This window comes from Malus domestica, chromosome 08 (assembly GCF_042453785.1).
Source record: "Malus domestica chromosome 08, GDT2T_hap1".
Classification (NCBI taxonomy): Eukaryota; Viridiplantae; Streptophyta; class Magnoliopsida; order Rosales; family Rosaceae; genus Malus; species Malus domestica.
This window is the reverse complement of record NC_091668.1, coordinates 27,554,748-27,836,611: the sequence shown is the minus strand read 5'-3', so window position 1 is coordinate 27,836,611 and position 281,864 is coordinate 27,554,748. Positions and strand designations below refer to the sequence as shown.

General features: G+C 37.0%; 27 protein-coding genes, 4 long non-coding RNA genes, 1 other non-coding gene and 2 pseudogenes across 47 annotated transcripts in view; 17 read left to right on the top strand and 17 right to left on the bottom strand.

Annotated features, from left to right (window-relative positions):
• LOC103441814 (uncharacterized) overlaps positions 1-1,093 on the bottom strand; it is a 2,674-nt gene extending 1,581 nt beyond the window's left edge. Inside the window, exons 1-2 of the mRNA XM_070826417.1 lie at positions 1,060-1,093; positions 680-898 (exon numbers count right to left, since the gene is read on the bottom strand). Coding sequence (XP_070682518.1) covers positions 680-898; positions 1,060-1,093 — 253 coding nt within the window. The remainder of the gene's footprint in view (positions 1-679; positions 899-1,059) is intronic.
• A 1,885-nt stretch (positions 1,094-2,978) lies between these two features.
• On the top strand, positions 2,979-6,450 carry LOC103441815 (uncharacterized). Its single transcript, XM_008380525.4, has 5 exons — positions 2,979-3,255; positions 4,904-5,103; positions 5,682-5,783; positions 5,969-6,020; positions 6,119-6,450. Exons 1-5 carry the CDS (start codon positions 3,165-3,167, stop codon positions 6,229-6,231), a joined length of 558 nt encoding a protein of 185 aa, XP_008378747.1. The 5' UTR covers positions 2,979-3,164; the 3' UTR covers positions 6,232-6,450.
• A 1,525-nt stretch (positions 6,451-7,975) lies between these two features.
• LOC103421346 (receptor protein-tyrosine kinase CEPR2) lies at positions 7,976-13,310 on the top strand. Of its 3 annotated transcripts, XM_008359370.4 has the most exons (4): positions 8,008-8,402; positions 8,522-8,609; positions 9,674-12,375; positions 12,688-13,310. In XM_008359370.4, the coding sequence occupies exons 3-4, from the start codon at positions 9,816-9,818 to the stop codon at positions 13,098-13,100; spliced, it is 2,973 nt and encodes a 990-aa protein (XP_008357592.3). In that variant the 5' UTR covers positions 8,008-8,402; positions 8,522-8,609; positions 9,674-9,815; the 3' UTR covers positions 13,101-13,310. The 3 variants fall into 3 exon arrangements, with proteins under 3 accessions (XP_070682134.1, XP_070682133.1, XP_008357592.3); XM_070826033.1 differs by having other exon boundaries at positions 7,976-8,609; XM_070826032.1 differs by having other exon boundaries at positions 7,999-9,411; positions 9,572-12,375.
• Positions 13,311-14,423: 1,113 nt separating this feature from the next.
• LOC103411003 (serine/threonine-protein kinase-like protein CCR4) lies at positions 14,424-17,162 on the top strand. The gene has a single exon (XM_070826031.1). It carries the CDS (start codon positions 14,720-14,722, stop codon positions 17,054-17,056), a length of 2,337 nt encoding a protein of 778 aa, XP_070682132.1. The 5' UTR covers positions 14,424-14,719; the 3' UTR covers positions 17,057-17,162.
• A 13,755-nt stretch (positions 17,163-30,917) lies between these two features.
• LOC103441811 (uncharacterized) lies at positions 30,918-38,189 on the top strand. Its single transcript, XM_008380521.4, has 10 exons — positions 30,918-31,265; positions 31,352-31,497; positions 32,424-32,568; positions 32,653-32,780; positions 34,063-34,134; positions 34,463-34,589; positions 34,679-34,794; positions 35,942-35,983; positions 36,904-37,116; positions 37,885-38,189. Exons 1-10 carry the CDS (start codon positions 31,139-31,141, stop codon positions 37,951-37,953), a joined length of 1,185 nt encoding a protein of 394 aa, XP_008378743.3. The 5' UTR covers positions 30,918-31,138; the 3' UTR covers positions 37,954-38,189.
• A 394-nt stretch (positions 38,190-38,583) lies between these two features.
• LOC103441853 (probable alkaline/neutral invertase D) lies at positions 38,584-43,844 on the bottom strand. Of its 2 annotated transcripts, none has more exons than XM_008380563.4 (5): positions 43,379-43,844; positions 42,298-42,743; positions 41,481-41,912; positions 40,093-40,651; positions 38,584-39,227 (listed from the first exon to the last, which is right to left on the bottom strand). In XM_008380563.4, the coding sequence occupies exons 2-5, from the start codon at positions 42,679-42,681 to the stop codon at positions 38,932-38,934; spliced, it is 1,671 nt and encodes a 556-aa protein (XP_008378785.3). In that variant the 5' UTR covers positions 42,682-42,743; positions 43,379-43,844; the 3' UTR covers positions 38,584-38,931. The 2 variants fall into 2 exon arrangements, with proteins under 2 accessions (XP_008378785.3, XP_070682131.1); XM_070826030.1 differs by having other exon boundaries at positions 42,298-42,834; positions 43,379-43,588.
• Positions 43,845-44,348: 504 nt separating this feature from the next.
• Positions 44,349-67,215, top strand: LOC139198150 (pentatricopeptide repeat-containing protein At1g71490-like; annotated as a pseudogene).
• Positions 59,203-59,309, top strand: LOC114826691 (small nucleolar RNA R71). The gene has a single exon (XR_003775748.1). It is a non-coding gene; the product is annotated as a small nucleolar RNA R71 (small nucleolar RNA).
• A 4,166-nt stretch (positions 67,216-71,381) lies between the features above and the next one.
• LOC103441809 (uncharacterized) lies at positions 71,382-75,045 on the top strand. The gene is made up of 3 exons (XR_530302.3): positions 71,382-71,611; positions 73,400-73,585; positions 74,704-75,045. It is a non-coding gene; the product is annotated as an uncharacterized lncRNA (long non-coding RNA).
• A 2,058-nt stretch (positions 75,046-77,103) lies between these two features.
• Positions 77,104-80,987, top strand: LOC103441810 (vacuolar protein sorting-associated protein 60.1-like). 2 transcript variants are annotated; one of them, XM_029107300.2, is made up of 8 exons: positions 77,104-77,346; positions 77,438-77,579; positions 78,005-78,156; positions 78,964-79,057; positions 79,764-79,835; positions 79,930-80,041; positions 80,283-80,443; positions 80,733-80,987. In XM_029107300.2, exons 2-8 carry the CDS (start codon positions 77,511-77,513, stop codon positions 80,784-80,786), a joined length of 714 nt encoding a protein of 237 aa, XP_028963133.2. In that variant the 5' UTR covers positions 77,104-77,346; positions 77,438-77,510; the 3' UTR covers positions 80,787-80,987. The 2 variants fall into 2 exon arrangements, with proteins under 2 accessions (XP_028963133.2, XP_008378742.3); XM_008380520.4 differs by having other exon boundaries at positions 77,161-77,361.
• A 14,922-nt stretch (positions 80,988-95,909) lies between these two features.
• LOC103441808 (putative methylesterase 14, chloroplastic) lies at positions 95,910-100,309 on the top strand. The gene is made up of 5 exons (XM_008380517.4): positions 95,910-96,470; positions 97,570-97,809; positions 97,893-98,036; positions 98,712-98,846; positions 99,569-100,309. The coding sequence occupies exons 1-5, from the start codon at positions 96,225-96,227 to the stop codon at positions 99,839-99,841; spliced, it is 1,038 nt and encodes a 345-aa protein (XP_008378739.1). The 5' UTR covers positions 95,910-96,224; the 3' UTR covers positions 99,842-100,309.
• Positions 100,310-101,315: 1,006 nt separating this feature from the next.
• LOC139198149 (regulator of nonsense transcripts UPF3-like) lies at positions 101,316-102,884 on the bottom strand. The gene is made up of 6 exons (XM_070826416.1): positions 102,851-102,884; positions 102,605-102,690; positions 101,995-102,478; positions 101,704-101,802; positions 101,451-101,569; positions 101,316-101,354 (listed from the first exon to the last, which is right to left on the bottom strand). Exons 1-6 carry the CDS (start codon positions 102,882-102,884, stop codon positions 101,316-101,318), a joined length of 861 nt encoding a protein of 286 aa, XP_070682517.1.
• On the bottom strand, positions 102,323-106,760 carry LOC103441807 (regulator of nonsense transcripts UPF3). Of its 2 annotated transcripts, none has more exons than XM_008380516.4 (9): positions 106,509-106,760; positions 105,407-105,513; positions 105,043-105,138; positions 104,862-104,960; positions 104,605-104,684; positions 104,236-104,313; positions 103,777-103,900; positions 102,605-102,690; positions 102,323-102,478 (listed from the first exon to the last, which is right to left on the bottom strand). In XM_008380516.4, exons 1-7 carry the CDS (start codon positions 106,646-106,648, stop codon positions 103,820-103,822), a joined length of 681 nt encoding a protein of 226 aa, XP_008378738.3. In that variant the 5' UTR covers positions 106,649-106,760; the 3' UTR covers positions 102,323-102,478; positions 102,605-102,690; positions 103,777-103,819. The 2 variants fall into 2 exon arrangements, with proteins under 2 accessions (XP_008378738.3, XP_008378737.3); XM_008380515.4 differs by having other exon boundaries at positions 104,236-104,334; positions 106,509-106,752.
• Positions 106,761-107,392: 632 nt separating this feature from the next.
• Positions 107,393-116,233, bottom strand: LOC103441806 (agamous-like MADS-box protein AGL11). Of its 2 annotated transcripts, none has more exons than XM_070825874.1 (9): positions 116,101-116,233; positions 114,283-114,514; positions 109,955-110,039; positions 109,106-109,167; positions 108,771-108,870; positions 108,551-108,592; positions 108,422-108,463; positions 107,763-107,920; positions 107,393-107,640 (listed from the first exon to the last, which is right to left on the bottom strand). In XM_070825874.1, exons 2-9 carry the CDS (start codon positions 114,462-114,464, stop codon positions 107,637-107,639), a joined length of 675 nt encoding a protein of 224 aa, XP_070681975.1. In that variant the 5' UTR covers positions 114,465-114,514; positions 116,101-116,233; the 3' UTR covers positions 107,393-107,636. The 2 variants fall into 2 exon arrangements, with proteins under 2 accessions (XP_070681975.1, NP_001280931.1); NM_001294002.1 differs by having other exon boundaries at positions 107,421-107,640; positions 116,070-116,145.
• A 17,595-nt stretch (positions 116,234-133,828) lies between these two features.
• Positions 133,829-136,367, bottom strand: LOC103410983 (uncharacterized). Of its 3 annotated transcripts, none has more exons than XR_011583348.1 (5): positions 136,233-136,367; positions 136,063-136,146; positions 135,244-135,292; positions 134,298-134,482; positions 133,829-134,222 (listed from the first exon to the last, which is right to left on the bottom strand). It is a non-coding gene; the product is annotated as an uncharacterized lncRNA (long non-coding RNA). The 3 variants fall into 3 exon arrangements; XR_011583347.1 differs by having other exon boundaries at positions 136,229-136,366; XR_011583346.1 differs by lacking the exons at positions 133,829-134,222; positions 136,233-136,367 and having other exon boundaries at positions 134,274-134,482; positions 136,063-136,205.
• A 169-nt stretch (positions 136,368-136,536) lies between these two features.
• On the bottom strand, positions 136,537-138,713 carry LOC114819139 (putative pentatricopeptide repeat-containing protein At1g02420). Its single transcript, XM_029107299.2, has one exon. The coding sequence runs from the start codon at positions 138,431-138,433 to the stop codon at positions 136,919-136,921; it is 1,515 nt and encodes a 504-aa protein (XP_028963132.2). The 5' UTR covers positions 138,434-138,713; the 3' UTR covers positions 136,537-136,918.
• Positions 138,714-149,773: 11,060 nt separating this feature from the next.
• On the top strand, positions 149,774-151,881 carry LOC103428910 (12-oxophytodienoate reductase 2-like). Its single transcript, XM_070826028.1, has 5 exons — positions 149,774-149,957; positions 150,394-150,534; positions 150,645-150,775; positions 150,864-151,040; positions 151,195-151,881. Exons 1-5 carry the CDS (start codon positions 149,881-149,883, stop codon positions 151,785-151,787), a joined length of 1,119 nt encoding a protein of 372 aa, XP_070682129.1. The 5' UTR covers positions 149,774-149,880; the 3' UTR covers positions 151,788-151,881.
• Positions 151,882-157,084: 5,203 nt separating this feature from the next.
• On the bottom strand, positions 157,085-158,503 carry LOC139197939 (protein ANTAGONIST OF LIKE HETEROCHROMATIN PROTEIN 1-like). Its single transcript, XM_070826027.1, has 3 exons — positions 157,992-158,503; positions 157,672-157,897; positions 157,085-157,576 (listed from the first exon to the last, which is right to left on the bottom strand). The coding sequence occupies exons 1-3, from the start codon at positions 158,277-158,279 to the stop codon at positions 157,119-157,121; spliced, it is 972 nt and encodes a 323-aa protein (XP_070682128.1). The 5' UTR covers positions 158,280-158,503; the 3' UTR covers positions 157,085-157,118.
• On the bottom strand, positions 158,497-161,738 carry LOC139197940 (uncharacterized). Its single transcript, XR_011583345.1, has 3 exons — positions 161,551-161,738; positions 161,293-161,404; positions 158,497-158,635 (listed from the first exon to the last, which is right to left on the bottom strand). It is a non-coding gene; the product is annotated as an uncharacterized lncRNA (long non-coding RNA).
• A 2,651-nt stretch (positions 161,739-164,389) lies between these two features.
• LOC103410982 (agamous-like MADS-box protein AGL12) lies at positions 164,390-173,361 on the top strand. 2 transcript variants are annotated; one of them, XM_008349627.4, is made up of 7 exons: positions 164,390-164,745; positions 164,952-165,039; positions 169,649-169,710; positions 170,430-170,529; positions 170,627-170,668; positions 171,769-171,810; positions 173,058-173,361. In XM_008349627.4, exons 1-7 carry the CDS (start codon positions 164,564-164,566, stop codon positions 173,148-173,150), a joined length of 609 nt encoding a protein of 202 aa, XP_008347849.3. In that variant the 5' UTR covers positions 164,390-164,563; the 3' UTR covers positions 173,151-173,361. The 2 variants fall into 2 exon arrangements, with proteins under 2 accessions (XP_008347849.3, XP_008347850.3); XM_008349628.4 differs by having other exon boundaries at positions 170,605-170,668.
• On the bottom strand, positions 168,181-168,756 carry LOC103410981 (uncharacterized). Its single transcript, XR_525467.4, has 3 exons — positions 168,593-168,756; positions 168,417-168,472; positions 168,181-168,318 (listed from the first exon to the last, which is right to left on the bottom strand). It is a non-coding gene; the product is annotated as an uncharacterized lncRNA (long non-coding RNA).
• Positions 173,362-174,009: 648 nt separating the features above from the next.
• Positions 174,010-183,366, top strand: LOC103441800 (suppressor of mec-8 and unc-52 protein homolog 1-like). Its single transcript, XM_029107298.2, has 17 exons — positions 174,010-174,060; positions 174,237-174,285; positions 174,683-174,893; positions 176,164-176,316; positions 176,715-176,763; positions 177,308-177,391; positions 178,141-178,244; positions 178,542-178,628; positions 178,717-178,770; positions 179,257-179,352; positions 180,421-180,548; positions 180,915-181,041; positions 181,134-181,193; positions 181,329-181,436; positions 181,627-181,727; positions 182,055-182,106; positions 183,025-183,366. The coding sequence occupies exons 2-17, from the start codon at positions 174,257-174,259 to the stop codon at positions 183,121-183,123; spliced, it is 1,542 nt and encodes a 513-aa protein (XP_028963131.1). The 5' UTR covers positions 174,010-174,060; positions 174,237-174,256; the 3' UTR covers positions 183,124-183,366.
• A 2,658-nt stretch (positions 183,367-186,024) lies between these two features.
• LOC103441849 (GDSL esterase/lipase At1g71691-like) lies at positions 186,025-188,255 on the top strand (annotated as a pseudogene).
• Positions 188,256-188,709: 454 nt separating this feature from the next.
• Positions 188,710-190,935, bottom strand: LOC103441801 (GDSL esterase/lipase At1g33811). Its single transcript, XM_008380501.4, has 5 exons — positions 190,620-190,935; positions 190,379-190,503; positions 190,007-190,255; positions 189,514-189,772; positions 188,710-189,195 (listed from the first exon to the last, which is right to left on the bottom strand). Exons 1-5 carry the CDS (start codon positions 190,891-190,893, stop codon positions 188,969-188,971), a joined length of 1,134 nt encoding a protein of 377 aa, XP_008378723.3. The 5' UTR covers positions 190,894-190,935; the 3' UTR covers positions 188,710-188,968.
• Positions 190,936-192,168: 1,233 nt separating this feature from the next.
• LOC103441802 (uncharacterized) lies at positions 192,169-194,877 on the bottom strand. The gene is made up of 3 exons (XM_008380502.4): positions 194,443-194,877; positions 192,821-192,935; positions 192,169-192,397 (listed from the first exon to the last, which is right to left on the bottom strand). Exons 1-3 carry the CDS (start codon positions 194,668-194,670, stop codon positions 192,324-192,326), a joined length of 417 nt encoding a protein of 138 aa, XP_008378724.1. The 5' UTR covers positions 194,671-194,877; the 3' UTR covers positions 192,169-192,323.
• Positions 194,878-196,906: 2,029 nt separating this feature from the next.
• Positions 196,907-201,663, top strand: LOC103441804 (pentatricopeptide repeat-containing protein At4g28010-like). Of its 3 annotated transcripts, none has more exons than XM_008380505.4 (3): positions 196,907-199,308; positions 199,694-199,753; positions 201,069-201,663. In XM_008380505.4, exon 1 carries the CDS (start codon positions 197,084-197,086, stop codon positions 199,283-199,285), a length of 2,202 nt encoding a protein of 733 aa, XP_008378727.3. In that variant the 5' UTR covers positions 196,907-197,083; the 3' UTR covers positions 199,286-199,308; positions 199,694-199,753; positions 201,069-201,663. The 3 variants fall into 3 exon arrangements, with proteins under 3 accessions (XP_008378727.3, XP_008378729.3, XP_028963130.2); XM_008380507.4 differs by having other exon boundaries at positions 196,921-199,308; positions 199,694-199,757; XM_029107297.2 differs by lacking the exon at positions 201,069-201,663 and adding an exon at positions 200,904-201,011 and having other exon boundaries at positions 196,921-199,308.
• Positions 201,664-201,981: 318 nt separating this feature from the next.
• LOC103441803 (glucuronoxylan 4-O-methyltransferase 3) lies at positions 201,982-203,490 on the bottom strand. Its single transcript, XM_008380504.4, has one exon. It carries the CDS (start codon positions 203,305-203,307, stop codon positions 202,423-202,425), a length of 885 nt encoding a protein of 294 aa, XP_008378726.3. The 5' UTR covers positions 203,308-203,490; the 3' UTR covers positions 201,982-202,422.
• Positions 203,491-205,530: 2,040 nt separating this feature from the next.
• Positions 205,531-215,870, top strand: LOC103412901 (uncharacterized). The gene is made up of 9 exons (XM_070826026.1): positions 205,531-205,701; positions 205,806-205,881; positions 208,854-209,624; positions 209,712-209,843; positions 211,527-212,821; positions 212,920-213,112; positions 214,651-214,887; positions 214,999-215,099; positions 215,815-215,870. The coding sequence occupies exons 3-6, from the start codon at positions 208,854-208,856 to the stop codon at positions 212,936-212,938; spliced, it is 2,217 nt and encodes a 738-aa protein (XP_070682127.1). The 5' UTR covers positions 205,531-205,701; positions 205,806-205,881; the 3' UTR covers positions 212,939-213,112; positions 214,651-214,887; positions 214,999-215,099; positions 215,815-215,870.
• A 6,191-nt stretch (positions 215,871-222,061) lies between these two features.
• LOC139197938 (uncharacterized) lies at positions 222,062-226,275 on the bottom strand. Its single transcript, XM_070826025.1, has 3 exons — positions 226,192-226,275; positions 223,592-226,057; positions 222,062-223,278 (listed from the first exon to the last, which is right to left on the bottom strand). Exons 2-3 carry the CDS (start codon positions 224,682-224,684, stop codon positions 222,215-222,217), a joined length of 2,157 nt encoding a protein of 718 aa, XP_070682126.1. The 5' UTR covers positions 224,685-226,057; positions 226,192-226,275; the 3' UTR covers positions 222,062-222,214.
• Positions 226,276-229,105: 2,830 nt separating this feature from the next.
• On the bottom strand, positions 229,106-235,659 carry LOC103421361 (nuclear pore complex protein NUP96). Its single transcript, XM_029107296.2, has 6 exons — positions 235,351-235,659; positions 232,421-235,009; positions 230,888-231,011; positions 230,446-230,594; positions 229,717-229,814; positions 229,106-229,556 (listed from the first exon to the last, which is right to left on the bottom strand). Exons 2-6 carry the CDS (start codon positions 234,947-234,949, stop codon positions 229,361-229,363), a joined length of 3,096 nt encoding a protein of 1,031 aa, XP_028963129.2. The 5' UTR covers positions 234,950-235,009; positions 235,351-235,659; the 3' UTR covers positions 229,106-229,360.
• Positions 235,660-239,536: 3,877 nt separating this feature from the next.
• On the top strand, positions 239,537-245,658 carry LOC103441846 (putative methyltransferase At1g22800, mitochondrial). Of its 3 annotated transcripts, none has more exons than XM_008380558.4 (11): positions 239,537-239,873; positions 240,061-240,141; positions 240,708-240,786; positions 241,381-241,522; positions 241,617-241,686; positions 242,517-242,581; positions 242,680-242,758; positions 242,917-243,004; positions 243,859-243,923; positions 244,033-244,122; positions 245,352-245,658. In XM_008380558.4, the coding sequence occupies exons 1-11, from the start codon at positions 239,715-239,717 to the stop codon at positions 245,463-245,465; spliced, it is 1,032 nt and encodes a 343-aa protein (XP_008378780.3). In that variant the 5' UTR covers positions 239,537-239,714; the 3' UTR covers positions 245,466-245,658. The 3 variants fall into 3 exon arrangements, 1 of the variants encoding a protein (XP_008378780.3); XR_003775650.2 differs by having other exon boundaries at positions 239,582-239,873; positions 242,917-243,047; XR_011583344.1 differs by having other exon boundaries at positions 239,583-239,873; positions 244,006-244,122.
• A 1,671-nt stretch (positions 245,659-247,329) lies between these two features.
• LOC103421362 (lysine histidine transporter-like 5) lies at positions 247,330-250,905 on the bottom strand. The gene is made up of 9 exons (XM_029106471.2): positions 250,836-250,905; positions 250,672-250,713; positions 249,787-249,977; positions 249,152-249,535; positions 248,622-249,021; positions 248,392-248,497; positions 248,139-248,230; positions 247,949-248,017; positions 247,330-247,801 (listed from the first exon to the last, which is right to left on the bottom strand). The coding sequence occupies exons 1-9, from the start codon at positions 250,869-250,871 to the stop codon at positions 247,703-247,705; spliced, it is 1,419 nt and encodes a 472-aa protein (XP_028962304.2). The 5' UTR covers positions 250,872-250,905; the 3' UTR covers positions 247,330-247,702.
• A 19,227-nt stretch (positions 250,906-270,132) lies between these two features.
• Positions 270,133-274,499, top strand: LOC103441843 (uncharacterized). The gene is made up of 3 exons (XM_029107293.2): positions 270,133-270,610; positions 272,593-272,738; positions 273,595-274,499. Exons 1-3 carry the CDS (start codon positions 270,349-270,351, stop codon positions 274,270-274,272), a joined length of 1,086 nt encoding a protein of 361 aa, XP_028963126.2. The 5' UTR covers positions 270,133-270,348; the 3' UTR covers positions 274,273-274,499.
• Positions 274,500-274,604: 105 nt separating this feature from the next.
• Positions 274,605-280,527, bottom strand: LOC103441797 (probable serine/threonine-protein kinase At1g09600). Of its 3 annotated transcripts, none has more exons than XM_070826024.1 (8): positions 279,116-280,527; positions 278,276-278,560; positions 277,676-277,993; positions 277,184-277,411; positions 276,941-277,038; positions 276,409-276,508; positions 276,031-276,315; positions 274,605-275,225 (listed from the first exon to the last, which is right to left on the bottom strand). In XM_070826024.1, the coding sequence occupies exons 1-8, from the start codon at positions 279,158-279,160 to the stop codon at positions 275,097-275,099; spliced, it is 1,488 nt and encodes a 495-aa protein (XP_070682125.1). In that variant the 5' UTR covers positions 279,161-280,527; the 3' UTR covers positions 274,605-275,096. The 3 variants fall into 3 exon arrangements, with proteins under 3 accessions (XP_070682125.1, XP_008378719.3, XP_008378720.3); XM_008380497.4 differs by having other exon boundaries at positions 276,031-276,318; positions 279,073-280,524; XM_008380498.4 differs by having other exon boundaries at positions 279,073-280,524.
• Positions 280,528-281,864: the final 1,337 nt, after the last annotated feature.

Here is a 281,864-nt window from a genome sequence, read left to right as displayed (position 1 = left end):
GCTTGTTCCTCATATTTTCATTATGTTCCAATCATTCATAATATATATATATATCATTCTATTTTGTAGTTTATGATGAAATTATATATATTTTAAGTATAAACAAATAATTATTTACACGAAATATAATGGATTTACTTAAATCCGGCTAGTCCGCCTAGGCGCCCGCCTAGCCACCTAGGCGCTAGATCTCAACCCTTCATCTGATTAGCACCTAACGTCTTTTAGAACCTTACTTAAAACTTAAGGGCTCATTTGGAAGTATTATAGGATAAATATTTTTATGAAAAATGATTTTGGGTTACAAAAACACTTGAAATGCTTTATAGATGAAGCACATAACTGCGCTTCTAGCATAAATCACTTTAAGTGATTTTCTAAGATTCACTTTATTTTTATTTAATTATTTTAAAATCATTTCCAAATGAGTCCTAAATTGCACTAAAAAACTCTAACCGTGAGCTACTTAAATACCACTAAAACACTCTCCAAATGCACTAAACTTTTGGAATTAAACCTTGAAAGGTGTCTTCAAAAGTATAGCAACTAGTAATTTTCGAAGTCCTCCCATCTAATTTTTATGATAGCATTCCAAACTAATTCAAAGTACCTCCATCTTCATCTAATTAGAAGAAGAAACAAGTGTAAAGTAAAAGTAGGAAAGAAAATAAGAACGTACTGAGGAGGAGGAGGAGGAGGAGGAGGAGAAGGCAGCGGCGCGCAGAGGAGAAGCAGAAAATGTTGAGAGGAAATCGAATCGATGATTTAGGCTGCTGCTTCTTGTTTTTGTTTTGCTTCTGAGAAACATTGAAGCCGCCGACGACGGCTGTGGCGTTGGCAGCCTCCCACTTCCAGTTGAGTATAACAGCCAATTCATATCTTTCATCTTTCTTCCTTCCTCAACACTTCCAGTTGTTGTTTGGCTCCACGACACTTCTTCCTCTTGTGTTTGATCTTTGTTTCTTCAAACCAACGTACGCCGCAAAATTAATTTCCCTGCTTCTAGTGGGGGACCTACCTTAAGCTGTTAGGTAGGATTTCATACTCCGGCCCTTCGACCACTTACTAATGGAGGCAGATTGTCTCCCTCCATTTCATTCTCTCTTATTTGTGTGGTCACGATTGAATCACGTCAACATTTTATAAGTTGTAACATTGATATTAACGTGACTTAACTGTGACCGCACAAAATAAGAGAGGATGGAAGGACACCCGGATGGCAGACAATCTGCCTCCCTTATTAATAAGTAGTAACATTGATATTGTCGAGATTTTGGGTCATCAACAAATCATTTCAAAAGGCATTTCAGCCACGGTTATCCGTCCCTTTTAAGGATCGGGAAGACTTATGGAAGCATTTCAGCCTTCCTTTGGGTATAAGTCTGATTTCCACACCAACAACGAGTTTCGAACCCGATACCTCAAATTTTTAAATTGAAGGAAGCCTCGCAATCCGCAGTTTATCACTGGACCACCAGCTCGTGGTTAATATAAGTTATATTTGATTTTGTCAAATTTCTTTGCTTTACATGAGACCACCATATAATGGGGAGTAATATTAGATAGACTAAATTTGCAAACTAAATGATGTGTCACCAATAAAAAATAAACATGTTAATCAACATTTAAGTAATAATCCAATCATCAACTTTTATGTCATTTAATTTATAAAATTTTGTTTACACATTTAATCTTCCTATCATTACTTGTAATGGGTTATACGTGAAACTAATTCCATATTGGTCATTTAAGCACGGAAGCAAAACAAGGAAGTAAACTAGTAATTACGGAAAGACAACTTCAAGACTCAATTTGTTTTACTCAAACAAATCACTAAATGGTCTCCAAATCGAATAGATTTTTCAAGAGATGATTTTTAGATTAGTATTAAATGGATGAACCATTCTGATTGTGATATTTTTTATAATAAAATAATGTCACATCATCATTTAAAAATGAATGACTCATTACGTATAAAGAGCCAAACAATCTCATTTATTTTGGACAAATTATACAAATGAATTAAGACTAGTTAATAGGAAATCAAAGTGCTGGAAACGAAACAACTTGAAACGAACTACAGCAGAAAAATAAGAACGACTTAGGTTGAACTAAAACCTAAGGAAAAAAATGCTTGAATAACGATGGTATAAAATGATGTGTTTGGATATCTGCGTGAGTCCAAACACCATTTTATACACTCTTTAGCGGCTCCAATTTGGAATGATCTTCAATCACCTTGATTTAAGGCTCGTCTAGGAAATCTTCAATCCCCAGTTGGTTTAACAGATTATACACACCATAAGTAGCTAGTAACAATATTCCAATTAAATTTTGCAAAAACTTAGATCAAGTTGAAGATTTGGGCCATCTCCGCTCAACAAATTTGGGTTTAGGGATTAGCAGGCCGAGTAAGGCTCAAAGAGGATTCCGCGTGTGGGATCAGTTCAGAAGGGTTGATAAAGCAAGATCTAGGAAGATCTTCAAAAGATAATGTTTACTATAATCATAGCCCCATGCATAGGTCATGATCACTTGTGCTGTTAAGGGTCGTTCTTAAATGGTGCTCCTCATTATATCTCTCGTTATCAGTCGTTGTTGACTAAATAAATAGATAATATAGGGTGTCAACCAACCGCTTAAAGAGCGTCATGCATGCCTTAATAAATCATCCTCAAGCTCATGTTAGACTATGTAAAGTCACGTTCATTTTCATGATAAGACAATTGTTCCTTAGCCAAAAAAACTCATAGTTTGTGATTCATTTCCTACGTTTAAATCTAACTTAAACATAAGAAAGTCTTTAACATACACCACATTAGTATGGCAAAGTCTCACTTGTTTTTTTTTTTTTAATAATTATATAGATTTTTAAAATAATTTTACGCTCGTGTGAAGTTCGTTCACCTCATTTCGAAATATTCTCTGATTCCGAAAATTTCAAATATAAAAAATGTTCACTGTAAAACTTTTGATCCGATTAAAAAATCAGAAAACCTTATTTCCGAACCAATCCGTGTGTAATAATGTGACGATTACAGTTACTCCGGGTCCTGGGTAGCGACACGTGGCGATCCATTTGTGTGGCACGTCATGGTTAAGGGGGTTTCAGAATTTCTTCCAAGGAATGAAGTAACGGCGGGGTAAGCGAAGGGGAGATCGGAATGGACGGCCCTCCAGGCGGCGATCTGTGTTCGGTGTGCCATGGCAACTTCGACACTCCTTGTCAGGCCAATTGCTCTCACTGGTTTTGCGGTACCTTTCTTCCTCCCTCTCTCTCGTTCTTATTTCTTCGCTTACACAATTGCATTTCGGTCGGTCAACCAATTTTGGTATTGGTTTGGTGCAATCGATAGAACCCTAAACCCAATTTGTCTTCAATTTCTCCATTCAAACTGTTTGTGTTTGTGATTTGTCTCAAGCATGCCTTTGTTCGTGTTTTGATACGATTGATTGATGGTGTGTTGAAAGACTTGATTGATTACTCAGAAGATTTTAGTAGCGGCGGGCTTTCGATGTCATTTGCTCTTTAGAGCGAAGGGACTTGTAATCCAAATCCAAACTGGGTGTTTATTTCGAGCAATCTATGACGTTTTCGCTGAAACAAGTCTTTAGCTTAGCTATGCTAACGTAAAAGTTTGGTGAAAACAAAGAAGAGGGCCGAAGATGGAGTTCTTCGAGAAACCGCAGTAGACATTCGATAATAGTCATTTTCATTTGATACCGTTAGTCTCTTGTTCTTATTGATATGTAGACAAGTCAAGACAGAATGTCATTGTCTACATGTAATTGTACTCTGCAGAGTTCTGTGATAGGAAGAACACGTTTGTGGAGGTTTCCAAGACTTGCATCATAAAAATGTGGCAAAGGAAATAAAAAATCCCGGCGCCACTGCCAGTGTCCGTTTCATTCCAAGTAGAATGGACTTGATATTCTTGATTAGGGCAATTCCGAGTCTAGTTATAAATCCGCGGGTACCCATAGTGCCTATTATCTATAATCTGATATAGCCAGTTTTTCCAAGCGCAATTCCAGGTCTGGTTATAAATCGTGGATGCCCATGGTGCCTATGTATATTTATATATATAAATTATCATGTTTTGAACTTGATGATACAGTGCCTTAACTCATTCATGCATTCATATAGAGGTCTAATGCTGTTTTGAGCTGGGTCGAGTTATAGAACATCACCCGCGCTGAGGATTTAACCTTATGTTTGGATGAGAGACATTCAAAGTGTCAAGGGAATTTAGACTCAATTGTTAAAATGCATCACAAGAACGCTATCAATGAACTACTCAAGCACTTTAAAGCTACTACTAAAACACCTGCAAATGACACCTTTCAAGGAGTAATTTGAAAGTTCTCTCAAGTGTACTTTCAAATGTATTGCATCTAGTGATTTTCAAGTCCCTCTATGTAATTTTTGTAGCGCATTCTGAACGAAAATTACATGGAACTTAAAAATTCCCTCTTCCATGCACACCGTAAGGATTTTTTTTGTTTGACAAGTTTACTGCTTCTATTGTACGTAAAAGTGATCTCTGCTTGGAATTGTTTTGTTTGAATAGATTATACAGACTATGGATACACAAAGTGGTTACAAAGTCCCCAACATGCTTACTTGAGAATATTTTTCCATACTTTTTGTACGACTGTTGTTATATTACCTAAACTGAATGGGTGTGATGTTCTATTTAGTATACACTGCATACTGTGTAAGATAACGGATCAAGTGTAACATTGTGAGTGTATAATAGACTTAGCAGGACTCTTACTATATACGAACATGCAAGTATCAGATTCCATTACATGTAATCTACAAGGCTTGAACTCCAAATTGAGTAGTCATTAAAAAAAAAAAGTAATAGCTAATAATGCATCGTTGGCTCCCTTTCTTCAGGAAATTGTATTATGCTTGTTTGGGATCATGGATCAACAGTTCGCCCTTGTAAATGCCCGCTATGCCGTCGTCCCATCACTTTGTTGGTTCCAAGTAGGGCTTCTTCAAGGCAGCTTGATAGGCCAGAGGTTGCGGAGATTTTAGGCAAGATAGAAAGGTACAATCGTGTTTTTGGAGGTCATTCCAGAAGTCTTATTCAGGTAAATGAATCTGTGTATCCATCAAATAACCTTGTGGGGCCTGGTCCATATTTTATATCAATAATCTGAACAGTCTATTTTTGAGTTCTTCATTCAAAGGTCATCTTCCCAAAATATGAGACAAATCCGACCGTTTAGCCATCTAATTCGAGTCAAGAAAATAGACAAACATGGTACATCCAGAAAACACGAAAGTGACGAACCTTCCACTTAGTAGTCAAACAGTTTCGGATTTCAGTGATATTTTGTTAGGATGATCTTTGAGGGAAGACTGAAAATTTAGACAGTTGAATTATTGAAATACAATGAGTAGTGAGAGCTACATGCACGCACACACACGCACACCCACACCCCCCCCCCCCCCAACACACACCCACCCACACACTCACACACGCACCAGCGCATGCACAGATATGTTTTTTGTTGAAAAATATTTGCAGTTTCTGTACTTAACTGCATGAAAAGAATACATAGTTGATTGAGAATATTAGATTGTTATGTCCTGCATTTCTAATATTAGATCTTTATGTCCTGCATTTCTAATCTGTTTCTATAAATTTCAATAATCTTGTCAACAGAGAGGGCAGGACCTTCCTTTTCTCCTGCGGAGGCTGCTGCGAGAACTAATTAATCCTGATAGATCTCTTCCCCTTGTTATAAGGGCTCGTGTCTGGATTTCAGTTAAGTAATTGACACAAGTATGCTATCACTTCTCGTATATTTTGCTTTCTCATGCAGCTGTTAATGCAGTTTGTATGGTTGGAAATAACATTCTGCGAGAACTTATCTCATCTTTAATCTGAAGGATATTGTATACTGTATGTTCGTTAAGAAGTTCTGACCTTTTTGGAAATTTTGTATACAGATGATAATGGGTGCTGCGTACCTATTCAGCCCTTTTGACTTCATCCCGGAAGGTGCTTTTTATGCTTTCAAGCTGGTTGAATTTTCTTGTGGAGTTGTTCTAGTAAGTGGCACTATTAATACGTAATCTTTGTTTTGAGTGTTCTTGTAGCAATATTTGGTATAGCTGGTCTCCTGGACGATTTCTTCATAGTGCTCATCGTCTTCTTCCACGTTGCTGCCATTTATCGGTCTGTACTCTATCGCCGCCATGGAGGTTCCTGAACTGTGCCGCCATGGAAATTTTTAATCACACGGAAAAAACTGGGACGGAGCTGGATTTTACTTTTTGTTATTTGGGGTCGAAAACCTCATTGAAATATAGGATTGTACAAGGGAGCCACCTATATATTTCAGTGTAGTTTCAGTTGTATTTTTTAACTATTTCATGCCGAATTACTGTGATTTACACATGAAATCAGAACACGTACCTACTGATGTCTATAGCATATGCTCCCAAGTGGTTCACCGAGGGTCGAATACAAATCGAGATCCTCTGCGCATCTCCAAGTCTGGAGCTAGCTAGCCCAGAGATCTGTACCATTCAAAGTAAGGGAGATTTAAACCCTTGGTTTGCATGAGGTGGGTCAGTTGGATGGGCTACTCGAGGGTTGTAGAATTCAAAATGAATGGTTTCGATTTTTAGGTCCGCCGAATTCAGACATAGAGATCCAAAGCGGGTCTCTTGAATATTTTGACGTTCACATGCTTTTTAGGGAATGTAGGGTCTAGGGTTTAGGGTAAGCATAACTCGCTGTATTCCAACTGGAAATTACTGTGACAATGACATTGCTTTATAGGTATAACTATTTGATCACATTACCTGATATGCCGACACGTTAAGACGAGTAATGATTCTACATTGGACACATACGTTAAGACGAGTAATGATTTTACGTTTGACGCACAAAACTGCAAAGTGGTTTTTTAATAAATGATGAAAAATTGTTGAGTTCTTGCATAACGATATATTAGTTTAAATTCCATCGGTAATTAATTTAACAAAAAAACAAAAAAAGGCATAAAACTGATACACCGACGCATGAACGGGTAGAGATGCTCGTATGACAAGTCCTTATAAATGATTATCTCGCTGGACCATGTCGAACCAAGTAAGAATGTCGCATCTAAATTCCAAATTTGTGTCGGCACTCGCTTGTTCGAATTAAATTCAAATCTTATGTGGGTTGAATTTCAATTACTAAGCATATCTCATTTCCGTATAATAATCACCAAGTCACACTTTTATATATAATTAAGGACTCCTTTAGTAATTAATCGTTTTTAATTTACATTTTTGTACTTGAGATATATGGGAAATATATTTTAGAAAGTGGAGATGAAGAAATGCTCATAGAATTGGTGTACAAAAAAATAAAAAGTAAAAGTAAAACCAAATTATCTATTTTGTAGGACCAACTCTACATCGAAGTTCAACAATCACAATCGTCTATTTTGAAAGTCTCAATTCATAGATATCTTTGCAAAAATTCAATTCAATTTGAAACTATTTTTCTATTTAATTATCACAATGAAATTTCATTGTTTCTTATAGAACAAAGTATTCGTCAATTTATTTGAACTCAATTAGATATCTCAAATATTTCTAATTTGACTAATATTTTGCAAGAACAATCTAAGAGGTGCAACTTGAAAAATAGACGATTCAGATTGTTGAAGTTCAATATGGTGTGGGCCTCACAACTTCTCACTTTGGTCGTTGAAATTAAAATCGATAGAAATGGTCATCATACATCGTGTGATCAATTTTTGTCAAGTGCTGTTTGTGTTTAATTTTAAATAAAAATATTTAAAATAATTTTTTATCGCAAAATATACGATAAATGGACACGATTCATGAATCTCTGTGATCCTCGCAAAGATGATCCGGCAAACATCCGGATTCCAATCATATCATGTAACAATAATTACTTTTTCGTGGTTTTGGAGGCCCTAGTTTCCAAATGTTGTTCATAAAGCATTTTTGTCTCTGCTCTCTCCATTATGGCCTCCCTCCCTCGCACCAGTCACGTAGATACACTATTACTCATCTCTCTATCTCTCTCTCTCTCTCTCTCTCTCTCGTCCTTGCTTATCTCTTCTGCCTTCTCCACCTTCCGCTGTCTGTGTCGCTTGTTTTTCTCGTTTTTATGTGCTTAATTTCCTGAGTTTTACAAATACATACACACACACATAAAATTATTTAGTGCCTAGGTTGATGAAGGATTACTGAGTGGTGAGTGGTGAACTTAGCAAGCAAGAAACATGTGGGTAGTAAGGAAGGGAGTGTCAGATATCATCTCTCCAGTCTCCATCCATATCCATGGACCATCACCATATGCATGCACAACACCTGTTCATATATCCCATCACCCAAATAAACAAACAAACACAAAGTAAAGTTGTATCATAGCATGCTCCTTCTGTTTGCCTTCTCTTCTGTATAATTTATTCCCCAAATTAATCCAGTTTGTTTGATACAATTCCCACCTGTTGTTAACTGGTCCTTCATCAGATGTGATGAGGCATTGGCTGCCGACACTTGATGCTACTTCCTCCGCCACATGATCTAGCACTCACTTGGATCTGATCGTCATCATCAGGTACTCTAATCTAATCGTCTCTTACCTCTCTCTAGGTTAACTCTAAATATTTTTTGCGATTCTGTTGGATTAATTCTTTCTTCATTTTTGTAGTTTCTCAATTTATGAATGCCTTCTGCTTGATTAATATTACTAGATAAGCTAAAAACTACTTTTTTATTATTCAAAAAACAAAACAAAATTAATCCAAAGCCTAAATAATTTATTTTTATACTGGCAAGAAAATTTAGGAAATCCAAAATTAAGCTATTTTTCTGGCTCAAAACATCAAGTTTTTTTAACTTAATAACTTTAATTAATTAGTTGCTACTTGCAAAATATAACAGTATTGCTTTCTTTTAGTTTTAATAAATTAGTTAAGTCCTAAGTAAGTAATTCGATGAAATTAAAGCATTGGTTCTTGAATTTTGGCGCAATTGGAGCTTAGTTTCTAAACTAAAGATCAGTGAGTATTGATCTCGGTCTTGTCACAATGTGAAACAGTAACTCTTTTGTGTTATACAGTAAGAACATTCATCCAAAATAAATGGTTTAAAGAGGCAAATAAGGGGCGGAAATTCTAATGGAATTATCCAAAACGACCATTGCTCCGCTGTGTGACAAATGCATAGACAAATCTCAGGGACTCAAGTGAGGAGTTATGTTAATCTCAGGTTTATATTTTTGGTTAAAAAGTCTTGTTATTAGTAAGTGTTACACTTACCATCTATTTACCGTCATTTGTATCATCTCTCTAATAAGTGTAAGTTCGTCAAAACATGTAGGTTTCATTTCTATTAAAGATAAAGAGTTGGTACAAATGGTGATATAAATAAGGGAACTTTAACGAAAAACACCCGGTACTGTTCACTTTAACGAAAAACCACATTTTTACACTAAAAAGTCAATCATGGTACTATTCACTTTACCCTTTATTTTGTCCTTATCATTAAAACTCAAAGTTTTCAAGCCCTTTTCATTAGTTTTCCTTATAAATAAATGGTAAATATAGCGTTTTTGTTAATATTATAAATTAAAAGAACAATGCAGTCAGGGACAATGACCTGTGGGCTTTTTCTGCACAGCTGTATCCTTACGCTTCTTCCGAACTGGTTCAAGTTCAAAGAATGGCATCGGCATGGGGTAGCGGTGGTGGTCGCCAAATTTAAAGCTCCGTCGTCTCTAATTGACCATTCTACCCCTACTACAACCTATTACTACATTCCAATGGCATTGTACTTGCTGCTGCCGACTGTGTTCCTCCTCTGTTTGCTTTTCCCGCCATGCATGCCTCTAACGGTCGGAACTGAAACGGAAGCTGAAGCCCTCCTTGAGTTGAAGAGGCAGCTCAAAGACCCCCTGAATGTTCTCGATTCCTGGAAAGAGACCGCAGATCGGTCGCCCTGCAACTTCTTCGGAGTCGCCTGCGATCGGATTAGCGGGAAAGTAATTGGAGTTGCTCTTGATAACAAGTCCCTCTCGGGTGAGATTTCGCCCGCCATTGGTGTTCTTGACAGTCTCGCCACACTTTCGCTGCCTTGCAACAACATTACAGGAAAGCTTCCTGCCCAAGTCACTCGTTGTGCCAATCTCAAAACTTTAAATCTCACCGGCAACAAAATGGTGGGAGCAATCCCGGATCTTTCTGCCCTCGGAAAATTGGAGATTCTTGATCTTTCTACAAACTCCTTCTCCGCGGCATTCCCATCATGGGTGGGGAATCTGACTGCGTTGAATTCCCTCGGGCTCGGGGAAAATGAATTTGATGAAGGTGAAATCCCTGAGGGGCTTGGAAACTTGACCAACTTGACTTGGCTCCATCTGGGGAATTCCCAGTTCAGAGGAGAGATTCCGGAATCTGTTTACAAAATGAAGGCACTGGAGACGTTGGATATGTCGAAGAACAAGCTCTCTGGGAAGCTCACCAACTCGATTTCCCAGCTGCAAAAACTCAATAAGATTGAGCTTTTTCAAAACAATTTGACTGGGGAAATCCCACCAGGGCTCGCTAATCTCACCCTCCTAAGGGAATTTGATTTCTCATCAAACAAGTTTTATGGGAAGTTGCCTTCCGAGATGGGAAATCTCAAGAACTTGGTGGTTTTTCAGTTATTCAGGAACAATTTCTCCGGGGAATTCCCTGCTGGGTTCGGCGATATGAAACACCTTGTTGCAATCTCAATTTATGAAAACAGATTTTCCGGGGAGTTTCCAACCAATTTTGGCAGATTCTCACCTTTGGAAAGCATTGACATATCCGAGAATCAGTTTTCAGGTGGTTTCCCAAGGTTTCTTTGTGAAAAGGGCAGGTTACAATTCTTGCTTGCTTTGGGCAACAATTTTTCTGGGGAGCTGCCAGACTCTTACGTTCGATGTAAATCTCTAGAGAGGCTGAGAGTCAATCAGAACCGTTTGTCTGGGAAGATTCCAGCTGAGTTTTGGTCACTTCCCTACGCAACAATGATTGATTTCAGTGATAACGACTTCAGCGGAGAGATCTCCCCCAGCATTGGGTTTTCTACCAGCTTGAATCAGTTGAAATTGGAGAACAATGGTTTCTCTGGTTATCTTCCACAACTTGGGAGCCTATCAGACTTGGAGAGGCTCTCTCTGAGTGGTAATAAATTTTCCGGTGAAATACCTTCCGAAATTGGTGCTCTAAAGCAGCTGTCATCTTTGCATCTTGAACACAATTCTCTGACAGGATCGGTACCATCAGAATTGGGATACTGTGTTAAGTTGGTGGACGTGAATCTTGCTTCGAATTCTTTAACTGGTAATATCCCACGCACGTTATCACTAATAAGCTCTTTGAACTCTCTAAATCTCTCGCAAAATAGCCTCACGGGTTTGATTCCTGAAACTTTGGTGAAACTGAAGCTAAGTTCTATAGATTTGTCGGGGAATCAGTTATCCGGAAGAGTACCATCTGATCTTCTGACCATTGGAGGAGACAAAGCCTTTGATGGAAACAAGGGACTCTGCATTGATCAATATTCCAGAACACGTACAAATTCTGGGATGAACATGTGTACTGAAAAGCCGAATAAAAAAAAGGTGCTTGAAAATAAACTGGTTTTGTTCTCGATTATAGCATTGGCGTTGGTTGCTGTTTTTGCTGGATTACTGCTGGTTAGTCATAAGAACTTCAAGCTTGGGGAGGCAGTTGACAGAGAAAATAATTTGGAAGCAGGGAAGGAGAAAGATCTGAAATGGAAACTTGCGTCTTTCCACCAGTTGGAAATAGATGCAGATGATATATGCGATTTGAAAGAAGAAAATTTGATTGGAAGTGGCAGTACAGGGAAAGTTTACCGCATAGATTTGAAGAAAGGTCGTGGCACGGTAGCTGTCAAACAACTCTGGAAAGGAGATGGCATGAAGCTTTTGACTGCAGAGATGGACATTTTGGGGAAGATCAGGCATAGAAATATACTGAAGCTATACGCTTGTTCAGCGAATGGCGGATCTAGTGTTCTCGTGTTTGAGTACATGGCAAATGGTAATTTATTTCAAGCGCTTCACAGGGATATTAAAAGCGGGGAGCCCGAATTGGATTGGTGCCAGAGGTATACGATTGCTTTGGGAGCAGCTAGGGGCATTGCTTATCTGCATCATGATTGTTCACCAGCTATAATTCATAGAGATATTAAATCCACCAACATTCTGCTCGACGACGACTATGAGGCAAAAGTTGCTGATTTCGGAGTTGCAAAGATTGCAGAAAGCTCTCAGAAGGGTTGTGATTACAGCTCCCTCGCTGGCACACATGGCTATATTGCTCCTGGTGAGTTTCAAATCTACGAAACCACATACATTTATCCTTCCATTGTTATGATATATAATTATACTTCTTATCTTAAAGAATGTATCGGAAACTTGTTAGTCATTTCACATATGTTAGCGTTGGTTTCTTGCTTCAACTATGCGTTAAGCAATTGCTCGGTGACAACTTCTACAACTCTAGAATTTTGATCTGCTCACCAGATTTGATGCTGCTTTAATTTATATTTTTTTTGCCGGTTTAATTCACTTGGGATTGTATCCAAAATCTTCACAACCTGCATGTGCTCAAACTTTTTGAACTAATTTCCTGCAGAGCTGGCTTATACTGCTAAAGTGAACGAAAAGTGCGATGTGTATAGTTTCGGTGTGGTGCTGCTCGAGCTAGTAACTGGCAGGAGACCAGTTGAAGAGGATTACGGTGAAGGAAAGGATATTGTTTACTGGGTTTCAACGCATCTGAGTGACCGTGAAGCGGTTGTTAAGATTCTAGATGATAAAGTGGCACATGAATGTGTCGAGGACGACATGATCAAGGTCTTGAAGGTTGCTGTTCTCTGCACTACCAAGCTACCGTCCTTGCGCCCGACAATGCGGGATGTTATAAAGATGCTTACGGCTGCTGATCCTTGCACTTTCAGGTCCGGAAACAACACCTGTAACGACGAAAACGTCAAGGATTTCTCACCCAGTACTGATGAATTGTCTCTTTTAGCAGTAGCTAGCTAATTGCAAGGTTCAAAAGGTAGATACATAGTGTTAATTTCTTCGTTTTATAATGCTTGTCATGTAAGTAGAGAATTTAAAATCATATATATGCTTAGTAAATGTACCGTTATGTTTACGGGTAATGCTAATGAGATCAATTTTGTAAACTAAATTTTGTAAATCATTTGACGTGGTTGTTGATGATTGAATTATTACTTAAGTGTTGATTAACGTGTTTATTTCTTATTTGGTAACACATTATATAATTTACAAATTTGGTTTAAAAGTTGGTCTATCTAGCATTAGTGCCCTAAGTTTAATAGTGTTCTGCCTTGCATCACCAAAGATGATGGTGGTGGTGGTGTGTGTGTCGTCTTACCTTGTTGTTCAATAAAAAAAAGTTGAGATTTCAACATGAAATTAACTCGTAATATGGGGAGTAATTTGGTTTCATATAAGAACATGCAAGGTTCTTTATTCTTGGATGTAAGATTCATACTCTCAACACGTGGAACACCTATCAAACCTTAAACGTGAAACACGTGTGACTATTAAGCTTCACAAGTAGACAGGTTTGCTCATGTGTGATGCCCAACGCTCACACGTGGTCCACGTCACATAATTTGTGTTATCCACGTGTAAGATCTAAAAATTTGTTACACGTGAGTGTGTTTGTTAAGAGTATGATTCCTACATTGGAAGAAGAAGGACCTAAAAACATCTCCAATAGACTTTTCAAATTTGATTATTTTATTGTTCTTTATTCATCATTATATTCATAAACTTTTGTCTTCTCCCTAGTCGCTGTGTAACACAATATTTGATTTTGTAAGAATCAAAAACTTAGGCTGAAGAGTGAGAAAGAGGTCTGTAAATTTGTAGAGAGAGAATAAGCTACTAAGTTTGACATTTACCTTCGAAGAGATTGCTGGAGCTTGATTTGTTGACGTGATTTTACATATTTAGTTGAAAAACAAAATTATAGAGTTTGTTCGGATGTGATTATCTAGAAATACATTAATATATTTATATCAAAGTAGAAAAAATAAATTGATTGCAAACTCTTTACTTATGAGATTCAAATCTAGAACCAATAACTTATAAACGTAAAAATTTCTCTCAACTGTAGTACTAAACGGCTCTCATATTTTATTACTTTCTTATTTGTAAATAAGATTAAGTTTTGACACTTAGTCGTCCTACCATTCTTAGCAGGATTAAAAGTCTTTCCTGCTTCTTCTACTAGCTCAGATTAAGTCCGCTTTCCTATTTTGAACAAGCTTAGCAAGCAAGACTATCCTTTGTTGAGTTAGACGTAATCGAGTATCTCAGTCACACGCTCGAAGAGATTTTTCAGTGTGATGGAAACACGATCTGGTTTTTCCATCGCTCCCACTCTGGTCTCTCTCACTAGAATTAGTCTTTGGTCCTCAAAAACTCCCTCTCTCAAAACCGTGTGATGATTCTGGTCTTGGTCTTCTCACCCCTACTCGTCCACCTTCTACACGTTTAAACTGAAGTTGACACCACAAAATTAACCAATCCCATGTCTTTAATTCTCCTTCTGCTCCTTCCTCTCCAATGAAATTTTCTGCATCCGCCCCCCAATTATTTGACTATCAAATATCTCTCTGCCGACTATGGCGGCTGCTTCTTATTCTTTAATCCTTCCCCTCATCACCTTCTCCTTGCTTACTTTCCTTCCTCACTCACTCTCCTCATCCACTGTGTCGATTTCCGAATCTTCTAATCAGACATTAATCTGTGCACTCATACATCCCCAAAACCAGAAATCCTTTCTCAATTGTACTGGTTTTAAGTTTCCTACAACTGCAAGTGGAAGCAATGGGGGCGGCGGCGGCGTTCAAATTCCTCTCGACAAGAATGCTTCTTCTTCCTTCACTGCTCTAGTTGCCGGAGATGGCTTCTTATGCGCCTTGAGGCCCCCACCATCTTCTTCCTCCTCCAATACTAATTCTACTTTGAGTTGCTGGAGGTTCTCTGCTAATGGCACGCACTTGTCCCACAAGCGCATCTACCGCGGTCCACCTTTCACGCAACTTGTTGCCGGAAATTCTCACGTTTGCGGACTTATTCAGAATGGGACGACTAGTACTAGTAGTCGCCTCCAATGTTGGCAATGGCATTGGTTTCGCAATAGCACGATCAGTAGACACGAGTACGGATTTTCAAGCATTGCGGTGGGAGAGAAATTTGTATGCGGGGTATCACAAATCGGAAAGGTTACTTGCTTAGGAAGCAATTATATAGTGGTTGGGAAGGAGCCTAGAGCTAGTGGCAAGAATGTTTACAAAGCAGTGAGTGCTGGTTTCGGTCATGCGTGTGCTATCTCATCGGTCGATAACAGTTTGGATTGCTGGGGAGAAATGAAGGGTGAGAAACCTCAAGGGAGATTCACATCTCTGGCCTTGGGAGAAAACCGCAGTTGCGCTCTCCGGCCTAATGGAACAGTTGTTTGTTGGGGGGAAAATAATTTCAGCTTGCCTGAGACTCTGAAAGGTACTTACTTCACCGCAATTGAAGCAAAACGCAGCGTCTTCTGCGGAGTTTCATCATCCAACTTTTCCTTGTATTGTTGGGGCAACCCAATTTTCGATGTCTCAAACAATTTCATGGTATTCGGACGTGATGTGAAGCCGGGTCCATGTACAGGTGAATGTCTATCATGCAGCAATCCGTTGCCAGTGCCCGTGCCCTTGCCATCGCTGCCACCAGAATCAGGAAGCAGTAAGTGGAGCAAAAAAATGATTGCTTTTCTTGTAGTGGGTTGTGTTGGGTTCTTAGCTTTGGTGGTGTCGGTATGTTTCTTTGACTTCAAGTATTGCAAAACTAGAGTTGGAGGATCCCGTGTTCATGACTCAGGCCCCTTGGATGAGCAGCCCCAGTTACAGGCCGAGCAAGGCGCAGCAGCAACGGCAGGGCCACCGGTATTAGAGAAGCGGCTAAGCCATTTGGTGAGCATGGGCGCCAATGGGGCTTCCTTGGAGGAATTTCCACTGCAACTACTACTCGAAGCCACCTCCAATTTCTCTGAAGAACACAAAATCGGAACAGGCAGCTACGGCTCTGTCTACTACGCCACATTAGATGACGGTCGCCAAGTAGCCATCAAGCGTGCTGAGACGTCAGTCTCTTCATCACACGTTGGTAGCTGCACAAAGCGCCAGCAAGACCAGGACAATGCTTTTGTAAACGAGCTTGAGTCCCTTTCACGTCTCAACCACAAGAACTTGGTTCGATTACTTGGATTCTTCGAAGACGCAAAAGAGCGAATACTCGTGTATGAATACATGAACAATGGCTCCCTCCATGACCATCTCCACAAGCTCCCACATTCGACCTTGCTCTCATGGGCCAAGCGCATCAAAGTGGCTCTTGACGCAGCCCGAGGGATCGAGTACCTGCACGAGTACGCAGTCCCGCCAATCATACACCGCGACATCAAGTCATCCAACATACTACTGGATGACACATTGCTGGTCAAGGTATCCGATTTCGGCCTATCTTTAATGCGGCCGGAGGATGAAGAGTCGCACCTTTCGCTTGGTGCAGCTGGCACATTTGGGTACATCGACCCAGAGTACTACAGGCTTCAACACCTAACGACCAAGAGCGACGTCTATAGCTTCGGAGTGGTGTTGCTTGAATTGTTATCCGGTTACAACGCAATACACAGAAATGAGAACGGGATGCCAAGAAACATTGTCGATTTTGCCGTGCCGTACATTGTGAGCGACAAGATACACCGGATTTTGGATCCAAGAATTGCAGCTCCAACGCCGTTTGAAATAGAGGCAGTGGCATATGTTGGCTACTTGGCAGCGGACTGTGTAAGTTTACAAGGTTGTGACAGGCCATCCATGACTTACATTGTAAGTATCCTGGAAACAGCGTCGGCTTATTTTTTGGAAAACCCTTCTTGCTCTCCTTCCAGTTCCACGACTGAATCTACGTGACGATGTAATGGTGCGACGGCATCATCAATTGTTGTTGACCAAAAATCATTCATTTTCTTTTCCTTTTTCCAAATTTTATGCATATATTGGACTTTTATTTCCTTAATTTTTTGGCATTTGCTGGTTTAGCTTTGAATGTTATTTTTTTCTTCAAGAACAGAGTCAAATTGGAGGAAAAGTATACAAATACAACGTCTGCAGCTAATATATCTAGTATAAATTGATAAGAAATACCTAATAAATTAAGACTGAAAAGGAAGAAAAAGTATAATAAATACCTAACATAATGCTCACAAAAACAAATAGCGTGATGCTATCTACAAACCCATTTTTACCTCTCACACCCTTCTTGGCAATCGGATCAAATGAATTGAATCTACGTGACGATGTAATGGTGCGACGGCATCGTCAATTGTTGTTGACCAAAAACCATTCATTTTTCCAAATTTTATGCATATATTGGACTTTTTTGTTTCCTTAATTTTTTGGCATTTGCTGGTTTAGCTTTGAATGTTATTTTTTTCTTCAAGAACAGAGTCAAATTGGAGGAAAAGTATACAAATACAACGTCTGCAGCTAATATATCTAGTATAAATTGATAAGAAATACCTAATAAATTAAGACTGAAAAGGAAGAAAAAGTATAATAAATACCTAACATAATGCTCACAAAAACAAATAGCGTGATGCTATCTACAAACCCATTTTTACCTCTCACACCCTTCTTGGCAATCGGATCAAATGAATTGAAGAATATCAAAAGATAGAAATTAACAAGGAATGTGTGGAAAATGAAAACGCGTATGTGGAAGACAAAAACGGGTGTGTGGATAACACCACCCAAACCAACAAAGCTATCAATCTCTTCAATCTTCATTACTTGAACAAAACAAAACCCTAAACCCTTCTTATCTTCGTATCTTTGAGTGATGCAACTAGGTTGTACAGAAGATATGTTTAATTAACGTGTACCAGAAGAAAAATGTGGTTGCAGATGGCCTTGCTAATTGGAGCTATAATTCGGATCTTGGGTATCAAGCGACCGTTGTATAGAAAAAACAAAGAACAATATTTCTCCATATTGCTCCAATTTTGATTCACAATATCCTTAAAAATAACTGTGGTCCAACAGATAATGAGTGTAATTTACTTATTTTCCTTTTTTTTGGGCTGACCTTTCCACAGGGCATGTAGAAGTTGTGTTTTCCTTCGCGGGAGATTGCAAGCATATCCCAACAACCAAATTGTGCACAAATTACTGACTTGGAACTAAACTTGTAAGGATAGAAGCACTACACCTTCTATGCTGCCAGAGATTCCCAAGTCGCCTTTCTTTTCTCAACAAGTCTCGTCAGCGCACTGTCGATTTCGGCAAACACATCCTCCTTGGTAACACTTCCATTAATCTGAAGCAAACAGAAGTACGCTCCAAGTTATATAACACAGTGAATGTCGATAATCCACAATCAAATTAATACAGTATTTTCATCATACATTATGCAATCTCGTCCAACGGTTGCCAGCAGAAGTTAAAATATAAAAGGCAAATTACACCAATAGCACCTGGATTTTAGGTCTTGTTACAGTTTTCCACCCGGAAAAAGAAAATTGAGTCACCCAACTCAGTTTAAATTTTATTGCAATGGGCAACCCACAACTAACTTTATTCTTCTTGTCTTCCAAAAAGTTGCATGTACTTCGCACATAACCCTTTCAACAGTGTTTGTACCAACGTATCAGAACTGAAAATACCCTTAAAAAAAGGCTGACCTGCGAATCATGCGCAACTTTTTGGAGGAAAAAATAGGAGGGAGGAGCACAGTGCAGCAAAATTCTAATTGAGGGGGCAAAACTCACTCAACTCTTTTCCAAGTGGAAAACCAAAACAACAGCTATAGTTCAGATTATATAAATACACACATTAGACAGGGAAGGGGAGAGAGGGAGGGAGGGAGGGAGGGAGGGAGGGAGGGGGAAGAGAGAGAGAGAGAGAGAGAGAGAGAGAGAGAGAGAGAGAGAGAGAGATTATATACATGCCTTAGTTGTTATGTCTTCATACAATGAAAGTACCGCCTCCACATTCTGATGATGAGTGTTTAATAGCAATTTTACCTTGTTGAAGTAAGATTATATAAATACAAACATTAGACAGGGAAGGGGAGAGAGGGAGAGAGGGAGGGAGGGAGGGAGGGAGGGAGGGAGGGAGGGGGAAGAGAGAGAGAGAGAGAGAGAGAGAGAGAGAGAGAGAGAGAGAGAGATTATATACATGCCTTAGTTGTTATGTCTTCATACAATGAAAGTACCGCCTCCACATTCTGATGATGAGTGTTTAATCGCAATTTCACCTTGTTGAAGTAAGATTATATAAATACACACATTAGACAGGGAAGGGGAGAGAGAGAGAGAGAGAGAGAGAGAGAGAGAGATTATATACTTGCCTTAGTTGTTATGCCTTCATACAATGAAAGTACCGCCTCCACATTCTGATGATGAGTGTTTAATCGCAATTTCACCTTGTTGAAGTAAAATAAAAAAATAAATTTAGTCGCTAAGAGGCAATACTTGATTAGAAGCCTACATAGACTGTCAGAAAATTAAGAATAACTATTGAACAAGAGAAAAATGATAATCGATCACCTCGAAGTCAAAGTATTCTGAGTTGGAAGAATGATTTAAAATGTACCTTTTCTTCTGTATCGTCAAAACATTGGGTGAGCCTTGACGCTATCTCTTGGGTCTCTGGGGGAGAATACTTCAAATGGTATATCTTTCCAGTAATTGGATCTAACCTTCTTCCAACAACTCTCTCAACAAGAATATCTTCTGGGACCTGCAATGATTGTCATGGCTTATGAACTTACAAAAAATAAAATAAAAGAACTAAAATATGTAACAATGCTTCTTCAAGATAATATCCTATATATGTGCAATGTTCCTGAACAATAATGAAACAAACACCAACAGCAGCAATTACTTTTATAAGAACGAAAAGATCCGGCTTAAAGCCTAATTCCTTAAGAGCAATTGCTTGCGATGAGCTCCTAGGGTACTGTTTGGACCCGATTTTACATCATCGGCCCAAGTAATCAAGGCCGTTGAGTAAACATAGCTCCTGACTGTTGGATCAAGAAATAAAGGTCATTATTAAAAGATAATGATTTTTAAAGTTATGATTTTTATCATAATTATCTTTTAATAATGATTTATTATGAGATATATATCTTGAAGTATGACAGCACAACAGGCGTGTGAATATGTGGATAGGATTGGATTTAATTGACAGCCATCAAGATGCATGCATGGATGAGTTTAAATTATAGGAAACCTAGGTAGACTAGGGTGCTTTTTACTTGGTGATGGATGTGGCAGACTTGCCGTGGGAATGACTAATATATATATATATATATATATATTTAATTGGTTGCCGTACATTTTGGCAGTCTGCATGCCATGGGAAAGGTGCAATATATATATATATATTTAATTGGTGGTTGTTTAGGTGAAGGTTATCCAAGTCACGTCAGGAATTTGGAATAGGACTCTACTCGAGAGTCAGGCCGTGCCAAGCAAGTACATCAGCCTATAAATACAGAGGCAGTGCATCATTTAGGAGCCCCCTGCAAATCAATACAAAATTGCCCTGCGCAAGTTCTCACAACTTGTGATTTTTCTTTTTCTTTTTCGCTGACACATCTTCCGTTGGCATCAACAGCACTGTGGAAGCAACCGGTGATATCTTAAGTCAGCATAGATAGCTCTGTCACCGTAGAATCAGTCGGTCTCGCAGTATCTTCCGTTGGCATCAACAGCACTGCGGCGAGAACGATTGATTACCTATCCAAGTCTCGGTCGAGAAGGATTTCTGAATCCTTATTGGTCGAGGTCATCTCATCAGCCTTCTCGGCGAAGTGAGGTGTTACAAGTTATTACATTCGGCACGTTGAAAGCCGAATTTGATATTGAACTTCGTAAAAATAGTAGCCTTGTCTTCAGGTTCGAGAGCCCAAGAGGCCGATACGTGTTCCTTCCTCGGCCGCAATCGTAAGACGCAGAAGTCAGCCGCGCACCCAACGCAACATCAAAAAATTTACTCCTCGGCCGAGCTCGGCCGACGAGTTGGCACGCCCCGCAATCATCGAATGACGTAGTTAACTTATAGATTACTCGGCCTGCGCGCCACGTAGGCTTTGTAGTTTCTAGGGTCAACATGTACCCATCCAAAAGCCAACCTTTTTCTTGAGAATCTGGCTGCAATAGGCGGTCTTTCACCATCTACAGGATTAAAACCAAGAAATCATCACTAGCATGACGATATGTCAACACAAATAATTATATTTTCCCTACCATGACAACTATTTCATCTGGAACCAATTTTCCTTGTTCCATGTACTCCCTTGCACACCTTCCATTTTCACTCCCAGATGCAATTTCCGCTCCAAGTAAATCTCCAGCAGCGACATGCACTAAACCATACTGCAGATAGGAGGATGACTCGATTCAATCTGCTTTTCGTCATGAGAAAATCATGACATAAAGTGGTAAGTAGTAACATAAGTAAACAATGGCATAAATTCATTAAGATTTGAAAACTTCTCCGGACTCAAATTTTAGCGTCACAAAGGTACACACATTACACATACAATCATCCAAAATCAATCAATTGCTTTATGTGCATATCTATTATATCTTAGGCAAACAAAAACCCATGCTATCTATTAACAAAGAGAAAGAAAAGAATAGCTTGTGAAAACTGGAGAAAGAAAGAAGCTACAGAGAATGATGAACTCTTCAATATATGTTTTGGAAGATGAAAAGATCCACCCAAATGCCTTACACATTTCGTTTATGTAGAGAAAACTTACCATTACAAAAGTACAATACTACCCTTCTTATATTCTTTTATCTTTCTAACAACCCAATCCTACTTAACAACCTTACAACTGTCTAACCAACTATTTCAACTGTATAACCAACTAACCAACTACTATGGTTATTACTCCCCCCTCAAACTAAGCATGGAGCAACCGAGCTTAGTTTGCTGAACAATCGGTGACAATCCCAAACCAAGAAACCGGCAATGCTTCAAGAAAACAGGACTATGTAAGCCCTTGGTGAATACATCAGCAACCTGATCATCTGTTGGAATGTAATGAACACTGATGTCACCTTTTTGGACCTTTTCTCTAACAAAATGGTAATCTGTATCAAGGTGTTTTATTTTAGAATGAAACACCGGATTAGAACTTAAGGCAAGGGCTGACAGATTATCACAGTGAAGAGCAGGAGGATGAGGAAGAAACTGATGAATATCTTTGAACACAGATCGAATCCATGACACATCAGCTGCACAGTGTGCCAAAGCTTTGTACTCAGCTTCAGTAGAACTGCGGGATATTGTAGATTGCTTCTTGGATTGCCATGAAACAGGATTAGAGCCAATATAGACCACAAACCCGGAAAGTGATCGTCGAGTAGTAATGTCTGCAGCCCAATCAGAGTCTGAATAGGCATTGATGTGGAAATTGTCACTTTTAGTATAGCATAAACCATAGCTGATGGTTCCCTGAATATAACGGAGGATTCTTTTGACCAGATGAAAATGGGCATCAGTTGGTGCTGTCATAAATTGACACACCATATTCACTGAATAAGCAAGATCAGGCCTTGTGAAAGTCAAATACTGAAGGGCACCAACAATACTTCGATATTGACTTGGATCAGATAACAATGTACCTTCACCAGCAAGAATCTGTGTGTGTGGCTTGAAAGGAGTAGATGTGGGCTTACAAGAGTCCATGCTTGCCTTTTTCAACAAATCTGTGGCATACTTGGATTGGTTAATAAACAGAGACCCATCATCATTATAATGAATATGCAAACCCAAGAAATAGCTTAAACGCCCCATATCTTTAAGATCAAACACTGCTGCCAAGTTGTTGATTATGCCTTGTACCTTTATGGAATTGGAACCAGTAAGGATGATATCATCCACATACAACAGCAACAAAATAATATCTTCATTATCAGTCTTGACAAATAGACTTGAATCAGAAAGAGAAGGTGTAAACCCAAGGGCTGGAAGATAGCTTGTAAACTTAGAATTCCAAGCCCTAGGAGCCTGTTTTAAACCATAGAGAGATTTCACTAATTTGCAAACATGAGTTGGATGTTCCTGATCAACAAAACCTTGGGGTTGCTGCATATAAACCTCTTCTTCTAATTCACCATGTAAAAAAGCATTTTTGACGTCCAATTGGCGCAAAGACCAACCAAACTGAGCAGCAAGTGCAAGTATAATCCTGATTGTAGTATGTCTAACAACAGGACTAAAAGTTTCAGAGTAGTCAAGACCATGTTCTTGTGTAAAGCCCTGGGCAACCAATCGGGCTTTGAATCTGGAAATAGACCCATCGGGATTCTTCTTGATCTTATAAACCCACTTACTACCAAATATCATTCGATGTGATGGAGGTGGAACTAAAATCCAAGTTCCCTGAGCTTTGAGAGCATCAAATTCCTCCTGCATAGCAATCTGCCATTCTTTCTTACTGGCAGCACCTTTGAAAGTTTTTGGTTCTTCATGATCGGAGACATGAGCCAGAAATGAGAAACCAGCATGACATGGATGTAAACATTGATTATCAGAACTACCATCCAGTAGTTGTAAGGAAGATAACTCAGGTAGGAAGGCTAGATAGTTAGAATAACTTTGTCTTGTGATTGCACCTGTTTGTAACCGAGTCTGCATCCCATGAGAACGTATCGGAACATTATCTGATGCACTAGATGAAGAGGAAGCATCAAAAGGTAGAACTACCTGTAACTGAGCAGGATCAATGACAGGAAGCAAGGGAAGTGTAACAGTGTGAGAGGAAAGAGTAAAGCCTGGTGTTAATGGTGATTCAATTGCCTGAGAATCCGAGACAACTGCAGTATCATTGTGGGAGATAGATGGAGACTGATGTCGATTTACATTTACCTCAGCTGAACTAGAATCTTGTGCAAGCACCTGAGACTCATGCATTGGACTATTGATATGCTCTCGGTGATATAAAGGAACTGGTATAATCACTGGTGTACATCTCTGTGATTCATGACTTTGTACCCCACCTGACTGAACTGCCTTAGGTAATCTCCCAGGAAAACATGATTCATCAAACACAACATGTCGAGATATAATACACTTCCGAGTTTGCATATTAAAACAGATAACTCCTTTATACCCCATAGAATAGCCCAAAAATATACACATAGCAGATCTGGCTTGCAATTTATTTGCTGCATATGGTCTTAACCAAGGAAACACAGCTGATCCGAAAATCTTGAGTGAGTATACATCAGGGATTTTCCTATATAGCAGTTGATAAGGCGAGGACAAAGAAAGAATCTTACATGGCATTCTGTTAATCAAGAAGACAGAGTGTGCACATGCAAAATACCAAAACTCAGAAGTTAAAATAGCAGCATTGAGAAGTGTGATTGCAGTTTCAACTATATGGCGATGTTTCCTTTCTGCCACTCCATTCTGTTGTGGAGTGTATGGACAAGAAATGAATGAACTTATACCCTTGCTAGCTAGAAAATAAGTAAAAGCTTTACTAACATACTCTCCTCCACCATCTGTTTGCAAACCTTTTATGTGCACCCCAAACTGAGTAAGGACAAAATTATAAAATCTCACAAAGATTTGAAATACATCTGATTTATTACTCATCGGAAAAATCCACACATATCTGGTATATTCATCAATTAGAGTTACATAGTACCTATAACCTTCTAAGGACTTCACAGGAGAAGGACCCCAAACATCCGAGTGGATTTTTTCAAATGGAGAAGTACAAGCAACTGATCTAATTGGAAATGGAGTTCTAGACATTTTCCCCTGAATACAAGACACACAAACACTAGACTTACTATCTTTATCAGCCACAATATTCGACTTTTGTAACATACAATTCATGATTTCAGGAGTAGGATGCCCTAATCTCTGATGCCATGTATCACATTTGATAGCTTTACCCACATAAGCAACTGGACTACTTGTAATCGACTGTACTCCTTTCTGCCTTTGCACAACCGGAATCTGGAACAATTCTTCAGGCTTACTCTTTCCTTGATACACTATTTCCCTTGTCTTCTTGTTCTGCACAAAGAATTCAGATTCATCACATATAAACCAGCTCTTATTGTCAGCACAGAGTTGTTTCACAGATAAAAGACTTCGTGCAATATGTGGAACATGTAACACTTTGTTGAGAATAAGAGAGTGATTGTCAGTTGTAAAGTAGTTGACCCAATATTTTGGATTGATAGATCAGTACCATTACCAATGGTGATTTTGTCAGAACCCTCAAAAGGTGTGACATGATTCAAGGAATTAACATCAGCTGTCATATGATGAGATGCACCAGAATCAACAATCCAGGCATCTTGAGGAACAAATGGTGTGGTTTGTTGAGCCTGCATTGCAGACAATGATGAGGGTGGAAGCTGCCCTTGATATGAATAATTGCTTCGTTGATAACAATCAAGTGCTGAATGTCCTCTCTTGCCACATATTTGGCATTCAACAACATAGTTTGAAGTAGAAGCATTGATGTTCCTCTGATAACAATTGGCTGCAGTATGTCCCCTTTTGTTACAAATTTGACATTCTATCACAGCATTTGTCCTTGTAGAAGTACTCCCAGACCAAGAATTATTACCATTTGGCCGTGAGTTGCTGGAACCATATCCTCGTCCCCTGAAAGTGTTATTATTCCTGTAATTATTGCCTCTGTATTGACCCCCATGTGATCCTCGAGGCCCAAATTGAGCTCCCACATTAAGCTGTGCAGCATGAGTATTTGGATCACTAGGATGACCAATAAAACCATATCCATACGACTCACCAGGATACATAAGAGATTGTGATGGTGGAAGATATCCTGCTGGATACTGTGAAGGAACAGGATAAACAGGATATTGAAATGGTGGCAAAGGCAAAGACTGATGTACTGCAGTTTGGGGACCCTGAGAAGTAGAACCATATGGCACCGCAGTAATTGTTCCCGCAGTACTGGCAGGAATGTGATTATGAGCCTGAGAATTGGAAGATGAAGCGGAACTTGAACCAGTGCTTAAACTCGAACCTTGAACATATAACGCAGACAAATTCTGAGACAAAGTATTAATCTCTCCTTCAATCTCCCTTTCTGCCCCCAATAGTTGTGCTCGAAATTATTTTAAGGAAATAGATGACTCTCTGGCCAAAATGACTGTACGAATAGTCCCATATTCCTTTGGCAACCCAGCAAGCCCAGCAATTATGACATCATTGTCAGATACAGATTCACCTGCAGCAGTGAGTTGATCCCTAATACCTTTCAACTTCAAGAGATACTTATCAATTGTATCAGACCCTTTTTGAATGGTATGTAACTCAGTTTTGAGATGGTTGACCCGAGACTTAGAAACAGATGCATATCTATCAACCAAATTGACCCACGCCTCATGAGCAGTCCTACACCCAAGAACATACTCCATCGCATCATCAGTTAAAGTGGCAAGAAGTAAACTAAGCAACGCCATATCTGTAGACTCCCAATCCATAAACGCCTCAGTAATCTCCTTTGTAACCCCAGCTTCTGGATTAACCACATACTTTGATGGACACACAGTTGTGCCATCGAAATGACCAAACAATTTATACCCCCTCAAAACAGACTGAAATTGAAATGCCCATTTGGCAAAATTATCATCTCTTAGTTTGATAGTAAGCATACCCAGAATTCCATCGACTTTAAAAGTTGGACTACCCATGATTATCTTCAAGCAATAACAACGAATTACCAATTGAGATTATGCACAGAGACTGACACTCTGAGAAGAAAGACTAACACTTTCTTGAACACACAACTTCTTGACTTAGAAGGAATGACACCTTCTTGAACGCATGAAAGAATGACACTTCCAACAAAACTTCTTGACTTAGAAGGAATGACACCTTCTTGAACGCATGAAAGAATGACACTTCCAGCAAAAACAATGCTTTCTAATTATCGCAGCAAATCAACATATACAAATCAACAAAAGAACCCAACTCTATCAAATCAGTACTCTGCTTAAACTGAAGAAGCTAAAAAATCAGAAACCACCTGAGCCGGAATCGAACAGAAAACCAATCTTGCTCCAATCGCACACCAATGAAGCAACGAACAGCCACCAAACCGAACCCCCAATGAAGCAACGAACAGCAGCGGAGCACACCAGGATCACAATCAGTGACTAACGCACACCGGCGATGATACCATATTAACAAAGAGAAAGAAAAGAATAGCTTGTGAAAACTGGAGAAAGAAAGAAGCTACAGAGAATGATGAACTCTTCAATATATGTTTTGGAAGATGAAAAGATCCACCCAAATGCCTTACACATTTCGTTTATGTAGAGAAAACTTACCATTACAAAAGTACAATACTACCCTTCTTATATTCTTTTATCTTTCTAACAACCCAATCCTACTTAACAACCTTACAACTGTCTAACCAACTATTTCAACTGTATAACCGACTAACCAACTACTATGGTTATTACTATCATTACTCTTAGCGGCTCCGCCTTGCCACACCCTACAACCTATTAAACAATAATAATAAAAAAAAACAAATGAAACAAGAAATTGTGGTAGAAGGGTAAATGAGTACCAGGAAATTGGGAACTCTGCTGGAACCAAAGGGAACTACGGTTTGCGGGCGAGAGGGGGAGAAGGTCGAAGCGAAAGAATATTGGGAGGATCAAAGGAGCTTGAAAGGCTTGGACTTTGAATTGGAAGACAAAGAAAGATGTGCACAGGAGGGTTGAGGAGGAGCTTTGTTAGGCTGTGCTATGGCGGATGCCATTGCTTGGTGGACTACACTTACATTGCAAGCCATTCTCTCTCTTTCTCTCTCTCTCTGCGGATGGACTTCACTAGGGGTAAGTTCGGTTCCAATTGGTTCGATTTATTGCTGAAATCGAAAACCAAACTGAAATTACTGTTCAGTTTGGTTTGGTTCAGTGCCCTTCGGTTTTTTGTTCAGTTCTGGTTCGGTTGGGCTCAGTTCATTTTTTTTTACCTGAATTTAAAAAAAATTATATACTAAAACAATCCAAGAGAATATTGTAGCACTTTGAAATAGCTGTTGAATCAAACACCAAACACTAAAACAGTCCAAGAGAATATTGTAGCACTTTGAAACAGTTGTTGAATCAAACACCAAACATTAAAACGCATACGTTTGATTCATAAATTGCTGTGTATAGGTATGTTAAAACAAAAATTTGTAGCGTTTCCGTATACATTTAGCTGAAGAATTGGTACTAAAAACTGCCAAACGATACTTACTTTACAAAATTATAATCAATCAAACAAAAAGTAACAGCAAAACAGACTACTGCAGAAGAGACACAATTGAAGCATCAAGAAAATCGACAATGGAACAAAGAGGATTCAAACGAATAAAATATCAGATATGTGCATTGATGAGGACACAATTAGTAGAAAAAACTATGTCTAATAACAAAATGGAATATCTGCTATTGATTCAGTCATGCAAAACAAAGGAAACCCAGATCATAAAACTGCAGTTTTGTGTAATCCAACAACGAACCAGAACCGCCCAGAAATCAGATATCACATTCCAAGGCAGCTGAATCGTGAGCTCAAAAGTAGAAAATAAACAGAGCCCAGAAACGTTGGCATGCATTACATTCCTAAACTTCAATGCACACTCTGGCTTCCCACCCTTCCAATACCCACCATGCATTACATTCCAAGAAACCATATTTCTCTCAGGCATTTCATCAAACAACCTACATGCAACCTTCAAATCACCAAATCCAGATATTTATGTACAATCATCTAAACCTACAACTCAAGTCAGAAATATGAAATTACATAAGTTTATGTAAAATCATCCAAAGCTCCCATCTTTTCTATTAACTGAACTGAACGTTTAAAACCCTAAAAAATTAGGAATTATGTGAAATCAGAAATTGGGCATTAATTAAAATCCTAAAACCCATCAACGTTGATTCCTAAACATCAGAACCATGGTTGCATCATCGCTCACTTTGCCTCTCATTTTCCTCTCCATTTACAATCTCAACCTCTCTCACTAGAACTCTATTATTCTTCTTCTACTCCCTATCCGCCCTCCACCTCCTTCAAATCCAGCTTCTGCAGCTCATCAGGTTCTCCATTCCCCTCCTCCACCTTCTCTTTCAAATCCGTTTACAGTGGCTAAAATGTAGCACCCCTTATTTTTTTTCCCACGACAGCAGCCCCAATTATAGTATGAGAAACAGAACAAGCATCAGAACCATGGTAGATATATCCTCAAATCTGCGGAGGAAGGACAAAAAGAAGTGAAAGAAAAAGTGGAGAAGAATTCATGGTAGCAGGACTGTTCATCTTCTTTGCTCATGAAAAGAAATCTTAGGGGTTGGATTGTTGATGACATTTTGTATTTATACTTCTCACCTTCGAATCCATCAAAACCCTTCGTTTACAAAAATCTTAACAAATCTTTGGCATTCCCGCTACACCTAGATTTGTATGATTTTTTTTTAAAATTTTAATTGACTACTCATGAATTTGAATGTATTATTCAAATTCCCTCAAATCCTAATTTGATTAAATCATGATTTTCAAATCTTTTAAAACCCTCTTTCAAACTCCATCACTAAACTCTTATTTTAAAGTCTATTAAAATCCTATCATATCCTAATTTGACTACACCCCTAGTAAAGTCATCTTCAACTGGGCGGCCAAAAGGTAGTTCTTTTTTATACAAAACTAGTCTCCAATGAAGAGTTGGGTCATAAAAATGTGAGACTTAGCTGGCCAAAATATAGCCAAATAGCAAGAGGACTGGCCAAACATAGCTAGCCAGCCAACCCTGAAAGTTGAGCCCAGCTGTGCTGCTAGTTGACATCATGTAATATTTTTTTTTCTAAGACGAAATTTTAAAAAAAAAATTCTAATTTTTTTTCTATAAATATATGAGTCATTTCTACATCATTTCTTACATTCCCTTCATCCTTTCATACTATTTTAACTCATTTTAATGTCACATGAAACTTAAAAAACATTTAGCGATGAATCATTCTCAAAATATATTAGGAAACTTTATTTTAAAAATGTAGTTTAATTCAACTAACTAATAAAATTAAAGAATAAACTTAAAATAATAAATTATTAAGGAGACAATAACCCCTTAGTTGAAAATTGTATATAAATATAATCTGATACTTTTTGTTAAAAAATAATTTCTTTCAGAACTATATTCTGAACCAGAATTAAAAATAACTCATTTAATTAAATATGAACTAACTTTTCCCGACGAATCAAGCTGGACGAGGTGGGTCCGAGGATACTCACGGGGGTGAGTGTGTGAGTTAGTCGGCGCCGGCGGTATCAGAAGGGGAACTCAAAACGCTTTTGCCCTCTTTAACCTTGGGGTGTGCTATCCACATACCATATTTTACTTCTCACACAACTTGATAATTTATATTCATTGATCTTCTTCAATTCATCCGATTCGACGTCCGAAAATTAAAAAAATGTGTGAAAAATAAAATGAAATGTGTGGATATCACACTCCTTAACCTTTTGTCACGTGCAAAAGGACTGAATGACCCTGACAACAAATTCATATACCTTTTCCCCGGAATTGGATCCCCTCCTGAGCAATTAGTGGGGATCCTTATGACCCAATAACATGAACGGTTGAATTTTGATCCAACGAGTACAAATAAAGAATTCCTTTAAAGTTATAATAATTGTAACCCTTGATTAAAATCCAACTGTCCATATTAATGTAACCCTTGGATTAAAATCCAACTGTCCATGTTAATGGGGTCATGAGCATCTCCACCGTTTGCTCAGGAGGGGATCAAATTCCCCTTTTCCCCTCCTCCGTCGTCAGTCCGTCAGTCCACATCATCGAGTGGGTGGGCGTGGGGAGTGACAGAGTCAGTAGCTCTCTCCTCTCGGCCACGTCACGTCTCGTCCCGTCCCGTCTCGTTCGGGGCTTGAATTTCAATCTCAATTGGAATATAAATGGGATGGTCGAGATTGAGACTGTTCGCGAAGGCCATTTGTGATTCCGCTCGTCATCGTCATCCTCATCCTCATCCTCATCGCCATCACAGGATTCTACATCCAACTCACGCTCACACCCTCAGCGGTAAGTTCTGAACATTTTACTTTTTTTACTTTCTTTCTTTCAACCCCGAATTTCATTGCTTCGTCCAACTGGGGTTGCGGTAGCAGAGATGCATAGCTTGTCGAAAATGGAAGAAGAAAATGGCGAGGTGAAGAACAAGGAGAAAATTACCCGTCTTCTTTTCTGCGGATCACATTTTCCTGCTGCTGAAACTTACACAAGGGAATATTTGAAAGACTACCCCTTTATCCAGGTCATTTTCCTCCTGCATTTTATCGTCCGCTCCCCCCTCCGTCGATCGATTTTATATATCTGACAGTGGCTGGCTCGTCGTTTCTGTTGCTCATCTTGTATTATACTGTAACTTTAGTCAATGTCGTATATTAATCTCGTCGGATTTGAAGAAGCAGTCCCTTGTTAAGAAAGAATCATCACAATGTTTTATACCGGCGAAACCTGATTTGTGATTTTGTGATTTTGTTGATTTTGTTGATCGGTTAGGTTCGATTCAGTGTGTCATGGTGGATGTAGCCAAAGAAGTATATATCTTGCTGTTTTTGTGTTCTTGTTTTCTATGTGAATTGTGTTGTTTGTGCTCTGAATTATTTTTGAGTTATGAACTGTTTGACTGTCAATTGTCAGAGCTATGAATACCAGGCTTACATAAAAGGAATGTAACAACTTGATCATGTGTGCATTTTAAATTAATAGGGAGTTTTAACGAAACACTCCCGGTACTGTTCACTTTTAACAAAAAACCACATTTATACCTTTCCCTAGTACTATTCACTATACATTTAAAAAGGACTTTTCATGAAAAGGGAAGTTTTTTTGGACTTTTCGTTAATTTTCCTAAATTACTAGTACGTCTATCTATAATCATGCCAGTCCCCAAAATTACGTCTAAAATGTTAATATATGCTTGAGTAAACTTCTGTACGTATATAATATAAATATTATAGATAGATGTAAAGTTTTTCTCAAGCAAATTGTAACTTATAATCTATCTATGTATCCATATAACAATCTCCCGTGTTTATTCTGCATCTATGTATCCATCTATCAATCTCTTGTGATTATTCTGCATATGTTCCACTATCTATCTTAGGGCTCCTTCCTGTGTATGTTCCATCATCGATTTCCAGTGCTCCTTCAGTATTTCAATTTTCACTATTGTAGGTAGATGATGTTCCCCATAAAGATGTGCCTGGTGTTATCCAGAATTACAGTATGTGTATCGTGAAGATGATGAAGTTAGATTCAGATATTCTCTCCCGTGCAGAAAAGATGAAGCTTGTACTGCAGTATGGTGTCGGCCTGGAAGGTCATTTTCATGTGGTTCAAATTGTTATAAAAAGAGCGTTTGTCTTAGGTGTCCATATTTACAATTTAAATTTATTTTCTTTAGGCGTTGACATTGATTCTGCAACTAAGTCTGGAATCAAAGTTGCTAGGATTCCGAGCCATGTAACTGGAAATGCAGCCTCATGTGCCGAAATGGCCATTTATCTGATGTTGGGCCTCCTACGAAAGCAAGTAAGTTAGGCTTAAACTTATTTTTAATAAACTTTTTTATTACCCTTATGATATTTCAAAAAAAAATTTCTAGGAATCATAGTGTTGATTCTGTTGAATGCTTTTGTCGTGTCATATCCTTTCAATTTGATCATCCAAGGGGCCTCACTAATTTTTTTCCTTCAAATTTGGTCATCGCTTTTTTTTTTACAAATTTGTGAAATTCTGTGTTTGCATTCATCTCGTAGGGAGGGTTTAAATAGTTGCAAGAGTTGCCAAGCGGTAGCTAAACTTGAGGAATTTACATAAAGGAAGTAATCCTACAGCTAGCAATACAAAGAATGTAGACATAATTGACTATGAATTGATGATACAATTAACCCACCAGTACTAAACATCAAAGTACAGTCCAAAACTATTAACTACGCATGAGAAAATTTAAGAGAGTGCCGCCTTCCTATATGCATGCACATCCTGAAATTCCAATGATATTGATACCTACAATGATATCCCAAATCTAACTGTGTACCCCATAATCCCTCCAATCCACCCCCTAAAGATCGGCCAAAACCATCTTTTTTCTTTCCCTCCACTCCACATTAGCTAGACAATAGCCATCGCACAGCAAGTCCACATTATTTTGACCTTTTTCTTCTCCACAAGAAAATTTATTTAAAATAAATGAAGCTTTGTTAGGAAAATGGTTTTTGAGATTAACCTTGGAGCACAATTCTTTCCAGTTTGAGAGTATGTTTTCAGTGCAATATAATCAGTAGAATTCTTGGATTTCTTAGAAAGGTTCGTTTTATTATCCTTTGAAATATTGCCCTGTTTCTTGTTATTATTCTCATTTATCTATCTTTGAAAGGATGTTTGGTATGGTGATCAGTCCTTCTAATAATAAAGCAGTTGTGTTGTCTTGCTTCCTTTGGTTCTTCTCGGACTATTTCTTGAAAATTAACATTTTGGATGGATTTAAATATATAAATAATTTTTGTGAAATTCATCTTTGCACACTATCTTTTGGCATCTTCATGTCATGAAATCTATTATGTTGAGACGGAATTTTATGAAATATTCTCTTCTGTTCACATTCATCTTGATTGGTAATTTGGATGCTAGTCATGTATATATTGCAATATTTCTGGCTTTTCTTGCAATTTATTTCTTATTTTATTTAATAAACATTTATTGTTCCATACCAAAAGTATACTTAGTGGCTCTCTTGAATTTAGTTTTTTTATTCTATTTTATTTTATATTCTTGTCTGCTCATTTTATCTGTAATTTTTCTACCATTGTAGAATGAGATGCAAATTTCTATTAAGCTGGGGAAGGTTGGGGATCCAGTTGGTGAAACACTACTTGGAAAAACAGTGAATCTCTCTCTCTCTCTCTCTCTCTCTCTCTCTTTCTCTCTCTCTCTCTCTCTCTCTCTCTCTCTCTCTCTCTCTTCTGTGTTCTTTTTTTGTTCTTATAGCGGTTTTCAGATAGAAACTTTCTAGAATGCAGATTGCAGTTCTCGTGTTTTTCTTTTTTACTCTTATTATTATTCTTATGAGTATGCTCTTCTGCTAGAAAGTTTCGACACTTTACAGATTGAGAAGATCTGGAGGTTATGTTTAGCGCTTTGCAACTTGAAGTGTTGATTTACTCATGTTCAACTCAGTTTTTAAACTTGGGTTTCTTTGCTAACGCATGCAGGTTTTCATTTTAGGATATGGGAACATTGGAATTGAATTGGCAAAGCGCTTGAGACCGTTTGGTGTGAAAATTATTGCCTCCAAACGGAGTTGGGCCACACAGTCACAAGATTCTTGCCAATCAAATGGTATGTGAGGAGGCATAAGCTAGAACACTGAATTGTGATACTGAAGCATACAGCCATATAAATCACGGTTATATGTTCTAAATTTTCAGTTCAAAATTGTTCCACTGAGAATTTGGTTGATGAGAAGTGTGTCCATGAAGATATCCACAAGTTTGCAAGTATTGCAGACATCGTTGTTTGCTGCGTGCATTTAAACAGTGAAACAGTAAGATCATTGGTCATTTTTATACCATGTTTTCTGCAGTGGATGATGATTGTTCCTGTTGCACTTGCACCTTCTCAAGCACTGTGTCAACATGTCCAAATAAGTTTTTCATTACGTTCACTTGAGATCCAAATTGTGATCATTTGATATGGGGCAAAGACTGCTCTGGTACAAATTTATGTGGTTGCGGGAGAGATTGTGAAGGAAGAGACAGAATAGTAACCAAAAGGAAAAGACAAGATGCTGATAAGAGCACAGAAAAAATTATAGTACAAAGGTTGAGAAGTGAAGATAGAGAAAAAAGAGAGACAGTGGAGGGTTAACTCAGTTCTTTATTGTCAAATTAATATGCTTAAGTCCCCAGAGTAGATGAATAACCTGTAAACTCTAACAAAAAAAGCCCAATTTATATGCCCAAACAGAACTTTTCTTCTTGCATGTGTCAAAGATTATCTCATTGCTGAATGTTGACCTCATGTTACAATAAAGTATGAGCATTTGCAAGCTTGCAGCTTCAACCAATACCCCTTCTATTTTAGAAGAAGCGTATGCAAAGACTGTTAATTTCAGTTGCATTTAACTTGATTAAGAATGAAATAATTAGTACTTGAGAAAGGTTCGATGATAGGATCATTAAATGCCTGACCCAGATGGGATCATAAATGGTTTGATGTCTTCCTTGGTCATTTTTCCTTTCCACAAAACGGTTCCTCATCGTGGTCCATTCATAAGTTTCCAGTTAAATTTTTTTTAATGTCATCGGTTTCTCCCACTTGTTTTGTCTCTCTCTAAACCTCGTTTTTCATTTTTTTTCCATACTCTTCCTCAATCTCTGTTCTCTCTTATTTTTTCTATTCTCCATCTGTTGCATCTTCTGTTTTGTATTCTCTCGCTCAGATGTTGGTGATGTTATATGCAATCTGTGTCTGCTGCTTGTTAATTATGCCCTTAAACATAACCTCTATACTTTTTTCCTTTTCCTATTATAATTTTTAGTTATGTATATAGCAAGAGTTTGTCAAATTAGATTTCCAAAATCGAATTGCATTCTATGTGAGATGGAAGTCAATATGAATTCAATTCCACTGCAGAAGATTCAGTGATGCTCAGTTGTCTGACTCCTACTTTTGCATACTTTGTGTTTCAGGTTGGCATTGTAAACAAGTCGTTCATATCTTCGATGAGAAAGGTTTGGTTTCAATCCAGTGTAGTTTGTTTGATAATCGTACTTCGTTTGCAATGACAGAATCATATTAGCAAATATATGATGTGTGAGTTTGTAAACACGAGCTTACAACCATAGATGTGTGTAATATATAGATCCCTTCTTTATGTCATAGGAGGCCTCCCACTGAACCTAAAGTACAAGTTTTTATCTGCAACCCTATGCACGAACAAGAGTCTAAAGAAATGAGGGATTAAAACTCTTAAATAATCAGGTTTCTGTTCAATTCAGAGCTTATAGAAATTTTTGGTAGAATTTCCAGCAGCCTTTGGTGCGATTATCCCAAATCTAAATGGCTTAAGCTCTTGCGAATGGTGGTTAAACCAACAAACTTATTGATTGTATCAGAGTAGGAGATTGAGTTCGGGTCCCTGCAACTGGAATATTTAAGCATAAGTTGAACTTCGTATATTAGGCTTTAGACTTTAGCGGTACAAATAGAATATGAAAGCGTAACGTCAAAAGGGTCTAGTTGGAACCTCCTAAGATAAGTTGAATTTGACATGTTGGACTGTAAAGGCAAACCAACAACCTTTATCATTTCATCAGAGCAGTCAAAACATCCACATTTTAAAGTCAGTTCTCCACGTGCGCTCAATATTATTACCCATTATAATTTATGTTTGGCTTATTCAGCCTTACATAAGGGAATGTGTTGAGAATATTAAATTCAAAATATTGTTCAAATGGAAGGACTGGCTTCACCCTTGCTCTTGAGTTCTTGAACATCTCATTAGTTGAGCTTTGAAGGCAGCTCCTTTTAAGCATTAGGTGTTTGGGGTTTGAGAGAAATTGGAAGACCTTTGTTGGGAGGGACAGTTTCGGTCTTAATTTCCTGTTATCGATTCTTGCTGTTGACCCTCATGTTTCTTTTTTCATTCTAGGGTGCCCTTCTGGTAAATATTGCCCGAGGGGGTCTCCTGGACTATGAAGCTGTTTCGTATAGCCTAGAGTCTGGCCACTTAGGTGGTTTAGGGATTGATGTTGCTTGGACGGAGCCATTTGATCCTGACGATCCAATTTTGAAGTTCAACAATGTTATCATCACACCTCATGTGGCAGGAGTTACAGAGTATTCTTACAGATCCATGGCCAAGGTGAGCAACCATTGACAAAACAGAATCAGCTCGCTCATTTTTAGTTACACTACACTACTGTATGTCCAACAGCGCCATCATCTAGTGATCAACTTGTCTGAATCAACTATACTAGGCTACACCTTGCTATCAATACCTCCGGTGTCACATATGTCAATACCTCTGTTAGATGAGACAAGACGTGTATATAGGGATTGGTGATGGATATACACATCTTCTCTTTGATTATTTGGCTACTATTTTTGGTGTGGTCTTCATGCACAACCAAGTGACAGGATAATTCTTTTCCTCTACTGTCATTTGGGCTCGTTTGGTACGCATGATTGGATTGGAATGGAGAACACTCGAATTTCAAGGTATACTGAAGGTGGAAGTGAATGGTTTTTCATTTGGAGGGGATTAGAAGTGGATTAGCTATGAAGTAAAATCATCCCATCTAATCCTACCATTCTAAGGAGCATTGGAATGGATAAGTTTTCTTCATAAGTACTCCATCTTCTATCCTCGAAGCGGTCATGATTTTATCATTTCTTCTGTCAACATACCTTTAATTTAGTAGGTTATCCATTCCAATCCAATCAGGTGCACCAAATGAGCCCGTTGTGTCTTGGTCGATGCTTCTTAGGTTATAGTATGATCAGGATCTTTGTGAGCTTAGTTTGCAACCGTCGAAGATTATAGCTTCCTTTGAATCCAATGCTTATGATACGTATGTTGTCTCATCGGAGCCTGACTACATTTTGTGGTGTGGTGGCTCAACAAATGCAGGTAGTTGGCGATGTCGCCATTCAACTTCATGAAGGGAAGCCTTTGACAGGAATTGAGTTTGTCAACTGAATCAGTCTAGTGAATATGGTTGATATTTTATTGCCAAGCTTTTGATTTGGACATCCATTTAAGGAGCGATTTTTGAGTGCCCGGAGCTGCCCTACACCACGTGTTATTGTACCGTTAGAGGGAGAATAAATTGGAGGGAATTTGTCCCTTAAAATGATCGCTTATCGATTTTCTACGTTCGTAGTTTACTTGATATTTTCCGTAAGTTATTAAAATACATTTCATTTTTTTTTTCATTAATCGTTTAGGACTAACTCCTCACCGTGGAGTGAAATTGTATCGTATGTTAGTTAGAGAGGTTGGGGGACTACTACAATCTATAGATTCCCCATCTATATTTTCTTCCACCTTCCTCCCCTTCCTTCTATACTCCATGGATGTCGTTGCCCTTCATCTCTTCCCTTGTCAGTCTGCATTCTCTGTTGTCACCACAGCCGCTACTACCACCATCACCCACCATCATCACCGTCATTGCCGGGACCAATACTAGCACAGCTCCTAACTATTTTCTACCATTTATATATTAATGACTTCACACATTAAATTCCGTATTTAAATTTGATTTTTCTTTTAGATTAGCCAAACAAGAAAATTCGTAAATTTTAAGAATTAAAAATTTTGTCAAATCAATTTCCATCCAATTTGGAGTGTTCCTTAATAATCTAATATCCGCATCCAAATACAGTAATAGTATTGAAATCGTCCATGATATTATATTCAATACAATCCGAACAGCTCTCTTGAGCTTATTAATTTTTTTAGGAGCCATTGCAGAGTTCCATCGAATTTTAAACATAAAAGGCCAAATGTTCAAATTTATTTGAAAACAATAAGCAGTCTCAGCACAGCAGATACAAGGGCTTTCTACAAAGACAAACTCCCGAAAGAATTGTGCAGTATCTCTCACCTTTTGGTTATCCTCTTTTATCTTTTTTCCTGCCATTTTGTTTAGCTAGTTTTTTTTTTTTTTTGGGCTCCTCAGCAAGTCCAAGACGACGATCTCTTAATAACGGGCTTCATTTGCTTGTCCTCTTCGAGCGAAATCATCCCCAAGTGTGACGGATCCTCTAGCAACATCTTTGCAACCAGATATCCTGCTATCGACCATGTCTGGTACTTCCTTGCTTGTTTACCAATATATCTTCCGAGTTTCCCGTCATAATATTCTGGCCAAGCATCTTTTAGCAGACGACTCTCAGCAAGCTCAATTGCCCGTCTTGCGATTTGTGGTCTTCCCGTTTTAATGCACGCAGCAGTTAGCATCCATAGAAGCACTGCACACATGAGAGCGGAAACAAATCCAACAAAGAAACAAAGAGAGGTTGAGAAACATCGTACACAATTGTTTGGTGTAATAATATTATACAGAATCTTTCCAAACAACGGTCTCTGAATCAAAACACAACAATTTGATAATCCCATTAGGTTAACCGAATGTTTAAATGAATGCTAGGCAAGGGAATCGAATATCTCAGGCACGAAGCCTGCTTGGTTCATTTACAAAATTGAAAAAATAGATACCTGAGTGAAATATACAAATACAACCACTATTTTCACAACAATTTTCCGAAAAAACAAACTTGAAAAAAAAAAAAGAAATATCAAACTTACTTTCTCGGGATGAATATTCAGTTCAGAAAGTAAAGATTTGTAATGAAACAAAAGAAGGCTGCCATTTTATACTACTTGAACACTGTATTTAAAATGTGCTTTTCAAAGATCATCCACGCAGAGAACTCTTCCATTACGTAAAACATCCGTAGTGTTTCAGATGAATGAATGAATGCAGGGAACCTTCCATTCCTCAACAATGGAGTACGTGTAGTACTTCAGATGAATAAATCAAAACGCAGCATCCCAATATCCTTAATGTAAAAAGATGATAAGATGTACCCATGAAATAAGATGAAGGCACCCACCAAGGAAGAACACTTTTGGTCAAGTACAAAAATTAGGTGCATCAAGTTGAAGGGAAGGGAAATTTGACAGGGGTATTAGTAAAGAGAGGATGATTAGAAATAGTGTTAATCAATTATATGGTATCACAGTAGGACCGACTGACAGAACATTTACCATCACAACTATTTTTGAATTTTAACTGCAGCAATAACATAGAAACTTCCAAGTAGAGGGACAAACCTGGCCAAGATCCTCCATTATGGTAACTCCATCTGGTATTCTTGGGATCACAACCAGTTACGATTCGCCACTCATGACTTTCTATTGCTGGATAACATATTTTTAATGGCATTTCTCCAACCAACTCTTCCCAACGAGATTCAATGAGATCCATTATAGCCATTGATTGCTCTGGGGTTGCAAGAGAAGCTAGAATTGCAACACAGTTACCCAAAGCAAACCATCGAAAATCCATCCTTGCAGGACTCACATTGCCAATAAAGTAGCCACCACGGCATGGCATAAAATCAAATACCCAATCTGGGATGGAATCAGGAATGACATTGAACTTATTTACAGCCGTGTGTGAGTACTCTTCAGTCTTGTAACGGTATATGTCATTTAGTTGTTGGAAATCAAGCCAGAAGTAACCTCGCATGTGGTAACTTAAGGCATGCAAACGCTTAACAATTCGTTCTATGAATTCTTTTCCTTCTCCATCAGGTTTCAGCATTGACAAGGCACATCTCAATGCCATAAAGAACAAAGCTTGGATTTCAATAGGATAACCATAAATTCCCTGGATAACCATATAATGTGTAAAATAAGATACGATATTTTTTTTTGAAGTACCATAATATTGAAATAAAGCAATCAGGCAGACAAGAAAACTTGAAGTAAGCTATAAACCTTCATAAACGTGAAGACTAACAGACAAGAATTATCCTTTTTCGTTTTTTCTCTTACTAAAAATAAATAAAGGTCGTACCCAGTGCACAAGGCTCCCGCTTTACGCAGGGTCTGGGAGAGGTGAATGTCGGCTAGCCTTACCCCCATTTATGGAGAGGCTGCTCCCAATCTTACTAAAAATAAATAAATAAATAAAATCACTCATGAGCTTCTCAACCTTCATCTATTGGGACTACAAATCATATTCACTTTTATTATGGGTGGAATTTAGTGGGCTACCCATCCATACATGTCAGTGAATAAGGCATTAGACACTAACAATAGAACCACAAGAACATGACTTTTGACGCTTTAAATATTTACAAATTTCTTTCTATGCTTGCGAACTGATTAAAGCCACTTTTAATCAATGTCAATGCAGCTATCATTATTGTCTTCAAATAAAGAAAGCAAGAATATACTGCTAATAAATATGAGCCTAGGGACCCATAAATACGAGCCTAGCCACATTTAAACAGTGTATCATCTACTTGAAATTAAACCTAGCAAAGAAACCACAGTTGCAAACCTGTAATTTTATAATGGTTAGGGACAGAAAGACTAAAGCTTAATGACCTTATGATAGCCTTAAAGGACTTCCCAAGCTACTTCTCATGTCCATTGGTAATTAAGTTTCTTTTCAAAAGAAAAGATTCTTGTGAAAATGAAGTGCAACATACCATTCTACGATCAATCATGGAGCATCCATCAGCACAAAGCAATGTTGGGAACGTGTCAAAACCTTCTGACAGACATAGAGTCAATATAAGCCTCATTCCTTTTTGACAATCTTCTGTTTCCGCAAGAGATAAATCCCCAGTTGACTTTGTATATGCACGGAGCAGTATAATCCACCAAAAACCAGAGTCAACAGGAGCAACTCGTCCAATTGCACTCTCTCCGAAATCTGCAATGATTGTATCTGACTTTCGGATAGGGTCATGAAGAACTTTGAAGCTTGCTGGCATTGCACCTTCCCCAAGCTTGAACCTGTCTATTCTCTTTTCCCATCCTTGAAGCTGCAGGGTCTTCAAGAGGAAGTTTTTAACTATCTCTGGCTCACCATTCATTAGGAAAGCCAGAGCACTTGGTACAAAATCTCGGACAAAAACCTAAACAAAATAACAATCATGTCAAGATTTAATGCTCATTTAACTGAACACTTCAAACTTATATGTTTTAGAGCTTTGTTTGCCTTTCCCCGAGGGTGTAATTCATTTTTTTGTCCAATCTTTTGCCAACATCAAAGAGAACAAGCGACATTTGCAGAATCAATAAGTTTCTCAGCGTCATCACCGCACGAGTCTAATTAGATATTTCTACTGATAGCAGATACTAAAAATGTCTATCAATATAGAGAGCGATCCAATTTTCCGCAAGTTGATTTGCTTGCCAAAATTATTAATCCAAAAACAGATAGATTATTGCATAATCTCACACATAAATTGAAAATAAAAACAAAAGGCAGGCAAGGGTTGAAAATTGTGAAAAGTTGACCTGATCATAATTCAAAACTTCCTCAGAGGCATGATCGTATGCAGCAATAGTGCCCACAGGCTGGTTACGAAAGAAGACCAAAGAGCGGCGGAGAGCTTCCCATGCCTCGGCAACCATAGGGTGGGGCTCGAACGAGTTGCGAGTAGAAGAAGCAGGAGTGTCAAAACCAGACCTTCCACCGGGGGAGTAGGTGCTGTCCATGTTGTCCAAGCCGACTCTTGTGAGGCCAATGGAGAGCTCACTCAGTGACCTCTCATCAAAGGACCTCTGCCTCTCAATGTTGAGCCGGGGCTTGTCAAGAAGGCGTGAGAGGTCATAGTCATCCATGTCCGAAATGGAGCAATGCGAGCTCACATTTCGTAGCCCAAAGTTGGTCCCTTCCATTTCCTTTGTCTGTTTCTTCTTCTACTTCTTCTTCTTGTTCTTATTTCTTCCTCAACAATCGACTGAATCAAATCAAATCAAATCAAATGACTTACTTCACTCTCAGGTCTCAACAAATCTGAAAAATCTTTGTGTTTGTGTTGTGATCGACTCCTACCAAACCAATTTATATCTTATTAGAAAAACAACAACAATCAGACCTTATCTCACTAAGTGGGGTTGGCTTTATGAATCATAGAATGCCACTGCGCTCGGTTTTTAGGCCAAGTCTTCCGTTAGTTATATCTTATAAGAAAAAGCATACAATTTTCATGAAATCACCTAAAAATCTTTCAGAAATAAAAAAAAAAAAAACAAAAACACAGAGAAAGAAAGCAGCTCCAGTGAGTACTAATACGTAAAATATTATTAGAATAATTAATCATTTTTTTTTATAAAATGGATACAAAAATATGCAACAAAACAAAAAATTCCAGATTATATAAACATTCTCTAACCGATTAAATCATCACAGCAGAGAAAATTAAACAAATATAAGCTTCTTACAAAATAATAATAACAAATAATGGAAGATCAAGATCAACCAGAAACATCTAGCATTAACAAATCGACGAATTCGTATAAGAAAAACCAGATCTGAACCTTCTCAGCAAAAAAATGCAAATTAAGGAGAGACAGAGAGAGAGGGAGCTTATACCTCCGAGAGAGAGAAAGAAGTCGGCGGCGGCGGAGGAGTCTCCGTCAGTGTGATCGGGCGATCGCCGAGATTTCGCCGGGGACAGGTCGGAAAGATGACAAATTATTATTACTCCAGTATTATTGGACGAGAGGTGAAGGAGAAGGAGAAAAGAGAGAGAAAAAGAGAAAGTCGTTCCACTCCTCCAATTTATAGCGTGGGAGGATAGCCGAGCAGCAAGAGATGGATATCTCAGTTTTTTAACTTTTTCTTCTTTTTTTATTTTTTTGTTTTAATTTTACAGCGGAAAAAGGACAAAAGGAACCGGGAATGTAAGAGAGTACACCGGGAATAGCCGGTGAGAAAGCACGGGTGATTTGCCGACGTGGGGAAAACGACACCGTTGTAGCCCGTCAGTGTCTCTGTCTCTGACCCAGCTTTGGACTTTCCCCTGCCCGCACTCCGCAGGCACGCCCGCCATCAACTTGCATTATCCGTTGGTCTTCTTTCATTTAAAACATGCATACCAATTCCTTCCCCACTATTATTCATTGTGGTTAGGTAAGCTAATTAAATATTGAGAAATAATTTAATACATGTTGAATATGACGGAAAGAGATCATGTCCGGATCTCTCCTTCCAAAACTTAAGGATCAAGTGATCTGTACCTTTAAAAATTTAATCCAACGGCTAAAAATTATTATAATTTTTAAAAGTTTTTACGAACTTATCTGTTTGTAGTCGTTGGATCAAATTTTAAAGGCTCAGATCATTTGATCCCTAAGCTTTGGAGGGAGAGATCCGGAGAGGATCTCTTTCCGATTATGACAGCTTCAATAACTTACACAGTTCGGATGATACAATTTTTTTTTTGTCGAAAAATGACATTTATTAAGTGGAAGAAAGATTATAGGCCAACGCAAAGAAAGACAAAATAATCCAAATATGTTGAAAAATTTCAAATACAAAATAATCCAAAAACATTGGAAAAAAATTGGATGTAAGTTTTGGAAGGGAGCTGCAAAAGTCCATTGATGCTTGTCATGAGTGGAATTTATTTTGTACATAATTCATTGGTCACCGTTTATGGGAAATTCTGACTTCTCGACGTTGCTCGTCGCTAATCCGACAAAATGGCCACAAGTGATTTAGTTTCTTGGAATGCAATGATCTCTGGTTATGCCTCACAAAGGCATGTGGACGGACGCATTTGAGCTGTTACCATTGCTGGAAAGTGCTTAAGGACAGGTATTTTCAGGGGTGCACTTGAGTTGCTTTCTCAAACGAGAATTTGTGGTATTTTATTGAACTCGGTAGCATTGACGATTCGTTTGAGTGCTTGTTTGCACATTGGAGTCAATAAGTTAGGGAAGGCAATTCATGGTTTTGCGATTCGTAGTTGTTGTGATGGGTATGATAATGTTAACAGTGCGTTGATTACATTGTATTCCAAGTGCAAAGACCTTAGGAAAGCGTATACTTTGTTTGAATTGATAGAAGATAGCAATATAATTACTTGGAACTCCATGCTTTCTGGTTATTCCCGCATAGATCGAGCAGATGAAGCTTCATTCTTATTTAGGGAGATGTTGTATTCATGAATTCAACCTAACTATGTTACTATTGCTAGCATCATTCCCCTCTTTGCTCGGGTAGCAAATCTTCAACACGGGAATGAGTTCCACTGCTACATTACAAAGCGTGTAGCATTTGATGATTGTTTATTACTGTAGAGTGCCCTTGTGGACATGTATGCCAGATCGGGTAGGTTTTTATAGGCTAAAAGTGTATTTGATTCAATGTCAAAAAGAGATGGGCTCAAAAAAGGGAAATAGATAGGGCCCCGTAAGTTTTTAGTTCATTGCAGGGGAATTAACACAAAAGGGACAGAGGAATTCTCAACGAAAAAAGTGCTATCTGAACTGAACGCGAAAATCGTTTTCCATCAGACAGTTGTTCTCATAACTCCACTTTCGACTTGGATTATATATCCAAAAAGGTCTGTCTCCTAAAAACATTATTCTAGAATAAATAGGCAATAATTAGGAGAGGTGCGCTAGCAGCAAGCAGAAGCAAGGTTATTAGATACCTCAGGTAGAAGATATCGATTTTTTTCTAGATTAGAATTTTTAAAAGAGGTTTATGGAATTCTATGGGTTCTTGTTCCTATTTTGACTCTTGTAATGGGAATCAAAATAGGCATACTGGTAATTGTATGGTTAGAAAGAGAAATATCGGCAAGGATACGACAACGTATTGTGCAACGGGGACGAATGCTAGGTTAGAATCCGATACTAAACTTTTAAAGGAAATCATGGTGGCACACGAATCACCTTATCTTGATACCATTGCAAGTGTAAAGACCAATCCGCATGATAGGTCCCCGTACGTCTTGACACAAGGTTAGAATTCTAGCTCTTCCAGAGTGGTATCTCATGGAGGGCTCGTACCCCCTGGCGAATGGGGCCTTCTTTGCCTTCCAACTAAGCTGCACATGAAAGGCCTAAAGCCAATCCCAGGGAACAATGAGCTTCACAGGGTATGCATGCGAAGACCATTTCTAGTCTATCCGTGTTAATGAAATCCATCCCGTGAAACACCGACTAGCCTTCCAAGCTAACTATGCGGGTTCGATTCTCGCTACCCGCTTTTACTTCATTTTTTTTATTAAATTAATAAGAAATAAGAAAAAATATAATTAAATATATCGAGATTTTTATTATTTAAAAAATTGTGAATATAAATTAATGTAATGCATCATTGAGCATTTTCTCCTTGGCAAAGAGAAATTTTACCATTCCACTATATCGGCATTATATATATTTTATTTAGTATTTATAATATTTTATAAATTATATATTTTATTTTATATATAATAAAATAAATTGTTGATGCACAAAACCGGAAGGGTCTTGGAACAACGTAAATCCGACCGTGAATCTGCATGAATGTAAATAACACAAGATGTATCGTGGTTCACCCTAGGGTTTGGGCTACGTCCACATTGATATTGTATTTCTCTGAGAGGATTGTGAATGAGAGAACATCTATAATGTAAGAGGGGATGTGAGAGGGTGAGGGGGCTTCAAGCTTAGGAGTTGGCATCTTCTAATTGTGAGAGTGATGGGTCATTTTATAGAATAAGGGTTCCTCACTTATTACATATTTGCCCATCCATTTATTACATAATTACATTTAAGTCCCCGAGTATTTATACGAGACCTAAATACGGAAGCCCTAAGTATGGTACAAACAGTAGCCCCCTAAGTCTTCAGTCAAGAGAGTCTTTTGGCTGGAGACTTGAAATTCAGTCCATGTGTGGGCCGAAGTAACTAGATGTCGTCTAAAACTGATGCTCGATATGAGGCGGTGCCCAATCTGAAATGATGCTCAACTAGAAGTAGCACATGTTATGAGGCTGCTCTGCTTGTGGCTTATGTTGCCTTGGTTGGCTCAGCTTGTGGCGTTTGAAGGTGAGGGAGTCCCTTTTATAGAATAAGGGCTCGCTCCTCAATACATAAATATGGGCTAGAGTTGATGCTCGCGGCGAGGCGATTGCTCAGTAGGTGGTGATGCTCTCTAATGATGGTGATGGAGTCCCTTTTATATAATAATGGCTCGCTCCTTAATACATGAATAACGGGCTAGAGTTGATGCTCTCTAATTATGGTGAGGGAGTCATTTTTATAGAATAAGGGCTCGCTCCTCAATACATAAGTGATTGGTGCTTTCTAATGAAAGTGAGGGAGTCCCTTTTATAGAATAAGGACTCATTCCTCAGTACATAAATAATGAGCCAAGTCCCCCAAGTATTTTTCATGAAGCCCAGTTGAGGCCCAATATATGGTACATAATGTAGTCCCCCAAGTCTTCGGTCAATAGAGTCTGTTGGCTGGAGATTTCAAATTGAATCCATGTATGGGCCGAAGTGGCGGTTGTTCGGAGGTAGTATTTGTATACCCTGTACTGAAGCTTTGTAGGTGAAGCTTTGTAAGTGAAGCTTTGAAGCTGGAGCTTTTGTAAATGAAGCTTTTGAAGTTAGAGCTCTGTAAATGAAGCTTTTGAAGCTAGAACTTTTGTAAATTAAGCTTTTGAAGCTAGAGCTCTGTAAATTAAACTTTTGAAGCTAAAGCTCTGTAAATAAAGTTTTTGAAGCTAAAGCTCTGTAAATTAAGCTTTTGAAGCTAGAGCTTTTGTAAATGAAGCTTTTGAAGCTAGAGCTCTGTAAATGAAGCTTGAGCTCTGTAAATGAAGCTTTTGAAGCTGGAGCTCTGTAAATGAAGCTTTTGAAGCTGGAGCTCTGTAAATGAAGCTTTTAAAGCTAGAGCTTTTGTAAATGAAGCTTTTGAAGCTGATTAACATGAGTGATGCTCATGGATGTTGACATGGGTGATGCTCATGAATGTTTATATATGATTGAATGAGTGATGCTCATGAATGTTTATGTATGATTGATATGAGTAATGGTCATGTATAATTTGAAGTACTGGGCGTACTTTTGATCACCTGGTTGGTGGTAATAGCGGCAGGTTGCCGAATAATTTTAGAGTACTAGGCGTACTTTTGATCACTTGGTTGGTGCTATTTTGGGCTTATGGGCCTTCACCCTCCACACAACATTCCAGCCCATTTATTTTGGGCTTTGCCGTTTTTTATTTTTTTATTTTTATTTTTTTTATTTTTACCCTTTAATGGGGTTTATACAGATATCTCCGAAAGATATGAAAAATAAATTACATCATTCAAAAATAAAGAAAGTAAAATACATCATTCTGGTAGGGTGTTTATTCATTGCTTTTGCTTGTGTTTTTCTGCTGCACTCTCTCTGTCTCTTCACCTGGCAGACAAAAGGAATCATAATAATAGGAAAATTTTTTGCTTTTCTTCTTTTCTCTTTTCCTTTTTTCTTTTCACTTTTGCTTTGCTCTTTTCTTTTTCTCTTTTTCTGAAATATTCTTTAGTAACATCATCTTTTTCTTTTTCTATTCTGTTTCCACTGCCTTTAGACCCATGGAGAGACAAAAGAGACAGAAAAGCTGAAGCTCTCCGCATGATCCTGGAATTTTGAACCAAAGCACTTTGCCCAACCATTTTCTTTGCTGCTTTTCTCAGTTTTTTTATGATGATGATGTCGGCAAAACCTCAGTCCCTCAACACCTACAGATTCCCCAAAAACAGCTTGCTCTGCAATCCCTCCTTGATCCGACACACGGCCCAGGTGATCTTCCGGGTCATGAAATTTTTCCCCCTGTCGCGGCGACTCATGTTTGAACAATCTCGTTGCCTGCGAACATCCCGTATGCCTCGCAGTAGTTCAAGGTGTACCAATGCGTCGTGCATTTCGAAATAACTTAGGGGGACCGGGGGTTGAACGACGTCGTTTCAGACTGAGGATGCGGAGGGTACCGGTGGCAACGACGTCGGCAGTGTAATCCAGGATTTCAAACGAGACGACGACGTGCGATTGGACGGCGAGGTTGTAGACAGCGGTGTTAAACGGAAGAATTGGATTGAGCTGAAGTCGACCGGGGACTTGAATTTTATAAAGGATCGGTGAATTGGATCGGATCTATATGAGAGGTTTGAAATCGGGTATGGTTGAGGGGCTGATGGGAGAGCGGTGTCGGAGTGCAGTTTTGATGAAACCCCGGGAAAATGAGAAGTGAAAGCAAAGCACGAATGTATCTAGCCAGATCTTGTGTCCTCAGCTTTTCATGGTTGTAAATCTCTCTATTCACCGTGACAACGAGCGACTTGTCCTCGTTGTAGAGAGGTTGATAGCGATTTTACCACTTGTAAAACAAAGGGTTAAACCATAGAAAATTCTTGCAAGAGAACAAGTGTTTGTAGTATAGAATGGCTCAAGCAAGGTCGATCTCCTCAGGGACTGATATAAACAATTTACGAGTTTTTGTGTAATTAACTTATTTAACTCTAAGAATTACACTAATTTGACGAAACTAAATATTACTGAATGTGAATTAAACAAATATCTAAAATAGGAATTGATTTATAGGAATAATGATTCAACTTAAACAAAACAAGCAAATAAGGAAATTCAAGATAAAATAAATGATTGAAGAAAAATAGATTGACAATATGCTAGAGTTCAACTTTTTACCAACAACACTCCTACGTAGCTATTCCAATTGCTTAAATAATTGAAAACACACATGCTTTGATGGTTGGATTTTCCTTGTGTATGTTTTACTTGTGACATTCAAGCTAAAACGCATACCACCACATGCAACTTATCCATGACATTTGGATTAAATATAAACATGAGTGATTCATTAATCTTTGTGAAAATCCTTTTGTTAAACCATATAATCCCTAAGAGCATGATATTTACCTTAGGAGAGTATAATTTTCAATCACAAGAAGCACAATCAATTTTAACGTGACATTCGTTCAAAATTGCATCTAATAACTTTTCTAAGCATCCTAATGGTGATCAAGCATCAAGGTACATAGATAGTTTAATTCAGTGATTGAAAATATCAAAGCAAGCATGTAACAACACTTAAGCAATTGAAAAATAAAACTACGTATTCATGTTGTGGCTCATGGCCTCACTCTAGCATAATAAATTAGTTACACATAATTATGTTCATACATAAGAAATTATCCATAAAACAAAATAACAAAGAAAGAAAACACCCGTTTTAACGAGATGAGCTCTCCGTTGCTCCTGACTTCCCTGCGCCTGGTCACTGCCTTCCTCTTGCTGCGCACTTCCGTCTCTTTCCTGCGCATGTACTGCTCTCACCTCTGCTGTGCGTCAGTCTGTCCACTGTGCTTCTGCTCCCTTTCCCTCTTTGCGTCCGTCCGTGTCTCACCTTCTGCCCTGCTGCTCCCGCCTTCTCTCTCTCTGCCCTCCTCTTTTCCCCCCTTCAGTCCCTCTTTCTATATTTCTTCTTTTTCTTCTTTTGCGCCTCTTGCGCACTCCTTCTATTCTGCCTCTGACGCCCCCTTTCCATTAAGTTTCTGCTCCTCATTTTTTTTATTCTTCCATATCCGTCTGTCTGCCTCATCCTTCTTCTTTTATTATTTTTATTCTTGCTGCTGTCCGCACTGTCCTCCTTTCTATTATTTCCGTTTGCCTTTCTTTCCACTCCCTGTTTTTCTCCATTGTTTTCTCTTTAGTGTCTCTCCCACTGCCCTTTTATTATTCTTCTTTTTATTCCATCAGTCTTCCACTCCCTCTTTGTCTGCCGTGTCTCTCCCTCTAACAAAAAGCAGCCATTTTCAATTCCATTCTCTCCATTTTGCTTGAGATTAATCCTAAACAAAATTAACTGCACATTAACACAAGGTAAGGTAAAATGCCACAAGTTTAACACAAAAACATCACAAAGACTTTAGAAATGGATGGTATAAATGCATGAAATATATAAGTGATCAAATACCCCCAAACTTGCATTTTTGCTAGTCCTCTAGCAAAACAAAACACAAAACAAAACCACTCAACTAAGACTAGATTCAACAACTTAGTAGGCAACTTCTCAATTACGATTTCAGAGATAAGTGTTAATCATGAAATACACTGCCAAGAAGTAAGCAAGAGCTCAAAACATCATCCAATAGTTAACCAAATTTCCTTCAAACAAAAACGTTGAAAAGCCATGTGTGAGCTAGCCATGTCAATGCAATTCCAAGCTCCTTTAAATCATCATATGCAAACATGTGAGTTTCTCACAAGACATACGCTCATTCACTCATAAGTTTTGGTTAATGTGTTTCACTCAAGTGATCTCATTGTACATGCCGCCATATGCTTGCTTGTCCACCTAACTCGCTTATCAATATTTAAGTAATACCTTGGATCAATAGGACTTTATTACGGTTGTAATGGGGCTTAAGGTGATAGGCTAATGAAAGAAAGGATATGGAAATCAAAAATTTTGAGAAAGTACACTTTGGTAGTTTTCCAACACCTCAATATCATACCACCTCAAATTGAAAGCAAAATAATAAAACCTCGAGCACCCGTTACTCCCCAAATTTAAATTTAAAATGAAATTTATACTCTACTGACACATTTTCAACAAATCAACACTCTCCAATTTTCATATATTTCTTCTTTTTTTTTCTTTTTTTTTCTTTTTTTTTTCTTTTTTTAATGAGAGAAACAAATCTGCAAAAGCTACATCACCCATCAAATTCACATTTCATTGTAATACACATGCTCCATCCATCTTTCTACATAAATGAAACCCCCAAAAGCACAACCCATGTAATACTTTCTCAAAACAATAGGGAATTGATTTTTGTGTATGGGCTCAACTCCAATATTGGAGCAAGGTAAAGAGATGTGGTTAACAAAGAAATGGCTTAGTTAAAGGCTCAATGGGCTATTACGGATAAACATAGCATAAAAGGTAGGCATGAAAGGCTCAAATGATCCAAAGATGGCCTATATCACTTCCAAGTTATTACATGAATTGATTAATGAATCGAGTAGTATAAAGCAAGTTCTAGAGATACATGTACAGTGAGATCATACGCACAAGAAGGAATGAGATTGATGCATAATGGTTCAATCATGTATAGGCTCAAAAACTCACAAGGTTTACATAATCTCACATGATTCACATATGAAACGCTAAATCATGCTCAAGTTTCACATTGACAAGACTAGGCACATTTATTTTTCAAGTTGATTTCTGGAAATCACAGTTAACACAAAGACAACGAAAAGAACTTAGACTTTCTTGAAAGTAAGAAGGAAATTAAAAACAAATCTCATCATTGAATTGAGAAGTAGCTACAAACAACAATAAAAATGCAAAATTTTTTTTTTTTAATTTAAAGAAATAAACTAACGAAATATATTTCCACCCCCAAACTTAATTATAGCATTGTCCCCAATGATAATAAAAGGAATTTTTGAACAATAAGACATGAAAATGGAAGGAAAGAAATATAAAATGAAATAAAGACACATAAATAAAAGGAAAGAACACACCAATTTGTGTAGGCGAATCTCGGAGTCTGATTTGAAACCAAGGAACTCTGAATTGTGCAGTCTGCATTCTTCTCTGCTTGTTTCTTCTGCACCGCGGGCTGGCACAAGGAAGAGGTATGGGTCTGTTTCTTTCTTCAATCTTTCCAAGTGCCCACCTCTTGCTTTCTTTCTCCTTGTCCCTAGCTGAATTGTCTCCACATGCTTCGAGGTATCATTTTCACATCCCTTATCTGTCCCCCAGGCAGATGTGGTAGACGAAGAGAAAGCACAAGATGATGAAGATGAGTACTCGAGAGCAAGGCTAGGTAAGCAATCAGGAAGGGGTTCCAGGCAGTTGGCTCCAGATCGGAAGATTAATACCAAGTGCTGGCTGATTGCTCTCATTCTCCTTGTCGTAAAACAACGACAAGGAGAAGGACAGGGAGAAAGCATGATATGAGATACTCTTGCTTTCAACCTTCATGATATGAAATACTTTTGCTTTGGATGGGTTGATTGTAGAGGTACCCCAAGGAATAAGGAACACGGAGTGACTGGAGAGGGTTTGTTGGAAAGGCATTCTCGGAGATGATGGAGTGCTGAGAGGGTGTGCCTTTGCTGTGGAAGGCGAAGGTAGATACTTATAGAACTTTTCTTTACAACCGGAACTATTCTCTCACTCATTGTCGGCAGCCGGTGGATGGATGAATAGTACAAATTACGCGCTTTCAGACAAAGCTGCCCGTAATTTCCGCAAAGCTGCAAGTTGCATGTGACGAGTGACGACACGTCTGGTTAAGGCAGATTCCTCTTCGATTTCTGAGCTTGCCTCTTCGAAATTTGAGCTCCGTCGAGTGCAGAGGGTGCATGTGACGAGTGTGGACAAATCTGGAAAAGAAGATTTGCCGTGGTTTCTGAGCAAGCTCAGCTTTTGAGAAAGCTAGCGATTCTTTTGATTTTTTTAGTTAGCCTCTTCGAAATTTGGAATTGCCTCTTCGATCACCGAAATCCCATCGCGTGCTGATTTTTATAGAGGTATGCAGGACGTTCAAAGCACACTTGAATTTCTGCCTTCAAAAACTCCCTCTTTGCATTTCTACGATCTTGACTTGTTCGACCTCTTCTTTCTTTACCACCTCTGAAAAATGTCTGGCCCTTCTGATCGTCGTTTTGACTTGAACCTTGGTGAAGAGGCAGCTCCACCTTCTCCAGACAACATATGGCGCCCATCCTTCATATCCCTTACTGGCCCCCTTACCGTTGGGGATTCGGTGATGAAGAATGACATGACAGCTGCGGTGGTGGCCCGGAACCTTGTCACTCCTAAAGATAATAGACTGCTTTCAAGACGATCTGATGAATTGGCTGTCAATGAGTCTCTGGCTCTTAGTGTGCAGTGTGCAGGTTCCGTGTCCAACATGGCCCAACGCCTATTTGCCCGAACCCGTCAAGTTGAATCGTTGGCGGCTGAAGTGATGAGCCTCAAGCAAGATATTAGAGGGCTCAAGCATGAGAATAAATAGTTGCACAAGCTCGCACACAACTATGCCACCAACATGAAGAGGAAAATTGACCAGATACAGGAATCTGATGGTCAGATTTTGCTTGATCATCGGAGGTTCGTGGGTTTGTTCCAACAGCATTTGCCTTCGTCTTCTGGGGCTGTACCGCGTAGTGAAGCTCTAAATGATCAACCTCTGATGCCTCCTCCTTCTGTGGCCCCACCGACTGCTGAGGCCCCGCCGACTACTGAAGCTCCTCCTAAACAGCCTTTGTGAAGGCTCCTTCTTGTATTTATCTGTTCAATGTTCCTTTCCCCCCTTTTTTTTTATGAATGAAAAAAAAATATCTTACAAGAAGTTGTGGTAGAGATTGCAAAATCATTACCTGCATAAAGGAACAAAAGTAGGACTTAAACACACAAACCAGAAAACAAGAGAAAAACAGAACAAGAACATTTAAAATTATTCAAAATAAAAATGAAAGATAGAAAGCTTGGGTTGCCTCCCAAGAAGCGCTTTAGTTACTGTCTAGAGCTAGACATTCTGTTGGCAGTTTGATTCAAATAACAGGTTCCTTCAAAGTGATGGAATCCTTAGCAAGATCATATGGAGACTCCTTGTATAACTTCAAGCGATGTCCATTAACTTTGAAAACAAAACCAGTTTGCATGTTTTGGATATCCACAGCCCCATGAAGATGAACCTGTACAACAAGATATGGACCATTCCAACGTGATTTGAGCTTTCCTGGGAATAGTTTCAATCTTGAATTAAAAAGTAAAACCTTCTGGCCCGGTTGAAACTCTTTACGAAGGATGTGAGCATCATGAAATTTCTTGGTCTTATCCTTGTAAATCCTTGCATTCTCATAAGCATCATTCCTTATTTCTTCAAGTTCATTCAACTGCAACTTCCGCTTCTCTCCCGCTGCTTGGTAGTCAAAATTGAGATGCTTAATGGCCCAATATGCCTTGTGCTCAAGTTCCATAGGTAGATGGCAAGCTTTCCCATACACCAAACGAAAAGGAGACATCCCAATTGGTGTCTTATAAGCTGTCCTATATGCCCACAAAGCATCAGTAAGCTTTAAACTCCAATCCTTTCGAGATGAACTAACAGTTTTCTCAAGAATCCTCTTGAGCTCCCGATTAGATACTTCAACTTGTCCAGATGTCTGTGGATGGTATGGAGTGGCTATGCGATGGTGAATATGATACTTGGCACAAAGGGTAGCCATGGTGCGGTTTAAGAAATGCGTACCTTCGTCACTGATGATAGCACGAGGTACTCCAAATCGGGGAAAAATAGTATTCTGCAAAAAACCTAACACCACATAACTTTTGCATGTTGGAGAAGCTATTGCCTCCACCCACTTAGAAACATAATCAACCGCCACCAAGATGTAGAGATTGCCATGTGAAGAAGGGAAAGGTCCCATGAAGTCTATACCCCAAACATCAAATAATTCAATCACCAAAATACTTTGTTGGGGCATCTCATTTCTTTGAGAAAGATTTCCAACTCGTTGACACTTATCACAAGCCTGGCAGCATAGGTATGCATCTTTGAATAACGATGGCCAAAAGAAACCACTCTGTAAGATCTTGGCCGCTGTCCTTCTTGGTCCAAAATGACCACCACATGCATAGTGGTGAGCAAACTTCAAAATGCTTTCTTGTTCTTCTAAGGGGACACACCGACGAATGATTTGATCTTGGCAATGCTTGAAAAGGTATGGCTCATCCCAAAAGTAGTGTTTTACAGTGGAGAGAAATTTCTTCCTTTGTTGGTAACTGAACTCTGATGGTATTTCTCCAGAAGCCAAATAATTTGTGATGTCAGCATACCATGGTACTTGATGAGTAACTGCTAGAAGTTGCTCGTCTGGAAAGCTCTCTTGCAGGGGCAATGAATCTGCCTCATCAATGCTTGCATTTACTAATCTTAAGAGATGATCCGCCACAACATTTTCACGTCCCCTTTTATCTAGGATCTCCAAATCAAACTCTTGCAAGAGAAGGACCCATCGAAGCAATCGTGGTTTGGCCTCTTTTTTAGACAATAAGTATTTGAGAGCAGAATGATCAGAATACACAATGACTTTAGCACCAACTAAGTACGATCGAAACTTTTCAAGAGCAAATACCACTGCAAGTAATTCTTTTTCTGTAGTGGCATAATTCAGCTGAGCATCATTCAAAGTGCGGCTGGCATAATATATAACATGGGGGAGCTTGTCACGTCGCTGACCAAGAACAGCACCCACAGCGTAATCGGAAGCATCGCACATGAGCTCAAAAGGAAGGGTCCAATCTGGAGCTGTTATAATTGGGGCTGATGTGAGAAGATCCTTCAATTTGTTGAAAGCATCATGACAATCTGCATTAAAATCAAAACAAGCATCTTTAGCAAGTAAATTACAAAGAGGACGACTAATTTTGGAAAAATCCTTGATGAATCTTCGATAAAAACCAGCATGTCCCAAGAAAGATCTCACATTCTTCACAGAAGTTGGTGGTGGTAATTTGACGATCACCTCAATCTTTGCCTTGTCGACCTCTATTCCTTTGCTTGAAATTAGATGTCCTAGCACAATGCCATGCTTAACCATAAAATGGCATTTCTCCCAATTTAACACAAAATTAGTCTCCCTGCATCTTTCCAAAACCAAAGACAAGTTATCCAAACATATATCAAAAGAATTACCAAAAACAAAAAAGTCATCCATAAAAACCTCAACAATATTTTCAACCATTCCAGAAAAAATACTCATCATGCATCGTTGGAAAGTGGCAGGGGCATTGCACAATCCAAATGGCATTCGTCTGTATGCAAATGTACCAAAAGGGCATGTAAATGTTGTCTTCTCTTGATCCTCAGGGGCAATTGGAATTTGGTTGTACCCTGAATACCCATCTAAGAAACAATAGAAAGAATGACCAGCTAGTCTCTCGAGCATCTGATCAATGAATGGCAGCGGAAAATGATCCTTTCTAGTGCTGTTATTGGGCTTTCTATAGTCAACACACATTCGCCATCCGGTGGTCATCCTTGTAGGCACAAGCTCGTTGTTATCATTCTTCACCACAGTAATACCAGTTTTCTTTGGAACCACCTGAGTCGGGCTCACCCATTTGCTATCCGAGATTGGATAAATGATACCTGCATCGAGTAACTTCATCACCTCAACTCTTACGACTTCCTTCATGATCGGATTTAGACGTCTTTGAGCTTCAACAGTTGGTTTAGTCCCAGCCTCCATAAAAATCCTATGCATGCACAAAGCTGGACTAATGCCTTTTATGTCAGCAAGTGTCCACCCCAGAGCATCTTGATACTTGCGAAGAACTCTTAGTAATTTGTCTTCCTCCGTGTCATTAAGATTAGCAGCAATAATAACAGGTAAGGTCTCATTCACCCCGAGATGAGCATACTTGAGGTGGCTCGGCAGTAGCTTGAGCTCTAACTTCGGAGCTTGCTCACTTGAAGGAAGAAGGGGCTGCTTAGGTTCTCCAAGGCTTTCATAAACATGTCGCCACTTTGGATTATGAATTGGTGCACTATCCAATGCAGCGATGACGTCCACCACATTTTCTTCCATAGATAAAGTAGCATCATGGTTGGTGAGGCAAGTTAACAGCTCATCATTAGATGATCGTGAGGCAAAGTTTGCATGCACAATCCCATCCAAAACATCAACACGAAAACACTCTTCAGGTTCGAAAGGACGCTTGACAGCTTCAAAAAGTTTGAATACAACTGACTCTCCTTGCACTCTTAAGGTTAAAGTACCTGCTTGCACATCAATAAGTGTCCGGGCGGTGGCCATGAATGGTCGGCCTAAAATGAGAGGCACTTCCTTGTCTTCCTCCATGTCAAGTACAATGAAATCAGCTGGGAGATAGAATTTATCCACCTTAATAATCACATCTTCCAAAATACCCAAAGGATAGGTCACGGACCTATCTGCCAATTGAAGACTCACAGATGTGGGCTTGAGTTCTCCTTCACCTAATTTTTGAAAAACAGAATAAGGCATAAGGTTAACACTTGCTCCTAAATCAATCAATACTTTATGAAAATCAAGACTACCAATAGTACAAGAGATAGTGAAACTCCCCAGATCTTTCTTCTTGGGTGGTAGCTTATGTAAGAGGACAGCACTGCATTGCTCAGATAAAATCACCTTCTCGTATTCCAAGAACTTTTTCTTTTTAGAACATAGCTCCTTCAGAAATTTGGCATATGATGGGATCTGTTTAATAGCATCTAATAGAGGCAAATTAATTTGAACCTTAGCCAACGTCTTCATGAATTCAATGCATTGTTGATCCTTGGAACGTTGTTGCTGCCTTTGTGGAAATGGCAAAGGTGGCTTGTATGGTGGCTTGTCAGAAGGTGCAAATAAAATACCAAGGCCTTTTTCCTTGTTTGCATCAGAGTTGCGTCGAGATTGCACATTGTCACTTGCACTAGGATCTGGAATACTTGCTTCAGAAATAGCCTCTGACCGAGACTTTGCAGCTAATGGTGCACTTTCAGTAAGCTCTTCTTCTTCCACTTCGGCTTCATGGTGCTCCACTTCTCTGTTGTCATAGCTCTTGCCACTTTTCAATGTCCGTATTACTTTGCAATGCTCCATCCCTCTTGGATTTTGCTCAGATTGGCTTGGAAACTTTCCTTTCTCTCTTTCATTGAACATGGTAGCAAGCTGTCCAACTTGAGTCTCCAAATTCCCCACTGATGCCGTGAGATTCTGAATGCTAGTTTGTGTGGATTGGACAAAACTGTTGGTGCTAGTAGAGAGAGCGGACATATGTTGAGCTAGCTGTGACATTTGGTCTTCAAGAGATGGTTTCTTAGTCTCACCAGTTGATTGGTAAGACTGTTGGTATTGACGTGGCTGTTGGTTGCCGCCCCAACTGAGATTGGGATGGTTCTTCCACCCAGGATTATATGTATTTGAATAAAGGTCACTTCTGGGTCTAATGAAATTATTCACCATATTCACATGCTCTTGCACAAGCTCAGGGTAGCTATCCTTGTTGGGGCATTGAGTGATGTCATGAGTTGTCTCACTACAAATGATGCACGGTTCTTGGGCATTGGGCATGGAAGATACCTGCATTAAGGCAGCAAATTTGGCATTAAAATTATTTTCCATTTTAGCAATTTGAGCAGAAACATTAGGATAACTATGAGAAATCTCAAAAACTCCCCTCTTTTGTGTTTGTTCTTCTGTCCATTGTTGGGATTCAGAAGCCATCATATCAAACAACTCAAATGCTTCCCTTGCTGATTTTGACATTAATGACCCTCCAGCAGATGCATTCACGTGACTCTTGGTGGTGGCATTGAGACCATCATAAAATATGTTCATTTGAAGGTTAGAATCAAACCCAGCATGAGGACATTTTGTGTACATCTCATTATACCGTTCCCAAGCTTCATGGAAAGACTCATTTGGCTTTTGAGCGAAAGCCAATATCTCTTTCTTGAGTGCAAGCATCTTGGAAGAAGGAAAAAACTTATTGAGAAATTTTTCTTGCAATTTTATCCATGTTGTAATGCTATTGGCAGGCAGAGAATGCAGCCATGCCTTGGCTTTGTCCTTCAAAGAGAACGGGAACAAACGTAACTTGATAGTTTCAGAAGAGAAACCTCTGATTATGGTGTTGTCACATGCCTCAATAAAATCAACCAAATGCATGTTGGGATCACTGTTTGGCAACCCATGAAAGGAGGGCAATATGTTGAGGATGTGAGGTTTGATTTCAAAGGATGTCCCATCTTCCACATCTGGATATATAATGCACCTCGGCACTGCATTGATTCTCGCCGCCAATGAATTCCTTAAAGGTTGACCTGCTGCAGGTAAGGCTAGGGCCATGTGTGCAACTGGTATCAAAGGTTGGAAAATAGATGTGCCGCTCTCAGGATCACGGAACAAATCCTTAAGAAAAGTATCACCAAGGTTGGAATCTTGTGCTAAATATTTTTCTCTAGCTAACTTCCTTGCACTTCTCTCTGGTTCAGGGTCATAAGGAATAAGCACTTGATTCTTGGACCTTGTTCCAATCACCATATACTACACCTGAACAAACAATAGAAATATTAAGCCACAATAAAAAATAAAAGTAAAATAAAATAAAACTTAACAGAAACTAACTAAACAACAAAAACAAAAAGAAAAAGAAAGTAAGTAAACCTAGATGAATTAAAAACACAAATTATGCAAATTGGCAACCACTAGTTAATTAAACGAAAACAAAAATCTCACACCACACATCCACTACACTTAATAAAAGATCAAAACTCACTAAATTAATAGCTGTTTTTTTTTTTAATTTTAAATAATTTTTTTTTTTTAAATTTAAATTTTTTTTTAACTTTAATATAATAAATTTTTTTTTTAATTTTATGTGATTTAAAACAGAAATTTGTGAAAGGGATACATAAACAGATTTCTAACGCAAATATACAACATTATTACGGTACCAAAGTTAATCAAGAATGATTCTTTAAATAATTTTTTTTTTTAAATTAATTTTTTTTAATGATTAATAAAAATAAGACATAAACATAAGCATAAGAAAAAATAAACACAAAAACTCGGGAACTGTTGGCACAGTCCCCGGCAACGGCGCCAATTTCTTGATAGTGATTTTACCACTTGTAAAACAAAGGGTTAAACCATAGAAATTTTTTGCAAGAGAACAAGTGTTTGTAGTATAGAATGGCTCAAGCAAGGTCGATCTCCTCAGGGACTGATATAAACAATTTACGAGTTTTTGTGTAATTAACTTATTTAACTCTAAGAATTACACTAATTTGACGAAACTAAATATTACTGAATGTGAATTAAACAAATATCTAAAATAGGAATTGATTTATAGGAATAATGATTCAACTTAAACAAAACAAGCAAATAAGGAAATTCAAGATAAAATAAATGATTGAAGAAAAATAGATTGACAATATGCTAGAGTTCAACTTTTTACCAACAACACTCCTACGTAGCTATTCCAATTGCTTAAATAATTGAAAACACACATGCTTTGATGGTTGGATTTTCCTTGTGTATGTTTTACTTGTGACATTCAAGCTAAAACGCATACCACCACATGCAACTTATCCATGACATTTGGATTAAATATAAACATGAGTGATTCATTAATCTTTGTGAAAATCCTTTTGTTAAACCATATAATCCCTAAGAACATGATATTTACCTTAGGAGAGTATAATTTTCAATCACAAGAAGCACAATCAATTTTAACGTGACATTCGTTCAAAATTGCATCTAATAACTTTTCTAAGCATCCTAATGGTGATCAAGCATCAAGGTACATAGATAGTTTAATTCAGTGATTGAAAATATCAAAGCAAGCATGTAACAACACTTAAGCAATTGAAAAATAAAACTACGTATTCATGTTGTGGCTCATGGCCTCACTCTAGCATAATAAATTAGTTACACATAATTATGTTCATACATAAGAAATTATCCATAAAACAAAATAACAAAGAAAGAAAACACCCGTTTTAACGAGATGAGCTCTCCGTTGCTCCTGACTTCCCTGCGCCTGGTCACTGCCTTCCTCTTGCTGCGCACTTCCGTCTCTTTCCTGCGCATGTACTGCTCTCACCTCTGCTGTGCGTCAGTCTGTCCACTGTGCTTCTGCTCCCTTTCCCTCTTTGCGTCCGTCCGTGTCTCACCTTCTGCCCTGCTGCTCCCGCCTTCTCTCTCTCTGCCCTCCTCTTTTCCCCCCTTCAGTCCCTCTTTCTATATTTCTTCTTTTTCTTCTTTTGCGCCTCTTGCGCACTCCTTCTATTCTGCCTCTGACGCCCCCTTTCCATTAAGTTTCTGCTCCTCCTTTTTTTATTCTTCCATATCCGTCTGTCTGCCTCATCCTTCTTCTTTTATTATTTTTATTCTTGCTGCTGTCCGCACTGTCCTCCTTTCTATTATTTCCGTTTGCCTTTCTTTCCACTCCCTGTTTTTCTCCATTGTTTTCTCTTTAGTGTCTCTCCCACTGCCCTTTTATTATTCTTCTTTTTATTCCATCAGTCTTCCACTCCCTCTTTGTCTGCCGTGTCTCTCCCTCTAACAAAAAGCAGCCATTTTCAATTCCATTCTCTCCATTTTGCTTGAGATTAATCCTAAACAAAATTAACTGCACATTAACACAAGGTAAGGTAAAATGCCACAAGTTTAACACAAAAACATCACAAAGACTTTAGAAATGGATGGTATAAATGCATGAAATATATAAGTGATCAAATCGATCACCAGAAGCAGGGTCAATGATGGCCAAACTCTGATGAGCCAAAAAACAATCTCCATGCTGGTACAGCCCACTCCAGTCAGGTCCACGGTGCTTCAATCTGCACGAAAGCTTAAGAAGTTTAGACCATTTTGGCGAGATTTTTCCTGCGGTGTTGGCAAACACATCACAAAAAATACCGATATTTCAAATGGATCCCTCAAATGCTCGATGTAGCCTCTTCTCTGGTGGGCTTGAGCTCTCTTAAGGGCTTGCATTCCCTTTAATGTAGTCTGCTGCCTGTACCTTTGGAAATATGCAAAAATGTGCTCTTGCTTTGCTTCTTAAACAAAGAGGCATAATAGAGTGTCAACCGTCATTTGGTCCTGATTTCATGTTGAAGGGTGGAACCAGGGATCAATAAAAGCCTTGTCCAGATCTGCTGTTGGAAGGGTGATACTCATCATCGAGTGGAGGAGCCAACGCACCCACCGCAGAGATGCAAAGCAGAGAAGAGAAGAGATGAGCGTTGAGGTAGTGTGTGGCTGAGATCCACACATTATTTTTCTTCTCTCTCCTGGTCCTGACAGAAATCAGCAAATGAAAGCTGGCGCAGATTCACGGCGGAGGTGAAAAAGATGAAAGAGAACCGACACAACTTTTCGTATCGATTCCCACAAACGGCACCAATGATGCACAAAACCGGAGGGGTCTTGGAACAATGTAAATCCGACCGTGAATCTGCAAGAATGTAAATAACACAAGATGTATCGTGGTTCACCCCAAGGTTTGGGCTACGTCCACACTGATATTGTATTTCTCTGAGAGGATTGTGATGGAGAGAACTTCTGTAATGTGAGATGGGATGTGAGAGGGTGAGGGGGCTTCAGGCTTAGGAGTTGGCCTCTCCCAATTGTGAGAGTGAAGGATCCTTTTATAGAGGCTCCTCATTTATTACATATTTACCCTTCCATTTATTACATAATTACATTTAAGTCCCCCGAGTATTTATACGAGATCTAAATACGGAGGCCCTAAGTATGGTACAAACATAAATAAATAAAATTTCATTTTTTAAACTTATGTTGTTATTATTATAGTTATACAATAATAATACAAGATGCTCATCCATTTCTCAAGACTATATAACTAATAAATGCTACATTCACTAGTAACGAACAGCAGGAATCGCATAAAAAATTTCACAATAAAGTTTGCCAATCCACCGGTGAAGATAAAGGTACATCCTAAGAAAGAAACTCTAGCTCGACAAAGGGCCATATAAGTGCGCTTAGCACATTAATCAGGCTGTGAAGTGAAGGTCACATGGGCTATGAGACGCGATTAAGTGTAGGAATTAGTGCTAAAAGCCCTTGTAGTAAGCATAAAATTAAAAGTAGCCCCAAGCTTATTCAAAGTAACTTATACTTCCATGATTGCGGGATATGAAGTCCAGGGTGCAGGAAAAGCTGCACTGAAGTTATTCAAAGAAATGAACTTGTTACACGTTGTTGATGCACAAAACCGGAGGTCTTGGTACAACGTAAATCCGACCGTGAATCTGCATGAAATGTAAATAACACAAGATGTATCGTGGTTCACCCCGAGGTTTGGGCTACGTCCACACTGATTGTATTGTATTTCTCTGAGAAGTGAGGGAGAGAGAGAGCTCTGAAAGTGAGAGCGTTGAGAGGGTGAGGAACCTTAGGAATTGGCCTCCTCCAATTGTGAGGGTGAGGGGTCATTTTATAGAATAATGACTCATCACTTATTACATATTTGCACATTCCTTTATCACATAATTACATTTAAGTCCCCCAAGTATTTGTACGAGATCTAAATACGAGAACCTAAATATGGTATAAACAGTAGTCCCCCAAGACGAGTTGTACATTTCATCACCTGGTTGGTGGCATGAATGGCTAGTTGCCAAATGATATTGGAGTACGGGTTGTACATTTCATCACCCGGTTGGTGGTAATAGCGGCAGGTTGCCGAATAATTTTGGAGTACTGGGCGTACTTTTGGTCACCTGGTTGGTGGTAATAGCGGCGGGTTGCTGAATAGTTTTGGAGATCTAGGTGTATTTTTGATCGCCTGGTTGGAGCTATTTTGAGCTTATGGGCCTTCGCCATCTACACAACATTCCAGCCCATTTATTTTGGGCTTTGCCTTTTTTTTTTGTTACCCTCTGATAGGATTTATACATATTACCCTTTGATGGGGTTTATACAGATGTCTCCGAAATATAAGAAAAATAAATTACATCATTCAAAAATAAATTATCGCCATTATGTCTGCTTATTTTTATCTTCTTTTGCTTTCTGCTTTTCTTTTCTGCTTTCTGCTTTTGTTTCCACCATCTTGAGATGATGGACCATGAAGGTTGGTAGCTGTCATCGTCAATATTTTGGTCATGGAGAAGATATAATAATAAAAGTATTTGGTGGTTGGTTAAAAGCCATGATCAAAAGAATCCTTCCCAGTAGATGATGTCAAGAAAAGAAATCCCACCAGAGACTGTCTGTAAACCGAATAATCATACCCCATCAAGTTGACTCGGAGGTTGAGACTCAGCTCACTGGACAACTCGTACATATGACCCATACCTAACTATCAAGCTCTTTTTGCAACTGCACATCCTTCACTGAGCCACCCATGGAGAACGGAGTCTTCTGAATTCGGAAAACTTACCTGCCCATGAAGATGGAGCTCCTTTTGACAATAGCATAGCATCGATGATCATCCTAGACCGCACACCTTATCTCAGCCACAACCAGCAAATCCAAAGATTGCTCTGCTCTGCGACTCCTTCAGCTTTTGTTTTTTTTTTTTTTTGCATCCTAGGCTGGGCGGCCCAACCCTATTCACCACCCTTGATTTTCTCAGGTAGGGCGTAATTGACGGTGAGGACTCGACCGTAGAGCTCGACGCCATCTATATTGTCCATGGCAGCGGCAATGTCCTCCCTCTCCAAAAACGTGATGAACCCAAAAGAGCGGAGGTGACTTCATCCAGCGGCGTCTTTACGTCCTTGATGCCCCCAAAGGGTATGAACGCCGCGTGGAGTATCGACTTGTTCAACTTTTCCGCCAATCCTCCGACGTACATCGTGTTCTTTTGCACTACTTACTGCGTCTTTCCCCCAATCTTCGCAGTTCAAGATTTTTTGGTAAATTTGCAGATTTTAGATTTTGGATTTGTAGCGGGTTTGGATCTGCGATTCGGAGGATTTGGTGGCGGTCCGACCGAGTGAGGGCGGTTAGCTGAGAAACCGTTTACTAGGAACAGAGTTTGAAGTAGTCCACCTAAATCCAGGAATGTAAATGCTCTGGTGCCGGAAACCAGAACTGACGAGATGAACATTACGGCAAAGCATACGCACACACTCTTTTTGGCGACCATATTCTCAAAGAATCCAAATTTCTGGAGACGGAACTGACGTCGGAGTTGTGAATTGAAATGCAGAAAATCTATGGTTTGTAGATGATAAGATGTACGTGTGGAGAAAGCAACGGGCACGGAGAGATAGCAGAGAGGGTTTGGAATGCGTGCTGCGTGACGTCCTCGGCGATATTGACAGTGTCGAAATCTTATATGGCGGCGTAGAGATAGGAGGGAGCCTTGGCAAACACGTGACCGTGCTGTTTTGCAAGCTATCCTCCGAGAAGAGCTCTATTGGTGGAATTTCGGGGGAGCTTGAAGGAAGCGAAAACGGTGGCCGGGGGACGAGAAGGGAGCCGAAAGAGGAAAAAGCAGAGGAGGTGATAAAATAGCCATTGGTTCAGAAAAAGGTTTTTGAGGGGTTTGTGTGGGTAAAACCAGAAGAGTATGTGTTTGTTCTACTTACCCATTTCTGGGTTTCTAGAGAGATAGATGAGACTAGGATTTTGGTTTAGTGTTTCTGTGATTTTGCAGATTCACGGCGGAGGTGAAAAAATAAAAAAAGAACCGACACAACTTTTCGTATCGATTCCCACAGACGGCGCCAAATGTTGATGCGCAAAATCAATGAAGACTTTGGTACAACAGAAAGTGTTAAGTTTGTGACCTTCGCTAGATTGCTCCGGTCACTAGTATGGATAAGTATGTAAATAGATAGAGACAGGGAAGCAAACACAAGATGTACGTGGTTCACCCAGATTGGCTACGTCTACGGATTATAGGAGTTCTCATTAATTGTGAAAGGTTTACACAAGTACATAGGTTTAAACTCTCCTTTAGTGAGTACAAGTGAATGATTTAGTACAAATGACATTAGGAAATATTGTGAAAGAATGATCTCTATTTATAGAAGAGAGTTTATAGTTTCATTCTGACATTGACACGTGTCGTGTTGTGATTGGCTTCTGATGTTAACACGTGTCGCGCTATGATTGGCTTCTGATGTCAACACGTGTCGCGCTGTGATTGGTCTCCTGGTTGGAGGGAAACTCTTCTAGGTCCTTGACGGTATAACATTGACCGGTGCTCAGTAGTTTCGGGATTGGTCAAGTATGGTACAAACACACGTAAAACCAGATCACGTAACAATGGTTTCAATCCTATCAGCTTATAGCCATTCCGGTCTAGTAATCCAAGGCCAAATATTGTTTGAAAAGATGCTGAGTGTATACAATATAATTCTCGATATAGAGCACTATGCGTGCATGGTTGATCTCTTTAAAATGCTCGATCTACTAACAAAGCTAAGGATATTTATCGCAAAGATGCCTTACAAGCCAGCTTCTGCTATGTGGGCTACTCCTATCAAAGCATGTCGGTTTCATGGAAATGTAGAGACAAGAGAATGAGTAGCCAAAAAACTGTTAGAAATGAAACCGAAACTTTTTGGTTACTATGTGTTAATCGATAACATGTATATTATTGTTGGTTGTTGGAACAACCTAGCGAGAGTGAGGGCTTTGATAAGGGACTTGGGTGTGAGGAAGGCGGTTGATGGGGGCGATGAATTTTCACCCTTTTTGGTGAGGGGGGGACACATCAAATCAACTAAGAGATGAAATTTATCTTTTGTTGGATGGTTCAATGGAGGTAATGAAAGATACTGATTCTGTTGTCGATGAGGATTTTAGTTCAGATTATGATGTTTTTAACAATATTGTTAAACCACCCAACTTCGCCCCACTTGATGGTTTATAGTCTTAGCTGACAATGGTTTGAAATAATGTCACCCTGAGTGAATTTGGAACCTCTCCAGACTTTGGTATAACGAGCCTAAGGACCAAGAATCCGGGTCTTTGGTCTGTATGAAAGAGAAATCGAAGGCTTTGATATGTGTGAAGTGGGCTAGCAAAATGAGTTTATGGGAACTGTCAGATTCAATTTGAGTGGTTCGAATTCTCTAGTCCTTTGACTTGAGACATTAAGATCCAAAGAAGATCTCTGTCCAACCTGAGTGATGTGCGTGGCAGCGGTTCGGGGTCAAAACCGAGGCTTGATGTCTACTCCTACTTTCTAACAATGCTCTTTTTTGCCATTGCCCCCAAATGACAACCCTCGTTGCCACGACCAAAACACACCCCTCACTCATCTAGGCACCACGGAAATGCATTGGCAAGAAACACTTTCATCAAAAGCGTTTTCAGTAACTTTAAAAGCATTTCCAAACGAGTCTGATTATCAGTGTTGTGAATTATCTAAAACTACATTAATAAAAGGGTAAATTGTAGCAACGGTCCCTTAACTTTAACTCAATTAGAGCAATAGTCCCTCAACTAAAAATTCATTATCATCGGTCATTTAACTCATCGAAACATGCAGCTATGATCCCTCAACTAAAAATTCATTACCATTGGTCTCTCAACTTTAATTCAACTGAAAAAATGGTCTCTTAACTTTAACCTAATTGGAGCAATAATCCCTCAAACTTTAACCCAATTGTAGCAATAGTCCTTTCAATATAACTTATTTTGACAAAATTTTGACGAAGTTGACGAAAATGACCATAACTAAACGTTTTGATGAGTTGAAGGACCCCAATTGTAACAATGGTCCTTCCAACATAACTTATTTTGACAAAATTCTGACGAAGTTGACGAAAATGACCATAGCTACACATTTTGATGAGTTAAGGTACTGTTTGGTACGTGGGATGGGACGAGACGCAGTGGGATGGAACACCCTTGTCCCACGTTTGGTGCGCCAAAGACAGTGGGACATGTTGTCCCACGAAACAAGTTTTGGCTGAATTTTCGTTCCACCTCCCCCTGGAACGACTCGTTCCACCCCCGTGGAACACAAAATTTTAACATTTTAAGACAAAAATGTCCATTATCTTTTTCAATATTTACACCATCCAAATCATAAAACAAACCCTAATCCATCTTCTCTGCCGCTGCCTTTCTTTTCCCGTAGCCTTCCTTTTCATCCTTGTCCTCTCTTCATCCTCTCCCGTACCCACCGATTGCACCCAGCCAGCAGGCAACAGCACGGAGCCACTTCTGTCGCGCTGTAGATTTACCCAAGTATCTCAATTTTTTTTTGTGCTCATTTTGCGTTTCGATTGAAAATTTTCTGGGTTTTTGCTATATCTATTTGTCATCAGCTTTGATTTTTTTTTAATTACTGAATCTTTATGTTTGTAGATATTAATTTATTGAATCTAAATCAATTGATGACCCAACTACATTTCTTAGCGTCTAGGAACTGGCGATTCAAGGTCTAGTATCCCCTACTAGGACCAGACAAAAACCCACCTCCCAACTTTGAACCATCCATCTTGCCACACTCAATCACAATGCCCTTCAAGTTTTCTGGGTTTCTGCTATATCTTGCGAGGTTGAACACATGGTCAATATTCTTAGTAACCTTCAAGCAATTATCCATGACCCTGAGGTCAGCAAGATGGAATTCATGGCAAAACATATCTTTAGTCATGTGCTAGTAGGGGTGGGTTCGAAAAACCGAAGACCAAAAAAAAGGGGACCGAAAACCAGACTGAAAAACCGAACCAAAATTGTCAAATCAAACCGAACCAAATTAGGTTGGTTTGGTTTTGGTTTTTGAGGTTCGAAAACCGAACCAAACCGAATCAAACTGAAATATATTTTAATTATAAAAAACACAAAAAAAAAATTATAGCCAAGGAGGTTCGAACCCCTTCCCGCTTTGTTGAGTATCTTTCACTTAAACTAGTTTGATAGCAAGTTTTTTCTTGCTAATACCGTTATGAGTAACATATTTATAAAAACCTGGATCATAATTGTTTAATAGGTTATCAATTCCCATATTTCATCCCAATCCCAACTTTTCTTTAAGACTTTAACCATAGCCTCTTCGTTCCCAATTCCCATCTTTCATCATCCTCTTCTCTCTCTCTCTCTCTTCAATCACTCTCTTAAACTTTGTCTCTCATTCCCAGGGACGACCATTCTCAGTCTTAATCTCTCACACCTCACCGTCAACTTCTTCTTGCCGTTTGGAGTCTCAATCTATCACACCTCACCGTGAAACTCTTTGAATCTCAAATGTTCCGTCCATTATTTTATATAGTTTTAGAGGTTTGGTTTGAATGTTTGCTATCTGTGGTTTAGGGTTTTGATTGATGAAGGTTATGATAATTAGGTTGGTTGTGTGCGTTAATGACCCCTTTTTTAACAGGTGAATTAATCGAAGAGATCTCTACTAGACCTAAAGCCTATGAAGAAGAAGAAGAAGAAGAACCTTTTTTAACAGGTGAACCAATCAAAGAGATCTTTACTAGACCTAAAGCCTAAGAAGAAGAAGAAGAAGAACGGTAGAGCATGATACCTTTTAATGATTGCAATTCAATGGTTCACTATCAACATTACTGATATGAGCCCTAACTAAACCACTTTTTACTAAGTATTAGATTTTATCACAAAATGTCTCGATAATATTAGAGATGAAATCCTTCATATCTTAATTATACATTTTTTTGTTACATGCCGATGTGGAATCCTATTTTCCAACACATACCAAATCTAAATGTGAGTGACTATAAATTTCTTAACAAGAAAATTGAAACATTTTAGTTTTCTTTGGAGAAGTATTTAGTTATGTCTAATAATATAAAAATATGTGTACATTTTTTTGTCTACACCGTATTACCAGCACGAAACATCACTGTAGTGTTGTACCTGTACTCTTTCCTGCCCTAACTTTCTCACTCTCTCTTAATCAAATAATTCTCAGTAAAAGTTTGAACTGAAAGTAAATTTTGATATAAATAGACTAGAACAAAGACTAGTAAGTAGTCAACAAATTATTACTCTTGTTGTTAGTTTCTGTGAAAGAATAAAAAAAGGTGGATGTAAAAAAACGAAAAACAAATATAAATGCATCCAGAAAGATACTAATTTATAACTATTTCTCACATTTACACCATCAATCCAAGAACAAAAAAGACCCCTTTTTTAACAGGTGAATTAATCGAAGAGATCTCTACTAGACCTAAAAGTAGAAGAAGAAGAACAACAACAACAAAAACAAAAATAAAAAAAATTGAACCAGGCTGAAACCGAACAAAAAAAAATTGAACCAAATTGAACAGAAGTTTTGGTTCGATTTCAATTTTGGCAAAAAACCGAACCGTTTTAAACCCAACCCAACCCTATGTGCTAGTGTAAAAAATATATCATAGATAAACATATAGGTGTTCAAATATGAACAAGTTCGAAAAAAAAAAAAAAACATGTTCATTCCCGTTCAGTCCCATGCGTAAACATTGTACCAAACAACAAACAGAACAAGAGTAAGTTAGTCATTTAATCTTTTGGTTCCGTTCCGTCTTGCGCGTACCAAATGCAAAACGGAACAACCGTCCAGTTCCGTCATGTGCGTACCAAACATAACAAGGAACATCTGTTCCGTTCCATCCCGTCTGCGTACCAAACGGTACCTAAATGACCAATGGTAATAGATTTTTAGTTGAGGTAGCATTGCTCCAATTTGATTAAAATTGAGGGACCATTGCTACAATTTACTCTTAATAAAACTTTATTTGTCAACCAAAATATAGTAACAAGATAATTTTGTCTTCTACCACAAAACAAAATCATGGACAGTAAAGTAAATTCACACAAACTAAATTTTACAGTTTTTTTTCAAAGTCTCATCCAAAGGTGATCCTAACATCCTTTAATTTTGAAAAATAAAATATAAAAATAAAACTGCTCTCTCTAATCCACATTTATTTTTTCTCCCTCATTTTAAAATAAAAATAAAATTTATTTTCACATACAAAGTGTGGGTTATATGCTAATTAATTTATAAAAAAAAAAAAAAAAAAAAACGTGTTTTCTTTCCTGGAATTCAATTTAATGGTAAAATTGGAATATTTGGTGAAAAGGACGGTTGGGGTTGGAGAACGGCATTGCGGGGGCAAAGTAGAATTTTCCCACAAAACTAATCCAAGGTCTGTTGTCTAGAGGGACCCTCCCTACACACTGCATCTCGCCGTCTTCAGTCAGCTGCCCTCCGCCCCTCTATCTCCATCTTGCGACTGAGTTCCCTCCTCTCAATCTCCATCGCCACCGCTACCGCAACCACAGTATCATCTGCTCCGTCTTACTTGGTAATCAAATACTGTAATTTTCATTCCTATTGTATTTATGGATTTCGTTTGATTATTAAATTTTGTTCTCTGTAAAGGGAAAAGAATAAACTGAATAGTTTTCAATTATTAATTTTGAAAACAGGCAAAGCAATATATATCTTTTTGTGATGATTACTAATATTAATCGGATTCAATATGCTTTAGCGTTAAAATTTACTGGTATGATTTGGGTCTAAAATGATATTGTATCTGGTTCATTTGCTTTTTGTTCTTGTTTTCGGTTTCGGTTTGTATGCTTTTGGTTAATTGTTTGTTTGGTTTCTTAATTCGAATTTACGGATTCATTTTTAAGGTGTTATGGGTTGATGATTATTGTACATTTGTGTAATTGTTTGTTTGTGGCCTAAATTGGTAAAAAATTGAAGAACATAAAACAATGGGCTCAGGGCCCCAACCGATCAAATCGGCCAAGTGAAGTTGATCACTTTGCCGATAGGTTTGGTTCGGTTAGGTTATTAGTTTGCTGCCTAAGTCAAACCAGAACAGATCATGTTTAAACATTGGTTCAGGTGCGTGGTTTGGGACTCGTACCAAACTAATTCACACCTTGCCCAGACTAGTTTCTGGGATGTTGCTTGTTTTGGTTGATTGATGTCCAGCATCTCCCTCTTCTAAAATCCAACTGTAAGATATGGATTGTTCGCTGACGCTATCTTTCTCTCTCTTTACCGTGTGGATAATAAAGAACAGAACATAACCTACTTAATTGAAAATACCAAACTGTTTCAGTTGGCGGCAGTGAGAAACAAATGAATGAGCAGTCATCCTTATGGTGATTGTGTTACCAGTTTAGTTATATTCAAGTGCTTTTATAGTGTCGTATTGAAGTTTACAATTTTACGGTTTAATAAAAAGGTCGTACCCAGTGCACAAGGCTCCCGCTTTACGCAGGGTCTGGGAGAGGTGAATGTCGGCTAGCCTTACCCCCATTTATGGAGAGGCTGCTCCCAAGTCTCGAACCCGAGACCTACCGCTCATGGGCGAAGGCACTTGCCATCGCACCAAGTGCAACATGCCTTAAGAGGTCCTGGACATAAATCATTATTCATAGACATCGCCCTTATGTCCTCTTCCATATAACATTGGCAAATGTGATTGTATTTCTAAGTCCTTGAGTTTTTTCGTGCAAACTAACATCCAACAAAAATGATATCTGAATCATATCGTGAGACTTGGGCATCTGCAACTCTATAGCCAGCTCTTCTTCAATTAAAATAGAAAAAAATTTGGTGTGCATTTGATTATTAAGGTTTCTCAGTTAACCCATCATTGCCATAGTAGCAGCGAAATGTTCTGGATACCTAGCTAAATAGAAATCAACCTTCTTTCGATTTTGTGAACTGGTGAGATGATCCTTTCAGCAGAGAACAACGTACTGTTTGAGATTGGATTGTAAGTTTGACCATTAATTACAGTTACATAGAACATTGGACAGAATGCTAAAAATAAAAAAACAAACTGGAAACAATGCTTGAAATTAGTAAGTTATAATGTTAGATAATAAATGTACTCATGTTATATTCTCATTCTTCAAAGGCTGGAACCTTTTAAAGATTTGATGGGATTCTGTAGTTGCCCCCTTATTATCTGGTCCCTTGATTGAATATGGTTTTGCTTTTATTATATGGTCCTAGAAAGTGGGAATCTGTAGGCTCCAGAAAATATCATGTTTTATCTTTGTTTTATATTTACTTTTATTGTGTGTTTCTTTGGACGTTTGTGTTGAGTGTATGCATTTGGTTGAAGAAAGTGTTACAGACTCTCAGCTAAGCAGAGGAATGGCATTGATGAGGGGAGAGCCACTAGTGGCAAAACTGGCAGCCTTGGCTAAGTATGTGGTCTTTCCTGGAGCCATGGCCGCAGCTGTCATCTATTCCCCTCCTGGTTACGCTCTCAAGAACGATCCTAAATCCACCAAATAAGACTAGCTCGGTCAGTACCATTTTCTCTGCAAGAGTCAGGTGTTTTTAATTTCTCTTGTTATGACTCTGATTTTATACCTCCATTGTGATTTGGATGATTTTGCAAGTTAGTGCTTTTTTGGCTTTACCTTTCACAACCTTCAATCATTTGTGTTGAGATATTACCCACATATATGCTTCATTATATATCTTTAAGGGCCTCCGGATGTGCTCAAGGTATTATAGGTTACGTGTTTTGTATGCATTGGATAAAAGAGAAACTGACCACTTTTAACACCCTCTGATGATGGGCATTTGATGTTGCTTTGGGACTCTCTTTATGTTTTCCTTGAGAATGGTGGTTATTGATATCAGAGGTGTACTTTGCCTCAACAAAAGCACAGGAAGAACCGAATTGGATGATGTTGTAGACTAAGAAGACAATGAAAACAGTGAATGAATGATGTGCTTAATCACTTGGGAAAATGACTCTGCGTCACTGGCAGGGCAGGTGAATAACTTGCAAAACGCTGATTGAATAGAAATACAACAAGAAAGCCTGGGGTCAGCTGTATGAATCATATAGAACACCACTGCTTTCAGCGCCAAGTCTTCCATTAGCTCCAAGTACTATATGTCTTTTCTTAAAGTCTCTGTTCAAGTATTCCTAGATCTTTGTCTATCTCTTTTGCCTTGAGCCTCTGTCTCATAATCACATTTTTTAACCGGAGCATCTGTTAGTCTTCGTTTCACATGTCCGAATTTTCTACTCAAAAGAGAACCTAAATAGGATTTATTGCTTCAATTTAAGATTGAATTACATTATCTTTCACAGACGTTTTTTGTTACAAGAGAGAATAGTACCGATCCAAGATTCCTAACTAACAAAACAGCCACTCACTAACTATGCTGCTGTTTTGGACAGAAACTAACTATGCTGCCGGCTGCTGAGGCGGCTTTATTTGCATAAGCAATCGGCATGTGACAATATTCATTTAAAGTTCTAAACAACCAAGACAACTATACTTGTACTTCTGCCAACATTAGTGGCACTTCTCCTTTAACGTTCTTTTTATTGCTTGTGGACATTGATACAATTCAGAAACTAAATGCCATACTGTTACTAATTGTGAATTTCCTTTTGTACAGGGGCCTACTGCATGGAAGGTGATGCTAGAAGGACCATAACTAAATACGTCTCTCCCTTTGTTCAAATTTGGTATGTAATAATCTGGGCTAAATAGTTGCTCAATCTGAGGGGTGTTTCCTGCTTCCTTTGAAGAACTTAGACCGCAAACTGTTTGGATGTACTTTCTCAATGTGGTTTCCCCGTTTGGAACGTACTTTCTACAAAAAACGCTTTGGATTACAATGATTTTTAGATAACAGCAGAGTGTAGAAGTGCTGCAAGCGATGATAGGCTCTCTGTGGACTCTGTTACTTGTCAGTGTTACTCTTAATTTGAATTCAAATGGTTACAGTTGTCTTTTACTTTTTTATTAGCGGGGAAATGGGATATGAACTTGGGACGCTGAAAGAGAAATACCACTAAACCAGTATCGAGTTGGCAATATTGTGGTTTTGTTTGAATCCGAATGCTTGGCTTATAATTGTGTGCGCTGAGTATAATGGGATACTGTTAGGGACACAGATTCTCTTCGGTTCTCACTGTTCGGAGTCTAAAGAATTGCTGACCCTAAAAACTACCAAGACTATGTGGCGCGCAAGCCGAGTAATTAATAAGCTAATTATGTCATTTGATTGTATGTGGGTGTGCCAACTCGTCGGCCGAGCTCGACCGGGAAGTAAAATGTGTTGATGTTGCGTTGGGTGCGCTGCTGACTTCTGAATCTTACGACTGCGGTTGAGGAAGGAACACGTCTTGGCCTTTGGATTCTAGAGCCTGAAGGCAAGGCTACTAGTTCTGCGAAGTTCACAAATCGTTGGCGCCGGATTCGGCCATAGTGACTATATTCGTAAGAGTATAAGCACGCTGAATCGACACCAGAGTATAGGGGCACAAATACTCAAAACGGATATATGTCTTGATGGTAAACGTGGTTCGGCTGTCAGAATGCCGAACTCTAAAGCCTACTTGTGAGTATCCATTCATAAAACAACTCAGCGTTTAATGTGCCGAGCCCTGGTAAACTGTGACGCCTCACTTCGCCGAGAAGGCTAATGAGATGATCTCTGCCAATAAGGATTCGAAAATCCTTCTCGACCGAGACTTAGATAGATAACCAGTTGGCTTCGACGCAGTGCTGTTTATCCAAACTGAAGGTGCTTCGCGGTCGGTTGATTCTACGACAACAGTGTTGTTTATCCAAACTGAAGATGTTCGCCGGTTGCCTTCACAGTGTTGTTTATCCAAACTGAAGATGTGTTGGAGAAAAAGAAACTAAAAATCTCAAAGTTATTGAGAAGTTTAGCGTAGAGCGAGGGTTTGCGCAGGACGATTTGTGTGTTGAATTGAAGGAGATTTGAATGTTGTCCTCTGCACTGTATTTATAACTCACCAGCAGCCTTGAGATTGTCTTCGTAAGTCGCAAAATAATAGGAATATTATCTTTCAGATATGCATGATCCCCTGTGACCTTGACAACTTCATAGAAACCAATTGAAACTCAAATTCATAGAATTAAGGCTGATCTGTGGCATCTATCTGTGGCATTGGTTTAAGCAAGATGAAACCTATCCCATCACCCATCCAAAAGCCTATCCATGGCAGACTTATCCCATCATAATTCCATTAAATCACGTTTACCAATTGAATCCCTGAGACCGTGCATGCATGATGACTCCCTCACCAACTTAAAACTCTAAATTCTAATTGATGAAATAATCCACATATTCCAAGAAAAGTCACATGCAATAACCCCATCCATAAATTTCAAGTCAATTTGAATTGTACCACCTACTTCCATATTAGAAATAGGACACGTATGGGATTGCATGCACAAGAGGCTTGATACGATGAGCCCATTCGAGCTAAAAGATGGATCAGATCATCTTTTCTCAAAACAACCGACTGGATATATCAAATATTAGATTTAAATATCCTAGTTAATATTAAGAAATAATATCATGATGAAAATCATCATACTATTTCTCTATAATAACTAAAAGTCATTCCAACCACTTGTCATCCAACGGTCTAATATCCGCTTATTCAACGGCCTCGATTGCTCGAATCGATGGTGTAATTTTGGGTCTAAACAGGAATAGGTAATCCAGAGCGCTCAAATTGAATTTGACGGTCTCTATTCGCTCATTTTGCTAGCTCACTTTACACAAACCAAAGGCTCATATCTCTCTCTCTTAAACAGTATAGATTGACTAATTCTTAAGCTTCCGACTGAAAGGTTTTTTGCCTTTTTACAATTTACACATTAGCACATAACATTATTTTGGACAGAAAAGAGATGGAATTCAGAGTGTAAAGTGACGATATTTTTATTCGAAGCAACAAATGAAATAAAGTTTGAGTTTGATGAGGCGTTACGAAAATAAGCTTAATAAAAGGTTAGATGAGAGGATTGACACAACAAAGTGGGTTGAATATTTGGGTTTGATAGAATTGGGCTGATTTCGGGGTGACCCGACCCGTTTGTTTTCCGCAAAGACGTTGCAAGGAAATAATGGAAAGCTAGCATGCTACCGCGAAAGATCCTCACTTTTCCAGCATCGAGAGAGATGAAATCCCAAAATTAATTAGTTTTTTAGGGCGGAGATTGCAGCAATTCAACTCAAAGTCTCTTCTCCCTTCGTCTTCCTCGGTTTTCCCAGAAAGTTGCCATTTTCTTGGTAAGTTTAATCTGGATCTCTCTCACGTACTCTCTCTTCTAATCACTCTGTCCGCGTTGGCGTTGTTTGTGTTCAGTTGAAGTGCTTTTGGTGGAATCCGTCGTCGTCGGTTCAGAGGCGGGCAACAAGTAAAGTAAGGGAAGGGAGAGATGAAGAGGGTCTTTGGTGTCAAGAAAGACAAAGAGCCCCCTCCTTCTGTTGGCGATGCCTCCGATAGGGTTTGTTTCCCCTCTCTTTCTCCTGATTGATTGTTGGGTTGGGTATCACATAATTTAATTAGGGTTGGGATTATCAGCGTTTTCTATTTGTAATTATTTCGGGATTGGGGATTGGGGATTTCAATTTATTGCTTTAATATGTAAAAATTGGGGATTGGGGATTATCAGCGTTTTAATTAGGTCTGATTAAACCAAAACGAATAATAGTAAAAATTGGGTAGTTGTAGAATCGATGGTTTTTACTCTAATCAAGAGCTTGAAGGTTTAGTCAAATCGCTTTCACCAGCTTTAGAATCGATAGTTCTTGTCACCAAACGCCATGCTTGGTTTCTGAGAAACTATTGTTTCAATATTTAGCTTTTGTAGTTTCGTTTTGTATTCTTTCTGCCACAACTGTTGAGGAAGTAGACATTATTTTGTAACAGATCAATAAAAGAGGCGAAACAGTCGATGAAAAGATCAAAAAGCTTGATATGGAACTGAATAGATACAAAGAGCAAATCAAGAAGACAAGGCCCGGTCCTGCACAAGAAGCTGTTAAGTCTCGAGCCATGAGGGTTCTCAAGCAGAAAAGAATGTAGGTTCCCTGCCCCTTCCATGTTACGGGTTTATTGCTCCCCTCCGTGGTTTATCTCATATTTATTGCATGTCAATCGTTCTTCTTCATTCATATGAAATTTGCGAGGATTTTGAGATTGGTTTATTTTGACTTTGGGAAAAGCTAGGGAGTGACAATGATTAAACATTTCTATGACTTAAGAACGGTTGGGACTTGGGAGTGAACTTTAAGCTGTTAATTGAAGACAATTATTGAAAAAAAAAAAAAAGAAGTTAAAAAACATGATGAGCAACTTACGGGTGCGCAATAGTGCTAGAAGAATGTCAAATAGAATACAAAGTAAGCATGCATGAGTCTGTACACACACTCAGTTTTCCTGGAGTGTCCTGCAGCTAGAAATCTGGCATAAGTTTACGGCATCTTTGCATGGTCTAGCCTCAATGAGAAAAAGAAATCTGTCAAATACAAACAATTATAGCATCATTGGTTCATTATGTCCTGTAGGTTAGGTTACAGTCTGCATGTGAGGACATTTCTGCCTAGTGCATGCCTTTTTTCAATATTAGTAGGCCATAATGGTAGATTTGCAAAAACATTGCGCTAAATAGTTTTTTTTTTTTTTTAATTTAAAATTTTAAAATTTTTCACTATTGATGATATCATTTTAAATTTTTTACTGAATGATGAGATTGTTCTCTTTGGAATTTAGAATTATTGAGGTATCTGTTGCAACTTGTAAGGAATGGGGTGAATATACTACGTGAATCAATTTGCATTATCCTTTTTTCTTTGATGATTTGTGTAATTCATTGAGCTTCTGGACAGGTATGAAGGACAACGGGACATGCTGTATAATCAGACATTTAACCTTGATCAAGTTTCCTTTGCTTCAGAGGGTATAAAAGATGCTCAGCAAACGGTAATGTCTTGTTCTGTTAAGTTCTGTGATTAACACAATGTTTATTCATGTGTTGGATTGTTTTGATTTTCAAACATGAGGATACGAGAATAGTTAACGACATAGCTCAACAAATGACATTGTGTGATGAACTGCTTTCATTGTATTGGTGAAGCCCTTTAGCATTAAAGGCTTTTTTTGGGGGGGGGGGGGGGGTAGGGTACCCAGTCAGTTGTGATTATGACATGTATTTAGATGGATTAGATGCCTTCTTTCCTCTCAACAAGAAGTACCTTAAAAAAGAGAAGAAGAAGAAGAAGAGATAGGTAGGATGCCCAAATTAAAGGGTTAATTATTGATTTACATGCTGGAGTCACTCTATTCTACATCAAATTTGGTTGCAATGGGGATATACTAAATTCACCTTAAAATTATTGGTTTTCCTTGGTAGCGCCCCAAGGGGCATGGTTCAAGGCTGTTGAGGCGGAGCTTTTTCTGTCCCCTGATTGGAACCTGCTGCCTACCTCATGAGAGGTAGGAGATGGACCATTTGTGTCTGGGGAGGGTTTTTTTTTAGCTTATAACTATGTGATTGGTATAAAGTCTGGATTCCGTTATATTCATTCCTGGTATCCGTTTAGGTTTCAAATTGTAGATGCAATGGAGGCATATTTTCTGCCGTAAGAATACTTTCGTTTGGAATATAACATTGATATGTTTTACACAGATGACAGCTCTGAAGTCTGCAAACAAGGAGCTCAAGGGAATGATGAAAACCGTGAAGATTCAAGATATTGATGTCAGTAGTCTCTTTCTGTTTTTGTTCTCTTGCTTCCATACTAGCTACGTTTGAAAGCATATCTTTCTAACATGTGAATGCTCGATTGTTGTAGAATTTGCAAGATGAAATGATGGACCTGATGGATGTGAGCAATGAAATTCAAGAGACCCTTGGCAGAAGCTATAGTGTTCCTGATGACATTGATGAGGAAGATCTTATGGGTGGTAAGCTTAGAAATCATTTGAGTTCCCAACTATTGAAGGAAATACTGGCTTCAGAATTTCATACATGTTCGAAATCTTTCTGATCGATTTTGGACAACCAATCTTTAGACTATAGGCTAGGGGAGGCCTTGTTCATCTTGTGCGCTGTTTAGTGCTAAGATCTATTTTGGTCACATTCAAAGCATCAGCATATATGATTCTGTTTCCAATTGTCTTACCGTATTCTCAATTTGGCGTGCAGAGCTGGATGCTCTAGAAGCAGACATGGGTACGGAAACTGAAGCTGATGGGGTTCCCTCCTATCTCCAACCTGATGCTGAACCGGACTTGGATGCGGAGCTCCGCTTGCCTTCAGCACCCACAGGACAGGCAACAGCTCCGGCTGGGAGATCCAATGCCCAGGTATATGTGCCTTGATTTTGTTTGCTGGATTGGATGCTTACTTTGTGGTTAGAATGCCAAACGATCAGTCAAACTCTGAACTTTGTTTTTTACTTCATAACCTTGATGAACAAAAGAGGTAAGTCTTTGGCCTTGGCTGCCAATGATTCTGCATTGACATGGGTGGCGGTATCGGTAGTTGCACTTGCATGTTATAAAGTTTCTTTTACAGTACTCACTGGATTGGCAGCATGCTCCACATCATTGTTTTCCGCTGTGCTAATTCTTGTTTAAAATCCAATGCTGGCAGGCTGAGGACGAATTGGGTTTACCAGCTGTCCCTCGGGCAACACTTCGCGGTTAGGGTTTCGTTGGCTCTATCATTTGCGCATGTGGGACGGGAGCTGGATGAAGAAGTAACAACGCTGTTATCAACATATTGTGCAGAAGTGAATATTCATTCATCTAGTGTTCAAATTCACGTATATTGTGGTTGGCTATTATACATGAACAATTTGGTTTTCAACTTTTCATAATAAATACGATTGAGATTTATGACGATTAACGAAGATAATCACACAAAAGTGTACTTGTCTTTGATTATATTCCTTCTAAATGGCAGCGAAACAAGTACATTTCAGATCAATGGTTGTCGCGTCAATTTAGGCTCCAATCGGTTTGGTTCTGAACTAGACCGGACTGAGCCACCAGAACTGGTGCCATAAATTCTCCGGCTGGTGCCATAAATTCTCCGGCGGCCACTGTCGTTATGGCTGAAATCTTTTTTCGATCACTGGCAAATTTCATGGCACTATTCGATAGGGACTTAAGGTACCGTTTGGTACGTGGGATGGGACGGAACGGAGTGGGACGAGACGTTCCGTTTCACGTTTGGTGCGCCTAAAACGGGTGGAACGCACTAATCCACGGGATGAGTTTTGGGTGAATTTTCATTCCACCTCATCTGTTGGAACGACTTGTTCCACATCCGTAGAACACAAAAATATAACTTTCCGTCTCCTTCTTCCTCCTTGTTTCCATCCGAGGGCATCTTTGCTCCCTCTTCATTCCGTCCCGTCCCATTCTGTTCCGTCCCGTCTGCATACCAAACGAAGGGAACGAATGTGCAACTTTTTCATCCTCAATAGTAGTATAACATTACGGTTGGATGAAGAAATTTAAGATTACTAAGAAATTTAAAATGACGGGATTTTATTTTCTAGAATTTGTGAATTTTCTTATTTGGTTAACCTAACACTCTGTTTGGATGAAGAAATATAAGATTATCAAAGAATTTTAAAATGACGGATATTAATTTTCCATCATCAAAAGTAGTATAACATTATGGTTGGATGAAGAAATTTAAGATTACTAAGAAATTTTAAAATGATGGGATTTTATTTTCTAGAATTTGTGAATTTTATTGTTTGGTTAACCTAACACTGTTTGAATGAAGAAATTTAAGATTACTAAGAAATTTTAAAATGACGGGATTTTATTTTCTAGAATTTGTGAATTTTCTTATTTGGTTAACCTAACACTCTGTTTGAATGAAGAAATTTAAGATTATTAAGGAATTTTAAAATGACGGATATTAATTTTCTAGAATTTATGAATTTTCTTATTTGGTTAACTTAAAAAACAATGGAATTTGAGTACGGAATTTGTTATTTTTAAACTCTCACTCATAGAAATTGGGAAATGACACCTATTTACATATAATTTAAACTTGGAATTGGAGATCCCAAATTTCAATTTTTTTTTCCACGCAGAAATTCTAAATTTCTATATTTCTTAACCCAAACAAATATTGGTGCATGACAATTTATAAATTCTAAATTTTGTCAAAATCTCAAGTTTATTTCCCTTATCCAAACTTATTGTAACTCACACAACAAAACATAATTGAAGGCAAAAAGGTTGCACCTATTGCTAATTGTAAAAAGTCAATTTAGAGTCAAATTTAACTCCAAATGTTATATCATCCAGATGCACATCAAATAAGAATTAAATATGTTGATGCACAAAATCAGTGAGAATTTTGGTACAACAGAAAATGCCAAGTTTGTGACATTCGTTAGATTGCTCCGGTCATTAGTGTGGATAAATATGTAAATGGATAGAGATAGGAAAGCAAACACAAGATGTACGTGGTTCACCCAGATTGGCTACGTCCACGGAGTAGAGGAGTTCTCATTAATTATGAAGAGTTTACACAAGTACATAGGTTCAAGCTCTCCTTTAGTGAGTACTAGTGAATGATTTAGTACAAATGACATTAGGAAATATTGTGAGAGAATGATCTCTATTTATATAAGAGAGTTTCTAGTTTCATTCTAACACACGTGTCGTGTTGTGATTGGCTTCTAATGTTGACACGTGTCGCGCTATGATTGGCTTTTGATGTCGACACGTGTCGCGCTGTGATTGGCCTCCTGGTTTGAGGGAAACTCTTCTGGGTCCTTGACGGTATAACGTTGACCAATGTTCAGTAGTTTCGGGATTGGTCAAGTATGGTACAAACAAAATATAACTTTTATAGTCAAAATTCAAAGTCATTAGAGATAAATTGAGTAAAATCTATGGCCAAAAGTTATATTTGACTCTTAACTTTTCACTTACATCAGACTGAATGACCCTATCTCTTTTGGTCCATTAGAGCATCTTCAATGGAATTCTTGAATAAGAACAATCATCATATAAAATAAGTATAAAATAAACATAGGGATAAAATGAATCTCTAACACTATGTTTGGATGAGGGAAGTAAACTTGGAATTTGGATAAAAGTCAGAATTTATAAATTGATATGCACCAGTTTCCTTATTTGGATTTATAACATAGAAATTTAGAATTTCCGTGTGGAAAAAAAAACATGGAATTTGGGGCCTCCAATTTCCAAGTTTAAATTTCATGTAAATATGTGTCATTTCCCAATTTCTAGGATTAGAAGTTTAAAATTAACAAATTCCGTTTTCAATTCCATTATTTTAAGTTAACCAAACAACAAACAACAAAATTCACAAATTCTAAAAATAAAATCCCTTCATTTCAATTTCCGTCATTTTTAAAATGCCTTAATAATCTTAAATTTCTTCATCCAAACTGTTGGAAATGTGCCCTAAAGCCAATCATGTGATGATACTTTACGGACATTTCACATGTTAAACTAATCTAGTTTAACATATAAAGGGCATAGATTATTGTTTGAGCCGTCTCATATAAATGTTATATGCTTAAACGATAAAGTCCAAGGAATTTGTGATTGAGAGAATGTAATCTAATGAAGTTAGATTCTTGAGACCATTCTTTCGTAGACACATCCTAAACGTTCCTGATCATAGGATTGCCAATTGGGCATTGACAGTCCGTCAAGATCGGTACGTACTATGTCTTCTCTCAGGGAGAGTGATTAGTCTCGAATCATTGGTGTGTGTGACATCAAGACAAGTACGGTAGGTGCTCAATAGAGAATGAGTTCACTGAACGCGATCAACGAAGAGTTCTCATATTCCATGTCACATAAGAACTCATGGTTGGGATAATGCAAAGTAATCCTTTGACCTGAGGCATCATAGTTGTCTTGTGGTTAAGACCTTGATCTTTGATTATGTCAAAGTCATCCCACCAGGAGGGTGTCCACGGCATCGTTGGGGTCAAGCCGCTTAGCTATGGAGACAAGTGAATGCGCAACAAGGGATCTCTAACCTTCAAACCGTTTGAGGGAGAATACTCTATGATATGATTTGAATCTTTGGCCAAAGTATGAATGAGATTAGGGAATGCGTTCCGAATCACATTCAAGGTAATCATATAAGCATAAGACACACATTGGATAGTAGACATGAGAAAATAAACTATCAAACCAAACAATGTGGTCAAGAGTATTAGATTAGAGAAGGACCGTATTGCATTTGTAATCTCGAACTGAATAGGTTCTCTAACCTCTTCTGATTAGCTTGGGTAACCATGATATGCTGCTAGGTGTCACTCATGGTTTGTGGAAGCCCTAAACGTGTATAATCACTAAAGGGAGAATTGAAAATAGTTTCAATTCACAATCGATGTAAAATGGTTTTAATCGCCCACTACCTCGCTAAAAGGAACCTAATGGATCGCACACCGTGAAAGGTGGAGATTGGAGATTAAATGGAAATGAGTAAGAATGATTAAATGGTTTAATCATTGATTTATGGCAAGGATTAATTAATATGTTAATTAATCAAACGAATTAGTTCGTTAAAGACTTCGGGATAGTTTTGGACCTTAAGGCCCAATGGGCTTCGAACGTCAAGCCCATTAACTTAAGTTGTATGACAATTTAATGAATAAAGATTCATTAAAGCCCAAAAGCCCAAATCCCTTAGAATGGCCGGCCATATGTAGATGAATTAGGGTTTTTGGTTGTTTAGGTCACTTAAAGAAGTGACTATATAAATGACTTTATAGCCTAAATATTCATTAAGTGAATTAAGTGAAAAATGGGTTTATTTTGGGGGAAATGGGTGAGAATTGTCTCTCCATTTTCTCTCTAAAGAGGCCAACACCTTGGAGGGTACATCTAGCAATCCTACTACTCCAAGGTCACTCATTTCTTCTACAATCGAACCTTGGTGTCGAGAATTAGAGGTTCTCAATTTTGGGAACTTGGAGAACCTATTCTTCCATCCAAATCCATGGATCTAAGAAGCAAGGAATGAAGGCCCTTATCTCTTTGGGTGATTAGCCTTTGCTTATGCAAAGAGGAATCTACAAAGGTATTAATTTCAACTCACTTATGTTTTGAGTTGATTATTGGTTCACCAATCTACTAGGCTTTGAATTTCATGGGTAAATGTTTTGTTTTTGAGTGCATGTAAGCATGATTCCGCCTTTAATTGTTAATTGCATGCTATATGATGTTGCTCAAATGAACATGTTTTACAAAATAAATCCTTCAAGTGGTATCAGAGCCTAGGTCTAGTAGTTGGTGAATCCTTTTGTGTTTTGTAGTTCATAAGTTTATGATCTAAAAGTTGTAATTGTTACAAGCTTTATTCTTGCTTCTTTGAAAGTAAATTTTGTTGGAAAATTTGCTATCTCAAATGTTGTAGATGTTGTTCATATGAGCATGAATATTGGAGCTAAAATTTGGTGCCATGCTTTTGGGAAAATTCGGCCAAAATCAAAGGGTGATTTTTTGGGTTCTTGTTTGACTTGTTAAAAGTGTTTTAATGTGTTCTTTGGAACCCCTAAGTACCCTAGTTTGGTTAGATGTTATTTCCCTTAAGTAAGAAAGGTTTTGGAATGTTTTTGGGTGGAAAAAGTTCATGGAAAAATTTGGGGTTTTCATGAATGTTCTTCATTGTTCTTGATGTTCTTGCCAAGAACAAAAAGGTTTGGTGTATTGATTCAAAGTTTTGAATTATTTCATAAAGTATATGTGATATGTTTTTAAATGATTTATCATGTATTTAAAGTATTAGATATTTGTATAAATGATGATTGAAATAATTGTGATTGAATTATTTCAAAAACTTATCTTACATACACTTGCATGCTTTTGACAAAACTCACTAATCAACACACACACCAACCTCATCCTCTCCCTAAAACCGGCCACTCCCTCAAAGGGAGTACTTTTGGGGCTTTTATGCAATTACATAAAGTTTTGATACTTTTGTGTATTTGCACTTTGGCCCAAAAGTTTACGTTTTTACGTTTAGGTCCAAAAACGCTAAAGGACAAATTGTTTTGATCCTTTAATGATGTTTTTGCATTATTAAAAGTTTGGGTTCTAGTTGTATTTACATGAAGTTGTGACTTTTGTGTATTATACAAAGTGACCCCAAAAGTTTTTGTTATTGCAATATGGCCCAAAAGTTGAGGTTAATTGCATGATGGCCCAAATAGGATGAGAACAAAATTGTTTTGTCTCATTAAATGAGAATTGGATTTTCATTTTGTTTAGCTCCATTTAAATCAATCTTATGGATACAAAAACCAAATGAAAATGTTGCATTCAATTAATTAGTTAAAGTGTTAATTAATTAAAGGGTGATTATGAACCTAAGCCTAATATAATTGAGCTATGTGAAAGGCGTTTCAAATTTGTTTGAACCATGGGAATGTGTAGATTAGATTTTGGTTGTAATTTGATTTGATCAAATGTTGTAAAAGGGCTTAAGCTCTTCTTTACTTTAAAGTAATTTGTTATATGCAAATGTTGTAATGAGCATAAGCTCACCTTTACTTTGAAGTACTTCTTTCTTGCTTTATACGATATGCATGAAAATGAAGTAGTTGGGTCCAACGCCCCTAAGACAACACGCCTTAATGTGATTAAACGCGTAACTAAAATCAATCACCATTCCTAGACCGAGATTCAACACAAGGCTCGTGTTGAATCTAAACAAAGGTTCATAATCATCCTTAGGCCCTAAGGCAACTATGTAGTCCATCAAATGAATGCAAAGTTTATGTTAGTAGTATCATATACTCTTGCTTTAAAAATCGTTTTAAAAGCATAGTGGGAGTATTATGTACAACTAAAACAAAGGGATGGACCAATAGTTGTAATAGGACCAAAATTGTTTTAATAGAGATTAAAATGTATGTTAATATGTGATGAGACACAAAACCCTCAACCAAACCAATATTAAGTTGATAAGCGAGAGATGTTTAGAATATCTCTTCGTGGCCTTCCACCGTGGTGGGATCCAATCGTTTATGACTTGTACACCGGCTTCACCCTATCATGGGGGAGTACAAAGTGCATGCTTATACTCAGGAGGAATCCATATACATATGATGAGGTGAGTGTAGGCAACGAGGATAGCTATACATCGTATCATCGTGAGGCTATTCTTGAACCCCTTCACACACTAAGCATGGTGGGAAGAACTTAACTAAGTGAAATGGAGCCAACATCATATCATTGTGAGGTGACATTCTCTAGAGGCCAAATAAGATGGGTACTTGCATTAGTTGCAAATGAGTAAGCGTACTCTCTCATTATTATTGTTGCTAGCCATACATCGTATCATCGTGAGGTGGGCTTGGTAATAGTGAGCCTCCCATAACCTACTAAGAGTTTCATCCAAAACTCTCGAATTCCTATGAGGGATATGGAATTTGCCAAAAATAGTGGGTGGTGCTATTTGATTTAAAGACCCAAATCAAATGGCTTAAAATCAATCAATCTATATTCGTTATGTATTTGTTTACCAATATATTTGCAAACGCTATCCAACACTTGATAAAAGCCGAACGTTTAGTTTACGGACTTGGTACCACAATCCCAAAGAATGTCTTACATGGATTGTATATGTACCTAAGTAGTCTCATCCTCAAAATCGTTCTAATGATAATGTATCATTGGAAGAACATGTTAGAAAGGTCTATCATGAAGAGGACAACACTTTTAAATGTCATAATTCTTCAATTACAATTTGTTGTATGAAGAAATAGGAGTTGCTTTGAACAACCCTTAGTCAATGCAAACACTTAGTGCTTGTTTCTTTGTTAAATGAACAAAGAACTTGAGAAGAAAGCACAAAGGCATGAACACTTTATGTGCCATGTTTCTTCACTTACAAATTGTTGTATGAAGAAATGAGAGTTGCCTTGTACAACTCTTGAAGGTTTGTAATTATGTTTAGAACATAATGGTTGGTTGACAAAAATAGTCCATTAACATGGACTTATGATGATTTTGAATCATTGAATGTTGAAGTGATAAACCACTTAACGAGACGGAAACTAGGCAAGGACTTCACCTTTGTGTCCCTATCCTAATGGTTCACTAAGTTTATTGTAAACTATGTAGTGAACAATAACCACATGCTCTCCAAAATTGTTTGATGTGTATAACACAATTGAAAAAGGTTTCAAGAGAGATAGTGGGAGTTTAAGGACCATGTCTAATGTAGTCAAAGGTGAAAGTCAGATAAAGAAGATAAATAACTCCAAGGGAACAAACTTTCTTTATGAAAGGATGGACATTGGAAGGGGTATTTGCAAGAAATGTCTTGCAAGTGTCAAGAACACACCTTTCGAAGGTGTTGTAAAATGTTCTTGAAAAGTTCAAAACAGTTGGTTCTTCTACTTGAATGCATGATTCCGTATTAGTAACAAAGCTTTACAATCGTTGTAAAAGTGTGACTAATAAGAAGTAGAAGATATATGAGAGAAGAGAAAGTACTTCACATTCGAAGCGTGAATCAAATGTAGATCTCTGCGAAAGCAGATGGTACTTACTTCCTCATATGAACTACCAAAGAAATTGGAAAAACATAGATTGTCTTTATATTCCAATTTTAAGGAACTAAATTCCGTCACTATGTGAAATGGATAAATGTTTTGTTTGACAAAACAATGTTCTTTATTAATCAATCATTGGATTATGGTAATCTAATTAATTATCTCTATAATAGAGATAATATGGTGGTGTTAACTGTTTAGAAAATAATGATGCTTAAAACCCAAAAAGTTGCAAGGTAGTGACGAATCCCAACTAAAGTTGTGATACCTCTAAAACATAAATTACGAGTTGGCATAAATGGACGCTTTGGATCGTTAGATCCGGATCCAATACCTTCTTGTTAAAATTGTATGGAGGCGAAATGTTCGAATCTTTATTCTTTTGGAAAGAAGAAAGAATCACAAAGTTGTTGAGGGTAATTCACTTAAATGTTAATGGCACTTGTCCACAAACATAATACTACTCATGTTGAATAACATTCACCGAAGATCACTCTCGGTTGGACTATAGTTTATTTTGAATAAACACAAGTCCGAATACTTTGCAAAATGTTTCAAAGAATTCAAGTAATGTAAGTTGATGAGTAAGACATCTAAAGTATTTACCTCCTTAGATTTGATCCAAGGAAAGGTAACACTTTAGATGAGTTTCCTTGAAAGATATCAAGGAAAATAGCATCATAAGATAATATATTTCTCCATTAGGAGAAGAACGAACAAGAATAAGATTTAGTTCGTTAAATGTTATCTATTACCCATATATAAGATATATACTTCTAAAAACAATATGATTGTCAATGAGAAGATCTTCCAATATTTTCATGACTCCATAAGATGTAGTTGGAAAGAAAGACAAATCTTAAGCATGTTAAAGATTTGGGGTTGTGTGCTAACAAGCAATATTTGTTTGATAATAATCTTGTAGGATATCCTTAAAATAACTTTTGGATATCGCTTCTATAAACCAACTAACAAATGTTGTTTTGTTGGGTAGTTCATTGTAATTCTACAATGTGATTTGCCTAAAAGCAAATGAACGAGAGATAGAACTCAAAGAATGGGTTCTTTGAGAGACAAGAAAGTAATCAACAAATATAACAACCTAGTTCCTATACCACAAGCTCCAAGGTAGTCGATAAGGATTTATAAACCGTCTCAGTTGAATGGTTTTGAACTTTATGACTATGTCATAGAAGTTACACCTCTTACTTCGAAAGAAATAAGAATGAAAAATCCTTATGACTACATTGAGTGCATATACGATATATACTCAAGGAAATGGTAAAGTACCATTTGACTCGAAATAATGAAACATTCAAAGCTAATTGGTAGCTTAAGGTGACTACAATCAAATAGAATGGTTGACTTTAAAGGAACCATTTTTGACGTAGTCTTAGTTTCAATAAATTCGAAGATTGCTAGCTACAACTAAATGGTGATTCAATGTTTGGACATAATATGGGTTTCCGAAACCATTATTAAGATAGTCTTGATAATATATGTCTAAAACTATAAATCACAAGACATGTAAGTTGTAGAGATCCATCCATCATGGATCTTAGCAAGTTAGTGGGAGCTATTTGCATTTTATGAGAAAAAGGATCAAATCGTTTGATTTCTCATATAAATGTAAATGAATCTTTTGTTTACTAGTTTTACAAAAGATTAGTGGGAGTTAATCATGTTCCTAAAAATTTAAATATATATGATATATTAATTTTGGAAATGAAAAGAATACTTCTTCGTTAAAGTTATGACTTTAAGCATTCTATAAACGATAGAATGTATATGGGAGATATAGTCTATATACATGGGATGGAAATCTATAATGATATATTTCATGATATAATTGAATTATATCAATGCCTAATAATAGACAATGGATGCTAGGAAGTTTCTCATATGATGTTAAACTTCAATAGAAGGACGATTCTAGTGAGACTAGTAAGTTGCCCTTCTCAAAGGGAACGTGCCCCTTTGACTCCCAAAGAAATATTGCGTAAATTGAATCCTTTATGCATACGCAGAAAGGTGATTTATGTATTTCATATTGTATGAAAAACATTGATATGAGTTGTACCTAGAACGGTACAAGACGATATCAGTGCAAGCCCAGGATCAGAACCATGGCAACTGTCAAGTGAGTCCTTAAGTATTTGAGAAATACTAAAGGATAAATTCCTCAAAGAATGAGGAAGAATCAAAGTAACGTAATGGAAGCGTAAATGTATTAGATTATGAATCTAATCCATCATTGGATGTTTCTTCATTATGAATGAAGAGATAAACGAATATCTCTTTATTATGACTAAAGAGATATTTGGATGGAAACATTAAAGTAATGACTTTAGTGTGTTCCATTATGAATGCAAGATATATTGCCATATAGAAGTTTACAACAATGTTGTTTGGATGGGAAAGTTCATTTATGAACTCTCTATTCGGTTCCAACCAGAAAGTGTATGACACTAATGGGGCGATAGCTCAAGCCTGGGAATCAAGGTCTCATCAAGATCCGAACACAAATGAGAGACTGAACCACATGATTGAGAATCATGTATAATGGTGACGTCGTTATTCTCAAGGTTGCTTCTGTGGATAACACATATAGATATCCACTGCCTAGGCCTACTATTCAGCCATTTATGAAATGACTACAGAAGAGATATCATCATTGATGATCAAGCTGATTGGCTCTAGTGCAAGTGGGAGATTGTTGGAAATGTGCCCTAAAGCCAATCATGTGATGATACTTTACGGACATTTCACATGTTAAACTAATCTAGTTTAACATATAAAGGGCATAGATTATTGTTTGAGCCGTCTCATATAAATGTTATATGCTTAAACGATAAAGTCCAAGGAATTTGTGATTGAGAGAATGTAATCTAATGAAGTTAGATTCTTGAGACCATTCTTTCGTAGACACATCCTAAACGTTCCTGATCATAGGATTGCCAATTGGGCATTGACAGTCCGTCAAGATCGGTACGTACTATGTCTTCTCTCAGGGAGAGTGATTAGTCTCGAATCATTGGTGTGTGTGACATCAAGACAAGTACGGTAGGTGCTCAATAGAGAATGAGTTCACTGAACGCGATCAACGAAGAGTTCTCATATTCCATGTCACATAAGAACTCATGGTTGGGATAATGCAAAGTAGTCCTTTGACCTGAGGCATCATAGTTGTCTTGTGGTTAAGACCTTGATCTTTGATTATGTCAAAGTCATCCCACCAGGAGGGTGTCCACGGCATCGTTGGGGTCAAGCCGCTTAGCTATGGAGACAAGTGAATGCGCAACAAGGGATCTCTAACCTTCAAACCGTTTGAGGGAGAATACTCTATGATATGATTTGAATCTTTGGCCAAAGTATGAATGAGATTAGGGAATGCGTTCCGAATCACATTCAAGGTAATCATATAAGCATAAGACACACATTGGATAGTAGACATGAGAAAATAAACTATCAAACCAAACAATGTGGTCAAGAGTATTAGATTAGAGAAGGACCGTATTGCATTTGTAATCTCGAACTGAATAGGTTCTCTAACCTCTTCTGATTAGCTTGGGTAACCATGATATGCTGCTAGGTGTCACTCATGGTTTGTGGAAGCCCTAAACGTGTATAATCACTAAAGGGAGAATTGAAAATAGTTTCAATTCACAATCGATGTAAAATGGTTTTAATCGCCCACTACCTCGCTAAAAGGAACCTAATGGATCGCACACCGTGAAAGGTGGAGATTGGAGATTAAATGGAAATGAGTAAGAATGATTAAATGGTTTAATCATTGATTTATGGCAAGGATTAATTAATATGTTAATTAATCAAACGAATTAGTTCGTTAAAGACTTCGGGATAGTTTTGGACCTTAAGGCCCAATGGGCTTCGAACGTCAAGCCCATTAACTTAAGTTGTATGACAATTTAATGAATAAAGATTCATTAAAGCCCAAAAGCCCAAATCCCTTAGAATGGCCGGCCATATGTAGATGAATTAGGGTTTTTGGTTGTTTAGGTCACTTAAAGAAGTGACTATATAAATGACTTTATAGCCTAAATATTCATTAAGTGAATTAAGTGAAAAATGGGTTTATTTTGGGGGAAATGGGTGAGAATTGTCTCTCCATTTTCTCTCTAAAGAGGCCAACACCTTGGAGGGTACATCTAGCAATCCTACTACTCCAAGGTCACTCATTTCTTCTACAATCGAACCTTGGTGTCGAGAATTAGAGGTTCTCAATTTTGGGAACTTGGAGAACCTATTCTTCCATCCAAATCCATGGATCTAAGAAGCAAGGAATGAAGGCCCTTATCTCTTTGGGTGATTAGCCTTTGCTTATGCAAAGAGGAATCTACAAAGGTATTAATTTCAACTCACTTATGTTTTGAGTTGATTATTGGTTCACCAATCTACTAGGCTTTGAATTTCATGGGTAAATGTTTTGTTTTTTAGTGCATGTAAGCATGATTCCGCCTTTAATTGTTAATTGCATGCTATATGATGTTGCTCAAATGAACATGTTTTACAAAATAAATCCTTCACAAACATAGTGTAATGGATCAAAAAGTGAGTCCTAAAGTATAGAGACTCATTGGATACATAGTGTATGTCCTCACATGTAAGGAGTGTATAGGGACAACTTTGAGTGGAAAACGGAGCCCACAATCTTGATTATAGTCTTTAATGCTTTTAATTAATTAAAAAAATGGTTAACATAAACAAAAAAATGTGCATCTTGAGTGGAAATCGTACCCACAATCTTGATAGAAGATTTTTCTTTTAATGCTATTTAATTAATTAAAAAAGGTTAATATAAGCAAAAATGTGTACTTAATCAATTTATCACGTAAAACCGTAAAAACTTAAAATTTAGAGATTCTACTATAATCTATACAAAAAAAAGAAAATGATTCTACTATAAAAACTCTACCATTGGAGACAATGTTCTTTTAGGGATACAAAGATTCTCGTTAAGTCCTTAAATTAGTACTCAAAAGTGGTGGCGGGAGTCCCTAAATAGGAACTTCTATTGGAGATAATCTTCTGACTTCCTCATATTAAGTCATATATAATTGTAACCTTTTAGGTCCATTACGAGCTCAAACTATTTGGTATATGACGCAGTAAGGATCAAGGGCCTCGAAGAGACAGGGGTAGTAACCTGGGAATCACTCAACTAGAGGTAAAGGAATCACTCGACGTCGCTAATCGTGGATTCACTCGACACAACCAAACTTCACACTTCATTTAAGGAACGAGAAAACTCTCTTCTTAGATTACTTGTTCTTTTAGTTCACTAATTCACTTCTTAATCTTACATATGGAGCCCTTTAATGGGAAGATACATGCTCATTGATACAAGAGATAATTAAAACTAAAGAAAACCTGTTACAATGCAACCTAATTAAGAAAGCCTTAATCATGTTCTTTGAAGAAAGAGAGGTCACATCAGCCATCATAACTATTTGTGGTTGTACCAAATTATCATTCACTGCATCAGTGTATTAGAATATCTTCAAAGAAGATGTAAAAAATCTTACATACTATCTTGATAAACAAAAGGTGGCTTTCTGGTCAAAAAAAAGATGCCAAAATCTTACATAGATTGATATTCTCCATTTTATTGCCAAATTTGAAGGCATTGCCAATATTATTAATATTATTATTTTTAATGTTGGGCCCACATATTTCTTTATTTTCTTCACTTATTGATTATTTCTATTAAATTCTGACCCATTTAATTTTATAAAAACTAATGAAAAGAGCTTGAAATTTTTTAGTTTTAACGATAAGGACAAAATAAAGGGTAAAGTGAATAATACCATGATTGACTTTTCAGTGTAAACATGTGGCTTTTCATTAAAGTGAACAATATATGGAGTTTTTTTGTTGAAGTTCCCTTTAATTTTAGGGAATTGTTGTTAGAACTCCAAAAATCACATTCTACACTCCAAACTTTCTATCTTTGGAAAGAAAAATACACTTGCAAGGAGTATAGAATGAGATTTTTGGAGTGGCAATAACATTTCCCTAATTTTATATAGAACTAAAAAGAATTTTAATTTGACAAGAGATTTTATAAATTGTTAAGTTGCCACATAAGCTATAAAATCCAAACTATATATTAATAGAACCTTAATTGTCAACCAAAGTTCCATAAAATTACCATTCTATTCTTCTAATCATAACTGAATAGAAATAACAAACATGAAAATAACAAACATGATAGTAATGTAATTTTACACTAACCAAATTTTACTTTTTTTTGAAGTCTCATCCACATGTGATTCTAATATTAAAAAAAATCCCTTCGCACCCTCACGTTCTCTCTCATTCTCTTAATCTCCTTTCACTTCAAATATATATAAAAAAAATATCCTCATACACTTTTTATGTGGGCATATGCTAGTAAAATTTAACATTTTAAGTTGATATCTCTATTAAGATGCTCAAATATAACAGGAAGAGTTCGAAACTCTCTTTTCTTTTTAATTATTATAATAGTTTCGAATTGTTGCTCCTCTTTCTTTAGATACCTGTTTTGGTAGAGTAGAGGACTTAAAATCCTTGTGTCCGTGGTTCAAATTCACTTTTAAATGGGGTGAAGAAAACATACTTTGGGAAAGTGGTTCAAGTAGCTCAGCTAATAACCGGTAGTATACTTTGATTGTGGGCTATAGCTATCCCTTAAAAGGATGAGCGCTACGGATCTGGCTAAAACAACAGATACGTTCTAAATCAATTAATTCATAACTTATTATATCACCCCGATTCACTTCACTCCCTAAATGCGTATTAAGACTAAGGCTATTCTCGGTAGGCAACGAAAGAGATATTCAATCAACCAAGCAAAAAACCAATAATTTCATATTCAATTAATAAATAATTTTATTGTTGACTTCAGAGAAGAGAACGGAGGCATTCGCAGCATAAGAGGACCCACCGAGCGACGCTCTTTCTCACCCCCTTTCCCCTCTCTCCACCCCACCCTTAATAATAATAATTTAAAGAAAATATTTTCTTTGTGTGTTTTTTTGGTCAACATGCATTTTCCGTTTAGTCCTAGTTTTGCACATGAAGTCATCTTGTTTACAGCAGTTTTTATCAATAAATAATTGACAAACCAACTTTTAATAACTACGAGGCCACGTCACACACGGCCCACCCAACAGCGAAGTGAAGTTATCTTTTTGCCAATTACCACTCGGTTCCAATTAATAGCTCTATTTCCGTTGGAGAGAGAGAGAGTAAGAGGAGAGAGAGAGAGAGAGGAGAGAGTATTTCATCGCACATTGCACAGCACACGTTCTTCTTTGTTTAATCCCAACCAACTTCTCTCACCTAATCTCTCTCTCTCTCTCTCTCCGAGTAAAGAAGAAAAAACGGATAGAAAGTTCATCAGCTTTGGTACCAAAGACTGCATCTTTACGGACAGACAGTTGCATCTTGCTTCACCAAGACATCATTTTCCAGGAAAATGTGCTGACTTTCTCCCATTTTCTGGGGAAATTCGCCGAAAACGAATCTGGGTTGTGCTTAGAATTGCTGGTCCGACAATGGGTAATCGATTTATTTGCATGTCAAAGAAGGACACCAAAGAAGTAGGATCGAGAAGCAAGAGAATGAATCGCTCGCAGAGGAAACTGGTCGCGGAGGAAGACTTGCTGCACAGGCAAGCTCTGTCTATGGTTCTTCAACAACATCAATCGTCGCAGAGGTTCGACGGATCCATGTCCAGGAGGATTGGGGGGTCCACAAGCTCCAGGAGACTCGCCTCTGATCCATTGACTAATGGGAAGCAGGTTGATTTCCACTTTTAACTTTTCATGGTTTTGATCTGTGATGAAAGTGTGTTTTCATGATTTGATTTAATCAGCTTTTTGCTAAAGCTAAAAAGTGCTTAATCATATGTGAAAATCAACAGTTAATCAATCATCAAGTTAAAGAAATAAGTGGCAAAAGTAGGGAATTATTCTACTGCTTTACTATGATGGTTTGAAAAGTGCTTATTAAAAGTAGGTCTACTCTATGTGGATTGTGCTCTCATAGATCTTGAAATTTAATTATTCTACTGCTTTTCTTTACCTAGAAGAAAAAGTGTGTTTCAAGACTCTCACTTTCTCTTGATAACCATGCAACTTTTACTCATTCTCCCTGCATTAGCTAGTTGAGAGCAGCGCGTTTATGGTATCTAACCAAAATTAGTGGCACTAAGCGTGATTAGTCTGCTAAACCCTGGGGGAACTCGAACGAAGAATTCAGATCCTTCCGTTATGGACCAACTGAGTCCCATATTTTCCCCAAAGTCGCTAGCACCATACTGTTAAACAATTTTACCTCCCTTTTCAGGAGAGCGATATTTGTCTATAAAAACAGAAAGCAGTTACGTTTATATTTGGTTGAAGCTGTCCTAAAAGATTTGGCTGTATGTCCCGGGATCGTCACTAAGCAAGATTCTGGAGGCACCTTTTTATAAATTGTGTGCCCTCTGTATGATGTATATTAGGTTCTGTCGGAATGTGTACTTATTGAACACTAAGAATAGAGTTGTTTGTATTTGAAATTTTGATAGCCGTGACATCGTCTGGTCTTTAATGCGTAACGTGTTTATGTTTTGTTTTGTGGGTTTCAAATTTTACACAGCGTAAGGTAATCCATTCGTCCTCTTCTAGAACTTAATAATGCATAACATGGTTTTTTTTACAACTCTCAACGTCCATAAAATTTTCGACTTCTTGCTGTTCCTTTCTTTTGGTTTCTAGTCTGCTTCCTTTTCTAATTTTTACAGTCAAGAAACTTCTGCCATAGCAATTGACTACCACGAGGACGAGGTCATGCACCAGTTCATGTTCATCCTCCCTTGAATTGTTGGCGTGATTACTGATTTCATATATTTTACAGGGACCTGAATTTTTGGAGAAGCTTACGTCAAAAAAGTTCATTCTTGTACATGGAGGAGGATTTGGGGCATGGTGTTGGTACAAAACAATTGCTCTACTAGAGGAAGCGGGATTGCTTGCAATCACTTTTGATCTCAAGGGTTCTGGTATTGATCTCACAGATACGAACTCTGTAGCTACGCTGGAAGAGTATTCGAAGCCTTTGATTGACTATCTACAAAATCTTCCAGAGGATGAAAAGGTACAAGCTGATATGTTATTCATTCCCTCACTGTAAGCATGTAATATATTGTCAAATCTTCAATGCTTATTACTTTTGTGCAGGTCATCTTGGTTGGTCACAGTAGTGGGGGTGCCTGCGTATCTTATGCACTGGAGCACTTTTCACAGAAAATTTCAAAAGCAGTTTTCATCTGTGCTACTATGGTGTCTGATGGCCAGAGACCCTTTGATGTGTTTGCTGAAGAGGTAAATAGTTAAAAATGAACCAGTTCAGGCTAAGATCAGTTAAGCATTTGTTGTGCATGCCTGAAAATTGTAACGATTCAGCATATGCCATGATCACTTCTATAAAACACCACATACTTCATCCTTTTTCGCAAAATTCCTAGGTGTTGCAACTATTTTGTCCCATCCTGTGCGTTGAACATTATATTGTTGAGAATTATTGAATCCATCCAGCAAAATTACTTGCATAAGAATTCCAATTGAACTAACAAGCTTATAATGAATTTGTTGTGTGTGGTGTCTGTGTAAATACATATATGGTAATGTTGCAATGTATACTTGCGGAACCTCCGCACACTGAAGAGGATGTTTGCATCCTTTCACCTTTGTTCTACAAAAATTCTCTTTATATTCCTACGAGTGATGAAGGTTATTGAAGTAACTTAGGAGAAAACTAGTTTTTCCTTTTCAAGGAAGCCATTTTCTTCCCCTTATTGGCATGTTGCCACTTTATCCTTCAGTAGCAAGCCTGCCTCTTTCTCATGGGTTAAATTAAATTACTTGCGTATTTCATTCTTTCCATTTACCCATTCTATTTGCTTCTAAATTTCGTGTTGGGGGTGCAGTTCACTTAAACAGTTTCATTTCTATATGCTCTCCGATTTCGTGTTCTCAAGATGGAAATCTGTATTGCAGCTTGGTTCTGCAGAACAATTTATGCAAGGATCAAAGTTTTTGATTCATGGGAATGGGAACGAAAAGCCTCCTACAGGATTCATGTTTGAGAAAGAGCAGATGAAAGGGTTATACTTCAACCAATCTAATACGAAGGTATGTTTCAAGTTTCAACTAAAGTAGTCTAAGCTTTTCGATGTTTATATTATCTCGGTATTTTTTTTCTCATTGTAAACAGCATTTGCTTAAGTTTTGCAAATATTGCGAGCAGAATATTATTCAGGCTAAATGACTGTAATTGGAAGTAGGATGAAAATATGCAAACGGGAATGAGAGTGCAAGTGCAATTTTTTTAACACGTTTACAAGTTCACAGTACCTCCAAAATGTCAACAAATGTTTAACCGCTTTTTGTAATTTTTATTACGCCTTAGAGCTAGTTTGGTATTCTCTCTTCATATTCTTTGAAAAAGAAAACCATTGAGCTTGGAAGAGATGTTTGGTGCTAGTGCTAGATCTTGTTTTGTGTAGTCCAGAGCGGAAAGAGAAAAGACGAAAATGCTCTGATTCATTAAGTGTAGATAGCTCTCTCCTTACAGACCTTAGATTGCACGTAGGCCATTGTAATCTCCTGCTTATATGTAGCTCAGTAACTACGAGTCGATACCTTATGGCACGATTATATAAGCGAGTCTTGTTCGTACTTTATAAATATTTTGTAGCTCAGTAACAATGATTAGTCTCCATTAATGTTAGACAATAAGATATAAGTTGTGTGGTTTTACTGGAGTTTCTTTACCGTCGTAGAACCTTATGTTTTTTTTTAAGTTGATTTAACGTGCCATTACATAATTTTAACGGAAGTTGGTTCATTTCCAGGATGTTGCTCTGGCCATGGTTTCCATGAGACCTATCCCACTAGGTCCGATCATGGAAAAACTGTCATTGACGCCTGAAAATTATGGAACTAGCCGGCGGTTCTTCATTCAAACACTAGACGATCGGGCACTTTCACCAGATGTCCAAGAAAAGCTAGTAAGGGAAAACCCACCGGAGGGAGTGTACAAGATAAAAGGGAGCGACCACTGCCCGTTCTTCTCAAAGCCACAATCATTGCACAAAATGCTGGTGGAAATTGCTCAAATTCCGTAGCTTCTTCATAAGTATCACAAATGGGATTCCTTTATTTTACCTTCCAGTTACAGAACAAAACATAGATGATTGAATAGTTCTCTACGAAGTCGAAGGCCGTAGTTGTATGTAGAACACGGCGGCCGAATTGGATCCTTCAATTTCTTTTTAGTTAGTATATAGATCAAAAGAAATTTTCTGGTTATTTTTTAGATGTCTCATGGTTTCATTGTGTTAAGTTGAGGGTTATGTTCCTCGTTCTCATCTCGTCATCGCCGAGCATTACTCGCCGGTGGTGAGTTGAAGCTTATGCAGGACGGAGCTGCCGCTTTAATTTGTTTTGAGCTTGGATTGATCAGGTTTTAATTGCAGTTGGCTTTATAGAGGCTAGAATTTGAGTTATTTTCAACACAATTGGTGTTTGGTTGTATACCCTGAATGTTTGAGTACATCTTAAAGTGCAAAACCGAGGCTAAGCTCACTTCCTTCTCTTTAGTGTATATAATATCGTTTGTTCAAAAACAAAAAACAAAAAACAAAAAGAACAAGTGCAAAACCAAAGCTCATGATTTCTCCTCACGAAAGTATTCCTTATTACATGGTACCTATGATTCATCGTCGTCGTTCGGTACATAGAGGTGGATGTTCTTAGACACTACCAGTCCGCCAAGTACACACAACAATCGAACTGGAGTAATTTACGTGATGAAATTCGTCACCAATTAAACTATACATATGGCATAACGATAAAGTTGTAAACTGAAGATAAAAAGGCAACCATCTCCAAAACTTTGGTCGCGTTTGCAGCGGTTGTAACTTGGAGCATGCTGCATTCCTTCCATCCGGCACAAATTGGATCATACCACAAGAAAATTTGGTCTGCAATCCCAAAAGGTAAATAAATAAATTGATGTGAGATTGCAAACCAGGGTTGAGAAAAAAAAAGGTCGTACCCAGTGCACAAGGCTCCCGCTTTACACAGGGTCTGGGAGAGGTGAATGTCGGCTAGCCTTACCCTCATTTATGGAGAGGCTGCTCCCAAGTCTCGAACCCGAGACCTACCGCTCATGGGCAAAGGCACTTGCCATCGCACCAAGTGCGACCTCTAAACCAGGGTTGAGAACCACTTCAAAATAATAACAAGTGGACATACCGTAATTTGGCACAAACAAAGCTCTCCTTTTACGTATGCCTCCATTTTCATGATGTCTTCAGTCGCCTTAAGCCACGATAACGGAGATGATTGCCTTGAACATATGACGAATAGTGTTCTGACTGAATAACGTGATCTGCTTTGAACAGGGTAGCAAACCATTATAATCTACGACTACCAATCACAAATCACAAATAAGCTATAGAACCTTGATTGAAAAACATATCCACCCCGATAAACAGTTGCAATAGCCATAAACTATGCATTGGATCTCATACTTGAGATGTATGTAGGACAAAACAAAAGATGCAAGTAATCAAGCACATACCAGCCTTGGATGTTCTAAGAACCCGACGATGATTTCTGAACCCACACTTGTTTCTGCTAGTGAACAGTGAAAGATTCTTACTACTTTCAGATAAAAGGAAGGTTAAATAAAAATAATATGGTAATCAACATGGCAAGAGTGATGCATACCTCAGAGGCACCGTGAACAGTAGCACCTCTTTTAGATGGCTTCCCCTCACCTACATTTTGAGAACCATCATCTTTCATACTATGGGCAGTTCCACGGCGACCAAAATGTCCATGTGAACCTAGACAAAGTATAAAAGTTGGTTTAGCAGAATTTTAACCACAAAAAACAAGTGTTATTTTAAAAATATCAACAAATAAATGACATGGGGTAAGTTCAGAGTTGTTAGTATCTTGGTTTGAAGATATAACTAACCATTCTCTACATGAGAACTATTACGTCCACTTGTAGGATTTATAACTTCCCCAGTCTTGCTTCCATAAGAAGAGTCATCCTTCCCATCTCCATAAGGACCTAGAAAATCATGCACAGATTGTGAGTGTATATTCCTAGATGACAACTATCCAAAATTCCCCCATAAGACTAGGCTGCATTCATGCATTGAATTTTGGCCCGGGATGATTTAACACAAAAGTCATGTTCCTAAATTAGACCATTTATAGACTCACAAACGCCTGAGCATCCATTTACAGAAACAACCCATACCTTCAATAGAATCAGAGAGCAAATGAGGGCGTTGTAACCCGGAGGATGGTAAATGCTCATCACTAGCATGTGAACTATCAGCACGACGAAGAGGAGCCCAAACACCACGATCAGGTCTATCCTTGTTTCGTGTATTTTTTTCTTGCCTCTCACTAACACTAGTTGTACCATGCGTGTCCTTCTTCGAAAATCTATCAACTGTTCCCCTCTTTTTATCCCCTTCAGAGCTCATTGAATTTAGTTCATTAGTAGAGCCATGACCATTCAACCCTAACCTTGCATTGGAAGGCCGAGATACTCGCTTAACATCTGCGTTCAGACTCTGAACTTTTTGCTGAGGCTGAGTTTCGGTTGAAGTTTGACTTTGGCGTCCCTCATTGTTTGAAAGTATGCTTCTGACCAATCTTCCATTAACCTCACGCCTTTGGTTCTGCTTCAGAGCATGTGAAACAGGAGAACTTCTAAGTTGTGACATACCCTCAGCCTGGGAAAAAAAAAAATCACAACCTAGTCAAAATGATAAAAAGGCTGATATAATAATAGATCATGTCCATGTGATAAATTGAAAAACAGTATAATTATCCAAATCAACAGAGTCAATAGAACTTACAGGAGGTATTTCACGTTCTTTTCCTTTAAGAAGTAGGATTTTCTTCTTTCCAGAGTCGGAAATCACAGGGATTCCTGAAACAGAACCTTCATTGACAGAAATTTTAAGTTAGCAAACATAAAAACGCAGCAGAACAATATGAAAAATGACGCATATATTTTCTCTTTCTGGTAGCAAACATAAAAATGACGCATATGTTTTGTACCTTATTTCGGTTCTTTAAAAAAAAAACATTTCATATAGTACTTTTCATATTGGAAACTTCAATTACATGATACATTACTTATCATTCTGCACTAAGTTAAATTTGCAGAGCTATCAAACTATTCTTTAGTTTAGGACTGTTCAAACTTACAATCAGCAATAAACACAACAATACTCAGAGGTAAATGGTAAAGTATCATCAAGAAAAATACATGGAAAACTAATATTAGAGATTTGGGACTTGTTGGAGAGGACGCAAGTGGGGATTCAAGGGGAATACATGTTTGCCATCATCTCAAACTAGGGCTGTAAGTGGCTTCAATTCAGCATGGATAAAGCATAAAGCGAGGTCTATATTTCAGCCAGATCACTAGAGTAATATCCAAATTTGGGTCCACACAACAGTTTTGAATAACTGACAACCGCATTCGAATTAAAGTAAAGTCCAAGAAAGAGATCAACTTCCAATGTTTTGAAACAATGTTTTCATCTAAATAAATGATTGCTCATATAATATTTCATTTAATATAAACTTCATCATTTAAAATTTAAAATCAAGTTCAGATCTACATCTAATGATTCTAATCACGTTTACATAATCCTCATTTTGACCAAATTATAATAGGATTCAGAAACAAATTTGAGTTTGAACCGTCAGACTTTTTCTGTAATATATTTGAACCTAATTGTATTCAACCAATCTTTGATCTGGCCATTGAAAGCCCTATCTACATGACTAACCACTCAGGAAATTTGGGATTAGGTATTACTTCACACACTAATCGCATACTATGAGATATTATCATTTGCAACCAACGATACTGCAAAGAGTGACCAACTCGGAACTAAAATTAGAGGCACAAATTCCTTCATGCACATAACAACAGAAATTCACCAGTTGTTTTAAATTGAAAACATCTCCTAGGAAAAGAAACAACAAAGATCAACAGAAAAAGAATACTAAGTACCAATTTCATTTTCTAATGTTTCTTTTCCACTAGAACGAGCCAACTAATCCTCTCGCCTGGGCACCACATTGAAAGTGGACTTCTCCTTTCGACTTGTCTGTTTAGTACCGTCCTTCATTATGTACTGTGTCAACAAAAGGTCATTTACAATTCTGTTAACTTCTATATACATACAGACACATGTGGTCACAGGGTAAAATAGAAGAATTGGTAAACATAAATAAAAAACAACAAAGGGTCAAGGGTATATTTTGCCTCTACAAGGAGAAATCATAACTGAAAGGAAAGGTTCGTTGACAAAAGATGCCCTCAAAACCCCTCTTTACAGGTGATTATGAACATGCTCTACTGCAACTAAAAGCATGAAAAAACTCTCTACCCACCACCATAAAACATATTTTGCATGTTAAAAAGAATTTGACAATCAATTTAAAGTATACATATAATGGAGACACATGCCTTTTTCTTTTCAGAGACTCGTTTTGTAGAAGGTGAGCCACGTTTGCTAACAGAGCCAGCCCCGACTCTTCTTCTAACCTTCCGGACAACAGGTGAAACCTAGTATCAAACACAATATTCAATACCTCAAAGGAACTGTAGATGAAAATAACAAACTAGAATGTATCTGGAGAAAGGATAAATGTTAACAGAAAAATGAAGAAGTAAAAATATTAGCTGTAAATAGTTAACAGTTAATTTTATTTTTTTGGGACTGAAGCGATAAGTTGTTAAAAAGATTACAAGGAATTCTTAGTCTATTTATTATTTAGGGCTCTGTAATGTATTTTCAACACAAAAACACACAGAAAAACAGGGTAGTGCCATTACCTGAGTCCCACTTCCAATAGCTCGTTTCTGCCGAACATACTCCATGAGGGGTGTAACAATAGGAGCTTCTTTTGCACCACCTAACAAAATAACAGAGAACTAGTTCTCAATCTTGAGCAAAACAATTTGTACCGATATTCCTTCAGTAAAAATCTTTCCTCAAAACCAAAAAGAGAAGAGGGGATACTTTCCAGACTACCAAAATTGTATTTAAGTCCTAAAATGACATACATAGTGTCAGTAAATGCATAACTAACCAGCTTGTTCTGCTTCCTTTCTCTCCAGCTGTATTTCTGCACTAGGAAGATGCTCAACAGGCTTTGCAATATGTTTGAGGAACTCCAAATAATCAGGATCTACATTCGTCAAGTATATAGCAGTTAGTTGAATAATCCCGATAATGTTTTAGAGTACTATCAAACTAGTCTAACTTAGCACCTTTATATATAGTCCCTTCACGGCCATCCCTTTTTATACTAGGTTTTGGGACACGCTGTGAGGGTGCATATTCAACTATAGCCTTGAACTGAGCCCCTGGAAAAGAGAAAATATATTTAGTTTCAAGCTTCAAAAACAAAATAAGAATGAAATTATAATACCAAGGTGCACATATTCTTTTACATTGCAAGAATCAAGCAATACCCAACCAGTTTCTTGACAGGAATTTCTTTTTTCTCTCTTTCAAGTTTAGTATATAAGAGAAACAAAGAAAAATTCAATACATCAATATCACACAAACTCATTAAAACATTCATATATAAGAATATAACATGGTAAATAAACATATTTCAGTGTTAATTACCCTTCTCATTGACAAATATGTGTCCATCAAAGAATTCAGCAAACTCGAAAACATCTTCGGGTCGCTTGAAGTCTACGTAGGCCCGAGAATACCTCTGGTTCTTCTGACTGCAACATTATTTCCAAAGAAAACTATTTAAATGAGAAAACTCCTTATTCTCCATTTCTTTGCCAAGAAACAAATAGGAAAACACAGATTCTTGCAAAACCAAACTTCCCCATCTATCATGAGTTCCACAAACATGTGATTCCACCAAAATTGATATATCAACCTGGCTACTCAAATTAAAACTTAAATAGAAAAAGGGAACTGTTATTGGCACATCAAAAATCTCTTTGTGCACTCCTCACAAGTGTATTTTTCATTCTAAATATATGAAGTTTGGCGTGCACAATGAAACTTTTGGAGCGCTAATAACAATTTCCAAGAAGAAAAAAAAAAGAAAAATTCAAATATTCAGTTTCCTTCTTGCCTGACGATTGTTTTTAGCAACTGAAAACAAAAGGGAACAAAACCACTTTCGACATTTATCTATCGAGATTAGACCAACTATGAGAGTAGGAACTCTATGAGGAACTCACTGCCTATAAAACCCCATACATCCATAATACTGATTTATTATTGTTATCAACAGTCACAGATCAAAGCTTAGTGGAGAATTTATTCAAATAACAGATGAGTCATCGAACGACATTCCATAATCATAACCAAAAACTCAACAAAATTAAATAATTAGCCATTCTATAATGCAAAAACATTTTTTGTTTCACAAATTTATCATTTTCTCTTCCCCACTGAGCAAAAAAAAAAAAAGAAATAAACATATCACTACATAATAAAATAAGTTCAATCTCCCCAATCCACCACAAAAGGGCCGAAAAATCCATGCTTTCAGAGGCATAAAAATGAATAACCACTTAAAATGCTACCCCAAAAAATGCCAGAAAAAAGCTCCAATTAAAAATAAATAATCCACAAAAAAAAAAAGCATAAATGAAAGCCCCATTCAAATTGAAATTACAATCCTAAACCTAATTTTTCTAAGAAACAGGAATAATACGAAAAAATGATTAAGAACTCAAAGGAATAGAAAAGGCATAACCTATTTTTTCCTGGACGGAAGCACAGCCAGTTGTAGCGGTCGGCGAGCAGGTGGTCGATTTGGCTGAAGAGATCGGACTGAGACAGAGACGGAGGCAAGTGCCGAATTAACACCTTCGTCCTCACCAATGGCTCCTTCATCTTCTTTTTTTCTCTTCCGATTTTCTTTTCCTTCTTCTTTCTACCCTCCTCCCCCTCCCTCCGTCTTTTCTTTTCTTTTTGTTGGGAAGTTTTGTGGGTTTGAGAGAAAATTGAGATTGGGTTAAGCTGAGAACCAAGCCCAGAATATTGGGATTGTGACTAGCGTAGTGTACAATGTCCAACCCAACTCCGGAACATGTGCAAACTCAGACAAGAGAAAACTTACGTGACATGAGTCGCGTGCTATGCCAATTAGGTAAATATATTTAAGTTTTTAGGGCAACTTTTTCATTATTATCATCAAGTGTCGTAAAATTCATACTTTCATCCTTAAAGTTTTATTTTTATCTCATTTCATATCGAAAGTTACATTTTTCTCTCAAACTCATACTTCCGTTAGGTTGACCGTCAAGAGCTTCACTAAGGCGTGATGTGGCGCCTATGGACGATGATCGTGCCCCAAGCGGACGATGTCTATGCAGAATTTTTTTTTTTTTTTTTTTGCAAAATAATATATATATATATATATATATAAGTTAAAACGTGTTGTAGAAAGTCGTAGTTGCACAGCTGCATCCTTCGTGGGACAAAAACTTTCCAATCTCAATTAGAAAAGTTTTGTGGGTTTGAGAGAAAATTGATATACTAGTTCTTGCTAGCGTAGATAACGCCATGAGAGAAGCTGTGAGAACCTCTCTACTTATTTCATCTCATGTAACGAATAGTTCATCATCACTGCCATAATTAAGCTAATTAATTTAAACTTATTGAATACCAGATCATAGTGTAGTAGTAATTATTCTGGGTAGTACTGGGTACTAAACCCCAAAGTCATATTACAATCCTTACAAATACATAATAAAGCTAGTAATTAGAAAAGTTGTTCAGCATAAGAGAAGATATATCATCATTATTATCTGGATATAATTAAGATGATTGAGGTAGCATTTCCTGCATTTGAAGATTCTGCCTTCAAAAAGCTAATTAGTTACCTGCACGTAAACACAACAAAATATTAAACTCAAGAAGTCAAGATACAAATTTTCTGTTTTATTAGTAATTCTGTAAGAATTAAAGTATATATGTTAGGAGAAATTAGTAATTTAATGATTACCCAAGATGGAGGTTCTTCTTGTCTTGCTGTGGGAAGGTAGCTCCTCCACCCTCGATCATATTCTGGCTAAAGAAATGGCGAGAAGCTAATGCCTGGATTGCATTCATCTCTGACCCAGAAACCATGTTTGCTTGTTGAAGCCTCTCGACTTCTGATACCTGATCATCGATCCATCGGAAAATTAAACATCGAATATATATATATATAGACCTTTTATGCAAAGGGATTCTGTTTTTTGAAAAAAAAGAGAGGTTATTATGGGGTATATGGCCCGGCCAACTCCACAGCGAATTTCAACGATCCAAACTGTCTATTTTGTTAGTCTCAATTCATAGATCATCCTTACAAAAATTTAATTCAATCCGAAATTTTTGATTTAATGAGCTAGTAAATGTTGGAATATTGTATGTACATTCCATTAGTTGAGATTTTATATATATATATATATATATATATATATATAACTTAAAAGACTGCATGCATATCAGTTATTTTTAGTGATTTTAGTGGTTAAACATGCATGTACAGATAGCATCAGCTGATCGCACAGATGGGGAAAGTACTTTCTTCATCTGATGATTAATTAGTTTCGGCATGCATTTTGATCAAACCTACTACTTAACGTATACGAATGCTAATCTCTGCGCATAAGCATTTACCTTAGTTCGAAGATAAACATTTTCGTTTTCCAGCTCAATCTCCTACGTACATAACAGAAATAATTGAGGATCGTTAGGGCATTCACTTCACAGAAAGAGGGCAACTCTTCTTAAAAGTAAAAGGTTTACCTTTTTCTGGAAGTACTCAATCTCTGCAAGCAGCAGTTCATGCTGTTCTCAAGCATCAGGTACAAGCATACCAGGGAAAATATCGTATAATCAATTGCGAGGAGAGGAAAATGAAGATGGCCAATTTCCAAATTGAAAAATACGCTTATGCAGCATTCTTCGAAAGCCATCAAGATCGTATAAATCAATTGTTTGACTGAGTGAATTAATTATTAATTACCTTCTTGGACCTGATTCTAGTAATGCCTCGTTCAAGCCTATTCTCCACCTGCTTTAGTTCTTTCACAGTCAGAGTGCTCAAGGCATCTCCCATTAAGTGCCTACAATTAAGCAAACAATATTTGTATTCATCCATCATATATACATATTACTGCAATATACTACCTCGAGGTGCAAGCTAGGGCAATTCTATAGAGTGTACTTTAACTTTAAAACGTGCTGTGCCATTCTTGTTGTGTGTGGTAACCTTAAATTATATACTAAATGTAATAGTACTCTTCCAGTTCCATGTACAACTTAAGGATTGATGAATATATAGTGGAGATCGAGGATCACCTGTTAGAGTTCTGCAGCATTTGAATCTGTTGCCTCAGTTTTGCCGATTCCTGTTGATAATACTGCATATCGAGACCAAAGCAAACAAAATGCATGCATGAATTGTTAGGTTCATATATATCCAGATCTTTATTTCAAACCTTTAGAATAAGTGACCCAAAACATAAATTTCAACTCTGCACGTTGGATTGTTTCAATTATGAGCCGTTTAATAACTATTTCGATTTTTAGTTTTTAGTTTTTAGTTTTTAATTTTTACTTTTTTGTAAACTGAAGCTCATCTCATAATTACTTTCAGTCTTCCATTTTAAAATGAAAATAAAAAACTAAAACTTGAAAACTCAAAAACTAGCTTTCAATTTTTAGTTGAAAACTGCAAAAATGAAAGTATTAACCAAACAAATTTTCAGTTTTTCAAAATAAAAGCTGAAAATGAAATGGTTTTCAAACAGCCCCTTAGTTTTCAAATTAAGAAATGAATCACTTTACTTAGATTGTAAAGAGAAACTTATTTTAAAAGATCGAGGGGGAACCCTATTTGTGATTTTATTTTTCATGTGAAACAGAAATCGCGGTTGTTACAAAATTAACCGAAAAGGCATGCAGCAAGTATTACTGTCAATTTGACAAATGCATTATCCAAAGTAAGTTTTAAGTTCTAACCCATTAAGTAGACGAAATATAAATGTATCAAACTTCAACAGAAAGTATATACAAGGTTTACACATGTGTGTATTTATATCTGGAATATACAGAAAAGGCATGCAGCAAGTATTTTAATATACACACACATATAAAATATCTGGTTCGGCCTAAAAACCAAAGTTAAAAATACATAGAGAGATATACCTGAGCGTTAATTTCAGTAACAGAGGATGATCCTGTGCTATCTGAACATGCCTTCTTGTACCTCTCTATGGTGTTTCTTATGCTGCTGCAGGTCAAAATATTTAAGTTGTGAAGTGTCAACAGGAGATGCAGATGTGAAAACTCAACTTCTTTTTCAAATAAATTAATTTCAGATGAATCCACAAAAAGGAGCTAGGAAGTAAAAAAAGAGTTGATGATCCAAAGAATAATTACTGTACTGCATATCGATTCATAACTTTGAAAATTTCTTTCATGCTACGTGGGATTAATAATTACTCGTAGTGTATCGATTCATAATTTGGAAAGTTCTTTTCATGCTACGTGTATTGGATGACCCAGATTAGTTTGAATTATTATTGTAGTCCCATGAATTTAGATTATTCAATATTCTTAGCATTTAATGCTATGTAGCACTAAAGTGACACCCCATAATTTTTTTAAGGAGAAACTAGGAGATAGGTATATAGTTGGAAGTTGCATGTTAATTTTAAATGAATAAGGTGATATATATGACCACATATATAAGAGTTGTCAACGAAGTTCAGCTTATAGACTTTTAAGAGTGATTTCAAATATATAAAATAGGGGTGTGCTATCCACACATCTCGTTTTATTTCTCACACACCCCTTGATACTTTTTGTCCGTTGATCTTCTTCAATTCATCTGATCCGACGATCGAAAATTAAGAAGGTGTGTGAGAAGTAAAATGAGATGTGTAGATATCACACCCCATAAAATATTATTAGATATTGTAAATTTCTATTCCATGACAATAAATGAAAGGTCATCTTTAATCATGGATGATTAAACGTAACCCTTGACTATATACTTTAGCCCTTCAAAAATCAATATTTTAATAAATTGTAGGGTTAAATTTTTAGGAAAACTAATAAAATGGTTTGAAAACTTTGAGTTTTAATAATAAGGACAAAATAAATGGTAAAATGAATAATACTAGGTTTGACTTTTTAGTGTAAAAATGTGATTTTTCGTTAAAATAAATAGTATCGCGGATTTTTCGTTAAAACTCCCTAAATTTTTCCATCTTAACTTGAGATGCATACGTTGGGGCTCCAAGGGGCTTGAGGCTTACTATGCACTCTATCCTTAACTAAATTTAGTCCTATTTCTTTTTAGCGTATTCATTTTAGCCCTTAGTTCAAGACGAAGTTTACCCAAATTCGAACTATTAACACTTGGCTGAAGACAACCTAAATACTAGGGAAAAGAATCCTCACTGGATCCGGATCCTTTTCTTGAGGATCCGAGGGATTCCGTGATAATGGTTGTTCATCGTACATTGTATGGTCAGTTTTCGTTAAGTACTATTTATATTTAATTTCAAATTTCAAATTTCAAATAATTTTTAACCATACGATGTACGATATACGATGAACGAATAAAATCACGAAATCTCTTGAATCTCCAAAAAAAATAGATCCAGTGATGATCGTTATCCAAATACAAGACACGCTCTAGAATATGATTCATCCCATCACATTTGGTTTTGTTCAACAAAAAAACTTTAATTGCAAAAGTAACCTCATGCGATTGCGATGTGTCAAACACTGAAGAGGGGGGGGGTGGAACTGAAGGTTTTGTTCAATAAAAAAACTTTAATTGCAAAAGTAACCTCATGCGATTGCGATGTGTCAAACACTGAAGGAGGGGGGGAACTGAAATTAACATATATATGTTGGACTTGGATTGTCTGCCCTCCAATTTCTGTGCCCTTCTCGTGCCTTCCTGTTTTTGTGGTCACGGTTAAATCACGTCAACATTTTATATTACTATTTCTTTTTGTTTTATTATTTTTATAAAAAAATAATATAAAATATTAACATGGCTTAACCGTGACCACACAAAACAGAAGGGTACGAAAAAAGCACAGAAATTGGAGGGCAGACAATCCAAGTCCATATATGTTGGTGTAGATGGGACATGAGTGAGAGAGAGGGCTAGGGCACACAGCCTTTAGGGATAATATATATCATATTAAACAGGACAGCACTATATACATGGGAAAACGACGGAAGAGGGTCCTCTCAAGATTTATTTTACCAGGATTTTAGAGATTTTTACATCTTAATTGTTTATCGTGTAATTAATTTTCGTTAAATATTATTTATATTTAATTTTAAATAAAATAAATAAATAATTTCTAATAAAAAAATTAAATAATTTTTAACGTATGATATATGTTAAATAATTAAAATATGAAGATCTCTAAGATCTAGATAAAGTGAATCCGGATAGGATCCAATTCCTATATACATGCATGGCATGCCTCTCAAGTCAGTTCAATCGCTTTTGTGGAGGGCAATAACATATGCACTGGCCACCACGCAGCCATAGATGTCAAATCACAAACAAGACACTTCATTTTTCTGGCTTTGAGAAAACCTTCCTCTTGTTTAATTAATATTTTTCTTTCTTTAAAAATTAAGTACGGTACGCCGAACTCCCCATTATTCATGCAAACTTGCAAAGATTGATATGCACATCTCTTCATTGGATGCTATCTATATATATTAAAATTAAACGATTTGACATATAAACGGGAAATTTAAAAATATATTGAACATTCTTGAAATATATATACAGCCTCTTCGAATTTTTCTTGTTTTAATTACCTCTTCCTAAATTACTTGAGATTCATATTCTTTTAGCAAAGTGACAAGTAAATACATACATATTTATGTTATTAAACTATAACTATTAGAACAAGGAGATCCAGTAGTATGTATGAAAGTTAACCCCTTAAGAGTGAATACTAAAGTGAAAAGTTGAAGAAAATAATGTGCATGCGTGCAGATAATTAAACATAATTTCTTCACAAGAACATCAGAAATATATATGGACATGACAGATAACAATGCATGCAGATGCAGTCAGCAGAGTTATCAGTTCGACATCAACATCAACAGTCGAAAAAGAGTATGGGTGGATCATGGATGGGTCAGTTAACTTGTTCCATTCATAACCCCCACACTCAGCATCATGGCACGTGCACGCCACGCTTACATTATCAAAATAGAAACCCAGAACATAAAACACAGAGCTAAGAGATTCATATTCTTTTTGCAAAGTGATAAGTAAATACATACATATTTATATTATTAAACTATAAAATATTAGAACAATGAGATCCAGTAGTATGTATGAAAGTTAACCTTTTAGAGTGAAAACTAAAGTGAAAAGTTGAAGAAGCTTTCTTCTAAATTAGAGTACTGCGCTCAATAGCTAGATAAAGACAAACAGAAGGGTAGGAGGGTTTGAAAGCCAGAAATGGAAAGGTAAGACCGTCGACACGGTATCATGATCGCAATGCATGCCACAGCACAGACAGAGAGATTGTAATAGATTTGCAAAAAAATTTGGGTGCTCCGGAGTATAGGGTACTTTGGGTGTTTTAACCACTAAATCTTTATTTTTGTATTTTTAAACAAAGATCTTATTATTAAAACATTATCCTCTCGAGTGGATAATCTGGAGCACCCAAAAAGTCCCATAGATTCGTAAGACTAAGGATGAAGAAAAGGAAGTACCAAACGCACCCAGCACTGGATTCTTGTGGAACAAAGTAGGTCCAAATCAGTGCAAATGTTTCCTTTTCATTCACTTTTAGGTCTTTGAGAAAACTGTGACTACATTGGTACTATAAGTACCATATATACAACAGTAACACAAACACACACAGGAGAAAATTTTCATTGTAACGGAAACACAAATGGTACATTACGTGTTTTAATAGGAGTGGTGATAAATTTTATTTTTTAAGTTATTAACTTTTTAGCATACATATCCCACTATTTATATAGTGACACGTGATGTACCATCCAGTATACCGGTCATATTGAAAAATCTCTCCCCACATATGATGTTGGATTTCTACCCATGCAACTCTCTCATTCCCTAAACTATTATAATAATTTCAAACTCTTCATCTTCCCCTAATATTAATAAATTTAAAAATAAAAAATAAAAATAAAAAAACACATAGAGAGAGAGCATTAACTTAGATACATTGTGTGTTTCTTTTCTTTTTAATGCAAACCCACATAGACACAAAAGCTAATTAATAATTGAGTGTATATTTTGACAAGAACATAATCTTCAATATATATGTTGCATAGGGACGAGTGATATTTATTAATGACTTAGCGATCGAACGCATAAATTGTAACCATAATGTAATTAATTAATTAATCAAAGCATGCATGCAAGTGAAGAAAATAATTAATTAATTGATAAGTGAAGTGAAGTTAAATAACAGTTAAGGATGAAATTAGTTATAGGGTATTACTTGTTGTTAGAGTACTCGTAGAGACGGCCACGAGTAGAGAAGACAATGAGGGCAACTTCAGCATCACAGAGAATGGATAGTTCATATGCTTTCTTCAGCAGCCCATTTCTTCGTTTGCAGAAGGTCACTTGCCGATTCGTCGTGTTCTCGATCCTCTTGATTTCAATCTTTCCCCTCCCCATCTTAATATCTGATTACTTTGATCAGATCCAAGAACGAACCAACCTTCTGCCTGTATACATAAATGAATTTATACAATATTAATAAATAGGAAATGTATTGTATCAATTTCCTATAGATCAATGCTGCATGATTAATTAAGACAACAAGAATTAATTCAGAAGAAAAGAGCAACTAGCATATGTATATGACTAAATAGAAACTAAATTGCTAAATAGAAAACCCTATAAATCACTTAATATAACAGACTGAAAAATAATTAAAAAAAATAGAAGAAAATCCTCTTTGAGATATCTCCTTCTCTCTCTTCTCTAGCTAGCAAGGGGAAAGATAACTAGTTGCAAAATTAAAATTCAGCAGAATGAACTCTGTACATACAACGATTAAGGAAACATTTTCTAATGGGGGTTTGATCAAATACTGAAATTAAAGAACTTAACCCACAAATGCTAACCTTAATTGATTTGACAATTTATTATGCATGACCAGACTAAAATGAAAACCCAAGAATTATTAATTCGGAGGAAAATGATTTGGATGTGTGTGCGTGCGTATATCATGTAGAGGAAAAGAAGAAGAAGAAGAAGATGGTGAATCGGGTGATGGGATAATCTAAAGACTGTAGATATTATTAAGGATTAATGCGTCAGAGGAAACAAATAACAAAAGAAAATAGATCAAGGAAATCAGACAAAAAGTTGACGAGATCTAGAAGTTGATCTCAACGGAGAAGTATATAAGGTTGTAGACCACTCACAAAAAACCAGTTTGATTAATGCGAAGACCAAAAAACTAAGCATAGAAAAAACTCAAAACACACACACACACACACACACACACACATATATATATGCCCTATACACACTCTGGTACCAGAATCTACAACATGCTAGCTGAACAAGATTTTGGTAGTCATGCACCATTGATAATGGTGCAGCACCCTTTATTGGGAACTCTCTCTCTCTCTCTCTCACTCTCAACCTTATGAGAGACACACCGTAACTAAACATATATACATATATATGAGGTGGACATTGAGCTAGCTAGGTCTGTGAGCATTAGCTAGATCGAAGTTAGATGAAGAAAACTGAGGGTGAAATCAAATTCAAAGAACGAAGATGAAGAAGAAGAAGAAGAAGGTTTTGCAGATTAAATAGAATTTACACCTATATATTTTGGAAAGCCAAAAGCCTAAATTTATATAAAAACGAAGTCTCAGTTATTTGGTTCTTGATATCATGTCCAATATGTACGAAAGAGTAATTAAAAAAGTTGACAGAAGAAAAAGAAAGTGAAGAAAGTCTGAAAGATGAAGCAACAGATCATGCATATGATCATATATATTGACCAAAAAAAGATCATATTATCATATATATCAAGAACACTAAAACCCAGAATTTCTATGCAAGATAAAATAAATAAAAGAGGAAGAGAAAATTAGCAACAACAAAAAGCTTTGGAAACACAGATCTATGAAATATGATATGATGAAAAATAATTATCGTAATTGGAAAATAAATTTGTTTTATATTTTTCCTTGGAAATGATGAGATGATTTTGTTTAAAAAAGAAGAAGAAGCTGAGCTAGGTATCAGAGAGATCTTTACTCTAGGTTCCACTACTCCGTTGGATCTTCACCTCAGCTTTCGGAAAACTTCTGATCCCAAAGAAGCCAAAGCTTATGGGCAAGTCCTCTTTTCCACGCCAATTATAGCTTCTTTCTTACCTTGTCCAACTTTGATAGTTGTGTCTGTGTGTAAGTCGAGAGAGAGAGAGAGAGAGAGAGAGAGAGAGGGTTGGCCTTTTCCCGAAATGAGATACAAGATGTGGTTGTTTGAGCTGATTTGAACAGCTTTGCAGGTTCAAATTCGCTCCATAAACTGCAAGTTTTATTTGTTCAAATGTTAGTTGTTTATAATTATTTGGTGCAATTATTAAGAGCTAGCCTGACTAAAATGCCCTTCAAGAATGGAGAACTTATATCAAACGGATTCACTATTATCGTGACGTACATCTTGTTTCAATAAAACAATAACATGTGTAAGTTTTCAACACATAACGTTATATTATTGAATCCAAACATTACATGACAGTGAATCCGTTATATATAAGTTATTCTCTTTCAAGAATATCTTTCTATCAATCTATGTTAGCAATATAGCTAGCTAATTAACTACTCATCACCTGTATCTAATGCTTGTGATGATGAGATTAAAGTGTTTTCTGGCGATCGAAATATATGTGAGGGATTCCAGAAAGTGCCAATGGAAATTTATTACCGTTTGGCAGATTAGGGTATGATGCTTTCCACGTACGTTTGCACTAGGCTTGTCAACAAATAGAAAGGAAAAAGAAGTCATTTCGAATACCACATCTTGTTATTAATTTTGTCACAAAAATCTGAAACCTCAAGTTGCGTAGTATTTATCGAGTTCAAATTCATGACAGAATAGTCAATTTCTCTCAACCATTTTTATTTCGTCATTAATCGAGACTTAGTGGAAAAGTTCATCGAATGTCTAAGTGTGTGGTAGAGCTATTCTCATTGCCTGCTTGATATGATTTGCTGCAGGTCTTGGTCAAAACTGTAGGTTCTTGATGAGAATTGAAGATCAAGAAACTAGGGTTTAGATATGATTGAGGAATTTTGGGTCCAAATTTAGCGCGGCATGACAAAGAAAGAATATCAAACGATAATGTTAAAGAATAATAAAGTTGTAATCCACTAGAAACTATGAAAAAACCTCAAAGTTAATTGATAGAAATTATGAAAGAAACAAGCCTAGCACCCTAAAAGTGGTATTTTTAATGCATGTTACTCTTAAACATTACAGGAGTTCAAATAGGAAAAACATTATAAAAAATAACAAAATACTGAAACATCGTGATGAAATCTTTTGACAAAAAAAAAATACTAAAGTCTTAGAATCCTAATAAAACATTGTAAACAATAGAATGCGGCCGAAAAACCCCATGTCATGGCATAGCGCTTTGGGTCTATTTAGTGGGCTACATGAGATTGAGTTTTTGAAATAGAATTGAATGGGCAGGAATATGTAAGATCGGACTTGTACTCATGTATAAGTATAAGTTAAATAACTCATTCTATTGTGAATTCATAACTTATCATGTTCAATTTTATCATTCTTTCATTTTGACACAACAAACAATGAACTAGTAGTATTCTTCTTCTTCAATTTTGCATTTAGTCAATGCGGAAATATTAATTACCCAAATATATTGATCAATGAGAGTTCACTTAATACTTTGGATTAATGGTATTCATTTTCATTTATAAATAAGAAAATTTTAAGTTTGATTATTGTCGAAACTGATTTCCAACCAAATCATTACACTTTGACATTCACTAGAAAATGGGACGTACACTATGAAATGGTTCTCGTGGTTTTTACGTGAAATCTAGTATGACGAGATTGCAGTATAAAACTCCATAAATAATATATATATATTGGCCATTTTACTTTGATCTACGAGCGAACACCCATATACCATTTTTGGTCACAAGCTTCCAATTATTGTGGGCTGCCTATGTATCATTTTTGTTGAGTAGTTATTAATAGCTAGCTTAAATATGCTGATTGGTATAAGATCCCTATCCTCCATAAATGGTGATCCATATATAATACATGATTGGTTGGTTTACTCTTGATCATATGCTTACTTCATACCTTCAAATATTTAATATATTATTATGTACTTTTAATTTCTACTCATACATACATACATATTAATTATTCAAGCACTTCATTTAAAAATAAATAAATAAATTATTTGTATGTTTAAATTATTAACAAATTCGTGGTAATCAATTTTCACCATCTAATGATATAATGGCATGCGGACAGTGAGAAGCCCTTATGATAAAATAGCCACTGTCACCATCTAATGATATAATGGCATGCGGATTCTATTAGTCTAATTGACAAACACTCCAGAAAAAGAGAGAGGGTGTCGTTACAGGGCCTCTAATGCAATGGTGAAGTTAGGAATTATTCAGTGGGTGGGCTAAACTAAAATTATTACTACAAAATTAAATGCTCAATTTTTTTTTTTTTTTTTTTTTTGCGTACATAAAGCTATATAGTAAACTTGAAAGTAATTATTTGGAGTAAGAAATTTGTAGTCTGTTTTCTAGGCTTGTAGTCTTCAAACTTTCTAATGAATAAAATGAGGAACCGTAACCGTGTGTGGTACAAAAGTTTTAATTTATCACTATTATGGCACGTTTACGTAACCGTAATCAAAATAGAGGAATTGGATTGAGGAGGAGATTATTGTTGAAGTTGTTTACTTAAATGTTCTGGAATCGGAGTATGAATGAACTTTAGTTTATATAAGTTGTTTACTAATTCATATGAATCAGAATATAAATCAATAAGAATATTGAAATGCCCTTATTATTTTTTATTTTAAGAAGAAAAAAAAACATTTCATAAAAGTAATTTATTAAAGACAAAAATAAATTGCAATAAGTAGTAAGAAGAAAAGAGGTCAGAGCCCTCTTTGGTTCTCAAAACAGGACGGTCTCCGTCCTCAGGGATAAAAAAAAGTCTTCTCCGTCCTCTTTGGTTCTCAAAACAGAGGTGCGAAGGAACCCATATCTCTCTCTCATTCTGGGTTTTGTTAGAAACTTGATTCTCATGATTGTTTTGATTTGTATCATTGTATGTGGTTTTGTATTTGTTTGCACTGCCATTGCCGTTGGAGCTCACCGTGAGTTGATAAAGATGAAATTGCAGGACTCTGTGATGGGTTGGAAAGGTGAAGTTGTTGGGGTACTTTCGGATTAGCCAAAAATCACGAGGGTCGTTTGATAAGTGGGTTATGACAATTAAAATAAAATAGTCTAAATAATTAGTATTTCTAAGCTTAAATAACTAAAAAACTCTCTATGTTATAGTCCAACGGAGTCTTGTACTTGGCTCCACCGGTACTCTGGTGCCTAAGTTAAAGATAGTTTGTGAGAAACTAAGAAGTTGAGAGTTTTGAACTACGCATGATACTATTTAATAAGAAGTAAAATACTTTATTAGTATTGACCAGTAAAAGGCAGGAGAGCAGTAACCTGACCAGTTATGGAAGGAAGTTCCACTTGCCAAGTGCAGGGCCACGTGAACATCTATACGTTTTAGGAAACCTTCAGCATCTGAATGTATGGAGCTTTCACGACCTTCTTTTGTTGGTAGGGGTTCGTTTCTTGTACCTCTTCTTCTCTCTGTCACTCTCTCGCCAGTTATACTGAAAACGACATGCACTCATATTCACAACATGCCATTCGGATATGCGATTTTTCTACCGTGTTCCGGATAATTTGAACTTTTAACTGTTAAATCTTAATAAAAAAAACTGAAAAACTCAAGATCTAACATTTATAAAATCCGAATTTTCGGAGATGTGTATAACTTTTGTTATGTTGTAGATATAACGGAGTTACAAGTCTCTTATGAATTTTTTTTCTTGATTCGGCTTTGTTTATGCTTTCTTCTTCCCTTCTAGTTTTCCTTTCAAGTATTCTGATTTGTAAATGGAGAGTGTAACTGACTGAATGTGTCTAGCACCAATAGCCACGCCCACACTACAAAAAAAAAAAAAAAAAAGGTCATTTGCGACCAACTTTTTCCGAAGGCCTACAAATACTCTCGGAAAAACCACTGTTTCCGATCAAAAAAATTATGCTTCGTCGGAAATATACCTTCGGAAAAGAGTTACATTGCCGTCGGAAATAGCTATTTTTGTGTGTGTTTTTCAACCACAAGCTAGTGGCTCAGTGGTAAATGGTGGATTACGAGACTTCCTTAAAACTAAAAACTGGAGGTCTTGGATTCGAAACCCGCTGTTGGTGTGGAAGCCATACTTGTGGCGAGAGGGAGGCTGAAATGCATCTGTGAGTCTTCCCAGACCTCGTAAGGGGTAGATAACCGTGGCTTGTCATCAATTGTCACGTTTTTTTTATAAAAAAAAAAAAGGTTCGGTTTTACTGATCCTTCGAATATTTGGAACCAATTTTGACTTCCGAAATGATCGGTTACTAAAATTCTTCAATTATTGAACTGTCGACTTTGAGCCAACTTAGAGGTGCAAGTTGAAATGGTGTTTCCGATTCCGGTATTAAAAATTCTGAATTCAATCCCAAAATTCTACATGCGAATATTTTCCAAAAATTTGGAATGCATTTAGAGAATTCGAGAATTCCGAATTTTTTATGTGAATTTTTCGAAAGTATTCTGAACTTATTCTGATAAAAAAAAACTTCCAAAATATTCCCATTTTTTTATAGTTATTGAACTGTCAACTTTGAGCCAACTTAGAGGTGCAAGTTGAAATGGTGTTTCCGATTCCGATATTAAAAATCCCGAATTCAATCCCAAAATTCCACATGCGAATATTTTCCAAAAATTTGGAATGCATTTAGAGATTCCAAGAATTTCGAATTTTTTATGTGAATTTTTTGAAAGTATTCTGAACTTATTCTGATAAAAAAAAAAAAACTTCCAAAATATTCCCATTTTTTATAGTTACTTAAAAAAAATTATATATTTTATAATCAATTTTTTATATTTTATTGTTAGTTTTGCATACTAGTATACCACAAAATTAATTGAATTTGTATATAAGTATATATCAAATATTAAGAAAGACCATTAATGACACACCTCGACCGAGGTCAAGGCATGCTGGCTGTCACATGAGAGTGATGTAGCCATGTGCACAGTGCGGAAGCGATAAATATAGCAAACATACGAATAATTAAAAACCATATTACTAGTGTGCACTTCGAAACAGAAAGTGGTAGGAGTTAAGTACAACAGTAATACTCCTAATCAGAGCATAAAGTCTAGGTGCAGTCCAGTAGGACAAGTACTAGTTATACAATACCAGGAATGTCCTACTATTATAAGGATAAGTCAGAACTGCCGACATCCTCTCTAGCCACCAATAACAATCTTACTTAAAACCTGAATGGGCGCAAAACAGAAAATGTGAGTGTGCAAAAACAAATGTTTTACAAAATCATTTCATTTATCAACATATTTAACCTCTCGCTGTAAAACATGTATTATTTTCCCATAATCAAGATGTAAGCATATACACATATATAAATATCTGACATCATAACCATTCAATTCATGCTTCACATAATCATTTTCATATGTATGCCATGCCAAAATATGATAAGTAACAATCCAGGTAATATGATTTCATAGAAGTATGACATGTTAGTTGGAACTCCTGAGTAGTCTGTACGGCTGAATTCATAGTTCAAACTCAATCTAGCCGGAGTCACTACTATGACCTATACGGAAATATACTGCACATAAGTCGAAACCACTAAAAAGGGGTCTGTCCGATAAGATTAGGTGAGATACAGTTATGCTCAATTCTACTTTCTCAATACTAGCTGTGCGATAATACATTGATCACCTACGAGTCGGAACCACTAACTCTTGCAATTGCACTTTCAATTCTCTTAATTCAGCAGGAGCCATTATGTAAGGAGTCAAAGATATAGGATTCGTACCTGGAAGCAGATCAATAACAAACTCCACCTCTCTATTTGGCGGCAATTCATGTAAATCCTCAGGGAATACATCCATAAAATGTCTGACTACACGAACATCATCTACATTACTAGGAGTATCATCATTCAGCATCACATGAGCCAAATATCCCTGACAACCTTTCGACAACATTCTCTTTGCTTTCATGGCTGAAATAATACCATGTCTCACCCCACAAGGCTTTCCTACAAATGTAACTTCAGGTAATCCATGACAATTAAATATGACTGTCTTTTCATAACAATCTATCTTGGCACGATTATAGTGCAACCAATCAGTGCCCAAAATCATATCAAAATCCGTAATATCCAATGACATAAGATTAGCCGGCATGATAACATCCTTTACTATCACTGGACATCCTGAATATACCCGATCCACAAAACATCTATCCCCTTTAGGCATAGAAAACTCTAAATCATATCCTAGAGGTGTAGGATAGGGTTGCGTCAATTGAGCAAATGTATGAGAAATAACAGAATGTGTATCACCACAATTAATCAACACTCTAGCAAAATGACCAAGAATATTTAACGTACCCATGATTAAGTCTGAATTATTCTGGGCATCTTGCAGTGACATGTTATGGATACGCCCCTACTCTGCTGTTGTCCACTGCGACCTTTGTTGGCATAAACACCATGTCCCTGCCTCTGCTGACCTGACTGCCTCGAAGATCCTGCACTACTAGCAGCAATCTCTCCCTGCTGGGGTTGTCCCCCTTGATACCATTGAGATCCTCCAGCTGAATGAGGCTGATAAGACATAGATCATCCCTAGTACTGAGGGCACCCACTTTGATACTAAGGATCCTAAGAATACTACTGCTGTTGTTGCCTTGAGGTGTAGGGAGCGGAGTCACCCTGGTAGTGATAGGCACCTCTTCGTCCCGTCTGAGTATAACCATCAGATCCTAAAGCGTACTGGGTAGGTGCAGGTGGTGGGAAGGAAGGTTGCTGGGGTCTCTGCTGGCTCTAAGGGCATTGAGCAACCCTATGACCCATCTGTCCACAAGTATAACATCCATTACTGCCTCACCTACACTCCCCAAAATGCCAATTATTACACCTACGACATAAGGGAGCACCAGATCCACCTGAACCACCAAAATCTCTCTGTCTCTGGAACGTAGGGCCTCCAGTAAACCTTCCACCTCTCCTCTGCATATTAGTACTCAATCCTATGCTAGAAGAACTGGAACTGCCACCACTCTTCTTAAAGTTCTAGGTCTTGTGGGGTCCCTGAAAGACTTGCCATTTTCTTTTGTCATCACGTCTCTGACCCACATTTTTTCCTTCATCATCCTCACTTTCACTAGGCATGTTCTCTGAGGCCTCAATCCTCAGTAGAATCTCATAGAACTCCTGGTAAGAGGCACATTGAGTCGATGTCGCTATAGAACGTCATTTCTTCTTAGTACCCAAACTGAAACGATGAAGCATCTCTACCGGATTAGCAGCAACTTCCGGATCATATCTAGACAGATCAGTAAACATCCTGTAATACTCATTAGCAGACATTTTTCCTTGCCTCAGATGAGAAACTCTTGTTTCTTAAGGTCGATATAAGCAGGAGGAATGAACCTTTTCCGAAATCGCTCCTTAAACATTCCCCAGTCCACAATCTCCTCTGGGTTCATCTCGTAAAACTCCTGTCTCCACCAAGATGCAGGTTGTTCTCCCAAAAACCAGGTAGTCGTCTCGACCCACCTATTAGGATGAAGATTTCACTGACTCTACATCACCTGGAAGGTCTTTTCTACATGATTCAGCCATTTTTCTGCCCCCTCATGACCTTCATTACCCATGAAGTGAGTCAATTTCAGATTATGAAGTATCTCAAGAGGTGTCATATGAGGAGTACGAAATGCTGTCTGAATGGCAGAAACTATAGCTTCCCCTAATTGAGCAATATCAAGGAAACTAGATTCAGCTGGTTGACGGGGCTCTCTACGAGGCGGCATAGTTCTGACATAAAACATCACAAGGATTAGAACATTCAAGAATTATGCAGGACTGCTAAACCTAGGCTCTGATACCAAACTGACACATCCCGACCGAGGTCAAGGCATGATGGCCGTCACGTGAGAGTGACGTAGCCATGTGCACAATGCAGAAGCGATAAATATAGCAAACATACGAATAATTAAAAATCATATTACTAGTGCGCACTTCGAAACAGAAAGTGGTAGGAGTTAAGTACAACAGTAATACTCCTAATCAGAGCATAAATTCTAGGTGCAGTCTAGTAGAACAAGTACTAGTTATACAATACTCAAGTACTAGTTATACAGTACTAGGAATGTCCTACTATTATAAGGATAAGTCAGAACTGCCGACGTCATCTCTAGCCACCAACAGCAATCTTACTTCAAACCTGGAGGGGCGCAAAACAGAAAATGTGAGTGGGCAAAAACAAATGTTTTACAAAATCATTTCATTTATCAACATATTTAACCCTTCGCTGTAAAACATGTATTATTTTCCCAGAATCAAGATCTAAGCATATACACATATATAAATATCTGACATCATAACCATTCAATTCATGCTTCATATAATCATTTTCATATGTATGCCATGCCAAAATATAATAAGTAACAATCCAGGTAATAATGATTTCATAGAAGTATGACATGTTAGCCAGAACTCCTAAGTAGTCTGTACGGCTGAATTCATAGCTCAAACTCAATCTAGCCGGAGTCACTACTATGACCTATACGGCAATATACTGCACATAAGTCGAAACCACTAAAAAGGGGTTTGTACGACAAGATTGGGTGAGATACAGTTATGCTCAATTCTACTTTCTCAATACTAGCTGTGCGATAATACATTGATCACCTACGAGTCGGAACCACCTATAGTGGTCTGTACGACAAGACTGTGCACCTAATTGGATCAATGTGAGCATATGGTGCGGGAGGTGACATAATTTACAGGCCCGAGGTACAGGTTTATGAGCTCATCGTTTCTCAGTCACATCTCATATATCCAACCAAACATGTTCATCACGCTACTCAATTCTTCAAATAAACTTATATCTCAATTATTTCATGTCATATATTGTATGGCTGCACCTAACATTTCATTAGGCTGCCTACGTACCCTAAACAGGGATTAAGCCGTTCGCAGTTCACATATACCAAACATAACTTACCTGTACTTACCTGTACCTCCACAACACCACAATTATATATATATATGCAACCATGAAATGCATATTCAAAATATAATGGCATTTGGCATATTATTTCAAAGCATATTTTCATTTAAAACACATTCTGGGAATTATATCAAGTATATAATTATATATTGAAAACAAAAGCCCACTCACTGATAAGTCGAAGGGTTGTAGCCCCTGATTCGCCCGTGGATACGCTCGTCCTCGGGATAAGTCTCACCTATATGCGAATAAACTATAAAAACATTATTTTAAAACACATAGGTAAAACTAGCTAATAACTTCTCATACATTGCTCAATTTGGGTATATGAATATACCACAGTGACCTACTCGAGGTCACAGACGTCGAGATATTTTTAAAATAATTTTTCATCGTCGCACGCGCCCCCACGCGCCGGGAGGGGCACGGTGCAGCGCGCCCCCACGCGCGTCATCCCCTACCTCTAGACGCCGGAAAATTTCGTCGGCACCGGAAACTGGGCAAACCTGTAAATGCCGATTTCTCACTCGTTTCTACATCGTTTTCCACGAAGTTTTCACCAAAACTTCACAAATTTCGAGAGGAAGAAGGCTATACCTTCTAAAACTTCCAAATCCTTCGAAAACTCGTCGGGATAATTTCACCAAAACCGGCCACCTTCGAACTAGGGCTTCCCGACGTCCAAAACTTCCAAACGAACGTCCCCGAGCTTCGTGGGAACCTCATATAGCTCACTGTGAGCTTGGATTGCCTTAAACACCAACCATTACAAAGTTCGTGAACAATGCTCAATTCGGAGTTTGATATTTCCACGTGAAATCGAAAGGTTTCTTACCTGAAAATGATACCCCTGGACTCGCTACACCACGAGGAATACAATGGTACCTTCAACACCTTTGATCTGTGAAAATTTAAGGGTCTTTGGGTGTGGTCCGTACGTGAGAGAAGAGAGAGAGAGTTCTGTGAAAGAGAGAGGTACGAGATAGGAGAGAGAGAGAGAGAGGGTGATAGGGATTTGTGTGGTCTAAACAGCCACCAACTAAAACTAAGAAGAATCTTAGTTCTAATTGGTTCCAAAAATCCCAAAATTAAACCAAACATAACTCACACCCCAAATAACGTCTGAGGGTAATTCTGTCATTTCACATTTCCCGATGAAAATCCCTGGACGGGCTGTCACAATTAAATTGCACTAGCCTTCATGCACGTGCTCACGCGCGTGCAGAAGCCATTTTTTGAATCACGACGTGCTACGCGCGACTTACACATTTTAAATGTATTTATATGCGTAAGTTGATAAAAGGAAGGTCAAATATTTGAAGTAAATGAATAATTTTAGATCATGCTAGAAGAAACCCCTCATAAACCAATTAAAGTAGCTGAATTCACATAATAAAATCAGTCTCTATAGAATTTACATTAGGAATAGAGAAAATAATATTTAATAAATAATTAATTGAATCACATTATTGCTAGTCCATTGTGAGGTTAAGCCCACCATTTCCCCTTAGTGTAGATAATATCGTTTGTTAAAAAAAAGGCAATCATTTGACAATTAATTTAATCACATTACTATAAGCGTGCGAAAAATCTTTTTTATAACCGGCATTACACGCCTCTTAAGATGTTTTGAACGTGTTTAAAAATAGAGAAAATAATATTTAATAAACAACTTATTGAATCACATTATTGCTAGCCCATTGTGAGGCTAAGCCCACCCCATCCCTTTTAGTGTAGATAATATCGTTTGTTAAAAAAAAAACAATCATTTGACAACTTGTTTAATCACATTATTATCTGCGTGCGAAATACTTTTTTTATAACCGGCATTACACGTCTCTTAAGATATTTTGAACGTGTTTAAAAATAGAGAAATTGAATCACATTATTGCTAGCATATTGTGAGATACTAATTATAAATTAAAAAAAATAAAAATAAAAACTGTACCAAAAAATAAATTATTAAAAAAGTATTGTTAAAATGACGAAAATGCCCCTACCTTATTTGATGCATTATTTTGGAATACCTTTTAATTTTATTTTTGTCACCTTTGAAGTTTTTGGTCTTGGGGCATTTTTGTTCAAATTTTTTGTTGAATCTTGATGACACCAAAATCACTGTTCACCTTTTGTGTTCTCTTTATATACAGATGTGCAGAAAAATTAGAGGATATTCAAAATCTTATAAGATAAACAAATTTCCGAATTATATTCCAAAATTACTCCAATTAAGAAATTTCCAAACTTGCCGAAAATTCCAAATTTGAAATTCGTGATCTGATCCAATCCTATTTCAAAATTTTGGAACGGAGATTGATAACATTGTATCAAATCCGATCCTTCCAAAAAACACCCCTAAGCAGTCCAGTTTGGTATGTCGGTTTCGGGTTTAAAATTTGCAGCTTTGATAAATACTAATCTTTTGGGTTACCACACCTAAAGAATTAAAGAGACACAATTAAATTAAGCCTTTTTCTGATAAAAATCACAAAACCGAACGTCCATCAGCTTCATTTGCTTGGTAATACTAATTTCTTGTATACTAGTCCCCTGCTAACAGTGTTCTAGGCTAGCAATTACTAGTTTTAACATTGTTCTTTCATCTCTCTTGCACAGAACAGAAGAATCCGAACCTAGTGGAGGTTGAATCGAAAGCCATCTCTACCATCATCCCCAGGCAGACCCCCAACAAGAGCACCAAATTGTTCGAATGTGAACGATTTGAACGTGGCCCCATATCTCCGCTATCAATTCATGTATTCTTCTGCTCTAGAATCTTTGCAATCAACATCGATAACCAACATATAACATATTTGCTGTTATTCAGCACAGAAAATAGGTAACAGAACAAAAAAAGACAACAGCCTAGCAAGAAAACTAATAGGTAAGTTGTCAAATTCTGGACAATGGATCGACCTAGAAACTCTATCTCAACACAATTGCGAGACATCAACACTTCTGCAAAATGATCTCTATGTTAAACATAACGCATAGTTAATCAAGAGTTGACGATATCATATTACATCAATTCAATCTGCTTTATTCTGCACTTTCAAAAGTACTTGACTCATAATGGGCTAGCAATAATGTGGTTCAAAATTCGCCTTTGGCGAGAATCGAACTTAAGACCTCTCTTGTGAGAGAAATACTACTAGACCCTAGTACTAAGGGGTGTGTACCCCAATAAATTTTGTGGTCAGTAATGCACTCAAACCCGAGAAGATGGACTTTGTAACAACCTATGTATTCCCTGTACAGTTTCCTTCTAAATTGAAAACAATATTAAAATAAAAAGGTCTGCTAGAATCTATATATAAGTGTAAAAGAGGATGTTTAACTGATTCCCCTGCTTGCTTACACATGCAACACCAGTTTACAATAACATGCCGTCTCTTGATAAAATTATGAACAGTCGAGATTCTCTAACGAAATGAAAATCTACTTGAACAACCTCTGAATGACTACCCTCCAAAGAACAGTGATCAAACCCCACAGAGAGACGAATAGTAACACTTGAAACCAAAATTTAGCTACCCTCAAGATCATTACATCATGATCTCTCCCACATGATCTAGGGGTTCATGAAACCTTACAATAATAACATCTCTCGTCACCAGATCATTCATATTCTGAATGATAATAGGATGCAACTAATGTAATATTAAATCTCAAACCCAAACCCTACATATACAACAACTCACCATCACATGTTTATCAGTAGCCATATTGTAGACCAGATAAATGGACAAGACATTTCAAAAGAACATCAGCATGCAACATGCCAAAAGCAAACCACTCTACGATTACGGAACCACAGATTTTAAAGGCAATAAATCAAGAAATATCTTCCCATCCCTCTCAAAATTCCATCCCAATGAGGGTCTCTAACCAAATCGTTTAAAACACACGATTGTGTTGTAACTTCAGCTCGAAAAATTAAAACACAGGGAAAAAATAGGAAAGGCTTAGGAAGAGACTATCAACAGGTCCTGAAATCCCAGAGTGCAAAAAGCATACAAGCAACTTAAGTATCACATACGAAACAATTGACAAGAGAAAGAAATAACTTTAATTCAAAAAAATATTCCATTGCATGATATTTCATAATGCCAAACATCACCAGTAGCTGCCACTAGAGACTTTTTCTTTACCTAGATTACAACAGTCTATGAGGTCATTATCGCATTCAGCCCCAGTTGATATTGTTATTACTTCCGATTTCAGAAAAAGACTCTTGATAGCAATTTATCTACGTAGAACACAACCGAATCGATCCTCACCAGCTTATTTTCATATATGTTACCTTTAGATTGAAAAATTACCTTGATTCTGTATTCCAAGACTCACAATCCAAGACATTCTCCATTCCTGACATTCTGACCTAGACTTGCTTATTTCATTGACATGTTTTTGACACACGAAACGTTCTTTTATCCTTTATTCATACAACATCTATCTAACCTAGGAATAAACATCCTGAATTCTTCTTCACAAATGCAGGTTGACAGAAAAAATAAAAACTTCGTCTCGCATGCTTTAAGATGCTCAATACTCACCATGTTCAGCTAATACCACAGATCTAAACTTTGAGAGTTAACATACAAGTGAAATGGTGTCAAACACATCAAGATCAGATAGATATTCGACATTCGGTCACTTAACGCTGCAATTCACCAGACAAATCCAGATCTGAGACTAGCCATTGTATTTGTGTGACATTATCTTCCTTTCCATATATAAGCAAATGTAAAAAAAGGCATCAAAGGAAGATTACAGAAGAAAAATATGGATTAATTACCCAATAAACACGATCAAGGCCGCTACAACACACAATCATATATTGTAAAATTTACAAACCAACCAACCAACCTGGAGGGTGGATTGTGTTCATTGGGATCAATCATCAATCCCTAATGCCAAGCTCAACCTCGAGTTCATCGTCGTCTTCAAAGAGCTTAAGAAGACGGGCGTGTTGCTCTTCTCTCTTCTTCTTCTGCCATATCTTGAACAAGAAGACGCAGAAGCCGATGACAGCCGCCACTCCCAGCAGCACAATCACTGCCTTGAGGGCCGCCGACCCACTTGAAGCTTTGTCTCCGTTCTTGGGAGTTGAGGGCTCGTCTGCCGAACCTAAATCGAATAGGAGGCTAATGGACAAGAGGAGGAGAACTAGGATTTGCAGCTGCAGACATCGTTGGCAATGGCGGCTCCGAAGTCCATTCATGTCGTCTGTCGTGTTTCTCGCGGAACCCAAATAAAACAAAGACGGTGAAGATGTCGTAAAAGTACAAATACAAATACAACGTTGAATTTTCAACTGCAATTTGGAAGTGGACGGGGAATGTTCTCCGTTGTTTCCTTCTAAACTTCAAACACTCCAACCTAATGAATGTAACGGGTCACTAACGGGTCACTTGCTGTCGTACAGATGTTCCTTTTTACAATTAGAGAAATTTTTTTATTATGATCGGAACACACGAGTGATACATCACATGATTTTATAGAAGCGGTGAAAAATTTTATTTTTTAAGTTATTAACTTTTTAACATACATATCTTATTATTTATATAATGACACATGATGTATCATTCTGTGTACCGGTCACACTGAAAAATCTTTTTTTCTATTCGAAGTTCTAAACTGTACAAGTGTTAAGTGAGAATTTTTAGGGGGTGTAATTAATTTGGATTTCAGAGGATTTTAATGGATTTTTTTAAGTGACATATTTCAAAGGATTTTAATAGATTCTACAATTCCATATGAATTTTGACAGATTATTATGGGTTTCTAATATATATTTCTACGAATTTGTAAGAATTTCTTTCATGGGTTTCTTTTTTGACTCCTACAACATAAATTTTTTTCTCAGTGCATAATCTGAAAAAGACATAAACATATATATTGATATGGAAATATAAACCAATCAATTATGTCTTTGTTTTTTCCCTTTCTCACTTGAATTGTGATTTCTTTACGAAAAATAATTTAACTAACCAAAACAAATAGTGCTTCTTAAATCAAATGCCTCAAAATTAACCATTTTTCCTCAACAATTGATTAGTTCATAATATGTTGTTCAGTCTAAGTACAGCTACCAATATAAATACAAATATAAATAAGCTTTGGAAGATGTTTGCACCCTTACACTAACATGATTACACGAAAAAGAGCAGAAAGCTTGAATTGGCAATAAGATTCTTAGTAGTAATTTCCAAAAGTTCAATTAACAAGGTAAAATATTAACACCTTCAGATAGAATGCATAATCATTACAAGAATTGCAAGTAGACATTAACACTTCCCATTAAAGCATTACAAGAAATACTATTACATAGTCCAAAATAAAGGAAAAAAATTCAAAAAATATTGTACAATTAAAAAAAATTCACGTTTTCAACTGGGATGGTGACGGAAGAACGTGAAAGGAAATCCAATTGACAGGTTCTATGTCTGGAAGAAAATAGCGAGTGAGAAAGAAATATCGAGTTGCAGAAGAGAGAGAGAAACAGCGAGGGGGTTGAAAAGAAATCCCTTCTCAAATCCTACAAAATCTCTTATTGAAAGAAATCCTTCAAAATTTATGAAATTTTGAATAGCTATAGATTTGCATGGACTCTATAAAAATTCTTTAAAATCCTAGTTGACTACATCAGGATTCTAAAGTCTTTTAAAATCCTTTAATTGATTACCCATGTATTTGAATGGATTTTTTTAAATATCCTAGTTGACTACACCCAAGGTTCTAAAAAACGTTAGGCGCTAGTCGGGCGGTAGGCTAGCGCCTAACGCCTAGGCGGCTAAGCGGGGTCTAGGCGGACAATTAGACGGATTTAGGTAAATTTCTTGTATATCTTGTAACTAAGTGCATATTGACACTTACAAAAAATTATACTTGTATGAAATCCAGAAATCAAATTATTCTTCCTAAAATGCCCTTCACCTTCAGTACTCTTTTCCATCGCTCCTGCGCTTCACCTTCATCGCCTGCGCCACACCTTCCATCTCCCCGTGTAGCCATGCCTTACTCCCCTGCCACCGCCTCACAAAACCTAATCCCCAAATCGGATTCAAGAATTTATCACTAGATAATAAACCCACAGATCCAGTGAAGAAATCACTTAAAACCCAGAAAATCTTGAAATTGAAATACTTGGCAGGTAGGAAGGGTGGTGATGATGGGGTAAGTTGAGTGGGAAAGATGAAAGCGAGGGGGGAAAGGGGAGGGATGAGTTTTTTATCTTCTGATAGGGAAGATGAAAGCGAGGGATTGTGATTATGAGAGTCTGCTCGCTTGACTCACTGCCTCACCATTTCCAGCATATAAATAACTCCCTTTCTCTCCCATTTTAACTCTTCACTTTAATCAATGTTCTAAAACGTGGCCTAGGTGGCGTTTAGGCGCTAGATGGCAATGTTCCACCACGATTATCTCGAAATCGTTTACTAAATTGACAAAGCTATTAAGCGGCGTAAGTCGAATGCCTAAGCAAGCTAAACAGTCACTGGGCGGGCTAGACGGAAGCTGGACAATCTGGGTGGCCTGGGAAAATACGATAGCCTACCTAGAAGCAGGCGGACATTGGGAAATCTGGGTGATGTGCGTCTTGTCGTATCCTCTAGGTGTGACGATGGTCTATGAGAGAGAGAGAGAGAGAGAGAGAGAGAGAGAGAGAGAGAGAGAGAGAGAGAGAGAGAGAGAGAGAGAGAGAGAGAGAGAGAGAGAGAGTATGAATATACAATTGCATATATGGTGATAAGCAGATGATGACAATGGTTTTTGCTGAATCTGCAATTGCATAGTATATTGTAAATTTACTTAAATCCGCATAGGCGTTAGGCCCTAATTCGCCACCTAGCGTTTTTTAGAACCTTGATTTTAATCAAATTAATAAAAATAACTAATGAAAATATTATTAAAAAATACGGGAAATAAATCAAACAAAAGGAATAAGGGCATTTTAGTAATCATATTAATTTCTATTCCAATTCAGGTGAATTAGTAAACAACTTATATGAATTTTGTTTCATTTTACTTCGATTCCAAAACATCTTCAACAAGAATCCGATTTTGACTCCTCCTCAATCAAATTCCTCTATTTTGATTACAGTTACGTAAATGCACCATAGGTCTCTTTCTCATTTCTCTAAAAGATGAGAGATGTCTCTCAAGAAAATCAGAAGCCCCTCTCTCTAGAAACCGAAATAAGTCTCTCATTTATCTCCACCCTCTCTCACATCAACACAAACCTCATACCTGAGCCCAGCTCACCTATTTCAGCCATCACGGTTTGCCAACGCACAATGGTAAAATGCATTGATCTCTTCTCTACTCATTAATTTCTTATTTCCAACATACTACAAGTTTTCAAACTTCGACTTAGATAGGATTTTTACTCGGAACCTTTATAAATCCTCTATAATGTATTATCTTATAAACTTAGTGAATTACTAATTTAGCACGTTATATCAAAAATATTATTTAATTAATTTGTCAAGTATTAAATTATCGAGGTTTTATTGTAGCCTAATTAATTGAATGGATTATTATAGAAAGAGGTTTTTTTTTTCCCTTAATTTAAATACAACATGTAACATCTTAGTACTACGGTCTAGTGATATTCCTTTTCATTTGTAAGAGAGGTCTTAGGTTCAATTATCGCCAAAAACGAATTTGAATCATATTATTACTAGCCCTTGAAGCTAAAGCCCACCCCCCTAGTGGATTCAAAAAAAAAAAAAAAAAAAAAAAGACACAACATTTAAACGACAGACTTGCAACCAAAAAAAAAAAAAAACATTTATATGTTAATATGGGGTCAAGTTTCCCATCTAGCCTTGCTCTCCCAATTCAGGAAGACGGAAATCACCGGTTGGCTGATGCCGCTCATCCATCCATGGAGGGCACGGGGCACTGCTTGCTTTGTCAGGTTCTAAGTACGTACTGTCTCGCCTGCTTCCAATGGATGCAGGTACAAGTGCCTCGGCACGCGGAAAGTTGTCTCACTGAGCTTTTGTACTGCTTCAATCATCACAGAAAAGCAGTTTTAGAAAATGACGCATAGCGAACGGGACAGAGGACCAGGCAGCTCACATGTGGATCTCCTATGTCTCATACTTTCGTCTGAAGGTGCCTCTGGCATTCCGCTGCATATGCCGGAGGAATAACTGCTCGTGCCTAAACATCCAGAATCGGCTAGTCCTTACTATATCCCCCAAGGGACATGGGTGGTGAAAAGCTTTGAAGGATTCTGTTAAACCTGGATTTCATACTCCTTACTGACAAAGAAGAAGAATAGAGTCAAATATACGTACAAATTTATATCTTCGACAATATGAATGCAAATTTCAAAATCAGAGTTCAGAATTCAACATTTGGATGGGAAACAAAAAAATATTTGATCGATCATTTTGGCACATCCTCTGTTCATGCCAATGCCATATAAAGCTAACTTTCTTGAACACAAACTTGTAGGATAAGCAAAGTTAGGATTTCAACTAAATCATGTTAATTACATTATGACACAGAAAATTGCAGGTTTCACTGAGTTAATTTTGAGGAAATTAAGAATTACAAGCATGAAAAACTCAACTACCATTTTAAGATGACAGTCCACTAAATTGAATATATCATGAGCAGAGAAGTGATCTGTTATCTGCCAGTTGTGGCAAGTTAGTGATAGACAAACCAAAAACCAGAAAGATAAAAACTTGTTATGCGGCAAAGATGATGGTGGATATGTAATGAAAGCAATATGGGGTTAGGATTCATAAGGAAGGCGGGGCAAAAGCGACAGCAGGTTAAGGGATGCATGCCACAAAATTCAGTTTCCAGTAACTGGATGACGGCATAATCTCTAGTTACATAATCAAAATCATTGGCCAAAAGACAAATCATGCATTTCAATCAATACTTATCCGCAAAAACAGCATGAACAAAATAATTCCATGTTAAAAGGACAATTTCAAAGTGTGCAGAAGATAAGAAACTCATTCCACCATAAAGGGAAAACACTGGAGAGGGAGAAAGGAAGGCTTACCGGAGTCAAAGGCATTTCCACTGTCATCTTTCCCATCTCCTCTAAATAACTGCAAACAAACCAAATCTTTTTAACCAAACCAACCCCAAAAGTCAGAAATAAAACTATGTGAATCTCTATCAATAAATCAGCAAAAAGATCAAATGGGTATACAATGAAATGGATATGCCACGAGATGATAAAACAGTCCATTTCACTTTAGCTAGGGACATCAGGACCGCCATTGTTTTTTCGTCTGCATGTTAATTGACTAGCTAGCTGGATTTCAGATAAACCTTCTTCAACAAGCCTAGAGTTTCCATTTTCTCTACGACTTACAGTACTTCTAAGTTCTAACAGCTAGTGTCATAAGAACTTAACATATTTACTGCAAATTTTCAATTTTTTAATAAGATCATGGACCAAAATGTAGACAACTTACCCAATTAAATATTTACATAGATCATCCTCTAATTGACAGAATTGAAATTTAAGGAGTGAATAAAGGTCGTACCCAGTGCACAAGGCTCCCGCTTTACGCAGGGTCTGGGAGAGGTGAATGTCGGCTAGCCTTACCCCCATTTATGGAGAGGCTGCTCCCAAGGCTCGAACCCGAGACCTACCGCTCATGGGCGAAGGCACTTGCCATCGCACCAAGTGCGACCTCTTAAAAAGGTCGTACCCAGTGCACAAGGCTTCCGCTTTACGCAGGGTCTGGGAGAGCAACTGTGCAAACCCTTAAAACTGATGAATGCTGCTAGCCTAATGAGTGCAACTGTGCAACAGCGGGAAAAAAAACATCAAAACAGAACCGAACCAGCAATAATATCAAATCCTCACCTGTCTGGACAAACATAGTCCAAAGATCTATTAATATTCACTGAAATGTTCCAACTTGAACCGCTCAGCCTCGATCAACTTCAACTTCAGAATGCAGCAGCCAAACTCAAAATTAAACTAAATCAAAACCATCTGGAGCTACTCCAGTTTGATAAGAAATCATTACCTACATCATTTAATCCATCTCCTCCACCACCCAAGCTTTTTATGCATCATCTTCATCGTAAATAGGAATAGGATTCTCTTCAACCTTGTGTCCTTGTAATGATATGGGTCACGATTTTGCTGGAGAAATTGTCGTACACCCATTGCAAAAGAAAGAGGGCTTGTTTCGGCCTTTTTTAGGCTTGAAAGAAAAGATGTTTTGGTGGTCCTGGGTTGTATCTGTGGCATATATATTTTACGGACTTGTTTGCATTTGGCTAAAAACCAAGTTATATATCCAGATGCGGATTTATTATACCCTATGTCGCATCTCTGTAAAAATCAATTCTCTATTGGATGAAAGGGCTTATTTTTCAGACAGGTAACATTGTGCGCGCGACTTCTTTACAAAGTAAGAACATTGCAGCATAAACTGGCAACTTTACTCCTTTCAGACAAAAAAAAAACCTTCACAATCCACCTTCTGCGTACAGTAGCTAATGAATAACAGACACTACACAAATGTACCTGGACAAGGCCCAAGCAAACAAAAAAGTATGAATGCCTAATCCACATTCTTAGCCCTTGTTGCTTCCCAGGGCAAGCTTCTGTATCCCAATCATGTAAAGCACATTTTTTGATATATCAATCAGAAACATTTCTGCATCAATATAACACCGAACCCAAATCATGATTAGTTACCCACATACTTTTATATTGGATGTGATTGTAAACGCGAAGTATTCATTGAGCTCTTTGAATTCTCAGGAAGATGGATTGAAGCACCGAACACTGCCATTTTCTCGGTCAAGTTCTTGAGGGCCTCATGCTTGTTTGCCAGTTCCATAAGCACCTTGATCCTTCTGAAGGAAACGCTACTAGGCTTTTGCCCCTTTTCTACCATCTGCAAGAAGCACCTCTCTGCTTCCACTAGTTTTCCCAAATCACAAAGCAAATCAAACAGCACATCAGATACCAATATATAAGAACCGAAACCCTTCTCAATCATATCATTCCACAGCCGCAATGCCATATCCACCTTTTCCTGTCTCTGAAACAACCTGATCAGGAACATACAAGACTGTGTACTTGGTAAGCACCCAGCATGCATCATTCTCCCATACAAACTCCAAGAGCCTTGTAAGTCATTTGACCAGAAGAAAACCCTGAAGAACAAATTGTAAGTAGTTGCATTCGGACTCAAACCCTTACTCGCCATTGCATCCATCAACCCATAAGCATCGCCAAGCCTCTTCGCGATGCAAAAATTCCTAATGGCCGCATTGTATGCAGCAGCATCTGGGTAGCACCCATACTCCGTCATTTCCTTCAATAGATCTCTGGCTTTATCGGGCTGACCAACCAACCCCAATCCACCAATGATACTAGTATAGGTGATCACATCAGGTGATATATCCTGTTCTCGCATTTCCTCTACAATCTTAAATGCCTTGTCTACTTCTCTATTCTTACAATAAACATCAACCAAACAATTGTAGGAAACGACATCAGGTTTCACACCCATCTCCCTCATCTCCTCAAAGAACCCCTCAGCTTCCTCGGATGTCTTCCACCCGGACAGCAATATATTGAAAGTTTGCAAATTGGGCTTAAAATTTTGCTTGAGACTGTGATACACATTCCTCGCATCCGCCATACTCTTCTCCTGACAAAGAGTCCTCAACAAGGAATTGAAACACATTGTATCGAATTCAGGCACGAGCTTCTTGAACTTCCTAAAAGACTCAACGGTTTGCCTAACGGAGCAAACCTTAGCGATTCTAGCTAACACAACCATTACAGTGCGCGGGGTTATCAAATTTCGATCCTTATACTTAATGTCAACTAGGACCTCCCAAGTTTTGTCGAACATTCGACTTCGTCCTAGAATGTAAAGCATTGTGTCCAAGGAAAACTGAGTGTGGTAAAACCCTCTTCTGTTGCCGGTGTAATTGAAAAACTCCAAAGCCTGTGAAGGGTTTCCATGGCTGAACCGAACCCGTTTGAGAACCTTATCAATCAAATCATTGGAGAGAAAAACCCCACTCGATTTCAATGCCTGTTTCAAGTTTTTGGAACCAGTGGGGCAACTGAGTATGCGATAAACAGTCTCGACGTCGGCGGCGGTGGTTGAGCTGCCGCTTTCAGAGCAGAGAGAGCGAGAGAGAGACAAAACTAAAGGTGGGTACTTTCGGTTTTGCGAGGAGACGTACCTGAATAATGCCATCGTTCGACTTCCTTTGAAACGGCGTTGAACTGATTCAACCACCCACCACCCAACCACCCACAGCCGCGAGGAAGACGACTGAGGTAGCAGAATGTCGAGCTGTGTATGCTGGAAAGGAAGAGAAGCTCAGTCTCATGAAATCGTGTATATAAAGGTTGAAGACGGAAGTCGGAAGGGGAAGAGATGGAGAAAATGATAGAAATCAGACGGAACAGAGACGCAGCTCAATCAGAATTCGGAAATGGGAAGACGGGAGGAACCGAGGAAGTGAGAGGGAAAAGGGTTTGCGTTCTGGACCTGGGCGCGCGCGGCTACAGTGATGGGCTTTTATATGAGGTTCCTTTAACACCCGTCAGATTCATCCGACGGTCTAAGTTTGTTCAGTTGAATATCAGAGTGCACAACGAATAAGACTACAAATTAATAAGAATATCATTAAACAAACTAGAATGCCGGAACGGCTACAAAACCCTAAGAGACTACATTGTGAATAGCTTGATATCTAATGAATAACAAAGCACTCTATTTATAATAAACTAACCCTAAACCCTAATGCTAACGGGCTAAGCCCAGAAAACAAAACATTAAAGTAAACCTAAATACTAATATTTTCCAACACCCCCCGTCAAACTCATGGCGGTATACGACATGGGTTTGCAAACAAGCAGATGCGGACTGACTCCGTTAGGCGGACAGACAGACAGGCAGGCTCCGCAACGCGAACAGACAGGCAGGCAGGCTCCGCAACTCGGACAGACAGACAGGCAGGCTTCGCAACGCGGACAGACAGACAGGCAGGTATGCAAACTTGACTTGACTTGACTTGACTTGCGAACTGGTGAACTTGCGAACTTGACTTGACTAGCAAACTTGACTTGATTCTTGCTGGCAAACTGATTGTGGTTCCGACTGACTAGAGTTGAGAGTATGGAAAGAACCCGTCACTAAACGGACGAGATTTTCATATCTCAATTGTAGCAACAAACGAACAACGCCACCAACTTGTGTGGGCCTTCAAACAAACTTAACCATAACTTTTTTTTTTATCTCTGCCCGTGTGGGCCTAAACCAACAGCAATTTTTTTTTCTTTCTCCTGGGACCTTTCGAATGCTTTCCTCTCCAACAAACAATATAACTTTTTCTTGTATTGGACAACGGTTTTTCTTTTTCTTTCTTTTCCTTTTTTTTTTCATTTTTTCTTCTTCTATTTTTCGGCTTCTGTTTCCTTATTCTCTTCTTCTATCTGGGCAGTGTTCTCCAGAGAAAACAAATCCAAGTGCAGTATGGGATCTCAATTCTGGGATTCTTGACGCGATGGGATAGCAGAGGCGATGAAGTGCGGATCAAAGCGGCGGCGAGGATGCGGGTACGGTGCGAAGGCAGCGCAGTCAGTGGTGGGTAGACGATTTTATGGGTCTGGTGCGGAGGTGTAAGTGGTGCGGGTCCGATCAAAGGGTGCGGATGCAGTGCAGGAAACTGTGTGGTGATGCGGCTGGTGTTGGATACGAACAACAGATGTGCTGGGTTTCTAGTTGCAGACCTGGTACGAAGGCTGATGGCTGGGTGACGATGCAGCGGAAGTGGGGCAGATTCTGGTGGGTCGTCTGAGCAAACATAATCAAATTTTTTTTCTTTTCAAAACAAACACTGAAAACTATTATCAAACAAACAACATGGATACCTATCAAGAAGAACAGATTAAATCCCGAAAGATCAAACCTGCTCTGATACCAAGTTGAATATCAGAGTGCACAACGAATAAGACTACAAATTAATAAGAATATTATTAAACAAACTAGAATGCCGGAACGGCTACAAAACCCTAAGAGACTACATTGTGAATAGCTTGATATCTAATGAATAACAAAGCACTCTATTTATAATAAACTAATCCTAAACCCTAATGCTAACGGGCTAAGCCCAGAAAACAAAACATTAAAGTAAACCTAAATACTAATATTTTCCAACATGTTCACGTTATTAAGGTTGGTAAAGGTTGGGAATAAGTTGGTTGCAAATTTGAGATTGGAATTTAAAAATTCTTACTTACAAGTTAAGAGTGAGATATAGATATCTATCAAACTCATATTGTATTCAATTGAGAGTGATATATAGATATCTACCATGCTAAAAAGTACAAAATGATCGTGTTTGCTTTGCTAACAAGGTAAACAAATTGTGGGTCAAATCCAATTTAAGAATCACTGTAAATTTTCATGCAACAACCGGCTTTTTATTTCACACATTTTCCTTCGTTTTCTTAATTCCTTCTTTCTCCTTCGTTTTTCCTTTTTAACTAAGAAACAAAACTAAAAAGCGAAACTGTTACCAAACGAGCGTTAGCAAACTATGTTTGTTGCTTGTGTTTATGGTTTATTATTTGGTTTTCTTCTTTAGAATTGTGTTATCACTGTTAGACTAGATAGAGATCATACGGTAAACGGATAAAGTTACCCAGTCACATTCTGTCTTGCATTACTTTGTATAATTGACAATTTTCTTATTCCTTGCCAGAATTGTTTTGGCACCATTGACCAGACAGAGATTATACAACAATGTTGCTCAACCACATGCTATCTTATATTACTCTCAGAGAACGTCGAACGGGAGTCTTCTGATAGCTGAAGCCACTGCAGTTTCCAGCACAGCTCTAGGGTAATTTAAAAAGAGTAGCTTTATAGACTAACAAACATTTGGGGGTGCTTCTTTCGTTTCAAAGTTTGATGACATTCTTGTTTCTTTAATATTCGAAGGTACCCGAACACACCTGGTATATGGACAAGGGAGCAAGTTGAAGCATGGAGACCCATTGTTGACGCTGTTCATGCCAAAGGTGGCGTTTTCTTCTGCCAGATTTGGCATGCTGGGAAGGTTTCTAATACCGGTGCGTTTCTCACTTTTACGGTTTTACCATGGAATGCTTTGTCAACATGATTACATGAGTGAATAATTAATAAACCATTGACGAAGTTTGATGTATAACATAATGGTGTACGCATCAGACATAATGTACGAACTAGCGAGTGATTATCCTGACACTTCTCTGCTTATATTTTTTCTTTGAAAAAATGGTGCAACTCTTAATTGTATAGTAATTCGCAACAAGGCATTCTAAGTCGAAAGAGTATGCTGCTGTGGATGTTGGTTACTTTCTTTAGACTTCAGATTGTGATTCTCTGTCTCCTTGCTTACAGGTTATCAACCAAATCGGCAAGCTCCAATATCTTCTACTGATAGGCCGAGACGATTAAATGACATTGATGATGCCGAATTCACGCCTCCAAGACGATTAAGGACCGATGAACTTCCACACGTTGCCAATGATTTTAGACTTGCTGCAAAGAATTCTATTGACGCTGGTAATGTTTATCCTACATTGGCTAAAATCTTATGTTGAAATGCGCTTTTTTTTTTGTACCGTTTGATTTCTATTTTTTTTATAAAGTTGAGAAGATGATTTTTTGAGTTTTAATTTACGGCCATCAACACTGAAAGTTGAGAAGATGGGTTTGGGGGGTTAGGGTTTCGTTGTGTAGGTGGTGGCGAAGCCTCACCTTGGACTTAAGACTCCTTTCTTGGTTGAATATTTCAACGGAAAAGAAGTGGTTTTCCAATTTGAGAAGGATGTGAGTGTTCCCGACCACAAGTCATCTCTAAGTATACATCATCTCCACAGTAGAGCTTGGCAAGCTCATCCTCCACTGCTATGGGCCACACAAATTGTCCATCACCATTCTCTATACCTATGGTTTCTTCATCGATACCCTTAGCATCCCCGCCTAATTGCCTCATATCACAATATCTGCATGGAAAGAAAAGTTATTATTAGTTTATTTTCTATGATGTTTTAAGTATAGACATATGAAAGCATGTACTTTATGCTTATGCAAATACAAACATGGGGACATGGATATCAAGAAAGTATATGGAAGATTCATAAACAAGTAGAAACTTCACTAAATTATTCAATTGGGATTTTATTTTTTAAATGAGTGTAAAGATAAATTCATATTTCGAATTGGGTTTGTGAGGGTAATTTAGGTATAAAATTGGGTTTAAAGAGATATTAATTCTTTTATTAAAAATAATATGGATGTAGAGGATAAATTAGATGTAGAAAAAGATTAGTGGGTTCAAATAAAATATCTCTTTTGGTTTTGGTGATTCGGATAGGTATATATGTGCTTGTATAGATCAGCTGACCAAGTTTGGATTTAGACCTTAGATTGTATCCAGGTCTTCCTTCCTAGAATAAAATGTTTGTTGTTTGATAGATTTAAATGTAGCCAGTAAGTCAGAGAATGGTTTAAAATGTTTTGATTTCTTGTTGGATTGGTTTCAGATTCATTTTAAAAAATAACTTTCAAGTAAAAACAATTGAACCGAACCGGAAAAGCAGATCAAAATTAGCCGAACCAAATACAAAAAAAAAAAGGTAAATTATATTTTACCACATTTGAAGTCTATTACAATCTCATACAATATCTTCAAAACATTTCACTTTCATACCTCAAGTACTATTTTATTTCAATATAATACATCCGTTACATTTTCCATCCATTGATCCGTTAAGAGTTGACATGGTTGACATATTCGTGCAGAATAGCTGCCAAATTTGTAGCACGTGACCAAAAAAAAAAATTTATGCATTAAAAATATTATAATAATTTACTCTATAAAAAAAAAATTAAAAATGGGTTAATCCTTCAAGAATATTAAAATTTTTTAAAAAAAATCTGGTGTTAGATTAAATATTCATTTTAGTCCCTAATGTGTCCTTAATTCAAAATAATTAATGTGCATTTTATTTAATGTCTCCCATTAAATATTTAAATTTATTAATACACAAATTTTAATTTATTTTTTGACCAAAAAAGAGTTTTTTAATTTATTAATTTTATTTAACATTCTTCAAACTGGAAAGACTCGATTAATATACCTAAATGTTAATACCGAAATGTCTGTACCTAAATATATGCACCAAAATGTATTAATATTAAATTAATGTACCTAAATGTGTGTACCAAAATTATGCACCGAAATGTTAGTACTGAAAATGTATTATATTGAATTAATGTACCTAAATGTTTGTATCGAAATGTATGTACCGAAATGTGTGTATCTAAATGTATGCACCGAAATGTATTATAATGAATTTAATATACCTACATGAAGAAGATAAAGTACATCGAAATATATTGTATAACAAAAATTAGTTTATCTAAATGTTCATAACAAAATATATTACAATGAATGAAATGAAAATAAAAATTATAATGAAATAAAATTAATACATTACAAATTAGAAAGAAAAAGATAAATAATTAAAAAATCAAAATATAATTAATAAATGAGATTATTAATGTATCAAGGACTAAAATTAGATTTTGATCTTCTTCATGATTTTAATAAAAAAGTCATCTTTGCCAAGGATTAAAATGAAGTTTTCTATTTTAAAACAAAAAAGAACTTTAATGAAAAACATCTGGTACTGTTCACTTTAACGAAAAATCATATTTTTACACTAAAAAGTTAATCCTAGTACTATTCACTTTATCATTTATTTTATCTTTACCATTAAAACTTAAAGTCTCCAAATCATTTTCATTAGTTTTTAAAATTAAAAAACCATATTCCTTCCCCGACCCCTCCCCCTTCCCTGCAACCCAAACCCCTCATCCCACCCCCACCCCCACCTCCCCCTCCCCCTCCCCCTCCCCCACAACCCCCCAAAAAACCCAGCTGTTCACCTCTCCTCCCATCCAAAAAAACCACCACAAACTTCTCCGACGCCACCTCCACCATCTTCTCCCTCAGCAGAGGTCCGCCGCGCCCTTTGACCAAATCGAGATTTGGGTCGATCTCGTCGGCGCCGTCGATCGCCAAATCGATCTTCGGGTGAGCACCGAAAGGGGAATACCCAACTGGCGAGCTTGGTCCTCCGTGCGCTTGGAAGTCGGGACTCCAATAATGTCCTTCAATTCGTCGGATTTGAGGAGCTCCAGTCCACGTCACTCTGCCTACCGTGGCCGCAATTCACAATTCCAAATCCCATTCAGTCCAATCCAATCTGAAAAAGCATGAGCTTTGTGTGTGCACAATGCTGTGGAACTAAGCACCGGCGATCAAAGAGTGGATTATGTACCACTCGTGGCTCGGCGTCGAGAGGTGGTTCATCTACGATAACAACAGCGACGACGGGATCGACGACGTCGTTCGAGAGCTCGATTCGCAGGATTACAATGGCAGCAGGTAGAGCTGGCCGTGGATCAAAACCCAAGAAGCAGGCTTTTCCCACTGCGCTTTGAGAGCAAAAGACGAATGCAATTGGGTCGGATCAAAACCCAAGAAGCAGAACTGATTGCCACAGCTTTGGCCTGTCCGGGCTGACCTCTCAATCCTCGCTGGGAGTCACGGTCGGGTACACATGCCGGCTGCAGAGCCCGGAGCGGCACAAGTCGATCGTGCGGACGGAGCTGCTCGACGTGACTCTGCTCAATGTGGTGCACCATTTCCAGCTGAGAGAGGGGAATCGCGGTGATCAACCACTACAAGTACCAGGTGTGGGAGACTTTCAGGGCAAAGTTTTTCAGGCGGGTGGCGACATACGTGGCGGATTGGCAGGAGGATCAGAATAATGTCGTTCAATTAGTAGGATAAGGTGCGTGGCGGTGGAGGCATTGTGGGGGGAGAGGAGGGATAGGGAGGAGGAAGCTATTGGAGAGGTGGAGGGAGAAGTGGGTCGGGGGAATAGAGGGCGGGGGTTGCAGAGAGGTGAGGGGGAAGGAAGGGGATCTGGGTATGGTTTTTTTTTTTATATTTTTTTTATAGGATAAATTATTATAATATTTTAAATGCATAAGAAAATTATTTTTTTTGCCGGCATAAATTTAGCATTTACGTCAATGCAAATGTGGCAGCTACATCAGCTCTTAACGGATCAATGAGTAGAAAATGTAACGGATGTATTATATTGAAATAAAATAGTACTCGAGGTATGAAAATGAAATGTTTTGAAAATATTGCATGAGGTTGTAATAGACCTCAAATCTAAGATGATAAAGTGTAATTTATCAAAAAAAAAAAATCTAAGTGAACAAAATAGTAATTTCGATTCGGTTTTCGGTTTTAATAAAAAAAACATACATGGGCCGAATGAACTGCTGTTAAAATGTTATTAACATTTGTGAAAAAATAAACTTATTCTTATCCCTATGTAAAGTTCAACCAATTGATCCTGGTTGTTCCTTTTGTTCTCAAGATGTTGAAGCCATTTGACCGCATTTTTCATCTTCAGAGGATTAGAAAGGATAGTACACTTTTTGAGCATGTGAAACACCTATTGAACGTATGATGCCATTATAACTATGTCTTAGTTGTAAGAGAAAATCTCTTAATTAAAAAGGACATAAAACAAATGTATCTCTCCTTTTTGGTCAAAAATCTTATCCCTCCTGATCCTATCAATTTGAGAGGGATTATAGAAATTTCCTTAATATACTATATTGGATAATAATCAACAATCAAGAACAAAAATATGTATACAGGAATAAATTTAGAATGTACTAATAAACAATAAATTGCAACTAAGTATATTGACATAGTATGAATAAAATGAAACTCATATTAAATGGAAACAACACTGGAAAACTTGACTTCTGACAAATGACTTTGTGGTTCTCTCAAAATGAAGAATGATTTTTGTATATTTGATTGATATGCAGATGTACGTATATATAATAATTATAAATCTATGTGTGTGGCTTCATCTTTTTCCCATATCTTTTCAAAGGTTCTCAAACTTCATTTGAAAGAATGAGTTCTTTTTAAGCCCAAATTTGCTCTTCATGGTCCATTTTCCCAATCATTTTATAATAATTATAAAATGTAAGCAACTGCTGATGGTGAGCAATATGAAACAGTGAGATAGAATGTAGGGGTGGGCACTTGAAACCGAAAGCCGAAATCAAAATACGAACCAAATTGAACCGCATTGAACAGTTTGGTTTTGCGGTTTCAAAATGGTTTCGGTTTGGAACCGAACTGAATAGGGGAAAAACGGTTTGGTCCCTCCGAAATCGAAATCGCATAATTTTATTAAATGTTAAATTCTAGAGTAAATTACATAGTAGCCCCTCAGGTTTGAGGTCAATTACAACCCCATATAACAACTTTAAAACATTTCACTTTCATACATCCAGTACCATTTTATTTCAAAATAACACCTCCGTTAGATTTTTCATCCATTAGCCTGTTAAATGCTGATATGGCTACCACATTTGTGCCACGTGGCTGCCAAATGTGTGCCACGTGGAAAAAATAATAATTTTTTATTACCCTATTGAACAAAAAAAAAAAATTGAAAACCCATAATTTCATCCCGTGCCTCCCTCCCTCCCTGCACCTTTCATCTCTCCCTCTCCATGCCACTTCCTCCCTCCCTGCACCCTTCATCCCTTCCTCGCCATGGACCAAACATTGCAAATCCCTACAATTCCACGTGCCATGGCTTGATACAAAACTCAGCAAATCCAAATCCAAAAACCCATTTAAAAAAAAAAAATTGAAAACCAGAAACCCATTCCCCGGACCCTCTTCCCACTCTCCTCACTCTCTCTCTCAAACCCCAAACACCCCATATCCAAAACCCACACAACTCCGCTGGGTCACCACCGCCAACGCCTTCCTCCTCGGTGGTTTGACCCTCCTCCCACTCTCCTCACTCTCTCTCTAGAACCCCAAAATCCACACAACTCTGCCGGGCCACCACCGCCGGTGCCTTCCTCCTTAGCGGTTCGAACGGCTTGATTGGTTGAACCGGATGCTGGAACGGCGGCTTGGGACCTTAAAGATTGGAACTTGCGGGGGCGGGGGTGTTGGTGGTGGTGGATGGAGGAGGCTGTGAGGAGGGTGAAGAAGGAAGGACAGATGAAGTGGAAGGTGAGTAGTTCGGTGGTGTTGGGATTGGGAGTGGGGATGAAGATGGTGAAGGGAATGATTTTTGGGAGGTGGAATTTGTGGGATTGGGTTGCAGGGAAAAGGCGAGGCTCGGGTTGGGGGGAAGGAGGATTTAACGGGAGTGGGTCGTCGGGGGGGGGATGGGATTTGAAGGGAGTGGGTCGTCGGGGGAAGGGGGATTTGACGGGAATGGTTCGTTGGGGGGTGGGGGGGAGGAGGAGGTTGCTGCGCTAGGTTTCTGGGGGGATTAATGGGGAGGTGGGTTTGGGATTAATTGGTTTCTGGTTTTGGGGGTTGCGGGTAAAGCTTTCAGGTTTTTTTTTTTTTTTTAAATATTTAGAAGATTAGATTTTTTTAAAAAATTAAAAAAAAAAAAATTTGCCACGTGGCAGCCTCATCAGCACAAATGTGGCAGCCACGTCAGCATTTAACAGACTAATGGATGAAAAATCTAACGGAGGTGTTATTTTGAAATAAAATGGTACTTGATGTATGAAAGTGAAATGTTTTAAAGTTGTTGTATGGGGTTGTAATTGACCTCAAACCTGAGGGGCTATTATGTAATTTACTCTAAATTCTAATTGGTTATTTCATTGAGTCTATTTAGTATGGACTCAACCACATCATAACATGACCAAATAATCTTTTTCTTTTCTTTCTTCTAGTCGTAGTCTGTACTCTTTCTTTCTTTTACTCATTTGTTGCTCAACTTCATTCTTCATCTCTCTGTCTCTCTGTGTCTCTCGGTCTCCACTCAAAAAGATGATCTCGTCACACTAATCAATCTTAGCCACTGAATCAAATAGATATATCTCTAGATATTTAAAGATATATTGCTTTAGATATATTCAAAGCAAATTGTTAATGGCAGTCAGATAGATACAAACAAACAATACCTGCTGCTTTAGATATTATTCACATGCACCGAATGGCAGTCAGTCAGTCAGTCAAAGGTTTGAAACTTGAATGATGCAAGTAAGTTGAATGAGTGCAATAATGTATGTGGTATGCATGCATGCTTGGTTGTGATTGAAGCCATGCTTGATTGAATTTTAATATTGTATGCATGCTTGAACAATGCAGTAATAGAAGACATGCACAATGAAAAACAAATAGTAAACGTTGCTCATAGAAGAGAATTGAAATGTATATCAAAGGAAAATGAAATAAAATACAACTAAGTAACCATAATAGTTTTCTCAAATAATGAAACCAAATCAAATTCATTTAAAACCAAGCCGAACCGAACCAAATGGTTTGGTTTCATTTTGATTTTAGCCTCAAAATCATACCGAACCAAACCGTAAAAACTTACGATTTTGATTTTGATTTCACCCAAAATCATACCAAACCGAACCGTGCTTACCCTTGAATGAGATTTCTACTAAAAAATCCAACATACTACCCATCTTCAACTTTTGAAGTTTGATATCATTTTTTTAATATTTTTTCTTCAACTGGATAGAATGACACACATAATTTAAAAGCCTTTTTCACATGTAAGTTGCCGATGACCAAACATTTTAAAAATGAAGAGTAATACTAAAAAGATTAAATTTACATATAAAATTTGTAGACAAAATGATATGTAACCAATATGAATAAGCACGTTTATTAACGTTTAAGTCATAATCCCATCACCAATTTTCATATCATTTAATTTATAAACTTTAGTCTCCCTTACTGTAATCATTTAAAAAAGGGATTTGGATCCTCTCCTGAGCCAATGGAGAGGATCCTTCTGATCAGTCTGATCAGTGATCATGGACGGTTGAATTTTTATCCAACGGCTATAATTATTATAACTTTAAATAAACCCTTTTATTTGTAACCGTTAGATAAAAATCCAACAGTTCATAATCATTGATCAGGATGATTCTCTCTATTAGCTCAGGAGAGGATCAAAGTCCTTAAAAAAGAACTACTTATTCAAACTACTCTTGTATTTGTCTGGACGTAATCTTGGTAATGATGTGGAACCTACTTTTAAAAGCCAATTTGACCACGTCATAAATGTTGACTTTATTTGAAAATGACCCAAAATTATTTAGGATTACGTCTTTTGGTGGAGAAGAGATATTCTCTTGATCTCTTCCACCAAGATCATCGGATTAAGTGATTTGAATTTTTGAAATTTCATCCAACGGTAAAAAATTATTATAAATTTTAAGAAATTAAAATAGGTAGGCCTTTAAATAAAATTTTAAAGGTCCGAATTACTTGATCCGATGATTTTGATGTAAGATATCAGGAATCCCTTCTTTTTTTGGTGTATAACTCCCCGCGTGATTGCAAACGTCACCAAAACCCTCAATGCCATATCACCAACCACCAAAGCCAAGTGTTGCCTTTCATAATTTTCTTAAGTACGATTCTGCCCTTTCATAAGGCTAAGCTCTCAACGGACGTGTCTTCCATTCATTTGCAGCACAACCAAAAGCAAAAGCAAAAACCAAGTGCAAGATCAAGATTAGATCTGACAACGGATATGTCTGCTCAACCAGCACCTCCCACAATTCCTCTCCTTACTCCCTACAAACTGGGAAACTTCGATCTTTCTCATAGGTATTTTCTCTTTTTCCTCTAAATTTGCATGTCGGGTTATTTTCTTGGTGATGAATTTGCCATAGTATGGCACTCCTCTGCTTAAAGAAAGCCTAGCAGCGTTTGTGGAAATTCCCACTTAGCTAACAAGAAATAACTAAGAGCCAGTTCGATATCCCCCATATCGCTTTTAGTTTCGTATTTCACCTCTATCTCTAACTAGAACTAAAAACGAAAGAGTAATCATACATGTCCCAATTTAGTTCGAGCGGTCGTCGCTTTGTATAACAAGTTAACTGGTTGTTCATCAAATGAAGTTGTTTGTATGCATTTTGATCGTCGCAAAAACCTTCATATAGTCGCGAAGAGGCATCTTATAGTAAGTTGTTGGACTTGTGAATTGGTAATGTGTTGCAATCTGCATTCATACTTCATGATTTCTGTCCTAAATTTCCAGGATTGTTTTAGCACCGCTGACTAGACAGAGATCGTACAACAATGTTCCTCAGCCACATGCCGTCTTATATTACTCGCAGAGAACGTCAAAAGGGGGTCTTCTCATAGCTGAAGCTGTCGAAGTTTCGGATACTGCTCGAGGGTGCGCAAACATATGATACATTTCGAGTAGTACTACTGTCTGCTTTCTACATTAATATTTGCAACGTCTGATAGGATGACACTTTTGTTTCCTTAATATCTGATCTGAAGGTACGCAGATATGCCTGGTATTTGGACAAGGGAGCAAGTCGAAGCATGGAAACCTGTTGTTGACGCTGTTCACACTAAGGGCGGTGTCTTCTTCTGTCAGATTTGGCATGCCGGCAGGGTTTCAAATAGCGGTGCGTTTCTCCCTGCCCTTCACCTTCAATGATCCCACATATTGTGTTGTGTTCAGGTTGTGATTCTAACTCTCCTCTCTACGAACAGGTTTCCAGCCCAATGGGCAAGCTCCAATCTCTTGCACTGACAAGCCACTGACCCCCCAGCTACAGTCTAATGGCATTGACGTTGTTGAATTCACGCCTCCAAGGCGATTAGAGACAAATGAAATTCCACAAATTGTGAATGATTTTAGACTTGCTGCACGGAAGGCTATCGAAGCTGGTAAGCAATCCTTTATTTAAACATGAAATGGTAAAATTTGCACAAACTTCAAATTGGTTTAAGCTTAATCTGCTAAATGTAGTAAATTAAGGGAATACAGGAAGGTACTTGAAGAAATGCATGACGAAAATGCTTGTCTGATATGTATGTATAGGCTTTGACGGGGTTGAAATTCACGGGGCCAACGGCTACATTATTGATCAGTTTCTTAAAGACCAAGTGAACGATCGAACAGACCATTACGGTGGCTCTCTAGAGAATCGTTGTCGATTTGCTCTGGAAATCGTTGAAGCTGTTGCTAATGAGATAGGAGCAGACAAAGTTGGACTTCGATTATCTCCATTTGCCGACTATATGGAGTCAGGGGATTCGGATCCTAACGCATTAGGCCTTTACATGGCGGAATCCTTGAACAAATACGGGATCTTGTACTGCCATGTGATTGAGCCAAGGATGAAGACACAGGGAGATATAAGTGAAAGCTCCGATAGTCTTGCGCCAATGAGAGAAGCATTCAAGGGTGCCTTCATCGCTGCAGGTGGTTACGAAAGGGAAGATGGGAACAAAGCCATTGCCGAGGGCCGTGCAGATCTTATTGCTTATGGTCGTTGGTTCTTGGCTAATCCGGATTTGCCAAAGAGATTTGAGCTTAACGCTCCCCTAAACAGGTACAATCGAGATACGTTCTACACATCTGATCCGGTAATTGGTTACACTGATTATCCATTTCTTGAAACCACGGTTTGAGTATCCAATTAAATGTGGAAGCTTGAACACTTGTACTTTTATACCTGTATACCTGCAGTGATGTTCTTAAATGTTTATCCTGTTACATTGAACATTCTCAGTTGGTTAACTTGGTTTGGTGTATTATGACTCGGCAAAAATATACATGCTGTTTTATCAAGAACACGCAAAAATTTACTTTAACAACAAAGTAAATTTAGAAACATGCATCAATCTCTTTAGACAAATCTGAATCCCATCCGATTTTGTTCCTCCAATGTAACAATAGCATTTGGTAATGTACATGGAATTTGTACATGTATATATATGCACTTGGATTTTGAAACCTATTTACATTATAAACTAGTTTGACCCTTAGAACTATAATCTCAGTTGAAACTGACCTCTTGAATTATTTTATTTTTTGGTAAATTAACTTCTTGAACTATTTAAATTAGCCAATTAACTCCTCACTGTCATATTCGATGAAATTTTATCGTCTTTGCTGTTAAATATTGGCACGTGATTGTGAATGCAAATTTCCGTTGTCTCTTCCTTTGACAAAAAATGCACATGCAAAATAATAACACATTTGATTATGGCCAAAAGCCTCATGCGCCACGATGAATGGGGTTGGGGGGTTTTTGGCTGAAGAATCTCCGATGTCAAAGTTATAATTTTGAAAAGAATGTATTTAGAAGTTTGTGGGTAGCAAATGACTTAGCATTTTAGTGGGATAAGAAGGGTATTTGTAAGAGAGTGGGCGGCCCTTAGGGTGAGGAGTGGTCGGCCTTTTATGGTGTACTTGGGTGACAATTGCAAGATATTATGCAAAATAATATCTTACAATTAACATGGCAAATATTCCTAATTTAAATAGAAAGTTTTGGAAGTTACCTTTTGAATAAAATCCATAAGGTATTGATGAGGAGTGATGAGATGAATATGGAATAAATTTCATATTGACCACCTTTGACTCTTCCTTGATTGAATTGTTATTGTTCGTTGCATGCGTTTGGGAATCCCGGTGTTCCTCGAGGTTAATCTCGTATTTTTCACCCAAAATTCACGGGTCGTCTCCATAATTTTTTGCTCCACAGTGATCAGCACATGATTCAATCTTGAGGGGTAAAGTGTGCTAGTATTTGATGGAAAAGTTGATGAAATTTCATCGAATTTGACAATGAGGGGTTAATTAACTGATTTCAAATAATCCAATGAGTTAATTTACCAAAAATAATAATTTAAGGAGTCAATTTCATCTGAAATAATAGTTCGTGGGTTAAACGGATGGGTTGCTTATTTCAACAAAAGAGAATCAAAGAAGAAAAAGGCTAAAACCATCTTCAACACCTTCAGGAACTAGTGCGTCAAAATCAATTATTACAGTCCATTCCGCAGTCTCTCCCGAGTTCCTGACGTATATTTCTTACGTATTAATCGAAGTCCATAACCTCTCTGCTGGTTTTGTTCCTGGATCCTCCTGTACAAGTTCATGAGCACCTTAGAATAGTTAAAGTAGTTTCTGCATCAACCGAGGAGAACATAGGCTTCTACTTAAGGCAATAAAAATTACGGGTACTGAGAAAACCCCGAACCGATAAAGCAAACTTGAAATGAAAACCCCTAACCAATAAAGCGAACTTGTAAATTTATTTTTCCTCAAATTTGAAATGATAGAATCTCTATGACTCTGGAAGGTAGAGTCCCAAATAAGTTTGCGGCTTTGAATGGAGGAAGGTTTGCCAGTCATGAGGTGAGTCGTGCATGCTAGTATTAGGATACCAATATCAGTAGCCTGCATGAACTGGGCTCTAACAAAAAGGGTGGAATGTCTGTGCTGTTGTAATGGTGAAGGCACTTGGCTAGAGGTTGCCAGCTAATGTCGCAAGCCGTGCACCATGTTGGTCCTCAGATACAAGCTTAGTACTGTTGGAAGTGTGTCCTAAAGTCAATCATGAGATGATATTTTCAGACATTTCACATATTAAACTCATTTAGTTTAATCAAAAGGCAAATATTATTGTTTAAATCCATCTTATTAAATGTTATACGCCAAACAATAAGTCCACGGTTAGGAGAAAGTACTAAAGAGTATAATCAAAATTAGGAATTTGAGTTGCATGAGTGGCATGATCTATTTTGTGTTTAGGGTCAAGAATAGTAGGAGAAAAGTGAGAGAATGAGCGATCAACGAATTTCCACAGATCATGACCTACAAGAAAGAGCTTAAGCCGACGAAGCCAGAAAAGATAGTTGGATTCGGTTAATTTGAGGAAGTGAGCAATATTTGGGATTTATAGGCGAAGAGGACGACACAGACATGCGGAAGCTATTGTTTGAGGAATGATCGACTTTAACAAAGAAGACACAAGTCTAAGCCTGTTTGGCACACCGTATAAGGCACCGGATAGTACTAATAATACGAAGTACGGTGTTTGGTGTCCGTTTGGATTAAATAGCCACCGAATTAAATAACCCGGGCCCACCTTTTTATCCTGTCTTTACCCGTTTGCTTATACCGTCCAAAACCACGGTACAATTTAGTCGGGCTGAAATCTCCCGCTCTCTCATTCCTCTCCGGACGCACTCTTGCTCTCTCGAATCCCAGGTTCGTCTTTCAAGTTCTTTCTTCTTCGTTTGAATCCCACTTCGTCTTTTCATTTTTCTTCGTCTTCCCAGGTTTTGCCGCTCCCTCTGTTATTCCCCTTCCTTCTGTTCTTCCCCCTCCCTCTGTTCTTCACAGTTGGCCAAATCACCATTGACCCAAAATAGCAGCACTAATTCACCAATCGTGGGGTTGTATTTATTGCAATTCTATATGTTACAAAGTACCCTATCTGAATCTGCAGCAAAGAGGAGATAAAAAAAAAAAAAAAAAATTCACCAATCGTGCGCCAAACCGTTGGCCCTCCTCCCTCTGTTCTTGTTTTTCCGACGAACAGGAATCGATTCTTTTGGTAGTATGTGGATTTTGGTTTAGTTCATATGTTCTGGGCTTCTTCTGCAACTGGGTCTTGCAAAGAAACATGGTGTATTTGCAGAGAGGTTCTTGACTGAAATTGCAGTGAAGGAAAACTGAGTCTGTGGGTGTTAATTGCAGAGCTTCGGAGTCGAAAATCAGTCGGGGGAAGAAGAAGGGAGGGAGTTTGGGGGGTGCGACGGAGAGATCTGGGGAAAAAAAAGATGATTTCATTTAAATTTTTTTTTTTAAGTTTGATTTCTCCTATCCGGTATAATACCAAATACAGTATAAATAATACAGTCATTAATCTAATACTGCACCAAACGTCAGACTAATTTAATCAATACTGTCCGATGGTTATTTATCCTATCCGACAGAAATAGTCAGTACAGTCCGAGCTGCCAAACGAGGCCTAATGGTATTCCTCTTCACATGTAAGGAAGGGGTCTTATGTTAGATTTTCACCAAAGACGAACTTGAACCACATTATTACTAACTTATTGTGAGGCTAAGCCCCACCTCCCTTGGTGTAGATAATATCATTTGTTCAAAAAAATAAAAAAACCAAGGAGGGGCAACACACAATTAGGGTGCGTTTGTTGCGTCGGACTGTCTCGGACTGGACTAGCTGCCGGGACTAAGCTGGACTGGCTTAGACCGGACTAAGCTGGACTAACTTAGTGAAGCGTTTGGTGCAGTCTCGGACTAAGAAGCATGATAAGAAAAACAGTACTGTTCACCAGATTTGTGTTTGCTTAGACTAGGACTACAAATTTTTGCCATTGTGTAATAGAGTAATGCTACAAATCTCATGATATGGGTTAATTGGAGCATATTTTTACCATGTATATTATGAATCTTAAAAAAAAATTGACAATTGCTTTGTTTCTATTACCTGCTAATAGAATTGGGTTTAATTTGCAAATGTAGCTTGATTTAAACTCTATCACCCAACAGAAGAAAAATAATAGTGGCCAATACATGCAACTTCAACACATACAAGTACATAAGATCTCCATAATTTAGAAAATCCTAGTTAATATTAGTTAACATTAGCCAAAATAGATCTCCATAATTTACAAAATGGCTAGTTAACATAAGCCAAAATACTAGTGCAAAGCTAAGTTATAAGTCATAACATAAGATTGTATGATTAATAAAATACATCCATGTTAACGTTAATAAAATACATCCATGTTAACATTAGCCAAAATCCTCATCCGCTTGCGTTGTCGCTTAAAAGCCTTTGGACGAACACTTTCTTGAGTTCCGGTTTGATTGCCCTGAACACTCCCACATTTTTTGGTTTATCCAAAATAAGAGACAATGCATCAATTTGATCCATAGGAGAGAGACCCATTGCTTCAAGTTCATTAGCTATGTCAGTATGATCTGCAGTACCTTGAACTAAAGCTTCAGTTACCATTTGCATCATCTTCCCACTTTCAACATAAAAATCTTTCAGTCCACTGATAATTGCCTCGGTTCCATCACTTGAACTTCCCACAGCTCTTTTCCTCTTTCTTTGGCTATTTTCAGATGGGGTGCTTTGTTGGCTTTGTTGGTTCATTGAAGAAACAAAATTATCACCTCCAATATCACTTTCACCAACATGATCATGACTTTGTTCCTCCACCATTTGAGCAGGGGTTTCGGCTACATTACCCGTAGCCCAATCTTTTCCAAATATATATGCAAATCTATCAAACAGTGGAAAAAGTTTGCTTCTCCATCCATCGGCTTCTTTATTTCTCTAAGATTATATCAACATAGCAAAACTAAAATTTAGCATGCGTAACAAATATAGCAGCAAGAATATAACTAATGCATAAATAAAATAGGATATGAACCTGCACATAAGTTTGCCATGCGTCATCACTGTCAACTTCAACGCACTTTTTGACATCATTCCATGCAAATCCACTTGTGTTTATCATGTCAACGACCATACTATATGTTTTTTTCCATTTCTTCAACTTGGACTCAATATGTGGATTTGCCTTTATATTTGAATGAGGACATAAAACATTGACAGCTTTTGCTATTTCAACCAAAGTACCTTGTTTGAAAGCACCGGTGTCACACCGTTGCTTCCGAGCAACAAAATCCTCAAGAACTCCTAGTAATACTTCTTCCTCAAATGCTTCCCATTTGCGCATTCTTCCTTTTGGCTCTTGAGTAGCATTCAAAAAATTTTCGTTATCCATACCTAAACAAAAAATATTTTAATGAAGGAAAATACCATACAAATAATCAATTTGCATAATATCCAATCAACTTGCATAATATCCAATTAATTTGCATACCATCCAATCATTGTGCTAATATCTAACAAATGCATGATAAAAAGGAATACTAAAATAAAATGTTATCATTAACACATATAGCTAGTTCGGTTGCTGGTTCCTAATTGCTCTCCACTCATTATACATTTCCTGAGCCATATCATTCCTCATTGCAGTCCACTGGTCCGATGTTTGAACACTACCAACATATTCACCTTCTTCTGTATTTTGTCCATCTTCTATTATTGGCAAATTCTCCATTGGATCTACAGACATCTCTTGCCTAATAAGATTGTGTAGTAGGCAACAAGCGGTAATTATTCGACCTTGTGTCCTTATCGGATAGAAAGATGGACTCCTTAGTATCGACCACCTTCCTTTTAGCAAGCCAAAACAGCGTTCAATTACATTCCTTGCCTTAGAATGCTTCATGTTAAAATATTCTTCCTTATTAGAAGGTGTTCGTCCCTCCCATTCAGATAAATGATAAGGTATTCCTCTATAGGGTGCAAGGAATCCTTCACCATTTGTATAACCACCATCTACAAGGTAATAACAACCTAATGAAAAAAAAAAACAGACCTTATTAGTGTTTTGTAGTTGACAAACAGAACTAAACCTAACTTACAAAGTTGAGACTAAGTAATAGTCTTACCCGCTGGTACCTTAAAACCATTAGGCCTACTAATTGCATCATGTAGCACTCTAGAGTCTGATGCGGAACCCTCCCACCCCGGAAACACATACATGAACTGCATATCTCCTGAACACACACCTAACACATTAGTTGCGACTCGACCCTTTCTTGTTCGGTATCTTGGTTTGTCAATTTCAGGTACATGCACATCAATGTGTGTTCCATCCAATGCTCCCAAGCAATTCTTAAAAATAAAAAATAAAAAAGTTTTTGTTAATTTATACAAAGGGAATGAAGAGTTAAAGCTTAGGGAAAATGAAAAAAAATTCTCATCATACCTTAAAACATCGCCACCTAGGATCTGTAGAATCAATAGGCACAGGCTGGGGGACTTTTAGTAGGATACCTTGTAATCGCAAAATTCCTTGCAATACGCTATTGAAATACCTACTTATAGTCTCTCCCGACCTATAAAATCTACCGCCAACACTACGATTCTTAGTATGATGTGCTAATATTTGTAAAGTCATACACACCTGTTCCTCTACAGACACCAAACCATCAGTTTTCACCCTCCCATCTTGACGAAGTAAGTCGCATAATATGCCAAAAGTCATTCTATCCATTCTCAATTCGTTGACACATTCAGTATCAGTATTCCCTATTATACCATTCAGATAACACAAACTAATCTCTCGTCTAATAAGTGAACGGTTAGTCAATGTGGGTCGTTCAACATGTCTCTATTTGCCACGTAGCATCATCACCACAAGAATCGTACAAATACAAATTGTCTCCAAATAAGACATCTCTAACAATAAGATCAATAAAAGCTTCCTTCGATCCATATCTATCCAAACAAAAAAAAAACAATAGTATGAGGATTGCTATCATTCCTAGGCATTGCATGTGAAGAGGGAAATTAAAGGACACCTGTAATGCAGTAGCCTTAGCCTTAGCCTTCTGTTTATGCTCCTCTTCTCTGCAACAAACAACCACAAAAAATTGCAATTCAGCATCAACCCCACACCATACAAAACATTCACATTGTAATATCATGGTTATAAACCAAGTACATACACACACACTCATGGACAAATGTGCAAAATACACATACATACTCACACTAACACACACACACGGACATACACACTCTCACACACTGACATAGACTCACACACACTGCACACACTGCATACATACATACTCATACTCATACACACACTGCACACACACACACTGCATACATACACTGCACACACACACACACACTGCATACATACTCATACACACACTGCACACACACACACACTGCACACACACACACTGCATACATACCGCATACATACACACACACACACACACTGCATACACACACACACTGCATACACACTCACACACACACTTCATACATACACACACTGCACACACACTGCACATTGCATACATACACACACTGCATACATACTGCATACATACACACACACACACACTGCACACACACACTGCATACACACACACTGCACACACACTCACACTCACACACACTCACATTCACACTTACACTCACACTCACACACACTCACACTCACATTTACACTCACACTCACACTCACACTTACACTCACACTCACACACTGCACACAGTCACACACACACACGGGGACAGAGTGCAACACACTCTTACCCTCACACACACACACTCTGTTTTTATACTCACATACACACACACACATACACACTGCATACATACTCACACACACACACTGCACACACACACACACACTGCATACACACACACACTGCACACACACTCACACTCACACACACTCGCACTCACACTTACACTCACACTCACACACACTCACACTCACACACTGCACACAGTCACACACACACACACACGGGGACAAAGTGCAACACACTCTTACCCTCACACACACACACTCTGTTTTTATACTCACACACACACACACACACACACACACTGCATACATACTCACACACACACACTGCACACACACACACACACACTGCACACACACACACACTGCATACACACACACACTGCACACACACTCACACTCACACACACTCACACTCACACTTACACTCACACTCACACACACTCACACTCACACTTACACTCATACTCACACATTGCACACAGTCACACACACACACACACACGGGGACAGAGTGCAACAGACTCTTACCCTCACACACACACTCTGTTTTTATATATATACACACACACACACACACACTGCACACACACACACACTGCACACACACACTGCATACATACACATTGCATACATACTGCATACATACACACACACACACTGCACACACACACTGCATACATACACACACTGCATACATACTGCATACATACACACACACACACACACTGCACACACACACACACACACCCTGCATACATACACACACACACACACACTGCACACACACACACACACTGCATACATACACACACACACACACTGCATACACACACACACTGCATACACACTGCACACACACACACACACTGCACACACACTGCACACTGCACACACACTGCACACTGCATACATACACACACTGCATACATACTGCATACATACACACACACACACACACACACACACTGCACACACACACACACACTGCATACATACACACACACACTGCATACACACACACACCATACATACATACACACACACACACTGCACACACACACACACCATACATACACACACACACACACTGCACACACACACACACTGCACACACACTGCACACTGCATACATACACACACACACACTGCACACACACACACACACTGCATACATACACACACACACACTGCACACACACACACATTGCATACATACACACACACTGCACACACACACACACACTGCATACATACTGCATACATACGTACATACACACACACACACTGCATACACACACACACACACTGCACACACACACTGCACACACACACACACACTGCATACATACTGCATACACACACACACACACATACACTGCATACACACACACACACACACACTGCATACATACATACACATACACACACACTGCACACACACACACTGCATACACACACACTGCATACACACACACACACTGCATACACACACACTGCATACACACACACACTGCATACACACACACACACTGCACACACACACACACACTGCATACATACTGCATACACACACACACACACATACACTGCATACACACACACACACACACTGCACACACACACTGCATACACACACACTGCATACACACACACTGCATACACACACACACACACACTACATACATACACACACACTGCATACATACACACACACACACATTGCATACACACACACATTGCACACACACACACACACTACATACATACACACACACACACTGCATACATACACACACACACATTGCATACACACACACACACATTGCACACACACACACACTACATACATACACACACACACACACACACTGCATACATACACACACACACACATTACTGCAAATTCAAAAGAACCAGAGTAAGAGTGAGAGACAGAGAGAGAGAGGGTTACTTTGACTGGGATCGAACAGGGGAGGAGGAGGGGCGATTTGGTTGGAGTGTTCCTGAGAGGTCGCCTGAGAAGAAGGTGGAGGAGCAGGGCGAGCAGGATCTGCAATTTGACCCTAAAAATCAAAACTCTAATTTGTTCAACTACAGAGGTACATTATTGAAATTTTTTCAAACCCAAAACAATTAAATCAAATAAAGCTTAGTAATATCACGATCTGCAAAACAAATTGAAGAAATAAATCGAAGATTCGAAGTTTACCAGGCAAGAGGAGCAGATAAGGGCGAGCAAGATGCAGATGAAGGCAAGCAAGACGCAGAGATGAGGGTGAAGAGGACGAGGATGAGGGAGCAAGGCAAGCAGGGAGCGATGGCGACAACTCTCTCTCTCGCAGGATGAGCGAGGTTTTCTCTCGCGGAAGGTCTTGCGAGTCCGGCCGAATTTAGGGTTCTCGGCTAAGAACTCCTAGCGAACCCATTAATCCGAGCGAGTCCCATTTAATCCCATTAAACCTAATCCTGGTGCAGAACAAACAAGGGACTACAATCTAGTCCAATCCAGTCCCCCCTAATCCGGTCAAACAAACGGGTCCTTAGGGTTTTGGAAATAATAGGAAAGTCTAAACTACATATACGATGTAGAAATTGTAATTCTCACTGCTACCAAGTGTGTAACTGTGTACAACATGGATAATTTTAAAGAATCTACAACTTATACACATTAAGGGGTAAAGCTTCTAGAATCATTCTTAAATTAACCTGTCTTCTGTAACATAAAATCTAGCCAAAAGAGCTAAACTGTTGATATTCACTACTTTGATTTTTACATATATATAAAATTTTATGTTTATCCAATTTTGTGATAGAATTACGGTTGATAATGAATTCAACATTGATGGGAGAAAGGGGTATGAACTTATAAGTAGTTGAGTTACTCCTTATATTTCCAATTAGTTTTATGATGGAACTTCAACTTTCTTCATGATATCAAAGTCAGGTTGCCCTACTCCCACGTATGAAGTTAGATGAAACTCCACGACACTCCATTTATGTTGTCCACAAGTGAGAGAGCGTGTTGAAATTTCGTCACACATGAAAGAACACAAATGGGCTGAGAACATTTGCCACACATAGCCACTATAAGAATACACGTGAAAGAACACAGAGAGCGTGTTGAAATTTCGTAGCATGTTGAAAATTTGCCACTCATAGCTTTCCGGCATCTTTCCATCTCTTTTCTCACTTTAGGCTCTAGCTTTTATAATATTTCAACTTGAAAATAACAGATCATAGAGCACGAGACGGACCGAACGTGCATGCGACTGTTTAAGGTTTCACCTGTATTCTTTTTCAAGCATTTCAAGCTAAGGCCGAAAATGATGATGGAATCTTGGCTTACTGGTTCATACGAATGGCACAAAGGTTTAGTTAATTGGAAAAATAAAAAGAAACTGTTTTGTGCATAGTGGCATTTTTTTAGTCTTATACTTTAACTTTTGAACTTTTGAAACCTATTAAGTTGCTGGGTGAGTGTGTTAGCAAAAGATTTCTGGAATCAAGCTTTACACTGCAAAAGAACAATATGCATCCACGCGGCGGCTATGTAAGCCACTTCATGCAACCTATTTGATCGCAGATGTCATAGGGAAATCTCTTTTGTATTGTAACGTGAGGGATTTGACAGGATTATTCTTGGCTTCTAAGCTAAGATGAAGAAAAATAATAACAACTAAATTCTTTGAAATTAAAAATAAGTTCTAGAGAGACAGTGGAGAAAGCTGACCTGACGTTTGGAGTGTTTTTTTTTTTTTTCAAACAAAAAAAAAATGATGGAAAAAGCAAAATGTTTAATGGATTTTTACAATACTCCATAAAATGAAATATTTCGATCTAACGATTAAAATACTCAGAACATAAAATATTCCAGAGCACTCCAATTTTTTAAGGATAATGCTATGTATTCACACACCGTTTTTTTATTTTTCACACACTTGTTAATTTGTGTTCATTCTTCATTGATCTTCCTCACTTTATTTGATTCGACGATTGCAATGAGGATGAGTGTGAGAGAGAAAAAAAATAAGTATATGAAAGAAAAAAATGAATGTGTGAATAGCAATCACTTTTTTAACTGTATAATAAGCTTGGAAGGCTTTAAACCATGCAAGGGTTTGTCACAAAAACAAAGGCAAATGGGTGAAGAGAAGGCCAAAGGGATGTGGAAAAAGGAAGAGGCAAAAGCTAACAACCCAACATGGGCAGCTCATTGGTTCATTAGAGAGATTGATGAGCATCACATGAAAAAAAAAAAAGGGCTTACAAATTGCATGCTGACTAGACTTCAACTGTCCCACAAATACACTTTTCCTTCAGCTGAGAGACTGTTGAATGGTCATTGGTCACCGAGGATACCAAATCCAGTGCTGCAATGGCCATCCAATGTGTTGGCCTACCAATGAGATAAGCGTGACATACTATATTTCACCTTTTTAATAGAGTGATTCTAGAATTTAGAGAATTGGATGATTTAGTATTGACATGTTTACAGAAGTTAGTGTTTTAGAGTACAAATAAGTTCTTGGTTTACAAAACAACGAGATGAACAAGTAATTCTAATCTAAGCCTAGAAGTTAACAGAATTCTTAGATGAATTCACCTAACTAGTGAACACACTAATTAATGTAGGAATAATCAGTTTTAATGTGGTAATTAAAGATCTAGCTTCCAAGTAACGTGATCCAATAAATGTAAGTAGCGAGAGACTTTATTAGTTTGCGTTTCACATATAAGTAGTAGGGAGCCTGCAGAGAAAGGTTTTGTTTGTGCTGGATTCATATACTATATATTATAAGGTAATGACTAAATTAACCATTGATAGACAATGTGGGGTAATGTGATTAACTTTGTGAAATGGGGGGATTGAAATTCCGTTGGAGACAGAGAGCATGATAGAATAAAGAGAGATGATTATGTGAAAGGTTAAACTAATTAAATGATAAACAAAGCTCGGTGATTTGTGAAAGTAGGTGCGCATTATTCTTAATCATCGGTTGAAGATATAGATTGGAATCCAAGTAAGCTTATATAAGGCACTAAGCTCTTGATATTTAGAGGCAAACCGTACGTCAGTTCTAAGTTCCGAGAGAGAAGGATTGCAACAACCTCGAAGCTAGTTCAAACTAGTGGGAGGTTGTCTGCAGAGGAAATTAAACAGCCACCAAATTTCTGTATCAGCCATATATACACTTTAACTTTTGATATATCGATTGGTCGATATGGCTCGTGGAAAGGTTCAGATGAAGAGGATCGAGAACATGGTGCACAGGCAGGTTACTTTCTGCAAGCGCCGGGCAGGGCTTCTGAAGAAGGCTAAGGAGCTGTCTGTGCTGTGTGATGCTGAGATTGGAGTTTTCATTTTCTCCTCCCATGGAAAGCTCTTTGAACTAGCCACCAAAGGGTCTCAAGCTCTCTCTACCTATTTCTGTATAATAATAATGTATCTGTATAATGTTTAGCAGATAGTTTCAAACGCCCTATAATTAAGTGGTGTGCATGTACTCTTACAAAAAATTAATAGAATTGGAACTAATATTGTATTAATTTTAAGAAATCTAGCTTTTAGATTAACTCTGATTGATATTGCTTTGTTATTTATTATGGCAGAAGCATGCAAGGGCTTATTGAGAGGTACATGAAGATGAAGTCCACCCCAGCACCTCAGACAGAGCAAACCATGGAAACACAAACTCTGGTACAATACGTCTTTCTGTTTAATTTGTCACTTCTTTTCCAATTTATGTCATTTATTTGTTTCATCACACTGAATAATTCTCATATTTATTTATATCAAAAAATAATTCTCATGTTATATGCACATAGTTCTAAGGAGAACACACGCACACGAATATTATTGTCATTCGGAGACGGAGCTAGAAAATTCTCTTAGTGGGGGCAATCCGAAAAACAACTAAGAAGATCTTATTGTAGAATGGCTTATACCCAATATAATAATAGGGGTGATTTCAAATAATGATGTATCACAATCTCAACGTTACAAAAATTTCAAACTAGTAGTGGAAAGTGGCAAAGTGATGAGAAAAATTTTACTACGCATAGGCGGGGGAGAGGGGTTTGTAGGTTTGAATGACAGAACAAGAGCACTTTTGCTCATATAATATTTGATATGGACTGAAGTAGAATGAATGTATGTTGGATATTAGATACTATATTTACTTCAAAAATAACGTGTATATTTTATAACTGTATTTTGCAATTTAACAAACGAATTACTTGAGTGAAGACATCTGCCCCCAATGAGCCTTCATTGGCTCTGTCCATGCCATTCATTATTATTCCTAAAGCTAGTGCAGCATCAGATGCTGGTTATGAATGATTCTTACAAGATTACAAAAATTAACTAAATGCACAACATACACGCTTAGCTAGAAAAATTAAAAGAAAAAACATAGACAAAATAGCACATATATACATGACAATGTTCCTCAAATCACAACTTCTTTTTGAAAGGCCAAACAATATCAGACACCTAATTGCAGGAATCTTGAATATACAAATAAATACAAACTAAATATGCACACATATATATGCGAGTACAGTAAACTCAAGTGTTAACTAGTATTTTAATACATAGCTAACCACTCATGTTCATGTATGCATGTATATATGACATTACGTACGAATACATATTTCTAATTGGATAATGCTTGTGTTCCTTCGGGGGGAAACCTACTTATTCCTTCACTTTTAATTAACGTACGTAGTAGAAACTTCATAATTGCAATTGATCATACTCTTTACACTACAAGAATTGTAAGTATTAGAGGCAATTTTATTGGCATCTATTAAACATTATTAGGGGCATTTATCATAGATTTTCGCCCCAAAAAAGAAGGAGTGGCGAATAACATAATCGCCTCTAAAAGTGGCGTCACTAATACTGTTTACGCACCTAATTATGATTATTTCCGCTCCTACTGTTTTAGATGCCATGCTGGCAATTAAGCAATAATTAAGCAATTAAGCAATAATTATGATTATTTCTGCCCCTATTGTATTATTATGATCTCTACTAATTAATAAAATCTTTTTTGTCAATCAAAAAAATGTGAAAAGACAAATTAATCTTCTATCACAAAAAAAAAATGATAAGCAATAATGTAATTTCACAGGTCCAAATTTTACTGTTTTTTTATTGAAGTCTCATCAACAGGTGATATTAAAATACCTCCAATATTTAAATAAATAAATAAATAACCCAAAACCAAAAACCTCCCACTCCCCCGTTCTCTCTCTCTCTCTCTCCCTCTCTCCTCATTTTCTGAAAAAATATGTTCATACACATAAAGTGTGTAGGCAAATACTAGTATTAATAATATTAACAAATATTAAATTTTAATGCTATAAATAAATAATTGGACCTGTTTTAATTGAAAAACGTTTTCATTCCCCATAAATGATATTATTAATAGGTTTCTTTCCTGTTAAATTTTTGGGGAAACTTAATATAACTCCAATTTTTTAAGCCAATAGTAGGAATAGTCCAATTTATTAGAATAGGTCCAATTCTTTAAGTTTAATTATTTTATTATCAATAATTATCTCTTAAATGAAAAAATTTATTGTAAAAATCAAATTTCTTCCTAATTATCTCTTTGATTATTTCTTTTTATTTATTTGTTTGTTATTTCTTGTTCTTCCTCGTGCTTTAACCCATTTATAGATTTTATTTTAATTTTAATAATCAACCTATATCACAGGTTAATTGTATTTATCTACCTATATGACAAATTCTTTTTCATAGTCAACCTATCACAAATTAATGTATCTTGCTTGTAGGTATATTATGTTTTTTTCTACCTTTTAGTTAGGTTTTATATCTCACTTATAGGTATAATATACATTCATATATTTGCTACTTGAGTTAGGGTATAATGTTTTGCAGATAGATTTATGTTAGTATATTAATTTTTTTGTTATAAGATATGAATTAGAAATTTTGGAGTTGAAAAATGCATAATATTAAAAGATTTTAATTGATTTTTAATATTTTTAGAAAATATAAAATGAGTATAAAAGAAATAAAAACATATAATTTATTAACTAGACTTACTCTTAAAAACTTTCTATGTTTTTGGACCTGGATCTAAAAGCCCCTAAATTTGTTTGGTTCAAATATAATACATCATCTGGAATCAATACCATCAAAAGTAGAATCAAAATTTACTATTCATTCAAAACTCTTTAGATATACAAGATTAAACTTCGATCGACACATGATGGATAAATACAAATAAAAACCAGAAAGTAGTACATAAGGGACTCTAGCAAAACTTATATCTAATCAACACCCGGTCTTTTTTTTTTTTGTCAAAGGATAGAATTGTATTAATTATCAAATACGAATGAAAACATTTACATCTTCTCCTGGAACATTAAACAAAAATTGAGGTCCTAATTCATCCAAACCATAGCTCTCACCATGCTTAAGAACGTACGCCACCATCATATAGGCTACACGATTGCATTGTCAAGGGGTAAAAATAAACTTCACCGATTGGAATGACTGCATTATATTCCAAATATCAACTAAATAGACCACTATCAACACATCAGCTTGAATCTCGTTATTTAACATTTGAGCCAATCCCTTCGAATCAGACTCCACCTCCAGTACCTCCCCGGACGCATGAAATCCCCTTAAAACACACATCTGCATCCCATGTCTTATGGCTGCCGCCTCAGCCATATCTGATGACAAGAAGTACTCCCCACCATTTCCTCCCACCATCTTTGGAATTCCTGCAAAGTCGCGCAGGACCCAACCTACTCCACCTACCTTTGTTTCCTTCTGCCATGCCGCATCAGTATTTAATTTTAACCTGCCATGCCACAAAGTCGCGCAACACCCGGTCTTTTGATTCCCAACAACAAAATGATGCGTCTTCCATGATCAATTTCTACAAATACACCAAAATGATGCTTCTTCCATGATCCATTCTTTGATCTATTTCTGGGTAACAACATTTTCACACAAACAAGAAAAACAAAATCATATAAACAGATAAAATTAATGCAATATAATGAAAACACTGTTTGAGTAGAACTCACATGAAAAGAAACGAGGATAAACATCTACCCATCGCAATACGAATAGCATACAAAACCTGCAAAACAAACAGAAAAATCAAACCTAATTCATCCAATCTGGATTCATGATGAAATTCATCATCCAAGAGATTTATAACCAATTTCACTTCAAATTCTTCACACCCCTTCAAATATACCTGCTAAATAGCAGATCGAGAGAAAAAATATTTAATCAAACAATACTGAAAGGTAGCAATATTAAGAAGCAATGGAGAAGGGAATAAGAGAAAAAATATCTCGAAAAGAAAGAGAGAGCAGGACAAGAAAGATTAAGGAAAAGGGAGATGGGGAAGTTTGTGCCTTGAAAGGAGGAGAAAATAGGGGAGATTGATGTGCGGTTATCAGAGAAATAGGGTTATGATGATTTCTTTTATTTATTACGTTAAGGAAATATACAAAATAATTAAATATAAGGGCATAAATATTCACATCCGCTCCTAATGGAAATTATTAAATTTGGAAAATATATGTTGAATTTAGAAATGTATATTAAATTAAAAAAATATATATTAGAGGCTTTATCCGCCTTTAATATCTAAATTTTAATAGACGCATTTTTAACGCATCTAAAAGTAGTAATAGAGGCAAATATTTATTTCTGCTCCTAATGAAGATTAATAGAGGCAAATCCACATATCCGCATGTAATCTAATGCCCATAATAGTTACAATTCTTGTAGTGTTATCATCATCTAAAAATCATATTTACAAAACATCATTCAATCTAGAGATTATTTAGATATTCATATGTATCTAACAAATGAATGGTTCATAATGAGGAATGCTACTTGGCAACAAAAATGTCGATTGCTTTGAAATGCATGGATGACTAAATGATCTCCAAATTGAATAATTTTTTGCAGATATGATTTTTAGATAATAATAAAGAGTTTGAACGATTGTAATTATGAAGTTCTTATGGTAAAAAATATGTTAATCATAAGTGGGGGACAAACAAGTTTTTTCATGAGTGAACAGAAGTATTATACTTTGTAATTAATTAATGTATTTCTTACTTTATGTTATCTTTCATCTCATCTATTAGGGAAGTAGAAATGAAACCCTACATGGTGCATCTACGATAATTACAATCCTTTTGATTGACTTAGGGCATATTTACATGGATGCCATCTACGATTTTTTTCTTCTTCCTTCTAAACCTAATTGGAATTCCCTTATTGTATTGGTATATAGGATGCGAAAAAGGAGATTAACTGGATGAAACAGGAGATTGAAATACTACAAAAAGGTCTCAGGTATTACAAAGTAAAATTATATGATCTTATTTATTATGATGACATCAATATATATATAGAACTTATATTTGCATGTGATTGTATCCATATATATTTCTAACAATTATATATGACAATAATATATATAGAGCTAAATCCATTTAATATAAAAAAAGTATGAAGGGGTAGGGGGAACTATTACATTAATTTAGGGAAGATGAAGTTTCGAACCCAGAACACAAATACAATCAAATATCTGGTAAATTTCAATGTACCAAATTGTAATTATGACCCTTATATAAAGCACTCCATTTCTTGAACTATATCGAATAGGTTTTCTGGAGTACAATTAAATCTAGCAGAGTCAAAAGTCTAGTTATTTTGCCACTCAGTACTACGGTCTGGTGGTATTCCTCTTCGCTTAGAAGTAAAAGGTCTTAGGTTCGAATCTCGTGGATAAGGCGAATTCCATACCAAATTAGGCTGCCCATTGTATGACTTAGCCGAACTCCCCCTCCCCTTAGTGTAAAAATATCGATATACTCACAAAAAGTCTAGTTATTTTACCAAAAAAGGAAAAAGGCATGTGGTTTAAATTAATTTAACTCAAAGATTATGAATTGGAGAAGCAAACTTTCAAACATATCATACGTAGTAACAGGTTAATTAGGTATGATTAGTTTGGTAATGGTTGTAATTTTGGTTTTAAGGGAATTGGATTACATATGAAAACATTATAGGTATATGTTTGATGGAGGTGCCGGGACAATGACTTTGGATGAACTACAAGTGCTTGAAAAACATCTTGAAACGTGGATTTATCATGTCCGCTCGGCAAAGGTATCGTTTTTATCCATCACTTACATTATTATTATTATTATTTATCACAATCCATAAATTACCTCTAAGCAACAGTTAATTCATGTTATGTGTGCAGATGGACATTTTGTTCCAAGAGATCCAGCTGTTGAGGAACTCGGTAAGTTTGCTCTCCAAACTCCCTACTTACTTTTTGATGAGATCATGCATTGGTGTTGTATTGTATATAATGCTGGAGATGTTAGTACATACATCAATTTCATTAGATAAGATCCATCAATGTTCCAAAACAGTTTGGCACAATAGTTTCTTTCCGTTCTTTTTGCTAAGTTTTTAATATTATATCAATGAGAAGGGGAGCGAGCGGGGATGCAATTGGAGATGTCTACCATAGTAGTTTATAAGTTTAATTGGATCGACACTTTGATTTATGTTATTAGATTAGAGCTCTCTGTTTATAGGAAAATAATAATCACACTGTTTAATCATGTTCATTGGTTTTACTTGATTGATTCAATTCAGTTATTATAAATAAAGAGGTGAATAGGAGAAGAAAAATGGTGCGTGGTTGTCATTTCTCTTTGAATAAGCATAAGATTATAAAGATGATTTAAAAAAAATAACTCCAATTATGCTCCTATCACTTCCTAAGGTGGGATACCTCTAAGAGCTCCTAAATCTAAGGAGGGAGAAATGAGCTCCTAGTGGGTTTATGTAATTAAATGCTCCACGTTTAAGTGTTATTATCTATAAATAATTAAATTCCTATCAACTCATAGTCATTGTGACTTTCTAAATTATGGAGTAAAACTTTGTTAGACAACTTCAAAAATAACTTCTCTCTCTTTTTAGTAAATTGAGCTATAAAAAATAGAGAACATGACTGGAGTTGCTCTCAAATTCCTATATCTAGTGTTTTAGAGTGCACTATTTCTTTTCACTAATGTTGCCTAACTCCCTTGGTACTTGAAAATCACTGGTCCAAATGCAACACCAATTTTTTTTTGGAAGAGAGCTCTTCATGGCCTCCAAAGTTTTTGGCACTACAACTTGACTTCATTTGTTTTTTGTTACTTCATGAAGAATAAACCTAGGAATCATTATCATATCCATCAAATGCCACTTGAGTGGGCACATTCATGGCCTTTATAAAATTTCAACTTTTAATTTTGGATAATTGATTGAAATTTTATGTTTATTGATAATATTGTTGCCTTGCTTTTTTTAATCTTCTCAAATAATTAAATTGATATTTTGAAGGAAGGAATTCTGGCAGCTGCAAATAAGTTTCTTCAAGATAAGGTAATCAACATTGTTACTAAAGTTTATGGTAAATTGTAGCTATTATCGCTAATTATTACCAAATTTTCAATTTGTCTGCCAATTCAATTTGTTGAAATTTGATCATCTGCCAATTACCCTTTTTTGGCAAGATTTATGAGTAAAAATACCCCATATATTGTATATACTTATCTAACTTTTTAACCGAATTTCTATGTTTAATTTAGAACGAAATAAAAGAGGCTGATTAAGTAAATACATTGCGGGTAGTTATTTTTCCCCAAAATAATAAAAAAAAATGGAAAATTTTATTTGAACCCATATAACCTCTTTATACAACTAAGGTATGACTCAATTTATGAATATTTTGTTCGTTTGATTTTAATTTTTTTAAAAGTTTAGAAGATGAGTATTTGGGTTTCAATTTTTTTTCATCTATCCCAAATGATTTTTTAAACTTTCTACATTTGAAAAATTCTAAGAAAAAACTTCTTACCAATGTTTTTAGATTATAAACTTCATTGCTTGTTGATTAATATAAGGGGATAAATTGGTCGATTTGTTGCTTATGCACATCAGTAGAAAGAAAAAAGACAAGTGTCTGGGTTTGGTAGCAGAAAGAAAAAAAAAAGTAGCCATGAAAATGCTAGTGGGGAGAGGGGGGTGAGGCAAGGACACCTCTTTAAAAAAAATAACTTCAATTACATATGTTATTTTATAAAGATAACTTAAAATTTTTAATTGAGTTTGAGATGGTAGTTTAGGTAATAAATTTGGGTTTAAAGAGAGATTAATTGTTTAATAAAAAACAATATGGGTGAAGAGAGTAAGTTGGGTGTAAAAAGAGGTTACATGAGTTCAAATAAAATTTTTCAAAAAAAATTCAGACTTTGACGTCAAGACCAAAGTGACAAAGTGTTAAATGATTGGGGATAAATTCAAAGATGAATGTTAGGAAGATTATATTTGTAGACAAAATTTACAAATTAAATGATATTTCATTAATAAGAAATGAGCACGTTTATTAATAGGAAATGAGCACATTTATCAACGCTTAAGTAATAATCTAATTATCAACTTCCATATCATTTTAGTTTATAAATTTGTCTACAAATTTAATCTTCATAGCATTATTCAAATTCAAAATACCAATCGAGGGGCCAAAGCTAGATATAATTAAAGCATTGTTGTTACAATTACTTTTGTAAAAGTACTAAATTTTACTTTCTAACTCATTGATCTTAAATATATTTATTTATTTTATGCAGATTGAAGTGAACACTGGACCTAATGACTTTATGCCAATAGCAACTGACAACACATATCCACTAACCATACCAAATGGTATATATGAGTTTTAGAGAAGTAACTCTGCTTTATGTAATGGTTTAGTATTCTTATTGCCAAGTGTGTGGTGTGGTTTAAAAAATTTCATAAATAAATGTTACTAAGAATCATCTAGCTATCTATGGCTGACAATATGGCATGTATATTGTTGTATTGTACAATATGGTATTGCTATTGAAGTGCATTGTAAGGTAATTTAATGATATGCATAATATTATGGTGTGATTTGTTATTGAGTCATCACTACTCTTTATTGAATGTATTTTATTTTGTGTTGATTAAATTTTACCCTCTAAGTTTGGTGGTAATTTTGAGACTAATGGTCACAAGGTTTCAGAATTAGCATTTTACACAATAAGTTTTTAAAACTGTATTAATTTAAAACTTATATATGATTAACCGTTAGGTTTGTTGGTAAATAGATGATGTGGAAATTGTCTGTAAGGACATGAAAAGCATATTGACCATTATGTCGACTAATTGATCGCTAGGTCTGCTGTTAAATAGATGATGCAGAAGTTGTGATCAATCACAAAATGGCTCGATAATTCGCCAACAAAGTGTATTTATACGGAATGTGGTATACAATCTTGCTTAATTCCAATTAATCATGGTGATTCTTAATAGATAACAATTTTAATAATGATAAATTTTTAGTACTTTGCGCAAAATAAAAACAAAAAAAATGACAAAATTTTAAAACGTGCATGATAAAGAAAAAGTATCTCACTTACACAATACATTACAACAATATCTTGAAAATCATAATAAAAAACAATTAACACAAGACATTTTTAAGTATGCGTAGCGCCCATGATTAAAAAACCCTCGCTCACAAGTGTATAAAAAGACATTTATGTCCATGTCTCTGTCAATTAACATAAATTAATTTTGGGGCCTCAACACAATTACAAAAACTGTGTTTTACACTTTACTCCATCTCCCTCCCCTTCCCTTCGCTCCCTCCGCCTTCTTGAAGCAGCCCTCACCCGCCGGAACTACACCAGTTTCTTTACCCCACCCGACTTTCTCTTTCTTCTTCTTCTTCCCAGACGGCACTGCAAACCCTGCTCTCCCTGTCTCTCTCTGAATCCTTCCCCACTGAAACTTCGTCGGCGAGATGTCCACCTTAGAAATTGAAGCTCGAGAGTACGTTTTCTTCTCAAGTTGCTCGATTTTTTTTTCTTCTCTTTAACGTTGTATTGCACACACACAAATCCTATGTTTATGTTTTTCTAGGGCTCAATTCAAACTCTGGTGTTATTTTCTGGGCTGACAAATGGGGGAGTAGAGCAGAGCAGGGTGAAGTTAGGTTAAACTGGGTTTTGTTTGTTTTTCTTTGGTAATCATTGGATTCTGTTTGTTTCAAAGAAAAACAATGTCTGGAAAATTCTGGGAAATTCTACTTTTTTTCGGATATGTTGGCTTTCGGTAACAGGGGTAGAGACGTGTTTGCGAAAGATTTAGTGAGACTACAACGTTGTACTGTTTGAGTGTACTAGAAAATTCGATGTCGTAAATCTGGTTTGTTTTTCTCCCTTTTCAGTGTCATCAAGATTGTGCTTCAATTTTGCAAAGAGAATTCTTTGCACCAAACGTTTCAAACATTGCAGAGTGAGTGCCAGGTATCTTTGAACACTGTCGACAGCGTTGAGACGTTTGTTTCTGACATAAATAGTGGAAGGTGGGATGCAATTTTGCCTCAAGTGGCTCAACTTAAGCTTCCCAGGAACAAATTGGAGGATTTGTACGAGCAGGTGTGTAACAGTACTTACCTTTTTTATATGTATATTTCAAGCCTGATTTTAGTCCTTTCACTTTCCGATGTTTACACAACTGTTCAACTTTTGCTGCTGTGACGTATGAACAATGTTGCTTTGCATATTCTTCAAATTAGAAGCTCAGTCATGATATATAATGCTTGATATCAGTGTTATTTCTATTGAATATGATTCATGTAGGGCTAGTCTTTTTTGTCTCTGTGTGTGTATGTGTTTTCTAATATACATTATGGTTTATGAGGGTGAGCCTTGGCGCAACGGAATTGTTGCTCATTTGTGACCAAAAGGTTGGCTTGGGGTCGCTTTCTTATACGTTATGTTTTGTCTGATGTGTCAATACTATATGAGAGAACTTCTCCTTGTAGGATGCATAATATTGCTACCGAGATTAGAGTGAGGATCAAAGTGTAGGATATAAGCGACAATGCACGTCTTGTTTAGTTGTAGAAAATAGAGAGTATATTTCTGATATAGGAAAGTATTTCAAGTGTCACATCCCATGTATAAAGGCATATTAGTGAGGAACTAGTTATGACTCATTTGAGAGGAGAAAGTAGCTTAAGGTATTCTGAAGTCAGCAATAGAATTGTATTGATAGTGTAGGGTGGAAACATATTCTGTTTAATTTGAAATATTGAATATGAAAATTGTCCCAACAAAAACGTGTGGGCGCATAGAAATATACCAGGCCAAGCCATTGTCTAGATGCTCAAATAACATTGTCAAGTTCTTATTTCTAGAACCCTTTGCATGACAGATGGATCAGATCAGTAGTGATGTAAGACGAGCCAACAATTTTAAAATTTCTACTACTGTTGGGACAAGTAGCTTCTAATTCTGTTGGTTATAAACAGATTCATTGTCATGAGAATGAATGACACTAAGGGAATTCAGATCATTTTCCATAAACCAAAGTTGTGTTTGTACTTGTTTTATTTGTTCATAGTGGGGTTGGATACTTTTTTCCCCTATATCAACGCCGTCTTTGTACTTCATACATATGGATTTTTCAGTTGGTGTTAATATGGGTTGCAGAGTTGTGTCTCCTTTTTTTTTTTTTTGGGTAAACTAGTTGTCTTCTTTAGCCCTAAATGTTAGTATGATCGCTGTGATACCTCTGCCAGATTCAGTTTGCTACATTGCTTTACTTCTGTGAAAGTTAATTTGAATGGACTGACAATGAAGTAATTTTTGTATGTTTTCTTCTGCTCACGGTATGATCTTTCCTTTCTTATGAATTGTGTAGATTGTACTGGAAATGATTGAACTTCGAGAATTGGATACTGCTCGTGCTATCTTAAGACAGACTCAGGTAATGGGTGTAGTGAAGCAAGAACAACCCGAAAGATTCTTGCGACTAGAGCACCTCCTTGTCAGAACATATTTTGATCCAAATGAGGTATGAAAATAGCTTTGGTATAATCATTTGACTCATTAGTTACTGTATTATTGGTCATAGTAAGAAAAAATTTCTACTTTTCTTTCTTTATTGCGGTCTACTATGGGAATTTGTGCCATGAATTCCTGCGAAAAACATGTTAGTCAGTTGAAGGTTCCCAAGCACCTGATGGTCCCAAAAACCTGAAGCTCACAAACACCTGAAGGTTGCAAACCTGAAGGTCTTAAACAACATTCAGCACTCCAGAACTAATGATGCACCACATTATTGGTCTCTGTAATGCCATCAAATTAGATTATTTGCTACTAGCTCATTCCACTGTCTTGGAGTATGTTGTGCTTTCACTTCAATCAGTATGATGCTTTATCAGAAACTTAAAGGTTTGTTATCTATAACAGGCTTATCAAGAGTCAACCAAAGAAAAGCGGCGTGCTCAAATTGCTCAAGGTTTCACTCCATCCCTCTTCTATAATTAAACTTTTTATTATTTCCAGTAGGTTTTTAATCTCAATGAACACATCAGGTATTCTCTTCTCTATTATTAGAGATAAAATTTATCACCGAAGGAACATAATTACCAGAAGAAAAAATAAACTGCACAATTTGGATTGGCTTCAATCTTCAGATAACGGTTCAATTCATAGTTTGGGGAGAAAAAGTTTGATATGCTTGCCATCTGAAGACTTCTAGGAACTGAACGCTTGTATGGTCATACAATGGCATAATGCATAAGAAAAGCAAAGATTTCTTGTTACTTAATTTTCTGTTCAGCATTTCCTTTTATTTATTTTTTATTGTACCTGTTTATAGATTTAGACCAGGCCCTAGGTATGGAGAGTTTAAATGTGAGATACAGTCAGAGGTGTCAGACTTTGAAATCTGACAAAAAATGTAGATATCAAAGGAAAAAATCTGAGTAGTTGTTATTGAATTTTATTCTTTGAAATTTCTGTTGTCTTTGACGAGTTCTATTTTCTTTTGAATTTCTCAGCACTTGCTGCGGAAGTTACTGTAGTGCCACCATCAAGATTGACGGCTTTAATTGGTCAGGCTCTAAAGTGGCAGCAGCACCAAGGTGAACTTTTGCATCTGTTATTTTGTTTTGTTGGTTATTTGGCATGAGATTCTCTTTGAAAATTATCCTCTTGTGGATATGTTGCTTACCATTCATTTGTCCTTTACTATTTTTCCCTCCCTCCCTTCTATTTTCTTCCTTTCCATAGATGGGTACTTTTTATTTGTTATAGATACCCTTTATGGCTGTAAAATTCAGATTCACTTTTATGCATGGTGAATTTTTAGTGCCACTGAAACCAAGTTTTATCTGTCCCAAGAAGTTTTCTCCATATATGTTAGGTGAGGAAACAGAGATTTTTGTTGTTGATCTAGGTCAGACATTTTGCCATTTCATGGAATAAAAATCCCAGCTGCATGAATCAGATGGAATCCCACGTATATATCCATGTAATATATACGTTGTGGGATGGTACTTTCTCAATATTACATTCCTTAGAAGTATGGAATAGAAATCCCAGCCTCCCATCTGTACTTCTATTCCACCTAGTGAAAGGAGTTGATTCCAGTTAGTTCCATAACTCTATTTCCATTCCAAGCTAACTAAACATCCAATTTTGATGGAAAAGGAAACAAATTCCTATTCCTACTGCCAAACAAACGAGGCTTAAGTTATCAGTCTTCTATTGAAGCAGTGGAATTCTGGTTCACTTCGTATTGGTTCTTTCTCTATCAATATATTCTAATTAGATTCCCTTTTTAATAACAGGAACGGTCACTTATGTCGTTAAGTTTTTTTTTATTATCCAGGATTGCTTCCCCCAGGAACACAGTTTGACTTATTTCGAGGAACGGCTGCTATGAAACAAGATGTGGATGACTTGTATCCAACAACTCTTTCACACACAATAAAGGCAAGGAATTTATATGTAGCTATATATCATTTTGATAAATTGTTCAATATCCTTTATTGGTTTAGGGTTCAGGGTTCTTAATGCTGGATACTGAACTTCGTTTTAAATCAGAATTTAGGAACTGAGACTACAGTAACATCAATCTTCCATGGTAGTTCTTTTAGCCATGCATTGGCCTATGAAGAAATTTAAATAGATTACAAAGATCTTACTAATGTATATAAAGTAGTGGCCTGATTATTTGGAACAATTTCTTTCTGAATTTCTGATCTGTTTTTTGGTGGTGTTTTGCTGCAGTTTGGGACAAAAAGTCATGCAGAATGTGCCCGGTTCTCACCAGATGGGCAGTTTCTTGTCTCTTGCTCGGTTGATGGATTTATTGAGGTATATATGATTAAGATGCTTTTGTTAACATGAAATTATTTGGTGTAATTTGAATGCCTTTTTTTTCCAATGCTTGTGTCACTTCTAGGTGTGGGATTACTTAAGCGGGAAACTCAAGAAGGATCTTCAGTACCAGGCTGATGTGAGCATTTATTTTCTTTTCGGAGTCTTATGCATTCTACAACAATAATATATATATATATATATATATATATATATATATATATATATGTAACCTGGGCACTGACCTGCTTGTCATGTCTTTATAACAAGCATAAAAATATATTTTTCATTGCAATGGTATGGTTCATTAATCGTAAAGTTGGACCATTATGACAGATCACTGGTTCTGAACAAGAAACATGCTATTGGAAGTGGGGATAATGTTGTGTTTTTTACCCTCTAAAAAAATTCTGGATGAATGCAATTTGGGAACTGGCCTGCTTGTCGTGTCCTTTTACACACATGTGTGCCTACACACATGGACCATCACTCAATTGGTTTTTTTTTTTTGCAACTTGGATTTAGTTGTTAATGTTCTGCACCTTGTATGACGACATTTTATTGTATCATTCATCTAAGCGGACCGTTTTCTTCTGCATTTTCTGATGTGCTGTCAATATTGCAGGAAACTTTCATGATGCACGACGATGCTGTCCTCTGTCTTGAATTTAGCCGAGATTCAGAGATGATTGCATCTGGGTCACAAGATGGAAAGATCAAAGTAAATTATGTTCATGTTTTCTTGGATGCAAGAATCCTTTTCTTGTTTTTACTACTAGAAGTCTAGAAGTTAAATTCGCATACATTTTTCTTATGTTTTTTTTCCCCATTAGAAACCATCGTATGACCATATATATCTCCAAATAATCAGAGAGTCCTTCAATCTCTACCTGAAATTTACTCCCACACCCGTCTGCAAATACTTTTCACAGTCCAAACCAGTGCCCTCTAGTACTTATTGGAGCAAATCTTGCCATCTGAATATGGGGACAGCTGCTCTATTGATTTTAAAACTGATGTTAGTTTGAGGTAGTTACCTTTCTGTCAGAGAGTCCTTCATATGATTCTCCCACTGCTTTGTAACCATTCATTACTGTGTAACCTTATTTTCACATGTCAGCGGCCAAATTTGGTGTGAATACGACACTTTTAGGAGTTCCAGAAATCGTAGTGAGTGACAAATGGAGTTTCTAATGTTGAATTCTGGCTCTAATTATAGTTCTATTAGTAGATCTCCAAGTTGTAGGTTAAAGTGCATTACTATGTCATTGCTAGGAAAGATTGATCAACAGCCAAACATTTGTTTACTTGATTCATCTCTTGTTATGATCACATGTTGGTAATTGTTTCACATGGGTGTTCTATATGTGGTATTGCTCGCTAAATTTAAATATCTGTTTTGTTTTGTGTTATTACATTTTTTGTATGGGGTGTTTGTGGGGTGTTAGCCCAGCTCATTTCAAACAAATGTTCTGTTTGTTTTGTGATTTATTTGGGTGTGGTTGCCTCAGGTCAGATTTTATTGTATATGATGACATAACTCATGCTTGTTTTTGTTGAGGTTTCGGAGTATGCTTCCTTTTTCTTGTTCAAGATAAGGCCCAAGTTCAGTAATTATGATTTGGCATCTTACTTGAAGCTAGAAGATAGTTTGCAGTATTTTGTTGTAATTTTTTTTGTTCCTGTCCATATTGCTATTTAGCATATGTTGATTAAATTCAATTTTGATATGTTGTACAATTTTATTGAATTTATTTCTGATCTCAATCTGTCTAAATTCTTCTTACAGGTTTGGCGTATTAGGACTGGGCAGTGCTTGCGCCGTCTTGAACGTGCACATTCACGGGGTGTCACCAGTGTTTCCTTCTCTCGGGATGGAAGCCAGTTACTTAGTACATCATTTGACAGCACTGCAAAGTATTTTTTCACATCTCTTGTTGGATATGTTTCCTAGATTAGTACATTAGTTATTACTTTATATGTCAAACATTTATTCTTATCACTAATATTGTTTCTTCAACTTCAAGTTTTGACTGTTCCTACGTTTTCATTATCAAGACATCCATTGAAGTGTATTAGTTATGTAACAGTTATGCATCACTCATTGTAACATGCATCTCCTAGGTTTTTACATTTATGTTTTGGTTACTATGATTTAATGTAAAAAAGTGCATTATTGGCTCCCACACGCACCTCCTTTTTTCCTTTATATATATAGGAAACCTTTTATTTATTTATTTTCTTTGCTATTATTTTAAAGACGTCTGTTTATGACTGATGCAGAATCCATGGCCTAAAATCTGGGAAGATGTTGAAAGAATTTCGTGGGCATACATCTTATGTAAATGATGGAATCTTTACTAGTGATGGAGCTCGCGTAATTACTGCATCTAGCGATTGCACAGTCAAGGTAAGTTTCTTGTGATATTTATTTGTATCTCATTGACGCTGTTGTTGTGCAACGTGTATCCATTTTCTGAGGCATAAATGTTTTTTTTTTAGGTCTGGGATTTGAAGACTACAGACTGTCTACAGACATTCAAGCCACCTCCTCCTTTAAGGGTATTCCTTTTTATTACTTTAATTAATATTTTATATATCATGAGCTAGAGGAACCTAGCTATATTTCCTTTGAAAATTTGCCTTTTCTTTTATTGTTTCGGTATCTAATTTGTGGGTTTTTGTTTTAACTGTTAGGGAGGTGATGCTTCTGTGAATTCTGTTCATCTTTACCCAAAAAATAATGATCACATCATTGTATGTAATAAGACGTCATCTATTTATGTCATGACACTTCAAGGACAGGTATATATTTTTCACTTGAGCAGAACTTAGTTTTTACATATTTTTGTTCAAGGTGTTGCAATGTATTTAGCAATCCATTTCTTAAAGTTTGTTTGGATATTTTCATGTTTTAAAGCCAAAATCTTTTGTTTCATTGTTAAGTGCTTGTGAATTTATTATTATTGAGCTTTGTCTGATTATTATGGCTTAGGTTGTGAAGAGCTTTTCATCTGGTAAAAAAGAAGGCGGAGATTTTTTGTCAGCTTGTGTGTCACCAAAAGGGGAATGGATTTACTGTGTTGGTGAAGACAGGTAAATAAAATGTCAAATTTTCATCATGCTCATATTTCACTTGGCTATGTTAGTATACATTCTTAATATGCATGTTTCCGTGTCTGTTATGTGTGTAATCTCGCCAAATTCAAAAGATCTCTTATACACTATGCGGTGTTGTTCCTCGTCTTCAAGAGAACTATTCTGTTTTCGTAACATCATTGGATGGATGAAGTTTTTCTTTTCTAAAATGGCATCTCAGAGATGCTTTGGCTTCCTCACTACAGTGAGCCATTATCTGTTATTTGTTTTTCCGCCAATGGGTATCAGCATGAGGATGCTTACCAATACTTCATCTATGTGCAGGAATATGTACTGTTTCAGTCACCAATCTGGTAATTTAGAGCATCTAATGAAGGTATGTATTTTGTTGATAAAGATTGAGTTGGTACTGAATTAGGGCTTTGTAATGCTATAATTGTTGCATATCTGGAATCAAAATAAATATTGACAATGTTGTTAGTTGTGGTATTTATCTTGTTGGAGATTGAGATGGTACAGAACGAGGGCTTTAGAACGTAAATACTTGTTGCACATCTGGAATCACAGTAATCAAGATCTAGTGATGATTTTGAAAAGACAACTGACATGATCTAGGGATGATTTTTCCTTGGTTGAGTTAAATTGGTGTTTTCAAACTTCATTGAGACATGGATCTTCTAGTATTTCTAACCAGTTTTGGTGGCTTCACTGATCGAGATCTGATTGCTCAAAGTGTTGCAAACATCTTATTAGATTCCTTCTGCTTGGCATGAAACCCTATATTCCAAGGTGTACATTGATTAAGTTGCATACCTTTTTACAAATAAGGTGTGAAGGAGAAATATCAGTTCACTAGTTGATGACCCCTTCTATGCCCGTCTCATGTAAAAGACTAATAGAGGTATCTGGTGACATCTTTGTTATATATACCTATAAGCATACATGACATCTTTCTGAAGGTCTACTCGTCCTAAATATGGCGAATTTAAGACAGTCTGTTTTGATCCCTGAATGGCTCGTACATTAAAAGGAGGGATAGGATAATTGCAATTCTTGCCACATTCTAATTCCAGCTATTCTGGCCACGAGACCTGCACGATTCACATCCGTAGGTGTGTGCATGTGTGGACGTCTGGGATTGCACAGTTGGTTGTTTGCCAAGATCTGACTGCACATGGATAACGCTCTCTATTGTGTTTACAAAATGCTCTTTTGATGGTGGTTTGGTTAAAACCTAAAAATGCATACATGAATGCCGAAGAGTTTATAAAGTTCTCTCTCTTGTGATATGCAGGTCCACGAAAAGGAGGTAATTGGCATCAGCCATCATCCTCACAGGAATATTGTCGCTACATACGGCGAAGACTGCACACTGAAGTTATGGAAGCCTTGAAGCTCTGTTGACCTGTATGTAATTTTGTTTCTGGGTGAAGTTTGGATGTTGACATGCATATTTGGGTGGTATTTGAGAAACGGAATGAGGGCTGCATTGTATGCAAGTGTGGTGTCTGCAAAAACTCACCAAGACTTAGAGCCGATTAGGGCATTGGGTTCGAACATTTATCTCGTCGATCAATCATGCTTGGAGATATTGTATAGCTTTTTACTAAGCAATGTCAGTAATTTTGATTCATAACGTGTACCTCTAGATTCTCCACGCAACTGCCATTGATTCAACGCAGAGGGAGCTTGAGCTGCCGCTTCTTCGTATTGTTCTTCAGCGTAAATTAGAGACAGAGAGTGAGAGATCGTGATTCATGAGAGGACGGAGGGCGGAGTGGCCCAGAGTGAGTGAGAGGGCGGAAGGCAGAGGTTAGAGGGCGGGGAGAGAGAATAGGGCAGAGTGAGTCGGCAGAGTAAGAGGGAATAAACTATAAACTCTCTCAGTATCTCAGATAGGGGTTTGAAAATTAAGAAATTAACCCTCTTTAATGGGTGATTATATAGGTTTCGTGGGTTCATCCAAAATCAACAGGTTGCTAACGGGTTCTCTCGTTATGATGCCAGCCCCTTAAGGATTCACTTGTTAATTGAAATTTTGCCAGCAAATTGAGTCGTCTTAATGGCTTAGGTACATTTTGAGAGCAGATGTAAAATGCTCAAATTTGAAGGAAAATCACCACCCGTTAATTAATCCAGCCCTTTAAGTCTTCACCTGTTAATTGAAATTTTGCGAGCAAATTGAGTCGTGTTAACGGATTAGGTGCATTTTGCCAGCTCTATTCCTAGATTGGAAGCTTGGTTTAGGTTAAAGTATAGATGGATAGTAATGTAAGTTGCAGTAGGGGAACAACAAGGTTCATGTTGACTGTTGAGTCAAGTGACATACATGAAGAAAGAAACGTCAACTTTATTCTCCCCAAGAGAATCAAATTCTATTCTTTGTTTCTTGGGACAGAAGTCAAAGCACATAGGAATGCTGCCCTGCCCTGCCCAGCATGCATAACCACCGACTGTCCCACAACAAACTTGGAGTTAGGAGTTGCATGGGAACCTGCCAACCTCTGAATCCGCCATCAACACCACCAATCGATCAGCTCTCCTTTCCTCTCTCTTTTAAGACTCACACACAGAGCTTAGTTGTGAAAATATTTAATCTATAAGCAATTTTACTACGTCTCCCTATGCACGGTTGAAACACTCGGGATACCGGATACCTAGAGCACTCCAAAAAAAATCCAACTTAATTCCAAGTTTCTTTGAAAAATAAAGTAAAATAAGTACTTCTTGTGTGACTGCGTACGTCTTGGTTGGTCCTTTCCTTTGTGCGCTAGGTTTTAGGAGTCTTGCATTGCAAGTTGGGTTCGAAACTTCCACGAGTGCTAATGCACTAGCTCAGTCTAGAAAAATAGTTTTATGTCAAAGAGTAATGCTAAGGAGATCACATGATAAGATGATATTGTATTAGTGTATCATCTGAAGTGACAAATAATTTATAATATTAACTTTCAAACAGATAAATTCATTAGTTGACGAAAGATAATACACATCACTTGGCATGTCAGTACACTAATATGATATAAATATATGGCATCCCTAACATTTTCCCTGTTGAAAGATTTGCCGTGTTAGTGGGAGATTTTAAACTTTAATATGAAAATATAAATTTATCATTCCGAAATTTGTCACTAGAACAAAAAGTTTTGCATTTTAAAATAATTGTTATTGGCACTCTAAAAATCTCATTTTGCGTTCCTCGTAAGTTTATTTTTATTTTGGATTGCGAATAACAATTTCATGTCATTTGCATCCTCAGTTTTACGTCTTCAAAGTAAAATATTCTTTAGAACGCAATGAACGTAATTTGCTATACAAAGAGCATTCGTGCTGTCTTGAACTTAAGCAAGAACTTACGTGCACCACAATACATAATTAATCTCTAACCGACCAATTTATAAGACGGAATATCATCGTAATGATGGCAAGCCCAAATCCTTAAGCTTAATTAGTTAAAAAGTTGTTAACATGTTATCAAATATTAATCCGGTGAGTACTTGTGCACCACCTACCACTTAGTCCTACGATCTAGTGGTATTTCTCTTTATTTGTAAATGAGATGTCTTATGTTCGATTCTCACCAAATGTGAATTTGAACCAAATTATTGCTAGTCATTTGTGAGGCTAAACTCACTATCTCACCTATTAAGTGTAGATAATATCCCTTATTAAAAAAAAAAAAATTGTGCACCACCTAATTAGGTTTGGATATTAATTCGTTGCATAGAAATGACTATCAAATTATGAGAAATGTTAATGAAAATTTCTCACAAGTGGGACTCTCTATAACTCTTTGCCGTCTCATAGTTTTGGCGCAATGTTTTATGATGTTAGCACAATAATTAACGTTAAACTGTGAGGTGACAGAGAGTCCATAAAAAATCTCACTTTGAAAGAGTCTCATTAGCTTTTCTCTCAAATTATGTGAGTGAGAGAGAGAGGTAGAAAAATTTCAAGAATTTAGAACAACGTTAGGAAATTAAGTTTGGAAACTTTGAAAGAGTCTCATTAGCTTTTCTCTCAAATTATGTGAGTGAGAGAGAGAGGTAGAAAAATTTCAAGAATTTAGAACAGCGTTAGGAAATTAAGTTTGGAAAATGAGAAGGATGCTTGGGAGAGTAAATTTGTATTTAATTACTGCAGACGTGAACAGGTGAAAACATTTATCACATTCACAGCCACCGCCTTGCCATGCCTATTAAATCATCACTGCATGCTATCTCCTCTTGCAAATTCAACACCACCAGCATCTCTCTCTCTCTCTCTCTGTTCCCGACCTTACCATCTCAACATCAATATTCAGTCATTGATGGCTAGGCACCTTCTATAAGTAGCTTGGTGCCAAGACGTGAACTCATGACTCATCATCACCATCAGCAGCTGACGGTGGTGGTGGGAGGAGATAGTCGTCAGAAACGTTGCCAGCCATGTTTGTATTTGGAGACTTACTGATTGAAAATGGCAATAACAACGACCTTCCGTCATTTGCCAAGGCCAACTATTTCCCTTATGGCATTGATTTCAATGGCGGTCCTACTGGTCGTTTTTCCAATGATTTCACCATGGTTGATGAAATAGGCCTCTCTCTCTCTCTCTCTTAATATTATGTTTTGCTATGATCAGTTCAGCATATTAAGATTGACTTATATTTCAGTCAAAAAGTGTATTTATTTTGTGCTTTTATTTTATTTAAGGTAGAGTGTACTTGATTTGCTTAGAATAGACCAATTGGGTTGGTACAAAACTCTATTTTTTGCATAAGTTTGTTATGTGTAAATATTTACTAATATAGAATAGACCAATTGGGTTGGTCTATGTTCTTAATCTCTGAAATAATTTAGTAATCTACTCGTTAATTACACATAAATTAAAATGATATGAGAGCCAAGCTTATAATTTATGTATATTATGAGAAATAACATGAATCGTCTCATGTATGTGGTCCAATATCCTAATGGATAAGGTGGTGTGTTTGTATATATCCATACGTTCCGAGTTTGAAACTTCTTTACATTCCTCATTAGGGCATAAACCAGGCAGTATCTCCATTATATGATAAACAACTTAAACATTATTGTCGTTTTTCTATCATTTAAAAAAAAAATTAATTTGTTCCTCCTGCAGCTGACCTGCTAGGACTTCCCTTGATTCCTGCTCACTCTGAAGCTTCTGGAGATCAAATGCTTCATGGAGTCAACTATGCATCTGCAGCTGCTGGATTTAGTAGAACCATAAATCTGTTTATTTATCTAACTCAATATTTATTTATTTATCTTAAACTTTGCATGGATTTAGTAGAACCATAAATTTGCATGCAATTGTTTCACAGAAAATCTTAAATTTGTAGCTAAAGGACTTGAATTATTTTGTCACAATTGTTTTCTGCAGGTGGGAAGAATACCTTTTGGTCAACAAATAAGGAACTTTCAGAATACACTTGATCAGATAACAGACAATCTTGGTGCCGATGATGCTGCTCGATCGATTGCCAAGTGCATCTTCTTCGTCGGAATGGGCAGCAATGACTACCTAAATAATTACCTTATGCCCAACTATCCAACCAGGAATCATTACAATGCCCAACAATATGCTGATCAGCTCACTGTAAGAACTTCGCCTCCTAAACTAGAACCTCCATATGGTTGGATGTATGACAAACTTACATTGCGTATTTGTATCGTTATCACTCATATAGCTGGTACAAGTTAGGGGCACTCCGCCTACTGTAAATTGGTTTTGCGTTGGATACTCTTAACTTTATTAACATCACATGCATAACTTCTACTACAATTACCTAAGCATCCTACTAATATATGTGATATGTTACAGAGACTTTACAATCTTGCTGCCCGAAAATTTGTTATTGCTGGATTAGGGAGACTGGGCTGCATTCCAAGTATTTTAGCCCAAAATTCAAGTGGAACCTGCTCGGACGAAGTTAATCGCCTTGTTCTACCTTTTAATGCTAATGTGAAGACAATGATCAACAATCTTAATACCAACTTACCTGGTTCAAAGTTCATTTACATTGACATTGCTCGTATGTTCGAAGACATGCTTCTCGATCCTAGAACATATGGTATTCCTTGCTACTATTTACCCTCAGGTCATTCCTTTTTGAAATTGAAGTTCAATTATATTAGCGATTACAATATTATGTGAAATTTTGTTTGTAGGATTCATTGTTGCAAACCGCGGATGCTGCGGTCTTGGGCGTAACAGAGGCCAAGTTACATGTCTTCCTCTCCAAACACTGTGCCGAAATTGAGACCAATATATCTTCTGGGATGCATTCCACCCGACCGCAGCAGTGAACATCATAATTGCGAGGAAAGCTTTCACCGGGGACCGTAGTACGGAGGTTTATCCCATGAACATACAGCAGCTTGCCACTCTTGACATCGAAAGGAACCGGTAGAAAATGTGGTTGTTCAAGTTTAGCATTTGGCTCTATCTATCTATTTTGTTTCTACTAATTGTTCGAGTGCTACAGAAAAAACTAGTTGTTCGAGTGCTACAGAAAAATGTTACACGTCAAAGAGTTGATGCATGTACTTCTACTACCACTATTGGTTTAAAACTTTAATTTGTTGTATTGGAACTGGCTAGTAGTGGTAGATTATCCTTCTCCTCTCATTTATTATACATTTATCCTCCTTTTTTTGTTTTTCATTTTTTGTTTCACCTCTCTTGCAGAGTTGGTAGATTTCTTACCATGATATTTTGAGATCAATAAAATAGTCAATGGGCCCTACGGTTAGGCTAACAAATATAATTTTGGGTTTTAACAAATGACCTTCTCAAAATTCTCCTCATTGTCAAAAGCACTTAAAGCACTATTTTAAACAAGAAAAATAAAAATTATGAATCCGATTGTTATTGCACTTAGACATTAACAATTGACAACGATGATTTGTAAAGAGTTCCGCACCAACTTTAGCAAGAGGGCTCCACTAATTATTAATTTGATTGAACATGAACGTAGTTAATCTTCTAGACTACATTTATTGAATATATCAAAGTTGTAAAAGATAATTCAGGGAATACTTCCTAGCTTCAGAAGATAATTCAATTATATATTTCCACTAATGGTGATATAACCGCATGAATTGACAACACTTTCACATTATTAAATTAGCAATCAGCTGGAAAGCATCAAAGAAATTGATAATTCATGAAATTAATCAGTGATGAGGTTGTTGCATGGATGAAGTTCCAAAAGCCTTATATTGGCTTGGCTTTCAAAGCATTGCCAGTTGTTGAATATTGATTGGGTAAGCATATGATTGTTGATTGGAACCACTGAATGATGCCTTGCCCAGCAAAATGTTTGCTACCTCTGTTGGATGGAAGGCATCCCAAAACAAGTACTTTGTGCGATCCGTACAAGTTTGCTGAAGAGGTAGACAAGTTATCTGCCCATTGTTCCTTCCTACTCCACAACAACCCTTGTCTATCACTTCAAACCCTGCACCATTGTTTAAAAATTGCAGCAGCGTTAATCTCCACATCGGCAATTTGACAGAATACGTACATTACTGCTTATGAATGAATGGTTTCGCTACTAATACACGAATGGTTTCACTACTAATACACTAATACATGAATGGTTTCGCTACTAACACTATCGGGTTGTGCATGTGATTAAGTTGGGGCAATACTAGTATGTTAGTAGTGGTTAGTTGGCCCGACTTTGAAATCTTGACACATCTTGACACATGCAGCGTAAATTTTTGATATGATGTGAAGCGAAAGAGATGGCCTTATATAGTAGAGAAGATATTACCGTTAGCAGTGGGATTTTGAAACAGATCAAAGGTGCTTTGATAAGCATCGAGGTAGACAAATTTGGCCCCAGGCAATTGACCACCATTGAAGTTGTCAACCAGTTTTTTGAGGCCTGAGTTGAAAATAAGGATAGCCTTGTTGATGTTTTCGTTGCAGCGGCTGCTGTTGCTATTGAACCTTGCTAGTTGATATGGTATGCAACCGATTTGGCCAACAGCAGTTACAATCACCTTCCGAGCTCCCAGTGAATATAATTGCTGTAACCAAAAGAATACATAACAACAATAGTTTATAAGTTTAGTATTAAACTTGTTTTCTACGTAAACGTACCCCATTGAAATTAAGTTTTATCATATCAGTTTGTAGTTAGGGTTTAGGCGTATTAGCTAAATGCTGCTCTCTTTCTTCGTGTCCAAGTTAAAATTTAGGACAATCATGTAGGAAGCTATAGGAACACTGTAGATAGAAAACGGATCCACCAGGTTCATTACCGTGAGTTGGCGCGAGTAGTCCTGAAGGAGTACAGCAGCATACGCTTGCGTGGTGTAATTGGAGCTAGATGTATAGAAGCTGGGCATAAAATAGTTGTTAAGATAGTCATTACTTCCCATCCCAGAATAGAAGATGCATCTGCTAAGATAGGTGTTGAGTGCATTGGCATCTCCTCTAAAGAATCTTCTCATTTCTAGCACTGCATTCCCAAAGTTTGCAACTTGTTGGTTCATGGACATGTGAGCACCCTGCAAAATCTCTCTCTCAGTTTATCATTCATAATTTTGAGTTTGACAATTTGTAAGGTTAGTAAAAAAGTGTTCTTACTTCCCTCAAAAAAAAAAAAAAAAAAAAAAAAATAGTGTTCTTACTAGATTGTCTCCCGTTTCCTCTCGGATACCAGCTGCACCGGATGCAAAATTGGCTCCCCTCAGCAGTGCATCTCCGCGTGTTCTCGAATAGGGCGGAATATAAGTTCGAAATCCAAGAAGCTGAGCTGCAAGTGCAAGTGCCACCGGAATATATAACATACATTAGCTTATATTTTGATGTAAACTAAACGAAGTACGTACGTATTTGTGATATACGAATGAATATATATATGTATATTACCTAGGACATCAACATAGGTTCTACCATTGGTGAAGCGGCCAGTTACACCAAGAGGGAAGTCGATGCCATAAGGTCTATAATTTGCCCTAGAAAGTGTTATTATCCCATTGTTGTTCCCATTGTCAACCAACGAGTCACCAAAAATGAAGAAACCAGGCACTGGGGCTGTCGACTGCGGCTGCGACCAAACTCTGCCACTCAAACCCTGCAGCCACACAACTACTATAACTATTGCAAACAAACCCAAGTCGCAGAATTTTCTAGCCCTGCTCATGTTTTGATATATTAGTTGGAACCCTAACTTCTGAGAGACTAATTATACAATTGGTGCATGCAGTTTTGTATATATATAGAGCCATTTTTTGGGGGGGAGTTTTGACTTTTTGGTTTGGCTATTATGCGATTCATGCAATATACGGTTCGTGGTTGTGAGAGTGAGCAACTTTGAGCTGGAACAAGTAAGGAAGGATCAACTTTTAGTTGGGGTCATGTGTATGCTTCTATTTTTAACTCTGCATCAGCGGTGATGGTCATGATCACTAGTATCTCGTGACCAATCGGTTGCTTGCTAACAATCCATCGTGGCAACTTCATCTTGTTCGATTTTTATTCTTGAATTCGACCTATAACCATAAAGAGTGATGTTATTTAGACGCACAAACAATATTGACAATATACAAGACTGTTGATTATTCTTTCGAACTATTTTTACACGACAAACAAATACTTTTCTGCCGTTGGATTTTAGAGAATTTCATATGAATTTTTGTTAAGTGGTGTATTAATGTAATTGTTCTGGATGATGAAGAACTTTTTGAAGCACAAGTTGACGGTGTGGAACAAGATGAGAATTCCAAATATATCAGTGCCTAAATTCATGGACGTGGTGAGATAGAAAGATAAGTTTGTCCTTAAAAATGTTTAATCTCCATGAAAATAGTTCGGATGGGTGGGGATGAGGTACTTCGGTGGTATTTTGTAGTTTATTTTCGACTGTTAAAAAACTACTCACTACCAAAATAAAAGATGATTGAATCTCTACCTAACATAGTAATTAATTTCCTTAATGTTGAATGTTTGTAATGATAATCAAATGGTTAAACCAATTATATGTTATGTTAATATAACTTATTATGATGATCTTTAAATAAGAATATAGACAATTTGGATCATTGAACGATGTTACAAGGTCGCCCCAATCATCTTTAACAAACGACAGATTCTCCAATGTGATATCAAGTTGTATATATGAAGCAACACTTGTACTTCAAATGGAACCCAACGAAAGGATATTGCATGAGTAGTGTGACTCCTTATATATACAAAAGGATATTGTGCATCAACAACTAAAATGCCTTGTCGCTGTACTAGCTCATAATCTACCGCTCTTTTGGGAACAATGTCGGGCCTTTTTTTTTTGCTTGAAATTTACTTGTAAAAAGCACATGATCAATTGGAGACATAAGATGAGTGGCTAGGTTGGCCAACGGGTCGTATTTGTTGTGTTTATGTCAAACCTGTTATTCTAACAACTATCCTGGCACCCAAATTATCTTACAGGGCTTTAAGAATTCAAACCCCAACCTGACTCGTTAAAATTGTGAGATCAAATTTCTCAATATTAGGACACAACTTTCAGAACTAAACAGATTCAAAACTAGATTACAAAATGTTATAGCTCAACTCTAGATTCCTCGACATGCATCAACGAACTTTACGAACTTTTTCTTCCTGTCCTAGCCCAAGTGACTTTTGCGCATTTGCAATACCTTCAGGATCTGCAATCAAAGAAACCAAATGAACTGGATGTTACAATGCCAAAGTTTTATCGTATGCCCAAGTTTTCAATTAACCGGCTTCCGAGTGAGGAATCAGGCGTAATGTATATGCATATCCACAAAAAGTTTTGACTCATAATTTGGTTCAGAAGTATTGTTCGCCAATCATGAGCACGAAAGTTTACCCTCCCGTATTATAATGAAACTGAACCACAGTGAAAGAAAACTACTCTCACTTAGTTTAATAAGATATAAACAGTTTAATTCTACATATCACCCTTTTAGTACTAGTAGTATATAAACATAGCAACAGCATTGCCACCTCATTGCCACTTCTGAACCAAATTATGAGTCGAACTTTTTGTTATCTATGCTTAATGCTTCATCAACTTGGGATCCACACGGTGAAGCAGATATACGTACCAAAGAACTGTGTGAAGATACGAGTGAAGAAGTTCAAGTTGCGCGAGACATTGTATGCCATGGCAGGCGGAAGAGGTTTCACGACAGTGTCAATGCTAAACACCCGTTGAAGGAACTGCAAACCGAGTTTGTCATGCAAACTTGTCAAAGAACAGATTCATATTGCAAACTAATAAGATATAAAGAAAAATAAGAAGGAACCATGGAAATTATGTCTAAGAGATCAAACATAGAGAACCAAGAAAATATTGATGTAAAGGCAGATAATCTAAAACACATAACTGAGCAGCTGCTAGATAGTCAATTTAATACAGAATCCACAGTTTCTTAGACTGTATTTTAAATTACTGAAATAGACGCGAAACACTGACAAAGTCATTTTTGGGCCTAATGTGGGGGAAGGAGAATTTGAACTGGGGACCTCTTCTACCAAAGTGGAGAGAAAAGCTGCTAGACTAATAGCAAGTTTGTTCCAATGAGTCCAAGTTTTTTACCATCCTACTCATATTCTATTGCCATGGCTCGCTTCCAGATTTATCTAGACCTTGTGCTCCTTCACTAATTGCAACTAAATAGGAACAAAAAAACAACGTTTCTGAAACACTACCAGAAGGGTTTACTGAAATCTGGTTTCGGCATTCATGTTTCGGTTAATAGTCCCTACCATCCACTCTTAAGCATGTGGTGCAGGCTTGCAGCATGAGAGCCAACAAATTCAAACATAATAGGACTCATTTCATGTGAATATATGTAAATAAAGTTCCTCAAACTGCCGATATTATTTTTTTGGGCTAAAACGTCCTGGTAGTACTATTATTATTATATATCTATAATGACAGAATGTCTTAATGAGCTATGAGCTAAGTCTTTAATCTAGGAAAGATACGCAATCCTGCCCACTTCAAGATTTGCAACACGAGACTCGATTCTTCTAATACACCTCCTGCATACCTGAAGCATTTGAAGCTTACAACTTCAAAATTTATCAATAACATTACGACTCTAATACGCACAAATCCTCATGCATTAGGTACAGAAAGATCGTAACACAACGGCTGGTTATAGAATAACCCAAGACCTGAATTGTAAACTACTGACAACCAAATTTATGTACAAACAAAGCGGCAGGCGCGGACCTGGGCGTAGCCACTACAGTAGCGAATCCCCCTCCCGTAGTTTAAATTAGACCAATTTAGGATATCACTCGATAAAAAGGCAACCCCAAACCAACGAGGCTCCCTATTTTGCGAGAGTGGGGGGAACGTCTATCGGACAAAGCCTTACTCTTGCTTTGTAAAGAGGGTGTTTACACGACTCTAACCCGTGTGTTTTGGTCACAAAGAAGCAACATTTCCATTGCGCCACCGCTCCCCTCAATATCTCTCGAATAAAAATAAAAATAAAAATAGGCAGCACACAATAATCACGCACAACCCAGAAAAGTAGAAAACTAAAAGGTTTCAGAAATAACTACAAAATTGAAAATTTCAGATTACCGAAACAAATTTCAAATAATACATTTTTCTGTCCCTAATTCAAAGCAAAGAAATAAAAAAAACCAACCAAATTAACAGACAGTTTGAGTATTGATGAAATTGGGAATTGGGTAAACTTGAACGGACCTGAAAGTTGCGCTCGAAGCTGTATCGGAGCTCAGGGTCAATCTCAGTAAGAGAATCTTGATCGTCTTGGTCTTGAGAGCGCTTGTTTTTCTTGCGAGGGACGTGCATGGTTGGAGTCGACCCTGGCTGGCTCGTCACTTTCAGCTTCCCTTCTGGGAATTCAGCTTCCGCCTCTTCTTCCACCCTCCACGGAGCTGATGACATCAATTGCTTCTTCGTCTTAGACATGGTCGGCACTCTCTCTGTACTGCCTTGGCGGAGAGCCTGAGGGGAAGGAGAAGACTTTGATTAATGGAAGAGGAGAGGGAGCGTGTGTTTTGGATAGGGGTCGCGTTTGTATGTGGGTGGAGTTGCGCTCTGTTCGACCACTAAGAATACCTTGTACTCGTCTTAGCGGCGGCTAATGGTGGTTCCTTTTTTATTTAGGAAACTAACGAAGAGTGATTGAAAACTTTGAGTTTTAATGGTAAGGATAAAATAAAAGGTAAAATGAATAGTACCAGGTTTGATTTTTTAGTGTAAAATGTGGTTTTTCGTTAGAGTGAACAGTACCGTGGACTTTTCGTTAAAACTCCCTTTTTATTTTTATGTCAAAATTTGGGGGCAAGGACTCCCATCTACAAGGTCATCTCCAACCAAAAAGTTCAGATGGTAAAAAATAGTTCGAAAATTGTTTCCAACTGGTCAAAGGGCTCGTGAGCCCCACTGCACAAAAAATAACCAAAGGGCCAACCCAAACCAGCCAGCGCCGGGCCAAGCCACATGCTAAAGTCATATTAATTAATTTTTTTTTTTCGGGGCCAAAATTTTCTAAAAATTATTTAATTATGGGTTTAGATTTTTTGGTCCGAGAAAGGTGATTTGGTCAAGTTGGGGTGTTCATTTTTATATGTATGTTTCCTACGTCATTCATCTCCCACGGTCGATGTGGGATAATTATAATGGGTGTAGTTGTAGCTGTAGTTCTTTTCATAAGCATGATCCTTTCACAATTTATTTTAAATATTTAATTTGTTATAGTTTTTAAATTTAAATAATAAATTATATTTGGCCCTATGGCCCTCGGTTGGAGATGGTAAGAAATATGGCTCTGCACTGTTCATTAAAATATTAATTTCTTGGAGGGCCAGAGGGTTAAAACGAGTCCTCTAACCAGTCTTCGGTTGGAGATGGCCTAAATGCTTTTAAAATAACTAAATGTGTTCTTTTGGTGAGTTTTTTTTTTAAATTAATCTTTAGTAAAAACACAAGTGAATTATAAAGAAGTACTTAAATTGTTTCCTAAAAGAAGCACTAGAAGCTTTTGAAACCCAAAACTATTTTCTAAAAGCGTCAAGTGTTTTCAAAACCAAAATTATTTTCTCTAAAAGTGTTTTCAATCATTTTAAAAACACTTATAAACAAGGTTAAGTTCACACTGGTGTAGTTTTCGTTTGATATATAATATAATCGGGTGGCTTACATTGTACATAAAACTTTTAAAGCTTTAAGGAGTTTAAAAGTGTCTAAATAAGATCATCTTCAAGAGATTCTTTAAATCTATTGGAACGCTAGTTTAAAGAGCCAAACTCATAAAAGTCATCTTCAAGTGAGTGTCTAACTTTAACTTTTAGCATAACTTAACAAAATGACTCTTCAAATTTAGTTTAAATTTATGCTATATAACAGTTCTGTTAAAGAAAAATAATATATAATGGTAGTGACGTGTGCTTTAATTAGGCATATTGTGTGAGAGAAGTGAGTGAGTAAAACCTAAACACAAACACCAAATAGCCATGGCAAGATCCAACAACTCAAGTGGTTCTACAAGTCTCCAAACTCCTATCTTTGGTCGAGAAAATTTCCATTTTTGGGTAGGGAAGAAGATGAAAAACATCTTCATATCCTTTTTGTCTATGGAGCTATGCACAATGAGGCTTTGAAGTTGGTGTGAAATTATCTAGGAAGACTCAATGAAATTGTTAATCAAATGAAATCGCTCCTCTTTGTTTGCAAACACTGAATTTTTTTTTAAGTACATCAATATTTTACATTAAGGAGAGAGAGAGTTCGGCTAAACCACATAATGGACAATCTAATTTGGTATCGAATTCGCCATCCATAAGATTTGAACTTCAAATATCTTACTTTCAAGCGGACGCTGAAACTTAAATGAAAAAGAAACATGCCACTTCTTTTTCTCTCTAAAATTCTTAAATTTATACAAAGTATAGTTTTACAAAAACACCCCCACTTTTGACAATTGATTTTTATTTTTGGAGTTACAGGAAAATTTAACCATATGGATAGATAGATAGATAACAGGAAAGGTTAAGATAGAGAAAATCACACCAATAAAAGGTTTTAATCCTAATTCTGCAGCTGCTCCTATGCGTCAAAAGCCCAGCCCAAAGAAGGCCCAATCGTTCTGTATGAAAGCCCACCCAAAAACTCACAAGCCCTGCTCCACTCAACAACAAAAATCAGAGACAAAAAATGTCCAACTTTTCAACGTTTCTCTCTCTCACAAGAGCTCGGCATGCTTGCCTTAACTCCATCAACAACAACATTTTTGGTGTGCAGCGGCGGCGGAGGCAGAGGCGGAGGCGGAGGCGGAGGTTAAGGTACCATCGTCACCAATCCTCAGAGTTACGTATTCAAAATGATGATAAAGCAACTTCTTAAACTGCACCCTAGCTGTAACTTCCCCTCCCATGGCTTCTGCGTTTACTCAAAGCACTTCTCTTCACTCCCATCTATCACTTCTACCTCTGATATCGAAACCCAATTGAGGTTTCTCTGTGACAAGTCCGACCCTCAGGTTTCGGAGGCGGTTTCGGGTTTCCTCCGCGCCGTCGATACGAACCGCTTGCCTTCTGGGGCAGCCTGTAATTTGCTCGTGCACACTCTCACAAAGTTGAAAAATTATGAATTGGCGTTTTCGGTTTATAGTAAGATGACCAATGTTGGTCTTCGTCCGAGTTTTATATCATTGAGTTGTTTAGTAGCTTGTTTTGTTAACTCCCATCACCCCGAATTCGCACCCGGGGTGTTGGGATTGTTGTTAAGGCGTGGATTTCAGTTAAATGCGTTTGTTCTGAATCTTACATTGAAGGGTTTGTGCGCTAACGATGAGGTTGACAAGGCGATTGAGTTGTTTCGTGTAACGGGAAGAAATTATGTAACCCCGGATATTGTTAGTTACAACATTCTTATAAACGGACTTTGCAGGGTGAAAAAATTGAAAGAAGCAACTGAGTTGTTGGTTGATATGGAGTTGTTTGGTTCTGAGCCGAATGTGACGACATACAGCACTTTGATCAACGGATTCTGCAAGGATGGTCGAGTGGATGAGGCGATGGGGTTGTTGGAGGAATTGAGGCAGAAGGGTTTGGAAGCGGATGTTGTAGTGTACAGTACCATTATAAGTGCTTTTTGTGATAAAGGGCGTTTCAATAGAGCCAAAGAAATTTTTGATGAGATGTTAAAGAAGGGTATTCCTCCGAATGTGGTTACATATAGTTGTTTCATAAATAATCTCTCCAAGATAGGGAAATGGAAAGAAGCCACCGCGATGTTAAATGATATGATAGAGTGTGGAGTTCTCCCTGATGTTATTACTTATACAGGCTTACTTGACGGGCTTTTCAAAAGTGGAAGGGCTACAAAAGCCATGGAGCTATTCAGTCTAATACTATCGAGGGGTGAAGAGCCTAACACTGTAACATACAATGTTATGATTGATGGACTGTGCAAGCAAGGCTTGGTGGATGAGGCTTTTAAGATTTTTGAAATGATGAAGGGTAAGGGTAAACAGCCTGATGTAATTACATACAACGTGTTACTGATGGGGCTTTCTTGTCGCGGGAAGGTAGATGAGGCAATGGAACTTTTCAGTATGATATCAAAAGATGAGAACTTTCTTGAGCCAGATGTTATCACATATAACATGCTAATTATTGGACTCTGCAAGGAAGGCAACCTTGATAAAGCTATGGATATTTATAATACTATGGTTGAAAGGGGCATTGCAGGTAACTTAGTTACTTATAATGCTTTGATAGGTGCATGTCTAGAGGAAGGATTTGTGGGCGAGGCCATCAAATTCTGGAGACGTGCACTTGACTTGAGATTGGTTCCGAATGAAATTACTTACGGTGTCTTGATCAGTGGATTTTGTAAGACTCATATGCTTAGGTTTGCAAAAGGACTCTTTAGTCAAATGAGAGCTTCTGGGGTTAGTCCTACTTTGATTGACTACAACATTTTGATGCTATCCTTGTGCAAGGAGAGTAGTGTGGAGCAAGCTAGGATGCTATTTGATGAGATGAGGCGTACAAATTGTGTGCCAAATCTGGTCTCGTTTAATACAATAATTGATGGAACTCTAAAAGCAGGAGATGTTGAATCTGCTAAAGGCTTGCTGCAGGACATGTGTAAAATGGATTTAACTCCTGATGCGTTTACCTTTTCCATTGTAGTAAGCCGGTTCTCGAAACTTGGGCTTTTGGATGAGGCTAAAATGGTTCTCAAGAAGATGATTGATTGTGGTGTTGAACCTGATGCCTTTGTTTTCGATTCTTTACTAAAGGGCTATTGTTTAAAGGGTGAAACAGAAGAAATCGTTAATTTGCTTCATCAGATGGCAGACAAGGGTGTTGTTCTCGACTCAGAAATAACTTCTACCATCTTGGAATGCCTTTGTGAAATCTCAGACGATGTTGATGTGATGAAGATTCTCCCAACTTTTTCCCAAGAAACATCAAAAGGAGCAAGCATTACCTGCAATGAGCTATTGGTGAAACTTAGTAACTCTCATCCAGAGCTTAAATTGTCCCACGAGAGACCTCCAGTGCCCGGATAAACCTGCTGCTTGTTCTACCTTATGTAAGTCTTGTAGTCTTTGGTTGTCCAGTTCTGTAGAATGAACTGTTTATGCCACAAAGGATTCAGTGCCTACGGATATCATGTTTTTATTACATTCTAGATTTTCCTCCTCCTGTCTTGTCCGTAAATGCTATATAAAGTAACATATGCGTGTTTATTCATTTATGCATTGTTGGTTTAGTTTTTTTATTTTTAAAGGATACGGTCTAGTAGATTTAGGGGTACGGGTAGGGTTAGAAGGAGGAAAAAGAATGTCGGGGTTTTGGCAATAGGGCAGCATGCATCTTTGCAAATTCTAAATGTTGTTCTGGAGAGAGAAAAATCTCAAATTAGGTGATGTATAATGAACCTTGGTTGATGATTTCTTTTGATTATGTATGTGCAGGATTAGTTAGCTGGGAAACTAGAATCGGGAAATCCTGAGCAGATCTGCCACATCTTACAAGTAGGTATTCAAAAAGATTTCATTTGATTCTTGGAACTGAAATATACATCAGGAATTGTTATTTTACCTTTATCATAGTTAAACAACATAAATACAGTAAAGCTAATTAATTAATGATGTAAACAGAATCTGATGGATAAGAAACCCAACTTATAGGGTGTGAGTTAAACCTTATTAGCTAGGTGAGAATCACTCCAATCCCCGTTAGGGCCTAGATTTCTAAAGGGAAATCAAACTTGCCTTTCGTCGATTTTAGAAACTGATAATACTTCAAATAAAATACATCCAGCCTAACTAGACCTACAGGACTAGACTTTTTATAATAGTAACGACTACCGATTTAAATTTGGTATTTCAAATTTCTGGTGTGCTGGAGTTGGAATTTGATTTTAAAGCTATAAAACACACATTTCAATCATTTTACCTCTCCCATTGGAGATGCTCTGATTACTTTGGTTGTTGGTGCCACTTGATTGCACTTTTTTGGTTGTTGCTGCCATTTGGAAAAAAGGAATGTCTGCACGATCATGGTCAGTTGTGCGTCTTCCTGATTGTTTGCACGATGTGGAGCATATATACTTTTGAAAAAAAAAAAAAAAACGTTTTCTTTAATTTGTTGTGTCAGTTGAAGAACATTTTGTTTCATCGCTTTTCCCAGGTTTTCTACTTAGTCAAACTTTATGCCAATTTCTTGACAAAAGAAAAGGAGAGAAATTATGTGAATTTCAAATTGATGCTGCTTGCGAATCAGTTTGAGGGACAATCCAATTGGAAATTAGGTAGCTATTCTTCTGTTTGTCCAAATCCCTTTGTGAAACCATACGGTACAATTCTTGAGGATTTGTCCCGTGTGGTGTATTATCAACCAAAGAGAAAATGGCATTTCTCTTATTGTAAACCCAGATTTAGTTATAATTCAAATAGTTTGGGATGCGATAAAATGCCTTGATAGCCATCATATTTCACTAAGTGCCATGCTGAAGTATACGTAACGTAAGTCTTGCTTGCATTTTGCAAGTCTCTTATACTTTTTCTTTTGATGCTTATGATACTCGATGCTCATTAGCAAGAACAAAAGCCACATATTGTCACCAACATTTCATCATTGTTTCTTATCTACCCCTGACTGGTACTCCTCTTTATAATTCAGTTGGAATTCAAGCTTTGGTGTGGTATGAAATTAAATCATGTGAAGAAATTGACTACAATGGCTTCAAGAATTCACTATTCTGTGTGCTAAGAGTTTTCTGTCCATAGCGTTCCATTTTCTTGTAATCATTTTCATATAATTCCCCTCCCTTTCCTATGACTGCAGTTTTAACCGTGTAGCATGGAATTCATTGGTCAAACTGAAGCTACAAGGTGTGCTGAGATTCCGATAACGGTGTTATCTGGGACTCAAACCCATCGCTGGAAATCTCGATGGAGTCATCTTCCTTGTCCCTTCACGTTACAGATGTTGTGAAATTTGTTTGAGGAAGCTCATGCAGGTTGCGCAATCCAGAATTTTGTTACGAAGTAAATACCAAGCATACAGAGCGCCGGAACTCTTTGTGGTTATATGTTTTGGCGTATAAAATCCTGACTTCTATGATCAAGTTAGATTTGGGCTCGATCTTCGGCCTTGGTCACTGTAGAATTGCTGGATTGGAAAACTGCACCGAGTTGTTTGTTGTTACGATTTTTGTTTTCATTTATTTTAGGTGTGATTAGGCATATTAGAAAGTTTTATTTTTGGACTCCTCAATACTGAGGCCATAGAATTGCTGAGTTAAAGAGGTTGCTTCTTGATACGTTCCTCGCCAGAAATTAAGGGATTTCCTAACACATTTGAGCGAATTAAGAAATATGTAGCGGAAATATGAAATTTCGCACACAGAATTCCTCAAACTCTTCTCTCTTCGACGTTATTTCCCTCCCTCTCTCTAGTCTCCCAGATATTACTTTTACACCACCCTTTTTTGGTTGGAACCTTTTGTTTTTTATTTATCCTTATTTAATGACACCCCTTTTTAAATGATATATTTACCTTTACTTTTATTATCTTAGATGGAGATCCAAAAACTTAAGGATAGGGGTCAAATTGGCCAATTCAAAATAGTTCATGGAGTAAATTAACAAAATAGTTTGGTGGTAAATTGACGCTCACAGTCCAACATAAGGCAACATTTTATACTTTTTATTTTATTATCTATTTAATAAAATTACTTTAATCTATAAGGGAAGGATTTAAACACCGGTGCAAGCGGCACTGCCCGATCAAATGGACTAATTCGCATCTCTTAAAATACAGATTTTTACGAAGAAAAAAATAGTAATGATAAACACTTATTTTTATAGTCTCTCTTACACACTCTTATTTAATTTGATCATTGTTTTCGTTTGATTATTTATTCCGATCTTTTTCACCAAGGTTATCTAATCAAATGATCCGGACCTTTAAAATTTAATCCAACAACTAAAGTTATTATAACTTTTAATAAGCTTCTGTTTTTAGCAATTGGATTAAATTTCAAAAATTCGGATCACTTGATTAAATGTCTTTGGTGGAAGAGATTAGAAGAGAATCTTTTTCCCTACTTTTTGTTTTGCATTAATTTAAGACAAAAATATTTAAAAAGAAGAACACTAGTAACTTTGTGAGAGGTTTGTTCGAGGAAGATCATCATCTAAGGGCAGAACGGTCTACCTAATCGAGCCCTGTGACTGGGAATAGTGAAGTGCCTGATCCTGCCCTCCTGCTCCGTCAAGTACCCCTCACAGAGAAATGCCTTGGAGAAGCTGTCCTCAACCACTCTATCCACATCATGCACAAACACATGAGCTTCCCCCTCCTCCCTGTTCCTCCCCAGCAGCCCCGCCGTGTATATGGCGCTCATTCTTCCCGGAGCTCCGTCGAAGTACCCCGTCGGCGCATCCACCATGATCAAATCCCACTCTATATCGTACACATCGCTCGGCAAGTTCTTGAGCGCCAACTCGCACTTTGAAAACCTTGGATCCCCGACAGCCCTGCACTCTTCCTTCCTTCCCATCTCCATGAGCTTGTCCGCTTGGTGAACCTTGGTGTCGTACTTCACGTGGTAGGCCTCCAACCCCGGCAGCTTCTGTTTGATCTGGTCGATCCATGAATTGTCTTCTTCGAGGAAGATGGTTCTTCCGCCGTGGTTGAGAGCCGTCCACATGAGGCTGTCAAAGCCGAGGCCGAAGACTAGAAAGTTGCAGGGTGATTTTTGGGAAAGGACCGCGGCGGAGACGGAGACTTCTTTCATGGTTTGTTGTGGGGTGACGTTTGTGGTCGCGTAGTGGATGATGGCGTGGGCGAGGGATGGTGGGGTTTTGGTGCATGTTGGGATGAAGGGCTGATCGCACGGTTGTTGTTGTTGGGGTTTAGAGGTTGAGATGAGATGGGTTTGCGAGGAATTGGTGGATGAAGATGGTGGTGATGATGAAGAGAAGGTTGATCTGGTTATGAAGATGGTGAGGAGGAAGATGAAGAAGCAGCAGAGGAGGATGACCTTCAGATTGATGCCACATTGAAGTTTGGACCTCATGGTGCTTGATATGAGAGAGGAGGCGCCGGGGGGTGGGGGTGGTTGTTGGAGGAGATAAAATTGATATGGCTGTCTGAGGTTGTGTTGCTGAAGGTGGGGAAGTGGTGGGGAAGAAAGAGAGGGGGAGGAGGGAGCTATATTGTTTGTTCCTGCTTTTCAAGGAAAGGTTAGCAAGCAAGTATACTTCAGTTCAGCCAAAAAATAAAAGTTGGTATACATTAAATTAAGAATAATACTTTGCAGATCTACATTTAAAAATTATTTTTATAAAAAACTTTTCGAATCACATATCGTTTAATCATTTAAATTTATCAAACAAATCAACATTTTTTCATTGATATATTGCTCAATACGTACACATAGGCACACACAAAACGAGTGAGAAAATTTTTTATTTTTATTTTTGGAATAGTAGGAGAGAGGAAGAGAATGATAGAGAATGTGGGAGTGTGAATTTTTTTTTAATTAGAGATATATTAAGATTACATGTAGGTGATGCTTTGAAAAAAAAAAGTAAAATTTGGTTGTGTGAAATTACATTTCTGCCTCATATTTCTTAGTCATGTTTTGTCTTAATTAGAGAATTAATTTGATAATTTCATAGAATTTTGATTAGCAATACGTGTTTTATTAATTAGTAGAGATATTTAGATATCTAAACGATATTTGAATAATCTTTTTAAGAAATATCTTCAAATGACAGTGGCACCCTGCTACTTGAGAATTACTTGTCTCCTTGCACCCAGCAACAGAAGTAATGATGCATATTAGCACATCCAAGGTAACGTAGTGTGTTACCTTCAAAGATGTTACCAAAATCAAATTATGTTGCTCATTATATAACTTAGCCGAACTCTTAATTCTCTTTATGAATTAAATTTTTAGCCCGAGACTATTAAAAAATGAATTTATGATAGTTTTTTCTTAAAGTAATAGAAAAAAATTATGTAGACTATCCTAATTTAATTTTATGAACATTTTAACCTAACAATATTTAGATTTTGATAAATATTGAAAAAACACTAAACTGACATCATGAAACTCGTGAAATACTATGAAAGAATATGAAACACATAAAAAAAATTGAATTACTTTAGCCGTTTGATTTAAAATTTGGACTGTTAGATCTTCTTTTTTTACCATTAGATTTGAAAATATTAGATCTTAACCGTTGGATTCAATAAATTTATAAATATAAAACTTAATAAAATACACATATATGATAGGTCAGCCCCACTAGTCAAAGAAGAATTTGGGCCTAAATTTGCCTCATAAATAAGTTTTGGGTTAAAACTCATATTTGTTTGCCTCAAAGGTTGAATCAAATTGGGATAAGTTTAGAACATAAAATTTGAGTCTTACTCCAAAAGTTGAAGTACCTCTAAAGGTAAAGGGTGGGGAAGGCTCGAACCCGAATGAGAAGGGCCACAACTGTACTTAACTTCTACTATGACTCTAGCTCTCCTCACACTAAATAAGTTTACAATTTTTTTATTTTTTATTTTTAAACAACCAAAATTTAAAGGAGCGTGATATCCACATATCCTTTTTTACTTCTCACACACTCTTCTAATTTTCGGCCATCGGATCAGATGAATTGAAGAATATCAACGGACATAAATTAACAAGAAGTGTGTGAGAAGTAAAAATGGATGTGTGGATAGCACACCCCAATTTAAAACTAAAAACTAAAATGGTGTCAAACAAGCTCCCGAGTTTTTTTTTTTTTTTTTTTTTTTTATCACCACTCCAACTATTTTTCAACATAAGTCCCCCACACTATTATCATTGTAGTGGAGTTTGATCACCAAGGTTGGCTAGACCCCTCTTAGAAAGGCTAAAAGCGTTTTTGAACCTAAAAACTTCCTAGTGTTTTTTAAATAATACAAGTGACGTTATTAAGAAATTGATAAATACTTCTTCATAAAACACTTTCTAAGTCTTTCAAGTAGTTTATTCTTTTATAATAGGGAGCTTTAATGAAAAGGGATTGAATTAACTTTTAATTAATGAAAAACCACCCTAAACTATTATTTAATGAAAAGAGCTTAAATTTTAATCATAAGGACACAAAACTTTTATCTTAGGCCCTACAAAACTAAAACACACGGGCTCACCAAAAAGCCCAAACCGCTTAACAATTAATATTCCAAAATTACCCCTAACAGAGCCTAACCCAGGCCCGTTAACCGAAGTTACTGAAATTCATCATCCCTCCCAACGCCATTGCTGCAAACGTCAAGTTCTCAAAGCGTTTTCAAGTTCGATTCAAGTTTTCAAGCAATAATCTACACATCAAATCCGGAATTTCTCAACCCACAAACTACATTTGAGGACGAAAAACTGAAAACATTCGAACTGTACGTTTGCAGAGTCGAAATCGGTCAAACACAGGTACGAACCTATAATTTCTGATATTCTTGATGATTTCTTACTTTAATTTACTGAATATGTGCATTTGCATGTTTGAGATTCTAAAAAGTGAATTATGTTTCCAGTTCACAGTTCTGATTTGCATCCAGACGAAAACACACAAAAAATTTGCGAAATAAAAGCAACAGAGAAGAAACAGAGGTATGTACCACAAAATTTCTGATATTTTTGGTGATTTTACAGTAATATGTAAGTTTGCATGCTTCGAATAGCAATGTTTCTGCAAAATGGTATATTTTTACTTCACTTTGATAACTGCTCGTTTTCTTATAACCTTTAAATAGTATTTTCTTGCCCTCATATGTTGTTTTCTTTGCTTAAATAACTTAAATATAATCAACATTCTATTCTGGTGGTGTTTTAGTTTAATATATAGTGTTTACAAAACAGTTCACGATTTTTAAGTTTAATAAACAGTGTTTACGAAATAGTTTACAATTTGCTTCATTTGTAAATAGAATTGAAATGTAAGGAAATAGTAAAATCTGGGATGCATTCACGAACGAGTGTGGTTTTCTACTTCAGTTTGATAAATAGTTCAGTTTGGTAAATGGTTGAGTTTGATAAATAGTTGAGTTTGCTAAATAGTTCAGTTTGATAAATAGTTCAGTTTGTTTTGTAAAACAGTGTGGTTTTCTAGTTCAGTTTGATAAATAGTTCAGTTTGTTTTGTAAAAAGAGTGGTTTTCTAGTTCAGTTTGATAAATAGTTCAGTTTGCTTTGTAAAAAAATTTGGTTTTCTAGTTCAGTTTGATAAATAGTTCAGTTTGCTTTCATACAAAAGTGTGGTTTTCTAGTTAACTTTGATAAATAGTTCAGTTTGTTTTGGTTAAAAAGTGTGGTTTCTACTTTAGTTTCATAAATAGTTCAGTTTGCTTTGGTAAAAAAGTGTGGTTTTCTAGTTCAGTTTGCTAAATAGTTCAGTTTGATTTGGTAAAAAAGTGTGGTTTTGTAGTTCACTTTGATAAATAGTTCAGTTTGCTTTCCTAAAAAAGTGTGGTTTTCTAGTTCAGTTTGATAAATAGTTCAGTTTGTTTTGTAAAAAGAATGTGGTTTTCTAGTTCAGTTTGATAAATAGTTCAGTTTGCTTTGTAAAAAAATTTGGTTTTCTAGTTCAGTTTGATAAATAGTTCAGTTTGCTTTCATACAAAAGTGTGGTTTTCTAGTTAACTTTGATAAATAGTTCAGTTTGTTTTGGTTAAAAAGTGTGGTTTCTACTTTAGTTTCATAAATAGTTCAGTTTGCTTTGGTAAAAAAGTGTGGTTTTCTAGTTCAGTTTGCTAAATAGTTCAGTTTGATTTGGTAAAAAAGTGTGGTTTTGTAGTTCACTTTGATAAATAGTTCAGTTTGCTTTCCTAAAAAAGTGTGGTTTTCTAGTTCAGTTTGATAAATAGTTCAGTTTGTTTTGTAAAAAGAATGTGGTTTTCTAGTTCAGTTTGATAAATAGTTCAGTTTGCTTTGTAAAAAAATTTGGTTTTCTAGTTCAGTTTGATAAATAGTTCAGTTTGCTTTCATACAAAAAGTGTGGTTTCTAGTTAACTTTGATAAATAGTTCAGTTTGTTTTGGTAAAAAAGTGTGGTTTCTACTTCAGTTTCATAAATAGTTCATTTTGCTTTGGTAAAAAAGTGTGGTTTTCTAGTTCAGTTTGCTAAATAGTTCAGTTTGATTTGGTAAAAAAGTGTGGTTTTCTAGTTAACTTTGATAAATAGTTCAGTTTGTTTTGGTAAAAAAGTGTGGTTTTGTAGTTCAGTTTGCTAAATAGTTCAGTTTGCTAAATGGTTCAGTTTGATAAATATTTCAGTTTGCTTTGGTAAAAAAGTGTGGATTTCTAGTTCACTTTGATAAATAGTTCAGTTTGATAACTAGTTCAGTTTGCTTTGGTAAAAAAGTGTGGTTTTCTAGTTCAGTTTGCTAAATAGTTCAGTTTGCTTTCCTAAAAAAATGTGGTTTTCTAGTTCACTTTGATAAATAGTTCAGTTTGCTAAATAGTTCAGTTTGATTTGGTAAAAAATTGTGGTTTTGTAGTTCACTTTGATAAATAGTTCAGTTTGCTTTCCTAAAAAAGTGTGGTTTTCTAGTTCAGTTTGATAAATAGTTCAGTTTGCTTTGTAAAAAAATGTGGTTTTCTAGTTCACTTTGATAAATAGTTCAGTTTGCTTTCATACAAAAGTGTGGTTTTCTAGTTAACTTTGATAAATAGTTCAGTTTGTTTTGGTAAAAAAGTGTGGTTTCTACTTCAGTTTCATAAAATAGTTCAATTTGCTTTGGTAAATAGTTCAGTTTACAATTTGCTTCATTTGTAAATAGAATTGAAATGTAAGGAAATAGTAAAATCTGGGATGCATTCACGAACGAGTGTGGTTTTCTACTTCAGTTTGATAAATAGTTCAGTTTGGTAAATGGTTGAGTTTGATAAATAGTTGAGTTTGCTAAATAGTTCAGTTTGATAAATAGTTCAGTTTGTTTTGTAAGAAATTGTGGTTTTCTAGTTCAGTTTGATAAATAGTTCAGTTTGCTTTGTAAAAAAATGTGGTTTTCTAGTTCACTTTGATAAATAGTTCAGTTTGCTTTCATACAAAAGTGTGGTTTTCTAGTTAACTTTGATAAATAGTTCAGTTTGTTTTGGTAAAAAACTGTGGTTTCTACTTCAGTTTCATAAAATAGTTCAGTTTGCTTTGGTAAATAGTTCAGTTTACAATTTGCTTCATTTGTAAATAGAATTGAAATGTAAGGAAATAGTAAAATATGGGATGCATTCACGAACGAGTGTGGTTTTCTACTTCAGTTTGATAAATAGTTCAGTTTGGTAAATGGTTGAGTTTGATAAATAGTTGAGTTTGCTAAATAGTTCAGTTTGATAAATAGTTCAGTTTGTTTTGTAAAAAAATGTGGTTTTCTCGTTCAGTTTGCTAAATAGTTCAGTTTGATTTGTAAAAAAGTATGGTTTTGTAGTTCACTTTGATAAATAGTTCAGTTTGCTAAATGGTTTAGTTTGATAAATAGTTCAGTTTGTTTTGTAAAAAAAGTGTGATTTTCTACTTCAGTTTAATAAATAGTTCAGTTTGCTTTGGTAAAAAATAGTTGTAATAATTAAACTATGTTTATTCTTACAGATGGACGGAACAAAGAAACTAAGAATAAAGACTTTCGCTGTAAAGAGTCCACGTAAGATAGAGAATATAAGACCAGCAACTTCTTATGTTCAATATAGATGCAACGTTTTCGGGTTTGCAAATGCAATGCAATTGTACAGACCAATGCTTCAACAACGCCAAGATGTCATCAATCATTTGGCCGAGACACCATTTTGGAGTCTAATCAAGTTCTACATGGATGATGAAATTGTTGCAACGGACAGAAAAAAGAAGTCTGATATGGATCTGATCAAGATCATACAATGCTATGACTCCAAGCAACAACGGTTCAAATTCGGAGATCATGAGCCAAAAGCAATAACAAGTGAAGACGTCGTTCAAATATTTGGATTGAACAACCAAGGGGTTGAACTACCAAACACAGACAAATCCACAAAGAACATGAAGGACAGCTTTGTCAAAACATACTTTGCAAAGCAAAAAATAGTGAAAAAAAAGGACATTGTTGAAGCATACCAAAAATCAGTCCAAGACAAAACTCCTGAAGGGGCAAAAGCTACTGCTTCAATTATATGTGTGCATCTGCTACAATCACTGTTATTTGCAACATCTGGAACTTACATAGCGTGGAGCTTCATAACAATTTGTGGAGCTTTGGACCAAATCAGCAAATACAACTGGGCAAAAGGAGTGAGGGACTACTTGTTCAAGAGGATTAACAAATCAAAGAAAAAAAGGAAAAATGGAGAAGAATCAGCAACAACAAGCGGATGCACTGCCCTTATTTTGGTAAGAAATAAGAACTATATTAAAAAAACATGAATTATTTCTTATAAATTACACAAGAAAGTAATTCAAAGTTCTTATTTCATGCAGTATTGGATTTGTCTTCACACCAATCTGGTGGAGACAATAAGTGGGCGAGAAAACATGATTCCTGCCATTGGAAGATGGGACATAACGAAAATCCACAAAGCAATCAGAGACATTCGAGTTGAAGAAATTGAGGTAAGGAAAAATAATAAAAGTATTTCAATAAACAGTATATTTTTGCACTTTACAGTTTCATAACATAGTGATCTTTACAGTTTAAAGTTTCAGAAGTGTCATTTATATAAAACAGATCCAGCAATAGTGTCATTTATGCAAACTAGTGTGATTCAATAAATAGTAACAGAAATAGCGTAAAAAAGAAAAGTGTATTTCAATAAATAGTTCAGTTTGTTTTGATAAAAAAGTGCGGTTTTCTACTTCAGTTTAATAAATAGTTCAGTTTGCTAAGTGGTTCAGTTTGATATATAGTTCTGTTTGTTTTGTAAAAAGAGTGTGTTTTCTAGTTCAGTTTGATAAATAGTTGCGTTTGTTTTGTAAAAAAATGTGGTTTTCTAGTTCACTTTGATAAATAGTTCAGTTTGCTTTCATACAAAAGTGTGGTTTTCTAGTTAACTTTGATAAATAGTTCAGTTTGTTTTGGTAAAAAAGTGTGGTTTCTACTTCAGTTTCATAAATAGTTCAGTTTGCTTTGGTAAAAAAGTGTGGTTTTCTAGTTCAGTTTGATTTGGTAAAAAAGTGTGGTTTTGTAGTTCACTTTGATATATAGTTCAGTTTGCTAAATGGTTTAGTTTGCTAAATGGTTTAGTTTGATAAATAGTTCAGTTTGGTAAATGGTTCAATTTGGTAAATGGTTCAGTTTGCTAAATAGTTGAGTTTGCTAAATAGTTCAGTTTGATAAATAGTTCAGTTTGTTTTGTAAGAAATTGTGGTTTTCTAGTTCAGTTTGATAAATAGTTCAGTTTGCTTTGTAAAAAAATGTGGTTTTCTAGTTCACTTTGATAAATAGTTCAGTTTGCTTTCATACAAAAGTGTGGTTTTCTAGTTAACTTTGATAAATAGTTCAGTTTGTTTTGGTAAAAAAGTGTGGTTTCTACTTCAGCTTCATAAATAGTTCAGTTTGCTTTGGTAAAAAAGTGTGGTTTTCTAGTTTAGTTTGCTAAATAGTTCAGTTTGATTTGGTAAAAAAATGTGGTTTTTTAGTTCACTTTGATAAATAGTTCAGTTTGCTAAATGGTTTAGTTTGCTAAATGGTTTAGTTTGATAAATAGTTCAGTTTGGTAAATGGTTGAGTTTGGTAAATGGTTCAGTTTGGTAAATGGTTCAGTTTGCTAAATAGTTGAGTTTGCTAAATACTTGAGTTTGCTAAATAGTTCAGTTTGATTTGGTAAAAAAGTGTGGTTTTGTAGTTCACTTTGATAAATACTTGAGTTTGCTAAATAGTTCAGTTTGATAAATAGTTCAGTTTGATAAATAGTTCAGTTTGTTTTGTAAAAAAATGTGGTTTTCTAGTTCACTTTGATAAATAGTTCAGTTTGCTTTCATACAAAAGTGTGGTTTTCTAGTTAACTTTGATAAATAGTTCAGTTTGTTTTGGTAAAAAAGTGCGGTTTTCTACTTCAGTTTAATAAATAGTTCAGTTTGCTAAGTGGTTCAGTTTGATATATAGTTCTGTTTGTTTTGTAAAAAGAGTGTGGTTTCTAGTTCACTTTGATAAATAGTTCAGTTTGCTTTCATACATTAGTGTGGTTTTCTAGTTAACTTTGATAAATAGTTCAGTTTATTTTGGTAAAAAACTGTGGTTTCTACTTCAGTTTCATATTATGTAATTTAACAACTATTTAATGTGTCACTGTGCAGATTGGTGGAGGTATTCCTTGTTCTGAAGAACCAATAAGGGAGCATTCCAACATCAATCAAGAAGAATGTAATGCCATTCCTTATCCTCAACAAAATAATGAGTCTTCCAAGAAAAAGGAAAAGAAGACACCGGGAAGGAAAAGGAAGAGAACTGAAGTTGGAGCTGAAGAAGATCAAAGCATCACCATCAATGAAGCTCAGTTACAGTTTGATCAACTGTACCAAGAAGAATTCATGAAATTTGATGCAAGTTATCAAAAGGACTTCTTCGGGATTGATAATACATTAGGTGTGGAAGATTTTGAAAAGTGTAAAAGATGTGCGAGCATGGATCAAAAGAGGTATCTAGTCCTCAGTCACATGATGATATATGCACTCGACAACCTACACACAAATTCAATTGTAATGAATGAAACAACTGGAGCCCTTAACAGAAACATTGAAAAGCTTCTGCAAGAACGACTTGAGGACAAGCAGAAGATTAGTTCAATGAACACAGAAATGATACAGTTGCAATTAAAGAACACAGCAGCTTCTATGAAAGTAAATAAACTTCTGGATGAAATTGGAAGTTTGAAGAAGAAGCTACTGGAAAATCAAGGTGAGGATCCAGATAATGATGATCAAGTTGAAGAGCATACACATGATAATGATACTGCTACTGAGGATCCAGTTCAAGAGAATGCAACTGAAAATGATGTGGCTATGGAGGATCCAAAACAAAGGCATGCAATTGATCATGGTCCAGATGAAAATGAGGAGGATCAAGCTGAGGAGGATCAAGATCATGAAGGAAAAGACGCTGCCATTGAAAAAGCAACCTCTGGAGATCAACCAGGTGTTCAAATGCAGACTCCAACTATCAAGGATGCTGAAAAGCAAGAAAAAGAGACTGCCAAAAAGAAGACGAGAACACTGGTAAAAAATATTCGAAGGAGGGATGATCGTAAACCAAATGTCGATCCACATTATGATTATATCCCCATCCAGAAAAAACAAAAGAAGGCAAAATACATATATGCTGTGAGTGACAGTGAAAGCCCTTCAATTTTGCCGTCAGAAAGCCAACCATTGGATCTAATAATTGAGAAAGGAAAGGAGGAGCCCAAGGTTGAATCACCCTTGAATCCAATTGCTAAAGAAATAGCAAACAAACCTGCAAAGAAGGATGCCAAGAAACCTGTAAAGCGAAAGCTTGACAAACGGTATCATCTACCTGCATCAACAAGGGCGTACAAGTTACTTGCAGATGAGACAAAAGAAAAATTCAAGGAATATTACAGACAAGAGAAAATGTAAGTTTACATTATTAATCATAACTTAATACATGTGTACACACACACACACACACATATATACATAGATATATAATACGTTTTATTTTCTGATACAGGGACTACTTCTGGATGTAGCCAAGGCAAGGGTCCATTGTGAATGACCTTGTTGTCCTAAAATCAGATCTGACATCATTGTTTGTGGATGGAGCAATCGATGCCAACATAATTGATGCTTCGTTCTACACAATGGCAGAAAACGAATCAAAAATGAGGCAACAAAAAAATCTGTATCTTCCTTCATTCATATTTGTAAGTGCCAAACAGTTTTGTTTACAAAAAAGTGTGGTTTTCTAGTTCACTTTGCTAATAGTTCACTTTAATATGTAGTTCAGTTTGCTTTGGTAACAAAGCGTGGTTTTCTAGTTCACTTTCATATGTAGTTCAGTTTGCTTTGGTAACAAACTGTGGTTTTCTAGTTCACTTTGCTAAATAGTTCACTTTGATATTAGTTCAGTTTGCCAAAAGGCCTTGCATTCACTTTAAATAGTGTGGTTTTCTAGTTCAGTTTGATAAATAGTTCAGTTTGTTTTGATAAAAAAGTGTTGTTTTCTACTTCAGTTTGATATATAGTTCAGTTTGCTAAATAGTTCAGTTTGATAAATAGTTCAGTTTGTTAAATGGTTCAGTTTGATAAATAGTTCAGTTTGCTTTGGTAAAAAAGTGTGGTTTTCTAGTTCAGTTTGATAAATAGTTCAGTTTGCTAAATAGTTCAGTTTGATAAATAGTTCAGTTTATTTTGATAAAATAGTGTGGTTTTGTAGTTCAGTTTGCTAAATGGTTTCTAGTTCAGTTTGATAAATAGTTCAGTTTGTTTTGATAAAAAAGTGCGGTTTTCTACTTCAGTTTGATATATAGTTCAGTTTGCTAAATAGTTCAGTTTAATAAATAGTTCAGTTTGCTAAATAGTTCAGTTTGCTTTGGTAAAAAAGTGTGGTTTTCTAGTTCACTTTGATAAATAGTTCAGTTTGATAAATAGTTCAGTTTGCTAAATGCTTCAGTTTGATAAATAGTTCAGTTTGCTTTGGTAAAAAAAGTGTGGTTTTCTAGGTCACTTTGATAAATAGTTCAGTTTATTTTGATAAAATAGTGTGGTTTTGTAGTTCAGTTTGCTAAATGGTTCAGTTTGATAAATAGTTTAGTTTGATAAATAGTTCTGTTTGCTTTGGTAAAAAAGTGTGGTTTTCTACTTTAATGTTGATAAATAGTTCAGTTTGCTAAATGGTTCAGTTTGATAAATAGTTCAGTTTGCTAAAAGTTCAGTTTGCTTTGGTAAAAAAGTGTGGGTTTCTAGTTCACTTTGTTAATAGTTCACTTTAATATGTAGTTCAGTTTGCTAAATGGTTTAGTTTGATAAATAGTTCAGTTTGATAAATAGTTCAGTTTGCTAAATGGTTTAGTTTGATAAATAGTTCAGTTTGATAAATAGGTCAGTTTGCTTTGGTAAAAAAAGTGTGGTTTTCTAGTTCACTTTGCTAATAGTTCACTTTAGTATGTAGTTCAGTTTGCTTTGGTAACAAAGCGTGGTTTTCTAGTTCACTTTCATATGTAGTTCAGTTTGCTTTGGTAACAAACCGTGGTTTTCTAGTTCACTTTGCTAAATAGCTCACTTTGATATTAGTTCAGTTTGCCAAAAGGCCTTGCATTCACTTTAAAACTTTAAATGTGTATTCTTGGTTTAGAATGTTATGTGGAGATTGAAAAAAAAAATGTGTATTTTTTTGTTCAGTTTAAGAATTAGTGTTGCTCATTAATTAAGATTAATAAATACATGTGTATTCTTGGTTCAGAATGATATGGAGATTGAGAAAAGCAAGAGTGATCAGGAGCATATTGACAAAACATTGCAGACAGTCTTGCAAGATAATGTGGATAAAGTAGCAAAGGTCTTCATATTGATCAGGCATTACTTTCACTTCAGCTTGGTAGTTTGGGACATTAAAAATGGAAAAATGACACACTACAATTCCAAACTACCAAGGATACATGGGAATACAGACCTATACTTTGATCATGTTGTTCAAGTGGTAAGAACAAAACTATAATTCAATTACAAACTATATTCTTATGCTGATAGGAAAAATCAAACTTCATAATACAATTTCTTTTTTTGTTGTTTTTTTTTGTTTTTTTGGCAGAGAGACAAAATTGAAGGATTTTACAAATATTTCAAAGGAGACAGCAATCTCACAATAGATATTGAAAGATGCTTAACTTGCGCCCAACAAAAGGAGGACTCGTAAGTACAAACAAGTTGATCTCTATATTTTTCAATCAAATTTATACATTCAAACACATAAGAAGGACCATGAAAATCATATATACACACACTTTAATAAATAGTTCAGTTTGTTTTGGTAAAATAGTTCAGTTTGATAAATAGTTCACTTTGCTTTGGTAAAAAAGTGTGGTTTTCTAGTTCACTTTGATAAATAGTTCAGTTTATTTTGGTAAAATAGTGTGGTTTTGTTGTTCAGTTTGCTAAATAGTTCAGTTTGCTAAATGGTTCAGTTTAATAAATAGCTCTGTTTGCTAAATAGTTCAGTTTGCTAAATAGTTCAGTTTGATAAATAGTTCTGTTTGCTTTGGTAAAAAAGTGTGGTTTTCTACTTTAATGTTGATAAATAGTTCAGTTTGCTAAATGGTTCAGTTTGATAAATAGTTCAGTTTGCTAAAAGTTCAGTTTGCTTTGGTAAAAAAGTGTGGTTTTCTAGTTCAGTTTGTTTTGATAAAAAAGTGCGGTTTTCTACTTCAGTTTGATATATAGTTCAGTTTGCTTTGGTAAAAAAGTGTGGTTTTCTAGTTCACTTTGATAAATAGTTCAGTTTGCTAAATGGTTTAGTTTGATAAATAGTTCAGTTTGATAAATAGTTCAGTTTAATATGTCATCGAATGTTATAATATGATCTCATTATCTGTCATACTTATTTGTTTATCCAAAAAAAAAAATGCAGATTGGATTGTGGCATATTTGTCCTTCAATTTGCAACCCAAGTGCAAGAGGGCAAACCGGTAGAAGCCACCTTTGAGAAGGAAGATGTATTTGCTAAAAGAGCTCAAATTGCAACTACACTTGTGAATCACAAGAATAGTTATGCAAATGGACTGAAGAAGATACTTGAAGACAGAAGACAACAAAATAAACATGGTCAATATGATGACATTCCAGATGAGGATTTTATTACATTAGCTTGAGTTTTACAAATTACATTTTATATCAATGTACATCTACATACAAAACCCCGAGCTCAGGTGGGCTTGTATGCTGGTGCCCATCCCATACTTGCGTACGTTTTATAATTTTTTTGCCCTATGGGGCCTAATACCATTACTCATCTAAAGAAACCATATAAAAATGAAAAAGAAGTTTAGTATGAAGCCAATTAACTTCGCATACCTGATTCTTTGAGTTATAACTTATAAGAATGAGAACTATATTAAAAAATTTCACATGCTTACATTTTGACACTTCCTTTTTTGTTAAATTTCACATGCTTACATTTTGACACTTCCTTTTTTATATCAATGTACATCTACATACAAAACCCCGAGCTCAGGTGGGCTTGTATGCTGGTGCCCATCCCATACTTGCGTACGTTTTATAATTTTTTTGCCCTATGTGGCCTAATATCATTACTCATCTAAAGAAACCATATAAAAATGAAAAAGAAGTTTAGTATGAAGCCAATTAACTTCACATACCTGATTCTTTGAGATATAACTTATAAGAATGAGAACTATATTAAAAAAATTCACATGCTTACATTTTGACACTTCCTTTTTTGTTAAATTTCACATGCTTACATTTTGACACTTCCTTTTTTATATCAATGTACATCTACATACAAAAACCCGAGCTCAGGTGGGCTTGTATGCTGGTGTCCATCCCATACTTGTGTACGTTTTATAATTTTTTTGCCCTATGTGGCCTAATACCATTACTCATCTAAAGAAACCATATAAAAATGAAAAAGAAGTTTAGTATGAAGCCAATTAACTTCACATACCTGATTCTTTGAGATATAACTTATAAGAATGAGAACTATATTAAAAAATTTCACATGCTTACATTTTGGCACTTCCTTTTTTGTTAAAGTTCCCTTTTATTATCCAAAAAATATAGTTACCAAATTAGATAAATTTATGCAAAACAAAAAACTAGATAACTTAAACTGTTTCTGAAATATATGTACACACTATATCTAAAAAATGAAAAATAACAGCTTTTTTTTTTTTTTTTTCAGTTCCAAATCAGCACCCCATCCTTCACGCATAATTAACGCCCAGCAAAAATCATCATTTCACTCTTCCGCTAACTTCACTTTCTCTCCCTAACACCACTCCCATTTTCACGCACAGATAAGCCACGATGAAGAAACTGCATGCACTATAAAAAAAACCAGAAACCCAGCCCCCAGCCCCCAGCTCAAATCATCAATCCTCATTTCCCGATTTTGTACATCATTCCAGTTCTTTTACGGACGAATTCACGCAAATTTCAACTTCGCTGAGCAACTTGGTCGCAGAAATACCCAGAAAATAAACAGAAGGTAACAATCTTACAATTTTTCTCAACATATTTCGCAAAATCATACGGTTCATTGTTTATATAACAAACATCTACTGGAATCAAGCATATAGAATAACATGCATCAACTTAAACAAAACCCAGATTATACTATTTGCTTAAATTTATTTTGTTATTTACTATCAGTACGAATCCATCACAGATCCACCCAAGAAAAGACTATTTACTAGCTAATCGTTCAATATATAAACATACATTATGCTATTACACGAACTATTGTGATTCTCTGTTTGTAATTTTTATATTTGAGTAAAATAGTTCACGATTTTTAAGTTTAATAAACACTGTTTACGAAATAGTTTACAATTTGCTTCATTTGTAAATAGAATTGAAATGTACGGAAATAGTAAAATCTGGGATGCATTCACGAACAAGTAGTATAAACATATATTACGCTATTGCACGAACTAGTGTGATTGTCTGTTAATAATTTTTACATTCAGTAAATAGTTTGTGTTTTTTAAAGTTTAATAAACAGTGTTTACGAAACAGTTTACAATTGCTTCATTTATAAATAGAATTGCAATTTTTCCATATCTTACACATAAAACACCTGCTATTGTACATTTTTATTTCTAATTTATTTAGTTATATGAATCTTATAAAGATTTATGCAGTTATAAAAATGTTTTCCAATTCCATAAATAGTAATTCACCTTGGTATGTTTCAAATATAATTGTGTACTTGTACTGATTTTTTTTTGTTTACGATCAAGTTGGATTCTAATAAAAACTATATTGACAGATGGTTTCAGTTAGAATAACTGTACAAATGTCAAACTCAACCAAAGCCAATGTCAAAATGATATCCAAAACAACAAAGAGGACAGAACAAAGGAAAATGCTTGGAAAAATAGAAAACAGATCACGTACGAAGAAGGAGACAATTCATCTACAGATTGACACCACTACTGAAGAAGAAGTTGGAGAACCAATGCAAATTGCAAAGAAAAAGGTGGAAAAAAAACAACCACTACAAAGGCAGAGGAAGAGGAAGACACAACCTAAAGAACAGAACAATTGTGAATCAAGGATGTAGAAGAAAAGATGCCAAACACTCCAACCAGCAACAGCAATCAAGAGAAAGAAAAAGGAAAATGCCAAACCAGTTTCAGAATCAAACAAGCAACAAATTGAAGAAACTGATATTGAAGCTCTAAAAAGCAACAATGCTCTCAACAAGAATGATCTACAAGTCAAAAAGCAAACATTCAGCCAAAAAGCAGCAAAGCCAAAGACAAAAAACAGAAAGAAACTCTTGGGTGAAATTCCATCATTCAACCTGGATTTAAAAGATGAGCCTTCTTCACAACCGGATGACCTTCCAGCAACAAATCACATAGACAGCAGTGTGAATTGGACACAACTTCAAGTGTACAAGATGCTGAAACCAGATGATAGAAGAAGAATAACTCAATTCTGGTCAATAGACAGCAGGTAAGTAATACAAAACAAAACTCTTAACTGAAGTTTTTACACACTCCCATAACTTTATAAGCACTGACGAATTATTGTATAACTAATACTTTTGCACTGTCCTGCAGTGATGAATACTGGAGGGCTGAAACTACAGATTTCAACTATTACAGAATAATGGTGTTGAAAGAAGACCTGCACAGTTTGATTGCACATGGACCTACATCAACTCAGATTGTTGATTCTTTCTGTTACATGAAAAGAGAAAAAGAGAACATCACGAAACAAAAGAACTTCTATGTCTCCACAACAATCTTTGTGAGCAAACAAAACAACTAATATTCTGAAAAAAATAATTTACATATACATATAAAAATTAGAACAATTAATCTGTAATTATGATGTTTGATGATTTTCATTTTCAACAGCACAACATCAATGAACAAAGCATTGAAACAACTCTGCAAAACAAGGAAAGGCTCTACAACCAATTGATGGACCAATATGGAATAGTATCAAAGATTTTCTTCCCATTTTTTCATTACAACCATTTCTCCTTGGTAGTTTTGGACACAAAAAATGCAGAAATGATTCACTACAATTCTCTTCGACAAAGCACAACAGATGAAGATCTGGACTTTGATTGCTACTGGGAAAATGCAGAAATTGTGGTAAGCAAAAACGCACAACCAAAAACTCTGTCATATTTATAGAAAAACAATCATCTTATTATTACATTATAAATTTTTGCAGGGCCACTTTGTTCAATATTGGCTGGATAAAGCAAAAAAATCAACAAGCAATTCAAATGCTATGAATTCAACTCAAGCCACAACGAAGAAAATTAATTCCATCAAAAGTGACTTTGAATTCCAAGTCAAAGAAGACAGAACCTGTGCACAACAGAAACCAACATCGTACGTTATAAAATTAAAAGCATTTTAGTTATATATATGTATAGCTTGTGCTTACTGCAGTTTCAGAAACAATATGAATAATTTGATACAGTTATAGAAATAGTTTGTACCACACATTTCATTTCATTTTAATACTCATAATCATTCCATGAATTTCTTTGTAAATCAGATTAGATTGCGGCTTATACATGATGAGCTTCATTGACCAACTATCAACTAACCAGAAGGTTCAAAGATGTATCAAAGATCATCAAGTAATGAAAGCAAGGAAACATATCCTCGTGGATTTGATGAACCATGATTTCAGCTGGACAAGGGAACAAGAAGCATATATCGAAATCTCACAACAACTCACAAGCATTGGACATTAGAATAAAAAATAAAAAATACGCATTATATGTAATTTTGATTCGGATGTACTTTTTAAGGTTCAAGATGAAAATCTGAGAGATGGTGGAAAGTATTGATCTAAACTGAATCAATACTTACATGTTCAAGCTTACTTTTGCTATGATTTACAAATGTCATTGTCAAACATGTTTGACACAACTCTCTCTCTCTCTCTCTCTCTCTCTCTCTATATATATATATGTTTTATGACTTAATCTAAATTTTAATCTATTTTCATAAATAGTTCAGTTTGCTTAGTTAAAATGTGTGGGTTTCTAGTTCAGTTTGATAAATAGTTCAGTTCACTTTGATAAAAAAGCGGTTTTCTAGTTCACTATCATAAATAATTCATTTTGATATATAGTTCAGTTTGCTTTGGTAACAAAGTGTGGTTTTCTACTTCACTTTCATAAGTAGTGTGGTTTTTTTTTCATTTTGATATATAGTTCTGTTTTCCTAGTTCACTTTGATAAATAGTTCAGTTTGTTTTGGTAAAATAGTTCAGTTTGATAAATAGTTCACTTTGCTTTGGTAAAAAAGTGTGGTTTTGTAGTTCACTTTGATAAATAGTTCAGTTTATTTTGGTAAAATAGTGTGGTTTTGTAGTTCAGTTTGCTAAATAGTTCAGTTTGCTAAATGGTTCAGTTTGATAAATAGTTCAGTTTGCTAAATAGTTCAGTTTGATAAATAGTTCAGTTTGCTTTGGTAAAAAAAGTGTGGTTTTCTACTTTAATGTTGATAAATAGTTGAGTTTGCTAAATGGTTCAGTTTGATAAATAGTTCAGTTTGCTAAATAGTTCAGTTTGATAAATAGTTCAGTTTGCTAAATGGTTCAGTTTGATAAATATTTCAGTTTGCTTTGGTAAAAAAGTGTGGTTTTCTAGTTCACTTTGATAAATAGTTCAGTTTGATAAATAGTTCAGTTTGCTTTCCTAAAAAAATGTGGTTTTCTAGTTCACTTAGATAAATAGTTCAGTTTGCTTTCCTAAAAAAATGTGGTTTTCTAGTTCACTTAGATAAATAGTTCAGTTTGCTTTCCTAAAAAAATGTGGTTTTCTAGTTCACTATCATCAATAATTCATTTTGATATATAGTTCAGTTTGCTTTGGTAACAAAGTGTGGTTTTCTACTTCACTTTCATAAGAAGTGTGGTTTTTTTTCATTTTCTCTTACCTAAAAAGGAATATTAACTAGATCAAGAATGAAAACCAACATACTTGCCTCCTACAAAAATGCAATACACAAACTTACATACAACCTACAAAACAGATATTGAAACCACAAAGCCATAAACATGGACATGTATTCACTGTTTATCAAACTCAACTATTTATCAAACTCAACCTACTGTTTCGTAAAACTGGAAATACTAAAACATTGAATTCATATTTATTACTCGAACATAATTCCAAATCAACAATTACATACTCCCAAACAACAATTGAAACAAAATAAAAAAAAATATCCAAAATGAAAATCTGGTACATATCACTAAAAACTCTCATCTCTCAAAACAAAAAAAGAAAAAAAATCAACCCTCTTGTATAACAACTTTACATGAAACCTTGTTATGTCCCGAACAACCACACCTACTACAAGTGACAGTCTTCTTACTCCCACTGATTTCCCCAGCAGATTTGATCCTAGTTTTCATAAGTAGTGTGGTTTTTTTTCATTTCCTCTTACCTAAAAAGGAATATTAACTAGATCAAGAATGAAAAGCAACATACTTGCCTCCTACAAAAATGCAATACACAAACTTACATACAACCTACAAAACAGATATTGAAACCACAAAGCCATAAACATAGACATGTATTCACTGTTTATCAAACTCAACTATTTATCAAACTCAACCTACTGTTTCGTAAAACTGGAAATACTAAAACATTGAATTCATATTTATTACTCGAACATAATTCCAAATCAACAATTACATATTCCCAAACACTAATTGAAACAAAATAAAAAAAAATATCCAAAATGAAAATCTGGTACATATCACTAAAAACTCCCATCTCTCAAAACAAAAAAGAAAAAAAATCAACCCTCTTGTATAACAACTTTACATGAAACCTTGTTATGTCCCGAACAACCACACCTACTACAAGTGACAGTCTTCTTACTCCCACTGATTTCCCCAGCAGATTTGATCCTAGTTTTCTTCGGTCTTCCAGACGGAATCTTTGTAATTGGAGGCCTCACACCATTTATGATAGTATCAACATTCGGCTTTTCCAAATCTGAAAATGGATGCATGACAAATTGATATGTTTTCCGATAAAAGCTTGCTTTCCAGTAATCATCAACGTAATAAAAAACATCACGATTATCATGTTGCAACACCTGTAAAGCATGAGAACATGGGAAACAATTATGCTGCCATTGCACACAAGAACATGTCCTATCATCCAGACAAACAACAAACCGATTCCACTCTGTCCTAACTTCAAAAACATCCGCATCAGAACGACTAATCCTCCAATGCATGCCCTCCTTCAACATCAACTTCATCTCATTTTCTTTCTTTGGACACAAAATCGTATGAATATTCTGACCAAATATTCTTTTCTCAGCCATACTACCCATCAACCGAACTCTAATGTCTTCAAGAAGATCCATAAGTGGCATACAACGACTATTCGACACCATGGCGTTAAAAGATTCTGAAAGTGCATTGCTCATCGATCCCCATCTCTTACCAGGAAAATGGGCAATAGCATAGTTCTCTTTTGGCAAATCACACAAAAAATTCTTCACATGCCCTTGCCCATTATCCTTGAATTCAGCCATGCAATCATCAAAATCAGATGGCGTACATGCGTACGCACAATTTGCCAACAGATTCATCATTTTCTTCTTTAGTCCTTCACCAGCAGCCTTTGGAAATAAAGTACTCACATTCTGTTTCAAATGAACAATACAAAATGAATGTGGGCACTCGGGAAAGAATTCTCGAATGCTCTTCAAAATACCATCATGTCTATCCGACATAAATGTAATCACCCTCCCTTGAGGCCTCAATATACCAGATAATATTGCCAAGAACCATCTCCAATTTGCTATCGTTTCTGAATCAACAATAGCATAAGCAACCTCAAAAATCTCTGCACAGCAAAAGTGAAAATGCACTGTCAAATGTCAACTACTTCTGAAACTGTAATTGAACTATTTAGTATACTTTGTTTGAACTACTTCTGCAACCTTTTTTCTTTATTTGAACATAAAATCAAAGACCAATGCACCAAAAAAATAAAAAATAAAATAAAAACAGATACAGTCAAAGTATCACCTATTTATGAGACTGATTGAACTATTTCTTAAACTGTTCTTCAACTAGTTCTGGATATGTTTCTTTTGCACAGTAAGAAAATAGAAACAAATAATATCCAATATAAAAGTCTAAAATTATTAACTCACCATCGTTACCATTTTTTGCACAGCAAGACAGAAGTGTTCCCTTGTATTTGCTCTTGATAAAAGTACCATCAATGAATAACATCGGGCGACAAAACACGAAACCTTTTATCCATGCATCATAAGCAATAAACAAACGAAGAAATCTATTGCTCTCCGGTACAACTTCAAGCTCAAAAACAGATCCAGGATTGCTTGAACGAGCAGATTCAACATACCAAGGCAAGAACTTGTAAGCATCAACATCATCACCATTTAACTCAAAAACTGCCCTCTGTTTGCCAAAATAGGCAGTAGAATAATCGATATCTAATCCATAAAACTGTTTTAAATTTGAAATGATCTCCTTCGGTTTAATAAGAGGATTTGATTGAACCTTATCTTTGATGAGAGAAGCAACAAACTGTCGGCCAACAACTTTGTTTTTCTTCTTTCGAATCATACCCTTGCATGTATGCAGATTATGCAACTTCCGAATAACAAAAAAGTTATTAATATCACACTTGGATGCATACACACGCCAAAGACAGCCATCAGATTCCTTCCTAGAACACTCCGCACTAATGCGATTCTTATCATTCTTCAAATACTTCAAATCAAAACCACATTCAACAGAAAACTTCTTCAACTTATCTCGGAAATCAACACAACCTCCCCTAAAGACTTGCCCCTCAGATTCTATGTAATTGTCCCATTCACATGACATATAATTGTGCACACCGTATGAACCATACTTTCCTAAATGATCATTTTCACTAGAAACAATCATAGAGTCTAATGTACGGCAAGAAGAAGATGTGCTTTCCGAAGGTAGTTGAACTATGGAACCATCACATTTGTCTATAACCAATATTTCTACAATCGATTTCCCAACAACATCAAGAACCATCAGCATGTTTAGAACATCGGCATCACAATCTAACACGCAATTAGGATTTTCATTCAAACCATATCGCAACTCAAAACAACCAGCTCTCAAACCCTTAAACCTAGAACAAAGATCAATGCAAATCTGATTGAAGGTAGAAGATGATGAAATAGAACTAACGACGCATAAACCACCATATGTAAACAGAGCTAATTTACCATTCTCCATAACTGTTTATTAATAAACAACAACTGTTTATTAATCGGTTGCAAATCTAAATTCAAATCTTTGTAAAACAAATCAGTTCCTAATAATTAAACAATATGCATATAAAATGAAAAAAATAACACTATTCATAAAACACAACAATCACAAAACAAAAAAAAAACAAAAAGTAAACTGAAATATCCACTGTTTCGTAAAAAAAGAACACTATTTCTGAAAAATGTTAAAAACATAAAATGTGATGAACACCTATTAGTTAAACAATATACATATAAAGTGAACAAAATTACACTAGTTATAAAACACAAGAATCACAAAAACAAAAAATAAACTGAAATACACACTGTTTCATAAAAAAAGAACACTATTTCTGAAAAAATGTTAACAACATCAAATGTGCATAACACGAATTAATTCATAATAAATTTATGAAAAAGAAAAACAAAATCAAGATGACCAACATACAATATAAACAAAGTGTGGTTTGGTAAAAAAAAGTGTGGTTTTCTAGTTAACTTTAATAAGTAGTTCAGTTTGTTTTGGTAAAAAAGTGCGGTTTTCTACTTCAGTTTGATAAATAGTTCAGTTAGTTCATTTTGCTTTGGTAAAAAAGTGTGCTTTTCTAGTTCAGTTTGATAAATAGTTCAGTTTGATTTGGTAAAAAAGTGTGGTTTTCTAGTTCACTTTGATAAATAGTTCAGTTTGTTTTGGTAAAAAGGTGTGGTTTTCTACTTCAATATGATAAATAGTTCAGTTTGCTAAATGGTTCAGTTTGATAAATAGTTCAGTTTGCTACATGGTTCAGTTTGATAAATAGTTCAGTTTGATAAATAGTTCAGTTTGCTTTGGTAAAAAAAGTGTGGTTTTCTAGTCACTTTGATAAATAGTTCAGTTTATTTTGGTAAAATAGTGTGGTTTTGTAGTTCAGTTTGCTAAATGGTTCAGTTTGATAAATAGTTCAGTTTGCTAAATGGTTCAGTTTGATAAATAGTTCAGTTTGCTTTGGTAAAAAAGTGTGGTTTTCTAGTTCACTTTGATAAATAGTTCAGTTTAATGAACACCTATTAGTTAAACAATATACATATAAAGTGAACGAAATTACACTAGTTATAAAACACAAGAATCACAAAAACAAAAAATAAACTGAAATACACACTGTTTCATAAAAAAAGAACACTATTTCTGAAAAAATGTTAACAACATCAAATGTGCATAACACGAATTAATTCATAATAAATTTCTGAAAAAGAAAACAAAATCAAGATGACCAACATACAATATAAACAAAACAAAAAAAAAATAAAAACTTACCTGATATTCTTCGAAATAAGAAACTCCTAACTGAAAATTTCACAAACCGGAATCAATCTGCTAATCTGAAAACAAATCAACAACAATATATAAGTCAAATAAAAAGCTAAGCATAATTCATGCAAAAAAGAATTCAAAATCGAATTCCAATTCAAAAAAAAAAAAAAAAAAAAAAACAAACAAACAAATCAAAACTTACCTGAGATTCTTCGAAACTCCTAACTGAAAAGTTCACAAACCGAATCAATCTGATAATCTGAAAATAAATCAACAACAATATATAAAGTCAAATAAAAGCGAAGCATATTACATACAAAAACGAATTCAAAATCGAATTCGAATTAAACAAAAAATCGAATTCAAAATCGAATACAAAACTGCAAAAAAACAATGTCGATTACCTCCAAACGAAAATCTATCCAAATATGAAAGACGATCACTCCAGTTAAAATATTCAAGCACAACGAACAACACCGATGTTTATTCCGGAACAAATGTCGATTACCTCCAAACGAAAATCTATCCAAATATGAAAGACGATGACAACGATTCAAGAGAATCTCAAAATATGCAACCACTGCGAATCTGTTCTGAAACAAATGTTTATTCCGGAAAAATTGAACAACGGCGATCACGATTTCAAAATGCTCTCAACATTCGTCGGCAAGCATTACTCAAACCACTCAACCAGATTCATAAAAAGTTGAAAATCCCACTGAAACTGATCGGCAAAAATTTAAATTCAATTAGTTTATACGTTCGGCTGACCCCAAACCGAGTAATCTAACAGAATAGTTAATTTAGGTTAACCACATCCGTTAGGGGTAAAATTGACAAACTATAATATTATTTAGACTGGACTATTGTATTTGGGCTGATATAATAATGGGCTTTGTACTAACCATTAAATAAACTTTCAATATGGTTTTTGGTTAAAAGTTAAACTTTTCAAGCCCTTTTGGTTAGTTTTCCTTTTATAATAAGGAAAACTAATGAAAAGGGCTTGAAAACTTTGAGTTTTAACGATAAGAACAAAATAAAGGGTAAAGTGAATAGTACCAGGATTAACTTTTTAGTGTAAAAATGTGGTTTTTAGTTAAAGTAAACAGTACCAGGAGTTTTTCATTAAAGTTCCCTTTATAATACCATAACTTTTGTGAAGAAAAATTTCTAGAGTCAATAATCATGGATATAATTGCATGAATGGTACCCGGGTCATATATGTATTACGTACCGTCTTTTTAAAGAGTAATGCTAAATTTATCACATATTTGTGTCATCATTTGTACTGATTTCTAATAGAGGTAAGGCTCACCAACACATGTGAGTCATAATTCTATTAGATTAAATAGTACAAATATGTAGTAGGAGTAGCATTTTTTTTTAGTACGTTGATATTTTTACACTAAGGAGAGGGGGAGTTCGGCTAAGCCACACAATAGGCAACCTAATTTGGTATCGAATTCGCCATCCAAGAGATTCGAACCTAAGACCTCTCACTTCTAAGTGAAGAGGAATACTACCAGATCGTAGTAGTTGGGGGAGGAAAGAGAGAGAGACAGGCAATGATTAGTTATTATCTTGCCACCACTGCTAGTTTGGTTGAAATATTAATCTTAGAAGTGAAGCAAGATGCGTTGGAGGCTTGATCTAGACGCAACGGCCACCACTGCTAGTTTGGTTGGAAGAAATAACATGGTTGGTGTATCGATGACTGCTGTTTGCTTATATATTTCTGACTTCTTTTTCTTTTATATAGGGGAAGATGTGATGCTTTTGATTATCAATGTAGTAGTTATAACAACTTTGTCTAATTGCGACATATATTGAATAGATGTAAGACTGAGATTTTTTGGTTTACTCGAAACATGAGTTAGTACATTACGTATTATTATAACATATGGTTTATTGATTTATGTTTTGAGTATAAGAAAAAAAATTTAGTCCATTAAATTTAGTTAGTGATATTCTCAATTGAGATTTAGACGTCTGTGTGAATAATAGAAAATGGGTAGTACTATTTACACATCCATCTTTATGTTTCACACATCCTTGTTAACTTTTTACTATTGATTTTCTACAATTTATTCGATTCAACTTTATTTAGTATTAATTTCTTTTTTGGATAGTGCATTGCTCTTTGCACTTTATTTTTTTGTAACATATTTGTATTTGTACACTAAGAGAATGAAAAAAATAAATTATTATCAAACTCCACGCTATAAAAGTCGGAGTTAAGATCACTCATTTACAAATTAATAAAACATTATTAAATAGTAGTAGTGAGTAACCACATTATTAAGAGACCTAGTAAATCCACGTATAATACACATGCGAGTACATGTGTATGTTGGAAACTATTTTTGAATCCTATACACTTTTTCTTGTTCTCAATGATATAAAGAAAATACATGATTTTAAACAATTTGAACTACAAAGTCCTTAGAAATATTATTGTTCTTAAGGCTCTTTGATATTTTCAATCTTGCGTAAGAAATGGGATTGGCTAGCAGTTAAGACCAGTGGTAGATTTAGGCATTTTCTTTGCGGAGTTGTAAGCAATCACGCTCCATATTTCGAGTACATTGAAAAATCTCTCCCATCTTTGGAGCCAACAAGCATTCCACAAAACAAAAAGGCAGCAATGTTACTGAGAATTATATAATTGATCTATTCCTCCTTTTATGTTTATGTACGAGACCAATTTAGATTTATATTACTTACTCTTGATCTATTCCTCCTTTCATGATCATGTACGAGAACAAACGGACATACATAGCCCTATCAATTCATTTGATCAGATAGCCTAAAATTAAAAAGGATGGAGAATACAACAAACATCATACCCTAAAATATGATGGAAGGCTACGGCGGCAGGGGTGGAGGATAGTGGCGTGTATTTGATAATTTTTTAAAAGAAAAACTAATGAAAATAACTTAAAAACTTTGAATTTTAACGATAAAGACAAAATAAAGGGTAAAATGAATAGTACCAGAATTGACTTTTAGTGTAAAAATATAATTTTTCGTTAAAATGAACAGTACCGGAAGCTTTTCGTTAAAGTTCCATTTTTTAAATTTAAATGCATCTTGCCTTGACGGTAATTGTATAATAAGGTAGAAAAGACAATACGCATTACAATTTTTACTTTGGTGTACGGATACAAAATTATGAGTTCGAACAAAATTTTCCTGTAGCTTTTGTACTATAACATTAGTGAGATATATGCATATCCAGAATAGACCAACTAGAGTTAAGTGAAGGCTGCTGCTGAAGCAAAAATAACAAAATAATCACGCTTACAACAAGTGCCATGAAAAAGCACTCAAGCGCTCAATTTTCGGATGCCATGCCAATAGGGGGAAACCTACGTCGTAGCCTCCGAAAGAAAACATGTAAAGAGAGACACTGCCTCTTGCAAATGACTCGAGCGTTTGTCTTCAGGAATGGGAGCACTAAAAACGGTGTCAAAGCAACTTAACTGAACATCTCGTGTTGGTCCCTCGCCAATGTCGGATAAAAGCAAACTGCATATCTCATCCGCCATCTTCGAATACACTACCCTGTTTGGTAAATATGTCAATCTCATGATGACTGTAGAGCTATCTACGAACAAAAAATTAAAAATACCAGAGAGTGCTAACAAGCATGAGTTGGCTTAATAAAACCAAACAATTTTGCCTCAATCCATGCAAAAGCTCAGTCAAGGGTTGTTGAATGTACCTCACGTCAATTGGTAACCTGACACCCCAAACAGCCAAAGACTGGTTTAATTGACCAAGAAATTCCCTACAAGCAGAATTTCTGCTTTCAAGTGAATCCTGCAGCAAACAGAACATGGTGCTGAGCAATCATTGAGAAAAGAAAGCAGAATTTCTGCTTTCTGACATGATAAACATCCTGTTGCATTTTATCAATTACAGAAAGATTTAGAAATAAAAACGTTCTTCTTCTGCAGTCACAAGTCAGAACAATGGGGCTATATATCGTCTTTAAGCTATTTCCTAATCCTACCTCATGCTTATCTTGTTAGCTTCCTACTACCAAGATAAGTGCAATAGAAGATCCTGAAGTGCATCAGTAACTAGCACAATATCCACACTAAAGTCCTAAGCAATCAAGGCATGGATAACATTTCTCTCTCTTTAGATATATGCAATATTTTCATTTTAGGATGCTTTTACTTTATTTTCTGACTCTGAAATGTAGAAAACCTTTTTTGGTCAATCAAATGTGAAAAACCTTAACCAAGTATATCGGTCAAACTTCAGTATGACTGTAAGACATATCTTGTTCAAGCCGCTGAATTATGAGAAAGTGAGATGTCGCAATAGGGAAAACCAAGCTTTGGTGCTTCAAACAATGCAATCAGTATTACTATAATGCAGGGTTGACTATCACGCAGATCTACAAAACATTTAGAATCTTATCATGTAGGATAAGCTGTCATACCAATTCATTCATGGTATCGTTCACTTCCTGCAATGAACTTCTAATTGAATAGAATGAAATATAAATCCCAGCTCCGAGGTCCCAATTTTCAATTTCTGATTTGTGGTCCTCCATGGAAGTTGCAAGCCTCCATATTTCTGAGTGTTCGACTGCATTCAGAAAGGAAAAAGAAAATTACATATCCATGTTAACTAAAGCAAAATCGAGGCCCAAATTTAAATTTTGGAAACAAAATCAGTTAAAAGTACATTGTCCCTAAGCCAATCAACTACCTGCTTATAAATCAAAAAGGTCGCAGAAATAACTGTTCTACTATATACATACACTTAACAACCGAATGAAAAGTATACTTTGCTATGACAGATTCCTCATCAGGGATCCTACTAGAGTACATCCTGAAACTTAATGAAACTAAATGGAAATAGAAGTTATTAAATCATACCAGACAAGAATAATTTGTGAGCAACAGAAGTTACGAAAATAGCATGCGCTCTCTGCCAATTTGCGCATTCAAGAAAGTGTTCAAGAGCCTTCGCAAGTTCCCCATAGTAATTGAAATAAACAGCCTGCAATCCAGGAAAAATAAAATCATTCAAACAGCAGAATAATTAAGTCGGAAGACTGAATTCTAATTCCATTTCCAAGACTTTCAGATAAGCAACCAACAGGAAAAACACCAGACATCAAATTTTTCGCTTTTTTTAATTTTTTTTTTTTTTTTTTAGTATTTACTAACTAGAGGTCGCACTTGGTGCGATGGCAAGTGCCTTCGCCCATGAGCGGTAGGTCTCGGGTTCGAGACTTGGGAGCAGCCTCTCCATAAATGGGAGTAAGGCTAGCCGACATTCACCTCTCCCAGACCCTGCGTACAGCGGGAGCCTTGTGCACTGGGTACGACCTTTTTTTTAGTATTTACTAACTAGTAACTGCTGTCAATAAGATTTGAACTCAGCGCACATCAAATTTTTGGTTAGAAACTTATATAGTGATCTTCTGATGAAAATGAACATAGGGAACTCCAAACCCTTGGATTCAGAAACTGGAAATTGAGAATGTCTAACCTTGTATGCATTATAATTATGACAGTGATCATCTTATTGCCTCCGTCAGAAATTTAGACCACCCTACGATGAATTTGTGCTCATGATAAAGGACAGACCTCCTACACCCTCTATCAGCAATTCAGAACACTTATATGATTTGTGTTGTATGATTTCTTGAGCATTACCTAGTGTATATAAGTAGAAAAAGGGATGCTTAGATAAACAGTATCCCCAAACAGAATAACCGAGTGTTTGTCTTACTCTGTTACATGCCTGGTGAATCCTAAAGAAACTAAAAGTCAATAACAGCAGACTGGTAGCCAATAGATTTCTTCTCAAAGAAAGGCTGAAGCAGGGCATTTCAAAATCTTGTCTCATATTTGTTTGGTTTGTGAATTTAGGGTCTATTTGGATGGATGAAATTAAAAGAGGAATTTAGATTTTTTTTATTTTTTTTATTTGAATTTATTGGTAGAAGTTCAGAAATATTAATTTCTGATTGTTAGTAAAATTCATATATGCATTTACTTATTTAACAAAAAAAAAAAGGTTTTGAAATATTCAAGAGAAAAGGATTGTTTGCAATCCGACATTTTTTGACATGATCAAATTTATACGTAAATATCATGGCCATAAGATAATTAATACTTTAACTCTTGCATCCAAATGGATCCTTATAAAATTTCAAATAAGACAAAAAAAGATGACGAAAAAAAATAGGAGTTTTCAAGTATAAGGAATAACAAACCATTTCGAAATAGAATAGGGTTTCAAACTGAATAAATGGTTAGTCATTGTCAACAAGCTACTAAGGTCATTGTTTATTGGTAAACATGATTTATGTTCCAAGTATGATAACATAGAGGGCATCATAATGAATTTTGGTTATACAACTATACAGTGAATCAGTAAAATGGGAAAATATGACATACCATAGCCTCATGAAGCCATGCCTTAGGAATACCCAAGTCCTCAATGGCTTGGCGTTGTGATTCTTGCGAACTCCAGGATTCACAGTATTGGAACAAGATTTCCCGAATAAGATTAGAGTGAAGATATGGAAAATCTTCACAATGGGGCATGTGAAGGACCACATAGATCGCCCAATGACATTGCCCAAGACACAACAGCTGGGAAACAAATCCCATGTCAAGAACATGAAGATCCTTAGAACTGATAGCCCCAACTGATTCCAACACTGCACGCTGATGCCAGATCATATGGTAATCAAGTGGATCATGTGTTGACGAGAAGGCACTAAACATGGACTTTAGAAAGCCAACTTCACTTTCTTCACTGGCATGAAGCAGCATCAGATAATACGATAGGTCATAACGTTTCACCACATTCAAATCCTCAGCCTCTTCTACCAGTCCTTCATCAATGTAGACAGGAACAGGGTATGGAGCCTTACAATCATCAAGAAGATGTTGATAAGTGCGAAATATTTTGGGTAATGAAGTGTTAGGTTCTAATTGATACCACATCAACAAACCTAGAAACCTTTTCCAATCAATGTTAACATCATGAAAAGCACCATGGATATTACCAGCAAGCAACTCATAAAGCCTTATCCTGTCTTTCTCAATGAAGTTGAAATCGAGCCCATTGATCCTCCAACGATCAAGTTGTTGAGCAACATCAGTACGATTGACTATGGACCCACCGGCCTGACTCAACAAACAAGCCAATCTTACATCTCCCTGAGAAGCAGCAATTTCCACAGCAGCATCCAGCTGACGCCCACTCAAAAGTAATAATATATATTCCAGATAGCTGGACTCATTCAAGGAGCTTATCTTTTCTTGTACTCGATGGGAAACATTCTCTTGCAACCAACAGCTAAACTCTGCCCTCCGAATAAGAGGTAAAGCTTCCGGGTCGACTTGTTGAGAAGCCTCCTTCACATCCTGCACCATTTCTTCCTCACTATCAGCACCCAAGGATTTTGATCTTCCACCATTTTCCCTATCAGAAAAGAGAACTTTAATCAGTTCCCAAATCATTATTTGGTGTGTCAAAACCAAACGGGAAGATGAAGATAGGCCGGGAACTTCCAGCTGCTTCTCAATAATATCTACATAGCTCCTGCAAATCTGTGTAAGCATCAAGCGGTTGGAGACAAGCTTTTGAAACCTCAGGTTGAATGGTCCAAGTTCAATCTCCTTTGTCTGATGAGATATTCTCTTGTGAAGATCTAATGGAGAATCAATAGCCATGTCAACAAGTTCCTCCCTAACTTTGTTGTTTTCATCTCGAACAACACTGTCAATAGCAACCTTCTCTATATTGATTATGGATGACAGCATCTTTGGAGAACCGTTACTCCCTACTGGTGTTCCAGCATGCACAAGGATTCCATTTGGGCCCCATCCTACTCGAAATGACCTACCCATAAACAGACCTGCATCAACTATGTTGCAAGAATGTTTTCTGGTTACTGGTGATTCATGTTTGAGATCAAGCTGAAAACCTTCTTTCAATGTCTTAAGGGGCATGGCCTTATTTTCCTGGGCCATTAGAATGGCTCCAGGAGAATTTGAGTCAAAACTACCATGCTTGTACTCAAGTAATGCCAGCGGGGTTTTTCGCACAGCTGGTGGAGTAGATCTCTGACTCATCCTCTGAGAAGTAAAGGATGGATTATAATGTGCAGGGATACGATTCAAATCCTCAGCCTCCGCTTCCTCATCATGAAACATCAACATTCTCATTTCTTTCATCTTTACTGGGTCAAGCCCAAGATGAGCAGGAAGAGAATGTGACAGCACAACTCCAGTGGGATCTATTTGGTTTTCTTCATCAACATCAGAAATATCACCATTGTTCATTTCCACAAGATCTTGGGCTGAAGCAGTATCTTCCATCATGATGTCTTCTTCATCATCTTCATTCAATCCAAATCTGCTGAAATGATGGACAAAGAATTTCCATTCCCCGCTTTCTGGATTAAACGAAATAAAGCGAGCTCCTTGTCCCTCCACACTCTTCCTCAACTTTTTCACAATATTATCTTTCTGTCTCTTGTCAATATTTGACGGTCTAGTTTGTAGCACCAAAGTTACTTCGGCAGGCTTGTTAAGGCCTTGGCCAACCAAAGGCTTGACAGCTTCATCTTCATACACGATTACCTCATGCCTGTGGAACTTGACAATATTATCTAACTTCAAACACCTAATATCAGTCTTCCCAGGATACTTGACAGATCCATGACCAAGTCTCCCAACTGTGAAGTCCAACACTCGGCTACAAAAACCAGGATCTGCATATTCCCGAGCAGCCAAATCCTCCAAAGAGGGATGTGTATAGTAATCAGCAGCTTCTAAAGTTGGTAAATAAGTTAAGGATCCTTCAAGGCGACTAAAAGTCTCAGACAAAGAAATGCCAGCATCCCGAGAGACCCTTCGTTTCTTGTGTTGACATGCTACTTGTGAATTAGGAGTTCCAGAATCAATGCCCATTCTGCAGGGTTGTAACAATCGATACGATGCTTCAAGTATAATAAAGTTCACAATAAGTCCCTGAAAATGTGGAACATAAATCGAACTTTAACCACGAATATTAAAAATTAGTACTCGCAATAGTACAGCATCCATGAATATAATTCTTCCCCAAATAATGGGAGAAATCGTTACATCGACACCGTAAGGGTGTCCAGAACTACAAATTGACATGATGAAGGGGAAGAAACCCCAAAATTTTAAACCAAATTGGGCTTCTCCAAAACCCTACTAACACACAATTGCAAGACTAAATTACCAAAAATAAAATGCCCCAACTTCAGTGACCCAGTAAAAAACTAACACCATCAAATCAAAAGGAATCAAAAGAAATCATCAGTGAGCTCTGAGTAAAAGCTTACACTGCATTCAGCTCCTGTTCCGCTCGGTTTCAGCCAAGTCAAGCATTTGAGACTACTCTCAGTTCCTCCATAATTTTGTCGGCTACCATTTCAGAGCACAACCCTAAAAAATCAGAGGACTGCAACTTCAATGGAGCACAGCAAAGAGAAAATTTAGTGGTCCTCCTAAGCGTTCGAAATAAAAGACGGAGAAGAAGTAAGGGGGTTTTGCGGCGTCGGAGAGGGGATGGGCTTTCTCTTTATCGCGCGCTTTGTCCAAACCAAATATGAGTGGTCTAATTTCAGTTTTTTTTTTATTTAAATTTTGTTAGTCTAATACCTAGTTTGGGAGTGAGGTGCTTAAAAGAAAAAACACCCATGAATAAAAGTTGTGAGGATTTTAGGTGTTTGGTAAACTGAAAAAGAATGGCTTATTTTGAAAGCTGCTGTGAGAATAAGCTGAAATCAAAGGAAAAAGCTGAAGCTGCTATTTGCAGCTTTGGAAAACTGGTTTTTTTTCAAAGCACACGGAGTTACAGTGTTTCTTTAATGAAAAGACCTACTATTAGACTGCTTTTTTTTTCCAAAAGCACTTTTACAAAAAAAGTTTACCAAACACTTTGCTGATTTATTTCACAGCAGTTTTTTTTCAAAGCACAGCAATACCAAACCAGCCCTAAATGGTCTCAGATGATCATATAATTCCTCAATTTGGTTTCTATTCGTAAATATGATCTTTAACAATGCAGTCCTTCGTTGAAGATTCTGTCAATAATTCTATTAATCTATCAATCTAAATTTGTGCATCACCGTTTGGAGTAGTTGCAAGGAAGAGAATAAACAATCATGAAATAAAGTACCGGTTTGATATTGACTAAAAGTTCTCCAGTGTCAAGTATTAATATGGCACATGTTGAAACTAAATTTTCGCACCGCTGTTAGTGAAGTACTTGTTCGGCCACCTGCAAGGAAGAGAATAAATAATCATGAAATCCCCGGGCTAGTCCTGGCCAAAAGTTATTCGACAGTCAAGTTAATAATAAAGGGTTTATAAAACTCAAGTAGTGGGTATGTATGCGGGACGCATAACATCAAATTAGTTTGATGAACCCTAATAAGGTATATTTATAGTAGTTGAGAAAGGAACCTTTTTAAGATAGTGATTCTGTGATAAACTAGAAGAATCCTAAATAATATTTAACATTAGTTATTATTTCTTCTTAAGATTGTAACTACATGTGACTCAAGTCAATCTGTGGGAATCACCAAGAATATAAGAAACCTTAATCGGATCAAGCTTCCATGTCTTGTGGAACAAGTAGATCATTCTCAGCAAGGCATGCAAGCCTTGCCTACCATTCTAGGGTCCATCATATTGTGGTGGCACCGTTGATCCATTTACACAATTCAGCCAAATTGAAATCGTTTAGTCCATGACCAGACTACAGAGGCATACTCACTCCATTTCGCCTTACTTTGGTCAGTGGTTATTTATGGATTTGGATCCTAGGGATCAACGTATGTGGATTGTTGATAAAAAATCATTCGTCCTAATTAATTTTTTTTTTATATTTTAAAAGTGAAGTAGCCTCATTTTACATGAAAAATATAAAAAAATGAAACAATTGTGACGGCACAATTTTTTATCAACGGTCCGCATGCGTTGATCCCTAGGATCCTCAGGAAGGGGATCCGGCGAGTATCCAATTCCGGTATTTATGGCCCTAAATGTCCTTCTTGAGGATCTTTACCAAGGACCACATTTCTCAGAGTGAGTCAGAGTAAATATCGCCCAAAAGTTTTCGTACATGTGTCAATCTGGCTTTGTAACCAAGGCTTGGTATAGGAATCATTCTTAATTCAAGTGTGAAGGGTGGAATTGGATCCTCTCCTAGACAACTGCTCGGGATCCTCCTGATCGGTGTTAGTAGGTCATTAGATTTTTATCCAACGGTTATAAACAGGGGACATTCTTAAAATTATAATAATTGTAGCCATTAAATAAAAATCTAACGGCCCACTAATCTTGATCAGGAGGATCCCAAAGATTTGCCTTGGAGAGGATCCAATTCCATGAAAGGTATCAAAGATCGTGTCGTTCATGCAAATTGATTGTGAGCAATCATGACGGTTTATGTCATCAGTCGCATTGCGTGTGCATGAATGCCAAGAGTTGCTTTTTGTGGTCCTAAGGCAAGAATTGTTAGAGGCAGATTCTATGCCCTCCCATTTCCCGTGCCCTTTTGTTTTGTGTGGTCATGGTTAAGTCACATCAACATTTTATATTATTTTTTATAGAGATAATAAGACAAAAAGGAATAGTAATATAAAATGTTGACGTGGCTTAACCGTGACCACACAAATAGGAGGGCACGGGAAGTGGGAGGGTAGAGAATCTGCCTCCAAAATTGTTTCATGGCACAGATCTTGGGGTACGTCGTTCTAGATTCAGTGGTTACAATGCTAAAAAAAAAAAATTGAAATTCTAACGGAATTAGTAAAAAGCTAAATCGGATAAATGATCTATGTGATCATAAAGCATTCGGAAGATAGTCTTTGTACTAAAAAAACTCGGATTTAAACCCATGTGGTGTACTCCATTACCAAATTTAGTCCAAAAATAATTTTTCTATTAACCATCTGTTAATACATGGGTAAGATTGTACTTTGATGTGTGCACTTTCTTCTTCATGCATCTACCCTATGCAACCCCAAAACTCACTTTGCACAAAAGAGATCATTTTCAGTTTTCCATAGAGCTACCACTACAACCATGGCGGCCACCGTGTCTCTGTGGGCCAATGGAAAATTGTTATAGTTGATTTTTCTCATTTTCGTTAGGATTTTCTCAGGAAACAAACAGACTCTCTATCTCTCTCTCTCTCTCCATTATCCTTCAATTTTACGTTTCTAAGATTTTATTGCAATGTTTAACAAATTCGAATTTAAATTCAAAATTCATTGCACCGTTTGCAGGTCAAGAGTTTCGAAATGGCATTCTCCAACTCGACCTCCATCACCAGCAATAAATTTAGGTTTCACTTCTCATTCCTTCATCATAATTTCCCTATTCAATTTCTCCAAACTGAAACGTATTTTTTTTCAGGTTAATTTTTGTTTCATTAGTAGGGAGATGACATCGTTGAGCGAGCTATGCCTGGACTCGAATGAAATGTCATCGCCGATGCCAGCGATGTATCATCGGCGGAGATGAATCCTCGTGGTGTATCACCAAAGGAGATGAATCCTCGGTGGTGTATCACCAATGGAAATGAATCCTCGGTGGTGTATCACCAACTAAGATGAATCCTCGGCGGCGAGGGCCTAAGAGTCGAGTTTGGCCCATAGAGACACGGTGGTAGCTCTGTGGAAAACTGAAAATGGTCTCTCCTTTTTCTCTTGCGCGAAGTGAGTTTGGGGGTTGCGTAGGGAAGATGCAGGAAGAAGAAGGTGCACACATCAGAGTACAATTTTACCCATGTTTTAACAGATAGTTAACGGAAAAATCACTTTTTGACTTAATTTGCTAACGGAGTACACCACAGAGGTTTGAATCTGAGTTTTTTTAGCACAAGACTATCTTCCAAATACCTTATGATCACATGGATCATTTATCTTATTTGGCCTAGCCAAAAAATCATTACTCCACATTATAACAAAATTCAAGAACCAATATTCACGCATTTTAAATTCAGGGAAAAAAGCTCCAATTGAACTGCAATTTAGTGATTATTGCTCTAATTTTTTCTAATATTTTTATCATCTAAATTGCAATATTTTAAAAATCTCCGTCTAGATGTTAGGCGGCTGGTCACCGTCCCGATTAATGATTAGGCGTTTGAAAATTAAGAAAAGACACCTAGACCTACTGAAGTGCTCGTCTGGACCTTCTAGGCACTCACTTAGGTTATGATTCACTTATACGTGAAATAGATAACTTTTATTTTTGCATTTTATTTTTTTCAATAAATTGTAAGAGACTTGTTGAATACTTAAATAAACACACATTATATGCTTTTTTCAATGTTTTCATTATGTTCCAATAACTCATAATACATATTTCATTTTATTTTGTAGTTTATGATGAAATTATATGTATATAAGTATAAATAGACACTTAATTACACGAAATATAATAGATTTAATTAAATTCGTCTAGTCTCTTAGATGCTAAGGCCTAAGCCGCCGCCGACTAAGCTTAGCGTCTTTTAAAAGCTTGCTAAATTGTTATAAAATTAAATTTTTTATTAAAATTAATCACTGTCCGATGATCATTTCAAAATAATGAACGTTGTAATCCGTCCGAAGCACTTCGGTGATAATTGAGGGGGTAGAAACGGACATTGCATTTGATAAAAACAAAAAGGTGGAGTGGAGTTCAAAAGATGAGAGGCTTGTACCGGAGGAGCTCGCTATGGAGGACAAGAACAGAAGCTCCGCACTCACTCTTCTTCTTCTCAAATGCTCTCTGTACCGACGCCAACATTGATGGGGTTCAAAGCTCCAGGATCAAGGTCTTCGATCGCCACTTCAGACGCAAACAGGTTCTAATTTCCTCTCTTTTCTTTTTCCCACAAATTTTTGTAAAAGCATCTAGCTTTAGCAATTTCCAATTGGGTTGAGAGATGGGCATTCTGATAAATTATTGGATTAATTAAAGTTCATTTTTTTTCTTCTCAGAAATGAAAATAATAATAAAAATTGTTGTTTGTTATTGTTGTTTGTGTGCAGCTTGATCGAGCTGCTTGGTTGATGCGTTCCAAGGATTCTTTTGTTGATACTGTGGCTGAGAATCTATTGGATCGTTTGGAGGTAAAAACCCAATTTCTTTTTCAATTTACTTTAACTTTTTATGTTTAAATCTATTTGTTCTACTTAAGGAATGAATTACGATCAGAACAGAGAATTTTGCTACTATAATTTGTTGGCTTCATTACTGTTTAAAATCTATTTCTGATGGTAAGAACACTGCTCGTGACGATTTATTTAGTTTGGCATCTGTTTGACATTGCATATCTTGAGCTGTTCTATAGCCGATGAGCACGGTACGTCATCAGCTGTTCTCTGTGGTTTTCATAGGACTCTGGTGATTTGTAGAATGCCATTTCCTTGAGTGCCTCTGTGCTTTTGAAAGTCCCTGTGTACATCTTTCTGAAAGGCTTTTTTATGTTTCTGTCTATGGTGCTCAATATTCAAAGAAAAATATTTCACTTTGTATTTAAGAATATGTATTTGTTATAAGAGAAATGATAACTTCCATTGCAAATTTGCAATGTTAGGGCTATGCAAAATGTTAGAACCCTATTATGTCATTGCATTTACACTGCTAGTATTTTCTTCCCTCTTGTGTATAAATTTCCATGTGTATCATATTGAAGGACTGCAAGAAAACATTTCCAGCGGCATTATGTTTAGGAGGTCAATTGGAAGCTGTCAGGCGCTTGTTACGTGGTCGTGGTAAGAAATTAGTTTTGTAATACCTTTCTCCTTTAGGCTTTCTATTAGCTTTAACATATTGTCCGACATGTAATTTTCATGGTTAATGAGATTAAATGGCTATTTCAAGCCTTATTGATGAAAATTATCTTATTACAAATGATGCTATTCAGGAAGTGAGTGAAATGATTTTGTGTTGCCAGAGAGGTCCCGGTTGTTCCATGTTCTACATTTTCCACAATAAGATTCTATGTAGTCTCGAATCTGTGTTTTGTGCTGGTGATTGTCTAACTTAGCTTCCCCAGTGATGTTTAATAAGAAATAATGGTATGATTGTTATTGAATTGGTACCACTCACCAATCACCAATTTCCTACCATGTACCACAGTAGCATCCATAAGTAGAGCCTTAACAGAAATGGTCTGTGTGTGTGTGCGTGTGTGACACAAGTGGACAAGTGGGAACAAAACAACCCAATCACACTAGTAGTTTCCAAGATAAGCTGACTAAGGCAAAAGCAAGGATATATATATGGTGGCATATTGTGATTCCTCAAGTACAGTCTTACTTAGCTTTTTTTGTTTTTGTTTTCATCTTTATTTTCGCCAATGCTAGGTGCCATTGAAAAGCTCATTATGATGTCTGCATCATCTGACATGGTAGAACTGTGTAGAAATGCTGAGCGTGAGTTACAAACTGAAAACATTGAAACATCCTTTATGATTGGTGACGAAGAGTTTTTGCCCGTTAAGGAAAAGTATCTCTCTACATTTAATTTCTTGGTTTTGGTTATGTTCTATCTTGAGGGATTTTTAATTTTGATAAAATATCCTCTAATTTTATGTGTGAAGTTCTGTGGATCTGGTATTAAGCTGCTTGGGACTTCACTGGACAAATGATCTTCCAGGAGCCATGATACAGGTTTTTTTACCCTTTCATTGTTGTGTGCCTGAACATTCAAGTTCAATGTTAGTTTTGGTATTTGGATCTGTTATAACTCATGTGAGGGTGATGCAAAGAATTCATAGAACAGAATATAACAAAACACTTGTTAAAACTTGCATGTTTTATATTTATACACTGTGCTCTGAAAAATGCTTATTTATGTTATGGCTCTTCATTTCATATATGTACCTTCAAAACTATATAGATGATTTTAAATTTAAGCTGTTAGAAAATTATACTTTTTTCTTTTACTTTACAAAGGATTTATTAGCTTTTGGTCAAATTCCTAAATCATATTGAAAAATCAAATTCAGAACTTTGCAACTTTCAAAGGAGAACTACATAAGCTTGCATTTGCTGAGAAAATACGAATTTATGAGACATACTCGTACATCGACCGAGACATGAGAAAAAAAATCTGCACGATTTGAATGAAACAGTATTTTTCAGTATATCAAATACCTAACTTACTTATAAAAACATGTACAAAAACTCTTTCGTAATTGTTAACACCTTATTGAAAAGTTATATCAGTTACTTTTAAAGGGAGATATTCTGCTTATAGCAGTGTAGTTTTGTTGGTTGATGATGAAACATGATTGCTGTTGCTCTTATGCAGTTAATTCACACAAATTTATTAGTGATTTTGATGTGTAGCCTTAATTTTTTTTCTCTATTCATTTATCTGTGTTATATAATCCAGAATGTTATCATTGTTGTCATCATCGTCATCGTCATCATCATCATCATAGAGTTCAGAATGTAACTGCATGAAAATATCTAAGACAAATGTTTATATTTGACAGTGCAGATTGGCATTGAAGCCAGATGGCCTATTTTTAGCAGCGATTCTGGGTGGAGAAACCTTAAAGTTGTTTATTCTTTGTTTACTTGTCAGTTACATTGAAACTTGAAAGTAGTTTAATTTTTTAATTTGTTGATGATTGACTTATCCTTTTTTGTTACTAGAGAGCTGAGAATAGCGTGCACCGTGGCACAAATGGAGCGTGAAGGAGGCATCAGTCCACGAATATCACCTTTGGCGCAAGTATGTAATATGTTGCATAATTGCTTTCATTTGTCCACGAATATCACCTGAGATTGTTTTTGTTTCCATGCTCTGTTATTTTAGGTTTCCTGTAAAATTATATTATTGTGTGGTTAAAAATCAGCTCGTAAACCCTTCCACACATTTTCCTTTCTTAGGTGCGGGATGCAGGCAATCTTTTGACCAGGGCAGGCTTTACCCTTCCAGGTGTTGATGTGGACGAATTTGTAGTAAGATATCCAAGTGGTGAGACTTTATGGCTAATGCTTCTTGGACGTTCCATGTCTCAGTTAATATGTTCGCTCCTTCAATGTTCCATGTCTCAGTTAATATGTTTGTTCGTTCAATTTTAGGTTTATATGGTGTTTATTTAAGCTTAATTGCATGTTATCGCATGGTTGAGAAAATAATTATGGGCACTAAGTCCTTTACAATGAAATGGTGCATTGCACATGGAAGACAGAAAGTCCATTTGATGCTATCTAGAAGAAGTGGTAACTGGTGTTAGTATACTTATGCTGGTTGATTCTTAGATTTATGGTGCCCTATGTAGAGATTGAAAATATGGCTCTAATATACACACTCATGTAAAAAGGGCCTATATGACATATTATAACCCACTTTGTATATGAAATTTATATATTTCAAAGAGGGTCTACATCTAAAACAGTTTGGTGATCCTTTAACTTTGGGGGCCTGTTTCATGTTACTATTTGCATATGGCTATGGCAGGCCCTAGTTTTTCTGCCTTGCATTCAGACTGTTTAAAAGTATTCAACATGCCTGGAAGGCAATTACTTGATTATCTGATCCAAACTTGGGGCCAACCTTTAATTTTCCCTGACTTTCAGCTCATTTTTCTGTTTGTTTTTAAGTTTTTAGTTTTTTTAGGTTGGGCAGGAAAGGGGGTGGGGCCTTGTATGCCAAAAAGATGACTGATTTGGGTAGCATTGAATTTAAAGTCCTCAGTTCTACGAACTTTATTCTTTTTTGAACCGAAGTATCTTTATTTTGCAATATTTTATTTTAATGAATTTCCTCTCGTTATCCCTGTATCCTAAGTCTTAGTCATTATTTATTTTTCTCTCCGTTCGGTGTAGCTCTGGATCTTATAGAACATTTGCGTGCAATGGGTGAAACCAATGCTCTGCTACAAAGGAACACTGTAAGATACATTTACTTTTGGGATAAACAACTTTGTTTCTTTACATTATCATTGTAAGATATATTTACTTCTGGATTGATAGGTGTGATATGCTTGTAATTCAAACCAGATTTTAAAGAGAGAAACGGCCCTGGCCACCGCAGCAATTTATGATTCTATGTTTGCAGCAGAAGATGGCACCATCCCAGCAACCTTCCAGGTGAGCACATGATAAACTCCCTTACAAGTGATGGCTTGAAAAATAGATAATGAAATAACCGTCGTAACTGGGAAGAACAAAAGGATAAAGGCCGGTGTGGACATTCTGGATGGTTGGGTTTTTCGTGCGTATGCCAATTGCTGACACCAGATGCCCGTCTCCCTTTTCCGGTTGACTGGCAGTATAATTTTTTTTTCTTCTTAGTCAAATGGCATAGGTTTCTTGCTTAGATTTTAGGTCTTAACACTCGTGCATTAAGACCTAAAATTTAAGCATGTAGGGTTTTTCTGTACCTTAAAAGAAGCAACCCCGTCGAGGATGGGATAAAAATCTAAATAAACTGATGAAAATGGGTGCCTGTCAAAGAAGTGCTACTAGCATTATGAAATATAACAAGCCGGTTGTCCGGCCAAGGGAGCCGGGTGAGCAAATGCACACCGGGACCAAATCTGGACATTAATGTTGATCAGAGAGTTTCTGTCTGTGCGTGTGTATATATATTAGAAAATGTTGTTATCTCATACTATATGTTGCTTACGAGACTATTAACCAAAACAATTGAACAACTGGATTCTTTGTTGTTGTGTTGTTTGAATTTGTAGTCTAATAATATAAAATGTGGCAAGAGAACACTTTCACATGCTACATGAAACTACAAAATGTAAAATGTAATTCACATATTATACGCTGTATTGAATGGTTTTTCAATACTTAACAAATTGAAAGTAAAAGTTTCCTTTTATAAATGACTGAAATTGGTGGTTCCGCTGGAATCCGTCATCTAATTTTTCATGTTGTATGCTTATCTGAGATCTAAAATTGTCCAAAGGGACGTGGATTGGACAATGCTAATTTTTCTAAATGTACCATTCGAAAACATTCAGGATACTGAACACCGATATAAACTTAAGTTGTTCGATCAACCAGCCTTTGTCCATCCACCCTTGCTTGTCTTTCGATTTGTTTTAGTCTTGTTAACTGAGAGTGTTCAAGCTGCTATTGTCTAGGATGTGTACGCAACCTATTCTAACGCAGTTTTGTTTTCCTCTCATATGTTGTCCGTGCCATGGACTCGTCTCTTATACTGTATCACTGAAGTTATTTGGAGATCTTAGTCCCACACTTCATTTGATCACTATCATATCTGTATTTGTGCACGTGTGTAACAAGCTGATCCAGAAACTCTGCTCTTATCGAACGAATGCGTCTGTGTGTTGTTGGATTTGCAGGTGATTTATATGACAGGGTGGAGGGACCATCCATCTCAGCAGAGGGCAAAGAGGAGGGGGTCGGCAACTGTATCTTTTCAGGACATCCAGAACCAATTTGGAAGTGAGGATTGATCTCTTTATGTGCTCACGTTTTCTAAGCAAATGAAGGTCGACTGAGAGGAGAAAGTTGTACGACCAAAATGTGGGGTTCGGTCAATCAGAATATTGGGCGATTGTTTTATGAGGGTTTTAACGAAACACTTTCGCTACTGTTCATTTATAACGAAAATGACATTTTTACCCTAAAAAGTAACTTCCGTTACTATTCATTTACAATACTTTTTTGTCATTTTGATTAAAATTCAAAGTTTTCAACTCATTTTCATTAGTTTTCTTTTTTTTTATTTCATTTTATTTTTATTGATAATTTTCTAATTTTTATTAGAAAAATTTGCATAAATACCACTAAAAATGAAATAAAATTGATTGTTCTAATGAATCTTACGTCCAAAGTGTTGAACTAACCAATTTCAAAAACAATGTTTCAGAAAAATGATGAGTGTAAGGGTTATATGATGGGTTAAGAGTGTCTAATTAGTTTGACAGTCAAAATTTAGTTTTTTACCATTTTAGTCAATTGCCCAAACGTCCATTATCCTTGATCAAGTTTATCACATCTTGTGCACTTGGAAGGATATTTAATGAATTCATAGGATGAGTAAGACCTCTTGAAATAGGAAAACAACTTACATGAAACGATTTGGATCCAATAATATGATCTGGATTTGCATACTAAGCCCCAGTTTGGGGTTAAGGTGATTTAAAAAAAAGCTCATATGAAAAAAAGCTGGGAGTGTTTTTGATGTTTGGTAAACTTAAAAAAAAAAGGCTTAATTTGGAAGCTGCTGTGAGAATAAGCTGAAATCAAAGGAAAAAGCTGAAGCTGCAATTTGTAGCTTTGGAAAACTGGTTTTTTTTCAAAGCACATAGAACTACAGTGCTCCTTTAATGAAAAGATCCACTATCAGACTGCTTTTTTTTTTCCAAAAGCACTTTTACAAAAAAGTTTACCAAACACTCTGCTGATTTATTTCATAGCCGCTTATTCTCACAGCACAACCGCTTATTCTCACAGCAGTTTTTTTTCAAAGCACAGCAATACCAAACCAGCCCTAAGTGACGGTAAACTAGTTTTAAGTAGTTGCGCTTGAAATGTATTGGGGTGCGATACGACCCTAAAAAAACCTAACTATTAGAAGCATAAACACGTTAATGAAAAAACTTCTGTTTTACTTTTTCATTTTGCGTCAATTTGAACGTCAAACTGCTTGTCCAATCCTACATCAAGGTTTTTGGTAGGTCTCTATCCCATTTTGAAAATCACCCTAAATCTGAAGAGTTTAAATTTATTTAATCACAAAATTCACGTCTTATTGTATCGAGTTAATATATGTGGAGTAATGTCTAGCTAGGATATTTGTTAGGGGTTTGGTTTATTCCATGTGAAGTGTATTAGTGTAAATGATTTTGCTAGGATAAATATCTAAATATTTTATCAAGTGGTTCAAGAGTGGTTCATGTGTGAGGAGAGATTTTTTCAGTGAACACGACCCGATACACCATATATCATAATACAAGTAGAGGTAGGATACTTAAAATAAAAAATCACCTCTCCACTTATATTATGACGCACAATGTACTGAGCCGTATTTCAGTAACATGAAAAAAATCTGTGATTGTAATTTGATTGATTCTTTGTATATAAACCTCGTATTCAAAAAAATAATAACATAAGCTAAAAATATAATAAGATAAAGACGTAGCTTTAAAGCCAACCCTGCTTTAGGAGAGAGTATTTTAAGGGAGAAACCGCACTTCCCCATCCAAAACTTCACTGAAGAGTATTGATTTAGTAGACTTTATTCACACATATTTGTATGGACTCAAAGGTCAGAAATTTTTTTTTTTTTGAATCCAGAGCAGTAGCTCATCAAGCTTCAAGATATATGAGGAAATAAATTAATGAATTCTAACTGACAATTAAACTGAGTTCCAACATTTCATTCTTGCTTTCCAAAAAATTCAAAAACAAGAATGCAAAAACACAAAACAAAAAAAAGAATGCGGACTTTTCCATCTGTGAACCACGAGAAATTTTTAAGGTGTCGAGAACACGATCTGGTACACCAAGTGTCATAATATAATTGGTTGGAGATTTTTTTTCAAGTTTCAAACCAATTGTATCATTACACTTAGTGAACTCGAACATGTTCCCACTTCTCGACACACTACAAAATCTCTCGTAAACCACATCTTGCAGACTATCTATTCGATCTATTCTAATTAAGAAGAAATAAAACGTACGAGCACTAAGAAAACATTTTGTAACTTTTGGCTTGTACAATAATCTCACGTGCTCCTCCTATGGGTGAAAAAATTGCCAGCAGGACGCCTACAACGATCGAAAACTGAAATCAAAGCACAAAATCAAAATGTAGAGTTTAGCTTTTTGCATACTGATTATATAAAACTAAACAAAAATATAATAACAATCTGATAAAAAAAAAGAAAGATTATATGTCACTGAAAAGCTAGCTAATGTTTGCTGAACGTACCCACGACGCCCACCAATGTAAACTAAATCTTTTTGGTTTTTGTGTGACAATCCACATAACGCAAGGCATCTGCATCAAATTCAGTTCACCAACTTTAAATCGTACATACATACTAATTATTAAGATAAATACAATGTTAAATAATTTGTGGTGTTGTTTTTCGTCAGTTGAGATTGTATTATGAACTCACGTAATATGATGTCGAGGAGAATACTAAGCCTCCAAATAATCCTAACAATCCTCCAAAAAATGGAATGCACACTGCAATGAATCCTGCTGCGACTATATAAAAGTTTCCAAGAAAATCAAACATCATCAGAACACAAAAGATGTCACATATTTGAGCAAAAAGAGAAAGAGATCGGTCATAGAAAGAGAGAAATGGTCCTTTCGTTTCTTTTTTTTTTTGAGGGTGGGGGGGAGGGTAGAAAAATGGTACTTACGTACGTACGCACTGCGAGCAAAGAGGCGCAATTGTCGTCCTGGTTTGAATGTTAAATTATTTACTAAATACGACTCGATCACATCAAACACAGGCATTGAAAATACCTGAAATATATTGAAGCATTATCAATTAATTAAGTAGTTAATTGATTATGTCATGACTGTCTTAATGGCATATAATATAATTATGCTTTTACTAATTATATAGTGTGTGTGTTTGTTTAATTACCTGATAGCTTCCTATAACATGGAAAAACACCATAAGGTTTGCAACTGCGATGACCCAAGCAGGTTTTTCTAGTGAGAGGAGAACATCATCGTCTACAGTATTGCCAAAAGCCCAAAAGCCAGAGATTGCAACTGCAAGATAGCAAAATATTACGATGCTGTAAGCGACGACGACACCTCTCCACATGGCAATTCTTGAGGGTTTCTCTGGAGTTGAAGGGATTGTGGCTTGAATCTCTAAAGCCACGCTGTGTCCTGCAAAAGCAAATGCTATTGTTCCAAATCCACTCAACATATCAAATACTCTGCTTGGTGTCGAATGAGATCGAAATGAATGATCAACATGCTCGTGGTGACGCACACCCGTGATTGTCGATGTCACAAACGCTATCATTGCATAACTGCATGCAACAAATATAATTTCATTAGTTTTTAGTTGACAAATAGGGTTCTAATAATATGTGGTTTAGATTAGAATCACATCATCAGGAATAACTGGAAATGAATAATTAACAAGGAATGAATATATACCCAAAGGACATGAATGCAGCGAGGAGAGAAATTGCTTTCAAAGAATTGAAATTGGGAGATTGGGAGATCCCTAATTGCAAAGTAGTGAAGAAGAGGATGAAATATGTTTGTCTAAAACCACCTATGCTTGGAATAACGAGTTCGAAGAATTTTTTCAATGACTTGCCACCAGTAACTGTATACACAATGGATGAAGCCACTTGCACAGTCACCTGCTGCGGCATAATAATCCAGTACCCTAGTTTTGGCCCAAAACAGTGCTGCCCTAGTTCTGGGTATCGATCAAAACGCTGTCCGGGCACTATTTCATGCAGTCTTATCAGTTGCCAGAATGAGTAGAAAGTGATCACCCAGGACAAGATTATGGCTGCAATTCCAGGGCCCCTGAATAAATAAATATCAACGTATCATAAGATATTTTGTGTTCAATCACACTCCAGAAAGCGATTTAAATATCAAGCGTTTGTATCTAGAAATTTGATTCAGTTTTATATACGTGGTGTATATTAGCAAGAACTAAATTTCTTACTCTAACTATATATATATATATATATATATATATATATATATATAGAGAGAGAGAGAGAGAGAGAGAGAGAGAGAGAGAGAGAGAGAGAGAGATAGAGAGAGATTACCAGCCAAGTCCTGATAATGCATATGGTAAGCCCAGTATTCCTGCACCAACAACAGCCGTGACATTGTGGAAAGCTGAGTACCACCATTTTGCATTCCTGTTAGCTGTGATGGGCAGCCAGTTATTTATGTCGAATTGCTCTTGGGCACTTCTAGTTTCAGCCCCTGCTTCATTTGCATTCGTAGTGTTTTCCTGGATTTTAATTGCATACATAGAAATATAAATTAGGTTCATTCACGAACAGTAATCAAGATACAAATTAGAAACCCAAAAGTAATCAACTATGTTGGATTTTTGGATCGCCCCATTGGGTTTCTTTGAACCCACTGATGTGGAACTTTAACAGTCCCCCTCATGTATAACCCCATTTAGTGGTTCATATGTGAAGATTCACATCGATAATTGAAACTCAGAGGTTGGTTCCTGTTGGGCCCACTTGTTTTCAATAGAACTCAGCAGTCATCTCTATATTAAGAGTTCATTCAGACTTCTTTCCTTAAAGGGTTCATTCAGACTTCTTTCCTTAAAGGTGACAAGCTCGTTGGCTTGCACACAAGCTCATTGGCTTGCACACAAGCTCATTGGCTTGCACGGGCCCGAACCGTGGGCTCTAATACCATGTTGGATTTTTGGATCGCCGGCCTCGCTTCACTCTAATGAAACCGATACTGTCCCCAATTTAACCACCTGTCCAATCCATTAGGTGTGAGGTTTTACCACAAAAGGTCTCAGTATTAGTTAGAGTAAGATAATTCTATTTAAACCCATTGGGTTTCTTTGAACCCACCGATGTGGGACTTTAACAACCTAACTAGCTATTGGTCTAGTAGAATGATGAGTATGTATCACCCATCATAGACAGATCGATGAATCGGCATTCACATACCGGGCTGCTTCCTAGCGGATTAATAAACTCCGGGCTGCTTCCCTGGATTTGAATTTCATAGCAACATTAAATTAGTGTATTGTGATTAGCAAAGTACAAAAGATTTGCCAAAAATAAAAGAAAATGTGTATGTTTTGATGAGTATCGTAAACATATGCACTTACAGCTTGAGCACTTCTTGAGTGATGTGGGTTGGTCATTGTTTTAGTCTGGTAGATTAATTAGCTAGCTTGCCAAAGAAAGTTACTGTCAAAAGTACACTGGGGGCGCTTAAATACTAGAATTTGGATAGAGTGGAGTGTGCTGTCTGTATGTTAGAGATCCTAATTTTTTGGGTCTTGAATTAGTCGTAGAGTCTAAACTACAGTGTTGTGGTGAGCTGAGCAGTACCCTGGAGAAAATAAAGGAACAACCAGATCAGCCTTATCTAATGTAATATGATTAAAACTAAGTATTAATTACTCCCTTTAGGAAATATATAATTATCGAAATAAAAAATCTTTCCTATTTGATAACAATTTGTCCATGATTTTTTCTTTGTAAAGGATTTGTTTTGCAAAATTGTTAAATAATTACCACTTGCACATAGTTCTTCAGCATTTTAGAAGGAAAACCCTAGCTGTAATAACCAAATTAAAAGAAAGGAAAAGATATAGAAAGCCCTAGACACAACAGTTTCTGTGGATCGATCTTCTTAATTTGAATTTTGTTAGATCACGAAAATCACTAGAGAAAGTTATACAAGAGAAAATTATACATACGGAAGCCTAGTTATTATTTGAGGACTTATAACTCAACCGCGAGATCAGTCTCTTTCAAAGTTATCATAGGTCTTCATCTACTCTTATGCACTAAGCCTTCGTCTCAAAATCGCATCTTCTAACTGGAGTATTTGTAGATCTTTTGATTCATGTGTCTAAAACATGCATCCTAACCAATTTTCTTTCATCTTATCTTTAATTACGGTCACTCACATTTTATCTTGGATTTCCTTGTTCTTAATCCTATCTTTTCTTGTGTGCCATCCAATGAAGCATTCTCATATTTGCAACTGTCACTTTTTACACGTGTTGCTTTTTGATCGCCCAACATTTTGTCCCATCTAGTATTGCTGGCCTTATTTTCCAACAAAGCGAAAAAAAACACTGATTTATTCATTTTTATTTCCAGTTTTGCGATGTCAGTTTCCAGGTCAAACTTTCATTTCAAGATTTGAGAGATTTCAGGTTTCTGTTTATTTTGGTTATTCTAGCCAGGTTTGTTAGGAGTAAATCAATAACTTTTTGAGGTTATCTTCGACCTATATTATAATTTTTATTATCAAATTCTGAAAATTTTCTCACGGACTCCAGATCGCTTCTGGGGTTTAACAAAATTGAATAAAATTTCTCCAAACTTTCAATGTTAATGCATATGAATTTTTTTTCTTCATATTATTTAAAATGTTTGTACTACAGATACATATCATGTAGTGTCTTGATGATCCACCTACACTTCCAGACTATCCACTATGAAACATCTGACTACTAGCGGAAATAAAAAAAAGGCAGCCAGTGATACAAATGGCACTGACAAAGGCTAATGAATGTTGTAAAACTGGATATGTGCCAGTGACGAATGCAATTGCCATGAACATCATGCCAAGTGTGGTGTAAGTCAACATAGACTCTAACATTTCATAGTCGACCAAATTGTCTTTCCCTCGGGTCCTCATTGTTCGGGCAAGGATTTCTCTGGATAAGGCTCCTCGGACTTCAGCACAGCTCCCCAAGGGATTGACACTTTGGATGTGTAGTCGGGCTCTTTCTTGTTGATGTACTATAAGAAGATGACAAAGTTAATTCTGAAATGTGCTTTTGTGGGGCCTTAGGTGCAGGCCTGGAGGCTCGCAATTAAAACTAACTGGGTGCTAGGCGTGCCACTGCTATCTCAGTATAGCAGATGTAGAACAAATATGTTTAGTCAATTATTTGCACCCCAAGTTACTCGAACTTCTTGTTATCAAAGGATTATCATGGATGGGTTAAGTCCACATTAATTAAGTTCTTTTTCTCGCCTTGTAAACAAGGATTTTTAGTTCATAGTCTTGTATGTTCGAAAGAAGGGAGTCCTGATCCCCTTAAGTCAATACTTGGTTCTTGATTGATTTTAATGATAACATATTCATTAAACTAATTAGATCCAGATGCAAATGGAACTCTTATAATAGGAAAACTGATGGAAATGACTTGAATACATGCTGGAGAATACATCTAGTAATAGATCTATTAATTTAGAAAGCAAACAAAGAGCCTCGGGCAAGATTTCATCTTGTTTGGCAAGGTTGAACTTCTTGCAGTCCATTCTCTTTGAGATTACAGGGTTTATATGCTAAAAAAGGATGGATGGTAAACAAGTTTACACAAGGGAATCGATACTATGCCACTAAGGGAGGTAACAGAGCTTTAACTGGGACAAGAGATAGCTTATCACTAAAAAGATCTGAGATCTGGGCTGATTACAACTTTTGGATGCAAATCTAGCTTGAGAGCATAGTTTGTATGTTTGTTTGTTTGATTGGTTGAGTATCCTTGTCTCAGGGGCTTTTTCTTCCTTTTATAGGCAAATTAGCCCTACTGCTGTAGCTTTGTTCTTGCTTAAAAGCATTTGGAGGGTAATGAGTCATCATCTTTTTGCTTGTAATGCCACTAGAAAGTGTTCTTTGGCTGGTAGTAGGTTAGTCTCTATCACTTGTCACTTCAATGGCAAGCACGTGGCTTGCATTTTGGCTGAGAAGGCTTCAATTTGCTTCTGGGCTTAGTGTTGGGCTTCGAGTAAGTTTCCTTTAATTAGATATTCTTGGGCTTTTCTTCATCTAAGTCTAATGTTCAAATATTAACCCAAATAGTGCCCCCTTTAATCATTGTTGAGTCTGCAACTCGAGACGCTAATAATGATTAAATAACCGCTACACGCCTTTACTTGGGACTTGTACCATTTAAAACAGTCGTTGTTAACTAGACCTTTGCACTAATCCACGATTATAAACGTTACCCACTTACTATATAATCCTCACTTAAAGCCTTTGGCTAAATACCTTAGCAACTTCAATCATTCGAATTCCTAGAACTTCCTAGAAATTTCAGAGCCTTCAGACTTTCCAAAAACTTTTCTCGTTTTTCAGTTCTTGACCCTAATTCCGATTTTCTTCCCTTCTTCTCCTCAAAATCATCTAATGGCACCCTAAGTTGCTCGAACTCAATCTTCTTGTGAGACTGGTGAGGGGATTTCCACCATGCGTCGCTTGCTCAATGACCTTCATCGCCTTCGGGGCAAGCCTGCACTGAACTTTTCTTCGAGAAGGGAGAAGTGCACTCCTTGGGACCTGCATGGTCTTCTCAGGTCCCTATTGCCGTTGAAAACAACATGCCTAAGGAGAAATGGTTCACCCCGAACCCATTTCAGGCTAAGTCAGGCATTTCGTCTTTTAAATGGTCGAACCACCATCGTGGCTTCCCACTTATGAAGGATGAGGCATGGACATAATGGATAAACGAGCTCGAGCCCACCTTTAAAAGGAAATGGATGAACAACCAAAATTTATGAGCTGATAATGTTGTCTAAATCGATTGTGATTGCTAAGCCCAAGTTGCTCACTACTGCACTTCTTTTCTGGAACTTGGGCACCAATACCTTTGACTTTAGGATGGGCTCCATGTCCCCGACCATCCTTGACATGGCCCAAGTTTTCAGGTTAAGGTCTTTTGGAAAAATCATAGATGTTACCCACGATTGGGCTCATCTCTCTCGCTCAACCATTGAGAGCTTGGGCAGCTCTGCCCTCTTTCTTCAATTGGAGTATAACTCTGCGACCTTCAAGAGTTATGGAACTTCCTTCACGAGTTTTATCTCGTTTGCCAAGAAGGAGTTTGGCCCCTCTTCCTCCAACGCCAACAAGGACCAAGAGCACATGTTCTTTCTCCAATACTGGCTTTATAAACATATCTTCCCAAACAAGTCCAAGGGAGTGAAAGTTGAATGGATCCTTCTAGTGGAAGCTCTGCATCCTATATGAGATTACCAAGGGTGAACCACTTGAAACCAACCTAAATGGGTCCAACTTGGATGATTCAACTTTGGCTTTAATGGTATTTCCCCGAGCTTCGGGCTCCCAACCTTGAATTCCTCGAGGGTGTTGCTCCTGCCTGAATTCTAGCTGAAGGTTCTCCAACCAATCACTATACTTTTGCTTGTCTTTATTTCTTCAAAGTCTGCATGACTCGGGCAAACTTGGAATGTGGAGCTTCCGTGCTGAAGAGAAATCCTTAGTTATCTGACTAAGCCTTCCAAGACGCCTTTAGAGAATATGCTAATCCATTTTGTTGATAGAGGTTTATCAGTTGTATTCAATCAAGGGACCTAGCTTGGGGAGTAAGGAGTGACCGCTATGAATGTGGGCTAGAGGTTTACCACCTCAACTTCTGTGCTAGACAGTTCAGTTTTAGACAAGCTATCTCGGTGCCCCTCTTCAACTCCGTTCATTGCACTACCTCTTATTGTCTTCACTTTCTACAAGAAATCACATTTTGAGCTGCTCGACAAAGTCTCAAGGTACTGAGCAAGGTTGCCTGAAAGCCCATGGCCCTGAACTTCGAATGCACTTCAAGTTTCTCTTCCTGATGGGAAGCAAAATGGACTAAAAAGTATAGAGGAGACCTGCACGAAGCCCATGACCGCATATTTGAGCAACTCTCAATCAAATCCTATCCAAAGCCAAACAAGCTTGAAGATTGGAAGGAAATGATCCATCAGAAGAATCAACTCCTCTAATAGGTACCTTTTACCCCCCTCCCCCCCATTTTTTAACTTGTGATTTTATCAAATTTCATGAATCTGTCTTCTTCTAACATTTTCTTGGTTTCCTTACACTTGTAGCTCAAGGTAACTCCACAAAAATGGACGTTGGATAGGATAAAGAGGCCGGGGATGCCCTTGTCATTTAAAAAGTCGCAGTTAATGCAGAAAGACAAGGCGTTGGAGTAGGGTAGGTAGGGATGTCTTTGAGCTATTTGGAGATTCGGAGGGAGATGTTGAGCATGTTATGGAAACTCAGACCACGCGGTGGACCAGGGCGATGGTAGTAGAATCTTCCGAGTCTGAGCCCGAAGAACGACCTCGGGCTCAGCTTTCTATTCTTGGTCAGCGGGCAACCCATTCAAAGAAGAGAACAAAGGCACATGCAGCTAAATCCTCAAAGTCTTCTGCTTCTGTGGTTGGGGCGGGCGTGGGTAGGAAGAAACAGAAAGCCTTCGGTAAGTGAATTTTGTTTCAACCTTTCCTTCTTACTTGTATTTTGTGTTTAAGAGCTAACAACTCCATTTCTTTTGGGTTTAGGGCCCAAAAAAATCAAGAAGCCTACCATTATTTCAAGGGAGGATCCACTAGGGGCCGAGATATATCAAAAGGCCAAGGATCTGCAAGATTACAACCTTGAAGAAAGAGTTCACAGCGTCCTTTAGCTTTAAGGTTCTTCATGATGCTGAGAATGCCCTTATCGAGCTCTTTAAAGCTCAATTATTGTCAAAGGCTCAATACTAGTCCTTTGTTAGTTTCTGTTAGAATCTGATGGTACTAAGGGACCAGCATAAAAAAGCGGAGCAGGCATCCAATAGAGTGAAGTGCTTTCAAGAAAAACACGTGAAGACTTCAGTCACTCTCCATCAGTTAGTGGATGAAGGATCAGTTATGGAAGATAGGATTGCAGTGGTTAACGCTGAGATTCAAAGACTAGAAGAGCAACTTTCTTCTTTGAAGGCTGAGAAGATGACCCTTGCTACTCACATCTTCCAGAAATTAGAAGAAATGGAGAAGATTTCTCTAGAAATGGAGGGATCAAAGGCCCAACTCACCAATAGCAATATGTATCTAGGAGAACCAGGCTAAATTTTCACCATCATGTAAACTTATTATTCCAGAATAGTTGCCTTGGCCGATGATGCAAATTTGTTAAGCTAGGATCTCTTGTAAACCTTTTTTTTCAAGAAATAAAATGTATTTTCTTCTTCATCTTTACTTATCTCAATTCTTGCTTTTCATTGAAGTTTTACCAATAGTAATTTAACTCTACCCCATCTCAACTTGCTTAGGCTCCCTCAATATAACAATTTCTCACATCCTATAAAGTTCGATGGTATTTCTTCAAAAAACTTAGTACTAATTGGATGCCTTTGCAAGTTTCCTTCCACATCTGTCAAGTAATATCCTCATTTGTCTAGTACTTTATTGATAATGAAAGGACTTTCCCAAGTCGGACTCTACTTCCCAAAGCCTATAATTTGAGCTCCTAATGGCAGAATTGCTTTCCAAACTAATTTTCCTTCCTTGAAATTTTTCAACCACATATTCTTATTGTACGCTCGAGCAACAACTCTTTTCCATACACCAACAATCTTTTGACTAAGAACCTGACTGCAACTACTTGGTCCTTCATTCTTTGTTCAGACATTACTGGTGTTGGGGAATTAGGACAATATGATGCCTATCCTATTCTTCCTTGGTAAGGAATAATCCTTGTTCCAGAAGCTTTTGGGCCGTCACCTTAGTCGAGCGGCTATTCTTATTAGCTTCTAAGCACTGGAGAATCTCAATACTAGGATTATAAAAGCTAACTTCTGCCACATTGGCAATGGGGAGGAATGGTCATGATTCGGCCTCCACCATTTCCCAAAATCCTGGTCCCATGGCTCATTCCTCATGGTAAACTGCTACTTGTTGATGCAGGGTTGAACGTACAGAAAAACTCTGATGAATCCAATCTCGGCCTAGTAAAGCTTCATAGTTGGAAGTACTATCCACAACAAAGAAGGCTAACATGATTTGCTTAGACCCCAAATCAACCTTTTAGGGCAATATCCCATGAGTTTTGGTGATGACTCCAGAGAAACTGGAAACTGTTAGATCTGTGGGGATGAGATCCTCTTCATTTCTACACACCATTTTCATCTGCTTATACGGCAACACATTGACCATAGCTCATCCATTAATCAAAACCCTCTTGAAGGGCACTTCCTCCTGATGAGCAGTTACATAAATAGGCTTAAGATGGTTGGCTAGGGTCAAACTCGGGCGACTGAAGACCATTTTGTCTGAGTACATTCTATTGGCCTCTTTCTTTGTGGGCTTGGGCATATCTACCTTGCTTGACTCATCTTTTCCTGTTTCTCCAACACTAACATATGCCATCAGAGGTTCTGTTGCCTAGTAATCACCCTCCATTATGGCAGGTTGATCAGGCTCAGCACAAAACATGGCAGATAAAACATATGTCATGTTTACGTGGAAGTTGCTATGTTTAGGTAAGTCCTCATTCTTGCCCCCAATGTGGCCCATAAATTCATATAATCAGGCATGTGCTTCTTTGGGCAGTATTAGTCGGGCATCGCTTCTTCTTGAGTTATGCCAAAGTTTGGTATTTGTCCTGGAACTCACAAAGAGTATCGACCAACAATGGTGAGGGTATCCCCCTCTCAGGCGAGATAGTTCCAAAACATATCGGCTCTGGGCTCTATCTTGGTGTTGGCATCATTAACATGTCTTCCTGAGCTCTCCTCAAGATTCTATACTTCCCAGGATGAGGGTTTTGTGGCACATGATCTCTTTCCCCCTCTGTTTTGCTATTAGCTTTTTTTTACCTCATTTTTTGTTTTCCAATGAAGTTGGTTTCTTCCTCCATGAGGTACCTTCTCATACTTCACATTTTCAGATGCTGAGGCATCATGGATTTTTAATGAGTTCATGTGGGCTTTGTGCTGCATATGAACTTTCATGATCATAAAGGCTCCCATTTATTTGACAAGCCTCCCATCTTTTCCAACTACGTACCATTTCCACCCGAGTCGAGTAGGATTTTTCTTCATGACTGGATTTATTATCCTCTCATTTATTCTGACATCTCCACCGACATAGCTTGGCTGGGGTGGCCTCACGTCCACCAATTTTTGTATTTTAGCTTCTCTGTCTTTCCATTCTTCAGAGGCTTTGTAATCTTTGAATACTTCTGACAAGCCATTTGGTTGAGAATCCCCTCCCAACCTTTGGAAAACGTTTTTGGACGATTTTTTCTCAGCTGCTCCATATGATGCTTCTGCAGGCTTTTTGTTCTTCTTTCTCATTTCTTCTGATCAATTCTTGATCAATAATGGCTCTTGATGCTGACACTTCTAACTCACATTCACACTGGCACTTGGTACACAACACCAGCCCTTTAACTATAGATGCTTTGGGTCCCTCATGCAACTTGATAGTTCATTCAGTAAGCTTGTCATTTGGTCGCCTTTTAGCCTTTACTTCCCACGTGGCTTTTCATTTCCCTTTTTTTCATCCCAAGTCAAATTGATCATGTTAATTGGGGTTTTTTGGAAAGGATTTGTGTCAATCATCATATTGGCCTGGGGTTTCTCTAACAACAACTTTCCCTTGACTATAAGGTTTTGTATCCAATCCCTGAACTAGACATAGTTAGCTATAGAGTGGTTAAAGGTGTAGTGCAGCTTGCAATACTTATTCCCTCTTAATTCCTCGGTCTTAGGCAGTTTTTTAATGGTGTCGAGCACAATCACTCTCCTACCAACTCTTCATAGATCTCCGAGGACTTAGTTAAATCGAAAGAGTAACTCTAGTATTTATGGGGCTTCATAGAGACAAATCCACCATCATTCATCACCACTTTTTAATCCTTGAATGGTTGAACTAACCTTTTCCCTATTAAAGGTTTAAAAGGGCTAGTCATCTCTGTCGCACACTTGTCCATCCCTTCTCTTTGATGGCCATCATTTTCTTTTCGCTCTGCCTCTTCAAACTCTACTTGGTGAATTGCATCTTTACTTTTGTAGAAATGAGACACCTTAGATGAGTGTTTCACTTGTCGTTCTTTAAGTAACAGCTTCTTATACTTTGTGGTAGTAATGACCAACTCTTGCAACTCATTGAATTGTACATCATAAATTTTTTTCCTCAAAGGCAGCCTCAAAGCCTTCTGAGCAATGGATATGAGTTGGGCATAATTGATAGGGAATTGGCACCTCATTTTTGTCGTTCTAAACCTTATCATGAAATCTTTTATAGACTCATGTTCATATTGTTTCACCTCCACTAGGTCATTAATAGATATCTTGGGCCCCATCCTATAGAACTGCTCATGGAAAGCCATTTCCATTTGCCCCTAGTTAGCAATAGAATTAGGGGGCAAAAAACAGTACCACTGAGATGCTAGACCCACCAACGAATTCCCAAACAATCTTAACTTATAATTAGGATTGTCCTTGAATGCCATGCAATGGCTGGAGAACTTGAAAATGTGATCTCTAGATGACACATTGTCATCTTCTCCACTAAAAGTGGGGAACGCGAGCATCTTGAAGTTGAGTGGAAACAGATTATGCTCATCGATATGCTCAGGGTATGGCTTCTGGTAGGTGATCCTGAACAACGGGCGAGCCTGAGGTTGAGCATTTTGGGCCACCATCTTTCTTAACTCAACTAACTCATCTCTGAGCTGCTGGTTGGCTATATTATCATGTGAGGTATGAGGAGGTTCCCACTTCAGGCTACAATTGTTGCCTGAGAAAGTCTCTTTCCTTGGTTCGAGCTTCCTCCATTTGGACCCTTCTTCCTTATTAGCCAATAGTAGGGGTCTACGAGGATGAGGCTTGTCTGCCTTGATAGGCTCGCCTTTTTCACTGGATTCTCCGATTACTTAGGGCATCTCATACTTCGTTCTTTCTTTCTCGCTTTGTCCCCTACTATCTAATGAAAATAATAGGGGGTCGGGTGACTCCGCTTCTAAGATGTCCTACAATACTGGGTGACTAACTCCATATCCTTCCTTGTTTTTTCCTTTATCCTTCTTTTCCTCAAGCAAAGGAAATATAGAGATAACTGGTTCTTTCTTAAGACTAGCCTCTCTCATCACTTCCCTGGCACAACCATTTTTTGGAGTAAAGTACTATAGATCTAATCTTCTTTGCAAACTTCCTGTTAAAGAACAGAGTTTGCTTATTTCTCCTCTGGTCTCCAAAGTAATCTGCTTACTTCTCCTCTAGTCTCCAAAGTAATATTCTCCATACTTTTCAGCACATGTACCATGGTGGCTTGCAAATCTTCATTGATCACTTTTCCTCTTGACTTCTCAGATGAAGTCGAACTTTCTAGAATAGCTGGTCCTCGTAGGGAGGGGACATCTTCTAGATGATCTGTCATGCTTGATCTTAGTAGACACTAAGGTGACCCTTATTCTGTGTTCAACCTGAAGGTTTTCTCCTTCCTTCTTTTTCTTAGCATACAAGACCTTGAATGTCCTACCGGGCGTGTCAAAACTATGTTTGGGTAAAGATATCTCTGGAGAATGCTCATCGAACCTCAGCACTGCTCCCCAAGGGATTGGCACTTTGGATGTGTAGTCGGGCTCTTGCTTGTTGATGTACTACAAGAAGAGGACAAAGTTAGTTCTGAAAGATGCTTTTGTGGGGCCAAAGTTAGTTCTGAAAGATGCCTTTGTAGGCCTTGAGGCTCACAATCAAAACTAACTGAGTGCTAGGTGTGCCACTGTTATCTCAGTATAGCAGATGCAGAACAAGTGCGTTTAGTCAATTATTTGCGCCCCAAGTTATTCAGACTTCTTGTTATCAAAGGATTATCATGGATGGATTAAGTCCATATTAAGTTTTTTTTCTCGCCTTGTAAACAAAGACTTTTAGTTCATAGTCTTGTATGTTTGAAAGAATGGAGTCTAGATTCTCTTAAGTCATTTACTTGGTTCTTGATTGATTTTAATGATAACATATCCATTAAACTAACCAGAACTAGATGCAAATGGAACTCTTATAATAAGAAAAATGATGGAAATGACTTGAAAACATACTGGAGAATACATCTAGCAATAGATCTATTAATTCAAAAAGCAAACAAAAAGCCTCTGGCAAGATTTCACCTTGTTTGGCAAGGTTGAACTTCTTGCAGTCTATTCTCTTTGAGATTACAGGGTTTATATGCTAAAAGGGGATGGATGGTAAACAAGTTTACACAAGGGAATCAATTAGGGCTAGGCAAACGGGTACAGGAACCGCGGGTCGGGGCGGGTAATGGCGGTTCGGGGCGGGTACGGGCCGATTCCTACTTTTAAAAACAAGAAACGGGGTGGGCCGGGGCGGGTCTTTGTGAATTTCAGTCCGGGCCGGTTCCTGGGTATAGGAACCGCGGGTACCCGTTTGTAATTAAAATGAATGGACCAGATTGATGTACCATATCTAATCTGATCTGAACCGTTCTTTTAGTTTTACCCTAAGTTCTATCTCTCTCTCATCCCGATTCCCTCCCGAGTCCCGACTCTCTCACTCTCTCACTCTCTCAAACTTTCAGACCTTCCCTCGACTCCGATCCCCTCACCAACCGGCCTTCCCTCGACTCCGATCCCCTCACCAACCGTCGTTTCTCCTCGGCGAATACAACGGGACCACCCTTGCCATCGACAACATCCCAGAGAACCCATGCCATCACCCGCCGTCGTTTCTCCTCTTCGACAGCAACCCCCGCCGTCGTGACTCCATCACCCCATCACCGTCGTGACCGCCAGAGAACCCAGGCCATCATCCCTCTAAAATTTAGGTAATTTTGAATTAGGGTTTTGTTATTAATTTGAATTTTGGGTGTAGGGATTTTAGGGTTTTTAAATTGGAATTTGGGATTTTAGGGTTTTCGAACTAGGTTACTACTAGAGTTAATTTTCCATTTGCATGTTGATTTGTAAGAGGCTGTGTTTAACTTTAACCCTCTATTTCGGAAAACATGGTTGCATTTTATAGCTGTGCCTGGGCATTTATTCAGGTATAACTGTGCCAAACAATGTAAAGTTTCTGATTTGAGAGGCATGAAGTATAACTAGGTATAACTAGGTTTAAAGTTTCTGATTTAACTCATATTTGACTAGGTTTATGTTTTAGTCTCTTGGATTTTTTAGGAAGCTCTTTCCTGTTTGAAATTTGAATTGATTATTTACTTTGTTCACTCGGTTCAGGTGGTTTTTCATTTAGGCATCACTTTCCCTTGGATTATTTCATTGTTAATGATATCTGTGGAATGATATCTCTGTGTTTCAGATCGCACCAAGATCGTGTCAGCTGCAGAGCTAACTTGGTTTAGCTGCTGATTTGGTAAATATATCTATATATATGTAGTCTTCAAGCTGTCCTTACATGAAAACAAGGGAACTTGCTTGCTTTGATTATTTGCTTCTGGGAGTGTAGTTTAATCTTCATATGGAAATGGGTGTCTCTAACTATCTGGGTTTTTGATTTCTTATAGTGCTGATTGTTGCTCAGTGAGTGTGTATCTGGTTTGATTCTTCTATCCGAGGTATCGAATTTTGTTTTTTTCAAACAATTTGTGCAGTTTGCAAATCTGTGCGGATTGTGTACAATTTTTGTAATACGAGGCATCAAATTTCATGTAAAGTTTTGTGATTTACAGTTCAGTTGAGAAGGCGCATTTGAGGCTTGCTTCTGCAAAGGCGGTTCTTCGTCTCTCCAAGCACAGATTTGCACAGATTGCAACTGCACAGTCACACACTGCACAAATTAATAACATGATGATACTTCTCAGCGTTTTTGGTCTTTTGTTGGTCAACAATCTGTGTGTTGTGTGTTCACTCTGTTTAATTGTGCTGCCTGCACAATCTGCACAGATTGCACAGATTGCAATTCTGCACAGATCTGTGTGTTGTGTGTTCACTCTGTTTAATTGTTCCATTATTTGATTTGCAGAGATTGCAAATCTGCACAGATTGCAAACTGCACAATCTGCACAGATTTGCACAGATTGCAATCTGCACAGATTGCAATTGCACAGTCACACACTGCATAAATTAATAACATGATGATACTTCTCAGCGTTTTTGGTCTTTTGTTGGTCAACAATCTGTGTGTTGTGTGTTGTGTGTTGTGTGTTCACTCTGTTTAATTGTGCTGCCTGCACAATCTGCACAGATTGCAATTCTGCACAGATTGAACAGAAAAGTAATCTGTGCAGTTTGTATGTGTTTGTATGTGTTTGTATGTGCAGCAAAAACTGCAATCTGTGCAGTTTGTATGTGTGCAGCAAAAACTGCAATCTGTGTGCAGCAAACATGTTTAAACAGGAAGAAAAAAAAAAAAAAGACCCGTGTACCCGGACCGAACCGGCCCGTTTCAATCGGGCCGGGTAAGGTCCGGTTCCTATTTTCAGAATTGTAGTGCCCGGCCCGGCCCGACCCGTCTCCTTTAATTCCGGGTCTGGTCCGGTCCCTTCAAAAATGGGCCCGGCCCGGCCCGTGCCCAGCCCTAGAATCAATACGCCATTAAGGGAGGTAGTAGAGCTTTAACCGAGACAAGAGATAGCTTGTCACTAAAAAGATCTGAGATTTGGACTGATTACATCTTTTTGATGCAAATCTGGCTTGAGAGCATAGTTTGTTTGTTTGTTTGTTTGATTGGTTGAGTGTCATTGTCTCTGGGGGCCTCTTCTTCATTTTATAGGAAAATTAGCCCGACTGCTGTAGATTTGTTCTTGCCTGAAAACACTTTGAGGGTAGTGAGTCATCAACTTTTTACTTGTAATGCACTAGAAAGTGTTTTTTGGCTGGTAGTAGGTTAGTTTCCATCACTTGTCACTTCAATTACAAGCACGTGACTTGCATTTTGGCTGAAAAGGCTTCAATTTGCTTATGGGCTTGGTGCTGGGTTTCAGGCAAGTCTCATTTAATTAGATATTCTTGGGCTTTTCTTCATGTAAGTCCAATGTTCAAATATTAACCCAAACACCCATAAAGAGGTGGCACGCAACAGATGAATTGGAGAAAACCATGGCTAAGGTATTTGTTATAATGAATGCTTGAAAAGCTTTGGTTCTAATCAGAATTGCAACACCCTCACTGTTGAAACCACTTGGAATGGTGAAACTTGCTATGAATGTTACAGTTGTTATGAGTGTGGCTACTATCAAATGGGTATCACTCATTTTCTTCAAGATATCTGCAATCCTCATTTTTTTTGTCTTCTTTGCTCTTGTTTCTGGCTTCCTCTTGTTTGCTCTCTTTTTCTTCGGGATATCTACTACCCTCGTTTTCTTCAAGTAAATCTACAAATTAAAGTGAAGTGTCACATTAGTTTTAAATCAGAGTATGCATAACAAACGAATGAACAAACACATTACAAAACTATGAATATTAATCAGTTAACTAAGGGCTATTATACAAAATGGTCCCTGAGATTTGCATGATCAATAGAAATGGTCCCTGAGATTTCAAATCAATAGAAATGGTCCCTGAGATTGTCCACCATCCATGATTTTGGTCATTATGTTAAAAACTCTGTTAAGTGTCTCTGAGCTCTTGGCCAGAAGTTTGGGCAATTTTCAAAGCTTCGTAACTCAATTGTTTCTTAACCAAATTCAACCCATAATATATCAAAATGAAGATAGGAAAGTGTAGAAAAGATTATACCTATTTGGAAGTCCAATGATTGCCGGAGATGGTCGGAAAATACCTTGAAAGGTGATTGGTTCGCGGGAAAACTGGAAAACTCACCGAAAACTAGGTAAATTTTAAATGTTCATAACTTCTTCAATACTCAACCAAATCAAGTGATTTAAAAATGAAAATCATACTTCTCGATGAGACAAAGAGAATGATATCTTTCTTTACTGCTAAATCACTGTGATTTGGATGGAAACTGCTCGAAAGTGGCTAACTTGAAAATGGTTAGCCATTTTTGAGCCATTGTTTGGCTAAACCACAGCAAGTTAGCCTTCAAAAAAGGTACCATTCTCTTCATCTCTTCAAGAAGTATTATTTTTGTTTTTGAATCAGTCAATTTGGTTGAGTATTGAAGAAGTATGAAGGTTTAAAGTTTACCCAGTTTTCCAGCGAGTTTTCCCTCGGACCAGTCACCTTTTAGGCTATTTTCCGGCCATCTCCGGTAATCATTGGGCTTCCAAATAGGTATAGTCTTATTATACACTTTCCTATCTTCATTTTGATATATTATGGGTCGAATTTGGTTAAGAAACGATTGAGTTACAAAGTTTTGAAAATTGCCTAAACTTCCGGCCAAGAGCTCTTGGACACTTAACTGAGTTTTTAACGGAATGACCAAAATCATGGATGGTGGACAATCTCAGGGAGCATTTCTATTGATTTGAAATCTCAGGGACCATTTCTATTGATCATGCAAATCTCAAGGACCATGTATAATAACCCGTTAACTAAAACAAAGAGAATACTACTAATTTGTCAAGATGGTTACAACCAAAAGACTACATTGTGAATTACATATTTAAAGAACTAATCCTAATCCCTAATAGATAACGAAACAAAACTCTAATTTCAATGGGTTAGCCCAAATCCTAAACTAACAAGCAAACCCAAACAATTAAAGAAACGTATACTAATATTTTCTAACAACAATTTCACCACTACGTTTGCGCACTGTGTGGAGAGGTTAACTAGTTAGATATATAGATAAATATAGGTAACCGTAACCATACCTATCTAAAATACCTAGTATTAACAAAACGCTCTTTGTCAACTAAAAGATGATGAAAAGACAACTTGATATTCGATCACAAAATACAATTATGGGCAGTAATTAATTTTGCATAACAAATTTTGTTGTTTTTTTAAACCTCTCTCTCACGTCAGAATATGACACGCCTTGATCCCCGGGTCCGAAGGACAACTGTCATATTGGCTAACACCCGAGGGTGACGCAAGCCATTTAATGAATGCATATGCTGAGAACATGCGAAATATGCATATAAATTTCGTGCGTAACTACGCAGTGTACTATTCAAGTACAAACCTTAATAGAAAGTATAATAATATTCAACTGCTAACAAAATAAAAGTGACAATGCATGACATGTTCAGAGCATAATACTAATTCAGAATACAAGCAGAAGGTAAACTAGAAAGTGCGATTACAAGAGATATCCTACGCAGAGAGGATGAAACAAATTCACTGATATGGGAATGCCTCGTAGCTCAGGGGTCGTAAGCTTCGTTCCTAGGTCCTAAGGGGGGCGCAAAACAAAACATGAGTGGGCCAAATTTATATATAAGTAATACTAAAACAGTTATTCTTTAACGTACTAACCCCCAGTTTAGAAAACTCATATAGCATGATAAATAATAGGTTTTCCGAAAACCCTAGCATGCCATAAAACCTTTCATAAAACATATGTCATAAATAGTGTGCTTAGTAATGGTATCACAATTGCCCGAGGGCCCTACATCACCCACCCGAATGCATATATAAGTATCATTCGCCCGTAGGCACATAGTATGAATAACTACTAAGTAAGCATAAAAAATCATGAACATAATCTTTCCAAAATATATCTCATCAGAGCTCAATAGCTCAAACATCATATCATAAATCAATTGTTCATAAATATCTCAATAAACATAAATTCGATAAAACATGATATTTCATAAAGCATAAATCTGATTTACTCATAAACATTTCATAAAATATAGTTATAAAATCATGTTTTTCATGTATACATTTCTAGTAATTAAAATCATGCATTTTGGAATGGGTCCATTCACAGATACTCCGTCACCGAAGAGCCGTGCAAACTAGGGTGGACGGAAACACCACTAACGAACGCATCTAAGTACATAAAGAGACCAATTGATAAAACTATACTAAAATGATTGAATTTGGGAAAATGGACATTGAAAACGGATTCAGGATGTTGAAAAACCTAAAGAGGACCTTGGGTTCTCCACGCGCCGAGTTGAATCGCTAAAAATTTGGCTAGAAAAGTCGTCAGTGCCGCCGTGGACGATGGCAGAGCACAACACCTCCAGCCGAGGTGCATGTGCTCCATGCACCGAACATGGCGCCCACGCGTCGACGTTCGAAAATGGGAAAATCCCAGACTTTTCCCCTAACTTCAAGAGCCCATTCCAAGCTTGATAGAAATCCAAATTGAGTGTTCAAAAGCCAAAGTGTAGTTAGAAATGTGGAAAGAGATTCATATCAAGTGGGAACTAAGTGGTGGTCGGAGTTGGTCAGAAAATGGCTTGAAAGTTGGCTGGTCTGAGTGAAACTAGGGAACTCGCCGGATTATGGACAAATTTTAAACGTTCATAACTTCTTCCATACTCAACCAAATCAAGTGATTCAAAAATGAAAATCATAGTTCTCAATGAGATTAAGAGAATGGTACCTTGCACGACGCTAACTCACTGTGGTTTGGCCGAAAAACATCTCGAAAGTGGCAGTGCTCTCCAAAAAACTAGGGAAGCTTTCCCCATGAGATTCCTACGCCTAAACATCACCAAAAATTCTCAAAACTACTTCCAAACATACACCAAGACACGATCTACAACTTTTGGAAGAGGTTCAAGGCTTACCTTCGTCGAAGAATGTGGAAACTCGTTGGAAAAGTTAATGAACATTGAGTTCACTATGCAGCAAATGATGGGTGGTTTTCGAATGGTTTTTCTTCTATTTTTTGGTTCAAGAACTTGTGGGGAAGGTGGTGGTGGTGTCTAGGATGTTGTTGTGTGATTTGTTGGAGTGAAAACCCTCTAAGAGGTTTGGTTCTTTAGAGAGAAAAGAGAGGGCCGAGAGTGAGAGTAAGAAAGAGTGAGAGTTAGAAAGAGAGTGAAATTTTAGAAAATAATAGAAGGGATAGGGAAGAGAGCGTCACAAGGGGGAAAAGGAAGGAGATTGTGGGATAAAAATATGATGTGGGCCCTAATGGCTCACACATTAAGGCCACAAAAGATGAGACGTGAAATTTTTGAAAAAACGTTCGTCGTTCCGAAATGTAAAATCTTCGTTATAATTCCAAATTCGAATCCGTTCGCGCCTACGCGTTTGTTGCGATGAGTGTATAAGAATATATTAAGAAAATTAGTAATACGCATTACGACGAGATAGTCAACGAAAGTCAACTCAAGGGCAATTTGGTAATTTCATAAGTCCGATAATACAAAATACAATAATTTAAAGACGAGGTTTCACAACATAACATCTCTATATTAAAAAAAAAACAAAAAAAAAACACACTTTCTCTCTCTCTCTCTCTCTCTCACATTTCTCTAAACTTCTCTCTTTTGAGTGGTTGAAAGGAATAATCAATAATGTGCTAATGAAGTTTTTCTCCATTAAGAGATGACATGGTGCAACAATTGCAACTACCTGTCAGTTTAACCACCACCACGCAGTGCGGATGATTTTTTTCCCCTCCCAAAGTCTCTCCTCTTATCTCCCCTCTAACTTGAACGGTTACAGTTAAGTCACGTCAACATCTTATATTGATTTTTTATAAAGACAGTAACACAAAAAGTAATATGTGAGAAGAGGGAAAAGAATGGGATGAGAATATGAAGGGAGATAATCCTACTCCACCGCCGCACAGACACTTGTTCACAGATTCGCCTAAAAAGTACCACACTAAAATCACAGGGCTATGCAGCTTAAGTTCGTCACCGTCTCTCACACACAATTCGGTTAATCTAAAAGCATATTCTCTGCTTCACACCGTCGCTCTCAACTAGACTTGGCATTTTCAACCCGACCCGTTAAACCGATCCGACCCGACCCGTTAAAATTAGTATTCCGGTGAGTGATAAATGAGTCGCGTGGTTAACGGGTCAACCCGTTAATCACCCGTTACGTAATGGGTCATTTTGGGTGAACCCGTGGAACCCGTTAACCACCATTTAACACCCGTTAACTTTTGTGTAATTTCAATAGTCCTACCACTCTTTCTCTTCTGCACAGACTTCCTAAGCCTCTTTACTCCGCCCATTCCTCTGCCCCACAGGCCTCCTCACCACCACCATCCCCACCTCCAACACCAACACCCACCTCCTCTAGTTGCCAAAGAAACCCTAGACTTCCCCTCACAGTGAGCTTCTGGGAAGAATTGATAGCATTTATATGCTGAAGATGTAACGCAGCCAACAACCCCTGCCAGGTTTCTCCGGGTGCGGCTTGGACTTGAAAATCGATGAGTTTGTTCTGTTTTCTGTAGTAATCTTCCAGCGACTTGGTCTAAGGTAAGAAACAGATTACTACCCATTTTTCAATGATTTTCTACTAACATTTTTCAATGGAAATAAACTATCATATAAAACGGAACAAGTTGAAATCATCAAACAGATATAAAAAGAGGACAATGGCCATACCTGCTCTGCATTGGCAGGGGAAGACTTCAGTTCTTCCTTTGACTGCAGATTTAGATTTCAAACGGAGTTGCCCATGCTAAGATATTATTGGCAAGTAGAGAAGTTTCCGGTTCCTAGATTCTTCTTCGTCGAAAAAATGTTAACATGTGAAATGGGTGAAACGGCTGACCGTTAATTTAACGGATTGAGTTTGAAGAATCTGTTAAATTAACGGGTGGGGTTAAACCAGATCCAAACCAAATAAACCCCGTTTACAGGTCTTCTCTCAACTCCCTCTCCTTTCGTTTCTGATTGGTCTCTTCCCGTTTTGTTTGTTTTCCAGTTCTTATATCCGTTACTGATTTTCTCACCCTCCACTCTCTCTCTCTCTCTCTCATCGTTTCCATCGTTGAGAAGAACAGTAAATTCACTCTCCCGACTCCTATTTTCTTCTTCCTGGAAAACTCATCTTCCGGCGAGGCCGCCATGGATCTGTGGTCCGTGCAGGCGAAGAACATCGGCAGAAGCCCTTTTCTACTCAGAAACTCGTTTTCTCAGAAACCCATTTCGTGGAATTTTGTAAATCTGCGGCCTTCCTGGGTTGGCGTTGAAGACGGGAAGGATTTCGAGATTGGGGTTTTGAATTTGAAGCGCAGGATTTCGTCTAATGGGTTTCGTTCTTCGGTTGTCAGAGCCATGGGGAAGAAGAACAATCATGGCAATTCGTCTAACTCTTCGTCTTCGTCAGGTTTGCTTTCTCAGCTGGAATTAAATTGAATTGCAATTTGCATTTGATTGGTCGCTGTGAATTTTGACTTCTTTGATTTTGATGTGTTTGATTTTGTTTTGCTTTGATATGTGTTTGTGGGGTGCGATCGCCGTGATATATGAATACTGTTTGACATTTGAAATTTTAAAGTTGTCAAGTTTGATTTTCTGTTATGGTTGGTTACCGGGGAGCTAGAGTGTAGATGTGGAAATCTACAGTCATAGAAAGCAGAATATCCCCCTCCAATATAGGATAGAGGGACTGGGTTGTCCCTAGGTCATATGGGTATCACTTTGGCATCAGACTAGGTTTGTTCCTTGCAAATCTTTATATGGATTGGACGGACAAGATATATTTGTGGTCTGAGCTGTTAAGTCGGTAGAACTAGAATAATCATCTGTGCACCCAGCTCCTATGTCTGAGAGTATAGTTTGATCCTGTTTAATTGGCTCGGTTGGGGCAAAAGTGTGCTTGGGCTATAATGGTCTTTGTTCTTTCTCTTGTGTGACTGAGAAGTTTTGTCTCCTGGCTAGATAGTTGCATTTCACCCACATACTTCCAAGAAGGAATTGGGAGTAAAATTTGGAATTTGTTGATGCATGAAATTAGGTTAACTTCGGAACACTGTAAAGTGTCGATGTGTGACCTTCGCAAGGTTGCTTTGGTCACTAAGTAAAGATAATGTGTAAGGAGATATAGATAGGGAAACAAACACAATGTATATGTGGTTCACCCTAAGTTGGGCTATGTCCATGTGGGTAGATGAGTTTTCATTAATAATGTAGAGTTTACATGATACAAGGGTTTAAGCATATCATGAGTGAGTTTTAGTAATGGATTAGTGAATCTTAGATCAGAAGAAACTTAATTGTGGGAAAATGATTTCTTTTTATAGTTGAGTAGAGTCCTTTGATTTCATTCGCAGTTGATGTGGGACTCTAGGAGCGTATTCTCGTGTTTACACGTGCGGTATGATGATTGGTCTCCTGGTTGGAGATAAACTCATGGGCTTTTGTAGGGGTGCCTCAGCACAAATACTTCAGTAGACCGTGAAGGTATAAAGTTGACTTGTGCTCATTAGTATGGGGGCTGGTGAGATATGGTACAAACAGAATTCGTCCCTAAATTTACACTCAAGTTTAGAATTCATCCCTGAACTTACACTCAAGTTTAGTATTCATCCCTGAACTTACACTCAAACCTCTTGCTATCTTGAGTACACTACACATGATTAAATGAATAGTTTCTTTTTTAATCCAGTTGTTTTCTTCTCCCACACCCTTTTTGAACTCTGTCAGTATGCACTCCACGATAGAAAGAAGAGGTCTTTTAGCTCCACAACCGATTTCCACTCTTACATGTCAATTCTTAACCCCTTCCCCTTCATGATAACTGAATAAAGCATTCATGTAATCAATGCTAGGGGAGCTATAAATAATTGAAATAACAAGAAGAAATTGTAGGAACATTAGGTACTGAATGCAGTTTTCTTTTTGTTGAGGGGGTTTATTTTGACAAAGATGGTAACAGGAACCCTTTTGGAATCGATACATTGGTCCATATGCTATGATGATTTTTTCAGAAAAAAAAAATCTGTTGAATCTAGAGCTGTGATCGAGACTATCTTTTCAAATGATTCTTTATTGGGGCTGTCTTTTCAAATGACTTTGGGTATAAAAGTTTTGCTTTTGTCCTACATTTAATTCACCTTTCGGTAAAAAGCAATATAAATATGATAGGTGTTAGTTCTTAGTTATCTATCTATCTGTGTGTGTACACTTGACTTATGCTCATCATGTCTTTATGTCTGTATGCCTACATGAATGTAGGTTTTTAGCTTTCACATATTACCTACTTTCACTGAGCATGGTACCAGTGGTTTACTTGTAAATTTCTCTGTTCCATTTGTTACAACTTATAACTACTTGCATCACAAATAATTTTTTCCATTGGGTTTACAGGAAATGATGACCGATCTATTCCAGAAGGTGATAGTGAACAAGAAAACGATTCTTCTGAAAACTTTAATGACACTTCATCCCAGAAAAATTGTCAGATAAAGTCAGACTGGAGAGAGGTCAGAGCAAGGCTATATACTATGGAGCAGGTGAAGTTTTACTTTCCTGAAGGGCTAATGTCCTTTGAAACTAAAATGCATAATTATCATGTTCTAATATAATACTCATCAATATATTTTCACTACTCTTCCCTTATTTAGTTATCGTTTTTTTTTTCAAGGTGATAATAAGACTTGCTGAATTTTGAATCATCTTGTTATGGGTTAGTTCAAGTGTTGACCTTTTCAGTTTGTAGGTGATCGGTTGGTTTGGTTGGTTATGAGACCCAACTGAGCTGACACAGTTGGTTTCCCTAGGTTGAAAATTAAACAACACCTGATTTTATGGAAACCAAAACTCACCCACACAGGCCAATCATATCACAAATATCACACGACAAGAGTACACATAAAGCAAATCTCCAGCTTCCTCAACAGTTGTGTACTGCTGGACCACTTTTCCATGTTTTTCGTTTGTTCTTTGTTAATAAATTTTTTTATTCTTATCAAAATATGTCTTGTCTTCCTTTCATGTATTTCATTTTCATTAGTCCTCTAAGTTGATGGTGACAGACAGCTCTGTAGAAGTTTTGATACCCTTCCATAGACTTCTTCATATCTGGTATTGGTCTGTGGCCTTTTGGTTATGAGGGCTTCAATCCATATATAGTGAACGAGTTTTCTTCCTCATTTTGATTATATGCATCTCAAGTCCAATATTGAACAAATCTAATGGCTGGAGCAAATAAGTGCCCTTGTAAGGTTTTTGGTCCGCACACGATGTTAGTAATTCTAGCGTCCATATCGTAAACATTTCTAATGATGATCCTTCATTTTTGTCTTATGTAAACATTTCTAATGATGATCCTCCATTAATTGTCAAGTTTACTCTGGAATCTTTCAACAGGAAGAAAAGGCTGAGCCTGATGCTCATAACCAAGGTGGGGAACCCCACCAGTCAAAACCTCTAGGCCTGAAGTGGGCTCATCCTATTTCCGTTCCAGAGACAGGCTGTGTCCTTGTTGCTACAGAAAAGCTTGACGGGGTTCGCACCTTTGAAAGAACTGTCGTTCTCCTCCTCAGATCAGGAAGCAGACATCCAGAAGAGGGACCATTTGGAGTTGTTATCAACAGGCCACTCCATAAAAAGATTAAACACATGAAGCCCACAAATCTTGATCTTGCAACCACATTTTCTGATTGTTCGTTGCATTTTGGTGGGCCTCTTGAGGCAAGCATGTTTTTGTTAAAAAGCGGGGGCAAGTCAAACCTTCCTGGGTTTGAAGAGGTGATCCCTGGGCTTTGTTTTGGTGCTCGTAACAGCCTGGATGAAGCTGCAGCGCTAGTAAAGAAGGGTGTTCTTAAGCCTCAGGATTTCAGATTCTTTGTCGGCTACGCTGGGTGGCAGCTGGATCAGTTGGCAGAGGAGATTGAATCAGATTATTGGTATGTAGCTGCCTGCAGCTCAAATTTGATTTTTGGGGCTTCATCGGAGTCCTCAGAAGAAAGTTCGTGGGAAGAAATTTTGCAGGAAATGGGTGGCCGGTATTCTGAATTGAGTCGAAAGCCGAAGCAGGATATGTAGCTTAACTTATGAGCCAATTCGTGCTCACTAAACAACACCTAGTTCTAGGGTTTAAGCGAGTCGCGCAGTCGATGTATATGTTTAAGCCAATTGTACAGAAAGTTTGCTGGCTTTTCAAATTTGTACATCCTGTCTTGTTTAATTTCTTCTTTTTCCTTTCGTCCTTTCATTTTTATTTGTATTTTCCCCCCAATAAAGTTGTGCTATTTATGGTTTTTGCATGCAAACTGTCGTCTATATGCACTGCAGAGGCTCTTCGTTTGCAAATTATTTAGAAATTTTACTGTTGAGTATAAAGTTCAGTAGCGATCGAACAAATAACTCGGTATCGATTGCGAGACAACCACAGATTGATTAAGATGTTAATGCACATAACAAGATATCGAGCGTTTTCTCTTCTTACAAGAAAAATGAATCATTCAGAGAAGAAAATTGTTATCTTACAATGTACATAAACAACATGCTTCCTCTGTACTGTACAAGGCGAAAGCAGCCCCAAACCTATATATTGTCCGGCAACCAACAAAAAACCAAAAGTTCCTTCTCGGTTCTAATTTACGCGGTACACCAGAATATCGTCCACCCCATTACATCGCTTTTCTGAACATATAACCACCTTCATCTTCGCTATGCTTCCATGCTGACATTTCTCACTGGTTTTCATGGTTAATTAGCAAACTTGGCTGGTGCAAGCAGCTGTATCTGGTGAGCACTGAGCAGATCAGCATGGTTATAGAAGAGGCAGCAGAATATCAACCGTTCAGGATCACCGAGATATGTCTTTAATGGTCATCATCAAAGGTTTTCATTGGTCCTGGTCTTTGTCAACGCGCTCGTGCTTTACGTACAGCCTGCTGGATTTGTCTTTCGTGCTCTTTGAGCATGTCCTCAAGATTTCCCCCCGGAGGCACCAATGGTCCAGAGCAATGGATTCTGTTCTTAGGTACATAGCCCTGAAACCATACAAATAAGTTAGTTCATTATTCACTATTCAGGACTACTGTCGTACAAGAAAATAATATTACAAACAGAAAAGAATCTGAAAAGAAGAGGAACGAAGAAAAGCACGTATGATCAATATCACTGAAAGCGTGTGCATTCTTTCGTAAATTATGCTCCGTTGCTAAAAAACGTGTCTAAACTTATTTTAACCACTGTTCTAAAAATCCCCGCCTAGGCCCTTGTCTAGGCGCTAGGCGGCTGGCCACCGTCCCGATTAATGCCTAGGCGTTTGAAAATTATGAAAGGGCGCCTAGACCTGATAAGGCGCCTGTCTAGCCAGCCCAGACCCACCTAGACACCTGCCTAGATGGCAACTCACTTAGATGGAAAATAGATAACTTTCCTTTTGCATTTTATTGTTTCCAATAAATTGTAAGAAATTTATTGAACACTTAAATAAACACACATTATATGTTTGCTCCCCATGTTTTCATTATGTTCCAATACTTCATAATATATATGTCATTCTATTTTCTAGTTTATGATGAAATTATATATATTTTAAGTATAAACAGACACTAATTTACACGAAATACAATAGATTTACTTAAATCCGTCTAGTCCGCCTAGCCACCTAGGCGCTAGGCCCCAGCTCGCCGCCTGATTAACGCCTAGCGTCTTTTAAAACTTTGATTTTAACAAGCGGGGCAAAGATCAAGAGATCATTAGCTAACTCTACAATCCATGATTAGCCAAAAACTTTGAAAGAATAAAAGTTTAAGGAGGTGAAGTGAGTGACGAAAAACAGGTACTTACCGTTCTGGATTCTTTGCCAGCCACAGTTTCTTTTTTCTTACTGGAAGAACTTAATAAGTCTGCTGCAGCTTGAGGCATATGAGATCTCTGCGACCTTAGCTCTGGCCTACTTGTAGAACCTGCTGTCTTATTCAATGACGATCCTACTGCACTAGGGTGTACCATTGTACTACAATGAGAGTACCCATTTGACCTAGCTCCTCCATGTGGTTCCATTGCAAAGCCGGAGACAGTTTCTCGCTGTGACATGTACTTGTGACCTGTGGTTTTCCGGTTTCTCTGTCCCTGCTAAGTTTATGTTAGCCAAAAGAGTGAAGCTCCAAATATATAGCATCGACAATTAAATAAATGGTAGATGTGTCAAATTCATTTTTATACCTCTCCCGGAGCATTAAATTCTGGCGATGGTGCCTTGGTATCTCTTGAACCCCTTCTAACAGATTCAGGACCACGCCCTTTAAATGCATCGGCTTTTCGCCTGAAATTTAAGAAAAGAAGATGGATTTTTTAATCTAGGCTTCAGATCATTCTGCGGACTTATTTATCATTAGTTACAGCTTATCTGATATTATTTTCTGCTATAGGCCACCATGTCATCCACATATACTAGTATAATGAAACAAGTTGAGAAAACCGTCCATAAACCGACCTGTGTCAGCATTCCTAGAACATATATTTCTAAGTACCCATCACAGCCTGCCTCAAGTACATGTTTAAGATACGCCTACCTCTGAACGTACTATATACCAATTTATTGTTTTAGGGAAGGATTTATATCAGGACAAGTGAAATATCGTAACTGAAACTGACAGAAAAGGAATCGAGTTGTTAATATTCTCTATGGTGTACATATCTCTTCAATACGTACAAGTAAGAGAGTCAAAGAAATGAAAGCCTCTTAGAGAAGTACCGTTTTTCCTCATCCCGAAGCTTTGCATCAAACTCTTTGCTCGGACGATATTTTGGTAGATCTGAGGGATCACAAGGTAGAGGATGTGTACTGAAGAACTGCAATAAACAGAGCCAGATAAAAGATACATGAGCAATATTTACACGAACCATATTAGCAAATGAAATCATGGAATGTCGATAGTATTAAACACCATCATGAAGGCACATGGCTATAGTATTAAAAGGAGAAGCTCAAATTTACCTCACTACTAAGCGCTGAAGCAGCCGATCCCCGAGTCTCTGGTTCTATTGCAAGGAGTTTTTCAATAAGCTCCAAAGCTGAAGGGGGGACGTCTTTGAAAGTATCAGCAATACGACGCTTGTAAGGTTGTTGAGGTTTGAAACTAGTTGCAAGGGGTAACTTTGTTTTCTTCCAGAATTCCTCAGATGGCGAACCACAAAGCTTAAAAATTTTATGCATTTGTTCCACCTGAATAACAGCAACATTAGTTGCCAATCAAAACACTGAAGACTTAATTTTAGAACTATTACTATACTTAAGGAAAATTTGTATGAATAAATATATGAAACCAGAAGATTAGACTCATTTGTAATTTATTCTGGAAGGACTAATTATTCATGTCCAGTATTATTCACTTATCGGACCCAGCGGTGACGTAGTTACAGCAAGAATGAAGAAACTCATGAAACTAGGAATGAAAAAATAAGTTATCTTACAGATTGTCAATTTTACCTCTGTTCTGCCGGGCATGATAGGCTTTCCAGCATACATTTCCGCAAGGATACAGCCGGTGCTCCATAGATCTATAGAAACTCCATACTCAGTAGAACCAAGTAAAAGTTCAGGTGCCCTATACCACAGAGTCACAACACGACTGGTTAATGCCTGGTTTTGGTCAGGCTCATAAAAGGTCGCCAGACCAAAGTCGCCAATCTTGAGAGCTCCATTATTGTCAAGTAAAAGATTTGAACCCTTGATATCTCGGTGCAGGACACCTTGACTATGACAGTATTCAAGTCCGCGAAGCAGTTGTTGCATATAACATTTTATCTGCAATTCAAACACACAAGTTATAATCACAGAATATTTGGTTGCAGTGCAACAAGTACACTTTAGCTCAAAATTTATAGAAAGTAAGATATAAAACTATGATTTCACTGGAAGAAAATAGAACGTACAAACCAGATATCAGAAGCACAAAATTCAAACATTAGTAATTCTTGAAATACTTATTCGTTTTTGCAGCCAAGAAGTAATTTCTCAAAAAAGAAATAAATAGAAACTGGAGAATGGTACAAGAGAAAGGGATCCATATACTCGAAGAGAGAGTACCTGCGGTTCAGTAAACTTGATGCCACGTGTTGCTGCTAGACCAGCAAGGTCATGCTCCATATACTCGAAGACAAGGTATAAGCTGCATGACATTCTTGAAGTGACTAGACCCTCGAGCTTCATAACATTTGGGTGATCAAGTCTACGTAATATATAGATTTCTCTTGCCATAAAACGAACACTTTCTGGGTCCATATTTACGAATCGTACTTTCTTCAATGCAACGATTTTACCAGTTTCCAGGTCGCGAGCCTTGTATACACTGCTATAAGTTCCTTGTCCAATCTGCAAAGAAAGCATCAATTGATGATTAAAATACTTCACCCTAATACAAACACTCTTGTCTAGAGCGCACCTACAAACCCCATCTAACACAATAAATTACATAGCTACCAAGTACATATATAGCGTCAATTTGAGTCTACCGTTTTTCATATCAAATGTACAATCCACAAATTCAAAACATGCACATGATGCTATTCTATCTTAACTTCGCGCAAAACTGATATCCATTTAAAAGTAATTAATAATGCACGAATCCGAGAATAAGAATTCAACTTAGTACTATCTCCCGAACATGATAGACGCAGCTTTCTGTAAATATCATGACAGAATTACCGTTTCTTTTTTGGGTCAATGACAGAATTACTGTTTCAAATTTAGGCAAAAGCACATTTCAAAATTCATTAACTTGAAATACCAAAACTCAATAGGGAAACGACTAGACAAAGAGAGAATTGATGCAAACATTTAAAGCACTAATAAGATGCAGTAGGGAAGCAACAATTAGAACTAACTTTGTCTAACTTTTCAAAGGAGTCTGCCCGTCGAGGCACCCACCCTTTGATGGCATCTCCAGCAACCGAAGTTAGCCATGACGGCCATCCAGCAGCAGTTTGTTCTCCTTGTGCCCCATGCGGCATGCTCACTATCCTAGACATCACCGTTTGCCTTCCGCTTGCTCCTAAACCCAGTGTTGCCCCTCTTTGATGGTCTTCATTCTTACTACCATTGTTCCCCACGTTTGCTTTTGAGGCTGTTCTTGATGACCTGCGCACTGATACCTCAGCCCCATCACCACCACCGCCTACTTCTGTGACAAAGTCATCTCTCAATGAGGGAGTAGGAGCAATCAACTGAACCGAATAATCCTTCAACGGGCGTTCTGCTGTCTCGGATTGCTCCACCTTTCCCTCTTCCGATGTTGCTTTCGAGCAAAGACAGCCCATAATTTTATCAGCTCCCTAAATCCCCTGTTTTCTATTTCTTCCAAACTAATCACCCCTTTCCGCAAATTGTTTGAGTGAGAGCTTTAATCAAATAGGTTACCTGCATTTTCTGGGAAACCAAGAGTTTCCCTCCTCAATCCATCATTTCTCCACAAATTCTCAATCTGGGTATCCCTCTTTCATCCAAACAAAGTAACCTGAATTCACATATCTATAAGCATTTGATCCCTACCCACATACCCAAATTCCACAAAATATCAAAATCCAGGAAATGGGGAAGGAAAAACTCTCTCTTTCCCTATAAAAAAATGCAGCACAAAATTGGAAGGTGAGAAAATTATCCAATCCCAAATGTCAAAACTTGATAAACAAAACTTGGATGTTGTTGTATAGAAGGAAGAATGAATTAATGTACACAAAAGATTGGAGCTTCAGAAATGGGAGACCCAAAAATCCAGACCAGAAATCCCTGCACCAGAAAATGAAGAAATGAAGTGCTGGTGGGATGCAGAGGAGTTCTGGCTGGCTGGCTGGCAGATTTTTCTGATTCTTTTTCTTCTAATTATCAATTAATTCCCTACAATAATAAAAATAATTAAATTGATTTTGGTATGTTGATTGAGAAACCAGAAAGTAGGGAGGGGAGAAAGGAGAGGAGGACATGGATGGAAAGTCCCAAAAAAAATGAAAAAATGAAAAAAGAGAGGGAAAAAAATGAGGGTAGGGGGAGGAAGTGAGTTGCGATTTGGAGGTGGGCGGAGAGAGATAGAGATTTGCGTGCGGACATGGCCCCGACAAACGCGAGGGACCGAAGGTTTTTGGGGTTTTGACAGGAAGGAGGGTCTGACGCTCTCTCCCTCTCTCTCCAGCTGAGCTGTTGTTGGAGAGAGAGAGAGATGTGCGAGATGCATCCATTCACAGGTTCAGAAGGAAGATGTGTAGAGAGAGAAAGAGAGGAGAGAGATGGAGTGAGAAACGATGGAGTAAGTTGACGGATTTCGGTCTCCTGTTTGGTTGCATGATAGGAAAAGAACTGCATTGCATGCTTTAATATATCATGAGGACGATAAATTTTTTAATTATGACGGGAACACGGATGATACACCATGTGTTTTTATATAAGTGGTGAAAAATTATATTTTTTTAAGTTATTAACTTTTTGACACACTTGGGAGCAGCCTCTCCATAAATGGGGGTAAGGCTAGCCGACATTCACCTCTCTCAGACCCTGCGTAAAGCGGGAGCCTTGTGCACTGGGTACGACGATTAACTTTTTGACACACATATCCCACTATTTATGTCATGACACGTGGTGTACCACCATGTGCAACGGTATGTGAAATCTCGTTCTTGGATTTCACTGTTATAATCTACGTATTTGTATTATTAATATTTTATATTATTTTTCGGAAATTTATATTAATTTATTTGAATTTTGGTTTTAATTAAACTAGTTATGAGGGTTGAAGTTTCGAAATTAATTATTTAAATTCCATAGACCTTTCGAGGTCATAATTTATATTTTCGAATAGAGCTTGATCTCACGAACGCGTAGACGAAAACAGTTTGTGAAATGAAGTTATAACGAAGAAATTAGAGACGTTTTAGTTGTTGGGAAATAAAGAAATAAATGTTTAGAAGCTGCCCAATCATAAGAGAGAGCAAAGAGGGGAGAAAAGAGAGAGTGCAGGAGAGAAAAGGAGAAGAGCAGCCCAATCATAAGAGAGAGCAAGGAGGGGAAAGGAGAGAGACCCGAGTTGGGTCATTTTTTACCGGACAATCATTTTGGCCATATCTCCTTCATCCGACTTCCGTTGTTGGTGATCTTGGTGTCCATGGAAAGCTCTTGACGAGTTCTACATCCCTGTAGTGTTAGATTTCTATTTTTCTTTTCCATTTTTCTTTTCCATTTTTCTAGGTTGAAGCCACAAAGTGTCGAGGGTTTTCCGGCGAGTTTTCTCATGTTACGGTGATTCCGACAATGATGATTGTCGATCACCACCACCAATAGACTCCCCTTAACCCCTGGAGCAAGGTCCAAGCATTGGATGAGGCATCGGAGTTCGTTTTCGCGATGAATCAAGGAACACCTATTTCTAAGTTTTCCGGCGGGTTCGAGGGCAATTGGAGCTTTTCTCGGCCAAATTGGACTTGGTCGCAGGTATGAAACTTGCTCCATTCACTGAGATCTATTTTCCTGTAAAATTTGATAATTTTTTGAAATAGTTGAATTTTCCGGCGAGTCGGGACGGCCGACCGCCACCCGCAGCGGCGCGTGACCAGTAGGCCGACTATGTCTTTTTAAGTCCAATTAGATGCCCTGAATTCATAATTGATATATGTATGAAGTGGTTTGATTG

What these genes read in the sequence shown, in the direction of transcription:
- LOC103441815 (XM_008380525.4), top strand. Translation starts at nt 3,165, where the DNA reads ATGGACGGCCCTCCAGGCGGCGATCTGTGTTCGGTGTGCCATGGCAAC. An exon ending in GGGCTCGTGTCTGGATTTCA is followed by an intron (nt 5,784 to 5,968) that starts GTTAAGTAATTG and finishes TTTTGTATACAG; the next exon opens with ATGATAATGGGTGCTGCGTA. An exon ending in TTTTGACTTCATCCCGGAAG is followed by an intron (nt 6,021 to 6,118) that starts GTGCTTTTTATG and finishes GTGTTCTTGTAG; the next exon opens with CAATATTTGGTATAGCTGGT.
- LOC103421346 (XM_070826032.1), top strand. Translation starts at nt 9,633, where the DNA reads ATGCAGTCAGGGACAATGACCTGTGGGCTTTTTCTGCACAGCTGTATC. An exon ending in ACATGGCTATATTGCTCCTG is followed by an intron (nt 12,376 to 12,687) that starts GTGAGTTTCAAA and finishes AATTTCCTGCAG; the next exon opens with AGCTGGCTTATACTGCTAAA.
- LOC103411003 (XM_070826031.1), top strand. Translation starts at nt 14,720, where the DNA reads ATGGCGGCTGCTTCTTATTCTTTAATCCTTCCCCTCATCACCTTCTCC.
- LOC103441811 (XM_008380521.4), top strand. Translation starts at nt 31,139, where the DNA reads ATGGGATGGTCGAGATTGAGACTGTTCGCGAAGGCCATTTGTGATTCC. An exon ending in TGCATTTAAACAGTGAAACA is followed by an intron (nt 34,795 to 35,941) that starts GTAAGATCATTG and finishes TTTGTGTTTCAG; the next exon opens with GTTGGCATTGTAAACAAGTC. An exon ending in TCATATCTTCGATGAGAAAG is followed by an intron (nt 35,984 to 36,903) that starts GTTTGGTTTCAA and finishes TTTTCATTCTAG; the next exon opens with GGTGCCCTTCTGGTAAATAT.
- LOC103441853 (XM_008380563.4), bottom strand. Translation starts at nt 42,681, where the DNA reads ATGGAAGGGACCAACTTTGGGCTACGAAATGTGAGCTCGCATTGCTCC. An exon ending in AAGTTTTGAATTATGATCAG is followed by an intron (nt 41,913 to 42,297) that starts GTCAACTTTTCA and finishes TATTTTGTTTAG; the next exon opens with GTTTTTGTCCGAGATTTTGT. An exon ending in TAATGGAGGATCTTGGCCAG is followed by an intron (nt 39,228 to 40,092) that starts GTTTGTCCCTCT and finishes TCATGTGTGCAG; the next exon opens with TGCTTCTATGGATGCTAACT.
- LOC103441810 (XM_029107300.2), top strand. Translation starts at nt 77,511, where the DNA reads ATGAAGAGGGTCTTTGGTGTCAAGAAAGACAAAGAGCCCCCTCCTTCT. An exon ending in TTGGCGATGCCTCCGATAGG is followed by an intron (nt 77,580 to 78,004) that starts GTTTGTTTCCCC and finishes ATTTTGTAACAG; the next exon opens with ATCAATAAAAGAGGCGAAAC. An exon ending in TGAGGAAGATCTTATGGGTG is followed by an intron (nt 80,042 to 80,282) that starts GTAAGCTTAGAA and finishes TTTGGCGTGCAG; the next exon opens with AGCTGGATGCTCTAGAAGCA.
- LOC103441808 (XM_008380517.4), top strand. Translation starts at nt 96,225, where the DNA reads ATGGGTAATCGATTTATTTGCATGTCAAAGAAGGACACCAAAGAAGTA. An exon ending in TTGATGTGTTTGCTGAAGAG is followed by an intron (nt 98,037 to 98,711) that starts GTAAATAGTTAA and finishes TCTGTATTGCAG; the next exon opens with CTTGGTTCTGCAGAACAATT. An exon ending in TCAACCAATCTAATACGAAG is followed by an intron (nt 98,847 to 99,568) that starts GTATGTTTCAAG and finishes GTTCATTTCCAG; the next exon opens with GATGTTGCTCTGGCCATGGT.
- LOC139198149 (XM_070826416.1), bottom strand. Translation starts at nt 102,884, where the DNA reads ATGTATCATGTAATTGAAGTTTCCAATATGAAAA. An exon ending in AAGAACGTGAAATACCTCCT is followed by an intron (nt 102,479 to 102,604) that starts GTAAGTTCTATT and finishes TTTTTTTCCCAG; the next exon opens with GCTGAGGGTATGTCACAACT. An exon ending in GCTCTCTGATTCTATTGAAG is followed by an intron (nt 101,803 to 101,994) that starts GTATGGGTTGTT and finishes ATGATTTTCTAG; the next exon opens with GTCCTTATGGAGATGGGAAG.
- LOC103441807 (XM_008380515.4), bottom strand. Translation starts at nt 106,648, where the DNA reads ATGAAGGAGCCATTGGTGAGGACGAAGGTGTTAATTCGGCACTTGCCT. An exon ending in CATATTTGTCAATGAGAAGG is followed by an intron (nt 105,139 to 105,406) that starts GTAATTAACACT and finishes TCTCTTTTCCAG; the next exon opens with GGGCTCAGTTCAAGGCTATA. An exon ending in GAGTCTCTGAAAAGAAAAAG is followed by an intron (nt 103,901 to 104,235) that starts GCATGTGTCTCC and finishes TTGTTGACACAG; the next exon opens with TACATAATGAAGGACGGTAC.
- LOC103441806 (XM_070825874.1), bottom strand. Translation starts at nt 114,464, where the DNA reads ATGGGGAGGGGAAAGATTGAAATCAAGAGGATCGAGAACACGACGAAT. An exon ending in ATGCTGCAGAACTCTAACAG is followed by an intron (nt 108,871 to 109,105) that starts GTGATCCTCGAT and finishes GCTTAATTGTAG; the next exon opens with GCACTTAATGGGAGATGCCT. An exon ending in TTGAGTACTTCCAGAAAAAG is followed by an intron (nt 108,464 to 108,550) that starts GTAAACCTTTTA and finishes TTATGTACGTAG; the next exon opens with GAGATTGAGCTGGAAAACGA.
- LOC114819139 (XM_029107299.2), bottom strand. Translation starts at nt 138,433, where the DNA reads ATGGCATTATTCAGGTACGTCTCCTCGCAAAACCGAAAGTACCCACCT.
- LOC103428910 (XM_070826028.1), top strand. Translation starts at nt 149,881, where the DNA reads ATGTCTGCTCAACCAGCACCTCCCACAATTCCTCTCCTTACTCCCTAC. An exon ending in AACTTCGATCTTTCTCATAG is followed by an intron (nt 149,958 to 150,393) that starts GTATTTTCTCTT and finishes CTAAATTTCCAG; the next exon opens with GATTGTTTTAGCACCGCTGA. An exon ending in GTTTCGGATACTGCTCGAGG is followed by an intron (nt 150,535 to 150,644) that starts GTGCGCAAACAT and finishes TCTGATCTGAAG; the next exon opens with GTACGCAGATATGCCTGGTA.
- LOC139197939 (XM_070826027.1), bottom strand. Translation starts at nt 158,279, where the DNA reads ATGGATAGAATGACTTTTGGCATATTATGCGACTTACTTCGTCAAGAT. An exon ending in CTAGGTGGCGATGTTTTAAG is followed by an intron (nt 157,898 to 157,991) that starts GTATGATGAGAA and finishes TTTATTTTTAAG; the next exon opens with AATTGCTTGGGAGCATTGGA. An exon ending in TGGTTTTAAGGTACCAGCGG is followed by an intron (nt 157,577 to 157,671) that starts GTAAGACTATTA and finishes TTTTTTCATTAG; the next exon opens with GTTGTTATTACCTTGTAGAT.
- LOC103410982 (XM_008349627.4), top strand. Translation starts at nt 164,564, where the DNA reads ATGGCTCGTGGAAAGGTTCAGATGAAGAGGATCGAGAACATGGTGCAC. An exon ending in CCATGGAAACACAAACTCTG is followed by an intron (nt 165,040 to 169,648) that starts GTACAATACGTC and finishes ATTGGTATATAG; the next exon opens with GATGCGAAAAAGGAGATTAA. An exon ending in ATCATGTCCGCTCGGCAAAG is followed by an intron (nt 170,530 to 170,626) that starts GTATCGTTTTTA and finishes TTATGTGTGCAG; the next exon opens with ATGGACATTTTGTTCCAAGA.
- LOC103441800 (XM_029107298.2), top strand. Translation starts at nt 174,257, where the DNA reads ATGTCCACCTTAGAAATTGAAGCTCGAGA. An exon ending in TACTGTGTTGGTGAAGACAG is followed by an intron (nt 181,728 to 182,054) that starts GTAAATAAAATG and finishes ATCTATGTGCAG; the next exon opens with GAATATGTACTGTTTCAGTC. An exon ending in ATTTAGAGCATCTAATGAAG is followed by an intron (nt 182,107 to 183,024) that starts GTATGTATTTTG and finishes TGTGATATGCAG; the next exon opens with GTCCACGAAAAGGAGGTAAT.
- LOC103441801 (XM_008380501.4), bottom strand. Translation starts at nt 190,893, where the DNA reads ATGAGCAGGGCTAGAAAATTCTGCGACTTGGGTTTGTTTGCAATAGTT. An exon ending in AACCTATGTTGATGTCCTAG is followed by an intron (nt 190,504 to 190,619) that starts GTAATATACATA and finishes TTGCACTTGCAG; the next exon opens with CTCAGCTTCTTGGATTTCGA. An exon ending in ACTACTCGCGCCAACTCACG is followed by an intron (nt 189,773 to 190,006) that starts GTAATGAACCTG and finishes TTTTGGTTACAG; the next exon opens with CAATTATATTCACTGGGAGC.
- LOC103441802 (XM_008380502.4), bottom strand. Translation starts at nt 194,670, where the DNA reads ATGTCTAAGACGAAGAAGCAATTGATGTCATCAGCTCCGTGGAGGGTG. An exon ending in GCTTCGAGCGCAACTTTCAG is followed by an intron (nt 192,936 to 194,442) that starts GTCCGTTCAAGT and finishes CTCGGTTTGCAG; the next exon opens with TTCCTTCAACGGGTGTTTAG. An exon ending in TATCTTCACACAGTTCTTTG is followed by an intron (nt 192,398 to 192,820) that starts GTACGTATATCT and finishes CTTTGATTGCAG; the next exon opens with ATCCTGAAGGTATTGCAAAT.
- LOC103441804 (XM_008380505.4), top strand. Translation starts at nt 197,084, where the DNA reads ATGATGATAAAGCAACTTCTTAAACTGCACCCTAGCTGTAACTTCCCC.
- LOC103441803 (XM_008380504.4), bottom strand. Translation starts at nt 203,307, where the DNA reads ATGAGGTCCAAACTTCAATGTGGCATCAATCTGAAGGTCATCCTCCTC.
- LOC103412901 (XM_070826026.1), top strand. Translation starts at nt 208,854, where the DNA reads ATGGACGGAACAAAGAAACTAAGAATAAAGACTTTCGCTGTAAAGAGT. An exon ending in GATGCACTGCCCTTATTTTG is followed by an intron (nt 209,625 to 209,711) that starts GTAAGAAATAAG and finishes TATTTCATGCAG; the next exon opens with TATTGGATTTGTCTTCACAC. An exon ending in TTCGAGTTGAAGAAATTGAG is followed by an intron (nt 209,844 to 211,526) that starts GTAAGGAAAAAT and finishes GTCACTGTGCAG; the next exon opens with ATTGGTGGAGGTATTCCTTG.
- LOC139197938 (XM_070826025.1), bottom strand. Translation starts at nt 224,684, where the DNA reads ATGGAGAATGGTAAATTAGCTCTGTTTACATATGGTGGTTTATGCGTC. An exon ending in TGCAAAAAATGGTAACGATG is followed by an intron (nt 223,279 to 223,591) that starts GTGAGTTAATAA and finishes TTTGCTGTGCAG; the next exon opens with AGATTTTTGAGGTTGCTTAT.
- LOC103421361 (XM_029107296.2), bottom strand. Translation starts at nt 234,949, where the DNA reads ATGGGCATTGATTCTGGAACTCCTAATTCACAAGTAGCATGTCAACAC. An exon ending in TCACAAATTATTCTTGTCTG is followed by an intron (nt 230,595 to 230,887) that starts GTATGATTTAAT and finishes TTCTGAATGCAG; the next exon opens with TCGAACACTCAGAAATATGG. An exon ending in AGGTTACCAATTGACGTGAG is followed by an intron (nt 229,557 to 229,716) that starts GTACATTCAACA and finishes TTTACCAAACAG; the next exon opens with GGTAGTGTATTCGAAGATGG.
- LOC103441846 (XM_008380558.4), top strand. Translation starts at nt 239,715, where the DNA reads ATGAGAGGCTTGTACCGGAGGAGCTCGCTATGGAGGACAAGAACAGAA. An exon ending in GCGCTTGTTACGTGGTCGTG is followed by an intron (nt 240,787 to 241,380) that starts GTAAGAAATTAG and finishes CGCCAATGCTAG; the next exon opens with GTGCCATTGAAAAGCTCATT. An exon ending in CTCTGCTACAAAGGAACACT is followed by an intron (nt 243,924 to 244,032) that starts GTAAGATACATT and finishes AATTCAAACCAG; the next exon opens with ATTTTAAAGAGAGAAACGGC.
- LOC103421362 (XM_029106471.2), bottom strand. Translation starts at nt 250,871, where the DNA reads ATGACCAACCCACATCACTCAAGAAGTGCTCAAGCT. An exon ending in GCATTATCAGGACTTGGCTG is followed by an intron (nt 249,536 to 249,786) that starts GTAATCTCTCTC and finishes TTATTTATTCAG; the next exon opens with GGGCCCTGGAATTGCAGCCA. An exon ending in GCTGCATTCATGTCCTTTGG is followed by an intron (nt 249,022 to 249,151) that starts GTATATATTCAT and finishes TGTTGCATGCAG; the next exon opens with TTATGCAATGATAGCGTTTG.
- LOC103441843 (XM_029107293.2), top strand. Translation starts at nt 270,349, where the DNA reads ATGGATCTGTGGTCCGTGCAGGCGAAGAACATCGGCAGAAGCCCTTTT. An exon ending in TAACTCTTCGTCTTCGTCAG is followed by an intron (nt 270,611 to 272,592) that starts GTTTGCTTTCTC and finishes TTGGGTTTACAG; the next exon opens with GAAATGATGACCGATCTATT. An exon ending in GGCTATATACTATGGAGCAG is followed by an intron (nt 272,739 to 273,594) that starts GTGAAGTTTTAC and finishes ATCTTTCAACAG; the next exon opens with GAAGAAAAGGCTGAGCCTGA.
- LOC103441797 (XM_008380497.4), bottom strand. Translation starts at nt 279,504, where the DNA reads ATGGGCTGTCTTTGCTCGAAAGCAACATCGGAAGAGGGAAAGGTGGAG. An exon ending in CCTTTGAAAAGTTAGACAAA is followed by an intron (nt 278,561 to 279,072) that starts GTTAGTTCTAAT and finishes CTTTCTTTGCAG; the next exon opens with ATTGGACAAGGAACTTATAG. An exon ending in CTGGCAAAGAATCCAGAACG is followed by an intron (nt 275,226 to 276,030) that starts GTAAGTACCTGT and finishes GTATGGTTTCAG; the next exon opens with GGCTATGTACCTAAGAACAG.